The following is a 276,393-nucleotide window of genomic DNA, read 5'->3' as shown; positions in this document are numbered from 1 at the left end:
AAATAATGTTAAATTATATATGGACCTGGCGTCCTCTCGGAATCTTTTCTGGCATTTGCAGTAAACAATTAATACCAATCACTCCAGCATGCATCTGTAATGAGACATACAGTGCATTTTAAACTCGACGCCTCCATTAGACGGTGCTGCTCTGACAGACACTAATATTATTCAACAGTCCCCAGACAAACCTCTGCTGGTTTTCACCTTCAGGGAGCCCAGGGAGACGTCAGACACATTTCTTAATTCATGTTCTTTGACCTGTGAGAAGAAAGAGGCATGGAGACATGTACACAATTACTTTTACTGCTAATGTGCTCAATCAAACATCCACTAAAGACCATTTGGGATGCGTCATCCTTGGCCTTTATTGTGCCGCAAATGGAGGTCAGAGAAAAGAAATGCACTGAATATCTTGGCATGGTGCCAGAGATCAAATGGTGAATTTCGGTCCGCTGTGGAAGCGGGGAGCTTCTGTAAAAATTGATGTACTGACACTGATTTACAATAACAAATAATGTAAAATACTTAAATTATACTTTATTTTTTTTTCTACTTTTATTGTTACTAATATATATGTATATAATTTATTTATTTTATTTATTAATGTATTTATTTTTTGCTTTGCAAAAACAGCAACATATATTTGAAACGGTAGAGCCTGGGAGAGTTTGTAGAGGAAAGCTTTATAAGTATTACATTATTACAGCAATATGCTTATTCCTGGTACACAACACATTAGTAAAGCCGTAGTGAAGCTGTACTTCTGAAAGCAGGGGAACTATTATCTGGGAATGTTACTTTGTTATTGTTTAAAGGCATTTTAATCTCATTAGAGCTAACTGCTTTTCATTTACTGCAAATGCAAATTGCATCTTTCACTAAACAAAAGCAATAGCCACTTCTAAGCTGTAATGAGAGGAAGATTTAAGGATAGGCTGAGTGAATCAGTCATAATATTACTAGAATATTTTCATAAGCTTTGATTTGGTTTATTATTTATTATTTACACAAATAACATGCAACAGTTGTTAATTATCTAAGTGAAGCAGTCTAAGGGGGGGGCAGCTGTTTCCTAACGGTTAGAGAGTAGGACTTGTAACTCGAAGGTGGCAGGTTCGAGTCTCGGTGCATGGCTGAAGTGCCCTTGAGCAAGGCACTGAACCTCCAGTTGCTTACCGAGTGCTGGATATAGCTTCCCTCTGCTCCGGGTGTGTGTTCACTTCTCACTGCTGTGTGTGTGTGCACTTGAATGGGTTAAATGCAGAGCACCAATTCTGAGTATGGGCTACCACACTTGGCAAATGTCACGACTTTCACTTCACACTAAACCAGCTTTAGATTGTTAGTTGGTTTAGACTGGTCTGGTATTTTCAATGTTTTTTTTTTTTTATTTATTTATCAGTGACTTTGTTTACTTGATGTGAACTAAAATTATAGATAATTGCAGTCCGACAAAAATATCCTTTTGCATGTGCATTGCATGAATTCCAAACATAAATTAGTAAATAAATAAATAAATAATAATAAAATAAAATAAACCCCCACATGACATCCCAGTATGTAATAGCAGTGTTTTCCTTTTGACATGAAAGATGGGAAAGCTTTCTTTTCACACTGTCAGAATAAATGCTCAAAAATTGTAGGTTACCCTTAACTTGTCACCAGGCAGGGGACTTTTGAGCCTTACCTACCACAAATTGTCTATATTACCTTGAAGGTGGTTATTAGTGCTTACGGGTATATATCAGAACCTTAAGGTAGCAAGGTAAACTGAATCTGTGAAAGTACCTGAATTCAGAGCTTTACATGACAATTACTGTTTTTTTTTTTTTTTTTTTGACTGCATAAGATCCGTGCCATCCGTGCATCAATTTGTATCATGCTCAATCAAATAAATTCTTCTCAATCCAGGCTAATAAAAAAAAAAAAGAAAGAAAAAAAAAAGTGCCTGTTCTGACATTTCTTCAAAAAGTTTTCACCAAAGAGCTAAAAAGGTTGATGCTGCGTTGCTTATGAAAATAACGTACCGCCTACACTAAACCTAATCAAGCAAACATAAGATAAAAACACATTTGCTGAAGCAACCATGCCATTTTAGCTCGTTTCTACAAGTCTTTGAGCTCTTTCATCCAGTGTTGTTATTCATATATACATATAGAGCTGTTTATACGATGTAAACGTCAAAATGTATTAATCATGCAATGTGCTAAAATGTTTTGAGGTCATAACACAGTATTGCACAAGAAACTACATGAAAATACGTCTTTATAGTAAAGGCATGCCAACAGTGCATCTAAACATAGCTATTGATTTGGAAACAAATGTGCAATCTCTATGGAGATACTTCTTTCTTTTCATTTTTACCTGCTTTTATTGGCCTAAATGAGGGGGATGATGGTTATTTGTATATAGCCCATGATAAGGACTTTGTTCCTTATTTGATAAGACAACAAACAGCGTTCCAAAGGAAAGGAACTGAATCGAGCCTCGCAGCTGGGAAGCACACAATTACTCCTTCCTCTGCAATCACACGCAATTATCTTTTCAATTCTGAGTTTTGTGTTGTCAGCGTGCTCCATTTATTTATTTATTTATTTTTTTCTCCAAGGCCTTCTGAATTGTCCTCATAGTCCTTTATTTGCTGTATAGACACTGGCCAGGAAGCCATGTGTTAAAGTCATTTTAGGCAACTGCGCTTATGAATACTTGAATTGAAGGCCTTTAACTCACACCTCTATATTTAGGCTCGATCACAAGTTGTCGGGTCTATAACGCTCTTGTGAATCTGACTCACAGAAATGTTGTGAAATGATGCTATGTTGTTGGTTTAATGTAGAAATCAGTGTTTCATAGAGATCTCTGAGCAGCTGGAGGAAACACCAGGTTATGATATTTGGATGTTCCCCGTGAAATATAGAAATCCCTGACAAGTCTGCAAATGAAGACGCGTTTAACCTTTTCTTACATTCTCCTGCATATTTAGATAATGAAATTAACAATATTTGTCTTAAAAGACCTGGCACATTCGTGGCCATATTACCGTGGATTACGTTTGCAGTTTTGTATGAGTCTGCTGGCCATGTGTGAAGAAATGCCACATCAAATTACAGCGTCTACAGTTCATTTCCACGGAGAGCTCCTGTGTAAAGAAAAGCATAATGTTTGTTTATGCTTGGTTCAAATTCAAAGACTCCATCATGAGCAATTCCATTTGGAAACCGAGCCAAAATGAAAGGTGGTGTTTTCATGCTTGTCATAACTGAATTATTACAGGAAGGAAATGTTAACAGGGTGTTTTTTTTTTATTTTGTTTGTTTGTTTTCCAAATGCTGATGGCTTGTATTATCAGCAGAGCAGTTTCTATTGTGTTATAAACATCCTTTAATGTCACTTTTGGACATTCATTTGATCCTTTGCTGGATTCACATTTCAGACAATTTTTGTTAAAGGGGGTGGGGGGTTAAATGCTCGTTTTCACTCAATATCCTGCTAATCTCGAGTACCTATAGAGTAGTACTGCATCCTTCATAACTCCAAAAAGTCTTTAGTTTTATTATATTTATAAGAGAAATATAGTCTGTACCGTTTTTTCCGGGAAAAACACGAACGGCTGGAGGCGTGACGTGTGGGCGGAGCTAAAGAATCACGAGCGCCAGTAGGCTTTTGCGTTGAGAGCGTCTGGAAGCTGTGACATTACCGTGAGGAAAAAAACATCCAAAACAAACCATGGCTAACAGTCAGATTCAGCCGTTTATTTATGATCCAGAATCAGATCCAGAGGCTGAAATTTAACAAGAGCAGCATCAGCAAAGGCGGTATGCTATGTGGTATGTACTGAAACTGTATATATTTGCTTAGCGGTTTTGGAAAATGACTAAGTTCCACTTTATGTCGTCTTTTTTTTTTTCTTTTTTTTTTAAGCTGTACATGTGGAAAGTGCAGTTTGATGACATCATCGCATGTTGTTTACTTGATGTGCTTACTCGCCGATAGCTAAGTTAACAACACAGAGATATTTGAAGCAGTTTTACTCACCGCATGTGGTTCCAACACACGATCGTGACCCTTTTTCGTTGGGACTGCATCATCCTTAAGAAATAAACGATACGCAAATCCGTCGTCAAACTGGGCCTTGTTTGTAAAACAAGCATCTTCGAAATGCAGGGAACAAGCACAAACACTTGCACAACTCCTTTGATGCTCTGTAAAAATAAACTCCATCCACTGGTCCCTTAATGCTGTTTCTCTTTTGGTAATCTGTGCAGGGTTGTCTTGCCCTGGCAACCAAAAACACACTTCAGACGCTCTCGCTCTGATCAGTGAAGTCTGTTGTGCTCTCAGTGCTCTGCTATACGGGAGCGCGCTCTTCCAGCAGAAGTGCCTCAGGACCCATATAAGGAAATTCTGCTCCATCTAACGTCACACAGAGCCATACTCGAAAAAAACTTTCCAAAACTTGTGACAAACCGGAAGGAGTATTTTTGGAACAGAAATACTCCTTCAAACGTACAACTTAATTTTTGAAACTTTGTCCATGTTTAGCATGGGAATCCAACTATTTAACAGTGTAAATAACTTAGTATGCATGAAATAGCATTTCACCCCCCCTTTAATATTAAATGTATGAACGTAAAACTGATTACTCTTGTCTTGCTTGATTTTGATGCAACTTTGGTTCTTTGAGAATGAAATGCTGCCTTAATGCCATAAACTTTATCATTGTTTTGATAGTCAACAGTGTTTGGGAAAGTAAATGCATTACAATATTTTATCACTCCGCAGTATATCCACTTTTTGTGTAAAGTAATGCATCATGATACTTTTGCGTTACTGTTTGTCACCTGAGCTGGGCTTGCTTATTTTAATTTTATTAAGAAAAAACTCAAAAGTTATATTTTTTTCAACTGTAAAGGCCCTTTACACCAAAAGGGAAATGAATAAGCCTCATGCTGAAGTCATTGCCTCACTTACTCCCAATTTCTCTCAAGAAAGGACAGGAGAACTGAGAATACAAACTAACCGGTGTTACTTCTTTGAAATTTACAAGACATGTGTTAATCGTTACTTGAGAAAAAGTAACCTGATTATGTTACTCACATTACTTGTATTGTGTTACCCCCAACACTGATAGCCAACCATCCCCTCATGTCTTGTTTTCTGTTGTGCACATGCGCTGAAATGCTGTTTCCCGTGATTGGGATTTGTAAATGCACATTTGCATATATTAATTTAGCAGATGCTTATATTGAAAGCTACTAACAATGACTAACTAAGGTAAAAAGTACATCTGAAAACCATGTTCACTATGCTCCAGTATCCAAAATGTATAACCTATGGGTGCTGCAGTGTTTAATAAACACTAATAGGCAGAAAAACAGTAATTTCCAGTATTTTGCATGGGTCTAATCAGAACATCTTCTAAACCCAATTAAAGCTGTTCCAACCAATTACCATTGTTTAGCCTGTTTTTAAAGCTCTAAATTGCTGAATGAACTAATAACACAAGCAGGAAGACATTACTATTCATCAAGTAATGAGCGTGAGTCAAATTACCAGACGATGGTTGATTTAAACTTATAACACAGCATTATGTGATTTTCATCAAAATGGCTAAGGCGAAGCTACACATTGTCAAGCAGTGCCCTAAAGCGATGAAAGCTTCTTATCATTTATTGCCTGTCTTTAATACATTTGCAGTTGATGCTTATTGTTGCAGGAGAACTTTGTTGACCAGCTGCGAGCATTATTAAGCAATCTTTGTTCTGTGCCTTTGAAATGCAAAGGAGGAGACCACAAGTTAAAAATAGTCGACTTTCCATAGGTAATTTAGAATAACTGTCTGTTACATGACCCATCTATACAGAGGTGACATGGCTGATTCTTGTAAATGTCCTGGTAATTTGAGCAAAACAACAGTTCCATTCATGTATAATCACTTTAAACTGCTTTGTTTTGGATTCTATGTGAAACTACATTTGCATTTATCCAATTTTGCAGATGTTTTATCCAAAGTGACTTCATCACAAGCAGTTTATCACAAGTATTTGTGAATTCTCAATACTCTTTGAACCTCATCATCTTTAAAGTTGCAAAGGGTTTGTTTTTCAGAAGCTGCTAATATTAAATGCGTCAAATTTGCATATTACACCTAAACTTACAATACACTTAAAATAGTCAAATGATTATGAAAGCTTGAACCTGACTGAGGAGTCCAAGACTATGCTGCCTTCTTATTTCTATGTTTATGTTTAATGCTAAATTACTTTATATTTCAAAATGGAAGCATCATTGATTTGCAGTGTTTCCACCCAGTTTCACAGAAGGGATGTCTGACTTTCATCAGGAGAAGAGTCCTGTTATTTAGAAGGACATACTCTGGGGATCACAGTGTTCTAGGTGTTCCTTTGTTGTTTTGAAATAATTAGCACCGTTAGCAGTAAATCCCCAGACTAGTGGAGATGAGAGCAGCCTAAAAGCCCTGCCCTGATCTCTCTGCAAGCGGCCTCATGGGGACGTGCTTGACTTGACTTTATGAAGCAGACTGTTGATGTTTTAAATGTTATGTGTGGATTTTCTTTAGGAACTATGCATGCAAATGAGAGACTTTGCATGTCTAATGCTTCAGCAGAACAAGTTCCTCACATCTTCTCTGTGTATAAACGAAGACACAAGTTTGTGACTGATGGAAACAGTCTAACTGAATTTTCTATTTTCATTTATGCGTTTGACAGAAGGTTATTTATTTTTATTTTTTTTTCAATAGAGGAGCATAAGGAATTTGTCACATTTGCAGTATACAATGCCATATTTATATAATGCTTGTCAGGGTTCTGTCACTTCAGTCTAGTGTTATTCATGGTTTTTTGACAGAGCCCTGACACTCCAGTCATGCCATTGTTTTCATGTGAGTGTGCGGCTTCGAGACTACTCGAGGTGTGCGCTCTTGTCTGCGTGTCCTTTTTCATGTTGGAGCCTGGTGTTCGGATCCCGGCACTCATGTGTGGCTGAGTTTCGGCTTCTTGTCGGGGTCCGGACACTAAGGCTCCATGTTCTGTCTTGTTGTGGGAGCGTGCGGTCTCGAGTTCGATCATCCATGCACTTTTCTGTCCAAGTGTATTGTTTTAACACGCGGCTTTTGCGTTTGCTCACTAGCTGCGTGTTTGTGTCTTGTTCAAGCAGATGGCTTGTGATTGGTTTGCTGGCCATATGCTTCTGTTTCTTTTTGTTTTGTGTGAGCACGTCTTTTGTTTTAGTTCTTGTGTGCCATGTGCTCTTGTCAATTGTCTTGTCCCCACCCATCTTGTTACTTGATTGATTTATTTGTCCCACATGTGTTCTCTCGTTACCCTCCTCATTAGCTCTCTATTTATTCTCCTTGTGTTTCCAATCTGGGGCGAGTTCGTTGTCAAATGTTTGTCTGTGCTCCTCATGTCTTGCCTTGCCAGTCAAGTTTTTGTCTGTTTCCCCTACCGGGGTAGTTTTAGATTGTTTATTTTATTATTAATAAAGCAACCTTCCCTCTGCAGTACTGAGTCCTTCCCTTATCTACCCAAACCCTGACAGTACAAACTAGCCAATATGAGGACTCAGCGGAAGAAGAGTTTGCACTGTCCACCAGCCTCTACTCTTTCCAGCCCCCACTATCAGCACATGCTCCAGTTTAAGACCTTGAGCTCTCTCCATCAACAGGGGACTGATGTAATGGATTTTGCCCTGGAGTTCAGTGATGCTGCGGAGGGAATTGAGTTTAATGATGCAGCCCTCAAGGACCTCTTCAATTATGCCCTTGATGAGCCCATCAACTTTTGGAGAATGGGGGACTGGACCACCTATCATTTAGGGAATTTGTGGAGTTCTTGGCATGTCTTCCAGCTAAGGAGGCTGCAGTGCTGCCTCTGGTGCCCGTCAATGCTGCAGTGCCCCCAATGGTTGATGAAGTTGCTGCAGCGCCCCCAGAGGTGACTTGTGACACTGCAGAGCCCCTAGAGGCGGCCGAGGAGACTGGGGAACCTCGCTCCCATAGACAGAGGAGGAGGAATGAGTCCGCCCCTCCACCCCTAAAGGTGGCTGAAGAGGCTGGAACTCCCCTAGAGGTGCCTGATGAGGCTGCAGTGCCCCCAGTGGTGGCCCAAGAGGCTACAGCGACCCCAGAGGTGGCCAACAACATTACAGTGCCACGGTCTTGGAAATGGAGGAGGAGAAAAAAAGGCTTCCACCATCCCACATGGCCCAGAGGCCATTCAGGAGCCCACTGCTGCCCTGGAGGCCATCCCAGACACTCCCAAGCTCCTTGCCCTGACGCCGGCTCCACCCAAGCTCCTTGCTCTGCCCTTGATGAGTGCCCTGCCATTTCCACCCTGGCTACCTGCTGCGGTTCCTGTTCAACCGGAGTCTCCCAGGTCTGTCCCTCCAGCTCCACCCTGGTGGTCTGCCAGGGTTCCTGTTAGGCCGGAGCCTCGCTGGTTCATCCCTCCGGCTCCACCCTGCTGGGACTCTAGGACTGCATGAGCCTCCTTGGGTCAGCCCTCACGCCCCTCTCTAGTTCCTTTAATTACTTTTTGGGTTTCCTGTTGGCTCCCCCTTTCCCCTATTAGTCTCTGTGTTTTGATGTTCCTGTCTTGTTTTCTGTTGTTGTGTGTTGGCCTTGTGCTGTCATGTTTGTTCCGGTTTGTGCTGTCATGTTCCTGTCTTGATTTGGGGTGTTCCTCGTTAGGGACGCCAGGTTGCATGAGGGGGGCTAGTGTCAGGGTTCTGTCACTTCAGTCTAGTGTTATTCATTGTTTTGTGACAGAGCCCTGACACTCCAGTCATGTTGTTGGTGTCATGTGAGTGCACAGATTTGAGACTGCTCGAGCTCTGCGTGTCCTGTTTCATGTTGGACCATGTTGTTCGAATCCTGGCACTCTTGTCTTGCTGAGTTTTGGATTCAAGTCGGGGGCCGGACAGTGCTTTCATGTTCTATTTTGTCTTGTGTTGTGTTGTGTTGCATGCAGCTTGGTTTTCGCTGGCTGTGTGCTGTCTTGTCTCGTGTGAACATGCAGCTTATGAGTTTGCTTATTAGCTGTGTATTTGTGTCTTGTTGAAACACATGGCTTGTGATTGGTTTGCTGGCCATGCACTTGTGTTTTTGTTTTGTGTGAGCACATGTATTTTGTCTTAATTCCTATTTGCCATGTTCTCTTGTCAATTATCTTGAACCCACCCATTTTGTTACTTGATTTATTTGCCCCACATGTGTTCCTCACATACGTTACTTTCCTCATTAGCTCCCTATTTATTCTCCTTGTGTTTGCAGTCCCAAGTTAGTTTGCAGGGTGAGCTCATTGTCTAATGTTTGTCTGTGCTCCTTGTGACTTGCCAGTCAAGTCCTTGTCTGTTTCCCTGACAGGGTAGTTTTAGTTTGTTTATTTTGTTATTATTAAAGCGCCCTTCCCTCTGCAGTACTGAGTCCTTGCCTCATCCCTCTACCCGAACCCTGACATTGCTAGATTAGGAGACAAGCTAAAGCAGAGGAGAAATGCAAATAAGAGGCTTTGTTTGGCAAGTGCATTGGTTTAGGAATGTGGAGAGGTTAAGTTCAGTCAGAAAATGTGTCTTTACTTGCTTCTTGAAGGTTGTGATGGCCTAAGCCATTCAGGTGGTGTACAGCAGCTAATTCCACCAGAGAGGAGCAGAGAGAGTGAAAGTTCTGGAAAACGTGGAATAAGGCCCTTATTGTATAAGTTCTCCTTCATTATGCAGGTTTTATTATTTTATTTTTTATTTTTATGGAAGTCTGTTTCTGCCACTGAATAAAAATAAAACAAAGTAATCATGACTTTTTATCTCACAATTTTCAGAACTTTGCTATCTAAACTTGCAGTTCTGAGACATAAGACACAATTCTAATTAGTTCAGTTGTAAGATATAAACTCGCAATTGTAATAAAATATTAATAATTAAAAAAAAAAAAAATCTTAGAGCTGGATTATATAACTCACAATTACAATTTTATATCACACAATTCTTATTTTACAACTTGTAATTGTACGTTTATATCACACAATCACAATTATGATAAAAATAAATAAATAAAAAAAAGAAAAGATTTGTGAGACGTAGACACACAACTGCATGAACAAAAAGTCAGAAGTGTGAGATACAAAGTCATAATTACCTTGATTTTATTTTTTCAGTGTTAGAAATGGGCTTCCATACCTTTGGTGATTTCAATGTGCAAATACATGTTTGCTGAATTAATAAGCTGTCACTATTTTGTTTTGCATTGGAAAGGTGCTTCAAATCCTCCTAGAGATTCACTGCCTTATAACCCAACCGAGTGATGACTCTAAATGTGAGAAATTTAAAACCCCATCTCCTGAATTATTCAATTTCAGCTGAAATTGACATTCTTATGAAAGACTTGCATATATATTAAATACTGTTTCTTTGCATACATTGTGCACACTTCTGTGATGAATGAGTACATGCTGCACCGATTGTTTTGTCCTTTTAAAGTTAATGAATTAGTGACATCAGTGTAGTTCATAACAATGCCAAAAGTACACTGAAAACTATTTATTTTCAGATATTGCAAAAAAAAAAAAAAAAAAAAAAAAAAGTAATGGGCTTGGAATGACACATTATCCTTCAAATTTTACCTGTTGTCACTTTAAGTCATTGTTTTCTCTCCGCAGGAATCCTTCATATTTTAAAATGTCTTTATCTAAAAAAATTAGATAGTGTCAAATTTGAGCATGCTTTTCAGACGTTTCTGTGACATGACGTGGAGTCGAGAATTAAAGACTTCCACGGTGTTCTGTTCCTGTTGTCTCCAGCTGCGAGTGAGCTACTCTAAGATGAAAGCGACTGCTTCTGTCAGAATAATTTTGTGCTGAGCTTGACTAGGTGTAAGACATGCATGTCTTTGCTAACTTTAACAGGAGCCTGATGATATAAAATCTATAATGTAGAACATTTGTGAGGATGTGAATTAGCTGAAACCAGATTTTACAGTCTTCACGCGTGCAGATACTTTCATTGGTGTACTGTAGCATGAGTGTGTGGGATCAAAGTCTTGTTTGAGGCATTTGTTTATTCCAGCACAAAGCTGGATGGATAAATTGCAGTGAACGGCTGCGAATCAGGTTTAGTAAGCAGAACGAGCAAAAGCGCCGAACTGCAAACAATCATGAAGAGAAGGATGATTCAAGGTATCAAAGGATAATTATTGGTTACACAACAAATATTGCTTCCCACATGATTTGAACGTGTTTGCTAACCACATCTGTCAAGTTTTTGTGACTTCAGAATCAGAAAGTACCATTATTAAAAAGCTAGCCTATTTCTTAGTAAACTGTAACATTTGCTCTTGATTTAAGTATGCATCCCCTAGTAATTGTTACCCAATTGAAGTAACTGTTACCCAAATGAAAGCACTTGAAATGTTTTGCATGTATTGCATGTGCAGTAACATTATGTTGGAAAGTGGAAATACTTTATCTTTTTACACAGAGACTAATTTTAATACTTGCTCATTTCTCACCTGTTAAACTCACAATGTTACAATACGTTTCATTATACTAGGCTCTTTTGAGTAGCACATTAAGATAACCAGCTCCCGTGTCAATTGGTGTTCATTGGGATGTAATTAAACGTTTAGATGCGCCATAATATTTTTTCTCGTACTTCCCAAAACAAACAGCATCTAATCTGGCGACACAAATGTCAGGTGTTGATCTTTTTAGTGCTCAACTCCTGAATCCAGTCCAAAGATCTAACATTTACTTGACTTCCCTTTCAGAAGCCGTCCACATGTGTTCAAACTGGTGAATCAGTGTGATTTGGAGGCACCTGGGGAAATCATTGACCAACCCTGTGTTTACAGCCTCTTCCAGAGACTTCAGGTGCTGTAAACACAGCTTGTCCTGTTGAATTAGAGCCTCCTCATCCTCAGAGAGCAGCCTGAACTTCTTTTTGTCATATTTTAATGATTGCAGTGGGCTTATCATATTCATGTTTGCAATAATTACCGTACCAAGCATAAAACCCACAATAATGGCCTTCATTCACTTGAAAAGGCAGTATTGAATACAGCGTTCAGTCACTTCATTTAAAAAACCCAGCCAGACTCTCTCATTCATCCTGGTTTAAACCTTATTCAGCATCATCTTCTGCTCCCCACAGAGAGAGAGATCTGCACAAATCAGCGCTCTTCTCCTGTCAGAGACGCCTGTGAAGAGAGAGAAAGAGTACTTTCTTGACAGCTGTGCAAATCTGAAAGCTTTCTCCTATCCTGAGGGCCCATATTTTATACATCGTAAAAGCGAGTCACAGAGTTGATTTACCGATGACTGAAAATCAAATCAAGTAGCTTTGGGGCTGAATCCACATATATATGATTTATGAGTTTATTTTAATCATTTTGCTGCCTTAAAAGGAGTCATGTTCTGTAGGCTGCAGTTTGTTGAACTTAATTGTACTGAACTTGCACTTGTAGTGTACTTTAAATCATAGAATTATAGGTAGCACTTTATTTTACAGTCCTGTTCCTCATGTACATACTATGTACTTATTATAGTAATTACAATAACTATGCAATAACTAGGTACTAACCCTGAACCTACCCCTAAACCTAACCCTACCCCATGTAGTTACCTTGTATTACCAGAACTTTCTTAGATAAATACACTGTAAGTACACTATAAGTACATGTTAGTACACGTACTGTAAAATAAAGTGCAACCAAATTATAGAAATATAAAAAAACTCCACATGCAGATAATATATTAATTTTTACCAATGATACTAATAAAATGTCACTTTTTGACTGCCATGCAAAAGGCCACTTAAGTGAACTTAAAAGTGCACTTTCATGACTGTTTCTTGAGTAGACTTGATCCTTGATAAATTGAATGCACTGTAAATCATCTAAATTGCAACTTGATAATTACAAGTGTGTAAACAAAAACTTCAATACATGGCATACGAGTTTATGTAGAATTGGAATTAAAGCACATTTCAGTTTACCATGTCTGTACATTCAGCAGTAACTTTAACCATATTACAAAGACAAAATATGCACTTATAAAATTACATATAAAGATGAAGTCCTACATAAATGGGTCAAACAAGCTAATTACATTTACCATTCATTTTAACTATATTACATTTTAATTTAATTTGACATATTTTAAATGTATTCTTTTAAAGTCCAGTTTAACAGTGATAAGTACTCTTTTTAGGTATATGCTAAAGTGCACTCACAAGGGAGGCAACCCACATCAATCAGGCTAATTATACTGCACAGAAACGATACGACACAAAAACAGTCAGTTATAAGTCAGTTTATACAGATCAGAAAGTTATAAAATGTCACTCATCCCTCTCAAAATGCCCACTTCCTTCTGTTTTGAACTCATCCAATAACATTTGCAATCATGCTGGCACACGAGGTTGTCCTTGGTTTACTTCAGCGTCAAACAGTTCAGTCTGTTTTCATTCCTCATCCAATTTTAATTAGTGCCGACTTCCAAAACAATCTCTGCCTCTCTCCGGTGCTATTTGAAAGAGTGAACATGAATTATGTTTTAAGGACATACAAATATAGAGGCTTTTTACATCAGCAATACAACTAAACTAACAGATACATTATTTAAAAGGTAAATTAGCATTGTGTGTAAACACTGTGACTCTGTGATGCTGTCAAACGTTGAGCGGGATCATCCCGTGGCATGAGTCTGAACAACAGCGGACAGAGGACAGCAGGAGTGTTTGGGAAACTTGTGTGGAAAGAAACCATTGGAGAAATTGGTGAATAAATTAAGAATTTCTTCTGAGCTCGCATTGCTGAGGCCCCCTAGTGGCCCGGGCCATGAGGACCCGTATATATTTAAAGGGGTCATCATTTTTCTTTTCTCTTTGGAGTGTTACAATCTCTTGGTGCATGAAGAAGTTCTGTAAAGTTGCAAAGACTAAAGTCTTAAATCCAAAGAGATATCCTTTATCAAAGTTAAGACTTGTCCGCGCCCCATAAACACCTTGTTCTAACACGCCCCCACATGTCTACATCACTATGTGGAAATATTTGTGTAATGCCGCCCAAATGTTCACGCAAATAAAGAATGCGTGGATTCAGTAACACAGTTAGTGTTGAAGCAGTCGTGTCAGGGAGATGTGTGTGTACCGAGGAGAAAAAAAAATAAAAAAATAATTTGTTCTTCTGAAAGTAGATATTATTAGGAATCTTTAAGATTACTTACAACAGAACAGCAACGCATTTTATGGGCGACTGTTTCGTGAACCTAAGAGAGGAGGTCATTCTGACTTTGATACGACAATCTGGCGATTCTGCATCAGCTACTGGAAGAATGTTTTGTTTTTAGCTTAAGTATTTGCTGTTGACTGTTCAGATGTGGAGTTTTGCACACTGTTTGTGTGTGTGTGTGTGTGTGTGTGTGTGAGAGAGAGAGAGAGAGAGAGAGAGAGAGAGAGAGAGAGAGTCACACAGTGGAGTCAGTTGTCTTAACCGTCCATGTGTTGTGTATTGCAAACACATACGAGCTTCATCACTTCATCACTACATCACGACTCTGTTCCTCTTTCAGCTTTAACTGATGGTTAAACTGAAGACAGTGTTTACTGTATTTACATTTATTTTGAAAGATGAAGCTTGTGATTATGGAAAGGGGTGTTACATTTCTGACCAGTGCTTGCGGTGTTCGGCCAATCACAGTGCACTGGGTCAGTTGGCCAATCAGAGCAGACTATGCTCATCAGAAGGAGGGACTTTGTAGAAGTCGATGTGTTTGAGAGGAGGGGCACAGAGGACCTACAATAATGAACAGCATTTGAAAAAATTAAAGCATTGCATAAAAGCATGTCAACATATTCTGTTACACCAAATGCACAAAATAATGATCTTTAAAAAGCACAATATGACCCCTATAAATGAAATATGAAAACTGCCACACTGTCATTGACCAGGAAGATATTTCCACAAAGCAAGATGCAATTAGATTATTAATACATTTAGGGAAAATAGTGCTTACCAGCAGGGTTACAGTTTTTAATGTATATAGCAGAAATAAAATTGGTAATACTATCAGTGGCAGATCCTAATAACATAGAAATATCTCAGCACTGTTCTAGGTTTATTTTATTTTATTGGATTACGTTTTCAAAGTAACTGTGATGTTATGGGAACAATACAGCTTGTTTCTTGGTAGAGATTTTTATTTTAGTTTTAATTTTAAATCATTTAATTTAATATTTTATTTTATTTTATAATTCTAATGATATAGGAATAGCACAGCAGTCTTCTAGGTAGAAGATAAAATTAAATTAAATTAAATGTAAGCATAATGATATTAGAGAAGTGCAACACTGTTTTCTAGGTAGATCTTTTAATTTGATTTAATTGTATTTATTTTAGTGATTTTAGTTTACATTTTCAAAGTAACTAATGCTATAGCATTAGCAATAGAGAGCAGTTTTCTGCGTAAAGTAATTAATTAATATGTATTTTTTTCTCATTAAATAATAATAATAATAATAACTGTACTTTTTAACATTTTTCAAAGTGCACCTTCAATCTCTGTAATAACAAATCTTAAAAAAGCTAATAATATAGCATAAAAAAGTTCAGTCACGTTTCCCTTTAAATGGATGCAATTTGCCTTTAGTATACAGAGTCGTGATTGCTTTTGCTAGAAGACGAAGCTGCTGAGACGAAAATGTTTGTGATTCTTGCTCTGCAGTGCATCTTAATGTGATTCTCTTTAAACCTTCACACTAACAGAGGAAAGATGAATAAACACGTGACGATCTGACCTCTTTCCCATTTCAGATGTAGTTAGAAAGCTTCCCTCATCTTTATTTTCTCTCAGAGCTCATTCTTTACTGATCCAGACAGCTTGCCTCTAATATTTTCTTAGTCCTCATCTTCAAGTTCTGTTCATCATCGAGTTGCTGCAGATGTCGCTGCCTTCTGACTTCACAAGCCTCAAACCTGCATGAACCCAGATTTCAAAAGAAACCATGCTTTTAATGATGCCGTTTACATCGGATAGAAATAGACTAATTATTTCCTCCTGCATGCGTATTTGACAGTGTGAGTTACAGTGAGTCTACACAGCGCAGAATTCATGAAAACTGAACCTGCACACAAAAAAACACCAACCAATTTCAAACCAGAGGATCACTGCAAACAGCAGGAGTGTCTTTTGGGGACCCAAATAATTAGATGAATGTTATAAGAAAGTACGAAAAAGAGAGTTTTGTATAAAGAAACTGCAATAATATCAATGCACTCTTTTTTTTTTTGTCATTTGCAGTAGATCGACAGCCTGACCGTCTTTAAGTAGGTCTCTGTCCTCTGAGAATCAGTGGCAGCAGTGGATTGAGAGTTGTGTGGAGCTGTAGATCCCTGACATGAGTTTTAATTAGGATCTGTCCACTTCCAGCTCTGTTCCTGGTTAGCAGAGCATCTCTCATGAGAGTAATTAGAGCCCCAGCCACCACACACACACACACACACACACACAAACAAGTCTATCTGAACCTCAGGTCAGGAGTCACGCTCGCCCACACCGCCTTCACCCCGTTTCTGTTCATTAAAACGTTGCTTCCTGCTCAGAAAGGATTTGACCAGCGTTCAGCAGTAACTGTTTTCAGACTGTTTCTGCTCGGGTTGTAACCTGCACCTTGCATTTCTTTTCACATAGAAAGATGTCTCTTTTCCAACATTTATTCTGTTGTTTACTGACGGACCGGAAAGCTTCACTTTCCTCAGTCTCATTCTTTAGCTCTCCTTTTGTATAGGATCCAAATGGTTGCATGCGTTCATTCAGAATAAGTTTAATCCATTTATATCCAACTCAGGCTCGCTGGAAAAGGTGCTGCACTTTAGGCCAGCTGAACTTGGTTGGTTGACATCTTTGTACATTCTTGGTACATCTTACAAACTGCATTAGTTGTGACGTACTATTCTATTCTATTCTGTTCTATTATACACATTATTACATATATTACACATGCACATTAATTAGGTTTGCATTTTAGATGCTGTCCAAATGTTGTGCATTTCAGGCTCTATCCAAACAAATGCAAATACATGCGCACTGGAATCAACTTTACATATGAATGCATACAAATACAAATGAGGTCATGCTGGGATTGTTCAAATCAACAGTGCGAAATATAAAATTAGAAATGTTTAAAAACACCAAACTCTCCGTGGAATTGTCCGACATCAGACATCAGCGCTCTTTGCCAAAAACAAACGGAAGGCATTCATCCAATAAACATAAAAATGCATGCACTGGCTGCCAGACTTCACTCCAGAATACTATCAGGCTTTTCTTAGTTCTACCTCTTTTTTTGTCTGATTGCATTATGTCTCTTAATCGGTATATGCCAGTTGTTCCCTCCAGCCAAAACATTGAGGTTTGTGAACCTGCTGTCTAATGCTTACCTAGAGACACACAGTCTTCTCCATTCTGTCCTCTCCTATAGCTATATGAATGCCTTCTTGATGTTTACATGCTGTATACAGTGTGATGTAGTACACAGTCATTCAGACGCAGCACATTCATTGCCTCAGTTCACCTATAGTCATCTGTCAATATTTATGGGGATGATTTTCTTCTGGTGAGTGCAATAATATTCCTGGGTCATTTGATTTACATCTCCGTCTAAGGTCACATGAGGAGAAATCTCATAAGTCTGAATTCAGGGCTGCTGTGTTTTAAATGAACCGAATAGAAAGTAAAGTGCCACTTTAATGCAAAAAATATAAAGCTACAATCCAAACATGTTACTTTGCATGCCATCTTGAGCAATTATTTTCCTACTTAGGAATCAGAGTATTATAAACCGTGTCAGATTTAAGCGAGAGAGAGAGAATTATGCTTTTATGCATCTTTATTAAAAGAGTTGGATGCTTTCATAGTTCACCTCTGACTGTTAAACGGTCAAACGAAAGTAAAGACATCCATTGTATGACTGATTGACGTTTCATGGCCTTTTTTTTTTTTTTTTTACCTAGTTTTGAATTGTTTTTACATTGGAATTAAATTTACTGTATCAGGCCATAGACAGACATTGTCATCAAAAAGTTTGAAAATCTCTGGAAGAAATGCAATGAAGGTCACATCTGGAGTGATTTATCTGCTGAGAGTGACCATTGTGGAGTGAGTGCAGCAGGAATCAGCCATAGAGTTCACATTTTCACATTTTATGATGATTTGTATTCCAAGAAAAACAAAACAAAACACAAAGCACTTAAAAATGCAATCCTTTCTTCCTCGAGGACTGGTTCTAAGAGGCCACACGATCAGAGCCTTTGAAGCAGACAAAATCAAAAATCCACTGAATCCTTGTTTAAATAGGTCACAAAAAATAAAAATAAATAAATAAAACATTGACCATCAACCAGAATAACCTACTTATGGATTTACTTAGAGTATTCCTTTGCCATAGCATCATATATGGAAATTTAAATGATTAATGAATCAATCACTGTCCTCTGTAACCAAGTTTAATCAGCGCATCACGTCTTAGTCCGTTGCATGTTTGCTGAGCCAGGATGAGATTGTGCAGCTATGTCAAACCAAGTGTACATATTGGGGATAAGTGCTCGTTCACGGCATTCTTAAACAGACCATGGGATCGATCACAGAATCAAGGATGCAAAAATGGATAAAACCCATGCAGAATACTTCTCGCCAACTGAGCAACAGTTTCTAATGGAAATATATGAAGAGGTTAAACATATAACATGTAAAAAGGGAAATACAGCTGCTATAATAAAACAAAAACAAAGTTTTATTTCAAATTATATTTTAGATAAAATCAATTAGGACTACTCTTTATTGAAATCGTAGGCTTGGCATGTCCTGTCAAAACTATCAGTACAAGTTTTATTGTATATGGCAGAGGGAAGGCACTGGACTCCATGTCAGTTTTGTGTAAAGAAAACATTTTGAAGATTGCTGGTAATCAAACAGTTGGTGGCTCTAATTGACTTCCATAGATATATATATATATATTTTTTTCTACTATGGAAGTCAATGGGAACCACCAACTGTTTGATTACCAGCAATCTTCAAAATGTCTTCTTTTATGTTCAAAATAAGAAAGCAACTCGTACAGGGTGGACAGAACTTCAAAAGAAGAATCATATGATCCAGAACATATAAAGGTATTTTGTTGTTTACTAAAATTATTAAGTAGAAAGTAGAGCCATTTTCAAAATATATTTTATTATTCCTTTATTCGAGTTGAAAGAGAGCAACACATGGAATATTTATTTAGAGTAAGCCTGTATATATGCTACATATTGAACTCGTCATGGACCACATTTGCAACTTCATCAGCCATTTCTTATAATCTGAACAACTGCAATAATATATGCATTCATCAAACCTCTAACAGCAATATGAAGTCTTCGTAATAACACGTAAATAGGGATACTTCAATGATTCACAGTATATCTCGTATTTTAATGCATGGTAATTAAAATGATGCAACATCCGGGTCAAGCCTGGGATCCAATCAAACTGAGGATCATGGCAAAATAAAAAAAGTGGAAACCAACAACACTTCTGGGTTTCAAATTAATTTATTTAATTTATTACAAACATTAAGTTCTCAATATTAGACTGCAAAGAATCAGTACTTATCAGCATTAGACAATGGGTTTAAAAAGGAGCATTAACTGCATTATGGTATAATGCCTATATGACTAGCAAATTTAATAAGCAACTGGTCTCGTAGTAAAGCTTTGTAAATGTGTTTGTAAGTAGCACATTAACTAGATTACTGCTCTTAAAGCATCTTATAAAATCTCTAATCAGATTGTATCAAATTTCACCACTGACACGGATCTATTCCATGGTTTTGTGTTTCATTAAACACAGATAAGCACTTTAGTTCGGTTACATTAATCTTTATATTTAAGGATGTTGTGTGGCAATATTTTAATGTAAAAAAAAAAAAAAAATCTATATCTATCTGTCCATCTCTCTGTCCATCTGTCCATCTGTCTCTCTGTCTGTCATTTATGCAAATCTGTTTTTGCAAAAACTACACACTTTAACTTTGAAAATGCAACCACTTCTTAAAATGTTTTTTTTTTTTTTTTTTTTTTTTGGTTTTGGACTGTTAATTTTGGAGATCAATAAATTCAAATCTACAGATTAATTTAAAAATGATTCGAAAATTGACAAAATATCGAATCATACACACAAACCTCTGAGGGTTCAGAAAGCCAGGTTGATTACTAAACTGAAGAATTTGGCAATAAATGCTGTCAGCCGAGAAAAAACGATTGAGCGTCCCGAGGTCTCAATTTAATAAATACAGGATTTGTCATTTCTGACAATATTGTAAAACAAATGTCGTCTTGTTTTTTCGAAAGGTTTGTGCACTTTGTCCTGATCCAAACCGCATTTCTTTACAGCTTGGAAACAGGCAAGGATTAAACTAACAGCTTTTGACAGGCTCAGTCAATATGAGGCCGTGTAAAGGTGCTGCAGTCGATGGCAGATCAGCACACTTCCTCTCAGAAGACACAAGCAATCATTATGAGATTTTGCCTGCGCCAGACGCTTTCTGGTGTAAAACCCTAATATGCAATTAACGACTATTCTTTCTTCATTTTTTTCAAAGACAGCAGAATGCATTTCTTGAAATTGCGATGGAAATTCCAGGGATTATTTCCAATTGTGACAGCTGTGATCTCATCCAACTCAGCATCGATCTGTCACGCATGTTGCTTCAAGTATGCCACAACACCTATGACTTTCAGCGAGAATAAGACACGTCAAGTCCATACAGTGTCGTCATGCTCGCTCTAAACGACTGCTCTTTTGTGTTGCACGAGGATGATGCATTGCATTTAATTATTTCATTCTTTAAGTAATGACTTGTTTATTGAGACAGCCGATATTGCAGCTCTTCCCTGTGATCTCGATGTGTGGCATGCATGGCCAAAATAAACATCCTCCCACTACGACACTGCTGACAGATTGCATGGCATACACAGTCATCTGCAGTGCGCAGCAGTGAAGAGGGACAAAGACGAACACAAGCCTACGCCACACACACAAAAGATATGCCTACGCAATCTCCTCCATCTTGTGTGACAGACAGATATAATGGAGAAATGTGTTGGAGGGCTACGGCCAGGTGGATGCTTGCACTCGTGATTCCTCTGATTCGTCAGACAGCTAGCTGCCTCGATAACATGAGAAACAAGATAACATGACGAAACAACAGCGAAAGAAGGAGGGCATGCATTCTGTTAACATGCTCCTCTTATTGACCCAAGACTGAAGATCTAAGTAATACATATCTGGTGTTTTCCACTGAACAGCACTGTAAAATAAAAATACAGCACCTTAAATAAAAAAAATACTGTCTGTGAATTAATACAAATTATACAAACTACTGTCACGATCACGGACTCTTAGTTTTTCTTCCCTCATGTTTCCCTTGACCTAGTTTCTGTCAGCCTTTGATTAGTTAGATTTTATTCAGCATTGTCTTCTATTCTGGTCTGAGGAGCGAACGAGTCAATGTTTTGTTCGTTATCTGGCTCTGCTCGGTGTTCATCTTCAGTTCTCTCTTCACATCAGTTCAGTCAGTGTACTGTTTGAGTAAATGAATTACTCCGGGATATTGGTTTGTTTGAACTCCGAGGGAGTGTCAGCCACATTAGAAAAGTGAACAGCTTAAGTCATTTGTGGATTAATGCGTATTGGAGACGCGAACCGTTTAAAATGATTCAGTTCGATTTGGTGAACTGAATGATTTGTTTGTGAACCGGATATCACAAACTGCTTTGTTTCGAACTCTCTCTCTCACAACAGACACGGAAGAGAAGACAATGCTGAATAAAGTTGTAGTTTTTGCTATTTTTGGACCAAAATGTATTTTCGATGCTTCAAAATATTCTAATTGACCCTCTGATTTCACATGGACTACTCTGATGATGTGTTTCTTACCTTTCTGGACATGGACAGTATACCGTACACACAGCTTCAATGGAGGCACTGAGAGCTCTCGGACTAAATCTAAAATATCTTAAACTGTGTTCAGAAGATGAACAGAGGTCTTACATGCTTGGAACGACATGAGGGTGAGCCATTAATTACATAATTTTCATTTTTGGGTGAACTATCCCTTTAAGTTCCTCTCTGTGCACTCTTCTTCAGTTGTCCGCTATTGTTTGATGTTTTGCTGCGTTCCCTTTGTCTTCATGGATCATCATCATCTTGGATTCTATCAAACTCTTGTGTAGATGACCTTAGTCTTTGTGTGCCTTTCCTCATACACGCTGACAACTACACTTTACAAAAATATTAAACAATAAGAGACATAAAAATACAACTGCAAAAACCTGTCAATTGGTTACTTTATACAGTATGGTGAAAAGTTTATAGTTAATATAATTTAATATAATAATTTAACTTTATATTTAATATCATTTTTACAGTAATATATATTATTGAAATAATCCCCCCATTTATTATTATTATCAGATATATACATGTACATTTTGTGTTAATGTAATTTAGTTAAATTAATGCTTATTACATTATTTTAGCATCATGTCTCCTCAAAAGATTGTTTATATATACAGTAGGTTTTATAAGGTTGAGGTTAAAATTTGCCCTCTTTACCAATTATTAACATGGTTTTATATATATGTAAAACCATGTTAATAATTGGTAAAGAGGGCAAATTAATTAAACAGAAACATTTTGAATGCTACTAAGAATAAAAATAAGCTCAGGGTTAAACTGGCACAACAACAGCAACAAACTTAAAAAAAAAAAAAAAAAAAAAAAAAAAAAAACACACTCCTGGAAATGAATTGTTTTCAGCACCAGCAAGCTTTAAATATTTGTTTGTTTCATTGGGTTTTATAGGCAAAGTATTAGATTTGCAAACAGCATAATCTCCAAATTATGAATGGGTAAAAAATACTGATGACCCTGCACAATTTGAATTAGATTTCAATTAGAAGTAAATGCAGTGCTTTGAGGATGTTACTGAAAACCTTAATTAATTTAGGAGTTTGCATAGTTTGGTAAAGTCTGCGGTGGACATTATGGCGGAAAATAACAGGTCTGGATTGTGGAGAAAGTGAAACTGAGATAAAACGGTTTTCAAGTCTCTTCGTAGCTTTGTACTTTAATAAAGGATAAGAAATGTGTTGGTTGTGAACAACTCAGTTATCTTTTCAGTGAACAATACAATAAATGAATCATTTGCTCTACACTCTAAAAAGGCATTTATTTTAATATGTAACTTAACAACCATTTGTGTCAGTCTTTTTGAGTTTTCACAAAGTCTAATAAAATTATGGTCAACCAAAAACTTAATATGTAGTGGGTACAAACACAAAATTGTTAGGTTTTCTCAACTAGTTTCAGCATGAGTGGTCACTAGAACCAGTTAATCTAATCTATTTTGGTTCAAATTAACAGCACAACACATGCTAAACGTGGAAAAAAAGGACAAAAAGAAACATTAACACATAAACATTGTTACATTTATTATAAGTAAAACCCCAAACACATTATTTGTCTCTGTTTACATCTATAAGGCTCCAGTTACACTGTGCTGTTACTGAGTGTGGGCACCAAATGGCAAAAACACAAATTGGCACCTATATGGCCCCCTGAATGTCTTTTTACAGTCATAATTACAGATTTGAACATTCACTTGTCTCTCACTAGTATGATGATGTAGCCTTCAGGACGGGTCACAAAACAAATCGGGAATCAATAGAGAAATCAAAGTCCGTGCTACTAACTAGACCTGTCCTGCTGTAGGGTTATCATTGTTTAATGTTTGCCCAGAAATGTCTCGTGTGTTTCTATGGATTTTAATGCCTGTGCATGTCACACAAGATCAACACGTTCATGTACATATTTATGAAGCCACATGGACATCTTGGCATTTATTTGTGAAATGCATTCAATTCAAAATGACCTCTTTGTGTATTTGTGTGTTGTGTGTAGTAGTGAGAGATTTATGCAGTTTATAAACTGCTGATTTGAGCTTGTTACCATAAAACGACCTTTGCCAAAAAGATTAATATGTATTACACATTCTACATTATAATTCTGCAATGTAATGATCATTTCATTAGCACCTACAAGGAAAATCCAATAAAGAAGCTCATTGATATGAGCTAATGCCGATAATGGTAATTAGCAAATTAGCATTTTGGTAAATTAGCATTGCACTTGTTATTCCATCTTAGTGAAGGAAGGTGGTGATGCTTCAGCACTGAGACTCTCAGGATTGGGTTTCCTTTATTTAAAGCACTGCAGATCACAGTCTGTAGTAGATCACCAGGTTTCGGCTTAGGAAGCACAACTGAAAGTCTCTGCAAGGTCACAGAGGTGCAGTGTGGGCACAGTATACATCATGAGCCTTGGTTCAGCACTTTGTACTGCCTTGTAAGTCATTTTCAGGTGGCATTTGAAGAACATGACGGTAAAATGCTGTTAACTTCAGAACTTTTAGTTCAACACTTCTGTAATGTGATTGAACAGTAGCATTTCAATATTAATTTTGTATATTGCTGAAATTTACCACAGTATATGCATGGGTCATTCTACAATACAGGGTGCATTTCATATCCATTGATGAATATTATACATTTTCTATCAATGTTCTTCCAAAATATCATGTTTCATCCATTAAGACAAGTCAGTCTATAATCTCACACATTTGTTCACCTTGTTTTTTAGTTTGCGTGAAATTGCCTTCAAAATGCAATTCTTGCAATGTCTGCTTTTTTGGGTATTGAGTTCAAAATGATGATGATGCCGATGCATTTTATTAATATGTACTTTTCTTTAACCCAAAGCGCTCCACAAAGCATTTCAGCTCTCCCAATACTCAATAAAAACATCACTACCTTCTGATGTGGACTTTTTAAACACATTATGCTAAATGTCTTCTTAATTATTTCTATGTTTGATCCACGCTGAGTATATTCATTGCCCATCAACTATCTTGAGTACATTGTTATGGTTTACAATGGTTTTAATGTTTTAAGACATATAAACATTACAATTTGAGGTTAACTGAAATTAGGAGTCAAAATGGTAAAAAAGGCAACTATGTTGCCGGTTGCTCAGTTTGTCTTTAACATAACTGACAAACTCACCACCAGGGAAAACATCGTTTTCTCTGCAATATTGAAGTGATGTTTAATGGTTAAGCATAGCACCTAGCATATAGGTGCACTGATGAAATACATCAGCTGAATGAAACCAGTAGTTGTTTCATTGAGATAGCATAATGCTTTTTATGACGTGAAATGCACCTTCAATTATAGAATGACTTGTATATTATGAATATTGCTACTCTTGTTCTTTTTTATGTTGGTTTTCCCTTTCAGATCGACTTCTGCCATGAAACCACTTGAAGAAAATCTTGCTGAGCAAGTTAATTGAAGACAGTATGTGTACCTGAATAATTGCATTGCAGATTTAATGGCTCAGATGTATCGGAAACTCTATCACCCCCTTGAGAACTATTTTTATGTTATTGATTTATTTATAGGAACATGAGAGCACTTTTGCAATGCATCTGCCAGACATTCATGCCTACTGCCGTGTATACTTGAAATTTGTTTCTGGTTTACTAATCTAGTACTTTTGGCCCAGTTTAACACATTTACATTAACTTGGTTGACTCTTCTGACTTGGAAGTTGCACTATGAATATTGTCTTTCGTATAATAAATTGTCTGTGATGCTCCTAGGATGCTTTAAATAAAAGCATCTTCTAAATGACTAAATATAAGATGCAAATCCATACTACTTAATCCTATGGATTTTTATTTTCCCATAATAAAGACATAAAATGACAGAAACATCAACCGACTGTGCCTGTGCATGAATATCAGCCAGCATTATACCTTTAACTTTATATTTAATCTTTATAATCAGTGTTGAAATGAACCGGGATATGATTAGTACATTAACATAAACCATCCTTAGCTCGATATGCTATTATCTACATCAGTAATTACACAGCGCTTCAGTAAGCTACAGAAATCCTTGCCACAGGAGAAATTCTGACTTGTTTAGGAGTTGAGATGTATTGTGCATTGTGTTGTTTTGATCAGAATCGCTCTCCTCCCGCTCATTCATGCCCGTCCGCCAGTCTCTGTCTCAGGTCTGTGGGAGAAAGGCTGAAGTCTTCCAGCAATGGCTGCAGGGTGCAGGTAGATCAAAGCGTGTCTACGGGGAACGTACTGTGAAATTCACAGCGTGACACCAGAGCCTGGGTCTTGTCCTCCTGTTCCTTAACACTCATTTTAAATCCCTTGTCCTCCTGATCAAAGTCTGGACCTGTGGACCCAGAGAAAACCCCTACAGCCCTAGGGAAATGTTATCGCGGGCCAGATTTGAGAGGGAGGATTGTAAGAGGATTGGCAGTAAAACGGCTCACCCAGATTCATAAGGAAATAATCATGTGCAGTTAGAACATTGTTCATTTCTTCTGTCTATTGACAGAAATCAGGATGTGACCAATGTTTTAAACTGTCAGAGCTAAGACTCACTTAGTTCAGTTCCATTACTGCCAGTGAATAAAAAAGCATATGGCGGAATTAGAAATAGATTATTTTAAATGTCATAAAAAATGTCTCTTTTGTTCACTTAGGTTGCATTTATTTAAATAAAAATGCATTAAAACAGTATTGTGAAATGTTACTACAGTTTGAGATAGATGTTTTCTATGTGGATATCTGTTATTAATTTCTTCGATGTGCCATCCAGTCTTCAGTGTCTCATGATCTTCAGAAATCATTTTAATTTACTGATTGCTGCTCATGAAACATTTCTGATTATTATAAATGTTATGCAGGCCAATGTTGTTTTGTGTAAAGCAGCAAAAAACATTCATAATAAGAACCATTAATAATTGAATACAACCGCATTGCACTGTGGGATAATAGTGTGAATAGAGTTGTTCCATTAGAAACTGCATTAGAATCTTTGACCTTGTTTATTTTAATACATGTTCTCTCACCCAGAATAAAAGGGTTGTGAAACATATTTTCACTGTTATTGATGAAAATAAGCTGAGCAATATGACTGACTTTTAAGACTGATAATAATTTGCAATTGACAATATAGTGGTCAGTACTGTATGTTACAGAAGACAAATAATACAAATAATATTTTATAAGCAGTTAAATGGGCTGAGGCATTAACAGCGCTATTGTTGTGAGCGAGTTGTTATCTCTAAAGTGAGCTTTAATTATGAGTTGTCCACTGTATGCACTGCTAAATGATTTTGTTTCTTCATCAGGTTTGGAGAAATGTAGCATTGCATCAGTTGTTTCATCAATGGATGCTCTGCAGTGAATGGGTGCCGTCAGAATGAGAGTCTGATAAAAACATCACAATAATCCACAGCACTCCAGTCCATCAGTTAACATCTACAACTTTGTGTTTGCAAGAAAAATAACCATCATTAAGACATCTTTTACATCAAACCGTTGCTTCCAGCTACAATACATTTAGTATTTATGGAATCCATGATCCATAAAAACACTTCCTCCAGTGAAAAAGTCCATCTCCTGTTGTCTCTCAAATCAAAATCCGAACACATATTTGTTTAGAGCTGTTTTGGAAAATTGTGGCTTGCAAACAGTGCTTGGTCTGATCATATTTCTCTCTTGATTCATTATTGTGATGTTTTTTTTTCAGCTGTTTGGACTCTCATTCTGACGGCACCCATTCACTGCAGAGCATCCATTGATGAGACACTGATGCAATGCTACATTTCTCTAAATCTGATAAAGAAACAAACTCATCCTGATCTTTGACAGCCTGAGGGTGAGCACATTTTCAGCACATTGTCATTTTTGACTGAACTATTCCTTGTACCAGTATATGTGGTATATATTGTATTCAATTCTAAAACTATAACTGCAAAAAAAAAATTGAAATTACAGTAGTCAGGAAAATACTTTATGGTCAAAGTATTTTATTATTATTATTATAATTATTATTATTATTATTATTATTATTATTATTAAGGTTGAAGATGCTTTTTGTTGCAATAAATAGCAGCAGTTTTGACTTGTTTGCTAGCTAAATAAATCAGAAATACTTGAGTGAACTCGTCCATTGCTTTATTCTTCAAGTACATTTACATTTCTATTTCTAGTGTGTCTCTGAATGGGCTTCTATCAATTCAATCAATCAATGTCAAAGTTCACTGGCTTTGGCGCGCTCTGAAGATGACTGCCGCATCTGTTCCTCAAATACTGACTGAGCCTTTGCCAGTCTGTCACTCAATATTGGTGTGATCTCTCTGAATGAATCTGAAGGAGATCTGGTGTGATGGTGAAAACATCAAAGAAATCCTGTTATCTGTGTTTCTGATGGTCTTGGATAGATAGTCATTAAGCACTGCTGGAGATTCTACATTTTGGCAAATGTTGCCTTAGAATTATTTTTTTTTTTTTCACATATGAAACAAAGAAAATATTTAAATTTCTGCTAAGAGCTTTCCTAGAGAAGAATAAAGGAATATAATTTATTCACAAATCACTCTTTTGTAGTCATAATTGCCAGATATGTGATCCAAAATAAGTCTGTCTGTTCCTCCTTTATCAGCTTGTGTGTTTGCTTTTTTTTTTTTTTTTTTTTTTTTTGTTTTATACATGGCATGCCTGTGTTGACTTCAAATGACTAAATTAAGTTTTTAATGTAGATAAATATGTGACAGTTTGTTATAAGAAAAGACTACATATTGGCAAGCACATGAAACAAAAGGATGAAAGTAACCAAAAAAAATAAAAAATAAATAAATAAATATTGCTTTCTTGTTCAGTGGGACATCAACATTTATTCATTCATTGTATGTTCATGCATTCTGTGCATTAAGTAACTTAGTAGCATGATTTGTTTGTTTATTTTTTTCTTCTGCTGAATAAATGTGACCTTTGACCTCAGGAAGCAGGATTGTGTAGGGTCGGTTGATTACTGCTCCGAGCGGATGCTCCTGTGTGTTTGTCTGCTTACCTCCTGCCTGCCTCCATACTGTCTCTGCTTTCTCATCCTGCCGTCTGCAGTGAGACCAGGATGTAGACTTTCCTGAGAGCTGTGCAAGTGGAAGACACTGATAGAAAACTGCATTCATTAAAACACATCCAGGAAGATACAGCAGCCAGATTCCTCAGAGGCTAAACAAGGGGTTTTGGGAAGGAATAGAGAAGGGTGATAGTCCAGTGAGTCCTAACATGTATTCTGCTGTGATTTGGAGACATGATATTATTTAACTACTGTTATTTAATAGTTTTTTCAGTTAATTTAAATTATTTTCAGTAATGTAATATTAATGATAGCTGTTGTTTTGTTAGTGTTATTGTGTATAATAATAATAATAATAATAATAATAATAATACTGATTATTTATTATATTTAATAACAATAAATTGTATTATTGTTATTATCATCATTATTGATTTATTATTATTGTTGTATTTAATTATTAGCTACTAAGCTAAACTGACCAGCATCTTGTGCGTCTAGTGTTTTCTGCTAAAGTATTTTATGGTTGGCAGTGAAGTCTGTGAGACACTATAGTTCTGATGGTAAAATTGCTGTAAAATCTTTGAGTTGGTTTGATAAGCCACACTAATCCATCTCTGCCTGTTTGGACCATGCACTGTCCCGGTGTGTAAGCAGAGACCAGATTAGGATGAAAAAAAAAAAAAAACATGATAACATCCGGCACTTTCTATTTTACTGACCCCCACTTCATGTCAGATTAATTCCGAGGGCATTTCAAGCTGTCTGTGTGATAAAATTGTGTGTTGAATTTCCTAGACTGTATTTTTTTTCTGAGGCCCAGAGTGGAGCTCCTGCAGAGTCTTTATAGGGTTAAAAAGAGATGGAAGCATTTTGTGCTTGTGCTTCAGAGTTGTGCACACCATTCAGAATTTATTTTCTCAATTGAAATTCAGTTCCTGAATGAAAAGTGCATTTGAATTGAGGAATAAAACAGGATGCATATTTGAATCTGAGAGCCTTCCACCAGCAGTGCAATATTCTAGTGATAACTACGGTGGCCGAGAGAGCTCAATGCGCTGCAACTTAAGAAAACACTGGCAAATTGAAAAAACACGAGCAGATGAAGAAAACATCTTCATCAGTTTTACAACACAAGTGTTGCATATCCTCACAACACATGCAAATTATGAAACAATTTATGAAGCATTGCAAATCTATTTTCATTAACCTTGAAATATTTAGTTGAGGATATTAAAGTTACCCATCTTATATAGTAATGTTTCACAATTAATCTTGTAATATTGCCTTCTTCGTTCACAAAATTAACACTAATTTGCTGGTGTTTTTCCAATTTGCATATGTTTCACGTTGATCTCTCCCAGCCACCGTAGAGCACAGAACTCCCAAATCTTTCAGTGTTTGTATCATACTGCATGTTGTAGTTGTCACAGAAAGTGTCATGGCAGGCGCCCAGATCCACTATAATTATGTAATAATGTAGATGATGTCTATTTGAAAATATGTTTTAACTTTTTGAGAGATGTGTGCTACAGGGCATCAGCGGCCGTTCTGCGCTCATGAACCACAGAGAGATCAGCCTCACCTCGGCCAAATCTTCTGGAAATCACAGCTGACTCTGATGTCTCTACAGCGGATAAAAATGAAATATAATTAGCTTAGAGTAAATCGCAAAAGAGCAGTGTTTGGTCTTATTAATCTATTATTTGTTCCAGAGCAAATCGTTTTGGCTTAGATTCAAATCTCATCCAGTAATGTATATTTTATATAAATTTTATGTTGTATATCAGACTTCATACTTTTGAATGTCTAGGAACGTTTATGATGGCTGTTGTTGTTTATTAAATATTATTCAATAAAGAATATTTTATAGAAATAATAGTAGTATTTAATAATAGTATTTTTGTATTGAAAAACGGTGCATTAAGATTATAAATGACAAATAAGGAAAATCCCAACTTCAGTATCCCAGAAAATTAGAATATTGTGAAAAGGTTCAATATTGAAGACACCTGGTGCCACACTCTAATCAGCTAATTAACTCAAAGCACCTGCAAAGCCTTTAAATGGTCTCTCAGTCTAGTTCTGTAGGCTACACAATCATGAGGAAGACTGCTGACTTGACAGTGTCAGGGATCTGGGAAGGAGGACCCAATTGCAGTAAGATAACAAGGTTTTATTGACAAGACAGATGGATACAAGAGGTAGTGAAGTGCACAACAGATACCACAGCAAAAAAAAAAAAAAAAAAAAAAAAAAAAAAAAAACAGAACAGCTATAGGGAAGGCTTCAGGAAACACTTGGCAGAATACATGGGCAACAGAGATCAGGCTGATAGAGAAGGCCACATAAGGCACCATAGAGCAGAGCTCAGAAACTTGTTGACCACTGACTCTGGAGACAGACCAGATGCCAGGTTGGTAGAACCAGGGAAGGACACATGGGGACAGGTCAGGAACTCGAACAAAAAACTAGACAGGACAAAGCTCCACAAAAACACAAGTTAAATCAAAGACAAAAAATAAATAAACAAATGAACTAATAAAAGTAAAGTAACAAAATGAGAAATTACCTATTTAACCAACTTAAGAGAATGATCAAACAATACCAAGAATCAAGACTAGAAAACTGAATAAATATTACAAATGAAAGCAAAGGGCAAGAACAAACAAATTACTAAATCAAAGAACAAGACAAGCACATAGATTCACAATGAATAGACAAAACAAGGGCACAAGACCAACCAAACAGGGAGTGACGGACACATATTCAGCCACATCCACAGACAGAGGGGGTGAGAATGACAACGGACCAGCAAACACAAAAGGGTAAGGTGCACTATAAATAGGGAGGAAAATACATGAGGGACAGGTGAGCACAATTGGACCAACTAGGGTAACAAGAGGGTGTGGTAAAGAGGAAACAAGGAGGAGGGGCTAAAGGAGCACATGGCCGAGAAAACAACTAACGAAGCCATGTGCTGACACTAGATAGACACAAAACATAAAAAAGTGACAGTGCAAAACCCTGACAGACAGTTGTCCAAAAGACAACCTTTGACACCTTGCACAAGGAGGGCAAGACACAAAAGGTCATTGTAAAAGAGGCTGGCTGTTCACAGAGCTCTGTGTCCAAGCACATTAATAGAGAGGTGAAGGGAAGGAAATTATGTGGGAGAAAAAAGTGTACAAGCAATAGAGATAACCGCACCCTGGAGAGGATTGTGAAACAAAACCCATTCAAAAATGTGGGGGAGATTCACAAAGAGTGGACTGCAGCTGGAGTCAGTGCTTCAAGAACCACTACACACAGACATATGCAAGACATGGGTTACAGCTTCGCATTCCTTGTGTCAAGCCTCTCTTGAACAACAGACAGTGTCAGAAGTGTCTCGCTTCAAAAAAGACTGGACTGCTGCTGAGTGGTCCAAAGTTATGTTCTCTGATGAAAGTCAGTTTAGCGTTTCCTTTGGATATCAGGGTCCCAGATTCTGGAGGAAGAGAGGAGAGGCACACAATCCACGTTGCTTGAGGTCCAGTGTAAAGTTTACACAGTCAGTCATGGTTTGGGGTGCCATGTCATCTGCTGGTGTTGGCCCACTATGTTTTCTGAGGTCAAAGGTCAACACATATGTATACCAGGAAGTTTTAGAGCACTTCATGCTTTTCCTGCTGCTGACCAACTTTATGGAGATGCAGATTTCATTTTCCAACAGGACTCTGCACCTGCACACAGTGCCAAATCTACCAGTACCTGGTTTAAGGACCATGGTATCCCTGTTCTTAATTGGCCAGCAAACTCCCCTAACCTTAACCCCATAGAAAATCTATGAGGTATTGTGAAGAGGAAGATGTGATATGGCAGACCCAAGAATGCAGAAGAGCTGAAGGCCACTATCAGAGACACCTGGTCTCTCATAACACCTGAGCAGTGCCACAGACTGATCCACTCCATGCCACGCCACATTGATGCAGTCATTCAGACAAAAGAGACACAACTAAGTATTGAGTGCTGTACATGCTCATACTTTTTTAATGCTCATTCTTTTCAGTTGGACAAGACTTCTAAAAATCCTTTCTTTGTATTGGTCTTGAATAATATTCTAATTTTCTGAGATACTGAATTTGGGATTTAGGGTTAGGGGTATTGTAATGAATGAATATAATATACAGGTTTCACTTTTTGAATGTAATTAGTGAAATAAATAAACTTTTTGATGATATTTTAATTATATATACATATATATATATATATATATATATATATATATATATATATATATATATATATATATATATATATATATATGTGTGTGTGTGTGTGTATATGTATACACTGTAAACACACACACACACACACACACACATATATATATATATATATATATATATATATATATATATATATATATATGTGTGTGTGTGTGTGTGTGTGTGTGTGTGTGTGTGTGTGTGTTTGTGTGTGTTTACAGTGTTTATGTGGTAAATGCAGTTGCAATATGATCTCAGAGCAAATCTGAGGTTCTAAATTAAAACAAAAAAACAAAAGAAAAAAAAACAAAGCGATGCGAGTCCGGAGGATGAAGGTGGCCATGATTAGATAAGCTGACGTGACATTCAGCCTTCAAGTCTAGATGATGGAGATTATCATGTCCAATGAATCGCATATCAGTAAATGGTAATCTCTCTTGTCAGAAAAGGATTTATCACTGTGTCACAAATGAATTTTGATGTTCCAAGCTCTCCCTTACACATATTAGGCATGAGGATGAGCGAATATGATCCACAATAAATTACAGTCTTTTTAGCTCCTTAACTTTTTGACTTTCCTTTACATTATTTTATATCATGCATCAGCACTAGCAGCTTCATAGTAGCCAAATATACATAAATATATATTTTTCCAGGAGTTTAATGTTTAAATGTGATGAATTAAACAAGGAACTTTTCTGGGCTCCGGCAAATTGTCTATGTCATCCATAACTGGGTCAAATATAGTGTAAATCCAGTTCAAAAGGCCCACAATGTTTGTGTAAGCCCAGTCAGGTGCATCATGGGTAAATGGACGTAGCAACTGACAACATCAGCGTCTGTTTACACATGCAGGCCTGCATATAGGCTTAATGAGGTTTATGTTTTTCATCTCTATGAAAATTCTGTTATTAATTATATAATATATGATTTTGCAGATATTTTGTGCATAAAAATGAGTTTGTACAATGTAATTATTTATTACAGTTTCCTATTAATTTTAACATCTGTCATTCAGGTTATACTTCCCTGTTTTTCCATTTATATACACTGAAATAATCTGGTGTAGGAATTACTTTTGAACTATTTCCACTCAGAAATGGCTGGAACATAGCAGAAATAATTGTATATGTATATGTGTATATATATATATATATATATATATATATATATATATATATATATATATATATATATATATATATATATATATATATATAGCAATAAATAAATACAATAATAATAATAATAATAATAATAATAATAATAATAATAATAATAATAATAATAAACTTCTATTTTCTTGTCTAATATCTGAATGAAGTATGTGCTAAATGAATCCCCAATGGACAATGTCTGTAAAATAGCCTTAACCTACATCATTAAATGCTATATAAATGCTAGTTCATGGTACATTACCTAATGTGAATGAATTGAAGCTAAAGTTGAAGCTTATGTTAGCAAAAGTCCTCCGATTGCTTCTGGGCAGTATCTGAAATAGAGCTTGATAAATGAGAAACATTTTAATTTCATCTCGTCGCTAATTGTTTTATCTCAGCACAGGCATGATGTACCAGAATCGAATGATGAAAATACTTTACTCAAAACCTTACTGTGCCTTATAACATCATCCATGAGAATGGCACAGCTACAGCTCATCACGGTGCAGGGATAACGCTGGCATGCATTTGAACAGGGAAATCAGATCAAAAACATTATGTCATGTTTAAATCTCTTTGGCAGGATCATGCACCTATTTTAGCATTGGCATCTAATAGCCGCTTCATTCAGACCTCTATTTTTGTGCAAGAATTGAGTGTGAAGAGAAGCTGAGAGACATTAATTCCCCTGGCATGGAAACTCATCAGGGAGAATCATTGAATGGTTTGTCGTTTCTCAGATATATGGGTCAGAACCGCCAGGTATGTATGCCTGCAAATCCTGTGAGAACAAGACGAAATAGACTTCCATTGGATTTGAATTGTGACTCTGGGATGTTTTATTAAATATCACACTTTCAGGAAATAAAGCGAGGCTTGTTCTGTGTTTTATCTTCTCAGCAGTGGCATGATTCATAGTTTCAGAGATAAGTTTTAAAAATACACGTTCTTCTACAATAAACAACGCAGCTATTGAATATGCTACATTTGCATTTACTCATTTAGCAAATGCTTTTATCGGAAGTGACTTGCAAATAAGGAATACAACAACATAAGCGATTGACAAGATGAAAAGTGCTGCAATGCAAAGTTTCTCAGAAGAATTGCTCAGAGAAGTATAGCCTAGAACAGAGATGAATGTGAGACTCGGGGAAACAGTTTTCCCTTACGACATAAACAACTGGGAGTCAAGAGCTCACGGAAGTGATGTGTCATTTATTGAAGGCAGCAAGGGACAGTTTTGGGGGACATGGATAGAGGACATACAGCAAGTGGGAGAGAAGAAGTGCTCAAAATATTATAACTGAAAGAGCAAAAAAAACAAAAAACAAACAAACATTATGCAAAGTTAGCTCAAATCTCTAAAGTAGAACTGTTAAGAATGACTTTTTCTCCCCCTCAAGCTCATCATTGAGCTCTAAAAGTGTGACTGTTATAAAATGGCATATTGAAAACTGCCTCTGCATCACTGAGAGCGGCTGATTTCCCTGTCAGCTGTAAAAAGCCCATCTGTTTGTAACTGTTCCACAAAGCTGACTTCAATGGGTCAGCCTGGTTGAAAGAGACAGAATAATGATAAAGTGCCTGCAACCACTTGCAGTGTTAACAGAGGATTTGTTGACTAATGGTCTGGTAAAAAAGCTGACTGTAAATAATAAGCAACAAGCAACAGCCAATAACAAATAAAAGATTCATGAATCATGCATTTTACTGTATTGCTTAAAACTGGAAACTTTGTAAACATCATTGGAGAGACTCACAGTGTTTGTTTTTGTCAACACTGGCACATCTTTTATTCATTTTACATGAAGCGTAGCCGACTTAGGTTTATATTTGCTATCTTTATCTTTGTTATTTAGTTGATTTTTCACATATTGTAAATTGATTTTACAATATGGCGATACAGAGAATGACCATGAATACAGATCACTTCTCAATTCAATCATTTAATAACTCTGTGGAAAATAAATAAATAATAACAATAAATAAATATAGATAAATAAATAAAAACAAAACTTCAGATTTTTATATTTTACGACTAGTAGTATACTGCAAAATATTACTTATACTAAACAATGTTTCTTAATTCAATAATGAAGCTCTAAAATTTGCCTGACCTAAATATTTAACAAAATAATGACACTACATGAAAAATAAATATAAAAATAATATTTAGCACCTCAAAATTACAGAACTATGAATTTAATTTATAATAGTGCACCATTATATATATATATATATATATATATATATATATATATATATATATATATATATATATATATATATATATATATATATATATATATATATATATATATATATATTTTTTTTTTTTTTTTTTTTTTTTTTTGTTATATTGTGTAATGTTTATATTTTCAGTAGTAACATCATATGAAATGGACTGCATCATAAGTCTACTGACAGAAACACTTTGCAAAGAGGTTCCATTAAATAACATTGGTAAATGCATTAACTAACAAAAACTAAGAACGTTACAGTATTGTTACAATATTTGTTAATCTTTGTTAAAAATACAACTGTTCATTGTTGGTTCATGTTAGGTCAGGAACATTAAATAATATTAACCAATGCAGTTTTTCTTAAATAATAATGTTTAAGTAAATGTTGTAATTAAATTATATTAAGAAAATATTTCTTAGTATTTTCATTGTTAACTAATGTTAACACATGGAATCTTGCAAAGTGTTCCCACACAGAAAAAGTTGACTGCAAAGTTGTGGACTTCTGCAGGGAACAGTGAGAGCAGAACAGTGGCTCTCTTTCAGTGCTAGTATCAGTATCTTTATGCTGCTATGCATCAGTTGTTATGCATCCCAGTTTTTCTTCACACTTGTGTGAGACAAAAAAAACAAAAAAAAAAAAACAGCCAGGTTTCACGGTGGCACAGTCCCGAGTTGTAGCTCTCCTGTGTTTGATGAGCCAAACATGTCCTCACACACTACCGAGATGCCTGCCTCTGAGAAAAACGACACTGCAAGGTTCATTTAAGGAGATGGGCTGGCAATGACACTTTGACAGTTTGGTTGCAATGACAATGAAGGTTGAATCTTTGATTTGTGTTTTCCACCTTTCCTGACAGGTGTCTCTCCAACACTTCATTTGATAAGGAGCCGATGTGCTGCCCCTTTTACTAAAACCATTTTTTTTTTCAGTAAATGCTGAAAATATCATGCCGCTTCATTTGTTTTAGAGTGAACCATTGATTTCAATCAATTTATTTGGGACTGGGATGGGAGGTGGGCATCAAGTCCTGTTAGAGACATCAAAATGGCGATATCTGATGCCATGCCACACTTCTTACTCCAGGGGTGTGCTAAAGCCTCAAACAAAACTAACCACAAATTTGTTAACATTTCGTCATTGTAGGAACCCCAGCATTTTATCTCCGAAAACAAGCTGCATTTTCAAATCTACACATTGACGCAGCAACAATACTGTTGCCCGATGGGAAGGTATAATGTCGGAGCCTTCTTGGAGAAGCTTGGAGCAGCTATAAATAATGGGATGCAGAGTTCAGGAGAGAGAGCGAGCAGGTGCCTTTCGGCAAAACTCTGATCAAAAGGGCACCAAATAGGTGTATTAGCATTTTTCTCACACCATCTGGGAATGTGGAAAGGGAAATATGTGACAGAGTGCAGTTTCTGGAGTTCTCACATGGTCTACTAAACCTTGATTTAGGGTTTGTTGAGTCATGCAGAGCAGGAGTATGAAGTATTTGAGCACTTCTGTAGCCAGCGCGGCTGGTGCTTACCTGAGTGCCTGTGCTCAGGGTCTGTTAGTCTTTCAAACTATTTCTTGTATGCAAACTGTGCTGGTCTCCCTGTCTTTCTCACACTTAATTCAGCAAAGGGATAATATCTCTGCCTTGCACCTGCCTTGGATGAATATCACTTTGGCACTCTTTCTTTCCTGCTCTGTCTGTTGCTTCCTCTCCTTGTGCTCACTAAACCTACAATCTCCAAAAAAAAAAAAAAAAAAAAAGTCAAAACTTTTTAATGGATAGAATCAACTCAAGTTCATTGGGAAAAAGTGCTTCAGGGTGACATTTCAGCAAATTGAAATTTCATTGCATCACGTTTTGGAACACTTGAAATGTCCACAGAGTGGCACTTAAAATGCATTCGGTTTTATCCAAAACAGATGAGTGTGACTCTTACAACAGCTTCCTGCTTTGGATGTTGTTCATATTATAGCAGTTTGGAAGTAAAAAGTGTCCGTAAGAGGTGCTAAATGTTAATGGTCTATTGTATTTGAAAAGAGCTTAGCATGTATAAAAAACCTAATCGATATTGTTAACAATAGAACATTTCAGATAAAATACATTTGCAGAAGCAACCATGTCACTTCATCTTGCTTCTACAAGTCTTTAGCTCTTTTTTATACTGAAAAGTGTTTCATAAGACTCGTAACCAAGGACATTACATCACAAATGCAATGCTGTACCAGGTGCGTTACAGGGCAAGTTTACTTTGTCAGGAAAACCGTACATATGCAGCTGGTTATGTGATGCAAACATCAATATCTATTCGTTTATAAACCATGCACAATGGTAAAAGTGTTTGAGGTCATAACATGCTATTGTGTAAGGAAATGTAATACAATTTGGTGTTTTACTGCCTTTAGTGTTCAATTCAGCTAGAAACTGTTGTGAACTGTATGTATATTGTAGGAACATTTTTGGAGTTATCCAGTAGGTCTGTGTTTGGTAAAACGGCATGTTACTGGGGCAGACCCATCGAAGGTGCTCCTTTGTACCATATCTACCCTTAAAAGATGCATATTAAGGTACTAATATGCATCCTTTGGTTAAAAGGCTGCACCTTTAAGGGACTGCCACAGTAAGAAGTAAAAATTAAAATAACTAAATATATAACATTTGCAATTTCTTTGTTTGCAAACTGTGAGACTCGGAAATGCAACAATAGTAACTGTGTAAGTCAGTGATTTAGCTTTGCTGATGATGCTTGCTTTATCCTTGTAAGAATTAGCACATATTCTAACCTAGAAAACACACATGCTTGCAGCTGTCTTGAGACAGACCTGCTCTTCTTCTTAAAGAGACAAAGCTAAGCAGCTGAACCCTGCAGTCAAAACTGTACGGCTGCAGCTAATGGTGGCAGTACCAGGATGCTCATTTGTCTTCAAGAAGGCAATACAGTCCAGGAAATCCTCTAATAGTGTAAATCATCCACAGTTTCTGCCAGACACAGATGTAGTCAGTCATGCCAGAGTGCTAATTAGAGAGGTAGAACATAGGTGAGAGCCAAACGAAAGGACAATCTACCTCATCGCTCGAAAGTGTAATATCATCTCGAGTAAGCTTGAAACTGTGGAATATAACACATTTTCTGCACTGCTGATTTGGTCAATATGTTCAAAGGGATCCTCCAGAGAGACAGGGTTCACCAGGTATCTTCTCATTGGTTGGAGGTACACCAGGGAAATGGAGCACTCGCTCACATGCAAGCTGTAAGTGCAAAAAATATGAGTCCAGACAACCAGGTGTGTCCTGAGTCCTCTGATTGAATTCCTGCCTGCCTCTATGGCCTTCACCACCACAGCTCACTTTTCATCTCACCTAATCTCATTATGATTTTATGGCCTGTGCCGCCAAGGGATGTGAGGCTTTAGGAGCATATGGAGGTGCCAAATAGATTCCCTTCAAGCCCTGTGAAAGAGAAACCAAATAAGAGTGAAAATCTCCAGCTTCCCTGCCGTTCCAACCTGATAGAGTTGTTTTTGACAGAAGCCAACTGGAATGGTGAGCTGAATTGTTGCCATTTAATACTGCTAGTTTATTTAGTCTCTTTTAATGATCCTAGATGGAAGTTGTCATTGTATAATAACTTGACTTGGCTTAGGCTTAATGACAGCCAATTAGCCAGAGCCTGGAGAGACAGTTATTTTTTAAAGTCTCTGGTCTATAAACTGGTTTAAATTTACAGTAGAGCTCATTAATAACAGTTTAAAGGATGCAATGGTCCTGAAACTGGACTGGACTAATATATATATATATATATATATATATATATATATATATATATATATATATATAGGGTTTTTGAGGCTAATTCGGTGTTGACAGTGCCTCACATTAGGTGTGGACAATGTCGTCCATCTGGGCAGAGCACACTGAGGCTATTCTTAACGCAGCACACAGGGGGAGAGATAACTGGCGCGTTCGTTTCTGTTTTTAGAAGATGGGTTGCTAAATATTTACAAATTCACACTGAGACATTCTGTGTATGCAAAGGTGACCCCACTCAAGCACACACTTTTCACAGATAAACTGAAGTATTTCAGAAGTATTTAGTCAAGTAATGAGGATCTTTGGAAAGCCATTTAGTAAAGGCAGTCTAGTGATTCTGGCCTCATCACGAATAAAATAAAAATTGAATAAAAAACATTTTGTTTACTTAGGCGATAGCTGAAATCCTTGTTGCAAATCATGCAAGATAAGCTGGAATTAGCATTTTCCTCTTATACAAGGAGGAACGCTACAAATGTGAAAACGTATTGATTAGGGCTGTACGATTAATCAAATGCAGTTGTCATACGATTCTTGTTAGTAAAGCCGGTTCTGTAATCAGTAAGTAAATCTCCATCACATGCTTCGAGATGGAGCAGCATTTATTACACCGAGCTGTTGTTTACTGACAAGCTGCGCAAATCATGCGCAAATTATGATCGTGGTTTTGCGCAGCTTGCCAGTGAACAACGGCTCTGTGTAGTTAATTATGCTCCAAGTGAAAGTGTGCAAGTGTTGGAGATTTACCGCTTATTTCAGAACCGCTTTTACTGACAAATGCGCATTAAATATTGCATGTGATTTATCGTGCAGCCCTTCTTCTCAGTGAACTTTGGCTCTGTGTAGTACATGCTGCTCCATCTGAAAGAATGTGAAAATACCACATTTAATAACATGTTTTTACTCCAAACTCGCTTCATAACGTCATTTAAGTGTTTGAAATAAATCCTTCTGTGAGATGATGTGGCTTATTACACAGAATAAGGCACGCAACATATTTAATAATAGTTTAAGCAGTGATAAAGGCTATGTCGATTAGCAGTGCATTATTATATACTTTATTATAATAAAATTATAATAAGATAAAACATATATTGTCGTAATCATGTGTTTATTAGTCATGTTGAATTAGGGCTGCACAGTTAATCAAAATTAAATCGCAGAGGCAATAAATCACAATTAGGCATAAGCACAGTTTTGTGATCAGTAGTAAATCTCCACCCAAAGGCCAGATTATAATTCTTATAATTATAATTATCATCATGATAAAGTATATCTATAATTAAATGCTCATCGACATTATCACTGCTTAGAATACAATAAAATATTGTGTGCATTAATTATTCTGTTTAAGAAGCCACATCATCTCACAGAAAGATTCATTTCAAACACTTGACTGACATTATGAAGTGAGTTTGGAGTAAAAACGTTAATGTGGTATTTTCATGTGCTCTCAGATGGAGCAAAAGATACGCAAACATCTGTCATTATTGCTAATGATTTTGTTGATTTCATAATTATGAACGTGATTTGGCATAGCTTTTCAGAGATCTACAGCTCTGTGTAGTAAATGCTGCTCCACCTGAAAGCAGGTGATGGAGATTTACTACTAATCACAGAAATGGAAGCTTTAGCCTAAGTTCTGCCAGGAAGACTAAATCACTTCGTCACTAATTACCTTCATCATTATCCAATCACATCTTTGTACTCCTGTATAAAAGATTGTACTTACACATGTTTGAGTTCGCAGATGCCGACGCGACAACAACCTCCACCCTCCCCCCCACCACCAGGATGGTCCTGTCCTTACCTTCCAGGGGGGTCGGCTGCGCCCCTGCCTTCGTCTTCAGGCAGGAAATGCAGATTCGCTACCCTCGGATTACGAACCATGGACGGGGCCTTCCGCCAAAGAAATGTATAATTGTGCTTGCTGAGCTGTCAATAAATGTATGCTCCGTACATCATTTTATCTCCCGAGTCTTTCTGGTAGAACTGGCTTTCCTGACGAAATGTGCATGACAATCGTGATTAATCATGTTCAATCATGGGCAGCCTTACCTTGAATCAGTGAATGCAGTTACATCTTCTGTTAGTAGGGTATATGTAGAACGTTACCTGACCAAACCATGAAATCAGGTCTCATCGCTGTTGGAGAAAGTGTTAAAGGGATACTCCACCATGTTTTCATTTTAAACTATGTTTTTCCCTTAACTAAGATGAGTTGATACATACCTCTCTCGTCTCAGTGCGTGCACATTTATCAAAAACCCACTAATCCAACAAATGTAAATACTTCATATTACCAATAAAAAACATTTTAGTATGTTCATTTACTGTACTCAATCGGGGCTCCTTTTGCTTTAATTACTGCCTCAATTCAGCCTGGCATGGAGGTGATCAGTTCGTGGCACTGCTGAGGTGGTCTGGAAGCCCAGGTTCAGTGGCCTTCAGCTCATCAGAATTGTTTGGTCTCTTGTTTCTCATCTTCCTCTTGACAATAGCTCATAGATTCTCTCTGGGGTTCAGGTCTGGAGAGTTTGCTGGCCAGTCAAGCACACCAACACCATGGTCATTTAACCAACTTTTGGTGCTTTTGGCAGTGTGGGCAGGTGCCAAATCCTGCTGCAAAATGAAATCAGCATCTTCAAAAAGCTGGTCACCAGAAGGAAGCATGAAGTGCTCCAAGATTACTTGGTAATTGGGTGCAGTGACTTTTTGGTTTTTAAAAAACACAATGGACCAACACTAGCAGATGACATTACACCCCAAATCATCACAGACTGTGGAAACTGAATACAGGACTTCAAGCAACTTGGGCTATGAGCTTCTACACCCTTCCTCCAGATTCTAGGACCTGGGTTTCCAAATGAAATACAAAACTTGCTCTCATCTGAAAAGAGGACTTTCAACCACTGGGCAACAGTCCAGTTCTTCTTCTCATTAGCCCAGGTAAGACACCTCTGATGTTGTCTGTGGTTCAGTAGATCTCTTGACACGTCTTGATGCCTTGACCCCAGCCTCAGTCCATTCCCTGTGAAGTTTACTCAAATTCTTGAATCAATTTTGCTTGACAATCCTCATAAAGCTGTGGTTCTCTCAGTTGGTTGTGCATCTTTTTCTTCCACACTTTTTCCTTCCACTCAACTTCCTGTTAACATGCTTGGATACAGCACTCTGTGAACATCCAGCTTCTTTGGCAATGTTTGTGGCTTACCTTCTGGGGTGTCAATGATTGTCTTCTGGACAACTGTCAAATCAGCAGTCTTCCTCATGATAGTGAACCAAACTGAAAGACCATTTTGAAGGCTCAGAAAACCTTTGCAGGTGTTTTGAGTTGATTAGCTGATTGGCATGTCACCATATTTTAATTTGTTGAGATTGTGAATTGGTGTTTTTTTTTTTTTTTTTTTTTGTTAAATGTGAGCCAAAGGCATCAAAATAAAAGGAACCAAAGACTTACACTACTTCAGTCTGTGTGCATTGAATTTATTAATACACAAGTTTCACAATTTGAGTTGAATTACTGAAATAAATTAACTTTTCTATGACATCCTAATGTATTGAGATACACCTGTACTCGTATGCATTTTGATGCGTTGACTACCATACTAAAGCACACGTAAGGTACCTCATTATTAGTGTTCAATATTATAATGTGTTATCAATATTGCAACAAAAGTTCACACTATTTTATTGTACTAAATCCTATTTCAGTGGGTCAAAAAAAGACTCAGATGTTTATATTTAATATAAGAGTAAACTATAACACACTTTATAAACTGTAAATAAGTTATTAATTGTTCAAAACATTTTCATTTTATAAATGTATTTAATATTATGTTATGAGGGTGACTATGGCAGTGATTTTGGACTTGTTTTAACCTCTGACAGTGTTGCAAACTGGTGTTACATCAATGCTTTTGTAAAACTAGACTTTAAAAAGACAACCATGATTTGTATTTTTTTTCGCTGCAAGAGAAAGTATCCAAGATGATTTAAGTAGTATATTCATATGCCTTCCCCCTTGTAAAATAAATCCACAGTTTTAGGCCATCTCATGTAATCATTCCAAACATACCCTTTTCAAAAGTTGTTTTATGTGTCAAACATTTTTATGTTTGTGCAAAGTCATAGTGCTGAACAGATGCTGTCTGACATGGTTCTTCTTTACTAAGCATCAGGGTTGTAACCAGTAAACAGGACATTAACATATGCCAGTCAGCCTGCCAACAAATATCACGGCTTCTTTAGCGTTCTACTTCAGGGGAAGGCTGCAGTTATCGTTTCTGAGGTTCTTCGCATAGAGGCTCTTCTGAAGCCTCCAGACCCATCGCTGCAGCTTTCTGCAGCATTGTGAATGTGAAGGCACCTGGACAGGTATAAATATTAATCATGCCCATTGTTAGAGAAAGCTTTGTGGGCTTGACATGAGCAAAACATCCTAGCTCTCCTCCTCTCTGGCTTCTGATGACTGACAGATTTGAACTTTTTTTTTTTCTTTCTGAAAGCGTGGACCTGTCAAGCTGTGCTGCTCGATGTGTGTGTGTGTGTGAAACAGCAGTGATGGCAAAAGCAGAAGACTGCTGTAGTGACTGACAGGCTTGAGCATTAGCATTCAGATCCATACCTCTGCTTTGATATCTCTGTGCTGCAAGCCAATGGGACCCTGCAATCGCCCAGCGTTCCCTTATTCGTCCACTTCTCCCTATTTCCCACTTCCTGCATGTCAGCTCTCCATCCCTGAATCATGTAGGCAGTCATAGCACAGGTCCTCAATGTACATCAGTGCTCTTATGTTGCCATCCGTCTTCCCCCCGGCTGCCGTCTGAGCTCAGAATTCTTTATGTTTTGACTGTGAGAATACAAAGCACACACAGAGCTGTTTTCACCAGCACGTCAAGATGCCTTGTGGTAACCTGACCCATTTCGGCATTGAAAGGATATGAAAGGCTTGAGGACATGTCCAAGGTCAAAACTCAGGGAAATGCTTTTTTGCCCCGGGCGAAATGCATATGGTGTTTGGCTGGAAACTGTTAGCATAGTGTGTTTACTGTAGGTCTGTTCCACACTATATTGTATTGTCTCATGACATACTTCCTACTGTACGTATGTTGCAAACTTCTGAGGGCACATCTCACACTCTTAAAAAAAAAAGGTAAGCTGTCACTGGGACACATCAGTAAATCAGTATTTTAAAAGGTACATAATTTAGAATTTTGGCTATAATTATTAGTTTTTTTTTTTGTTTTTTTTTAACAGCCTTTAAATTGACCACTTATAATTCATTAAAATGCTGCTTACTATGTTTTAGGATAGAGCAAAATATATTAGATCCCTAGATTCAAACATTATTAGAAGAGTAGAGTGTAGAGGCCATATGGGGCTAGGACTGTTTTCGTGGGCATTGTATTTCTCAATGGACATAAACATGCATGAAAACATATGAATGCATGCTGAATCTCATGTGTGTATTTGTATAGAGGGACTGTGATATATAGAGAAAAGATACTAATAGCATGTGTGGTATTTTGCATCAGTGTGTCAGAAGGTTGTGCTATTGTCTCAGTATTACACACATCAAATCTGCATGGTACATATCTCCCTCATGAGCTTTCGGTGTAATGCAGAGCTCACTCTACTCCAGCTGGTAAATACAGAGTTTTGATTCAGGAAAATGTTCATGGTCATGGTCAAATGATAAAACTGAGCACATGAATGTATGTTTATGGTTTTGCATATAAAGTGTTTTTGTCACATTATTTTTGCTAGAGTAATATTTGTGCTCAGGGTATTTTTCATTCGCCAATAGCTGAAACATTACAGCATGTGCAAGCACACAATAGTGCAATAAGGAGCAGACATTTCTAAGCAAACAACTCTGTCATTTTATAAATCCTTGCAGGCCAGTGGGTAAACAGGAGGATGAGGGATATGACAAAATCTGTGTTGCTTTTCTTTGTGTTGTTTTGTGATTCGGTTAGGACCATACAAGAGCCAGACAGAAGGGTCCGGACGAACAATCAACATCTTGAAAAAACATTAATCATATCTGATTTACTTTTAGATGTCAAAAAATATCTCTTTTTTTCTCAAAAAAAATCATTTCAAATTATTTTACAATTATATTTAAATCAAAATATTGTTCAAATATGTTTTTATGCATTTTATGTTTTTACAGTATATTCAATACTTAAGAATGTATTGAAGCCATCATTGGTACCTTAAATGACTCCCTGACATAGTTTTGCACTCAAAGAGTGTTTCAATGAAATTAGATCTGTTATCACAGCAATTAGTTTTAGGAATATATTAAAGTTCATATATTTTTATTAATGCAGTTTAATTGTGATCCTTGTTTCCTCTGTATCACTCCAAACAAACACAACATTAACAGCTGTTGATGTTACAGGTCAACACTCATTATTTATGTGAAGACAAGTCTCAGAAGAACACAATGTCAAAGTAGTGAAGGTTTGTAATCATGTACACATCAGGTACTGATTAATAGTTTAATCACAACTTGCCAGAGAAAATTAATAAGCTTTTAATTGAATGATGTGCAAAAATAATGAATTACAATAATGTTGCTAGCGGCTATTTGGGGGAGAAAATGCCAGAATCCGTGGTAAGTCTTTTAGAGGAACAGTGATTAATGACAATGTGATCAATTACAGATGAGGAGGATAATACTTCTTATCTATGATGATAAATCTGCCCTTCTGAGGGGGAATTTAATATAGCGCTTTATAAGTGCAACTATCAGGAGGAGGCTTTATGTTTCTAATCTAAAGATTAACTTGAAAGAGCGGCTGTTACAAATTCATCCAAGTAACCTCACAGTCAAGAAAAACACGTTCATGAGGCTGTAGCTAATATCACATATCTCCAAAACACTCACAATCCTGAAAGCAAAGACTTCCTGAGTAATAAAAATGATTTGTGTGTTTACACGACAGCAATTTTACTAAAATTGGCAAAGTTTCTGTGCTACTATATCTTGTTGGAAAATAACATACAGTCAACACCAGACCAAAATTTAAATCTACCCGTTATTGTCAATGAATGCAAAAGTGATACAAATACACATTAACTGATGAAACTGTGCTATTTTAACTTTCTTCTTCACAGGTTTTCTGTTTCACAGAATTTGTACCAGAGCACTTCACGTTACATGTGCAACGCCGTATCAGGTGTGCTACAGAGCAAACCTACCAAGTTAGAAAAAACCCATATGTGTGAAGCTATATATGTGAAGATAGCATTCAAAAGTATTAGGTTTCAAATCTCACAGCAAGTTAAAATCATTTTTTCACTCTCTTAGATCCTCCTCCATCTGCCTCACTGTGCCCCTCGCCTGTTTCTATTTCTTATTTGTTGTAAAGTGACCTTGAGCTTTGTGAGAGGCACTTCAAATAGAATGTATTATTATTATTATTATTATTATTATTATTATTATTATTATTATTATTATTATTATTATAGCACTGTGAAAATTCTTAATGGTAACTCTGGCTCTGTAAATCATAATTTGTGTGAAAAGGAAATAAAAGTTGTCAGAGTTGTACTACCACTAGTGTTCAATTCAACTGGATACTGCAGATTCGTACGTAAAGGTGTGTTTATCTGAGCTTTGCAGAAATGTAGTTAGAGACACATATTTCCAATGAGCCTGGGTAGCAGATTTGTGTATGTAGCAATATTTGGCCTGCTACAGTACACTTCAATATGAACATTCTGTTTACTCAGCTTGTTTTTAGCGGTGGATTTAACCAGAACTATAGCTAATATGATGCAGACTTGCTTCTTGCAACTTTTAAATGCACTCTTATCCTAGATAATGGAAACCAAGGTATTAAAACTGCACTAAGTCCAGGAAAAAGGGGATATCCATGTAAATACTCAATCCTCTAAATTGAAATAGCTTTGTATTCACACATTAGCAAGTGTATCGCACATATGTAGCTAACTATATTTCAGTGTCTCTTTCTCTTGTGCTCTGGTTCAGTGTGCATGTAGCAAACGATTAGCCTTGGCATTTAAATGATTTAGCCTGCAGTGTAGATATTAACATATTAAAATAAGAGAATATATGTTATTTATTTATTTTTGGTCATGGACGTGGTTCTCTCTCCCAAATAATTCAGTACATTAAAGTATATTTCAGTGCACCAAAAAAATGCATATCAGTAATATTTGGCAGTACACTTTAGATATCACCATATCGCAAAGACAATAGGAGTAATTTTGAAATGACAAAGAAAGTGCGTAAAAAAAAAACTATTAACATTTTATTGAAGTTTAAACTAATACATTTGCATTCAATTTTAAATAATGAAGTATCTTAAAATATTACATTCAGTTCCCTTATTCTGTTAAAGTATATAGAGTATATTAATATATTACACACACACACACACACACACAGTAAATATTATTTTTGAAAGTATGCTAAAGTGTACTTTTTTCACAAGGGTTGACAAGGAATTACTGGTAAAATTTTTAATGAGATCAGAGGAATATATCCATGCTGCGAGCATTTTTGTTTACCTTGTGACTCGTCTTGCAAATGAGTCACATGCATCTATTTAAAATGCAAAAATATTGTGTTGTGACTAGATCCGGAAAGGGAGGAGTGGAAGGGTTTGAATAGACACAGGCTTGAGTGAGAAAATGGAGGTGGAAAAAGAAAAGAGCATTGCAATCATACACCATCAGTGCCATCTGAGCAAACAACGGCTGCAGCTGATTGATGGGTGGGTGTAGACAAAGAGGTTTCAGATAGAGACACGCAAAGAGAAATGCAGAATCTTGTCGTGTCACAATCCATCACAGCAAGACGAAAACAAACCTATGAACACCACAAGCTTCATTTGCTCATCGCGGTCTCGCTACAATTAGTGCCCTGTTGATTTTCATCATGGGCCTGTGGAGACAACAAATTAAGTTACTTTAAAGCATTCGTCATCTTTAAAGTATTTTTCCTCTACTTTAAAGTATGTGTTACCTAACAGACAATTATCATGTCATATATATATATACAAGTCATGCATTATAGAGTATGCACTAAATCTGTAAGATTTGTATGCATTTATTTGTATTTTTTTAATTGATGCAATTTTCCAGGTATCAATTTGTAATTTTCAGTGTGAACACGCTAACCACCAGTTGTAAGGTAGAGACATGATAACGGTGTTGAGGATCCAAGTGCAGGCTTTATTCAAAAGAGTGGTCAAAACAGGCCGGGTCAAACAACAGCGAACAGGTATACTCCAGGAAGAGTCAAAATAATCCAATAAACAGGCAATGGCCAGGACAGGCAGTGAACGATCAAAAACACAGTAAGCAGTCCAAGGTCAAAAACCAAGGCAAAGCCAGAACTAAAGGAACATGGAAACGCTTCAGGCTAGCAATACTGAGCACTGAATGTGTGAACAGAGAAAAAAACAAACAAACAAAAAATGACTTTACATGGGGTGATACCCAAGGAGGTGACAAAGACACAGGTGAATGCAGTAAGTAATGAGAGTCCAGGCAAAGAATTATGGGAAATGTAGTTTGTGAGAGTGGCAAGAGTCAGGGGTTAAGTCCCCTCTGGTGTAGTTCAGGTGTTGACACTGATGCTCATGGATTAAACATAACAAGTTACGCAACCAGATTACTTTAATATTAAAAGTTACCCCCCCCCCAACACACACACACACACACACACACACACACTGCTAACTGCACTGTTTATACTACAAAATGGCATAGAATAGCAAATAAGTATGCTGATTGTGATGAACAAAATACAGTTTATGCATTAAATCTTGCGGATACTCCAGCAAGTTTTAAAATACTCATGACAGCATTTTAGTGTCACTACTGTACCTGCACCTCGCAGCGATTGGCTGCACCTAGTGTTTTGACGTCTGCATAAAGTTGAAAATCTTTCTACGATCCACTGTCAATCCCACAATTCCCTTTGTGAGTCTGTAGCTAGACTCCCATAGGAATGCCTGATCAGCTCTTCTCACTTTGTGCCGGTGGACATATGCTGCTATAAGGCTGGAACAACTTTCACATATGGAGCACATCTATCATGTCTTTAAATGCTGCCTACACTCACTGAGTTTTGGAACGAAGCCTATTTGTCACAAAATGACCCATTGAGATTATTTTTTCTCCATTTGATGACTTAAAGACAAATCGCTCTTGAATTGCAATTTGCGGTTGCAAATGTGATATACAAGCAGTCTTTGTGATGACAGCATAACTGCCATTAATGCATTTACATTCACATTTATGCATTTTAAAATGCATTCATCCAAAACAGCTTACAGTAGAGTAACAGAAGTAATTCCTCACAGAGCCAACGATATTTGTAGTATACAATGACAGGTTTATTCCCTTGTGAAGTACACTTTATCATACTTTAATACTTTTTTATTTATTTTTTTAATTACATACTTTGGTAACACTTTACAATAACTGCATGCTATCAATCATTAGTTAAGCATTAGGAAACGTTAATTCATCATTTATAAATCATTAATAGACATTTATAAGCAGTTTATAAATACAGATTTAAATGCTTTACACCTGATTTAAAAGCATATTTATAATGAATTTAATTTAACGTTTTTTTTTTTATTTTTTTTTTATTCTTTATTAATGATCAATTTATCATTGCTAAATGAAGTATAGGTTTATTTACCCACTGGTTATTAAGGAGTTGTCAGTGGTTCATAAGATCACTTAGAAATTGTAAATAAATTATTAATAAACTATTTAAATGTGCATTCATCTTATTCAGACATGTAGTAATAGTTATTTAGTGTTAATAAATGGTTTATTAGCATGTATTTATACTGTAATTCAGGGTTAACTCAGGTAGTTATAAAATATATGTAGTTGTTAGTTAACTATTTGTGTGAGCTCATCTTAAGTGAGGACTATTTATGCCTTGTAAAGCTTTTACAAATTAGATTTAAAGGCTGCTAATATTTCTATATTCTGTATCATTGTGTTGTTCCTGTTTCTTTTAACTGTTTAGAAGATAACTGAGCCTTTAAATATCCTTTATAAATGCTTTACAAGGCATAACTGACCACTACTAAATGCTTTGTAACTAACTGAATTCACTACATACAATTTCTTGTGATCTTATGAATCACTAGCAACTCCTAAATAACTGGTTTGTAAATAATGCTATACTTCATTGAGAAATGATAAATTGATAATTTATAAAGTATGACAATACAATTATTAAAAACATTATAGATATGCTTTTAAATCAAGAATAAAGCATTTATATCTGTATTTAAAAACTGCTTATTAATGTCTTTAAATGCTTTATAAATTATGAATTATCTGTTTACTAATGCTTAATTCATGGTTAATAGTGTGCAGTTATTATTAAGTGTTACCCATTCTTTAAAATACTTATAAATAAAAAAAGGGTAACAGGAGTTGTGTTTTAAGACACTGCATGTGTGGCACTCACATCAGTCTTGGAGAACCTAAACACACACACACACACACACACACACACACACACACACACACACACACACACACACACACACACACACACAGCTAGTTTCAGACTACGGCACTCTGGTGGGGGGCCAGGGAAATACTACCAATACGGACACAGGTACGTCTTACCAAAAGCACAGGAAAAAATTAATTACATTGAATAAATAAAAAACGATTTACAAACAATGGACATGGTGAATCTAGTACTCAGGCTTTCTAATGGCACAAGCAGCAGTGCCTGAAGGGCACCAGAAAGATCAAGAAAGTAGATGAAGGATTATAATCTTTACCATGACACAGTACAATGCATTGCACAAACCAGAAAATGTACATAAACAATTAAGCTGTAAAATAAAATGGATAACAAATTAACAAAAATGTAAATAGACCCCAAACTACAAAAAGAAACAAACATGCCCATAAGCAAAACAGCAGTGGCGTCACTTGTAGCATCTTCAGCAAGGGATCAGCTTGGAGATTTTCCATTTCCCCTTTACGTTAACAAAGAAAAACCAACACATTTAACTAAAATCTACTAAACCCCGTATGTGAGAAAGGGAGAGACTTACTTGCATTTAAGATTGAATGAAGACCAAACACAAAAGCTATATTACTCCAAAGTGCCAAGTCTCAATGTACCATCTAGTATTCACACACCTGCTTTTGTTGCGATTGCTTACAGCAACACACACTAAATGCCACAGCAAGTAATCAAAGAATTTAGTAAGTCACCAAAGATCCCTACACACGAACTCCGCCACAAACGTGCCACAATGCCAATACCACCAGCCTCGCTCTAATCAAACTAGAAATAGCACAGACTATCCCCAAGCCATGCGCAGCAACACACAATCTATAGAATCTATAGATCATAGTGTCTCATCCTACCTTCACAAATAGGTAAATGAAAGGGAAACACCAGGGAGAGGACAACCCAGAATTATTAGGACACCATTACACCAATCAAAATAAGAGTCCTTAAATAGTATGGCCGCTTTCACCTCATTGGTCTGCCAATCACACCCCGACCGGGGCAAACCATAGATAGAATAATTAATCTGCCACACAAAATAATTGAAATTGATGATGTGCTAAAATGAATGCAATTAGATGATATTTATGTTTATATGTAATTTCATTATTACTTCTATGGTTAAAGTTACTGATGTATCCAGATCAGAGGGTCACTGCAGTCACGCGGATCCAGTACGTATCCAGACCAGATGGTGGATCAGCACCTAGAAAGGACCTCTACATCCCTGAAAGACAGCAGAGACCAGGACAACTAGAGCCCCAGATACAGATCCCCTGTAAAGACCTTGTCTCAGAGACCACCAGGACAAGACCACAGGAAACAGATGATTCTTCTGCACAATCTGACTTTGGTGCAGCCTGGAATTGAACTACTGGTTTCGTCTGGTCAGAGGAGAACTGGCCCCCAACTGAGCCTGGTTTCTCCCAAGGTTTTTTTCTCCTTTCTGTCACCGATGGAGTTTCGGTTCCTTGCCGCTGTCGCCTCTGGCTTGCTTAGTTGGAGTCACTTCATCCTCAGTGATACTATGCACAGATACTATTTAAACTGAACCTAGCTGGATGATGGCATCACTGAATTAAATAATGAACTGCCTTTTTACATTATTGACACACTATTTTACTATTTAATGCTGTTCACTTGCTTTGTTACAATCTGTATTGTTAAAAACACTATATAAATAAAGCTGACTTGACTTGAATCTACTGACAAGCATTTATGATAAACAAAAAAATATGCTAGTGCCAGTTACATTACAACTTATGACACATATTTAAATATATTTTCTAAATGCACATTTTTAATGAAGCTGCAATTTAGTACACAAAGTGTATTCATTTGAAAATGCAGTAACAGTTAACACTAAAAATAAGTTAACTATTTTAAAACATCAAAACTATTAAAATATAAATATTTTATTTTGGCATTATTGCAAAGTGCACTTTTAAAAACTTTACTTAAGTTTCTCAAAGTAATTTTAAGTGATAATTTATTACAATAATATCATATCATCTGCAAATACTTTCTTTTTTGAAAATTTGAGGTACACCACAAGTGCACATTCAATATAATTATGAACACATCTTTTTTTTCTCAAGGATTGGAATTGTTAGGAAACCTGCCTCAAACAAGCAAAGTGCCTTGATTTAAAGTTGTTTTACAGTCTTCCTTAGTGTTAGTAAAAGTTTCACAGCTGGATAGGGAATATTCAAGATGTTAAATATCACTTGCTTCTCACTTAGATTACCATGCAATAAACGTTCAGTTCAGGATATTCATTACAGTACTTTACCATAGTAATGTGTTGTAGTGATTAGTCGGCTAATAACGAGAACCACAAATAGAGTGACTTAAGAGTGTTTATTCTGTTGAAGCTCTTTAGTCAGTATTCACAATGCGAGGCTTAACAAGGATTGAACGTCATTTCATGAAATTCAAAAGCCTTCTCATCGTCTCTGAGAAACATGGACGTGCATCCTCTTGATAAAGCAACAGTGTGGGGGATTTGTCAGGTAGGCCTGATTCCTCCGTGTAATTCTGACATCTACTTTGTCCGCCGCGGTTCTTCTCCTCGTTACACTTTGACAAGATCACAAATCTGTCACCCTCCGTGGGTTCATTTGAATAATCAATGTCTGCGTGATTCAGCTGCTGACTCCAGATGTATTCTAGATCAAATTAATATGTACCGTGTCTATTTTAATGTCAAACTAGCATTTACATGCTTGCCTTATCCGTAATTTTTTGCTTACTTGACACACAAGCTAAAAGTCTCGCTTTTCTATCATCTTTCCTCTTTTTTTTTTTTTTGCTTTTGGAAACATGTTCCCATGTTCTCTAAGTATCCCCTAAACCTGACTGGATGAGATACAGTATACACGACATGGCTGCTTTTTGCTTACAACATCGCTAGAAAATGTGATTATTTCTTTCAGACTGGGCAGAAGATGGCAGAATTAAACTCTTAGGCTTCAGGCATGAATAATGTGAACTGTGGCGATTAGGATCCATACCACTGGGTTTGTGTTTGTTACAGATTTGATATGCTCATTGCTTTGACTTCTCTGTCCCTATAAATGCATTATTTCAAGCTCAAGTTTGGTTTGTTTTATTGTTTGGTCTCTGTTGAATATCGCTCCTCTGTCCTCCAAGTGTGAAATCTTGTAAAAGGAGCATGATGTAAGAACAGACAGAGAAAAAAAGGTTGATCAATGAGTACTAAAGAGCTCTTGCTCAAGGACAGCAAAGAGAGGTTGAGGCTCAGATATTTGCACACACCTCACCAAAAAGCACCGGTCGGCCTTCCCTTCAACTCTCCAATGAGAGGAGACATACACAAGGACTGTAGTATTATTTTACTCACTCGTTTTTGCTTCTTCACGGAAAATCTTTAAAGCTAGTACATCCGCAAATACTCAGTGATCAATATTTCGATGAATATTAAAGCACCTTACAAAATAGTATTAAATGGCTATACATTTTAATTTTCCTGCAAGTGTATAGATGGCCTCCGTGTGACAAATAAACCATGTGCAAATTATATAATAACTTATAAGGGTGCCACACATGCCACATATGTCGAGGTTCAAATCCTGCAAAATAAATCATCTTTTGGTTTTTATTTGTTAAGTCTGTAATAAAGTGAAAGAATAGGGGAAATATCCATTGTCCCACTGTTGCTATGGTTACCTCATTGTCTGTTAACCAGCCAGTGAATATGTGCATGGTGACTAATTTGTAAGCCTAATTTCACTTTTTATAGTAACTGAATTATTTGAAACCCTTGATGAAATGCTTTTATACCCTTATGTGAAATAAGTAGGCTACACTTCACCATACTTTTAAAAATAGTACTTATCAAGGAGATGATATTATTTAAAAATAACATACTTAAGTGTGAACTGAATTAAATGTCATATCATTATATGTATTAATGATAAGGTAAGACTTCAGTGCATCTTTATATGTCATTTCATGATTACTTCTCTTGCTTTTGATAATATAATTAATGTTACTGTTTAATGTACAAGCATTTATAGTACATTTAAATATACTTTAATGTAAGGACACATTAAATCAGTTGCAATTTTTGCAAGTACATTTAAAATGTATTTACTTTAAATATAATACTGAATAACACACTGCAGTTCAAAGTAATAGTTTACATGTATGAGGATTTGAAGTACACATGCAATGCAATTAAGAGCACTTGTTTTTTTATCAAGGTTATACTTGAAAGTATACTTGTTTTGGGTTCTGAGTGAGTGAGTGTGTGAGTTAATATGTGTGTGTGTGTGTGTGTGTGTGTGTGTGTGTGTGTGTGTGTGTGTGTGTGTGTGCATGCATAAGCAAAGTGAGCGTGTTAGTGAGTTGACTCTGAGTGAATATATAAGTTAGTGTGAGTTAGTGAGTGAGAAAGTGAGTGTGTATGACGAAGTGTGTGTGTGTGTGTGTGTGTGTCCGATTGTGTGCATACGTGAATAAGTGAGTGTATGAGGAAGTGAGAGTGCGTGATTGAGTGTGTGTGGAGTGAATGTGAGTGTGTGTATGAGGAATTGTGTGTGTGTGTGTGTGTGTGTGTGTGTGAGAGTGCATGAGGGAGTGAATGTGTGTGGGTGTGTGAAAGTGAATGTGTGAGTGAGTGTGTACAAGGAGGAGTGCATGCGTGATTGAGTGTGTGAATGATTGAATATGCACGCGTGAATGAGTGAGTGCATGTATGAGGAATTGTGTGTGTGTGTGTGAATGCATGAGGGAGGTAGTTTGTGTGTGCATGATGAGTGAGTGTTTTTGAGTGTGTAAGTGAAATTGTCTGTTTGTGTGTGTGTGTGAGGAAGTGAGTGTGTGCATGATGAGTGAGTGTTTTTCACCTAATGCAGCCAGAGGTCAAGGTTTCAGGAAAGACTTGTGTACAACAGAGCAAAATTCCATTCACTTGACACATACAGTGATTAAAGATGAGTGATCTGTCTCGAAAATGAATCAAAATGAATCGAATGAATCGAAAATGAATCTTGTAAACGTGAAGTAAAAGAGTTGTAGATTACCACATTTCTTCTTCTCCCCAGGCATGCAGGCACTTATGCCATAGTGAATGACAACATCTGAGCTCCACAGAGGTCTCTCCTGTTGTTCAGGGTTTATATCTTGCTAGTCGGCTTACTGTGATGCTAAAAAGAAGTGTGGTGCACTGCCTTCAAGTCATGTTGAAATGATCATATTTGCAAGACGAGAGCACATGAACAACTTCATAATGTTGTAGCTACCAGTAGGAAACTCATGATTTTCTTTGAGCCTTTGAGTTGTGGATTCATCAAGTGAAAGAATTCAATGCAGAAGCAAGTTCAGATGCATTCCACCTTAAGTAAACTGAGCTTAAGAAGACTTGATAAGGATAATAATAAAAAATGCATTTAATTAATAGTTTACAGTTTATTGAAAGACCTTTTTCAATTCATTATTGTTTCTGTTAAGATTAAAAAATATGGAAATTTCTTACAGAGACATGTAAGGAAATTAATAAAAAATTACTTTCTTTGAAGATTCGACTGCAGGGTGCTTATTAAATCTAACGTCTGATTCATTCCCCCAGTCCGATTTTTTTAATGATCTACATTATTAAACCTTTTAGTCTTTATAGCTTCTCCATATTCAGACAAACACATTTCCTACAAAATAGATATCAACAAACTAGCACCATAAAACCAACCCTCCACCCGCAGGCGTTTAATCTATCCTGTTAAAGACACGACCAAATTCAAGTCATTTGTTTCTATTCCTAAAGCATTTATTCATTAAAAGCACATTTGAAAGAATTGTATTTTAATAATATTATGTTATGTTTAAAATATTCTTATTTTGATGTCTTGACTAACATACTAAAGTACTCTTAACCTGTTAACTGTCACTCACATTTTTAAAAATTGTCTTTGTAGTGCACGATCCAAAAATATAAAATATAAAAAAAAATATTTTGTAACATGATATTGATGTGCCATTTACATGGAAATGCAATGTCTGATTTTAAAATGGGTTTAAAAGGATGAATTTTGAGATTTTAAGTTTTCAGTCGATATATAACTTCTGATGATTTCTAAAATGTGATAGAGAAAAAGGCAACAAAGAAGTCTTCTTTTTTAAACAAATGTCAAAACTCCAGTTATAATTTAGATTTTTGAGGGTGCAATCTTGTCATAAATTAATCGATGACTTTTCCTACATCATTTTTAGCAAAAACACTGGTAAAATATATATTTGGGATTCTTAGACCTTTCCAACAATATATAGTTTGTCAAGATTAGATTAGATTTAATTGTAATATAGTGAAGTAAATGTAGGCGTCCCACAGAGTGGACGGGTGACAGTTAACAGGTTAAGTTCCCGTAACCCTAACCCTAACCCTAACCCTAACCCTAACCCTAGCCCTAACCCTAACCCTCTAATATGAATTTTAACTATAATACGTTTTAAATAGAAATAAATAAACTAGCATCACAAAACCAACGTTCTACCCACTGGGCTTCAATCTATCAGGTTAAAGGCATGTTTTCTCCAGACCACGTTTATTTCAAGAAGTTTTGTTTGTGTTTGAGCAGCCTTTCATCCTTTCTGTCATCCTCCTCTCTATCTGCTTCAGCTGCACTCGGAAGAAGAAAGATGGAGCGATAGAGAGTGGAAACAAGACTGTTCCTTGTGGCAAGCATCTCTTAAATCCTGAGCTATCAGCATCAGAATCCAGGCAAGACAAAGCGCAGTGAGTCATGAGTGGGCCTGTCACTGAGGGCTTCGGTGGGCTGCTATAATTCATCATGGATGCCTCTGTATGTTGACAGGGCCGCAGCTGCTCTCTGCTGGGAGAAAACAGCACATGTGCCTCATTTAGACCTCAGGATCCTTTTGCACGACCTGTTGCAGTGTGTCTGTGGAGAATAAGTGTGCTCTGTGGTTCTGGCCTTTTGGAGGAAACAAGATGAGGGATATTCATTAGATTAGAGGCACGTTCGGAATATAGTAGTGCCTTTACAGGAAAGGCTTCATTACACTGGAAAAATGGTATAGGATTTACTTTGAAACAGTTTTCCTTTTGTGACCATCAGACCATGTGCAAATTATACAGTGATTAAAATTAATTTCTATCAGAAATTTTCATACCACAATGTGTGGAGGATCATCTCATGCAAAATAAGTAGTGTTTTGGAGGCTCCAGCACAATTAACCAAATGTCAGATATGAAGTCTTTTTAAAGAAAAGCTAAAAAATAAAACTGCCATTAAGCAAAAGTGAAATATTGAGGACGAAAAATTTAAATAGTATTTTCTTGTGAAACATACTCTAATAACCTTGTTTTAATTACAATTTTAAAATTATATATATATATATATATATATATATATATATATATATATGTATGTTGTAAATGATTATTGGAATAACCACTTTCTCTCTGTCTGATTTAATGTGTTACTTCGTGATTCTTTACTAAAAAATTCTGATTGAAAATTGTTTCTAAATTATTTTTATTTCAGTGCAGTGGAGAAATAAGTTAACACATATTCTTTGACAGAAACCCTTCAGGATCAGAGGGTGGCTTCTAAATAGTACACACTGGTTGTAGTGTGAGCTGCATATGTTGTAAGTGATGCTCCTGCATGCATCAGTTATTTCTTGAGACAATGTTTCCTCTTATTCCTCGTCTCAGTTTAACATCTGCAGAATGCTTAACGTCTCAGCATGTAAATGATGGATGCAGTTTTACAGTATAACAACACACTCCACACTTGCAATATGTTGTAAAGTTGAACTTGAGCTTCATGAATGCATTTCAATAAATAGTTCATCTATAAATGAAAATTATGTTTTGCAAATGTAGCCTTTTTTTCTTCAGTGGAACATAATGTTTTGTAGGTAATTTAAGAATTGGTTCTCGTATTGCTATTATATTTATAATTATTTTATTACTGTTCTTGTGGAAAAGAAGTGTGCTTAATTTTATTAGATTTTTAGCGCCCTTCTAGTCTTTCTAATATTTTTTTTTTCAATACTGTACTTGCATATTAAAAAACAAATTACAATATTATATTTTAACAAAGTATAATATTAACCAAACAAAATAAAATACCACTGAAATATACTTTTATGACTGTCTCTTAACCCACTTAAGTACATTTGAAAAAAGTTAACTTTGTTATGATATCGCATAAAAAGTTTGACCAAAACACATATAAAATTATTGTTTTACTCAAAATGTTTAAATATATATTTATTTAATGTGTTGATTATTAAGCACACGTAAAGTTTTTAATTTTAACTGTAGTGTGTTATTTGTGATCACAAGATAATATTTAAATGTTCCAAATTGCAATTTCAACTGCAAATTTGCATTTAAAAATATGTTGTATATTCAGCAGTATACTAACTAATTGTAGACTAAGACACTAAATACTAAGTACACTAGTCAACAGAACTAATTATAACAGTACATATGATGTACTGAAGTCTTTAAGTGGATCAAAAATCATTCTTAAATTTGACTAATTACATTTAATATAAATTTAAAATATTAATACATTATTTAAATGTATATGAAATGCAATGATCCGTCTGAAAACTTTGCATTCAGTTCACACATAAGTATATACTTTTAATGCACATTATTTATTCAAAAATAGGGCCGGGTCGGGGGGAAGGTTGGGGTCTGTCTCTCTTTCAACTATTTCATCTTTGCAGCCCTGTGTGTGCAATGAAGCTTTTATGTGCTGATAGAAAAAAAAAATCCAAATATCCTGCCATTGATTACGTTGTGAAAACCATAGCAACTTGCTGGCTGTGACCATAAAGTAAGCAGCCCACACACACTTTACTGTTTCATGTGTGACCTCAGTCATATCCCACCAAGACAGGCCTCATTCACAACACCTACAGCAGCTCGAAATATGCTAAATCGATTTTAATTGTAAATCGAGCACCATTACAGATGTATCCTAAGTGCTTCTGCTTCATTACATTGAAATCTAGAATAACCCTACTCAAAACATTTCCAAAAAAGATTATTGATTAAATGCAGATGGATGAATGCTGAAAAAGCCATAGAGGCGAGATGAAAAGAATAGCAGCCCATATGTGATATGAATAATACTGGGTGCATTTAAGAGTTAGTCTCAGACCTCATGGCATATAAGCACTTTGAGCAAGATAAAACACATATAAGAAACACATTTTATTAAGTACTGATATAGTCTATTGATGCTAACGATTGCAGTATGGTAGCATAAGTGTTGTTTGATTTAAATCAACATCTCAGATCTCACTGGCACAACTTTTATTCCACAGAGACTGAACTTCAAAACACACTGGAGTTTGAGTTCAGATCTCTATAAGGACAGACGAGCAGTCCTCAGGGAAACACACATTAGTCTCCTGGGAAGGGAACGTCCTCAGAAATCATCTGTTTTAGGAGTTTGTTTACCTCTGCCATGCATCCAAATCTCTTTTTAACCCTTGTGTTTGTTTTTGAGTTCTCAGAAACCCAGTAGCTTAAAAACACGTAACACTGAAGTATCAGGCTGTTCACCTTTCATGGCTAAACGTATATTATATTTGATAAAAGTCACCTTTCTAGGAAAACTAAACAAAAAAAGAAGTTCAATAGTTAAAAAAAAATCTCAATGCTTACCTAATTTTTATTAGATAAAAAAAAAAAAAAAAAATCTAATTCTCAACTTTTTACAAATAAACTCTATAGTGGTTAACCATGAGCTAGAATTTGTTTTGTTTGAATCTAACAGGCAGTCTTTGGCAGGGCTGTAGTTCTTGAGTCTGGACTCGAGACATTTTTCAATCTACTCTGACTTGTCTCGGACTCGTCAAATCTTTACTGATTTTTATAAAGTAAATGTCAAACTGTAGTAATATCTCCAGATGAACCCTTACTGGACTGAAGCAGCTGAGTTTTAATTGATTCTCCATCAATCATTTTTCAGGAAGTCTGTGCATCTCAAATCTGATCATCAGCGTTGGTTTCCAGAAGCTTTACTTTTACTTCCCAAGCCTCCATATATACAGTCAGGTCCATAAATATTGGGACATCGACACAATTCTAATCTTTTTGGCTCTATACACCACCACAATGGATTTGAAATGAAACGAACAAGATTACAACAGTTTGTATATGTGCATCCCACTTTTTAAGGGACCAAAAGTAATGGGACAGATTAACAATCATAAAGAAGTGGAATGTTATGCAATGGCCAAGTCAATCACCTGACCTAAATCCGATTGAGCATGCATTTCACTTGCTGAAGACAAAACTGAAGGGAAAATGCCCCAAGAACAAGCAGGAACTGAAGACAGTTGCAGTAGAGGCCTGGCAGAGCATCACCGGGGATGAAACCCAGCGTACGCTGATGTCTAATTGATCTCCAGACTTCAGGCTGTAATTGACTGCAAAGGATTTGCAACCAAGTATTAAAAAATGAAAGTTTGATTTATGATTGTTAATCTGTCCCATTACTTTTGGTCCCTTAAAAAGTGGGATGTACATATACAAACTGTTGTAATTCCTACACCGTTCACCTGGTTTGGATGTAAATACCCTCAAATTAAAGCTGAAAGTCTGCAGTTAAAGCACATCTTGTTCGTTTCATTTCAAATCCATTGTGGTGGTGTATAGAGCCAAAAAGATTAGAATTGTGTCGATGTCCCAATATTTATGGACCTGACTGTATATACAGACGTATATCAGCATCTGTGCCACATAGCAAAAATCAGACTACATGAGCCATAAAATCTTGACATATGAGATATTATACTTCTGAGCAAATACACTCACTAAATGGTGGTGGAATGTATGTACATGATTTGAGCAAAACCTGAAGCATTCAATACATGGAACGAACTGGTGAACAAACTGCCAATAGTCTCTCTCTCTCTCTTTCTGTCTCTATCTCTCTCTCTTGCTCTCTCTTTATTCTTCAGTGTGAAGCTGCCAACATATCATTCTGAACTATTCCAGCCTAATTCAAGCCCTGATTAGATGCATTGTTGATTATTAAGCACACGTAAAGTTTTTAATTTTAACTGTAGTGTGTTATTTGTGATCACAAGATAATATTTAAATGTTCCAAATTGCAATTTCAACTGCAAATTTGCATTTAAAAATATGTTGTATATTCAGCAGTATACTAACTAATTGTAGACTAAGACACTAAATACTAAGTACACTAGTCAACAGAACTAATTATAACAGTACATATGATGTACTGAAGTCTTTAAGTGGATCAAAAATCATTCTTAAATTTGACTAATTACATTTAATATAAATTTAAAATATTAATACATTATTTAAATGTATATGAAATGCAATGATCCGTCTGAAAACTTTGCATTCAGTTCACACATAAGTATATACTTTTAATGCACATTATTTATTCAAAAATAGGGCCGGGTCGGGGGGAAGGTTGGGGTCTGTCTCTCTTTCAACTATTTCATCTTTGCAGCCCTGTGTGTGCAATGAAGCTTTTATGTGCTGATAGAAAAAAAAAATCCAAATATCCTGCCATTGATTACGTTGTGAAAACCATAGCAACTTGCTGGCTGTGACCATAAAGTAAGCAGCCCACACACACTTTACTGTTTCATGTGTGACCTCAGTCATATCCCACCAAGACAGGCCTCATTCACAACACCTACAGCAGCTCGAAATATGCTAAATCGATTTTAATTGTAAATCGAGCACCATTACAGATGTATCCTAAGTGCTTCTGCTTCATTACATTGAAATCTAGAATAACCCTACTCAAAACATTTCCAAAAAAGATTATTGATTAAATGCAGATGGATGAATGCTGAAAAAGCCATAGAGGCGAGATGAAAAGAATAGCAGCCCATATGTGATATGAATAATACTGGGTGCATTTAAGAGTTAGTCTCAGACCTCATGGCATATAAGCACTTTGAGCAAGATAAAACACATATAAGAAACACATTTTATTAAGTACTGATATAGTCTATTGATGCTAACGATTGCAGTATGGTAGCATAAGTGTTGTTTGATTTAAATCAACATCTCAGATCTCACTGGCACAACTTTTATTCCACAGAGACTGAACTTCAAAACACACTGGAGTTTGAGTTCAGATCTCTATAAGGACAGACGAGCAGTCCTCAGGGAAACACACATTAGTCTCCTGGGAAGGGAACGTCCTCAGAAATCATCTGTTTTAGGAGTTTGTTTACCTCTGCCATGCATCCAAATCTCTTTTTAACCCTTGTGTTTGTTTTTGAGTTCTCAGAAACCCAGTAGCTTAAAAACACGTAACACTGAAGTATCAGGCTGTTCACCTTTCATGGCTAAACGTATATTATATTTGATAAAAGTCACCTTTCTAGGAAAACTAAACAAAAAAAGAAGTTCAATAGTTAAAAAAAAATCTCAATGCTTACCTAATTTTTATTAGATAAAAAAAAAAAAAAAAAATCTAATTCTCAACTTTTTACAAATAAACTCTATAGTGGTTAACCATGAGCTAGAATTTGTTTTGTTTGAATCTAACAGGCAGTCTTTGGCAGGGCTGTAGTTCTTGAGTCTGGACTCGAGACATTTTTCAATCTACTCTGACTTGTCTCGGACTCGTCAAATCTTTACTGATTTTTATAAAGTAAATGTCAAACTGTAGTAATATCTCCAGATGAACCCTTACTGGACTGAAGCAGCTGAGTTTTAATTGATTCTCCATCAATCATTTTTCAGGAAGTCTGTGCATCTCAAATCTGATCATCAGCGTTGGTTTCCAGAAGCTTTACTTTTACTTCCCAAGCCTCCATATATACAGTCAGGTCCATAAATATTGGGACATCGACACAATTCTAATCTTTTTGGCTCTATACACCACCACAATGGATTTGAAATGAAACGAACAAGATTACAACAGTTTGTATATGTGCATCCCACTTTTTAAGGGACCAAAAGTAATGGGACAGATTAACAATCATAAAGAAGTGGAATGTTATGCAATGGCCAAGTCAATCACCTGACCTAAATCCGATTGAGCATGCATTTCACTTGCTGAAGACAAAACTGAAGGGAAAATGCCCCAAGAACAAGCAGGAACTGAAGACAGTTGCAGTAGAGGCCTGGCAGAGCATCACCGGGGATGAAACCCAGCGTACGCTGATGTCTAATTGATCTCCAGACTTCAGGCTGTAATTGACTGCAAAGGATTTGCAACCAAGTATTAAAAAATGAAAGTTTGATTTATGATTGTTAATCTGTCCCATTACTTTTGGTCCCTTAAAAAGTGGGATGTACATATACAAACTGTTGTAATTCCTACACCGTTCACCTGGTTTGGATGTAAATACCCTCAAATTAAAGCTGAAAGTCTGCAGTTAAAGCACATCTTGTTCGTTTCATTTCAAATCCATTGTGGTGGTGTATAGAGCCAAAAAGATTAGAATTGTGTCGATGTCCCAATATTTATGGACCTGACTGTATATACAGACGTATATCAGCATCTGTGCCACATAGCAAAAATCAGACTACATGAGCCATAAAATCTTGACATATGAGATATTATACTTCTGAGCAAATACACTCACTAAATGGTGGTGGAATGTATGTACATGATTTGAGCAAAACCTGAAGCATTCAATACATGGAACGAACTGGTGAACAAACTGCCAATAGTCTCTCTCTCTCTCTTTCTGTCTCTATCTCTCTCTCTTGCTCTCTCTTTATTCTTCAGTGTGAAGCTGCCAACATATCATTCTGAACTATTCCAGCCTAATTCAAGCCCTGATTAGATGCATTGTTAAGGAAGAAAAAGTCTCTCAAATACATAAAGTACATTGACCTTTAAACTCAACAGACTTTTAAACTGCGGATGATGAATTCACTGTATGTTTACACAGTTCTATTAGCTTTTGCAAACAAATTGGTACCTAAACAGACATTAGTCACTCCATTAGTCAGTTACGTTCAGGGAGGATCTGGCCGTTTAAGCAACACTTATTTCCAGCCTTTTAGTCTAATCTGCTGAACAGCATGCCAAGTCAACCACAAGATATTTAACCAATCAGCACTGGGATCTTTCTTAAGTTGCATTGCTATTTGCATACTATCATTGTAGGTACAACATCTGATGAAGAACTTACTTCACAATTTTGCCACTGCATGACATATCCACCATGTCGGCATTGTTATGTGACCTACAATATCTTTTGTGTTGCTTCCCAACCATTTAGGAATCATCTTCTGGTGCGTTATGGGATGAAGTGTGCTGATCACATGCATTGTGTGATTATGTTTAACTATAAGTTTGGTAATGAAACATGTATATAAAAGAACTATTAGCAGTACTTGATGGAAGTGTCATTCTGGGTATCTGTTATTGTTGATGTGGGTATCATATCATATCATGCAGACAGTTTAATTACTTTTGCAGGAACACAGACCTGATTAAAAATGACTGAGTATGGCTATCTTGGGTACAGGAAGGTGATGTAAGTTATATTAATGTATCCATCTTAAAGCATAAATTGAATTACGCACATGTAAGCTAATTCTCCCTCCCTTCCTCCATTCTCTCTCTCTCTCTCTCTCTTTCTCTCTCTCTCTCTCGTGTCATCATTGAAAGTAATGCCTATTGTCTCCACTGCCTCCTTGAGCACGGTTTGTCGTTTCTGTATGATAAGAGTGAACAGTCTCGGCTGTTTTGTTTGAAGTGCTTTCATTATCTGACTCGGTAAATGACCACAGTATGGTCTGTCCAGGGCTGATAGTGTCCCGTCCTAAATTTTCTTCCTCTCTGCAGCCGTCAAACCCACAACAAATCTCACATCTGAGAGAATCCAGCTGCTGCAAAACAAAGACATCATGCCCGCCGTACAAATACGAAGTACATGAAGTACATGACTTGAAATCTGCCATCTTTGGCATCTCATTGGCATTCTGTTCCAGCTACTAGAACAGGAAAAATGTGTGTCTTTAAGGACATGATAATTAAATAACTATGACTGAACTGCTTTGGAATGGCTGTCAATGAAGAAAGATGTTTTCTACCACACAGATTGTTTTTACCACTCAGTAGTTGCTACCATCTGGCTATATATATACATAAATATTTCAGAACTACCTGTGTGTTTTCACTAAATAAAATGACGTTCATATGAATAGTAATGCAAAAATGATTCCTTGGGTATTATGCATATTTGGATCATACCAACCAACCGAAAATTAGCTCCTTGTTGTGGTTAACTGCTTGGCTAATCACTTTTCTAATGTGCTAATCGCTAATTGTGTTTACATGGCTGGCACACAAATATGGACACGAATATGGATTAAGGGCACATTCAAATTCTCCTGCAAAGTTCATAATTCGGAAAAAGTTCGGAAGCCGTAATTACTACACCAGGTGTGTTCACATCACTTTGGCAGGCAGTAGATGGCAATGTAACTTTTTCTATAAAAATACAGCATTTTTTTCACTTTTTTTTTACTCTGCTTATACAACAAAAATATAAATAAAGAATGTGCATGAGGTGTGTTTTTGAATATAACTGGAACAGTAAATGGAACTGTTTTAGGTAATATTGTAACTGTACAATTTTATTGCATTTTGTACTTAGGGTGCTTTCACATCTCTAGTTCGGTTCATTTGGTCCGAACCAAGGGCAAACAATTATACATTATAGTTTTGTCCCTGGCCATAATCTAGTACATTGTTTGTATACACCACAATATCCAAACAATACATTTCTAAAATGAAGCGCGGATGCGGCTTGAAAACAACATCCTAATGCACTGCAAAAGGTGAGCGGGCATCGCTCGTAACTTCAAGCGGAGACGTGTATTAATTCTTCTTAACTCTGACACTCTCTCAAATAACCAAGATGGCGGCGTCCACACGCAGCGGCTTCTCTCTGTCCCGACAGAACGGTGTTTTCGTGATTTTTTTCACATTAACTTTCCAACACGAGGTAATAACATTTTGGACTTTGTTTACACCACACAGAGAGGAGCTTAGTGTTTTTGTACGTTGTCATCGCATCTGCCTGTCTGTAAGCGCGCATACAGTCGTGAGTTTCTGCTCGATAACGACAGAACCACATTTTTACAGTTAAACTCTGCGCACGCGGAACAGCTGTGGGATCTCTGTCTGCTACGGAGGCCTCACCATCAACGACCCCGACTACTGCATCTCGCCCACAGTGGTGGTGCCACAAGTGGTGTGAGAGGAAGCAGAAGAGGGGTAAGCGCAGAGGTATCCGGGTTAGGCTAACGGCTAACCCACACAAGCCATCTATCCCCACCTTCGTACTGGCTAATGTACACTCGTTGGACAATAAACTGGACAACATCATCAGCAACTGGAACGACGCACTAAATGAACTGTACCAGCACATCAGTAAGCAGCAGACAGCACACCATCATAGCTGGGGATTTCAACCATGCTGACCTAAAGAGTGTGTTTCCAAAAATACACCAACACATTAACTTTCCAACACGAGGTAATAACATTTTGGACTTTGTTTACACCACACAGAGAGGAGCTTACAAAGCCCCCCCCCCCACCTCAGAGCCTCAGACCACATCACTGTCATGCTAATGCCTGCAAATAGACCGCTTATTAAAGTCGCCAAACTTTAAATTCAAATTTTCATTTAGATTCAAGTGTGGCCAGAAGGATCATCAGAGGTGCTTCAACACAACTGACTGGGACATGTTTATGCAGGCTGCAATAACACCACTGACCTCCAGGAGTACTCAGAGACTGTCACTGCCTACGTCAATAAGTGTATTGATGATGTAACGGTCACAAAAACCATCACTGTCCGGGCCAACCAGAAGCCATTGATGACAGGGGAGGTCTACAGACTCCTGAACACGGAAAACTGCCTTCAGAGCTGGAGATGAGGTGGGCCTGAGAACACCTGCCCCCCACCCTCCCTGGACCCCTTCCAGTTTGCATATCGCTCCAACTGGTCGACTGATGACTCCATCTCCACTACCCTCTACTCAGCACTCACACATCTGGACAAAAATTACTTATATGTCAGCATGCTGTTCATAGACTTCAGTTCACCATTCAACACAATCATCCCTCAACAGCTCATTTACAAACTGATCCAGCTGAGGCTCAACACTTCGCTGTGCAACTGCCTGTTGGACTTTCTGACTGGAAGACCTCAGGCAGTACGGGTCGGCAACAACACATCCAGCACCATCACACTGAACACTGGGGCCCCCCAAGGATGTGTGCTGAGCCCCCTCCTCTTCACTCTGCTGACCCATGAGTGCACACCGTCACACAGCTCCAACCTCTTTATTAAGTTTGCAGAAGACACAACTGTGGTGGGTCTCATTAGCAACAAAGTTGACTGCAGGACTGCAGGAGTGAGGTGAGCCGCCCGGCCAAGTGGTGCAGTGACAACAAACTCTCTCTGAACGTGGAGAAGACAAAGGAGATTGTTGTAGACTTCAGGAGAGCACACACTCAGCACATTCCTCTGACCATCAACGGTGCAACCGTGGAGAGAGTGAGCAGCACTAAGTTCCTGGGTGTGCACATCACAGAGGACCTCTCCTGGACTGAAAACACCGCAGCACAGTCCAAGATATCACAAAAGTGTCTCTACTTCCTCCACAAACTGAGGAGAGCCAGAGCCCCACCCCCCATCATGTACACTTTCTACAGAGGCAACATCGAGAGCATCCTGTCGAGCTGCATCACTGTGTGGTATGGCGCCTGCAACGCGTTCTGCCGAAAGACTCTGCAACGGATAGTGAGAGCAGCTGAGAAGATCATTGGTGTCTCTCTCCCCTCCCTCCAGGACATTTACGGAACCTGTTTCACCCGCAAAGCCCTCTGCATCACAGGTGATCCCACTCACCCACTCACCCAGATCCCACATCCCCATGCTTTATTTAACTTTATTTTTAATTTTATTATATGTCTTTTTTTTACATTCCCTTATTGTATGGTTGTATCTACATTGTATATTTGATCTAAATTTTTAGGCTTTATTGTTAATGTTATCTGTATCCACCGGGGTCTGAGAGAAACGCAATTTTGATTCTCTGTATGTATGTACTGTACATTTGGAAATTGACAATAAAGCAGAGTTGACTTGACTTGACTTGCTCATGGTCATCTGACCAAAATTCTATGAAGCTCCGCACCTCCTCACTACTTCAAGTTTGTCCACGAGCTGCAATGCTAAAGTGCAAACTGTCAACAAACACTTCCTCATCCCATAATGCACAGCGCAGCTGACTTCGGCAGCTGGTTTAGTCCAAAAATGATCAGTACTTTTTGCAGTTGGGTCTGTTCGAGGTCAGATCACGTTCTCACGACAAACAAACCGCTCCAGAGTTCGTTTGAAAGCATACAGAGACCACATCTTCAAGAAGGTCTCGGTACGCTTGTTTGGTCCGCTTTCGCAGTCGTGGCCTAATGGTTAGAGGGTAGGACTCCCAATCGAAGGGTTGTGGGTTCTAGTCTCGGGCCGGACGGAATTTTGGGTGGGGGGAGTGCATGTACAGTTCTCTCTCCACCTTCAATACCACGACTTAGGTGCCCTTGAGCAAGGCATCGAACCCCCAACTGCTCCTCGGGCGCCGCAGCATAAATGGCTGCCCACTGCTCCGGGTGTGTACTCACAGTGTGTGTGTGTGTTCACTGCTCTGTGTGCGTGCATTTCGGATGGGTTAAATGCAGAGCACAAATTCTGAGTATGGGTCACCATACTTGGCTGAATGTCACTTCACTTCTTCACTTCTTCACTTCTTTTGGTGTGCAACTTAGAGCGATTGCTGCTTTCACACCTGCCCAAACGAACCGCACCAAAATGTCTTGCATTACAACAAATCTACCATCATTACAGCATCTAATGCATCTGCTATGTTTTCTAAATAACACATTGCCAACACACATTCTTATTCCTAATTACGATGACATTCATGTGCATTCAACTCATAAATACAATCTTTCTAACATGGCTTGAATGCAAAGACAAGACAAGTCTGTTGACCATCTTATTAATGTCTCCAGGTGGATATTTTCTATTTAGTCAATACAGTGCTGCAGGGATGATGTATTTTTGTAGGCTAATTTATAGGTTAGCATCGCTCTGGTACTTTCAACAAAAATCTAGGAATTTCCATTGGCTTTTGGATTATTGCAGAAAATGAGCCCTGTGACCAGGAAATGTTAATGACTTTTACATATTTAGCCAATTAAGATCACTTGAAAACAAATGAATACAATTATACATTTTAAAGCCTAAATGCAATCAGCAGAAGTAAAAAGTGGGTTTTAGGGCTCTGTAGTAAAGCATCTTCATGGGGAAAGTCCAAAATCTCTAAACATCTTTGTCTACATCACGCTTCAGTTATAATTTATATTTTTATATAAAACAATCTTATGATAATGGTATCATAAATGTTGCTTCATTAGCTTTAAAAAAATAAGCTGTGCATGCTTATTCTAGAGTCTAAACCAAAAATGCCTGATCACATCTCATATTGGGCAACCAGGTTGTAAGCCGTATTTCATTTTAAATTAACTTTTTAAATACTAAAATAGGCCTTTCATATATATATATATATATATATATATATATATATATATATATATATATATATATATATATATATATATATATATATATATATATATAATAAATTAAAAAAAACTAAGGTCCATCTACATTTAAAGAGCCAGTAAGATGAAAATTCTAAGCTTCTTATCACTGTTTATAAGTCCTGTACATTAGGTTTAAATCCATCCAAGGTTAAAAAACATTGTCATTTTGTCAAAATATCATTTTAAAATTACCTCAATTCTCAGAGATCCCCAAACGGTTTGCGCGAAGCTGTTCAAAAGATTCAGTTTCCTTAAACCCCACCTTTCGGTAGCATACTGTGTTCTGATTGGCCAACTAACATAGTCAGGTTTGATTGGTTGTTCCGCACACACCTCCACGGTAAACTATGCGTTAGCATCTGTTTGGGGTGAATTAGGTCTTATTCCTCTCACCGCGAAGCAAACAGTAAAATAATTAAAAAAAACATGAACAGTCTCGCTGCTTTTTCTTCTGTGTGTGCGTATTCAAGCCGCACGCTTCAGTTTGAATCTGAATAGCGCGTTCAGCGCGGGGGCGTGGTCACATTAGATATAATGAAGGGAGACGTGAAACGAGCATGAACGGACATCGCGTTGTTTTCATATGGATTACTTTATCACAGAATATCTGTTTTCGGCAGCACTTGTTTAGTTTTAAAGTAGACATGTCAAGCTTTCTATAGATATCTCTCTCATGTTTCTTCCTTGAGTATTCACGGAGTTACACTTCATTTTAATGACGTGTTTGTAAATGAAGATCAGCGCAGACAGGCTGCAGACAGCACACATACTGATAAGACGCTCGGGAGAAAACAGACACATAACTTCATAATCATACTTCGCGTTGTGATTCGGAGATGCTCGTTGTTCTAAATAAAGTTGGTAATGAACCATCTTTTATGGCCAAACGCTTTGAAAATCCCGCTGTACTCACCGAGATTAGAAAAGCAGTCATCAGTGAAATGTTGTGAACACAACAAAAGGGATTTGTTGTACTGCTCTGGTATTGTGGTGAAAATGAATTTTAGCCATTGGTTCTTCTGATCTTCATTCTTTGGCAGTGAAAATAAAACAAACTTGCCTTTACAATTAAAAACACACTGTCTGCTCGACATGATGCTCTCACACCAACCAGAGCGTCTGTGTGGGGGGGTGGGGCAGGTCAGAGTTAGTTTCTCCCAACACGGTAGGCGGAGATTATTATGCAAAGTGCTCCTAGTGACGTACATAGAGATGGGCAAAAGCTTTGAAATCTATAACGACTTGTTTCAGCGATTCAGAGTCGACTCCTTACTTTAGAAGCCAATAACTTTATAAATCGTGTACTTTTTGGTTTAATTATTTGCACATTGTTTACACTAATGGACAGCTACATCATACACATATATACATAATACAGGTAATTTTTGATTTCCCATCTGTGTGGCTCTTTAAAGACCAGCATTATATTAATTTTGAGAGACAACTACACTGCATATGAGCTGATTGACTGGTAAATTGAAACCGTGTCACTTCTACCCATCAGTGATTTATTAAATCAGTCTGTTCCTTCCCTTGCTTCTTTGTTGATGATGTGTTTTCTGATAGCTTGTTCTGTTCTCAGCATTCAACTCAATATGGGAAAGAATTGATTGGCACAATGTACACAACCAAACTGGAGAGAGAATCAAATTAGTTTACTTTGTCTCCTGTTTTGCATGAGAGTGTTTCCATTCATTTTCTTTCTGTGAAAAAAAAAAAGATTAAACTTTTACACATTAAACAAGATAGCTTCCCAAGACTGAAGCGGTGGACTTAACTGAGCGATTAAACCTTAAATTCTTCCAATTGCAGATGTAATGGCATCTGGAGGGATATCAAGCCTCTCTTATGTTTAATTATAACACCTCATATTTCTTCAGAATGTCTTTTAATCACTGATGTGGGTGCCTCAAGTTTGCCTCTTGGACTCATTATTCTCCAAATAAAGGCCTGTCTTGCATCATCACAATTAATTTAGCTCTTGTTCCAGGTTTTGTGTATCACCTTTCTGGTAAGTTATATGTAATTTAGTCTCTCTTTCACTCTTAATCAGTGCATATGACAGACCTCCGACCGAAGAGAGTGAGATTTCAGCAAAAAGAGATGATTTGAGTCAATTAGTAAGTATATTATAGAAACATTGGATTCCTAACCTCCATAAAATGCCTGCAAAGGCGGTATATGTCTGCAAAGATGTCTTCTTATCATAAGAAAAAGAAAACAAAAGATGACAGAGAGATGGAGGAATGAGAAAGAACAGATGAAAGGAGAGATGAAGATATGACCTCTGTGCTCTGGAATCACTGCACAGCTGTAAATGTCAAAAAAACTTTAAATACCAGGAAGAGCATGACAGCAGTGTAATTCTTGCTTCACAGTGTCAGTCAGTCTGGGCCTCTATAAATATCATGGCATTTTTATACACTCCGTTGCTGACCGGGATCTCAGATAATAAGAAACGAGGCACCGGGTCCATGAGACACTGCACAGATGTGAGAAGCAATGCAAAGTAAATCAAAAGCTACATGTTTATCTAAATGGTATCCTTCACAAGTTTGAGTTGAGATTGAGATGGGTGCATTATTCAGCTGTTGGCTCGATCTGATCAAAGTTCTGATGTCTGTGGAGTGAAACAGACAATACAAATCAATTCTTCTGTAGGGTTGGGCCAGTAGACACTATTAAGTCAACCTATTATATATATATAAACACTATTAAGTCAACCTATTAATTACACTATTTAATGAACATCACATGATTTATTTGATTGTACACAATTGTACATCTCTAAACATATACATTATGTGTGCTAGACCAACACTTTATGAATATAGTGATTATAGATTATGGTTTACTTTATTTTGAAGGTCCCTAAACATATGGACACATACATGTCTAATAACTCTCATTAGAGTATTAGTAGAGTATTAGTAAACTGGTAGGGTTAGGGTTAGAATAAGCTGACATGTTCTTGCTAAGTTACTGATGGTCAGTGGAATGTCTGTTGTGAGACCATAAAGAGTAAAGAGTTAGCAAATATTAAGCAGACAGACTACTAATACTCTAATGAGAGTTAGTATACATGTAGGTGTAGTGTTACTTATTCTCAACAGAATAAAAATTATGTATGTATATATTTAAATAATTGCATGTTTTTAATCGTATTACGATACCGGCTTTTTTCTTAGCAATTCTGAATGTATATCTCACAATTCAGACTTTGTCAATCAGAACAGTCAGAACTGCAAAAATGAACTTAGAATTTTGACTTATTAAGTCTTGCATCAATTCTGTAATGTGGCAAGTTTATCTCACAATTTTCACTTTTTGAAATTGCTCATTTTATCTTAAAATTCTTATTTATTGTATTTTTCTTATCTTACTTGATTTTTAAAATATGAAAAGCACAATTTATACACATTTAAAATCTATATATATATATATATAAAAGGTGACATGAACCAATATACTGAGCCAGTGCTGGTAAATTACATGGTTAACAGTTGTGTTATTATTATTAGTATAGTAATAGTAGTAATAGTACCACAATAACAACTTAATTGAATAGTTTAATGCATTCATATAAATTGCTGCCTAATCAGTTCTGATTTCAATAGCTCCATTTTTGGCACAACATTTAGCTCTCTCAGATCTCTGCTCTGAAATTGTCCGCTTGGCAGGATCAACGTCATGTACAAAAGCATCAGAAACACTCTGCTCATTTTTAATCAGCTGCTGTTGGCTCGGAAATGACCTCTCCTATGGATTCAAATTGGAGTGCTGTTGAAAAACTGCACAAACTTCTGCAGACCGCTTGACTTTCCTCTGAGTTCAAGGATACACTTGAGGACAGGTTTTAATCATTGAAAAGCGAGGGAAAGGTGAAGAGGAAGTAACAGACGGAGAGAGGACGACCGTGTGAGACAGAACGCACGTATCCAGAATGTGTGTTTGTGAGACCGAGAGCAAATGTGTCTTTGTTAGCGGGGGAATGTGTGGCCAAGAGAGAGAGAGAGACTGAGAGAGAGATGCTCCTCTCAGTTTGGACTTCTTCACACAATCAACTCGAAGTGAAAGGAGAAGCTCTCATGTGGAGCGGAGCCACACAGGTATTCTGCTTGGCATGTGAATTCAGTCATTAGCATATACAGGCTGGCGCCCAAATTACTGATGTTCTGCTCAGTGAAGGCGATGAGGTGAAGCGGAATGCCTGAGAAAAAGAAAAAAAAAACAGCAATGCTTGTTAGAAGGGGAGAATAAAATTGTAACTTGAAAAACCAGACAGCTGGGAAACCTCAGGACAAGGCGAAAGGCCGAACATCTGTTTTAGGGCGAGAATATATGCAAGTACAAGTACAGTAATTATTTACTGTGCAGTAATTAATGAAATGCAGTGCTAATTCTACGTCCTCAGACAAGTCCATGAAAGGGGTCAGCAATGTGAAGTGACTGTGCTCCGGCTAGTGAAGCCTTCATGTCTGCTACTGTATAATTTAGCAAGCATCTCAGCTTATGAATTGACACTGTACTAATGGCTCTCACAGCGCATCATGTCCAATTTACAATAAACAATTAATATAAATGTACCTTTATTAGTTTGAGGTCATGAACACTACGCTGCACGGTATGTTGCTTGCTACTGCTAGCTAGTTCATTATACTAATTATACAGTTCTGTTGCATGGCAAAAAACAAAGACAATTACATTTACCATGCATTTACCATTAGTGAAAGGAAATAGATTCAGTTCACTAAGTTTGAAATGTTTATTTTTATTGATCTTTATTATTTTGAAAAGGATGCATTGTAATAATTTTGCGTGGAACCAACAATGAAATTCAGCAATATATATAATAGATTTTTTTTTTTTTTTTTTCAACTCAGCCTCATTGACATTCCTGCAAAATAACATGTTGTTGTTTATTGTACTACAATCAAATTATATTTTATCTGAAACAGATGCACAGGATTCTAGCGGTATTTTATTATGTAGTTGTACCTTTTGCTAGTGTTAACAAAATCAAACATGAGATCAAAACCATTTTGGCTCATTTCTACAAGTCATTGATCTCTTTTATCATGACTTGAGTTTCACTTATACCCGAGCGCTTCTTATCACAAGTTCAGTGCTGTACCGGATGTGCTACCCAGCAAGTTTACTTCGCCTGAAAAGCAATACATATGGAGCTGGTTTTGTGATTCAAACTTTTAAATATAGTATTCCTTTATAAATCATGAACTATGGTAAAGGTGTTTTGAAGTCATAATACAGTATTGTGAAAGAAATCACAAGAAAATAAGTAGTAATCTGCCACTGCAGTCATAATTTTGTGTGAAAAGGTAGTTGGTGTTCATTTCAACTGGAAACTGGAGTGAATGTTTTTCATTGAGCCTAGGATGTCTTTTTATGTAACATCTCACTGGTAAATTCAATCTGTAGTGCCACATCTCAACACAATATCTGATTAAATCCTGACACTCAGCCAGCAATAAGATGTCTAAATGAGCATATTTTAAACCTGCTTAATATCAATCAGAGTTTGTTAGAATTAATGTCGAAATGACATGTTCAATTGAGCTTTTCAAACTATCCTAATATGCTTTCCAGGTGGTTTATTTTTTGAGTTATCAGGTGCTGTCCACATCACCAAGGACTGTCTATTGACTCAACACTTCAGCGTTCTGACAGGCATGAAGGCCGCAGCTAAGTGAAAGATGACGCTAACAGATTACCAGAGCTTCCAAAACAAGCTATCAGAGACAGCCAGGAGGCCGCACACCCAAATCTATCCAACCATTTTGATCCAAAATTTCAGTCCAGCTTAAAATCCCATCAATGTCTGTGACTACACAGGTTGCAGAAGTTAAATGGATTTGTTAAAGGGCAAGAAAGAGAGAAACACATAAGAGAAGCAATTCTGAAAGATGTCTCCACATATAGATCCTTTCTCAACTCGCAAGGTGCAATCAATTAAGTTAACGTAAAAGCCTGAGATGGTACAGTATGTGTCTTGTTTGGAGTCCGGATATTGAAGGAGGTGAGGCTGTATGGCTTTTAAGATATGCCATCCTTGATCAGAGGGTGAAGCAGTGATGCAGGACAGATTCATTTGTTAAGACGAAAAGATTTCTGTTGAATTTCAGTTCCTTATTTTTCCGTTTAAGGACTGGGAGTGTACATTATTCGTTTTGTAGAAAAAGGATTAAAAGACTCTTTTCAATAATAGATAATGAAACATGCCATTATGACTTATGCCAAGAAGCTAATCCATATCTATCAAAAAAAAAAAAAAAATAATAATAATAATCAAAAAGTCTTTTCACACTACACTTAACTCAGGTTAAAGGCCTTTTTTGAACACCTGGAGCAAAGTAAAGATCAACCACTGAATTGTAACACACCAATACCTACAAAAAAGACTCTTGGAGCAAAATTCTAAACCCAACAGGAAGTCGGTTATTTTTAATATTATGAGCAAATTTTGTGTCATTTTTGCCATTTTCATGCGCTGTATTTTAACGAAGATTTATTCAGATCAACACCAAATTTGGTATGCCTGATCTAAAGGCCTTTGCGATGTTAAATTGCGAAGATCTTGAGTTTTCGTCAAAGGGCGTGTCCGTGGCGGCCTGGCGAATTTCGATGATTCGCCATGAAAAATGAAGTTGCTATAACTCAGACATACAATGTCCAATCCGCCCCAAACTTCATATGTTTGATGAGACTCCGAACCTGAACAGATTGACACGACCATATTCAGTTAAAGTCATAGTGCCACCTATTGGCAACAGGAAGTGACAGATTTCACACTGCAATAAACTACTCCTAGAAATTGTATGACATCTTTGTTTTTGTTTTTTTCTGGTCAGTCTAATCTAAACGCCTGTGCGATGTTAATGTGATACCAGAATCTTACAGCAAGATGTTTAGCCAACCAATCAAAAACTCTCCCAGCTATAGCCTCATTGAATATTCATACATTTCATAAATTAACAAACACTTTCAAGCTATTCCATGCTAAGATTAGTTTCAGAATATGAGCAAATAAGTTAAAAATGTCAAGCAGTGATGGTATGAGGAGACCCTATTATTATTTCATTATGTTTCAGAAGACTTAAGACCATCACAGCAGATCTGCATGGCTCCAGATGGACAGGCACTCCAACAGGTTGCGTGATTGCTGCAAATTCATGAATATGCAAATAAGAATGTTAATCCAGTGATTAGAATGTGAAATCTTGAATCTTAAGAATGAACAGTGTGAGATGTTAGATAATTTATCAGGATTACACTCAACCAGGGTTAAGAACGGTTAAAGTTTAAGTGGCCAGCCACATCTTTCATGACTACTTTGTTGTATGCATAATAATATAAATAAATAAATAATGAAGCTGAGAATTGCATATTCATCGTAGACTTTGTCCAAAGTCGGTTCAGAATTATATATATATATAATGCTTTTTGTAATGTTTGATGCTTTGCACAACAATGACATTAAATTATCTTTTCAGAGTAATTTCTCTAAATTTGATGTGCGATTAATTCGAGATTCAATCACCACACAATGTAATTCGATTAAAAATGTTAATTGCTTACCAGCCCTAATTACTATATAAACATTTCTACCGATATTTGTACGCAATATATAATGCTATTTGAATGTTTATTATTAACATTAAAATGTCTTTATTGTCCTGATTAGAATGTTATTTATAAAGGATTGTATCATTCTTTTATATCATAACTCTTCAAATGTTCATCAAGTACAAATAACATTCTTTGAATGTTCAGAGAATTTGATCTCAGAATATTTTCTCTCAACATTATGAGAATTTATATGAAATAATTAAGTTATAATAAAGTTATTCAAATATTACTTTAAGAGTGTTTTGTCCTAATATTCATACAGTATATCTTTTAAAATATGTTCCCAGTTAGCTGGGCAATAATCAAATGACTGCAAGCTGACATGTATATGCAAAGTTACTCTATATATAGTCAGTAAAATGTCTAAAGTGGACCATCAAAATAAAGTTTTACCCCATTTTATTTCCTATATACTGCAGAACCGTTTTCCACTATAAGGAACCTTTTGTACAATTGAAAGATTTCATGGATGTTAAAGGTTCTTAATGGAGCCATCAATGTTCAATAGTGTATAAAAAGCCTGTTACTAAACTAAACTGCCTTTGTGACCTATATCGAGAGAGCCACTAGTGCTTATGATCATTCAGTCAGAGGACAAAGCACTTGAATTCAAGGGAAAAATATCCCCCTCTCCTATAATTAGCATCTCTCTGTTCCTGCCCACCTCTCTACTCCAACTGTTCTGCAGTGCTGTACGAGACTCTGAAATCTGGTGCAATCAAATGCATTTTCACATTAATCCATCTCCTGACGGCCCTAAGTCGCCGTATTCACTTCTTTCAGAGGCAGTTTTATTTTTTTTTTATTTAATATTTTTTCAGGGTTCAGAAGCTATTGTTCCATAGCAAGCTTAGAAAGTAGGCCAGCGCTCACAAACCAGAGGTTCCCATGGGGAGAATGAAACTTTGTAGAAATAAAAGACAGACATTTTCCAACCAAACAATCTCAATAATGCAAATGAAATACATCCACACGCCGCACTGTGGGAACGGCATCTGTCACGTCCGTACGCCAGACGCTGGCCTCTGCGCACCTTTGATAAGCCTTAAAGTAAATGAGAGATTAATTTTAAATGATCGCTATGAATAAAAATAGTACAAGAGGCTTAGGCGTGCTCCTGATATGCCCAGTAGAAACGTTACGTTTGATGTGCCTATCGACTGCTGCAGTGTCTGCTTATTCAGTTTTAGTTCTACAAAGCTTTCACTAAGTGCCCCTTTCAGTCTGAAAAATCAGGTCACATTTACATAGAGCACTGTGTGGATGGCAAAAACAGTAAACAGTTACAGCAGACAGAGCTCACTCCATAGGAAACCGTTGATTACTGGCAGCAGAGAGGGTTACTGCGACACGGTTGGGGGTCTCCATTAATTTATAACATTCCCAAAGGCAACCAATTCAATAAAACAACATTATTGGCAATTTAACAAATATATCAACTCGTACCTAATAAAGCCCCAAGTACTCATTGACTTATTCCACACAACAAAATGAAGCTCATGCACTTTTAAAAATAAAGATGTTTTACTGCCATTGATGGTTCCATTAAGAAAATGTAACATACATGGAACCTTTCCATTCATGAAAGTGTCTTAAAGTTTTCATCAATGTTTTAACAGTGTCTTTTCACAGCTATGTCAAAGAAGAATCATTTTTGGATCCTGAATGAACCTGAATGATTTTTGTTTAGTGTGAAGAACATTTTAATAATCTAAAAGAACCTTCTTCCACGAGAAAGAACCGTTTGTGCGATGGGAAGGTTCAAAGAGAGGTTATTCATGAAACTAATAAAGGACCTTTATTTTTAAGAGTGTGGATACTTTTCATTGCACAAAACGTTTTTTGTTGGTATTTATGGTTACATGAAGAGCCTTTATTATCCATAGAGTCTTTCCATTACACAAAAGGTTCTTTATGGAAAAAATGTCACATTACATTCTTAAAATAAAAATAAAGGTTAACAAATAGGCTTGCACGGCAATGGCATAGAAGTGCATTGATGTTAAAAGTTCTTCATGGAACCACCAGTGTCAATTTTTTTTTTTTTTTTTTTTGAAAGCTGATGGGTAACATAAGTAGAAAATTACAATATTTATACAGGGACACACATTTCCACAGGCACATTCTGAATACAATAAAAGACAGAATACAAAATGATTGTCTATACATTGTGAGACTTTACTGTAATATCTGTCTAGAACTCTTACCAGGAAGACAACCCCTCTTCTCTAACACTCTAACATTATTATTATTATTATTATTATTATTATTATTATTATTATTATTATTATTAAGCATGGATACATAAGATGTGATTACTACGATTGCATTGGCCCACTCTTTCAATGCTAGGGGTTTTACTGTCTTCCAGTGTCTCAAAATAATCCTACTCGCCATTGTAATAAATCCCATAATAACAGAAAATACATGTTTTGAAACATTAAGTATTTGAGATTCGTCGTAAACACAATTTAGGGATTAAATATGTTTCGGACCAAAACCAGCAACCTATGATATCCATAATTTTCCAGTTTTCAGTATTCCTTAACGAGACCACATTCCCAAATACAATGTAAAAAAGGTACCTGTTTCCGACTGCCATTTCTAAGATAAATTGTCTTTCATCAGTTTAATTCTGCAAAGCCTTACCTGAGTGAGCTAATATCTATGAATAATCTTATATTGATTGAAATTCCTTCATCCTTCTTTAATATATTTACCACACCCCGCCAGGATGCTGTAGTCAGTTTATTCGTCAATATCCCTCTGCCATATGTCCCAAGTAAAACCCTTTATTTGATTATGGAGAATGGAACCTACATGACTAAATAATGAGAGTATGTTTTCTTGCAACTTGAGCCTAAGTACCATGAAAAGCCATTGAAAACATGAGGTGCATTTGTATATGTGCATGTAATGCACTGGAAATGATTGTGGCTGTGTGCAAATCAGTAACCTAATTTAGAGGGTTCCTACTGGAAAGATTAATTATTTGTAATGGATTTTTCATCCTGCCCATTTAAACTCTCATTTTAGAATATATATATAATTTGCACTCCAAAGTGCCATTGCAAGTCACTTACGGGGACTAAATGACAGTGTGACATTTTGTACATCTCACTTTTGCGGTGAAGGACTGCAATTATAAGTGGCAGTGTAATGGATTTAAGCTGGATTCAGAGCTGTGTACCCTGGGATATTGAAATTCACTCTGAGACTGAAGAATGAAAGAGACAAAGACAATATGTAGGAGTTATGAATTAGATTAAAATGTAACTTTGGGTGGAAAAGTAAAGAGAGAGGTTCTAATTCTGTCTTTCATGTGCTTATATAAAACTTGAAGATCATGAAGAATGTGCTTTGCTGCATATACTTGACACAAATATTTGTTTTTTGGAGGCAAAGGAGCTTGTATCAAGCAAATCTGTAATAACTGGAGAAAGCTGTAAGTTAGCATTATCATTCATCTCAATAAAAATCATCATGATGACGCTGGTTAGCTGACGGCAACAACACGCAAAGTAAAAAAAAACACAAAAAAAAAACAAAAAAAAAACAAAAAAACAAATAGAAGCCCATTTCACACTTTTAAGTGCCCAGAAAAATAAACTAAATCACTGGAAAAACATTTACTATAATATATTAAACTATTTTAATTTGCATTTTGATTGAAATAATTAATAAATATGTATTATGTATTTTTAAATTTAATTTCCTTGATATTAATACAAAAATGTATACTATAAATCCATACTTATTTATTCAAGAAATGAACTACAAATTATTTTGTGTTAACTAACACTAAAACTATTTTTTTTAAATGTTATGTATATAAAATAACAAAACTTTGGCTTTTTTATTTCAAATAGATGCAATACTAAATTACCAAACCTCAAATTATAAAACACTGAAAGCTTAACAAAGATTAAGTGAAAAATGAAAATATTACAATTAAATCTAATTCAAAACATAAACAGAAACTATAATTATGTATAACTGATACTAAAAAAGAAATTCTAAAACTTGAAATAAGATAACCATTAACTGCAACAGAAACAACAACAACAAAATATAATTGTATTTCATCTAATTACAACTTTTGTCATTTAAGTTTAGTTTAATTTAATTTATACAGACAAAAAATATAATAATAATAATAATAATAATAATAATAATAATAATAATAATTCAGACATAAAATATAAAAATGATTTAAAAAAAACTACAACTAAATTAAATAGAACTAAGTTTAACTAAAATAATGTGTAAAAATGCAGTTTAATTGAAAATATTAACAGCATCTGTTTCTAAAATAACACTGTATTTATCGCCGTTGTCCGATGCCAATCACAGAAGGTAATAATTCTAACCCTTGGTTTCTGTGTTTTGGCTTTGTTTATTCCTGTAGTATTGCATCTTGGGTGGTCTAAGTGCTCAGCCAAGACATATAGTCACTTAGACTTGGCATTGACTGGGCCACACACTCCTTCATTACTCTTTGTTTTGTGGCAGAAGACCAAACAGAGCTCACACAAGTTCTCCAGCTGCTCTCCAGGGCTTTGAATCATGCAGTTGGAGCTGAAGCTGATAGTCCCTCCAGGGATTATGGAGATGAATGCAGGGACTGAAAATAAGTCTGGTCTCAGATCAGTGTTTGAGGACAAGCTCTTGCACCACAGCCATCGCTAGACACACAGAAACACTCACTAGAGAGAAACACAGACACATTGTAAAAAACAGTGTTGGGTTCTTTACTCAGAAAAATTAGATTTATTACTCCTTACTTGTTACTAATATGTTATTACTTATTAGACGACTCTGGGGAATACTTGATTCTGATTGGACAGTTGTGACATTACTAGGCATGCTATCCTTTGATAACAACCCAACCAGTGAAAACTAATAACACGGACTCTTCTGGGTAACTGAATTCGGTGCTCTACTCTTGCCAGGAACATTATTATTATTATTATTATTTTATTTTTATTTTTCTTGATTGAAGCATTGCGATTGTTTAGCTAATAAATTATTAAAACAGTTCAAAGTACAATTATTTAATTCTGTAATTATGCTACATTTCTACAAAGCTGATGAAGAAACAAACTCATCCTAGATGGCCTGAGCATGAAGACAATTTCAGCAGATTCTGATTTTTGGGTGAATGATTACTTTCAGAAGACCATTTTAGATTCATCTAAGCATCTATATCTCTATAGACTTATTTTCTGTTTCGATTTAAATTGTTGTAGCAGATTATTAAATGGACATAAAGCAAATAATTGAGCTGAAAGTCTCAAAAGTCATTAATGGAAATAGTTCATGGTCATTATATGGTTGGAGATTTCATTGTTAACTGCAGGGCCATTGTTAAACCCTAGTGGCCCCTTGAATGCAAAGTTGTATATCACCAAACAAACATAATTAGTCTGGATTGTGTCATGCTGTTTAAATTAACATATTTACTTTCCTGTTTATAGAGTAGGAGTTGATGAAGTTGATTCCCTGTGCATTTCATCTAATTACAGTACATAATCTAAACAATTCTCTCTGTAAATAAATAAATAATCTAAATCGAATATTGATTTATATTTACATCCATAAATGTTGATGTTGACTGACTCCTGGTTAAAGCTCTGTCTTTACTTCTGCTTTCATTTATTTTCCCAGCACCAGTGAATCTGTGAACAGCACACTCCTTATAATGATCTACATTGCATGCAATCACACATTTGTCTTGGCACATACGCTATCTACACAGCAGCTCCACATTCATGTATGTCTATGATGTTCAGCATTAGCATCTTCTTTTTATGAATAGAAATATTTTTGTCTTGGGAAGACATGTTTTGGCTTTTGTTCAACACTTTTGGACCCAGCAGCTCACATAATGATGCACTGTTGGTAGTAAACAATTTAACTAGCTATGTGTTTGCTCGCCTAACATTAGATTTATGAAGTCCGTTCTATGAATACATTTATGATCAGTAACAGGCAGTTAACAAAGTACAACGAATGTTCCTTGATTACCATTGTCCACCTATTTATTTAATATTTACGGTAGTACACGATATTAAAGTACATTACAATATCTCACATTATTCCTGCTACAGAGATTGCAGGTGATAGCAGGCCAGCTAGCTTCATTTCTCATTCAGATACTGACCTACGTTTGAACACTACAGTTAACAGTGTGTATACTGTTTTGTCTGTAATGCATCTCTCACTCTCTCTCTCTCTCTCTCTCTCTCTCTCTCTCTCTCTCTCACACACACACACACACCGTTCTAAGTTCGGGTCACATAATATATTAATTCTCATGATATATTGTAAGTTCTAATGTAAAAATGTTGAATAATTTCCACAGATGTATCGATGACCGCCAGTGATGCAGTGGACAACTGTGAGGGTGATCAGATCCACATGCCCCTGATCTTGCTGAAAGTCACCAGAAGTTACCTGCTGTGATAGTTATTTTTTATGAACCTTTACAAAGTCACCAAAAGTTACCTGCTGTAATAGTTATTATGAACCTTTACAGTGTCACCTGACTTTACATGCTGTAAATAGTTTTTATTTATTTATTTATTTATTTATTTATTTATTTATCTTAATTTGAACCCTCGCTGTGTAACAGTACACAACCCACTGTCTCACTATGTAAATACTGGTAAGCCTCGGTACATTTTTAAAAAAATCATTTTTCCTTGCTGCTCCATCAACTCCTCCTGACAGGGCAGTTAAATATATAGGTTTATACATTACCCACGTTAACAGCGACGATGGATGGGACAATTTGAGACCATTTGATCGTCGTAAGACGTTTTCATCGTGCTCCCAATTTATAACATAACGTTCTTGGTCATTTCGCCACAGTTATAGCTAGCTATAAACAATCGTACAACTACTAAACTAGTAAACGGACGTGCCGTATCGGTTTAGCGGAAGTCGGATGACAAAATGCGGAAATGCGAAGTATTAAAAGTGGGCGGGGCGGAATAAGGTGAATAACGTGAGCCTAAAACGTTAGCAGTTAATGTTCTGCATTTCTGTTTTGAGCTGCGCACGCCGATAATGACCAGTAGATTGACGCATTCGACAGCAAGTTTTTAATCAATGGGATTTAACTCATAATTTCATGTAAAATATGCTTTGTTATTCATACAACATAACGGTAATATTAAGACTTAAAGGCTATTTGCAAAAAGGGCCCGAATGCACATGAACATATCTGCGTTGTGTGGGATACGTTCTTCACGAAACAATGTGCAGAAACATGGCAGCTAAACTCAAAAATTCACAGCGTTTTAGTATAATGGTCTTCTCATTATTATAGTATCTATATAACAGTCCCAGTCAAAATTATTAATATTCTGCATTGTAGTTTGACCTGCTCATGCTGTGCGCTGAAGAGATATCACTGTAGCACTACAATGATGCGCTTGACTCAAAACCAAATGCATCTTATATCAGGTAAATAATATATCCACGATATATATACACAGACTGAAATGTTTTGAAATCACCTGTTCGAAAACATCCAGTCTCTGTCTGTGTCAGTTTGAGTCTTGGTAAAGTTGTACATCCCTGCCGCCAAGATGCTCCTCTGTCAGTCACGGATTATGGAAATGAAACATAAATCTATAGGGGTGGTTGGATTTATTCACGCACTTTAATATATTAATTTGAAGCTACTTTCTTTTCAGATTTTTTTTTTTTTTCAGCAGCTCAGGAATGTTTCATCAAACAAATTCATAAGAGAGAAAAAAAAAAGTAATAAATCTGGTGAAATAAGTGTAGTGGGCACTTATTCAATGTAAGCAACAATGTACATCTGGTTCAACGCTATCTCACGACCAATTCATACGTATTTTACGAGGTGGCTTATTCGTGCGAATTTGTATGACCTCACTCGTACAATTTTTTACGATTTGTATAAACCCCAGTGACGGTTAGGTTTAGGGGCGGGGTTAGGTGTAGGTCATTCGTACATTGTGCAACTCGTAAAATACGTACGATTTGGCAAAAATCGTATGAATTTGTACGAGGGTGGTCGTACGAATTCATACGAATAAGCCACCTTGTAAAATATGTATGAAATTGCCGTGAGATCAGGTTGTCTGGTTAAACAAGGTGGAGGGAAGTCAGTGAGGGAAGGGAGTATAAAAGTGAAGTGGAAAGCATGCAAAGTTTCATGACTAAAATAATCAGCATTTTGAACAAATTGACTGAATAGACGATTCATTGACTCATATAGACAGACACTTGTCACCATCTACTGTATGTAACGTGCAGAAAGAGTCACTGTTTGTAATAAAAACAAAAACTACTCAAGTCCACATACTTAGCTATTGATAATGTATGTTATGTGAGAGACAATATATCTCCTATTCTAAGAAAACAATTTTACATGATTATTTGCAGTGTATTTGTAAACGTTCTCACAACTTATTTATGTATTAATTAATTTATTTATTTTTTAATTTATAGAAATGTCTATGGGATGTTCTTATAACTTTGGTGATATTTGAATTACATTCTCATAACGTTGAGATTGCTAAGAAAACATTCCGAGATAAACATTCTCAAAACGCCCTTATGATTTTATTTGTGCTTGATGAACATTAACAAAACTTTTCGTAACATTTAAATAACATTCTAATCACAACAAGAAACCTGGACATTTTAAATTTCTTAAAATATAAATAATTTAAAAATCAAATCACATTATATTTTGGGTGAAGTGTTAGAAATGTTTTTGTAAATTTTAGAATCACAACAACAAAAATGGACATTCCAATATTTTTAGAAATATCACTATGTTTTCAAAAAGTACTGATGGATTGTAGTAGTGTTGTTAGGTAAATAATGCAAGCTAGTTTATGTTCAAAAATAAGTGATGGATTAATTCAATTAAATATATTAAGTGATGCAACTATAATGTTTATTGAGACCAGGTAATAATAAAAAAGGGATCCAGTGCTATTTATTTATACACTATATTTAAAGAAAACGACATCAAGTACTCAGCCTAAAGTTAAATGCAGTGCTGGCAGGATCATGCTTTCTAGAAGGGATTTGGAGCTGGGTATGGGATGAAGTACAGAAACATATTGGAGGAAAGTACATTATAACCAAAAGTGATAATGTCCTGGAGTGGCTCGTTCACAACTTGATGGAGCTTGAACTATTTTTATGAAAAAGAATGGGCAAAAAGTCTTGAGTGAACATGAGGAATATGGATATACACTCCAAACTCTAATTGCTGCCAAAGGTGCTTCTATCCAGAATTAACTCTGAGAGGACTTATGCATTCAATTATTTTCTGCCATCTATAATGTATGATAAAATGTAATAAAGCCCAAAGAGAATATTTTTATAGGCATATTCATGTATTGTAATAACTCACTTTGGCTTTATCAAATTTTATGGTGTTACAGCACCATGCCCATGGTGTGCTATAACTGAGAGTTAAAGGTTTTAATTCCCTTTAGACTTTATCACATATTTTATTGTTACACCATGAAACTGTTGCATTTTTAATGTAAATATCGTCTTTGAATAATTTAATTGACGTCTTGACTTGTTCCTGTTTGAAGAAACACTGAGAAAGGGTGAAAGTGGAGAAGGGCGTGCAATGAACAAATGTCTTCCACCTTGGCTGGAGATGTAAGAATGGTGTGCAGCTTCATGGTTCACTATGATGCCTTCCTGTGTTCTCTTCACCTCATTAACAATGCTCCAACACAGTCACAATTATTATAATTCATTAGCAGGTTAGGAGAGCAGCTGTTGCAGACACACGTTGCCTTTGCGTTTCATTTCATAGAAGTGTTAAATTGGCACTTTGGAAATATTGGAACAGTAAAATCTGGTAGTCATTCAGGTGCCATTGGCAAAATATGACATGCCATCATCTCCAAAAAGTAGTACTCTAAACAGGTATTTGCTGAAAAAAAAAAAAATAATAATAAGTTAAGGATATAAATAAAATGTAAATAAAACACACATTTGGGAGTTGGGTATTTTGGCTGTTCTCTAGTAAACTGGACTTTTGGGATTTAACTGAGCCACAAAGTGAGATGAAGAGAGTTTCTGAGAAAGACACTTAGTTCCCAACACTGGCGCTCTAGATTACTAATTGTGAACTAGAGACATGTAGTGTTTACCAAAATGAACTTCAAACCTACTGCATGACATTTTATAATCGACTTTCCAAGGCCTCCAATCATCAGTGATCAAAACAGCCAATCTACTCCATGCTTAGCCTTTCCTGTCCCATTGAGGACGCAGCTCTCCTTTGACTATTCCCAAATTTGAGAAGCTCTGCTCGCTGGAGGCATTAGATATCATCATGCACAGATAGATGCACAACCCAATTTCAACGTTTGACGGCTAATATTGATTAATAATAAGAATATTAATAATCTGTTAAATGGTTAAAAAGTCATTTATTTATTTATTTTCATTAAATTATCAAAATATTTAAAAAGGTTTGCTGAATGGCTAAAATATGCTACACACACACACACACACACACACACACCCCCACACACACACACACACATATATATATATATATATATATATATATATATATATATATATATATATATATATATATATATATATATATATAATAGTTAATTCAGAAATGGACCTAATGCAGACACAACATGTTTACAAACATTAGGCTATAATAAACAATGCTGCAGCATCAATAGCACCCACCTTAATCTGGCCCTGAATAAGGAGATATGATGCTGTCTCTCACATCACATACATTATCAATAGTTAAGTATGTGGGCTTGAAGAGGATATTTCTCTCTCTCTCCTTTGGACTCAGTATTGACTTGGACTCAAAACATTTGGACTCGGTCTTAACTAGTCCTGGTCTTGGACTTGACAAAGCTGGACTTGACGACAGCTCTAGTCCTTGGCCTCATTAAACTATTTATTGTTCCAGAGCAAATAAGGGGGGTTAATAAATGCCTCCTGACATTTAAAGAAAAATATCCATAAATTCATATCCAAAAATGAATATATTTGCTAAAATTTGCGCACTAGACACTTTCACACTGCTGTGTGTACATAATCCCACAAAATACTAATATGTAATATGTGTGTTTACATGCTCATGCACTACAAATCATCTTGCACTGTTCCCCAGCCAGCTGCTGGAAGTACTATGTGAAGCATTCATATAGTCTATTTTTTTTTCAGTCTATGTATAGGTAAACATTTATATATAGTATATTCATATTCAAAATCTGTCACTAGGTCAGTTGTGTATAGTTACAGTGTTTCTGTGTAGCATTCGTGCAGTTTGTATTTTTATTTTCAGTTTATGGTGAACATTTCTATATAGTATATATAACGTCCAAATCTGTCAGTCGGTTAGTTGTGTATTGTTACAAATAGGTGTAGTGCTAAACGAAAGACTAAAGTGCTCGAGGAGGATATGGAACAAATGAGGAGTTTACTAAAGGAAGAAGGAGAATACAGACAATGTATTGTATTGTAAACGTAATATGATCTCAAGTTAACATTCACATTCACATACAGATACAGATACAGATACAGATACAGATACAGATACAGATACAGATACAGATACAGATGCACATTCAGTATACATTTAATCACGGACCAGGAGGAACTGAACAGACCGGGTATTTAAACGCACAAAAGGTAATGAGGGAACTGGAGACAGGTGGGGAATAATCAATTAACAAAACAAGAAAAGGAAGGTGACCAAATAAGGAAACAAAAGTTCATTAACGTAACATGTGTAGGTTCATACTGTTTTACTTCAGTGTTGTATGTCTGTATTTATGTAGCACTTTAGTTAAAGCTCAACTTGAACTTGAACTTGAACTTAAGGATATTAATTTTGAAGAAAATGTATACATATGGAGTAGGCCTACCCTTTTTTTGCCTTTGTGACAGATGGGTGCAATTTATTGAATATCACCCCTTTCACTGCCATTATAAAGCTTGGAAGAGCCAGGACAGTTTTTAATATATAAGATTGTATTCAACTGAAAGATGAAAGTCAAAAAGGAAAGGTTTAGGGTGAGTAAATCATAGGGTTAATTTCATTTTTGGGTGAACCATCCCTATAACAGATGAAAGGACAGTATGACCAAGATATGACTTTCCTCAGATGACATTCAAATTAATGTTTTATTGTGAATATGAGATTGAGCTGAAGAATGAATACTGTATCAGCAGATAATCACACTCGCTCAGTCCATCTCTCTCATAATACTAGACATAATATCGACATAATCCATGGCAGAAGGAAGTAGTTCTGCAGAAAAGAGACACTGTTGTTCTTCTTATTTACACATCCATGCCACCTCGTATATCACTCGTAAATTTTTTTTATTTTAATTTTTTTTTTTTTGTTACAGGGGATCTATTTGAAACCAGCACAAATAGGCTACAATTACAACTATATAAATATATATATGTGTGGATTAAAAAAAAGTGTTTTTGAAGAAAAAAATTGGATGTATTGCATTGAACTGTCTGAAAATGATGTTCTTGTGCTCCTGTTTTTGTGAACTGATCTCCATTTCGATCCTCTCCAAACATCACACTTGACAGCAGAGCACTCTGAGGGAATTACAGCCCACACAGACCAGCTATTGTTGAGTTTGTGGATTTATTGCCTATTGTAGGAAGAGCTTTTGTCTATGTCCGCAAAAACATTGTGAGCTTAGTATTTGTGGCTTTCTGACTCTGTGTTCTGGAATAAACCCGCTTAGAGCTTCTCTGGTTCTCTGTGAGAGCATATGTGAGTGTGTGAGGACGGCGGTGTAGTGGGTCTCCTCGGCTCTATTGTTTGATACGGGTCAGTACAGAGCTGCTTCTTTGCCTGCAGACATCACAGCACCACTTCTGGAGTATTTATAGCACTAGAGCATTCTGGGATATGAATCATGGATTGAAACTATGGGTCCATGAGTATCTCTTTATTTGTGTGTTAAAATGTAATGTACATAAGTTTATTTGAAGAAACAGTATCCTTAGGTTTTTTCTCGAGTGAAACTTTTTTTTTTTCTTTGAAAGTAAAGCTTGGTTGTTATGTTGAAAGAGACATTAACTATGACAGGATAATGAGTGCAGACATTTTATAATGCCTCAAAATAATCTGTTGAAAGATGGATTCTGAAAAAGAAGCATGCACAACCTTTTACCGAATGACATGCAAATATCTGTGTTTTTAATTTAAACAGCACTACTAAAGGACCTGCAAACTACAGTATGCACTTTTCTGGACTGTGTATTTATGTATACACAATATTATGGTACAAACATATATATATATATATATATATATATATATATATATATATATATATATATATATATATATATATATATATATATATATATATATTGTGAGAAGACTAGGGTTGGAAACCCATCAAGAACTGATTTTTTAACCAGAGCTGAATACTGTTTGATTCAGTTGATGGTTCTCTTACGTGATGGAATACCATACTAAAATGCACATTTTCCTACACTACAAATTGACCCATGCTGCAACAGTGCTACTGAATCGGCAGCATGCAAAAGACAGCTGAATCTCAAGTGAATGACTCCATCGATCGATTATTTTACTGTAAAGTTTACAGTAAAAGAATCGCTCGAGGGAGTCATTCATACAGTGTAAACACATACAGTGCAACAATCGTCATCCAGTTATAGAACGAATGAGTCATTATTGTGAATCAAACACATATATAGCTTAATATATATAGAATATAGAATATATAGAAAACTTTTTTTTTTCTTGTAAAACATACTTCAGCAATCTTTGTTGTTCTTTACAACCCAAAAAAACTAACTTTTTTTATTTATATACAGTGTATGAGACTTTGAGACTTACATTCGATCACTTGTAGTTACTTTGTCTACATGATGTGTAGTTAAAGATACACATTATGAATGTCATCAGTAAAATTTTATGAACATTAACAAATTTTATTGTATATATTGTATTTCAAATATATTGTATATACAATGTCCATTACTGGACTGCATTTATGCCACATGTAAAACACACTACAAAGTGTGTGTAGCATGTAAATACATATTTGCAAAAATTAAGTAAGTATTTATAAATTAAATTATATCATAATTCTGCAATATTTTTTTTTCATCCATGTGTGTGTATATATATATATATATATATATATATATATATATATATATATATATATATATATATATATATATATATATATATATATATATATATATATATACGTGTGTGTGTGTGTGTGTTTAAGAAACAGGCTGGTTTTGACATCACAAATGAATATTAATTAGTTCATGTTTATTATTGCTATAGGTGGACAAGATTAAAACTAAGTACCTTTTACCATTAAGAACAAAACTGCCCATGGCAAGCAGTGCTGAGGACGTGATGATGTCTCCACTGTAAATGACGTCTGTGTTGTTAACCAGACACTAGAGTTCCCCATCCATCCTTCTTGAGCATCAGTTTTAGTGCACTTCCCAAGACACGCTCGATGAGACTCATTAATCTGAAAGAGTTCGTCCCACCTAGGCATCTGTACACGCGTGGATGTCCTTGTGTGTCCTCTCTAATGAGACGCATCCTTTCCACCAATGCATGAAAAATATAACTTTACACATTTACAACACATTAAAAGCTTTGATGACAGACAGCCATTACATGAAATCAGAACACAACAGCACACAAACAAAAACACAAATATCTAGACAAGCAATTACTGTATGCACATAGTATTGTCAAATGTGACCCTGGACGATAAAACCAATCAATATATATATATATTTATCTTTAATGCCAAAAATCATTAGGATGTTAAATAAAGATCATGTTCCATGAAAATATTTTGTAAAATTCCTACCGTGAATATATCAAAACTACATTTTTGACTTGTAAAATGCATGGCTAAGAACTTAATTTGGACAACTTTAAAGATTTTTCTCAGTATTTAGATTTTTCACAGATTCCAGATTTTCATTTTCATTCATTCAGCTTTCAGATTATGTATAAATAATTTTGTGGTCCAGGGTCATAAATTATTATTATTTTTTTTTTTTCAATCATCAAAAAAAAAAAAAAAAAAAATAATAATAATAATAATAATGATAATTTACAAATAATAATAATAAATAATGATAATAATTATATATATATATATATATATATATATATATATATATATATATATATATATATATATATATATATATATATATATATATATATATATATATATATATTTCAGAGTGTACATAGGACAAACAACTATTATACAATGTAAAAATGATATGATCAATGATATGATCAATGATATGATGGAAATGTATGCATCAACATAATGTAAACTTGACGTACACACTGATGTCAAGACTGAACAGCTCTTTATGTATTCTGTATTCTGTCAGTCACCTGCTGAAGGCATTGTTTTAGCCACCAGATCTCCCAGCTGGCACAAATGCACTTAAGATTGGTCTAAATATGTTAGGCTAAGCCATATAAATAAGAGACAATGTAAAATCCTATGTTGCGTGTGTTTTCCACCCTCTGGATTTAAAATGTGCTGTCATTACATATCCAGGGCGTTGAGATAATCTTACACGCACCCTCTGTCTGAAACACACGTCTAATCTCAGCATGATGTACATGGAAAACATTCATTCCATTCAATTTTGTGAATTTTAATCTCAGTGGATCAGTAGATCACACAGCCTCAGCAATTTATTCTGAGAAAACTGGAGATGATATTATTAAACTCTTTACCCCTGTAAGCACACAAATGAGCTACATTTTAAAGCAATAGTTTACCAAAAAACTTAAATATGCTTAAAATGTACTCACTCCCATGCCATCAGAAATGTAGATGAGGGACTTTTTCACTGGAGGGATCATTATTATGGATTATGGATATGCATTTTGGCAAGAAGCAACTGTCTGAATTTAAAAACGTAATGGAAGCCATTACAAACACTTGATTGTGGATAATGTGAGTTATGAGTAAAGTTCCCTGAAATTTGTATGATGCTAATTTACATTTGAAAATGCTGTTCTTGTCCTCTTTGACCAAATCAAAGTAATATAACAGCTAAATGTATGTTTTTTCATCTTCCAGACGTGCTGTAGCGGTGACATCACCTATTATGCAGATGGCTCTAGGGATGATTGGATTGTTGGTTCAGATAGATGATGAGGTAACAAAACTAACATTGTAAAGAAGTGGGTATTAAGGAGATATTTTTATTATTATTTATTAATAAACTAGTGTCTTCTTCGTCAGTTTCAGATGCAAAGATGAAGTTGACTATGCTGACTCTCCATCTTCACAGTACAGTGACGCTCTTTTAGAGATTAATGCACCTTCCACACGGATTACATAATTCTACAATGTTTGTTGTCGATTTGTTCAAATTTGTATTAACATTTGAAGTTTTATATATGTGACCCTGGAGCACAAAACCAGTCTTAAGTCTGTGAGGTATATATCTAGCAAAAAAAAAAATTTCTTTTATGCCAAAAATCATTAGGATATTGACTAAAGATCATGTTCCATGAAGATATCTTGTAAATTTCATACCGTAAATATATAAAAACTTTTTTTTTTTCTTTCTAATTAGTAATATGCATTGCTAAGAACTTCATTTGGACAACTTTAGAGTATTTAGATTTTTTTTTGCACCTTCAGATTTCAGATTTTCAAATAGTTGTATCTCGGTCAAATATTGTCTTCCTAACAAACCATACATTAATGGAATTTTTTTTTTTTTTTTTAATTAAGCTTTTCAGATGATGTATAAATCAAAAAAAAAAAAAAAAAGTCCAAACATTTGTCTCCCATTTGACTTGAAAATAAAATAAATATAACCAGTTATTAAAAACAAAACTGAACTATTTTATTGTCTAGTTTAGGCTATTGTCCAGTCGGCCTCAGGCAGATAATTCTGTTAAGGTGTTGGACAAGGGCCGGGTTAAGGGCTAGATCTGAGGCCTGTGTAGGGTTTACTGTAACACTCTACTATAGTAACCCCTTACTGCCCAAAACTGGTTCTAAGTCTTTTGAAACGCAGATCTTTATATTGTATGTAGTTGTGCAGTTGTTCCCGTGATGAGGCTGCCGTCTGTGCTTCTGAGAAAACAACAGAATGAATAAATTACATTTACTTGTCTTGACTGTTACTGTATACTATTATTGCACTGATTTATTTTGCAGCAGCAGCTGTACAAAGAACAGAAATTGGAAGGCAACATGCCTATAGCATGACCCTACTACTTTATTTATAGCTTATTTATACATCAGATAGACAATAAAAAAGGCAATATAACTATAATGCCCTAACAGTTTAATTTTGTATATTTATATATATTTGATTATATATACATATTATTATTTTTTCTCTCCTTTGGTCTCCTGATGCCAGAGGGGGCTCTTTGTTGGTGAGAGGCTGGCTGCACATGGGACACATTTTTCTGATGCAACGAGGAGTAGTGGTGTGAAATGGAAAAGTATGGGAGGCACACTACATCATTGAGCGCCTAGGGCACTTCACCAAGCTGTCAAAATCTGTCATGATTTGTGGAAAGTCAGTGAATTTGGATGGATGGATGGATGTGTTAAACTTCATAACTTGAATGATGTTTTTGTGGAAACTGCACTGTTAGTGAACCAAAAAAAAAGTATTAAAAAGTCAACAATGGCATTATGATATTGTGTTTACAGTAAAAAAAAAAAAAAAGGTTTTGTTAAGTGTTCAAAAAAGCACAGCACAATTGTGTTCCACATTGATAATAATCAGAAACGTTTCTTGAGCATTAAATCATCATATTGCATATATACTATACAGTACTGTATGTTACACAGTAAATTCAAAGGTAATTTGTAATTCTATAAACCGCAATATTATACAGGAAAATAAGATTTAAATGTATAAAAGCATTTTTGACAATGGTTAGCCAATTCTTAGATTTGTAGTGTACAATGTTTACATTTTTATATTTTATTTTTTTACAATGTCAAATCTGTTGCTATTCAAATTGCAAATTACTACAGTGTTCATAGAGCTTGATAATCACATTAGACAAGTGTTTTTCTTTTTCTTGTTTGATGGAAGGCTGTTGTGTAACACAAAACCAAAGAGTTTGTCTGTGTGACTGGATTTGTGTAGCACAAGCTGGCATGTATTCAAGTGCTAATGCACTGAGTCTTTGAAACCCTTTTCATTTAGCCAGTTCCCTCATTTATTTGATGGCACACAAAAAGTGCCCTCACTGCTTAACGTTAAATTTAACAAATTCAAATTAGTTCCGCTGCTATTGGTCCCTGGCGGTGATGCTAATTTCATCATCTGTTGCTCCCGACGGGTCTCTGACCTCTTCAGCATTCTAAAGAACAAGAAAAAGTGAATATCAGCAAAAATTCTTAACATCTATCCCACTCCTATAAAGGCTTGCAGCATCTGCACTTATCTGTGTTTCCGAACACTTACCTGAGTGACGAAGCATGTTGTTGTCACATCAGACAGCTGCCTTCCATACATTTGGATACAATCAGGTGCAATTGGGGCCGAAGCAATGTCATGCAACTCCACAAACGCATTATAAATGCCACAGACATAGCGTTCCTGCTGAGTAATGACACAGAAAGCCTGGATGAGGCGGCACTGTGAGGCTTGATGGAATCAAAGACAGCGATTAGCACTGTTGACAAGCATCGGATGTGAAGTACACTATTCAGAAATGCAGAAATGCCATATGCATATACAGTATGATATTCTCCCACACACTCAGATGACACTTCACAGCAGGATTTTAGAAATGTCCTTTTCTTTAGCTGTCATTTTTAGGTTTTGTATCCATGGTAACAAAATGTGATTAAATGTTAATGTGTTCTTTTTTTTTCTTTTTTTTTCGTTTGTTTGTTTGTTTGTCCGATATGGTTCTAAATGATTCACCAAAGCCTACCATGCAGTTTAAATGTGGTCATTTATTGGTAGGACAAAATAATATTGCATGTATTAACACTTGTAATTTGTGTTTATATTCAATGAAAGAAATATAATTTTCTAACAATGCATACGAAAAGTGCACTGTGTCAAGTCCCATTTATTTTTATAGTGCTTTATACAGATAGTTTCAAAGCAAACATTAAAAAATAAGAGTGTTATTGTTGTAAAATCCAGTTATCAGTAATTAAACTTCATGTAATTCAACCAGCTGTAAACAACTCTATAGAAGATAGTTATTATTCAGATGAATTTCAATGTCGATTCATTTCGGTTCTAACATTCTTAGTGTTGGCAAATTCATCATATAATTCATATTTAATATCAACATTAAAGCAGCTCTACAGAAGACAAGGGTGTTATTATTCATTAATATTGTGTCAATGTGCAAAGTTAGTGTCATCATCCAGCACTATTCAGATTACAATACTGCTAAACATTTGTTGTCTTTTAAACCCCAGAGTGTGAAATGAGGACGAATGGTTCTTCACAATGATGCAATAACATATGAGGCAGTACCTGTAGAGGAGTAAAGGATAAATAGAGGAATGCAAGAGGAGAGGGGAAAATGATGAATAGGGAACAAAAGATGCATGAGACACTACAAAGACATGAATCTCAGTTTAGTTTGGTAATACTTTAGATTAGCTATTCACTAACTAGTTGCTTATTAGCACGCAAATTACTAAATAATTGGCTGTTTATGAGTACATAGTATATGAGTGTGTGTTTTGCATATATAGACACACACACATGCATATATTTAATAACAGTAAGTTATGCTTATATTTTAAATATTTGTATATATAATATAAATATGTAAAAAAAATAGATTATTTGTGTGTGTGCACTCTAAAAAACGCTGGGTTGTTTTTTCAACCCAACTGCTGGGTTGAGGCCGTTGGATAGGACTTTGGGATGTTTTAACCCAAGTTTGGGTTGAAAATAACTATCTATTTTAACCCAGCGGGGGTGGGTTGAGGACGCGGACGTGAAGGAGAGCACGCACGTCACGTCAAAATCGTACGTCTCCAGTGCGAGCAGCCGCCATTTTCTCAGCGTGATAGAAGCGAGAAGCGAGTGAAAGACTATGGTAAGTAACGTTAAATATTCAAAATGTAAAGTTATCTTTTATTGTTTACCCGGTTGTATGAAAGGCGGAATGTTTAATGAAAGGCGGAAACAAAGGAGCTTAACGTTATATATATATAAAAAAACGGTCGCGGTTTTCGCCTCGGACACGGAGGTCTTAACTGCCTCATGTAACGTTACTGAACGGAGGATGTACTTTTAATATAACGTCTGTGAATGTATTTTGTCATATTTACATAAGATTTTACATTATCTGTTCTCTTTGAGGCGTTAACAGACGGTAATGGTCACGGTTACGCTCATGTGAATTTGTCTTTTTTTTTCGCGGTTAAACTGAATGTATGTTTGTCTCCTAAAGGAAACGGCATTGTGTAGTAAAGACTAGCATAATTATTTTGAGGCTGTTGAAGTGGTAACTGTTAAAAGTATGTTTTACATGTAATATTTCAGACGTGTCAAGCTCGTGTCTTCATTGTCCTCGCGCTGAGAGTTAAAGACACAGAAGCTGTTTGTGTGAGGAGTCACAGACCTGTGTGAGGATGAGGAGGAGGTGTTCTTCTGAAGAGAGGGACAGACGGTTTAAGGAGAGTAAACTTCAGAATAACATCAAGTTATCTTTATTTTTACTAAGACTAAAATAATGTGTGTTTTTTTTAGATGTTGAAATCCAGAGACAAGATAACTTCATTCTTTTGAGACTGATGTGAGTTAAATTATTATTACTTTTTTTTTTTTTTTAGAAAATTAATGTTTCTGTTGTGTCCTGCCTGTTAACTTCACATTTTGATGCAAAAACAGTGTGATTTTATATATGTATGTATGTATATGTTAATATTTTATTGAAAGCATTGATGTCCCTCTTTGCAGAACTCAAACTAACTGGAGTTAAGGACACACAAGTCTGCCTGTGTGAGGAGGTGGTTTTCTCAGCTTCTTCTGAAGAGAGGGAAAGATCGTTTAAGGCAAGTAAACTTCATAATTTCATGTTATCAGTTGTTGTTGTGTTTTACTAAGAGTAAAATAATGTTTGTTTTTTGTTTTTGTAGATGTTAAAAGCAAGAGACATGGGAGAGCATCATTCCTTTGAGATTTTACGTAAGTTATTTTTAGAAAATAAATTTTTCTGTTGTCTCCTGCCAGTTTACTTCACATTTTGATGCAACAACAGTGTGATTACGTGCTCATTTCATTAAGACCATTGATGTCTGTTTTTTATTGCAGAACTCAAACCAACTTTGGAGTTGTCTGATTTGGAGAGTCATTATTCTTGGTCTGCGCTCTTAAAGGTAAAGTTCACACAAAAATCATTTACTTGCCCTCAAGTCATTCCAAACCTATAAGACTTTTGTCTGTCTTTACAACATAAATTTATATATTTTTAGTTTTCTCATAATATTTGTTAATCCATTTATAGTTTAGATAATCAGTATTTTCAAGCTTCATAAATATAGAGTTATTGTAGAAGTAAATTCTGATATTTATATATGAATACATCTTCAATTATATGATAGCAAACATGTATGTTCAAAATAAAATACTGGTCTCCCAGACCAGCAATGGAGGACCCAAAAAGAGAATATTAAATATATTCATACGTTTTCCAAAAAATTAGCAGATTTTGTATGAGTCTGGAAAAACATGAGGAGAGTAAATTATGACCATTTTAATTATTTGGTGAACTAACGGTTTGAAGAGCAGCCCTCCATGTACATGAATATTGTGAGGTATGTGAATGTCATGTCTGTTTTAATGTTTCAGTAAAGAAGCTTTCTGAAAGCAATATTTATTCAAACAATATCGCATGTCCTCACACTAGTGCTGCCATTATAGCATTCTGGAGCGCTGTGGTGGACTGAGACATTAAACAACCACACAAAATGTTGAAACTTTAAAACGATTATTTACCTATCCTTACGGATGTGAATGCACCTCTACCTGAAAATGGATAGTTTAATTAAATGTTTAATTTTTTTCAAATGTGTTTCTCTTAGGCCACTGATGAAGAGCAGGCGGTGACTGGGATGAATGCTGGTCAGAGAGGAGAATCTTCTTTCCCCTAAACTGATGCAGCGGTGGTTTTAAAGGAGGACGCTGCCCTGGATGATGTAGAAGATGTCACATGCTGTGCTGATGGGGTTTCTTCATGATAACATCAGTTATGCTAAAGAGATCATGAAAATTGACTGTGATGCATGATCTGTATTCATGGACTATGAAACAAACTGTAAGTGTATAATTTGTTAAAAAAAAAAAAAAGTTAAATGCTTTTTCTGTGTTGTTTAGTAGAAGAGTTTACACTGTCATTCATACACCTGCTCACATTCTTTCACACACACACACACACACACACACACACGTCTGTTAAATGTTATAATATCAAAGTTAATGTTGTGATTTATTTGTGTACTGTCATGCCAGAATAGTTGGAAAAAAACCTAACTAATTGTAAATTTATTGTATGTGTTTTCGTATATTTTTATACAATATATACAATTGAACAAAGTCCAATTTGATCTTAAGTTATATTCATCAAATGTTCAATTCTTTATGAACTCTGTAGCTGTTAATGCCATCCTTTTCTGCATTTCTTCTGACATGTTACTTTTTGACTTTTCTCTTGTTTTTAATAAATATTTTCCTTTTGGTAATTATTATTTGTGTGTAAAAGAGATATTTAAAATGAACAACATTTGTAGGTTTAATGCCTAGCTCAATTTGGGTTCATTTTAACGTAGAAATGCATTGTTTCCCCACATGGCTGCACTCTGCGAGTTTATTTTCTGCCAGCAGGAGGCGCTAAGAGCGGGAGAGGTAGGTTTCTCCGGTAACGGCTGCAGAGCGGTGCTGAGCTCACAAACGCTGCCTTATCAAGCACATGCGAAATGATATCGAACATTTTCTAAATACAGTAGTTTTCCTTCTGAATTACAGTGATAAAAAAACACCCGCTCTGTTTTTTTAAACCCTGCAATATAGTCATTTTAAACCATAAAAAAGGCAACCCAGCAGGCTGGGTTAAATATGATAACCCAACTGGTTGGGTTAAAACAACCCAGCGCTGGGTTCGTCCCTTTTTGACCCAGCGCTGGGTTGTCAAAATAACCCAAATTGGGTTGTTTTCAACCCAGCAGTTTTTAGAGTGTGTATTTATATTTACATAATAAATGTACACAGTACACAAAAACTTTTATTTTGGATGTGATTAATCATTTGACAGGACTACTAAAAACATAACTATTACAACAAGTGTAACAATCGGACTCAGTACAGACGGTTAGTAGAATGCAGTGATTTATTGAAATAGGTAATTCAAGTGACTGTGGGAGAGATGCAGGTGAGTGGTTGCTTTGGTGAGAGTCTATGGTGATAGATGCAAGAGGATGACACCGTTATTCTTCTTACAGAGCGGGGGATGACCAGTGTTGTTGAATAGTTGCACACACCACAGTATTTACATTGGAGAAGGAGACTTGAAGGATGAGTTCGCTGGAGGAACCCTGGAGTTGCTAGGAGTATAGGAGATTTTAGCTGGAGAAGAGGTAAGCAAAGAGGTAAGTTAATGGGGTCAGTGCAGGTAACTATAGCAAAGGAAAGTTCTGCTGTGTAGCCACAGTATCGGACAACTGGCTGACTGAGGTGTGTGCCTTTATATGGTGGTGAGTTGATAACAGAATTGTGAACAGGTTCAGGTGATCAGTCCTCAGGAGAGGGAGTGTGCTGTGATTGGCTGGGTGATGAGCCTCACCAACTTGTGACAGTACCTCTTCCTCCAGGGCCCGCTCCTGAGGGCCAAACACCCCGATGACATGGTGGTCTCCCTCTGCCCCGAAGATCTGGGCGATCCAGGTGTGATGTATGGAGTTCCTCTAGGAGTGTGGGATCAAGAATGTCATCTCTAAGGACCCAGGAGCGTTCTTCAGAGCCACATCCTTCCCAGTCGATGAGGTATTCCAGTCTGCATCCACACCGCCAGGAATCGCCTTGACCTTGTAGATGGATACTTCTTCCAGAAGCAACGGGAGAGGGGGTTCCTCTGTCCGGTCAGGCTCTGTGGAGACAGGAGGGTGAAAAGGTTTTAAAAGTGAGACATGGAACGTGGGGTGGATTTTATATCGAGGAGGGAGTTGCAGTCTGTAGGTGACGGGATTGATCTGTTCCTGGATGGTGAAGGAGCCGACAAATCTGGGACTGAGTTTCCTGCAGGGCAGGCGCAGCCTGATATCTCAGGTGGATACCCAGAGCTTCTGTCCCAGTTGGTATGTGGGAGTAGGTGCTTGGCAATGGTCAGCTGCCATCTTCTTTCTGCCTCGACCCAGACTCTCTCACTCTCCTGGAACCAGTAGTCGACCGCAGGAATGTCGGAGTGGTCTCCTGTCCAGGGGAAGAGAAAGGGCTGGTATCCGAGTACACACTGGAATGGTGTAGGCCCGTGGATGGTTAGTGGAGAGAGCATACTCGGCCCAGCCTAGGAACTGGTTCCAGTAGTCCTAGTGGCCATGGCAGAAAGTCCTGATGCAGCACCCCAATTCCTATATCTTCCGCTCAGTTTGACCATTGGATTGCGGGTGGAGGGGCTTACGGTCACACCTAGGAGCAAGAAAAAGGACTTCCATACTCTGGATATGAACTGAGGTCCACGGTCTGACACAATGTCCTCTTGTACATTCGGCGCAAACCCGGATTAATCTCCTGACATTGCCTGCCACGTTGGGCCACCAGAAGTGGTCTTTCAGCCATGAAAGAGTTGCGTCAGCCCCAGGGTGGCCAGTGCCTAGGGAGGTATGGGTGGTATGAATGAGCAGGGTGTGTTGTGTCCATTGGACATACCGAAGTCCGGGGGGACAGCCCGGCAGAGCAGCAGGAAGAACTTCAGTGGGGGAGGGGAGGTCCACTAGATTGGACTGGAAATGAGTTGAGTAGGAATTATGGTTTCTGGCTCATCCACACTTTCCTTCGAAGTATGGATTCGGGATAATCCATCAGCCTTGATGTTTCAAGGACCAGGTCTATAGGAGATGGTGAAATGGAACCATGTGTAGAATAAAGCCCATCTAGCTTGGCGGGGGTTTAGGCATTTTGCTTCTCTTTTGTGATCTGTTAAAACTGTGAATGGATGATCCGCTCCCTCGGGCCAGTGTCGCCATTCCTCCAATGCCAATTTAATCCAATTTAATTTTGGATACAGAGGAGGTTATATGAACCACGAAGATCTAGTTTGGAGAATATGGTGGCTGCCCAAAGTTGTTTCAAGGGCTGCCGGGATGAAGGGAAGAGGATGACGGAACTTGACTGTGATTTGGTTTAAAGCTCGATAATCAATACTGGGCCACAAGCCTCGGTCCTGCTTTGCCATGAAGAAGAAGTAGGGGATGTGGATGGGATGATGTAACCCTGTTTGAGAGCTTCTTCTAAATACTCCTCCATGGCCTTCTGTTCCAATAAGGAGAGCGGATATATCTTATCATGCGGCACTGGCTGACCCGGAATCAGATCAATCACACAATCCCAGGGGCTGTGAGGAGGCTGTTGTGAGGCTTCGTGTGGGCAGAAAATGTCATTATAATCATGATAGCAGGAGGAGATGTCCATGGAACGTTTCTCTAAGGGACTTTTGATGGAAGTGGTTTAAAGGGGTAGGACCCACGGAGGTCTTTCCAGTGGAGACTGATTATTGGGGAAGCAAGATGGAAAACACTGGTGACCCCACCGGAGGACTTCGCCTGAAGACCAGGAGAGGATGGGATTATGCTGCACCAGCCAGGGGCGACCCAGAATGACATCCGCCGTAGAGCCCTCCGGAAACAGGAAGTTGAATGCTTCAGTATACAATAGGCTTAGAGTCAGTTGTACCACTTGGGAAGTAGTGGTGAGTGGGTTCGTGTTAATGGGAGATGTAAGATAATGACACCGGTATTCTTCTTTTTATTATTATTTTATTTTATTTTTTCACCATAGACAGAATTTTCTTGTTATCTAATAATTTATGGAGGGATAAATCCCAAATCCCCTCACCATCTTTGATGTGTCAACAAAATCAAACAAGAAGTTTGTGTCCCGCTTAATCCGATGTTATGAAATGTATACGAATTAGTGCACATTTAATTAGATATTTTAATTAGCATATTTAAACATAACATTTCAGAAAACCATAATCCAAAACAATTGTCTTGCTTTACTGTGATTAATCAGCTGGGGAAGTACGGTGATCTATATTAATTAAAATTTTTACCCTGTTCACCTGTTGTTTAGCTTTAAAAACCAAACTCTTTATGTTTACGAGAGTACAACGAGAGTACAAATTCTGTCATAGTGATGAAATGTTGTTGAGTCTGGATGGGGAAGGCGGGTATCCATTTCCCAGCATGCAACTGGAGAGAAATGTTCATTTACAGTTAAGTGATATTTAATGTGTTTTTTGAGCAAACTGAATGAGGAGTAATGTGTGTTCATGTTTAATGTCGTATTATGTTGGAATTTTGAGAAATTCCTTATTTTCTTATTTGAAAAACAGTGCTGAGGAATGGCAATTTTAATAGATTGCCAATGCCACCCTCAGCAATATTCTGTAGTATGCTTGCAAAGTATTTGTTCTCCTGGATTTTAAATATGTTGAGGCAAACTACACACACAGCATCATCCTGAATATAAAGGATAGTCCAGTATTGGTGAAAGACAGAAGAAGGTGTTTGTTTTTGAGTCTTCTCAGGTGTGATGGTTCTGAGTAATTACTGCCATGTTGTTGCTAATGTTGTTGTGGCAGTGATAAGGCCGTGATGGATGTGACCATCTCAGACGTACTGTACATGCTTTAGAGAATGCTGACAGCAGATAGCACAGTCACAGATGAGATCCACGTTCACCGAGATCTCCAGGAAATGTTGATGTTGTCTGCAAATTTTATTCTTTGAGAAGAAGGTGTTTCTGTCAGTTCACCAGTGGAGGAGGGGTTTGTTGCTTTTTAAAGCATTGCAAAAAAGGCATTTATTATAAAAACTTACATGTTGTATATACATGGCAACAAAACACATGTTATGACTTTTTTAATTAACAAAAGAGCAACCAAAAATTTTCTATCAACAATCAAAATGATTATTGAACTATCAGAAATACATACTCATTAATAAGTATTATTAGCGGTCTTAGCATTTTACCGTTCTGAATGAAGACTTAAACTTTGCATAACTACTCATGTTTATTAGCATCTCATGATACATATATATATATATATATATATATATATATATATATATATATATATATATATATATATATATATATATATATATATATCAGACGATGTTAGCTAACAGGCTTACTGTTTGTTATATAATGATGGAGTAACACCTGCTTGCTAAAGCAATGTTTAAGGTTAGCTTACCCGAATCTGACAACCTTTTCATCCCCGGCGTGACTTCTTTAACGGGACATCGTAGTCGAGCCATTTCTCGGGGTAAAGGGATTCGTCAGTCGCCTTCCCGTCCATGAAATGGTACGAACACACATAAGAGCGCTTGGGTGGGCGCTTCAAATTTAGCGCCGTCATCCATTTCCTCAGGTGCTTCTCTTCTTTAGGTGGTGGGTGTAAATTGTAAAGTGCACCACAACACTCCGACCACGTCACAATGTGTTCGCTACATTGTTGGTGCAATTGTTTTTTTTTTAATACAATTGTTATGCAGCCCCTAACTGAGCATATATCATACTTCTGTTCGTTCTGCGTTCTGTTATCTAGCCAGCCACTAGCTTAGGTACGTTACATCCGATCCCTCAGCCGGAAGTAAGATGACAAAACGAGCGCAATGGCGGCATCGTTGTTGCCATGGAAAATAAGGTGAATAATAAGAGCACTAATGTAAAAAAATAATAATAATAATAATAAAGTTTTATTTTTAATTGTTCTGTTTTTGCCAACATTAAGTGTTAGCTATCTGTTAATCAAAACATAAAACATTATTTACCCCGTTTAAATCTGCAAGGTGTTCATTACACATTTTCCCCATCTGTTAACATCAGTAATTATGTCAGTCGAATGTCTGACTTGACTCTTGTTAATGTATTTTGATACATTATTCATATGAATCAACTAGCAGTCGAATATCAGCAAGATTCGAAAATTCCAATTCGACTATGAAAATCCTTTGTGTGTGTGGGTGTGAGTTTGTGCATCAAATTACATAATACAATAAACTATCACTGTGTAACTGTAGCTTAAGGTAGAATCTGTTCCAAGTATTATTAAACTAAATCTCAAAATAATCAATAAATATATATTACACAGTAGAGTTGTGTGAGGTATATGGAGCTGTCAGAATTGTACATACTGTATACTGCAAGTAGACCTACACCCTCTGGCAAAATTGACGGGTTGAGGTTTGTCTATGTGAACTTCAATTAAAATGGTGGTGAGGAAAAGTGCTTTGGGAAGTTCACAAGAGTGTCTTAATGAGTAAGTACTTGGATCATTAGATCATTAATTTGATTTGTTTTGAATCAATTTGATTCATTAACACTGAATAATTTACCATGTGTATTTGTAGATGATCATGGATTGAGAAAGCCTACTTTATTGCATCAGTTGTTTACAGTGATATCCCCACCTTTTTCATGATGGCCATATAATGTAGGTATTATTAAATTCAGTGTCTTGATTTTTATTGTTTCCTATAACTGTGCCTTGTTGCTGTCCTATAACTGTGCCTTATTGTTTGAAGAATCTCATATCCGTTTACAGTGGTCTTTGATCTTCACACAATATTGGTTCCTTGGAAATTCAATTAGGCTTCTGTCTAGACACATCTTTATTTTTCTGAAATCATGTGAAACATCTCCGCTGTGCACAGCAGTCGTGTGACTTGCAGGACAGTTGGAAACCGTAAAGCAAACTAGCCAGTGAATACAGATTTCAGTTTTTGGAGATAAAAGAACCATTTCTCCCAATAATGAAAATTCAGTCATTATTTACTCACCCTAATTGTGAACAAAAATTACAAAAACTTTTTTTCTTGTGATTAAATTGGTCCATCTGACTTCTAAAGCCATATAATAATTGTAAACCAGTATTTATGTCATTATTCACTGATTTGTGACATTCAATTAGTCAGATTTGTGAATGGAATTTAACCAGAAATAATTATTTGTTTATTTTTAGATATATTAACAATATGTTTCCATTTATTAACATTAGTTAACTACATATGAACTAATGATGAAAAATAATTCTAAAGCATTTATCATCTTTAGTGGATGTATATTTCATATTTTACTAATACATTTAAAAAAAATAATAATCTGTTAATATTATTTATTGGATCTGAGCTAAAATGAACTACATTAACATTTATTGATTTGGCAGACGTTTTTTTATCCAAAGTGATTCATGGTTGAGGAATACAACAAACAATTCATCATAAGATGGCAATAAACATGAGAAATGCCAGTAATACAAGGTTTCAGCCATCGTTCAGAATAGTTAGGACTGGTAGGGATAAAGAATAATAATAGAATAGAAAACATATATATATATATATATATATATATATATATATATATATATATATATATATGTGTGTGTGTGTGTGTGTGTGTGTGTGTGTGTGTGTGTGTGTGTGTGTGTGTGTGTGTGAGTTGTTTCTTGAAGGTCGTGAGAGATTCAGATGTCTGGATGGATTTTGTTGGGTCATTCCACCAACAGTGTACTGCGAAAGAAAGCATCCTTGAGAGTTTTGAGCCTCTTTGTAATGGGACCACGAGGCCGACCGCAAGCTTCTGGAGGGGATGTAGACTCATAAGAGAGAGCAGAGGTAAGAGGGAGTGGAGCCCATGGCTATTCTATAATTTGATGCGAGCCACAACTGAAAGCCAGTGCAGACAGTCGAGAATTGGTGTGACATGGGCTTTCTTGGAATTGTTGAAAACATGACATGCTGCTGCATTCTGAATCATTTGCAGAGGTCTAAATGCACATGTTAGAAGTCTAGCCAAAAGAGCAATGAAATAGTCCCGCCTAGAGATGACAAGGGCCTGAACAAGAAGCCTTGTTGGGGCGGCAGTGGCTCAGTGGTTCACGTAGGTTGTCTACAAACAGGAAGGTTGGTGGTTCCATCCCTGGCTCCACCTGACCAAGTTTCGAGGTGTACTTGAGCAAGACACCAAGACACCCAGCTGCTCCCGACGAGCTGGATGGCGCCTTGAATGGCAGACACCGCAGTCGGTGTGTGAATGGTTGAATGTGAGGCAAATTGTAAAGCGCTTTGGATGGCCATGTGGTCTGTTGAAAGCACTATATAAATGCAGTCCATTTACAATTTGTTGCATGCTCTGTTAGGAAGGGGCTGATCTTCCTGATGTTGTGTAGTGCAAACCTGTATGATTTTACTGTTTTTGCAATGTGATATTTAAAGGTCAGCTGATCATCAAAGAACACCTCACATTCCTGTCCAAACTCGATGGATGGTAAACTGGTGCTGTACTGATGGGGAGGCTGGGAAGATGAGAAGCTCTGTCTTTGCCATGTTCAGCTGCAGGTGATGTTCTTTGATTCAGACCGAGATGTCTTTCAGGCAGTCTGAGATCCAAGCAGGTTCCATCGAATCATCTGGTTGACATAAAAGGTAGAGTTGTGTGTTATCAGCATAGCAATAATAAGAGAAGCGATGTGTCTAAAAGATGGGTGCTAGTGATGTAGTGTATACATAGAATAGAAGGGGTCGAAGAACTGATCCCTGTGGAACACCAGTGACCAGCTAATGTGATTTGGTTCTTCTCCCCTGAAAGATCTACCTGTGCGGTAAGTTTACCATTGGAATGCAGTTCTGGTTTTGACAAGGCGATGAGAGAGTGGAAAGAGATTGTGTGTACTGTACTAAAACAAGTGAAAATATGCTGAAATGAAAAAAAAAAAAAGAAGAAAAAAAATTAATTAATTATTCAATTAATGAAAGACTGGTCAAAGCATTTTGTGCAACAGGTCACGTTGATTATCGAATTAGTTAGTTAACAGCTGGTGTTTTTTTTTTTTTTTTTTTTTTTTTTTTTTTATGCATAAAAATATTGGTAGCACTTTATTTTACAGTCCTGTTCCGTGTCTATGTACTTATTAAGTACTTACTTTTAACAATTTATTTTGTGGGAAATACTCCTTAAATATGCTTTTTTATCCTTTTTTTAAGTTACATATTTATTTAAACACATGCAATGGCATAGTTTTATGGCGTTTCATTGCTGGTTTGTGCAGGACTCCATTCTATTCAAAAGTATGGAGTAGCTCTAAAGTTGTGGTATAAGTAATGTTCCTTATAGAAAGCTACATAGTTGATGTTCTCTTTTCAATTCATTATTAATCTTGATGCCCAGAGGCTCCAGATGACTTCAGTTGATCGATTGAGGGAAGTCTGAAGCAGGAGCCAGTACATACCACACATTTCACAGAGAAAGGCACGGCTTGCTTTCAGTAATGCTTCACTGTGCATTTCTGAAGTGCAAGTGTTTTCCAGATACATAATAAGTATAAGGATGTTGGCCACCCACACAAGTACGACTGTTTGCACAGAAAACATTGAGTTTTTATGTAAACCACCCATATATGAGAGGATGAAATGACAGGAAGTATCAGTGTAAAGGCTTAAATGGTCATTCAATATAGCACTCAATAAAAAAAATAAAAAAAAATAAAAACATATCAATATGGTCTGTATTAAATAGCAGGCTGAATTGTGGAAACTGTGCCATTCATAGAGAATACTGCAATGCTTACGCATCTTAAAAAGACATTCAAAGAGCTACAATCAATCAAAATGAAGTGCTAGAGAGGTTTATATAGAGAAGGAACTACTACTGCCGCTACTGCTGCTGTTTGATTTCCAGGTTTGTTCAAAAGCCCTTTGTTCTGATAGGAAGTGTTTTAAACATTAAAGACTGAGGAAATTCATGTCAGAATGAAATTAACTGAACAAACAAGCAAACAAAACAGCATCTATGTAAATGCAAAAGCAAATGAATGAGAAGGGAATGACAGTTCTGATTACTGTTCAAGTCAAACCTCATTTCCATTTCTCAGTGTTGACTCTTTCTGCTTTCCAGCCGGCATTTGATTTGGTTTTAGTCATGCAATGCTATTTAACAGTTTTGGGGAGTGACTATAGTGACGTTACTGTGAACCAAATTTTTCAGTGTTGCATAAAAAATAAAAAATAAAGACTACATTGCAGTAATATATGTCACATGCTACATTGAAGTCAATATTTAAACAATCTCTCCTAAACTGTCCTCTTTCTCTAACATGTAGGATTTATTAACAACTCACTGATTCAGTTGAACGTTTAAAGCAGATTCCCCAACAACGGAGAGCGAAAGTGTTTAAACTAACAGAAATGCTCAGGCTAAATGCAACTGCTGCCCGGTGCAGTATATCTGCTGTCTGCTCAGCGTTTCCTGCTGTTTTTGTTTGTGTGAAGGCTATTCATGTTTAGTGGATGACAGTCAGCAGCTGTACGTCTGAAGTCAGAAACATGAAGCGAGAGGAACAGGTGACTGGCAGTTCGTCTGCTTCTTTGAGCTGTATGTTTTATGTTATTATACTCACTGTTGTGGGATGTTACTTTTAAAAGTAATGCATTGCAATGTAACTCCTTAAAAAGTAACTAACTTCATTAATAAGTTACCTTTTTAGGGAAAGTATTGCATTGCATTACTTTTGCATTATGTTTTCTTCATCTGGGATTACTTAATTGAAAAAGCAAGTCTTTGTTGTAAATTAAAAAGAAATGCATTACTTTGAAAGTTACTTAAAAAAAAAAAAAAGAAGTAATCTGATTATGTAACTCATCACCAAATACACTGATTATGTTAAACTATTACATCCTACACGGAAACTCCACACTGATTATATTTTACATTCTAAAGAAAATGGAAGAAATTACAGAAAACATTATCTTTTTTTTATGTATTTATTTTATTTGTGAAGTCCTCCTTCTAAACCTCATATAATCAAGGCCAAGCTGCTGATTAGCAAAGACTACATTCCACATCCAATCACTGGTTTCCTTTTTTTTCAAGTATTCATGTCAGTGCTGCACTACTGAATAATTTACGTCTGATAAATTATGGCTAAAATACAGACTTGTGAAACTGTCTTGGGGGAAGTTATGTGTCTTGGGATTTCCCCAGAAACTTTGTTTTTTGCCTCAGTGCCTGCGGTGAGCTTCTGCAGCTCATCCCAACACATTTAATGGGAAGAGACTGTCTCTGAAGACTTCACCAAACAGAAGTCTGAAGGCTTGTGAGTAGCGTTTAGGGAGGCCTTGGTGTAGCTGAAACACATCATCGGGGGCAAACTGAGCAGACTCGCAGGACAGCTGCACTGGGAAACAGGCCTCGTGGAGGGGAAATGATTTGTTTGGGTGTCAGTTCTGTTGAGTGGACAGTTTTGTTCACTTGTTTTCAGGTAGCTTTATGGGTGAACTTATGTTGAATCAAAACAACTGACTTTGTTTTTTGTTTTTGCCTGGCAAACATTATCTAGAAAACATTTCCATTAACTCACATGCAGAAGGTAGAAGATTTCAAAGCAATTTCCAAACAGAAAAATTGTGGCTGCCAATTTTATTTTTGGTGAAATGATTATGCTTTGCCACAAATGAGGCATCATTTCAAAGCACCTTTGCTCCTTGCCTCCTCGGGAAATAAATTTGTATGTGTTTTTTTTTTTTTTTCTTTCCTAACAGCCTTCAGATAAATATTACAACAGGAACGATTCTGCTGCGTCATTGATTGGTTTTCAGAACTAATCACCTGACGTTTCTACATGCAAACCATTGCAAGAATCTAAACTGGAAAAAAATGTGTTTTTATATATTCATTAAAGTAATATCACAGGTTCATTAAGCTGATTGCTCTGATTACCCAAATAATTATAATAATTAAAATTTAATTAGCTTTACTTAACTGTCCTTTACTTCCATAAATGACTTAATGAATAGAATAAATGCATTAAAAAAAAAATAATTATCAGGGTTTCAATGGAAGTGAAGCTGTAAAAATTAAAGCACAAGAAGTAAAAAAATGTGTCTTAAAAAATAAGGTTAGTAATCATTTTAATTTTATGTTAAATTATATTATATACTTTATTTTATATACATTATTTTATTTTATTTTACATTAATTTGCTTCTATAAAATTTTAGCATGTAGCATTTCTGCTTTTAAAGCCTGTTTACTCTCATTCCCGTTTTTTTTTCTAAAAAGAGGGATGCATCAGAATTATTATTTTTATTAGTATCAATCAATCTATGAATAAATTAATCAAGTAAACAATAATGGATGTCTTAAAATGACATTAGTGTAGGCGAAAAAAAGGCCTACTAGCATTTTATATGTCAAGTTAAATGAAATGTTATGACCCTAAAAATGAGAATAACTTTTAGCTTAAATAACAGATGTTTTAGCAGAATGATTTGATAAAATATAACTATTATAACATTTTAGCTTTTAAATCCTGTGCCTCCCTCAAATTTGTTATTTATTTAAAAGAAAACAAGTGATGCATCAGAATTTTTATTTTTGTTATTATTGTGATTCTGGTAATTGATCTTAACTCATATTCAACCTGGAATTTTATTTTAAGATTTATTCTGTCTTTGGTGTTCTTCAAGGCTTCAAAGATGTTATATTGTCCTCTCTAAAACAATAGTAATTTAAAGAAATCTGAAAATAATTCTCAGCTCCAGCTGTCACAAGATTCTGTAGAAATATCTCCAGATCTCATCGAGTCAAATCAACTGAGGCAGCGAGAAGCCTAATTTCGAGATGGGAAGATGGGACTACCTTTGATGGCGTCGTCCCACTGGACACTATTTGCCACACAGCGCCTCACAGATGCTTCAGAGACATCTGCCGCGCTCTGCAGTCAAGCATTTATTGAGAGAACAGCAATTAGACCTGGTGCATCAGATCTGCTGTTATAAAATTGGCATGGAGGCTTTTTTAATTCTGTTCCTAGTTTAAAACCCACACTGAGTTTAATTACTCAATGAAAACTCCTTGAAGTGGGGCCAAAGGAGAAGCCATCAGTTGTGGACCGTGACCCTGCTTTCATCACTTTATGTTAAGAGAACGTCAGTGTTATGAGAAATCTGACTGGAGTGCGGTGGTTGTTTCGCCTCTCTGTGACGAATGAGGGTTTAAGGCAGAAACAACATCCCTCTTTAATTAAGTCATCTGTGTGGAACAACAGGGAGGTCGAAAAACACAAAGCCTGCTTAATGACGCTATCTTAAAATGCAAACTTTAGCCTGGAGCGACCATTATTCCAGAGCAAACACATTCGTTAAATCAACAATTAGTGTGTTTATGCATTCATAAATAGGTGGCAGTGCTTGCAACTTTATGCAAATGTATTTCACAAACATGACAGATTTATGCAAATTATCCGTAACAGAAGTCTATGGCGGTCAATGCTTGTGGTGGTTTATGTTATTTTTCTGTGAAATAGTGTATACATTAAGAACCAAGGTGTTAAACAAAAATCTATCTATCTATCTATCTATCTATCTATCTATCTATCTATCTATCTATCTATCTATCTATCTATCTATCTATCTATCTATCTATCTATCTATCTATCTATCTATCCAGCTGGCCAGCCATCTATATATTATTCTGTCTATTATTCTATCCATCCATCCATCCATCTATCTATATTTCATTCTGTCTATCATTCTATCCATCCATCCATCCATCCATTTCTATATTATTCTGTCTATTGTTCTATCCATCCATCCATTAATCTATATATCATTCCATCCATCTATATATCATTCTGTTTATTGTTCTTTCCATCCATCCATCTGTATATCATTCTGTCTATTGTTCTATCCATCCATCCATTCACCTATATACCATTCCATCCATCTATATATCATTCTGTTTATTGTTCTTTCCATCCATCCATCTGTATATCATTCTGTCTATTGTTCTATCCATCCATCCATCCATTCATCTATATATCATTCCGTCCATCTATATATCATTCTGTCTATTGTTCTATCCATCCATGCATCCATTCATCTATATATCATTCCATCCATCCATATATAATTATGTCTATCATTCTATCCATCCATCCATCCATCTATATATCATTCTGTCTATTGTTCTATCCATCCATCCACCCATCCATCCATCCATCCATCCATCTATATATCATTCTGTCTATTGTTCTATCCATCCATCCATCTATATATCATTACGTCCATCTATATATCATTCTGTCTATTGTTCTATCCATCCATCCATCCATCCATCCATCCACCCATTCATCTATATATCATTCCGTCCATCTATATATTATTCTGTCTATCGATATATCCATCCATCCATCTGTCCATCCATCCATTCGTCCATCCATCCATCATCCATCCATCCATCCATCTATATATCATTCCGTCACTCTATCTATTGACCATTCTATCTTTTGTTCTATCATGTGGGAGTCTGTATATAAAAGAAAAACGAATGATAGATCGAGTGACTGTGAGAAATGGCCAGCGGAAGGTTTAGTATGATGTGAAGTATGAAAAGTTTGACCTTTTAACAAGTTAATAACATGACAGAGGACCAGCAGATTACTGGAGGGCAGAGCGAGGGAGCCAAAGAGCGATTATCCTTCATTTTCAGCTCTGGTTCTTCATCCATCTGTAATCCCCCTGTGTGATCTCTCTCTCCCCGCTCCACCGGCTCCAGGGTCCCTCACGAGTCTTTCCAATCCCACTGAAACCTGGGAGGTCAGAGGCTGTCCGATCCTCGGCATGAGTGGCCATCATTACAGATCTCACTCATCATGAGTTACAGCCTCGACTCACACTTGAGCTGAGCTTCATACTCTACTGTGTGTATGCATCTACAATCTGAGGCCACAAAGTTAGCTACATATTTTTTAATATTGTATACAACTCAGCAAATTCAGATCCATATTGAGATTTCTTTAACCAAGTTACAGTGAAGTTCAAAATGCATCATCAGAGATTGTGTTTAACAAGCCAGCAATGCATGTGGTCATGTAAGCAATAAACCTCAATAAAAAAGATCATAAACAGCTTAAGCATAAACTGAACTACACAGTTTGATTTTAGGACATTTTACCTCAATAACACACTCCGACTTTTTCTTTACCCCCCCAAAATGCTGAATATGTATTCTTATATCGTGCAGCTGAAGTAGAAGTGAATACAGTAGAGACTGCATGCAAGGGGACAGTAAGTTTGTACAAGTTGTCCACTGACATACTGTAATATTCTGCCATTGTTAATGCTTCATCATCAAAACTCACTTAATAAACGAAATTTGCAGAGTCAGATACATGAAAATTTACGTTTTGATGTCGTTATCAGGGGAATAACCAGTTTTTTTTTTTAGTTTTTTTTTGTGTTATTATACAAAAGTATATATATAAGATTCTCAAGCAAGCTTTACACCAGCTATCATTTAATTAAAATCAATGGCAACTGAATAAACTATGAACTAATTTATATTTTATTTCATTTCAGTTTAATATTTAATCAAAAAGTGTATTTGTTTATTATGTTTTACAGTCATAGATTTAGTGGTAAATTTTAAATGACTACAGAGTTTTTATTTATTTATTTATTATTGTTATTTTATTTATTTATTTATTTATTTATTTATTTTGGTTGAACTCTTGCTTTAAATAAAAAACAAACCACCTGTCAACCTTATTCCAACATATACAAAACCCATTTTCTAAAGCATTAGCTGTTACTTTCTTGACTATCTTGATGGGTCGGACAACCCTCCATCCTCAATTCAAAACTTATTTGGCCTTAGAACAACTTCCTCTCAAAAATGAAAGCAATCTTCACACTGGTCAGGCTTTTAGCTTTCTGAAAGAGAACTGTGAGCTTGTTACTCTGAGCTGCTGAAAGCACATGCTCTGCTCTGCAATTTCCACCAAGCAAATACAGTATAGCATCTCTGCTTCACTTAGAGGAAGAAAAAAAATATATATATAAATATATATATATATATATATATATATATATATATATATATATATCAAAAGGTCATTTTTTGACACTGATGTGAAACGATGTTTACATAAGTTGACCTGGCATTGACGATAGATTGAGCAGGAGGGCATAGGCAAATAGATTCTCAGAGAAGGACTGTCAGAGGCCTTTTTCTAAGAGACTAAATCAAGCAAACTACAGAACTTACAGAATCTGGGCAGGAAGAGCACACCTTGGGAACACAGCATTTGTCAACAGATATATTATTAACCATGTTGATCTAAAGCATCATCAAAATGACATTACACCGAGTAGAGCAACTGGACTTCTCGTTCCCATCTCTGAGCACACGAGAGAGATAGAGAGAGAGATAGCAATTGAGAGAGAGAGAGAGAGAGAGAGAGAGAGAGATGGTCGATGACTTGGCAGGCAAAGGAAGCAATTTCACCGAGCTGTTTTCCTACACCTAAGAAGAAGAATGAACAGATCCAAAAAATATAGTAGTGTAAACTAGCATTCAGAACGTTTGGACATTTTTAGAGGAAGTCTCATTACTCACCAAGGCTGCATTTATTTCACTAAAAATATAATAAAAACAATAATATTGTGGAATATTAATACAGTTTATAATAGTTGTTTTCTATGTGAATATATGTTCAAATAAATAAGAATATTGGAAAGCTGTATTTCCAGCATCATTCTTGCAGTCTTCAGTGTCACATGATCTTCAGAAATCATTATGATTTGATGATTTACTGTTCAAGAAACATTTCTGATTATAATCAATGTTGAAAACATTATGTATTTATTTATTTATTGTTGTTGTTGTTGTTGTTTTCATGATTCTGGATTGGTGTAGAAACAATTTTCTCTCAGCAATTGTGATCAAATTTCTAAGGAATATAAGGTAACAAGCAATAAATTAAACATGAGAGTTTGAAATAGAAAAACTTAAATTATATATATAGTAAAATATACAATATCTGTTTTATTGACTTAAGTTTTACAGTTTAGAAAGTTCAAAAGAGCACCATTTATATGAAATAAAAATCTAATTTAAAGTCAACACTAACATAAATAAATTCCAAATAAATTTCACTTACTCTAAATGTATGAGAGTGCATTTCAATAACCATATTTAATTTAATAACTATTTTTGCCTTCTATACAAGTACTTAAAAATGATCAAAAAAAGTATCTAGCCAATTCAGCAGAGCAGAAGCAGCGATAGTCCATGTTTGCATCTCATTGCTGTGGCTGAATGTGTTGTTGTGCCTCGGGCAACGCTGTGCAGCAGAAACCCTGACAGAGGGGAAGAAAAACATGACAGAGGGTCTCTCCAGGTGGAGATAAACTTTTAGGAAAAAACTGTACTTGAGGGCCGAATGCACATCAGCTGCTGCCGTGGCATTGCCTAGTCTCTGACCATCTCATTTAGACAGAGCATGAGTCTGGCGACCCCATTAACTCCAGTCTTTTCCTCCCATCTGTCAAAGCACACAAAGTCACTTGGCACAAATATTACAAACCTCAGCGACAGGCGCGTTCAGCCAGTCCGAGTTCATCTTTCTACTAACTTCCATTTAACCTGCAGAAAGCCTTGTCTCTGTAAAGCAGGCCTCGAGAGTCGCTTACTTCTGCATTTCTTGCAGCATTTGTCTCTTAATGCTTTGTAACCTTCTAAAACTCCAAGATGTTTTTGATGGAGATTTAATCCTCTCAAGTGATTCATGAAGAGATTAATTGCTCTGCAAAGAAAAAAAAAAAAAAAAAAAAACCTTAAAGCAGAATTGTAAAGTACAGGAAGGAAGTCAGCAGATGGCTTCAGACAACCTGATATGCATCCTTTTTGTGAGGAGTTGACTAGCTCAGTCTATGTCAGCAGTTCAGGATTGGGATTCTCTGTCTTCCTCTCTCTCTCTTTGGCATATTGTATTTCAGGAACCTGGACTATCCATGTGAAGCCATAACCAGATCTTCTGTAATCTCTGATAACCCTCTGCTCCCTGGCAGCAACAGGAAAAATTGAGCAGATTAGCTGATAGACAGAGCAATTAACCGTCATCATCCTGAGCTGTAATATTTATCTCTTCTGCACTTCGCCTGTTCTCTGAAATTCCATTTCATGTAACATTAAGTTGAGCTGCATGCTTTCATCTCTGAGGAAATCGAGGCACGAGCATAATATTCATATCTAAGTCAGTATTGCTATCCGCACCTCTTGGGCATCAGTCAAGGATTTCATTATTATTTTATTTGTTTGTTTGTTTTGTGCCAAGACTTCCCATTTCGGTTCAGGTATTTAAGGAAAACAAGTTCTTAAAATCTTAAAATCTTAAGATCTTTTTTTTTTTTTTTTTTACGGTCAATAATTAAAATAACTATGTTGAATTTAGCAATTAGTTAAATTTGGGTCTGTGTAAAAATGTACAATTAAACTTTCAAACCATTCAATTTAAATGAATAAATACGTAGGTACATATTCTCTTTTTTTTCTTTTCATCAACAGATTACTGCTAGTTTCTTTCCTTCTAATCAGTGTTACTTTCTCAAAATGATGACTTCTGAAATTACTATTTCGTGTGTGTCTGTATGTTGTCAAATTTATTTGGTACTGTAACAGCAGCACAGGCATTAGTTAAATTGAAAATAATTGTGAAATTATTACTATTATTATTCTTTTTATTCTGTAACATATTTTTATTTAATTTTGAGTTATTTATTCATTTATATATTTATTTAATATATTGTTGTTCTGTTTTATTTTACTTCATATAACCTGTTGTACCTCAAACCAGACAAATGTGGGCTTATCTATCTATATATCTGTCAGTCCACCCAAATCCACTATAATTATTAAAAAAAAGCACCGTTTTTTTTTTTTTTTTTGGTAACATAATGTAGTTTTAGTAGTTTTTGATAATCTACTTGTTTAGACTTCAAATATTGTTAATAAAGGCTCTTATGTCTCTATTGTAATTAATGTTGGGGACACTTTATTTTAGGATCTCTTAAATAGTTGCTTATCAGCATTAGTAGTAGTTAAGCACATATTAATACCTTATTCTACATGACCTAATTCTGCATCCCTAATCCACCCCAACAACTTAACAACTACCTTAGTAACAATTAATAAGGCAAATTAATAAGGCAAATTAGGAATTTATTGACGGAAAAGTTGTAGTTAATAGTGAATAAGTGTCTCCTATTCTAAAGTGTTACCAATTCATTTTGGGAAAATTTAATGGGCAGTCATTGGTCTTATTATTAATCTACCATTTGTTCCAGAGGAAATAGTTTTGCCTGAGGGCAAAATCTCATCATGTTATATTTTATATAACTTCAGTACTGTATAACTGAGTGCTGCCTTTTTACTTTTGACAAAATTTCCTAGCAATCTTTATGATGGCTGTTGTTTTTGTTTAAAAAATAGTCAGTGTTGGGCAGTAGCGTCACTTCAAGCAGCGAAGCTACTAGTTTAACTACATTTCTCAGTAGCTTGGTCGTAGCTTCGCTACTTTCTGAATCAAATATATTTTTTCAGTAGCGAAGCTCTTTTTTTTTACCAAGTAGTGCGGTAGCTTCCACACAAGCTACATTTTCGCAAGTATTTCTGAAGCTCAAACTCAAATCGGGAAATACAACTGCTAAGATCGCTGATCCTGGATCAGTAGTGACGAGACGGCGCTACTTCATCTTGTTCGTGTTTATTGTCACAGTTTTACGCTGCCTGAAGGAATACGGAGTCGAGGATAAACGGAATAAGGTTTTTAATATATCCAACACAGGGGATATCCAACATGGAGCACAGAGGTAGACACACGTAAGTAGCAAGTGAAGACCCGACAAAACAGAACTGAAAGGACAAGGCTTAAGTACAAAGGATAATGGGGAAACACAGGTGGATGGAATAACTAAATTAACAGGGACATGGAACACATGAGGAATAGAATTGACACACCTGGGAACTAATCACGGAAGACAGAAACTGGGTCACTGGGGCAAAAACACTAAATGAGTCCAGGTGTGTGACAGTACTCCCCCCTCCCGGTAGGTGCGTCCTCGCACCGTAGAAACAACAGAGGGAGGCGTGGGTGGGAACTTGGGAGGAGGTTCCGGTGGAGGACGGACTCCCAGGAGGGGGCCAGCAGACAGGGACCACAGAAGGAGGAGCCAGGGAGGAGACGGAGGAAGGAGCCAGGGAGGAGACAGGAGCAGGAGGAGCCAGATGGTCCACCAGAGACCAGCCAGGACGGAGATCCAAGGTGGAGTCGACGGCGGGAGGAGCCATGGTGAAGGAGGGGTCGACGACACCAGGGGGCCGACAGGCGGAGACTGCACCGGTGGGTGAGGAGCCCAAGATGGAGCAGCACAGCCGCAGAGCCAGGGGGACGTCGAGGTTCCGGAGGGCCTAGGTGGAGCAGAAGGCTCAGGCGACCAAGGCGGAGGCGGGGTCCTGGCAGACCGATGTGGAGCCGGAGCGACCGAGGATGGAGGTGGAACCGGAGGGAAGGAGGAGCCTGACAGAGCCGGAGGGATGGAGTGACGAGGTGGAACCAGAGGAGTGGAGTCCCGAGGCGGCGGATGGTCGACGACTGACCAAGGTGGAGCCGGAGGGACGAGGGAGCCCGGTGGAGCAGGTGGGATGACAGGCCACGGTGGAGACGAGGGAGCTAAGAGCCAAGGCGGAGCCGCTGGGTCGAAGGACCGAGGAGGAGTCCAGGGCTCGGAGGCTGGAGGCGGAGACAGGGCCTTAACACGCCAAGGCGGAGCTGGAGACTGGCAGTCCAGCGGCGAACCACCGCGCCCCGATGGCGCGGACTGAGGGTGAGCTGCGGGACTGGCTGGCACCAGCAGGGATGACGAGGAACTGGCTGGTCTAGGAGGAGGAGAGAGGAGAAGGATGGGAGGAAGGACAGGAGGATCAGGACTGGACGGAACCAGCGAAAGAGGAGTAGAGGGACCAGCAGGTTTGGGAGGAGGCGGGAGAGGGAGGCTGGGAGGGAATACAGGAAACACAGAAGATTCAGAGCTGGGCGGAACCAGCGGAGACACAGAAAATTCAGAGCTGGGCGGAACCAGCGGAGACACAGAAGATTTAGAGCTGGGCGGAACCAGCGGAGACACAGAAGATTCAGAGCTGGGCGGAACCAGCGGAGACACAGGAAACTCAGGGCTGGACGGAACCAGCGGAGAAACAGAAAACTCAGGGCTGGGCGGAACCAGCGGAGAAACAGGAAACTCAGGGCTGGGCGGAACCAGCGGAGACACAGGAAACTCAGGGCTGGGCGGAACCAGCGGAGAAACAGAAAACTCAGGGCTGGGCGGAACCAGCGGAGAGACAGAAGATTCAGAGCTGGGCAGAACCAGCGGAGATACAGGAAATTCAGGGCTGGGCGGAACCAGCGGAGAAACAGAAAACTCAGGGCTGGGCGGAACCAGCCGAAATGGAGCAGAGGAAATGACTGGAGGAGGTAGGAGTGGGAGACTGAGAGGGTATACAGGGGAATCAGGGCTGGACGGAACCAGCAGGGAAACAGGAAAATTAGGGATTACCTCCATAGACCAGTCCATCAGATCCAGAACTTGCTCCATATGATCTTCAGAGACTGCATACAGCTCACCCTCAGTCGCAGGAGTGTGGGCAGGGCTTTCCTCCACGCCCTCGATCTCCACGAGGACTCCCACGATGCACGGTGTTGCCGGCTCACACACCTGGTCAGTCGCGCTCTCGAGATCCGGCTCCCTGTCAGTGGATGGCTCGGGCTCTGCGGCTGCGGTGGGCTCTGGCTCCGTGCGGCGTGATGGTGGCTGGCTGGTCTCTGGGTCGGGAGTGGGACTGGCGAGATCCTCTATGGGGCAGATGGTGAAAGATGAGCCATTTCTCGCCAGAGTCCACTCCACGAATGCGGCGAAATCCTCTCGAGGACCATCTTCGGGCGACAACGCTCTGCACTTGGAGTTCAGGCTGGTGTTGTAGAAGGTGCAGAGCGCGTCGTCCGGGTAGCTGGTGGCATTAGCTAATAGGAGAAACTGTCTGGTATGGTCCTCGAGAGAACGTCCTTCCTGCTTCAGCAGGAGGATGAGGAATTCGGGACGATAGAGGGGATCCATAGAACACTACGAAACAAAAAGACTTTGAAAACACAAAAACAAAACGGAGGGAAAAAACACGCAGTTTTCTATTTTCTTTTTCTGGTCGGGTCTTCTGTCACAGTTTTACGCTGCCTGAAGGAATACGGAGTCGAGGATAAACGGAATAAGGTTTTTAATATATCCAACACAGGGGATATCCAACATGGAGCACAGAGGTAGACACACGTAAGTAGCAAGTGAAGACCCGACAAAACAGAACTGAAAGGACAAGGCTTAAGTACAAAGGATAATGGGGAAACACAGGTGGATGGAATAACTAAATTAACAGGGACATGGAACACATGAGGAATAGAATTGACACACCTGGGAACTAATCACGGAAGACAGAAACTGGGTCACTGGGGCAAAAACACTAAATGAGTCCAGGTGTGTGACATTTATGGTGGATAGCAACCAACCATCTTTTTAATGCATTACCGCCACCTTCTGCTCCGGATGGTACCACTCCTTGGCCAGTCACGCAAAAAAATTATTTGATGAAATGATGGCATAGGATGAGGTCGGAGAACAGTTAATCCCGAGGAGTGAGTGGCCGTGGCCGTACCTCGACAAGTACATGACACTGACCGAGATAACAGAGAGAAAATATGTTTTCAGATGCTGCTTTTAAAAATTATCAGGGTCCCCCTTACGAAAGGAAAATATATTTGCCAATATATTTCTTAAAATATATTGTGATATATTGTAATATATTATTTTCCCTTTTTATTTTTAATATTTTATATATTTGAATACATTTAATTATATATTGATGACACATATATTATATAATATATTGCAAAACATACAAATGATTGCCGCTTTCAATATATTGCAATATATTGGAAAAAATAAATATATATAAGAATATATGCCTAATATATTACATGATATTTTCCAATATACTGCAATATATTTTTGTTTCATAAGGGCCAGCCTGGCCATTTTTGTTTTTTTGTACTGTTTGGAGGTCTTGCATTTTGTTCTGCAAAGTCCTACAGTATATTAAGCATGCCCATGCAACAGGTGCATACACTTACCTGTGCACACATTGTTAATTACATGTATTTTGATTGTTTTTGTTGCCAAATTGATAAGGAACACAAAAAAACTATTAAACTAAACAATTACACCTGCCTATCTGTTTGACTGACAGTTTTAAGCACTGAGATAGCATTGACTTGTAATAAAACGTGTTCAACATAAACATGTAATTTAGATGTAGCAAGCTACTGTTGATGTAGCTTAGCTTGCTACATTTCCCAGGGGGGGTAGCTTCAGTGTAGTGAAGCTTCATTTACTGTAGAGTAACTGGTAGCTTAGCTCACTACATTTTCCAAGTAGCTTGCCCAACACTGCAAATAGTATTATTCAAAAATTAATATTTATTAAATAATATTAGTATTAAGTATTTGGAAACAGTGTGTGATAATAATGGTGTCTTCAAGATGACAACAAGAGACTTGTTGATTTTTCTGAGAGAGTCTGCTGTAATTACTTTTATATTGAAAGAGACTGAAACAGGGTTGTAAACAAGGAAGTTCTTTCACTTTCAGCAACAGCTTGTAAGATGCAGCTAACAAATGCACTTATTAGTGCTGTCATCAGAAATCACTCTTAACAGATAACATATAATATGACAAAGATATTGCTTTTCTCAGCGGACATTCAAATGAATGTTTTACTGTGAATATGAGATTGAGCCGAAGAATGAATGCTGTATCAGATGCAGATAATCACACTCGCTCAGTCCATTTCTGTCTCATAATACTCGCCGTAATCCATGGCTGAAGGAAGTAGTCCTGCAGAAAAGAGGGTTTGTAAAGACACTCTGTTGTTCTTCTTATTTACACATCTGTGCCACCTCGTATTGTGTAAATGCAATATCCCACTCCTATATCATTTTTATTGTATTTATTTTTTTACAGGGGATCTATTTTAAACCAGCACAAATAGGCTACAACTACAACAGTATATTGTGTGTGTATATATATATATATATATATATATATATATATATATATATATATATATATATATATATATATATATATGTATGTATGTATGTATATATACAAAAATAGCAGTTAAACAAATCACAGCAAAGGGTCTACAGATAATTTCTTCATATTTTATTCATGAGCACCAGACTTTCAGCATCCCTTCATTAAAGGCCAGGAATGATCATTGACAGCCTGTTTTTCAGATGAAACATCCATTCCGTTCACGTCCTGTATTTGATGCAATTTACACATACCATCATGTGGGGACTTTCTATTGACTTCTGCTGTTTCATACAAATCAAATGATAGTTGCTAAATCCAACCCTCACAGCAACCCGAAGCTTTTGTTGAAACATTATTCAGTATGTTTATTAAGCTGCTCAGTGAAGGCGATTTCAGGTTTTACTATCCTCGTGGGGACATTTGACTCTCTCTCTCTCTCTCTCTCTCTCTCTCTCTCTCTCTCTCTCTCTCTCTCTGAACTCATCTCATGTCTGATTCAACACTAAAGAAGCATCTCAAGAAAATTTGAATTAGTGCAACATGCCAAGATAGCGACTCTCCCGTGTGCAGGTCGGTGGGCAGCGCGAGGCGTGTCTGCGGCGTGGGCTGTGGGAGCGCGTTTCTCCTCACCACTCCCATTTACCGGCGGCTGAACTGCAGAAACACTGCGTCCTCTCCGACAGCGCTTCAGTTACAAGGCACGTCTTCTCTCATCGGAGTGTCTTTTGCCCGAAGGACGGGAATAATTCATCGGTGGGCGGTTACGCATGACTTGGGATAATGTTTGGATATACTGGAACACAGGCGAGGACTTCCAGTGATCGCTTGGATTAGGTGACTTTGATCAATTTGTGCAGAACAACTATGCTTGCGCGTATACGGAGGACTGATTGTCGTTTCAGTACTTCAGTGTGATGTGGATACTTGTCAAGGACATCGCGCGTAATAAATGAGCCGTTCAGGAGAACGACGGCGATGCATCAGAGATCGACAGCAGCCCGGGAAAACACTCTCGTAGCGCTATTGTGATCGCGCCCAGTGGACGCGCGTCTGCTTAGGCGATGGTCTTCGGCTGTCAACTCGTCCGAGAGTTCGTGCGCGCGCTCGGAGGGCTATAGGATCCGTCGGACTCGTGTGAAGAGCAAAGTTAAGCTGAGGCTGAGGTCGAAAAACAAGGTAGGTTTTCCAATCCTTCCATATAAAGGGCGCTGTATGTGGGCGCGCGGGCTAAATGGGGCATTGTCACGCGCAAGACTTTGGTTCAGTGTATCCATGACCTTTTTCAGCGGATAATGGATGAGAGATGTGCTTGATATGTCTTTTATGGGGCCATGCGAGAAAAATGAGAGGCTGTTAGATTGATCACATCGATCTGGTGCTTGTAAGGAAAATAATGTTTCGGTATAAAAGCTCTCTTCACTGTTTAAAATATAAATATTTATTTTATTTTATTTTATTTTTTATAATGAGATTTTCGTTCAGACGATTAGTTTATGAAGTGTTTTCGCTTTAGTTTCCAAATGAATTCTCGTACTATAATGGGAAATAGAAGAGTTTGAAGGGAACGAGCCGTTTTCAGCACCACGGACAGCACCCGTATCTGTTAGATAGGCGAGTAAAGTCTTGGGAAGGATGTGAAATCAATATGCATTTTTTTTTTTTTTTTTTTTTTTTTTTGATTGAGATATTTTAAGAGTATGCGTGGTGGTGTGAGCAGATTGTGTCAGTCTGAAGTTAAATTAAGGTATGCATGCTAATCAGGCATTTGTCAACGTTCGTTGTGCATGTAGAGGTGCTGTGAAAGGTTTAATTAATCGATCTGTCACACTGTACTTTTCTTATCCTGTCTCTCACACCTAGACTAACGCACAAAGAGCGAGCGAGCGAGTGAGAAAAAGAGAGAACGACAGAAAAATGTTCCTGAAGGTCAAATTTGACAGAAATCTAACAATCTCAGGAACTGTGACCCTGAAGTAGCACTGCTTTGCTCTGTTGCCATGTGACAGACAGCGGTGCTGCTGTGCATCCCAATACTGATATTCCTCGCAGCCAAAAATAGACTGGCTGGCAAGTGGAGAATCACCAGTGGTGTCTGCCCTTATTTGATATGAATCACAATGAGATTTCCAAAAATGAACCGATTAGACTTCATTATTGGCAGACTTGTCTTTCTGTGTCCAGTAATTGGTGTGCTACACCTAGTGGATGTCTGATATCCTGTGGAAATGTTTGTAATTACTGCCCTTTTAGTGTCTTGCTTTGTGTCTGTGTGAAGGCGTGAGACTTGGATAACTTTCTCTTTAATCTCTGTCAGAGAACAAACAAAAAGAACAACTAAAGCCAAACACATAGTTATATGTGTAAGCAAATATTCAAGTTCACTAGCTTAATAATAATAATCGTAATAGATAAAATAATAATAACAATAATAACAATACTACTACTACTACTACTACTACTACTACTACTAACAATAATAATAATAATTAAAATATCACATAAGATTTTGAATAATTTAAAGTAAAAGGTGAAATGATATTAGTGTTGGAGTCCTGAACATTATACATACATATATATATATATATATATATTGAATTAAATTTCAAAATTGCTTTATTTGCATGAGTGTAAATGATACTATATTGCCAAAGCTTATTATACATATACAAAAATATTGTAAAAATAATAATGATAATATAACAATAACGATAATAATTGTATATATATATATATATATATATATATATATATATATATATATATATATATATATATATATATATATATATATATATATATATATATATACACATATATATATATATATATATATATATATATATATATATATATATATATATATATATATATATATATATATATATATGTCCAGGACTTTTTGTTGTTGTTGTTGTTGTTGTTACTGTTGTTTGTTTGGTTTGGCAGTCAAGCTTCACAAGGAATCCATCCATACTATTTTATCAAGTGAATGAACATGAACAGGTCATTGAACTTTCGTTTATTCACCACCAGAGGTCATAATCCACAACACAGATTATCACACTACACAGTACACCCTGTACTACATTTCCCATGCTCCATTGCACCAATCACATTCACCTGATAACAATCACACCATGCACCTGAGACCAATCACACACATATACCACATATACACACTGCCGAGTATTGTTCTGCACATATCATTCTCCTAGCGATAGCTGCGATACCAAGCCATTCCGTGTTTATTTTCATAACCTTGTTTTAGTTTATAGTTTTCTTAGTCTTGCTTGAGTTTATAGTTTTCTCAGACTTGTTTCAAGTTCTAGTTCTCATAGTCTTATCTTAGTTTCTAGTTTTCATAGTATAGTCTTTTCCTTGCTCTGCCCTCTTTCTCATGATTTGACCCATTTGCTCTGGGTACTGGATTACCCCTCTTGTCCACACCTCTGGATATTGTTCGCTAATCAAAGAATCATGCTTGCCCTAAGAACATTCTTGTGTCTTGCCCTCTATATACCTGTTTGCCAGTGTTTGACCCATGCCTGTTATGACCACGTCTCTGTTTAATAAATACTCGCACATGGATCAGCATGTCTTACGACTCGTCATCCCCGTTACAAAAATAAATAAACAAATAATTTATGAATAACATAACATTTTATACACACAGTCATTGTAACTGCATTCTGTTACATAACAAAAGTAATTTTAAGGATTAAAGGTCAGGTACAAATAGCTTCTAATGTAGAAATATTCATTTTTTAGAAGTAAATAATAGTGCTTTTAATTTAAATTCATAAAAGGGCTTAATTAAACCATCCACCCACATTTTTTATCTTAGACACATTAGCTTTGTTTGACATCAGAGAAGAAGCTCATCAAATTCTATATTATGCAGACATCCCTTGACACTTTGTTGGACAAAACTTTGCTGGCATCTGCTTGATCATGACTAAGAATTTTTGGTTAAAATATATTTAATCCCATCAAGATCATTTTGTACCAACATGTCAGCACATATTACCATTGATGGCTTGGTTAAGTTTGATCCCCCCCCCCCCACAAAAAAAAAAAAAAGGTTATCATTGAATGTGTGCTTTCTGCACATTTTCAGTGCCGTGGAAAGAGTCTCTCAGCTCTCTGGAAATTAGAGGGTGGGAGTCTATTACTCTGAATCTGGCAACCTTGAGGCAAAGCAAGCCCTCTCTTATGCCTCTGTTCTGCCTGGTGCTGTCCTGCAATCCTGTTTATGCAACCACCCGTACTCTTGGCCTGATTGGTGAATGTGCTGCTGGGTAACTACAGGATCTGGAAGGATGTAGATTTGTTCTTTGGATGTGGGTCAATGACAGTGTGTTGTTGATAGTACACAATTATGCAACTTAGTTGTTAAAAATAATCACAACAAATCGCTCTCCTTGGCACCCATATTTTGTCTAAACATCCCTTAAACATTACCTTAGTCTTATGTCATTGCATGATGTCATTGATGTCTGTTTGTCTTTATTGTTCAATCTCACCTCTCTCATAGTCAGTTACAATCGCTTTTGATTCTTTCATCTCTACCTTTTCCTGAAGTGCAATTATGCTATTAATAGTGTTCAGAGCACACTTTCCATTATTTGATTCTTTGATCATAGTTATCTGCTAATCTTGCATCATTTGGATGTTATTTATATCCCCTCCCACCAAAAAGCAGATGGATGTCAATTGGAATGGTGCTGATTGCTGCTGTTGATTCATTTGACAGTTATTTGAAATTTACTTTATTATTATTATTATTATTATTATTATTATTAAAAGTGATATATTTTTCGTTATAAAAATGCCTCTAGCTACATTTCTGCATAACTCAAAACACACTGACAGTCAATACCGATACTTTTGAATGTTATCGTCACATACAACTTTATATGGATGGGTTTTCTAACACAGTAGGTTTGCTCGCTTGCGCACCCGATACGGTGCTGCACTTGTGAGGTGAAGAGTACGAATCCTGTGAAACTACAGTTTGGCAAAACAGCTCAAACCTGCGTATAAGGATTATAAAAACGCATCAGCGAATGCATTTTTATATCACTTTTCCATTTATGAATACTACTGGGTAATAAAAATGTATTATTACTTGCCTGCACCAACATAATAAAAATGTGTCACAGTTATGTATAGAGCACGCGTTTTAGTGAAACTCACTGGACATTTCACTTTCAAAATGCCACACTGTATTTTTATTTTATTTATTTATTTATTTTTAATTAGACTGGGTTGAATCCGTCACAGACCCAAGTTTAGGGATGTGGAGATCTGTCAGAAAAGTTGAGTTCTGTCTTCAGTTGCTTCTTGAAAGTTGTGCTGGTCTCAACAGTTAAGAAGCCAGATGAACAGAGAGGGTGACGGTTCTGGAAAACAACTTTGTGCCTTGTTGTGAACAACAATGTGCTGCTCGTACAGTGACCAAGCTATTTTATTATTTAAATTTGTATTTACGTTTTATAATAATAATAATAATAATAATAATAATAATAATAATAATAATAATAATAATAATAATAATAGCACGCTACTTAAATTGTTATTAATAGTTAGTTTGCATTTGTCAGTTTGCATTTGCAAGGCCTGGCAGTTTAGTTTTTTTTATTTATTTATTTTTTTTTGTCCTGTCTTTAAATAGGCTTTTTGAGCAAGATGTGCATTTGCAGCCACATTTCTACGAGGCCGTAAATGCATGCATTGAAATATGCATGCAAGCGTTCAAAAGTCAAATACTACCATTGCTGCACAAAGAATGGTACTGTTATATTTTTTTACTTTAGCACTGAAGTAATAATAGTGGTGCTTTTGGCATCCCTGCTATGATATAAATGGTTTCTGGGCATACAGTGAAACGTGCTACTTACAGTCCATCCATCCATTTATTCTCTCCTCTCCTGCTTTAATGTCTTGTTCTTATTCCACAATGTGCCTCTCATCTTGCATTTACTCCGCCTGGGGAGACTCCCCTCCTGTCCTTCTGCTGATCATTTTTTCATGCATCTGCAGTGTAAACAGTGCTCTCTTACTCAGCACTCTGCGAGAGGCTCTGGGAATGGTGAGCACTAATAGCGAATGCCTGTGGGTGGAACACATACTGTGTGTAATGCCAGTGCATCGCAAGTCATGGCAGAAGGAAGGAAGGGTGGTTGTCTTCGAATGTCTGCTCAGCTAAACACCAACCAATTATCTCAATCACTGTTGTGTGAACAGTTCACAGGGTTGGGTGTTGACAAGGAGGCAAAAAATAGAGCACTTCTAACTTCTAACAGTGGAGCATGTGTAAAAGGGGTGGACAATATGTTCTGCATTTAAACATATATGTTTCTTTGTTTTATTTACAAATTCAAAATACTTTAATTTTTAGATGGCAAAATGGTGAAAGTCTTCCAAATTTACATTTCAATGAACAATGCCTTTTTTTTTTACCTAAGAAAAACATAATTTTTACCCATATGTTACAGTACAATATTCATTATTCTACAATTAAATATATATATTTTTTTTCCACTATATGGCAAAGCATCTGATTCCTATACTGTTTTTGTTATACTTAATTTATTTATTTATTTAATGGTTACATTTTATTTTATTTTCTGAAAAAAAAATTACAAAGACATATTTACAGTACAGGTTTGAGAAAGTGTGAATTTCTTTGATTTACAGTATTTTTCTTCTCACAGCAGTTTGCTGCGAGTTTATCGTTGTCCACTTCTGAAATCTGAAAACATAAAGCAAAGCCATGCAAGATTTGCCCACGCTCTAACAAGATATCCTGATTTAGCTCGTTTATTAAAATATAATGACGTGTTTGAAGTTAATGTTCTGAAATCTTCATAAAGAGCAGAAGCAATCATCAAAACATGAATATCTTTATGAGCGTTACTGCATGACTGGACATGATTGGTTCTTGCACAGAAATATTTATTTACCGCCACAGTTTGCTCAGTAGGTATTTAATAATGTAGAGAATTTGTCATATAACGTCTGTTTTATTCATACATCAGATGGAGTTATTACAGAAAACAATGCATTTGTGGGATGAGAGTAGTAAACAAGAAAATGAAAGGTCAATCTTGCTATGCAATTCAAAACAAAAGTGACACAGGCCTAATGGAATATATCTGTTCTCACTGTCGAACATCTCATTTTACTCGCTGCATCAGTGCATCAGCTGTATCTGGTTATGCTCAGTGCGTATACACAGGATTCCTTCACCTACTGTTGACATGAATCATTGTTGAAAATAATGGTGATGTACTTGGCCTGATTGTTGATGACAGAGGGATGTTTATTAATGCATTGTGCTACGGTAAGCGCAGTTGTGTGATAGACAGCTCTATTTGCAGAGACAGTGTGAATCCATCCTCTCATTGTCCATCAAGACAGCGTTTGCTATAAGCTGCTTCAGAAGTGAAGGCAAATGAGCGTTACAGTATAGGATTAAAGATGATTAGGATCAGAATGAGGAGACACGTTGCTCAAGTTTAGGAATAGGAATGTTGTCCCATACTTGTCTAATACAGGCTTCTAATTGCTAAACTAATTGTCTTCCTCTTTATGATGGACCAAATGTTTTCTCTGGGTGAAAGATCTGGACTGCAGGCTTCGTCATTTCAGTACCCGGATCCTCCTATACAGCCATGATGTTGTAATTGATGCAGTATGTGGTCTGGCATTGTCATGATGGAAAATGCAAGGTCTTCCCTGAAAGAAGAGACAACGTCTGGATGGGAGCATATGTTGTTCTAGAACTTGGATATACCTTTCAGCATTGATGGTGCCTTTCCAGATGTGTAAGCTGCTCATTCCACACACACTCATGTAACCCCATACCAAATTCACCATTCACCGTCTAAGAGCCCGAAGATCACTGGCATCCAGTGATACACAGTATGGTTTGACCACTACACACAGAGATTGTTCCAGATTCTCTGAATCTTTGGATGATATTATACACTGTAGATGATTTTAATTTCAAACTCTTTGCATTTTTTCTCTGAGAAACTCCTTTCTGATATTGCTACACTATTTTCCGCCGCAGCATCTTGCTCAGGGACACACTGGTGTCTCACGGTGGATTTGAACCTGGGTCTCCCACACCAGAGGCTTGTGTCTTATCCACTGCACAAACACCACCCCAGAGTTTAAAGTGGCTTGCACCAGGATTCAACCGTGAATGCCCCTATGGGCTTAAAGTGGGCTCTGTAAGGATCTTTAAACTGATACCAATATTTACCCACATTGAATTTTAAAGCCAATATCGGTCAATAATATCCAGCATCCCTAGTTGTCTAAATATGTGTTTTCTGCCCCAAGGGACAGGTGTCTGGGACTGGACTATTATTAGAAGTGTTACGGTAGACCTGCAACCTTTCTGAGAGTCCACTAATCAGCATAATTCAACACAACATAAACTTTGACCTATTTTGATGTTGTTGTTTTTTTTTACATTTTTTGGGAAGTTACATTTTTCATTTTCTGCACGACTAACAAAAATGACTGATGGATTGCTTTGACAAAAGATCTACATGTATGTGATGTTTGTTCTTTGGTGACTAGTGTGACTTGATATGTATTGAGTTACAATTACTCCATCACAACATGCTTGATTAGCCTACATGTAGAGTTACTACAAGTTACTAAAACTTGTACAGTAAGTAATTGCATAACTCAATAGGCCTACATAGATACTTTGCGCCTCTGCCATGCAGGACCCATGTGTTCCCAGTTCAAACCCATGCCCACTTGGACCATAAATATGCCATTCAAGACCCATATATGTGTTCCCAGATCAAACCCATGCCCAATTGGCCCATGCCTGTCCCTTATGGGGCTCATGTAATCAGCTCATATGGGCTTCCTATGTAGGACTCATACTACAAAACCTACATGGGACCCACTGATTTCACCCAGTCAAAGCCCATGCCCACACAGTAACCATGGAACCCGCAGTTAACCCATTTGGGCCCCATATGTCATTGCTGGCTGGGTAGTTATTAGTGTGAATTGGACCCTATATTAAAGTGTTACTGTATTTTCTTGTGAAATGCACTCCAATAATAATTTTTATTAACATTTTTTTTTTTTTACAGTGCAAATATACAGATGATAAAATAAAAGGAGCAAGTAAACCTACTTGAATTTACCAGTAGCATTAATTTACTATTTTATTTCATCCTTCCATTATGTTTGCAACATCTCCATCACTTCAGGGTTTCTGAAGATCTTAAAATGCCTTTAAAAAAAGTCTTAAATCAGAGCAGAGTCTTAAATTCATAAAGGCATGTCATTAAATGTATTTTTGCATCAACAGCCTTAAATCGAGATGTATTGATTTGAAATGCAAAATTAGAAGGTAGCTGGAGGCTTGATTTCTGGAAAACTAAACACAATTAAGTCAGTTTATGCTAAAAACAAAGACAAATGTCTTTCCATAAGGTATGAAAAGGTGGTTCCCTTCATTACAATTAATTTCTCTAAATTAATAGGTACAAACAAGGCTTCTCATCTTGTCATTTTGCTTCTCAGTGTATCTTGATTTAAGAATCTTTAGACATGAGAAAACAAAAACATTCTGATTAAACATCACTTATTTGCAGTGTAATCAGTAGGCACTGTAAAAGTTATTTTCACACACACACAAAACCACACACACACACACACACACACACACATATGCATTTAGATAACATATGCATTGTGTTCCATTTAATTAAATCCTTCAACTTTCTTCACTTGGTCTTAAAACGGTCTTTAAAAAGCCTTAAATGGACCTTCAGAAAACCTGCAGAAAGTGGTCTTAGTCAAAGATGTGCAGCTCATGTGTAATGTTTGTGATGGACTCAGATTCCACCGAGCATGATGTGCCACAATAGCCTCTTCCCGCAGGAAGGTTTGCCGAAAATAGCCGGTCAATCTTCTTCTCGGCATTTGATTACCTCACTTCCTGTGTCAGTGCGGGAAGACGTCCAGTGGCTAACGAATGGTAACTGCTTCCTCTCTTTAGCCTTCTTTACCTGTGACCCAAACAAACTTTCTCCTTCATACAACACATCATCTGCATTTGCTCTTGTCTGTCAGATGTGACTCATATTTACAAATTCATAATCATTCAGCAGAGAGAAATGAGCAGAAAGCATGGGCTTTAAATGAACAGCTGCGGTCATTGTGATGATATTTAGATTATCTACACAGTAACATAGTCTTTTTGTGCTTATATAAGCCAAAAAAAAAAGGTTTAGTTGGGTTGTTGTTGTTTAAAAGGAGCCCAAGAAAATACAGATATCTGATTTATACACAAACTGTAACAGAGCAAACCATTAAACAGAAGTTAGTAATTAGTGTTAAATGGATAGTTTACCTAAAAAACGAAAATGCAATTTTCTTTGATGTTCAGCAGAAGAAAAAGTCAGATTTGGAACAAGTTGAGTGTGACAAAAGTTTTCATTTTTGGTTAAGCTATCCCTTTAAGAATGAGGAAAAGTGCAAGCAGCTTTTTGTGTAGAACTTGAAGTTGGTCTGTGAAATAAAAGAGATCCTGCAAGTATGCCAAGTATTGAAAACAGATTTCCATGAGAGTGAGACGCAGTTACGCTGGATGATTTCTCTGGCTGCTTTACAACCACTGGATTGTTAAAGCTATCAGGCAACACAGATGGTTATTAGGTGACAAGGTAATTTGTATGTGGACATGTGCGGTTAAGTATTAATGTTTGAAGACTAATTAAAAATGCATTGACGAGGGCTTTCATTTACAGATTTCTTACTTGTGTGTGTGTGTGTGTGTGTGTGTGTGTGTTAGATAGACTGATATTGTTTCGGCTCATTACAAGTAGCTAATAATGTGCTTACTGTACATAAAATGCAACTGTCATCATCTTTTGCTGCAGAATCTGCAAAATCTTTGCAAGAATGTAATATAAAGATTGTAAAAAAGAAAAATTTATTTAGCATGTGAAAGTGAATAGCACATAGCAGGGCATTAAGATATAAAATCATACACCCATTTAATTTTCAGATTTAGGTTTTTTTTTTTTTTTTTTTTTTTTTTTTTTTTTTTTGCAGTGAATCATATTTGAAGTATTTAGATTTATCCACCTGTGAGAAAATTTTTAAATCTCTATTTTCGAAAAAAAAAAAAAAAAAAACAACAACACTGTCTCGGTCTGGAAGGAAGGTCAAATCATAGAGAAATGTGTTTTCAGCTGCATCTGGATTGGTGTAGCCTTACTATGTTATTACCTATACTGAGAGAAATATGATTTCTAGTTTGTGCAAATGAAAAACATATTCATATAGTTATTATAGAGATTGCATCGGCTCCTGGTTATTAAAGGAGAGTAAATGCAATTGCTTATGCTGGTGCTCATTCATGACTGCCTTCCTATTTTGAGCATGTACTCAATAGCTATTGCATTAACAAAATTGTTTTGTTTTTTTTACCGCATTTGGGAAGTTTAAATGTTGTATTGTGCTTCAATTTTATTATCATTGTTATTATTTATGATTCAGACTTTGTACTTCTTCTTTTGACATCAGACCATCCACATTCAGAGAAGCAGGAACTCTTTTATCGCTAATACAATGTCCCGACATGACTCGAGGCTTTACAAAAGAAAGATTTCCCACAACATTTCATAAATCATACAAGTCAGCGAGTGCTGAAATCTCTTGTAAGCGGATTGGTCTTGGCAAATGTTTAGTGTCTGCCATGGACTTCTCTGTTACAGACCTAATGAACTCTGGCAACGGAGTAAATCAGTAAAAATCCTGACAGACGCTGCTGTAGGGAATACAACTAATTCGGTTTAGACATTAGCATCAAGGTCGGCCGAACCAAGTCCCTTTCAGTTTAGTTATTTTATCAACCAAAACACACAGATGCAGAATAGAGGATTTTATTTAATCTATTTATTTTAAATGCATTTTTTTTTCTCACCAGTTGTCTCTTTCGCTCTCTCTCTCTGACAGAATATTAACTTAGTGACATCAATTAAATGGTTGACCATGACATTATGGCATGCCAAAATATTGAGAAAGAGCATTTCCTGGCAGACAGGTCTGGCATGGATGACCTTACTTGTGCTGAGCCCCCACTTTAAAAAAATTCAAAGCCCTAAAGGTTCCCTCAAATCTAGAAAAAGACACTCATATACTGTTTAGCCGGTGACAGGAGAGACTAATGGAGCTCTCTTTTTCTCTTTTGTGATGACTCTAACTCCAGGCAGAGAACTTCAGGTGCCTCACTGCAAAAACCACTGCTGTCTGGCCGACTCTCCTTCTTAAAGGAACAGTTCACCCATAAATGAACATTTCTGAAAATCTTATGATGTACTCAGCTCAAGTGAGTTGTCTTTCCAAAGCCATATGCCATCATTTTTACTGCTCCAAGGACAAAAAGCACTGTATAAGCTCTGTAAAAGTAGTCCATACTTCTAGTGCACTATATTACAGGACATTGTGATAAAGACAGTGAAAGGGAAGTCATAGGACTTTGAATATCCCTTGTGTAAAACAAGTGTGCTTAATTGTATTGAATGTGGAGTTATTTGTGTATTTCAAACTTAAAAAGTATTTCATACCCCCATAGCCATGTGGACTTCTTTTATAATGGATTGGTGCAAATTCAAATTTCAGGCTACCATCCACTCCCATTATAAAGCATGAATTAGCCTGGACATTATTTAATATAACTCTGACTGTATTCGTTTGAAGGAAGAAAGTTATATATACCTAGGATGGGTTGAGGGTGAGTAAATCATTTACATTTTTGGGTGTACTATCCCTTTAAGTGGGTCAAAACTATTCAAATAATTGAATTGAATTTAAATTAAAACTATGACATTTCATTTGATTGTAAATAATATGCATTTTTGTGTCTGAAAACATTAAAGGTCCCGTTCTTCGTGATCCCATGTTTTAAACTTTAGTTAGTGTGTAATGTTGTTTTTAGAATATAAATAATATCTGTAATATTATAAAGCACAAATTTCACTGCCAAGCAAGATACTTTATTTAACAGAATATGCCTACAAGGGGGCGTGGTCTTGTTGCACTCGCACAGAGAAGAAGAAGAGTTATGTTTGTGTTTGTGTCATTGAAACGCTGTTATTTTCATCTCGGAGTCCAATCATCTTTGTTTGGGCTTCCCAGGGACGCAGTACTTGGAGATTAATGATTACAATTTATGTTTAACTCTGTTCCCAAAAATTATAATCCACATGTAAAACTATGTGCAGCACATTTTGCTGAGAACAGCTTCCTCAATCTCAATCAGTTTAATGCCGGATTCACACAAAGATTATTCTTGAAAGATGGAGCAGTTCCCTCTTTGTCTGGATAAGGCGTTGTTTATGGACCACAACCGGTAAAGTGTATTTTATTATTTAAGTTGGTCCGTTTAACAGTTTCTGTAACTTATTACACAAAGGGCAACGCTGTTTAGCTTTGTTAACTAGATGTTAGGGCTGTGCAAAAAAAAACAAATGTGATTTACATGTGCATCTCGTCAGTAAAAACACTCCTGTGGTTATAAATACATCTCCAGCATGTGCGTTCTAGCCCAATCACGTTTCCAGGAGGGCAGCGTGCGCTCAGCTACTGTCCAATCACAACACATGAACCGCTGGCCCAATCACAACTCGGTACGTATTTCTGAAGGAGGGACTTTATAGAACAAGGAAGACATCAGCACGTTTTTATGACGGTGAAAACAGCGGTATACAGATAGGTGAATTGTGTGGAAAATACTGTGTTTTTTTACACGCGAAACATGAACACGTTATATTGCACACTGTAAACACAATCAAAGCTTCAAAAAAAGTGCGAAAAACAGGACCTTTAAATCCAGTTCTCATTTAAATGTATTACTTCAAAGTATATAGTTTCTGTAATAAGTAGGGGAGACCGGGGATGGTTGTAACACTTTTTTCTTCAACGCCTAAAATTACCATTTTCTTTTGGCTACAAGTCTAAAACTTCTAGGCAAAGTACCCACATGTTTATACTACAAATGGAAACAATTTAAATGTATTCAACTATATCACAGACTTTGTGAGATGATGACAAATACAAGGTGGTCCTTTGTTACAACCTACCCCACTACTGGGGTAGGTTGTAACACATACTGGGGTAAGTTGTAACAGGTAGACAAAATATACAAAAACTAAGGGTACTCCAAGTGATTTGACACAAAAACAGTTTTATTTTAAATGAATGACTGCAACAATAAATATGTGTGAATATGGGGAGTGTATGAGCATATTGTGTGTTTTTGTGCATGTGTGCCTTTGTGTGTGTGCATGTCTGTACGTGCACATTCATGTGTGTGTGTGTGTTCTTGTTTTTGTGTCATATCAGGACACAACTCTGTATAATGACATGGGTATGACACAGGTATTACAAGGAGAGGGTGACTTATGAGGACATAACCCATGTCCCCATTTTTCAAAACACTTATAAATCACACAGAAAGAGTTTTTTTGAGAAAGTAAAAATGCACAAAGTTTCCTGTGAGGCTTAGGGTTAGGTGTAGGGTTGGTGAAGGGCCATAGAATATACAGTTTGCACAGTATAAAAACCAATACACCTATGGGATGTCCCCACTTTTCACAAAATGTGTGTGTGTGTGTGTTTGTGTGTGTGTGTGAGCAAATTAACAGACCTATGTTTATCCCCACTCCAGAGAATGAACAAATGAAATGCATTCTTTACCAGTCACAAGTTCTAGTAATTCTGTAGAATTGTTAAATTCACAAAAATGTTCTTGGTTGTATGTAAGGGGATGGTTGTAACACTTTCAAAACACGTGTTACAACCTACCCCTTCACTGTCCCCCAATGTTTAGCAAGCTGTATTAGCATGGTGCTTTGAAATTGGCAGAAGGTTGATACACCATTCTTTACTAGAGAAACTACAGTTTGACCTGATATAACTCATACAACATTATCTACAACGGTAGAAGTACTAAACAAAATATTATCTTGTAATTTTTTTTTACTTTCTGACCTCAGAATTAGATTTTCTGCTGTAGCTTAAGGAGAGATAGCAACACAGACTGGAAAACCTCCATGTGGGATTGTAAAGGAAGCCTGATGAAACTGAAATTGTCACATGACTCCTATCTTGCCCCTGATTCATGGAATTGGTAGTGTTACAACTCTCCCCGTGTTACAACCATCCCCGGTCTCCCCTACCCTATCTGCTAAAGCGTACTTATTTTTTCACAAGGAATAGCACATAAGTCCTGTGAACTTTGGTCAAAATGATCAAAAACGCTCCTTTGTGTAACAGAATTGGAACGACATGAGGGTATTTTCATTTTTCCAGGTGAACTGTCCCTTTAATCGTACAATCTTTACTCTTTGCTCTCTCTCTCTCTCTCTTTCTCTTTGCAGAAGTCTGGAAAGAGCAGATTAGAACAGTAACTTTCACTTCTTTGAACTTCACTGTCTTCGTCTTTATTAAAGCACATGCAGTTCATTTACTCTGTATCCCTAACCCATAAAATTACTTTTAATCAAGCCAAGTCATTATAGAGTTATTAAACTTTGAATGCACCCAGTAGTAAATTATTACAGCTTTCATTATCTTCTATATCAATTTGGGCATTCTGCAAATATCTGTGAATAAGTTTAATACCCCTCAAAATGACCGTCCTGAGTGATATTCTGAAGTAATTAACTGTGACTTTTAACCGCCTCTTTAGTCTGATCAAGTGTCTTCGTCCTGCTCTCAGTCGTGTGACGCTCACACTGTGTGACTGCAGGGTTAGACATGCAGGGAGGAAGATGTGTGTATAAACACAGGAGGCGATGAAACATACATGACAGAAGGAGAGAACGAAGGAGGGATCAACATGCCCTTACATGACTTACATTACATTTACATTTAGTCATTTAGCAGATGCTTTTATCCAAAGTGACGTATAAATGAGGACATTGGAAGTAATCAAAAACAACAAAAGAGCAATGATATATAAGTGCTAGAACAAGTCTCGGTTAGCTTAACACAGTACACGTAGCATGGGATTTTAATTCTACAGATAGAATAGAAAAAGAATAGATCAAGCTAGTGACTTTTTTTGCTTTTGTTAATTGTAGAATAAATGATTAGATTTTGAAAGAAGGTAAGAAAGCTAGTTTTTATTATTATTATTATCGTAAGACATAAATGTATAACTACTACTATAATTATTATTATACAATTGCACTGTAAAACTACACTAAAATACTCTTTCCTAATAAGTATATTAATTATTTTACATTACATTAATACAATTACAACGCTGTTTTTACAAAGCTTTTATTTTTGTGGAAGGTTTTGGTGAAAACAGGTTTACAAATGCTTTTCATTACAGATCCAGTGAACTACTGTAGTCATCTATCCACATAAAATTACATATATTATGCAAATTATGAAAATAAAGCATCATTTTTAATATTGTTTATTTATTAACATATTAGTACACGATTATGGCGATATAAGGCACTGGAGATTCAATTTCCAACAGATGATATATATCATTACTGTAAGATAAATTAACTCATACCTTGAGTATATAACCCATTCCTGTGTGTGTGTGTGTGTGTGTGTGTGTGCCCGCACGCTGTGTGTTTCATCCTCTGTAATTTGGCACTTGATACATTCCCTATAAAAGGGCTCCTCATGAATTTTTCATTCAGGATGCAGTGTGGCATGCTGGGTGATGATGCTAGGCAGAGTGCTAGCGTGGCACAGCGAAACCGCCTTTAAGCGCTAATTGCTACAATTGATCAAAGCATTGATCCATTATTGCTTATATTTTTGGAGTTCTCGAGGCTCAAGGCTCTTAATGTGGCCTTTCACCAGCGCTTCTTCAGATCATAACATTAGCAAACTGAGCTCCCATGCAAGGCCCTCAATTCATATTTCATCTAATTGGTGCTTGACACAAAGGTACACACACATGTGCGCTCACAGTTGTGTGCTACTCATCCAAAAATAGCTCGATATAGCATCAGCACTCTCTCCGGCCTGGTGAAATGTTTGGTGTGCATGCAGGGCTGGTGTGTGAAGAGACACACACAGGCGGAGGTCTGATCGATCAGCTTCGCTGCAGCACACACCGGTCTGTGGAAGTGAGATTGGAGCTTTGCTCCAGTGATTAGATCGCTGTCGGACCGCCTCGTGTTCACTCACAGAGAAGTCACATGTGTGCCTCTGGGCCTCTGATCTACACCCGTGGGTAATACATAATACTGATGTTAACATTAACAATTTTAGAACAAAGTATAACAATAATTCTAATTTACCAAGTTTGACACGATCTGATATCACTTTTTCAGTTGGTCAGAACAAAACTGTCAGACATGTTACTTAGAACTGTGCTGATGCACAAACCACGTTAATAAGACAAAGCCGCAAATAAATCTGATATCTATTGAAGTTTATTAGGTCTTTTGTAAATCACACAGGTTTTTATCCTGCGTTTAATAATGTATAAAATGTCAGTGCAGTGTTGGAAAGAAAAATATTAAATTCTCACATGAAATTCAGCTTGACCTCCTTTAGTTGTAGATGATATTTCCCATTGGTTAAGCACTATCTAAAATAAGTATTTGTTGTTTAAGAATAAAATCTGTGTTTTGTCTCCTGCTCATGGAAAGTGTTTTAGCTCACAGCAAAGCCACTGCAGTTCCTCCCAATTAAAAGAGCTTGAGCAGGCTCTCATGGGATCCTGCTGTTCCTGGACAGAAAGATCAACATTTTAAGTGATAATCTCTAAGTGTTTATCTGCATTTAGTGTTTCCTGCGGCCAGCGGTGCTCTGTTTTCAGAAACAAGCGCATGAAGATCTTGTTTCAGGCACAGATTTACTGATGAAATATTCATTGGAGTTTGGCAAATATGGTTTCAAGGCGAAATTGCATTTATAAAATCAACTTTATTTTATTGTAAATAAATATCCCCCTCCCTTATTTATATTAAACTTCAAGAATTGCTTCCAGCATCACATATAAATAAAAACAGAAATAAAACTTAATGGTCATTGTTTTTTTATGGGCTATAGCAATGCGGAGCTTTCAAAGGAAACAATAAGCCATTAACAAAAGAGTTAACAGCTTGCCATTCGATCCACATCTAGAGAAAGAGGCTGTTTTCAAACGCCTTGGCAATTCGGCGTTCGATCTACACCTTTGCAGACACCTAAACCCCCATCACACGTCTCTTTGGCCGAGACTCAACTGAGCATTTGTCACACTTTGAAAATCAATTTCACCACACGCTGCAATGAAAAACAAATCAAGCCTGCATTGCCACAGTTGTGTTTAGCCCAGACTCCCCTGTGTACAGTACATGAGCTGAGCTTTCATAAAGCTGAAGATATCTGAAATCATTCTGACAGACGTGATATAATGCTTTCAGCAGGTCAATATTTAATAGGCCTGACTGAAATGTTTTCATAATTGTGTTACTGCAACGTCTTTGTTAGAATAATACTGCAATTTCTATTTTCAGTTTGCAAATGTTCAATTTGTCTTCATTTCTAAACTACTGATGCAAGAGCACCATATTAATATCATAAAAAAGAAGAGAAAAGTCTCCAAAGTGCAAAGAGAATATTACTGAATTTATATACCGTTTTCTGTGTCACGTATGATTCTGTCTTAATGTTTGCAAACTCACAGTGTGCTGCGAATTAATCAGTTTTGCACTAAAAAACAGAAAACAGACATTTTCCTTATGCTGAGCAGATGCTAAAAAGTTAAATGACACAGCGGATGAGAACAGTTCCTATTCTCTATGCCTCTCGTAACTTATTGCTTATTTATCAACACATTTTCAACAAATAGTTTTGTTGTCAAATTGTCGTTTGATCTCATATGACCTAAAGCGAAGGGATGCAATAACATAGTTTGACCTGTGTGGTGCTGTAGCGCAAGTCTGTAAATCAGCCCTCCTGCTTGCAATCCAATAGAAGAAGACAGAAGGCGCTTATGAGAATATCGGTGCATCCGAAATCAAGTAGGTACTGCATTTGAAATTGAACTTCACCACAAATAGTTGATCCAAAAATAAACATATTACCAATTACCTTTATTTTGTTACAAAAGATGTTAGGCAGAATGTTGAATCATTAATTAACTTTTTATAAGTTAGAGTTAATTATGCTTATAAATGAATATGTTTCTCATTTTGTGTCAAATATATTTATTTTCATAAAAAATAAATAAATAAATAAATAAAAAAAAAAAAAAAATAATAATAATAATAAATAAATAAATAACTGTTTGTTATACTGTAAAATTATTTCACATTTTCAAAAGCTGGAGTGAAAACCATGCTTTATTTATTAGAATTTGTATAACTTTATATTTAACTAATTGCAAAAGCTGAATAATCGTTCAAAGCCTACTGTTCAGTCTGTGTAATAATCGACGATTACTCAATGAACTGTGATAATAATGTTTAGATTAATTGCACACAACTCACTGCTGATTGTCCAATGAGCCACTGACCGTCAGAACTCCAGATCTGGACCGTTCTGGTCTGTGAATCAGTATTTATGAGCTGGATCAGTCAATTCACTGAAAACAAGTGACTCAAAGAAGCATTTGTTCACAAACCCTGACTTCTAGTCTCAAGGAGAACGAGAGCGGATGCTGAGATGTTTTTCTTTTTTTATCAATAATCATTTAAAATTCAGTCTCTTGCACAAAGACTTGACGGATATATAAAAGTTCCATGCTGGGCTTTTATGATACTTTTATGGAGTTTTGCATCTTTTCTTGGAGCCTAAACGCTTTAGTATCCATTCATTGAGATTGTATGGAACGAGATGGCTAGTAAAAATTCATCAGAGCCTTTCCTCTGGTTTACAATGAGAAAAAAAAATCCATTTGGATTAAAAAGCAGAGTATAATTTGATGTGATGTCCAAAAAAGTTTGACACATTTCATTGCAAATTGTAATTTTGGCTCCAATTATAAAATAAAGCAAGTTTTCAGTTTTGCTGGTCTGAATTTTCACGGTGAGATTGTATGTGTTTATTACAGAAATAACAGAGAACACCGAGCTTTTGTTTTACATGTTATTATTTTTAGCATTATTGGACATTTAATCAGTTTCTGGAATACGTAACACAAGCGTCCTCTGTCTTTGAAAGACGTCTCATGTCTGCTTTGTGTCTTTTCCTGAGAGCTTGTGTTTTGTTTCTGTCAGATCTTAAATGAGCCATTCACTGTGATTATTGAGTGACTGCATGATATTGCAGCCTGACAGACAGTTTTTTTTTTGTTGTTTTTTTACTTTTGTTGTTTTGAGTCGTCTCAGATGTGTCGGATGTGTCTGTCTGCTTGCACACGCTCACACACTCACACTGGAAGAAGATGTCAGCTTTGAAATGTAGGACATGTTCATGCTGAAATTCCCACATGCATATCTTCCCAAAGTGAAAAAAAAAATAACTATAATGCAGGGTTATTAAAGTAAAATGTTTTTTTTATATTAGATAGTTTCCAAGGTGACATTTCAATTTTCTAATTTAGTTTAACATGTACTTAAAATAAATAAATAAAAAACACAAATTAATAAAACTGAAATTAAAGTGAAAACATATAATAATATAAAAAAATATATAATGCAATGCAAAATATTCACAAAAGCTACAAAAAAAAAAAAAAAAAAAAAATGCTGGGTTGTTTCTACCCAACTTTGGATCCAGCGTGGACTAACCCAGCTTCTGGGTTAAAAATTGAATGAAAAAATTTAACCCAATTTTTGGGTTAATCCATATCGGCCCCAAAGTTGGATTTAAACATGAGTGTATACACTGTTTAAAAAAAATGGGGGAGAAAAAAGAAGAAGTTGCAAATTTTATTTTACTTCCAAATTTCATGTTTAATTCAATTTGTGAATTAACATCTCTTTGTAATTATTTGTGAAATTTGTGAGTCAATTTCTGATTCCCCACTCCCAAGTGTTATAGTACAGAAATTATACTAAATTAACACTTACATAACACATATGCAAACAGCAAAAGCTCTAGAGTTCATATGCCAAATATCTGCTGGGCTAAAATATCATTATGCCTCATTTATCACATTTTCTCCAGGTACAGTGAACATTTTTTTTTACCCATAACTTTTGGGTAATTATCAAGCGCTGGAGTGTGCCTGATTAAGATTATAATTAATATTTGGGAATAAGCGCTGGACTGGATTCAGGAGAGATTTGGACGGACAGCTCTGGCTGAAGTAATGTGAAATAATCTTGTTACACTTCCTCATCTTCCTTTCAGAAATATCGCACACTCATGTTTCTCCCGCTCATCTCCGAGCCTGAGCTTTGAGTAAATCGCTCGTATTAGACATCCAGCTTCAGCCAATCGAAACGCCTCCTTTATACCAATCAGATAGAGCTCTTTCTCTACAAATACCATGGAGGGTCATTACTTCAGATGGATTTGGCACGTGACAGCTAGAGAAATCTGTAGAGAAAGCTTGTCTGGAGAGAAATTCAGCTGTGCATTGGTGCAAGGCCTGTCAGATGGAGCTCGGTTGGCTTGGCGAGAGCCGATCACGGACCCTCGGGTGCGATTCTCCACTAATGCATTTTCTGTGTCGCTTCTGTTCTGTTGGAGGCAGAGATTGCATTGAATGGGGGGAAAGGGCACGTGCTATTTTGAGCGGTATGCGTTTCCTAACACACACATGCCTTGGGCGAACACACTCCGAGCGTGATTTCTGAAGGCTTAGTTTGCAGATTTAACTTTACGTATATCAAGAGGTGCTCATAGCAGGGTCTCTCAAGGATATCGTCAGTTAAATTGAGTTGCGATTCCTGTCACGAACGCTTCTGTTCCCAGTCTTTGAACTTACTGGTAGTGAGAGGAAGATGTAACTCATGGATCAATACTCAAGGTAACAGTAAAATCACGTCTCTGGCACTCGACCGATTCATGCATTTTATTATCGGCATGACCTTGGAATACAAACATTTGAGACTTCCTGAAACTGTGGTTTTTCAGGTCAAAACATCATGAAAATTTGTTTAGTAGAGTGTGAGGTCAGTTTGTTTCAGCCGGAAACTGATTGTTGGAGATGTGGCCTAACAGTCGCGGTGAGTTTGAATCCAGCTTGCAACATTTTATGATGCCATTTCTACCTCTATCCTCAATGATGCATTTTATTCCTTCCATCTCTCTACAAGTACAATTGATTGATTGATTGATTGATCTCCTATGACACTTTTTCATTTTTTTTTCGGGAATAAACGATTATATAATAATAATAATAATAATAATAATAATAATAATAATAATAATAATAATAATTATTATTATTATTAATACTAATAATACGAAAAAACTAACATAATTTAAGACATGAAGAAATCCAAAATTAAGTTTAGATTTGTTAATTTATTGGCATTTTTTAATAACCAAAAATACTAAATAATAAATATATTATTATTATTATTATTATTATTATTATTATTATTATTATTTTACATTATCTGCTTATTAATAATAATAATAATAATAATAATAATAACCTTAAAAAAGTGCATTATTATTATTATTATTATTATTATTATTATTATTATTATTATCATTATTGTATTATTTATTTATTTTTATTTTCACCTTTGTATTAATTTATTTATTTTGGCATTGCTTTATTATTATTAATAAAAAAAAAATAGTCTGCATATCTTTTTTATTTTTATTTCATCATCACACCATTGCTCATCTCCCCGGGCGCTGGATATATAGCTGCCCACTGCTCTGTGTGTGTGTGTGTGTGTATGTGTGTGTGCACTTGGATGGGTTAAATGCGAGCACCAGTTCTGAGTATGGGTCACCATTCTTGGTTAATGTCATGACTTACACTTTCATCTAGTTAGACCCGCAGGCCTTTATCAGTGCAAAACTGAAAGTCAGCTTTGGGCCTTTCTGTAATTGACATCATTAAAACTCTTTTCAACCCATCACTAGAAACCGCACAATCAGAGAGACAAAGGTAAACGTAATTTGATTTCAACGGAGTATATGCCTCCACATTATGTTACGTTTTAGCATTAAATGTTTTCCACTGACAGCTCAATGAATCATATTGATTGAAGATATAGTTTCTCTCATCCAAAGGTGTTCATGTGTCCTCCCGTCTGTCCTCAAGGTACAAATGTAAAGAGCATGCTTTTAACTAGGGCATCCTTTCTACCTGCTTTACCCCCGTCGTCCCCAGATGACAGCCGGAAATAGTAATGAGGAGGACGCGAGCGAGGCCTGCGACCCATCAGAGGACTCACTGTAGTTCTGGCTCATATAATGAATAATGCACACTCTCAGGCTGAGATTTTGTGTGTCTGAATTAGCTTTCTCTTGAAACACAACTGTGTGCAGATTGGTTTTCCCTTATACAATCTACAAAACTATCTACAAAAGTAGATACAGTATATCGGGGTCCAGAGGGACCGAGGACCGCTGTTGTGCCCACATGTTTTTTATTGACTTCACTTTGAAGGAATCAATAATTTATTTCGGCAATTTGCATTTAAATTCGTGATCTCGATACATGTGAGACAAAAGAAGCATGGCAAGCAAAATCTTTTCGAAGGAAGGTTGCTTCTTTAACTTTTGGTATGGGAAATACAAGCTCTTTGGTAAAAAAAGAGAATATGAAGATCAATGAGAATGGAAACATCAAACATCGGTGCACTGGACGGAAGAGCAAGTTCGAGCATGGATGAAAACAGCAGGGAGTGTGGAGGAGACTCATCACCCAAACAATATAATACCAGCAGCATATACCTCATCAGAAGACATTTCTTTAATATTATACAGCTGTTAGGTCAGGGTGGTTCAAGAGTCTTCAGCGCATCAGCACAAAGATCCTTTGATCCACAATGAACTCCACACTGTTACTGATAGCACTGCAAGGTAAGGGTTAAATGGTTAACGGTCCCCTGAAGTGCCTTGAACACGCAGCATTATTCTGTATGGTGATGTAATTTCAACTGAAACATGAAAAAAGGGTGGGGCCTATTGAGTAGCCCCGCCCCCTTTTAAAATAGCCAATAGCATTCTGTTTATATATATATATATATATATATATATATATATATATATATATATATATATATATATATATATATATCCGTTGAGCTCGGTAAAGCCACATTTGACAGCCACAGTCTAATAGATTGCCCTAGATTCAATATGAAACTCTTAGAAGAAACAAAATAGTGATCATAAACATGCTGAGGTTGTGTAGTTGTAAAAGTTTTTAATATATTCCGATCATATTGCACAAATGATCCTCTCCGTGCCATCACATCCCGGGACCGGAAATACATATATATTATTTCAGATAATGAGAAAAGAACCGGAAAATAAATAAATGAATTAATTAATATGAATAATGCATGGCTTCCGTAGCCTGAAGTTTTAATTCGAAATCGTATTTCTTCTGTATCCTCAGGTCAGAATTTCTGTTCCTCTTAAACTGATCAACATTTTCAGGGTTGTGTTAAAAGGAGATGGGAAATAATGAGAAGCATTGAGACTAAACACAGCATGACAGACAATAGTTTTCAGTGTAATAGCTGCAGTTTCCTTTGCAAAATATGCTTGATATGAAATGATAGCTGTAACAATGCATATCTGAGTATTTGTCTGCTCCTGAGGGCATTTATAAATCCTGGAGCTCTGTAAAACTGCATCAAAATAACGCAGTAGTAGTGTTGAGCAATGATATCCACAGCGACTGCCAGTTTGCTGTGACAAAATCCACTGTTCAAAAGCTCCTAAATACCTGCAAAGTTTCTGACTGCGAAGAAGAGACAGTTAAAAGACAAAGAGAGAAGAGAAGAACTATCTTTGGTCAAAAGCTACGACAGGCAGATTTGCGAATCTCTTCAGTCCTCTTGCATAGAAGTTTGGATGAGGAAGATTCAATTAAAATACACATTACAATAAGAACAGTAGTCATAGCCTTGGACTACTTCAAGATATTGAAGAGAAACTGCATCTGAAACACGATAGCTGTGTTCCAAACCCTGGTGAGCGATTTTTTTATTTAATTAAAATAAATCAATTGATAATTGTGCTATTTAATTATTATTATTATTTTTTTTTTTTTTTGCTTTCAACATATCGGATTTACTTTTTCCACTGAACTCATCGTAATCACAACTTTAAATGTAATACTGAATGACACTAAAAGTTAAATTATACTGAAATACCAGGGAAAAAAAACTACTTTCTAAAGCATGACAAAAGTGATAAAAACAAACAAATAAATAAAAACATATAGTGGTATATGTGTACTTTAAAGTTGCATCATTATAAAGTGTCTCTCTTGAAGTATGCTGAAGTTGCCTTTATTTCATTAATATATTATCTGCAAGAAGTCTTTCTTAAAATAAATAAACAAATACCTTTAGGATTTGAAGTCCAGCACAATTAAGTACACTTGTTTGTCTCAAGGGTAACTATTTCTGTGGAGGTCCCATCTGAAGAGGTCAACTGCGGCTAAACAAGCTCAAGCAGTTGCGTCTCTCTTCATGTTAATCAGCTCTCCGTTTCCATTCCCAGGAAGCAGCTGGGCTTTGGTGAAGGGTCTAGCGCTCTCTTCTACTTCCTGTCATCTTTCTTGAGATGAGATGTGCTTTATTTAGGATGTCTCTCACAACAGTGCAGCCGTGAGGAAGCACGTATGAGACCGGAAGAAAACAGTCATTTTATTTTATTTTATTTATTACATTTTTTTTTTTTTTTTTTTACTATCTAAGGTCAAAATTATTTGGATGGGGGTTCACTCACAATATTTTTTTTTCTCTGTAGAATAATGTAATTTCACATAATTAAAGCCTTAATGGCTTTAGTGAGGGAGAGAACTGCAATCCCATGATGGATTTCTTATTATTGATTGAATTAAATAAAAAAATAAAAAAGAATCTATAAAAAAATATTAAACTCTAATATTAAATATTAAAAATTTTCAGAAGCAACATACAGTATTTTAAGTTCACTGCAAAATATGCATATAGCATTTAGGGAGACATACTCTATTCACAGTGTTCATGGGAGTGGGAGGAGCTAAATATCTTCCCAAGTTTTTGATTGGTGGAAGTTTCTTTAGAGCATCGAGCATCACAATATAGTTTTTTTTTTTTTTTTTTTTTTTTTTTTTTAATGATATACAGTTATTTTAAAAATAAGTTGAATTAATATGAACATACAGGTTCAACAAAACTGCATATAATCGATTAACAACCTCACAGGTCAAAACACGTCTTTCTTTATAGGTTTATCAGTTTCCCTATGGAGAAATAAATGGAGTTTATAGTTTATTTTCATATCCTGACTGTTGCGCTCTATAGAGGCCATTTATTAAGACTTAATAACAAAGGCTAAAAATAGCCACTTATCAAACACACAGTCATCTAAGCAGCTATAGAAGCCAAGCGAGAGACACAGTCTAGCTGAGAGTCTAATGAACCTTCAGGAGAAGCATCAGCGAACCCTCACCTGTACCTCGCTCTCACTCAGTCTGTGCTGGGAAACATCTTCAATCGAGAAGCACAGGAAACAAAGAAAGCACTCAGGAAATGAGAGCTTCACACATACAGATTTCATCTGATAAACCTCTGAGAGCAGAACTCAATCTACGCTCTTCTGCTCTCCAAGGTGAACCGCACACCGGTGATTACCGCCAAGCTAATTAATAATTACCATTCATACTCCTTTGCAGAGCAATGACCTTGAAACTGTCTGGTAATTGAATTCGGAAATACCCCAAAGTTGATCTCACTCCATTAAAGTGGGGTTTGAAAAATAATTGTAATTTATAATTGATAGGCCTAAACCATTATTATTATTATTATTATTATTTGTATTTGTTTTGATTGTATAGCATCATTAGATTTCAAACCGTCCGGGTTCTAGTATGCAATTTAATTTTAAGCAATTTAAGCGTGTGTTCGCTCATGCACGTCTGTGCTCAGGTACGAGCGTCTGACATTGGACTGAGGAGAAACCCTAATATATTGTTGCTGTATAATTACCAGTCACAGCAGAAGAGCCGAATCCCATTTCTAATTTCCATCACTGTCACCCATTCCATTTGTGTGATAATACATCCTTCATAATTTATGAAGGGCCCATTTCTCCAGCCGTGTTGCTGATAGTGGCTCTGATATAGCCTGACAATTGCCTTCTCCGCTCACTGACTTCTCTTCTCCTCCCTGACCGATCCATGGGTCTTGCACAGCCCAGCGGCTCTGTTATTGCCCGTGCCCATCATCTCAAATATCCTCCCTTGGACCGGTTGAGCGGGGCTCGCTTTGAGAGAAATTGTGCACCATTAGAGGAAGCCTCAGATGTGGTGGGATTAAACAAGCACGGCACACATTGAAGCCACAAATTGGTGTAATTCAAACAGGGAAATGTGCGGCTTTTCTTCGGCGGTGACAGGGCAATGCGTCGCTTGTTTGACACACGCGGGGAAATCACATTTGATGACTGCCAGGGCCCTGCGACAGGAGATGTGTTTGTCTGTAAGAGAGGGGATGCACAGAGGTGGATCTGCTGGAAGACGAGGAATAATAGCTGGGGTTTTCTTTCAGCTCACTGCACTAAACCCATAAGAACAACAATTCAATATTCAAGATTCAAGATTTTTATTTGTCATATACACAATTATATAGAGGCTATATATCCAGCAGTGAAATGTGAGTCAGGTCTGCTCCAAGGACAGTGCAATTATTAAATAAAAAACACAGATGTAAATATACATAAATGTAGCTATGAAAGAATTAAATAAAAGTAAACAGTAAAAATATAAGAATAAAATATAAAAAAGATGTATATTGTAGAATTAAATATAGAATGCAAAATAATGTGCATGAAAGTACACTGTAGTCTTAAATATTAAGATACCTACAGTATGTCATTATGAATGATTAATATATTACTGATAAAATGGATATTAAGTGGAGACATGAAGATGTTAAGATGCTGTTTTGAGTTTAGGAGCCTGATGGCCTGGGGGAAGAAACTCCTCCTGAGTCTCTCAGTTTTTGCCATCAGGCTACGGAAACGCTTACCAGATGGCAGCAAAGTGAAAAGATGGTTACTGGGGTGGATGGAGTCCTTGATGATTTTAATAGCTCTGCTTCAGCTATGCACACAACTCTCTGCAGGGCTTTGCAGTCTTGACTGGAGCTGTTCCCATACCACACTGAGATACACTGAGTCAATACAATTTCTATGGCCCCAGAATAGAAAGTTACCTCATCCAAGTATGCGGTCTCATTATTGTTGTGAATGATGCCCAGAACCACAGTATCATCAGCAAATTTGATTATAGATTTGGAGCTGCGCGAAGATTAGAGCAGGGGACTCAGGACACAGCCCTGTGGGACTCCTATGTTCAGGGTGATGGAGCTGGAGGTGTACTGGCCTAGTTTCACCACTTGAGGTCTGCCGGTGAGGAAATCAAGAATCCAGTTGCAGAGTGAAGAATTCAGGCTGAGGTCTATGAGTTTAGAAGCAAGCTTTATGGGGACTTTAGTATTGAAAGCTGAGCTATAGTCAATGAACAGCAGCCTTACGTAGTTCCCGTTATTGCTGTCAATGTGCGTGAGAAAAGACATATTGACACTATATAATGAGTGTTTAAATTACTATAATTGTGCATATATATATATATATATATATATATATATATATATATATATATATATATATACATATATATATATATATATATATATACATATTACGAGTAGATATTTTTTTCTATAAATTAAGGTGATTAAGACTCATTAACTTTAAAATGCTGTGTGTATATATATACTAATAGCATAACATGCCATTTTTGTAAAATATAGGCAAAATATAGATTGATGTTTGTATGGTGATATATATTTTTCACATTTTCGCAAAACTATATTTTTGTCAAGTATTTTAAAATGTTTTTATTTATTTTTTTATTTTTTTATTCATTCATTGTAAGTCATTGTACATGCATACATTTTTAAGTAAATTATTAGACCCAGACCAAAGAACATTGACCCCTTCGTCTTGTTTCTGTATTTATTCCCACTAGGTACATTTTACAAGAAACATTTGTAACAAATTAGATACTAAAATGAAAAATAGCTGAGATCTCCATCGGGTCTCGTGAGAACTGAAAGAGTCCTGGGTCATAAAGAGTCAAAGATAAGCCTGACACGGATAACAATGACTGTACGACTGCGATGAAGAGTGACAGTCTGCTAATGCTGTGCTAATTGAAAGACAGAGGGCACAGTTAACCTGTGAGGAGATGGGAGAGACTCTCAGCCATCAGGTAATTCATCTCCTGCCTAATATCTGTGTGTGAACGGTGCAATATTTAGGGCCTTTCAGAGTGAGAATGATTACTTGTTGATAAGTTAATGGCTCTGGATACTGCACTGTTTAATTACATAATGAATCAGTTTTACAGGAGCGCTGCTTTTGCATTGCTGAGCATCATTCATCGAGGAATATTACGGGGTTAGCACAAGTTCAGTCCACAACATTTGTAGCATAATGCTAATTACCACACACACACATAATAGTAATTTCAGCTTGTCCCTCTTAATATTTATTGGATTTATTTATTTTTATTTATTTATTTTTAAGCAAACATCCTCTGAGTTCGAGCAGGGATGGTTGTGTGGAGTGTTATATTTGGCAGTATTTTGTGTTAGTATTTCTATCAAAAGAGGACAGGGGCAGAAGCTAGAAGCCAGATCTGGATAGTCAGTCTTCTGACCTGCTGTAGGTGTAGCAAAAGCACACAATATGCTCTCTTTCCTCAAATTTGTGTTTTTCCCACTCAAATGTCCCTTCTGAAAATCAGTTTGAAAGCATGCATTGTTTTTCTTATTTTTGGCTGTCTTTGTTGGCTGGCCATGAATGCCCGAGGCCTTACTGAGATAGCTGGAGCTCCTCACCCCAGAGAATGACTCAAATCAGATCTTGATGCTTGTGGAGCTTGTCAGAGACTCGGGCCGGACTCGCTGTAGCTCGGAGGTGTTCATTCCAGCATCCTAAATTGGGCAGACAACCACTGCTGCGTTCCTAGTGAATGTTAGATTTATTGGAGAGTGTGGCTCTTGTTTTGTGTAGGTGTGGTGCTCCGAGAATCACATTTATCCAGATCACGTTTATATTTTATATAAAGCATCATAATGTTCATCAAATAGCCATGTTTTGTCTTTGAGGTCTGTCTCTCAGTAATGAGTTCTGTTATTAATCCACAGAAGAAAATGTAATTTTCACTGAATTTGATGAATAGTGGAAAGAATAGTTCACCTTGAAATTAAAATTTGCTGGAATGCACTCACCTTCAGGCCGTCCAAGATCAGGATGAGTTTGTTTCTTCATCAGATTTGTAGAAATGTAGCATTGCATCAGTGTCTCATCAATGGATGCTCTGCAGTGAATGGGTGCCGTCAGAATGAGAGTCTGATAAAAACATCACAATAATCCACAGCACTCCAGTCCATCAGTGAACATCTGGAGAAGACAAAAGCTGAAACAAATCCAGCCTTAAGATGATTTTAACTGGAATGCTGTGGATTACTTGTGAATTATTGGGATGTTTTTATCAGACTCTCATTCGGTCGGCACCCATTCACTGCAGAGCATCCATTGATGATGAGACACTGATGCAATGCTACATTTCTACCAATCTGATGAAGAAACAAACTCATCCTGATCTGGGATGGTGTGAGGGATCCTCTACTAAACAATGACAAATCAGGAAGATCTGGGCGTTATGTAGTTTATAACAGTGGTGACGGTCTACATTTCCGATTTTCTCATTACTTTCCATTTATGTACTTCGAACAGTTGAATTTAACCAACGCTTCAATCAATCCGAATTTTCCATTTATGGATGCTGAAGCACTGATCAAGATGGATTCAACGCCAGTTTACCTCTGGTGCCTGGGGAGCCTTGTGTTATTCTGTATTTGTGCTTCTGTATAAGTTTTCATTCCTTTCATTGCTGGAGATGAATTGTCACAGTCTTTCTGCTGCATTGACCAATATTTTCAAACTAGGCCACCAATCCACTTGTTTTGCACCGAATGAGCTTAACTTAATATTATTTAAGGAGTATTTGAATCACTTAATGCGTTCGCTCTCCATGTGCTTCCAGCAGAGAGGCTGGGGGTGTTTCTCTTGTAAGAGTCTTTGCCGCAGGAAGCTCTCTGCCAGCTTAATTATGTGTCGCCCAATTGGATTTGTCGCTTTCCAGCATCCTGCCGAGGCTTTATCCCTGTTACCTTAACCGCTCTGCTCGTGCTACACAGATACAGACAATGTGACTGAAAGCTAGAGAGGCCTTCAGACTGAATGATATGAACCTGTGCTTTCATGTCTGACCTTTACAGACATTCACCTGAAGTGTGTGATGTCACAGCACTACACAAACATTAGTCACCGCTGCGTTTGCATAACTCGTTTTTGAAAGGTCAGCCGATGCTGCGTGTGCAGTATTGATGACAATTGCTTTGTGTTTTTCTAGGGCCTAAACTAAAAATAAAAGTGTTGTATCTGGGAAGAAAAATGAAGACAATGATACTCTTTGTGTTTGAAACCAACCCAGTCAGACACGGTCATTCCTTCCCAAACAATCTGTACTCGGATACATAAACATGATACACGCTATAAAAGCAGAAACATGAATATGTATCTAGAAAAAAATAAAATAAATCCTGCTAGGAATTAGTGAGGAAACGTTTTGTTAAAAAAAATTAACTGCTTTTATAAGCTGCCACATCTGTGTCCTTCCTCACCTTCAGAGATTCATGAAAAATGTAGAAATCAAGCGATAGAAAAGATGCTGAAGGTCCTCTTTTCAGATCTCACTTGATTTGAGTTCAGTGTGACGTGGGCTTTTGTCAGATCATACTTTTACAGGATTTTTGCTAATTGTGCTTATATTTTCTGTCATAAGCAGTGGCATTTAGTATTTTAATATAAAAAACATGCTAATCATTCTAGAATCATGTTAACAACATGCTAGTTACTTGTTAGTCATACTAACAAAATGCTAATAATGTTAGAAACATGTTAGTGTCATGCTAGTAACTTGATTAACATGCTATTAACATGCTAGTAACTTGTTGATTACACTAGAATCATCCTGACACCATGCTAGTAACTTGCTTATCATGCAAGAAACAAGCTAGCAACATGCTAGTAACTTGCTAGTAACATGTTAATCATGCATGCGACATGCTAGTAGCTTGCTAATAATGCTAGAAACATGCTAATCATGGTAGCAACATGATATTAATATGCTAATTGTGTAAGAAACATGCAAGTGACTTTGCTAAGCATGCTAACAACATGCTAGTGACATGCTATTAATGCTGGAAACATGCGAATGTTAGCCACATTCTATTAACATGCTAGTAACTTGTTTATTACACTAGGATTATGCTGACACCATGCTAGTAAGAATCTAATCATGCTAGTAGCTTGCTAATAATATTAGAAACATGCTAGCAACATGGTAGTAACATGCTTATCATGTTAGCAAAATGATATTAACATGTTAATCATACTAGAAAAATTCTTGTCACATGCTAATAATCTTGGAAACATGTTAACCATGTTAACAACATGCTAGTAAAATGTTAATCATGCTAAAATATGTTAGCAACATGCTAGTAAAATGCGAATCATGCTAAAATATGTTAGCAACATGTTAGTCATGCTAGAAAGAGCCTAGCAACCACCCTAGGTACCCTAGCAATGCATTTTATACCTATATGTGTTTCTGATAGACCTTATTGCCTTGAATATACTCAAACTTCAATCTATAATTATTTGAACTTTTAAACTACTTCAAACTGAAAACTTTCAGATTGCAAGCTTTTAAAACTACTTCAAACTTTCCGGCTAGGCTTTTTTTATTTTTATTTATTTGTATTTTTTTTTTTTTTTTTTGGCTTTTGGCTTATTGTTATGCTATCATATGCTCTTTTAAATTTAGTTTTTTAAATATTTTTTATTGTTTTTAGCTCTTTTTATCATTTAAATGTTAAGATTGGACTAAGATTTTGTTGTATGCATTTGTCATTTTTTATCTAATTTCTTTATTTTTAAAATGTGTATATGTAGCGTTTATAAAGTTTTAGCATATGGATCTGTTTTTTTGTTATTTTAATACTACAATTGGTTACTTCTGTTGACTTCATTTGTAAGTCGCTTTGGAAAAAATAAATATTTGATAAATTACAAAATAAATATAATTTTTTATAGACTTTTTTATGTCTATACATTTTAGTAATTAGTTTTAGTACATCATGGTAAAATAAATTAAATTGAGAAAAGCTGCTTAAATAAGAAGATAAAAATGTTTAATATTTTATTTCAGTAAACGTTAATTTACATTTACATTTTAAATGTATGTATGTATCTGTTTGTTTTTTATTGTATTTTATTTTAATATTTTCAGTTTTTAACTTATTTTACATTTGATTAATTTAGTTGTGCATATTTTATTTTTAATTTATATGCTATATATATTTGTATATTAAGATAAGCTAAATGAAAATGAGAAATGTTGCTAGTAATCTGCTGTTATTTTGTCGGCATCATAATAATTTAATATGGAGGTGAACACTGTTTGAAACTCACTTAAAGTTCTGAGCCCGGTTTCCCGATAACGCTCACTCTTAGCGCGCTAAGAAGACCTCGAAAGATATATCTTACCAAAGTTGTTTATGTTCCTAAGTGTGTTCCCCGAAGTGTCCCTTAGGAAGCTCTTAGCACGCTGCCTCTTACGTCCGACGTAGCAAGAGCGCTGTCCAAAGTGAAGGTGGTGAATTAGTTGGCATCGATTGCTCAGGAATCGATTTTCCACTCACGCGATGGTGCAATACAGCGTTAAGAAAGTCAACACGTTCTATGCAAATGAAACATTCCTCAAATTATTATAGTAACATTTATTTTAACATATTTTAAGTTATCAGTAGAATATAGACTATAAATTTAATTATCAAATGGTCAGTAATATGTTCACACGATATGTTGTGACGGTTAGACGAACCGGGGATCCCTCGCTAATCATCCACCCTCCTATCCCTCGCTTCTTGACATGGGTTTAACGACTTATAAAAATTATATAATACACATTTATATTAATGGTAAGGTACTTTACAATCTGAATTGATTGGCAAGCAGCTGCAGTTACTTCTGTTTAATGCTGTATTGATTGCAATTGGTTTATGTTTTAAATAAAAAGCAACCTATCTACAATGAACAGAGAGAGAAAGAGTTAGATACAGAATATGATGGGGAAGCAACGTAAAAAAGGGCTGGACCTTGCCACAGAGATCACACCCCTATGGTCCACTATAACCGCTTCCGGCTCCGTCTTTGATTCAATACAAGGACACGTTGGATCGCTGCCATGGTCGCTTACTGGACACCACAATGCTTACCCATTTATAGATCTTAGCCATTTAGAGACAAATTGATTGCCAATTCGCTTTAATTACATTACGGAAAAGCCTAGGCTAATTACCACCATATTAGTTGTGATACCACATACAGTCAACTTCATAAATAGGCCTGTATCCATTGTGAACATAATTTATTATGAGACTTAAAAAATAACATAAAATCATTGTTGAGCCACAACATTGTCAGCATACCATAGATTGAGTTGTACTTCGCTGCGCCGAATTTCTTAAGACTGCTGTACAGTGGCGTCTTGAGCTCAAACAACGCTAAGAGAGAGCTTACGAATGGTCCAGACCAACCTTACGAAAGTGTGATTTACAGAAGATATACTTAGCGTACGAATGTGTCGGGAATCGTGGTTAAGAACTACTTAGCGATAAGAACGTTTTAGGGAACCGGGCCCTGATTCTTTTCTAATAAGTTGAATGCAAATATTTATTATAAATATCTGACCTGTCATAACTCATTATTTTTGTATCTGACATTGTTCACACTGAATAAAGACAGATTTTGTAAGAGCATGGAAATAGCATGCTATAACAGGGCCCGGTTCCCCAAAACGTTCTTATCGCTAATATAAGTAGTTCTTAACCTATTAACCAGGCCCAGTTTTGTTGGAAATAGTCCTCTACTGGTCTACATACACTTCATAAAACTGTAGCTTGTTTTATCCCCAAAATATCTCAAGAATCAGTAAAATAACAAAATAATTGGTTGTAATCTTCCCCCTTGTGCCTTGCTCTTGTTACAAATCAATGCTTTTACATGCTGATCTCTTGCAGACTGAAATAAAGAAATCAAGCCTCTCGATTTTCTTCCAGGAATCGCTGAAGACGAAACATAATTAACTTGGTACATTTTGTGAACAATAAACATCAAGATTGAATAACCTGCATCTAATTCTCATCACAGCATGTATTCCTGTGTTTTATTTCAAATAAGTTGAATTCAGTAGAAGAACGAACACAACAGTTTTTTATTTGTTTGTTTTATACCATAGAAAATACATTACTTTGTTTAAAATAATTGTATTATTTTATTAAACATATAAAAAATAATCATTACAAATATATACAAATTCTATCAAATACAAGAAATAACCCTATTTAATATATTATACAAATATGTTCACTGTAAAACATTTTCAAAGTTGTAAATAAAACTATATATATATATATATATATATATATATATATATATATATATATATATATATATATTTATAAGATTATAATCTTTAAACTTCTAAAAAACATGTTTAATTCATCGTTAACTACGGTTTCTTTTTTTTCCCCATCTTTTTCATCTTTTTTGTCATCTTTATGAAATTTACTAGCAATTTTTGAGTGCAGATTTCTAAGACAAAAATAGACTAGACTACTAAAACTATAATTAAAACATATAATAAAAAAAGATGCATTTGAAATGTTTATAAAAACTGCAATAGTATTTCTATCAAACTAAACCAACACTGGTGTGTAGAGAAATCTTGAAATCTTCCTTCAGTGTCTTGATAAAAATGGTCCATTGAATATTCGTATTGTTTTAGAGGAGAATAAAGGATGGAAGAACCGAGAACAGGATATTTGGTTTCATAAGAGAAACTTATATTACTGTTGGATATAATTTCACATGTCAGTTTTTCCCCATTCTGCCCTAGTAATGTATGAAATCGGAGCAAAGCTCATGTGATTGCGGTCTGAAGTAGAGTAGTGACTTTGTCCTTGACTCTATGTGCATTGATTGTGTTTTCGGCACAAGATCATTCAAACGTAGCTGTTTGAGAGCTAATGTGATGTTTGAGGATCCGTGAACTCACAGTCCAGTCAGAGTCAGAAAGCATCATTTCTTTTGGTCGGGACAATCGCTGTGCTGATTCCCAAACATGCTCACAATAGCTCAGTGTGATGGGGCATTTAATAAGAGCGTTGTATTACATTCACTAGTGGCTGTTTTTATGTGAAATAATGATTATGCAGCCGGTGAAGCAGGGCTGGTAAAAGATAAAAGCTGTACAGAAATAGATAGACTGTTTGACAGCCTGACCGTCGGCTGACAAACGACAAACCTGGAAATCTGCTGCAGGATTCAGAAATGAGCGAAAAAAGGGGATTGTTAAAAGCAGACGAGCTCATTACTCTTTCTCACAATCTCACAAGCCTCTTTGACCTCCGTGTTTTTACTTTTCTCAGTAAAAGTTCTCAGAAAGTGACAGATGAAGGTGTATTAATCTATGTGTAGATATGTCTGTCACAACTGTATTCTCAGGATCAGAGTAGAATTTGAAACAAAGCTAAATGAGAGCCGACTGACCTTAACATCCTGATAATCGGGGTTGGGTTTCATTGCAGTTCATCAGACGACAGATCTCAAGAAGAAGTGAATTTTTGCATTGAACTAATCGATTTTCATTTATTTTAACACAGGAATCTGCAAAATAGTATGTATTTTATATAGCTGTTTTATTTAATTTTGCATACTGTGATAGATATATAGTAGGGATGCACGATATTGGATTTTGGCCGATAATCGATATGTCGATATTTTCAAAATAATTTTGGCCGATGCCGATACCGATATCGATATATATACAAATTTTTCGCCTGATATATTTAAACTTTAATTTTACTGAAGAGAAATCCATGTATCTCTTCTGTACTGATTCTACCATAAATGTATTATTTTACAAATGTAGACAGACATTCACATCTGAAAAACAGGTCAATTATTTCACTTGGAGAATATCGGTTTGGCTCATCGGCAGAAATATTCATATCGGCCGATACCGATGATGGTCATTTTAAGCTTTTATCGGCCGATACCGATGTTGTGCCGATATTATCGTGCATCCCTAATATATAGTATATACTATATAGTATAGTATACTATATATTATATAGATATGTAGTTATTTTTGATGTACTGTGAAAGCTAGAACAAAAACTGAATAAAATACTAAATAAAAATATCAAACTATAATTAAATTGAAAATTATGAATATAAAATATAAAAAAAAAAACAGTTTAAAGTAATAATAAAATCTATAATAGTACATCAGTGATGCTAAAATAACACAAATTAATTAATTAATTGATCAAATAAACAAATATACTGTATGATTTAGAAACAACCTTAAAATATATATATATATATATATATATTTATTTATTTATTATTTTATTTTATCATATAGGGTATATATGAGGAAAATCTCATACACAAGTTTGTTTCTGCATAAAACAATCCCCAAAATTTGGTGTAACTATATCATAAGATTGCAAATAAATACATAAATAATAAACAAACTACAAACATTCAGTTATATGGAAATAAAACCCAATAAATTGACTTCCAAAGCCACTTTTTATAAAACCTGTTGAATGATTTTATCTGACACAAGAATGTAATGTATTTGATTTCTCTTTTGTTATTTGTTCTCATTATCTTTCTTATTCATCTTCAGATACGCATGCACTTGATTTGATAAACTGGCACGTAATGTGTTTAATTTGATCAAATATATCAAACAGCTCAATTTTTACTGCACTTAAAGTGAACCTTAAAGTCAGCCGCAATGTCTTCAGAAGGAGCATGAAAACTCTACCAGAGAAAAGAGTTATTTCGCTCGTCAGTAGCTAACGACAGTCATAAGTGTCTGATTGTCACCCACAGGGAATAAAAAGAAAAATACAAGAAGTGGAACAGAATAAAATTAAGATTCATGTCGGCAAGAACCAGCTTGAATCACCAAGACGGTTTAACAGCTGTTGAACAAGAATGCTTGGGACTGCATGCATGCTGGTTCACACTTCAGATCCTGTAGCTGGATTATATGTCTCAACCCTTAACAAGATAGGAATTCACGCTGTGAGCTTTAGATTGGCTTTGGTGATGCATAAATTGAGTTTCGTTTTAATATCAAACATGTTCATGTGTGCCTCTCTGGACCATTGCCAGATTTAAAGGGGTCATATGATGTGATGCATGAAGACGATCTGTAAAGTTGTGAAGACTAAAGTCTCAAATCCAAAGAGAACTTCTTTATTAAAGTTAAGATTCTGCCACGCCCCCCTAAAACACCTCATTCAAACACGCCCCCCACTGTCTATGTCAGTTGGCCAATCAGAGCAGACTGCTATTTTTTTTTAAATATATGTTTTTTGAACATTAAAGCATGTCAACATATTCTGTTACGCCAAATACACAAAATAATGATCTTTTAAAAAAAGCATCATATGACCCCTTTAACTATAACAAATGCAATAGTTGAAACTATTCCCTACATCCACCTCTATATGAATTTTTCATAATCTAAAGGCTTTGGCTGAGACGCCTCATAAGTAAGACACATTTGTCTCAAGTGGTGTTCAGTACAATAATGTAAAACTATTTCTGTTTACTGACAGTGAGATGAATGGGATACAGGTCTCAGCGCAGTGTTTCAGCCATTTTGAAAATGCAGCAACATTGGAAAATAATTTGTTGTTTAAAAGAGATTTTTCCTTTACTATATTTAGGACTGTCACAGTGATGCCTGGTATTAGGATGTCATAAAAATAATTGGATTACAGTTTGTTTATCGTGTACATGCCACAGTGATGGCAACATCTAATGAAAGCTAAACCTAGTATTAAACTCCAACCTAAATACATTAATTTAACACAAGCTAAATCATGTAAAACTTGCTGTTTAATGTAACAACTAACACTGTTTACATTGCAAGTACAGATTGATTTTCATACACATGCATCTTAAAAGGAAATCATTTATTTACACTGAAATATATATGTATAATTTGCTGTTGCTATTATTACACTGAACAAAATTTTAAACAACATTTTTTTTAAATTATTTTGCCCCCATTTTTCATGAGCTGAACCCAACAATCTAAGACTTTTTCTATGTACACAAAATATTAATATATGTTCCTCTCGAATATTGTTCACAAATCTGTCTAAATCTGTGTTCGTGAGCACTTCTACTTTGCTGAGATAATCCATCCACCTCACAGGTGTGGCATATCAAGATGCTGATTGGACAGCAGGATTATTGCACAGGTGTGCCTGAGGCTGGCTACAATAAAAGGCCACTCTCAAATGTGAAGTTTTACTGTATTGGGGGGTCATGGGGGTCATGGGGGTCTGAAAACCAGTCAGTAAGTGGTGGGACCACCATTTCCCTCACGCAGTGCAACACATCTCCTTCTCATAGAGTTGATCAGGTTGTTGATCGTGGTCTGTGGGGTGACACCCACACAACGGCATACACACTGTCTGCCATCTGCCCTGTACAGTGAAAACTGGGATTCATCTGTGAAGAGAACACCTCTCCAAAGTGTCAGACGCCATCGAATGTGAGCATCTGCTCACTCAAATCAGTTACGACGATGAACTGCAGTCAGGTCGAGACCCAGATGAGGACGACGAGAAGCAGATGAGCTTCCCTGAGATGGTTCTTCACAGTTTGTGCAGAAGTACTTTGGTTGTACAGACCGATTGTTGCAGCAGCTGTCTGTGTGGCTGATCTCAGATGATCTTGGAGGTGAAGAAGAAGAGGAAGGTCCTGGGCTGGTGTGGTTACATGGGGTCTGCGGTTGTGAGGCCGGTTGGATGTACTGCCAAATTCTCTGTAATGCCTTTGGAGACGTCTGGGCAACAGCTCTGGTGGTCATTCCTGCAGTCAGTATGGCAATTACATGCTCCCTCAAAACTTGCAACATCTGTGGCAGTGTGCTGTGCGATAAAACTGCAGATTTCAAAGTGTCTTTTTATTGTGTCCAGCCTGAGACACACCTGTGCAATAATCCTGCTGTCTAATCATTATCATGATATGCCAAAACTGTGAGGTGGATGGATTATCTCGACAAAGGAGAAGTGCTTACTAACACAGATTTAGACAGATTTGTGAACAATATTTGAAAGAAATAGGTTTTTTGTGTACATAGAAAAAGTCTTGGATCTTTGAGTTCCGCTCATGAAAACCAATGTGTTGCATTTATAATTTTGTGCAGTGTAATTACGTTATATTATATTATACTTTATGTCTTTACACTTATATAATAAAAAAGTCTAATATAATTGGACTGTGCTGACTGTATTTGTCTATTATTAGGCTTTTATTTTTACTATTATAATAGACCTTTAAGTTTCCATACACACAGTTTAATCCATCTGACCATTAAATTATAATAATGTAACATTCATTTTCATTGTCACAGTGAAAATAGGAATAACTGTGAAACGGGAATATATTTCTGTCCTCATTTCTTTTCACTTTCAGGTGGCATTTGAAGATGGTCCAGTTAAACCCTCAAGTCTTTATTTTGCATAATGGGAGACCTTTAAGTTCCTGCGTGTCATTGAGAGTTTTGTTTAATATGCTCCTCTTTCCAAATCCCAAAGAAGTGTTTTCATCTCCTCCTCTTTGTCATTCTATTTTAATTAGATTTTTTTATGGATACTTTTAGCATCAAAAAATACACGAAAATAAAGCACTTTATGAGCTAGATTTCAGTGCAAAGCACATTTAGAGCAACTTTTCAGATCATCTTGAGCATTTAACAATCTCCAGACTGTTTTCAGTTTAAAGTCTGTAAATGTTGGATGCTAATATGTGATTTGAATTCAAAGCACCATGCATATCTCAAATAATCAATTTAGGTCTAATAGCAGACCAGGAGCAGAGGCAAAAAGAGTCAGGTGTCAAAGTAGGTTGAGGTGGGCAAGTTGTTTCCTCTTCTAACAAAGGACAAAAAATGAGTTTTGTAGTTCTTCGAGGGGAGAACGGCTTCAAAGGGCGCAGCAGTGTTGGGTTCGACGGGAGGCTGTTCTCGGGAGAAACCTAAAAGGATTATTTCACGGGAGGCTTTTCTGCCATGCTTTGGGTTCGGGTGGCTGCATTTCTCTTCAACCATCAAACCCCTGATTCAGCTCAACTTTATAATCATCACCAGCAGTTTCTACAGCTTCAATTGGTCTTAACTTCAGTCTAAACTTCAAAATCAGCAGTTTGTGGAGTAATTCCTCCAGATAAAACTACTTCAGATGCTTTCATCATGGCAGCACTTTGCTCAAATTTTGTTGTCGTACAAGTGTTGCGAACAGAATTGCTGTCATACTGTGATTGTTACTGCATCAAACAAACCTTCGGGCAAACATACTCTCCACCTTGAAAAGAATGAATCACAGCACTTTCTAGCCCGGGGCTTGGCGTTTTCAGAGCGACAAGATGTCAAATGATCAGGAGGAGGGATGCACGCTCTCTGGAGTCTGGCGTTGTGGTTTTGTCCTCTCGTGTTGATCGTCCCTGAAGGATCCTGCATTCATTTTGATGATTGTTTTATTCAGCATATGGCTTGTTCTCTATCTGACCCCCTTTTCTCCGTCCCTTGGCTTGTCAAAGAGCCGTTTCTGAATCCCTGCTCTCCTCGTAAGTATAAGGAACGCTATAGTTTGCCGGAGAACAGCGAGCTGCTTCGGTCCCAGTGCTGTCGCGGTAGACACCGTGGACTACCATCAAAGACTTGTGATGAATAATCAGACAAAGCTACAGTGAAGAAGTGCATACAAGTTTTCCAAAGTCAGTTTTTTGTTTTGTAGAATAAAGGTGAGACAAGGACATGCTACTTTTATCTATGAGTTAATATGATATATGAATTCCAGACTAATATGGCATCTACAGGATTACACATGACTGCTGCTAATTCACGTTCTCTCCATATCAGTCAGGAATAAGACAACATATTAATACTTCCAAATTTGAACTTTTATACTTTAGTTTAATTCAGTGTAACTATAGCAAAATATTTCAAACAAACAAACAATAAACACATGCGTGCATTAAGTAAGTGTTTGTATTGCTAACTTTCTAACAATGCATACTTTTACCAAAGATGATTTAAATCCTTTTTAAAAGACAATGAGAAAAAAATAATTTCCACTTATTATTAAAGGCTCATATAAAAGAATAGGTTTGTACCTAAATAAAATAATTGCACATTGTAATATAAATAAATAAATAAAATGTAATCGTTTTTTAATGCATTATATCTTTCTGATCATAATGTATATTTGTACCAAAGTCAAATGAAATCATTGAATCCTTTTTTTAAAAGGATGAAAAATAATTTCTACTTAGGTTTGTTCCTGGATAAAATAATTAAATTTTGAGATGGATCTATTTAGTGTAACTATTTTAAGAGATCACACTTTGTTAATTAATTAATTAATAATAATAATAATAATAATAATAATAATAATAATAATTATTATTATTATTATTATTATTATTATTATTATTATTATTATTATTCATAATAAAAAATAAAAAAAATCACTTAATTTTGGTTTGTAATGAATTATAGCTTTCTGGCCAGAACTAATTAAAAACGATCTCCTTTGGAATAAAATAATCATACTGACTGTTCAGTTACTGCTGTTGTTTATTTAAAATAATTACCTTTTTTTCTTATTTTCCTTTCATATAAAGGATTTAACTGAACTTTGGTAAAATAAAAAAATAAATAAAAAAATAAATAAAGGAAAAATAAAGTTGAATTGAACAATGTAAAAATAAAAATAAAAACTCTCCCACTATAAATCATGCCTAAAGTTTTTACCTTTGGGGGTGACTTGTGTATTTTTTGTTCAAATACTGTCTTTTATACCAGTTAAATATGCAGTGACAACTATCCAAAAAGAAATGGCTTTCCGGAAACATTTCTGTTTTTGTTGACGCTCATGGAGCAGAAATTACACACCTCACCTTTATGACTCACGGGAGATTTTAGAAATGAACCTGAAGATTTATAGTCTGTTTTTGATCATTAACATTGGAGCCGCAGTGTAATAAAAGCGATACAACATGTTGACACATTTGTTGAGGTGTGGGAGTGACCCAGGAGCAGGAACGAAATAATACAGTTGTTTTTATTTTTCAAGGAAAATTTTTTGTTTATCAGATGCTGAGCTGACCAAAATAAAGGCAGCCAGGAAGTATTTATTCAGCCGCTCCACTGGGTGCATCTCTGGGACAGCTCCTTATTGCTCTTCATCAGACGAGAAACAAGCAGAAAAACCCTCAGAGTTGACAAGGTCACAAACACAGACAGAGAACACTGCTGTACTTCTGTGATATCATCTTTAACTCCCGTTCGGCTCTTTTAAAGTGAATTCAGTCCCGTCACAGTCACTTATAATCACACAGATTACATCAGGAGCATCACATGTGTGTCTCCTCTCATTTTACTCCTCTTCCTCACCTTCTGCTTCTTTTCAATCCTGCAAAGATTCATGGGAAATAGAGTTTATTTATTTTTATCTCATTTGAGATATTCACATTCAGTATTCTTCTTTCAAATTATGAATATATAACAAATTATATATAAATTACACACTGTAAATGTTTATATATTGATATATTACCATTTAAAAGTCTTTTTTTTTTCAAAGAAATTGACACATTAAATTTATCAAAAGTGACAGTAAAGACATTTATAATGTTACAGAATATTTATATTTCAAACAAATGCTGTTCTGTTGAACTTTCTGTTCATCTGTGAATCTTGAAAAATAAAATGCATCACAGTTTCCACAGAAATATTGAGCAGCACAACTGTGTTCAATATTGATAATAATCAGAAATATTTCTTGAGCAGTAAATCATCATATTATTCTGATTTCTGAAGATCATGTGACACTGAAGACTAGAGGAATGATGCTGAAAATACATCTGCAAATCACATAAATAAATTACTCTTTAATATATATTCACTTAGAAAATATTAATTTAAATTGTAATAATATTTATCAATTTTTACAGATTTTACTATATTTTTAATCAAATAAATGCAGCTTCGGTGAGCAGAAGAGAGTCTTGTATAAGTAGTAAGATCCAAATCTTTGGTTACTTAAATTATTTATATTGTTTTAGTTGTGTTTCATACATTGAAGTTGGAAAAATGTTTTCTTTGCTAAATAATTTATTTTAATAGTGTTGGCCAACCCCAGATTAAACCTAGATTAAACAAAGATGCATATCCCGGTGTGAAATATTAGCATATAAAGTGATTCCAGGCTCATGTTTTGCAAGTCTACTGGATCTAGTTTTAGCATTAACTGTTTGTGTGCTGGAATTTAGTGTGTTTGCTTGTTGTTGTATTTCCAATTTAAACTAAACCAGATGTGAGAACGTAACAGATACATAGACAAAGCAGCATATGCAAAAAAATCACTTGTATTCATTATGTGAATGACAAAAAAAAAAAAAAAAAAAGAAACTGCAAGTGAAAAGCACCCAATAGGAACTGCATCAAAGCCACTAAGCGAGTCAAACGTGTGGGCGAAATCGTTCTTTCTTCTGGTGATAAGCACATGCTGTGTGTGTGCTCAGAAACATTCAGCACAGCAAATTCACAAATCATGGCGCAGAACTGAAATATTCATAAACATCGCCTTTACAAATGGATTTCTAAAACCATCCGAATGTGCCAGATTGTAGTTGTGTGAAAGCGCAGCTCTATTATAAGTTGTGTTTGAAACAAGGATCACAAATATGCAAATATGAAAGCAGAAATGTGTGAGAGCCTGTGGACTGACGGCTTCAGTACCGCGGTAATGACCGCTGTTGTCATTTCAGCTGTGGGCCAAACATGAAAAAATGGTCTTGTCAGGTTCTGGTTCAGCCTTGAGGTCTAATGTTCTGGTTCAAATGCGAGTAAATCAGCAGTTATGAGCTTAATCAGCAAATGCTACTGTAGGAAAGAAGGAGGGCTGTGAAATAGTTCAGTATCAGTTATCTGCTATTCTCTGCACTCTGAGAACTATGGAGTAAACAGAGCTCTTTTTAACTTTTCTTCTCGCAATAATGAGAAAAGTTGTTATTGTGAGATGAGGTAATTGTGGGGTAATTTTGACTTTTTCTCTCACAATTCTGACTTTTTATGTTTTCACAATTATATTTCATAATTCTGACTTTTCTACTCAGAATTGCGAGTTTACAGGTTCTCTGTGGGTCTTAAAAGGTCTTTATTCACCTTCCACAAATTAATGGCAAAGGTTTCAGTTTGGAGCAGAAAGTCTTAAATATATAAAGTCATGCATTAAATGTTGCAAACACTGCTTTAAATAAATAAAATAAATACATATGTGTCTCTTTGTCCAATACCATATCTAAACATTTTTAAAATCAAGATTAGCTATATAAAGATCTGTAATTTTCTGAGACATTTAACAAAAATAAGTGAATGTATGCTTAAAACAAGAACAAACTTGATGTGGGAAAATCAAATTTGTTTTCTATATGATTTTTGATTGTGATTTTTTCAACCCGATCTCACGGCAATTCGTAAATTTTTCACAAGGTGGCTTATTCGTACGAATTCGTACGACCACACTCTTACAAATTCATACGATTGTTGCCAATTCGTACGTATTTTACGAGTTGCACAATTCGTATGAATTTGTACGAATGACCTACACCTAACCCCGCCCCTAAACCTAACCGTCACTGTGGTTTAGACAAATCGTATAAAATCGTATGAGTGAGGTCTTACAAATTTGTACGAATAAGCCACCTCGTAAAATACGTACGAATTGGCCGTGAGATAGCGTTGGATTTTTTCCCTCCTGACACTATTGGCAGATATTTGTTCTTGTTTTGATCATCTTGTTTGACTCCTTTGTGTTCAATTTAATCCTTAAATTTTATTTACTTGTTCTTAAAAATGTCTTAAAATGTCTTAAATCTTCTTTCACAAAACAAGAAACCACGAGTTTATGTCTTGCAATATGAGCGTATTTCTCACAATTCTACAAATTCAGTTTCATTTCATTTTTATTTTCCACATGTTGGAAAGAATCATCCATAGAGAACAGTCACTGACATTGCTTTGGAGTGGTTTAGTAGCAGTAAACAGAAGAAAACTTATATTATATTATAAACTATATATCAATCATAAAAACACTTTTGATAAATAGAGCGAGAGCTGCTGCAGAAAAAAAAAGTCTAAAATGTAAGTTGCTCAAATCCTGGCAGCATTTTGTGCTAAACGCATCATAACTAACTGCTTTGAAGAAGGTCATGAGTGTATACAGTAGTTTCATGCCGAGCGTTTTTATTTGATTCTTTTGCTAAGTGCGGGTGAGGTTTATTTTATGTATTTATTTATTTATTTTTAATGACATTTTACTACTATAGCCGTACTGTGTAGATTTCCCTGAGATTTCTATTTTGCAAAATATCCTTGCACACAGCGAGTGATTAAACATGGCTGCTGTTGTTCAACTTCAAGCATGTCGTAGAGAGTGTGTGTGTGTAGTAGTATATATATACTACTATATTAGGGCTGGGCTAGTAATTTTTTTTTATTTTTTATTGCGCGATAACAGTTTTTTTTTTGTTATTATTATTATTTATTTTATAAGTCCATTGCTCACTTGCTTAAATTATTTTTAATAAGCATCAGCATTCACAAACCACTGTCCACTGTTATATATATATATATATATATATATATATATACACACACACACACACACACACACACACACATATATAATTGTCTTACCTCTGTTAGTCTGCAGTCTTTTTCTCATTATTCACACAACAGGGCAGGTCAAAAAATCGGTTCAGATCAACACGGGTCACATGAAGGTTTAGTGCTCATTTAATTCATCCTAATGCAATTATGTCCAGGCTTTTTGATTACATGCTGTGGGGAGGCAATTAGATCCAGAGCACAAATCATTTGTTTAACCTTTGAAGGCTGTCTGTTTGACTCACTCTCTTCTTTTAGTCCAGTCTGTGTGTGAGGGCCACTGCCTGCAACCAAGATGAACTCCGGACGGCCTCACACTCAATTACACTGAATTACAACACATTAGCATCAGTCAAAGATACACATGAAGTCTGTGTGTGCACGAGAGGAGGCGTTCACGCATGCACACGTCCATATCACTCATGCATACTGATGTGAGATGCATGCTTTACCTGTTTATGCGTGTGCATTAATGTGTTTTCTCTAGCGACAGACGCTGCATTTATGTGCTTTTTCACGCATGAGAGATTTCGTGTGGGCGAATCAAGGGAAGGGCTGAGCATAGCATGGCTAACACGTCTATTTATAGACCATATTCAGTATCATGCAATTTTACAAATTAAATATAAACCTTTTATCTGATAAGTCTGCTTAAGTCGGGCTTATAGATTGTGTGCTGTCAAAGTTAACAAGCAGTCTAAGTATATCGACACGTTAAAGAGGTTATGCATGTTAACATGCTTGCTTTATTGAGTCGACAGTTTTCCAGCAATAAAGACTCAATGTATAGGTTGTATTTTGTCATTTTTACTCATCCTGCTCTGGAGTTAATTACTCAGATAACGATAAAATCATTGGTGCAGAACTGCACGACACACACCCAACGCTGTCAGTTCAGAGCCTCATTATTTTAAGCAGCAGGACATATTTAATAATTAGTCACACAACCCTTAACCAGCAAAGTTGAATGACCTGGGCAATAAAGGGAAATGCTGTGTTATGATGACATTTTTGACCCCGCTTGCTACTTAGAAAGTTCATTATAAATGAATATGTAGTCTTAATTGAACGTCCACAGCGCTGATGAAAGAAAACAAACGTTAGAGCAGGATTAAACAAAAATTGTCAGTCAGTCCATTAATGTACCTTATGTTAGTCCACATGCTGTTACAGTACTTTATACATTACAGGAATTCATACAATTATTTGTATACTACAAGTGTTATTTTGGTGTATATATATATATATATATACTTCAGTTTATTTTTTTATTTATTAGTGTTTTTAATAATGTATGTATTTAATATTTTTAAATATTAGTGTTTAGGTTCAATTTGTTTTTATTTTTTCATATTATTTTTTTTATTTCAAGTTATAAATTTTAGTGCTTCAACTTAGACTAAACAAAAGTGAGAAATGTTTATTTGGCAAATAATAATTTCATCATATTTATATTTTAAGTGCTATTGATTTCATATCTAAAAGTCTGCATCTGTGGTGGCTTGTGCTAGAGCACTTGTGCTTAGTGAACACTTAAATGTAAAATATACTTTAAAACAATGAGACGGTTTGAATAAAATGTTTAAAATCACATGATACTTGACACAGTTGCTAATGGAAGGCAGAGTAATATCTGTTAGAGAAGTGTCTAGATCTGTGATGGAGATTCAGACTCACGAAGGAATATTTCATCCACAGCTGCTCAGCTCAGGCTGGATGCTTTCAGATAAACAAATAATGAGCATCTCTCCATCATTAGTCAGAAAGTTATTTAATTAAGTGATGAAAAAGCAGCAGCTTTGAATTATTGAGCTCCATCTAAACCCAGACGCAGTCTGTGAGCTGGACTAGTTTTTGAAGCAGTAAGCAGGAGGTTTACACAGATTCCTCTCCCATTGGTTCCCAGCTTCTCCTCAGTCTCGGTGGTGATGGTGACGTCCTGCTGGTTCTGTTGTGGTGAACAGAGAAATCATGTTTGTTGATGCTGTTTGATTAGTGAAGGATCTGAACGCCTTGGAACTGTAGGTTTTACTAGAAAATCATTTTGGGGACCAAACAAACAAACAAATTAATATATATATATATATATATATATATATATATATATATATATATATATATATATATATATATATATATATATATGTGTGTGTGTGTGTGTGTGTGTGTGTGTGTGTTTGTATTTGATGTTTTACCAAGTATCATTATGTATTAGTATTTGATTATGCTCTATACCATTTTTCAAAGTAAAAAAAAAAAAAAAAAAAAAAATGGACTTAAACCCTAAAACACAATGCATAATTCAAATTAACAGTAAAATACATGTGATATAATAAAATAAAATAAAATAGTAATCACAGAAAATAACTTTGTAACAGATTATAACAATAAGGCCAAATGTGTGTGTGTTTTTGTAAAATAAAGGATTAGTTATAATAGTTTTAAAATATTATATCAGTCTTTCTACAGTACCTAAGACTTTCAAGTTTAATTCAGTATTTTATGAGTAATTTCTGTGTAATTAACTGTGAAATTTACTAGCGATTTCTGAGTAAATTTTGTTTGAACACCATTTTTTTTTTTCAGCGCACACATTATTCATCCCAGTTCATTTGATTCTCAAGTTTTGACCCCAAAAGTTGCTCCCCTAATACAACTGAATCAGCTCATCAGAGTCCCGAGGAACATCTGTTTAATAAAATCAAGTCTGAATGATTACGCTCGGATCCGATATTAGCAGTGTGCGAGTCTGGCAGGAGAAGGATTTGGCAACCTTCGCGTAAAAGACATTATTCTAAGAGAGCTGTACAATGAAACAATAAAACCATGTATTCAAAACTAAAATTGATTGAAAAATGCATACTACATGTGCAACTGTCCACACGCAGATGGACAGGCATGTGCTCCGTTTCATCTCATTTCCAGTCATATCCTGTTTTAAGAGGAAGCATCTGTCCCTCGGTGTGTGTCTGACACCTGCTCGTTCTGTGCCAATGGAGCACCTGCACACGCTCAGTCAGCATCTGGCTCAGGTGTGCTCCACCGATGGGAACTGACACCTGTCACCCTCTGATTGCTATTGCACCAGCGCCGTCAAACTATTAGACGTGATGCAGATATGAGCTCCTCGTACATCCGCGGCTTTTTACCGTGCAGTTTTAATTGTGCTGGGAACGATGCATGAACTTTTGTTTGCAGCTCTGCATGTGATCTAACCGATGCTGGTTGAGTTCTGAAACTGCCTGCATTTTAGCAAGTGTAAATAAATAAGCATACTTGTTTGAAAGTGTTTTTTTTTTTTTTTTTTTTTTTCAGAAAGTACTTTTGCACAGCAATATCAAAGAAGCAGTCAAGCAATTGGGTAACCATCTGGGAATTCAGCTTGCAATATAAAGAAAGCTCCTCATTGAGCTGAAATGCGTGCAGATCCGGTTCTGTTTTATATATAGAACACACACTACATTAAAACAGAAATAATTACTGTCATCTAACAATGTCTTAAAGCACAGCGCTTTGCTGAAATGATGAGCTAATTTATATCTGTTAAGCATGTAACCCACTGAAGCGCATACAGTCCATGTATATGTCGCATAGTCATAATTACCTTAGTATATTTTTATATTGCCTCAGTGTATATATAGAGTTACAGCCAACAGCCGCCATGATGCTTTCAATCAGCGCTGTGCATGTAAGATTTGATTGCTAACATCAATTGTCAGCAGCTCAGGAGTTTAAAAACGCACAACACATCAAACCATGCCTTTTGATTTGAATGAAGACATCGATAAAGAGCTTTGGTAACTCCCCTCTTCCAGTTATAGCTGCAGTTTGCCTCTCCACAGTGTCCGTTCCACCGGATGCTAGCCCATGTTCGCTGAGCGATTGTGCTTCCTGACGTGAATTCTGATGCCCTTGCCAACACATTCGGAATAATTGCTCATGAATCAACTCCCATCTGTCCAATTTGGTCTCTGTGGCTCGGGCCGTCCGTCTGTCGATGAGACGTCGAGGGATTCAGCAAGGCAGGTGAACAAATGAGAGCACTGTTCACTCCAAAAGCAGTGTCATTATATTTTCTCTCCTATCGCTTCAGAGTTAATTTGCATGACCCAGAATATTCCGAGGAGATGATGAACATTATCCTGTCCGAACAATGACACAGCTAGCACGCGGCAGGAGTTGTCGCGCATGAGGCCTTCATCAGACTCATATTATGTGATTAGAGGCTTGGATAAGTCTTACCTGGAAACTACTGTATAATCCAGCACCATTAGAAACTCATTAGCCGAGCTCTGTCTTTCATTGTAAAACCCTGGAAGGCTTCTCTCTGGGAAAGGGAGGAGATACTTGCTAAATGTCAGCGGTGATTGATGAGCAACAAGGTGATATTAAATGACGGAGCATCTATCATGTGCTCCTGAAGCATTAGACGCAACTTTTTTACTTTGTTTTGACTCGCTTGGGATATGAACGTGCGGAGGACTTGCAGTCCGACAGATTTTGGACCAGAGGGGAGTCTGTCTTAAGTAGAGACGCCTAGCAATGTGCTAGTCATTAGCATACCATTACATCTGGTTATCTCCTTTGGGAAGGCTGAACCTTTTTGCATTATGGGTGTGGAATTCACAATTAGCTGTATCAAGATATTACGAGCGAATATGATGAAGTCTTTAAAAGCCAGTGAGCGTGGGTAAAATATGAGTGTTTTGAACAAAGTGGTTTTGATTGCTTTGCATGCGGTGTGTTTTATTTATGTCTTTTCTTCCTAATTCTTTGCTCTTGTGTTTCCTTCAGCACATCCACTGAGGGTCTAATTTCCATACTTTGGTGCTGCAGTCATTTACTTGAGAGTGAATTAGAGATGTGTTTCTCCTAGCACCGCTGATTGTGCTGCAGGCTTGGCACATTGGGGATTCTGGTTACATACAGCTCATTTCTAGAATATTGTACAGCAGTCAGTGTAACCAGGTTAAATTAAAGTTTATTGATGTACAGTAAATAGGGCTGGGCGAATTGTTAAATTGCAGTTTGGATGTTGAGCGGCGTTCCAAATGTGCCCATCAAAAATAATTTAACTGATTTGATTTCAGCTTCATTTTCATAAGTTACACAAAATTCAACAAGTCAATGTCAAGGTCAAAGCTTATTTATATAGCTCAAAACAACACGAATGTTGACCGAAGTGCTTCACAAGCACAGGAAAATACACACATAGTAAAACAGAACATGACAAGTAATCAATCCAGTAACTTTTAAAAGAATAATAAAAACAAAAAAACTAAAAATCACGGAAAACTAAAAAAACGAAGCCTGCAAACCCTAGCATTAAAGAGATGGATAGAAAATAACACTAAATTATGAGTAAGCCTGAGAAAAAAAGGGTAGGTTTTAAACGATGCTTTAAGTTCAAGTAGGTGAAAATGTTGCACATTGTTGGGACTTTTCACTGTCTGTGTATTAGTGGGTTTTTCGTGACTCTTTCTACATTTTACATGAATACGTCAGTAGGTAGCAACAAGTTTCTGTCTTTTTAACTCATTTGTTGATTCATTCAAATGTTGTATTTTTTTTTTTTTTTTTTTTTAGAAACACACTGATTGACTGATTTAATGAATGAGTCATTGCATTATTCACTTAACCAGTTTGTTAAAAAATCAAGGAACTAAATAAGTACTGCATGTTGCCTGGAGATGCAAAGTTTGATTTCGCTTTGATTGGAACTATTTTTGTTAATGGAGCATTATTGGCAGGGATTAAAGTGTTAATTACTCAATATTAATTATACGTTATGTGTTCATGTTGTTAGTGTGAACTAGAACATAAATGCTGTTTGCCATAAAATGACATTCGTTATTTCATAATATATTCATGATGATTTTGATATCAGTATTAAAAGTCTTATTTGTGGCTATTGCTTTTTATTTTGTATTTCAGTTTAGATTAGCCTCGCGAGGTATGGAGTTATGGTATCAGACATATGTAAAAATTAGAATGGACGGCTGATGAGGTTGATTTTGAATGACACTCAAGCACAGATAAGCAGAAGTATGTTAGGTAAACATTGACTTGCAATAACCTCATAATCTTTGTAAAAATATTTTACTAGAGTGTTAGGAATGAGCTGTCAACGAAACCACACAGAGCTCTTGTTGTTCATGAATATACAGTACGTTAACACGGGCTGCGATATCTCTCTCTGCGTGTGTGTGGCATCCTAATCTCCGCCAGCCCCTCTCTGTGTAATAAGTATCTTTAGCTCTGTGATTGCCTTCGGTGAGAGATTCAGATCAGGTGTGTCTAATGACGAACAGGTAATGCACCATTGTGTTTTAAGAGGATGACATGACTCTCCTATCTGCAGCTCTGAAAATGAGCATTGGGAAATGAATTCAGCAGAATGACTTCGGTAAAACCTCATGAGTCACTGCAGAGTAGCCAGACAAAAGAAGCAAATAATTCCTGCAGTCTTGAGCTTACATGTCAGTTCATTCAGCGGTTATTGTGATATTTATTGTATACCTCTTCAAATAACAAACAGACAATATCATTGTAAAACACAGCCACAATAAATCCAAGCAGCATTCATTGGAAAGTAAAAAAAAAATCAGTTTTACATTTATATTGTATTTTATTTTTGGATTTATTTTAATTAACATAAACGTTTTTAATAGTATCAGTTTTAGATAATGTTGATAGTGCTACAGTCTGATACTGTTGTTGAAAGCATCATACAGCATGAGCCATTTCATATTTCATACAATATTATGAAACATATTGAATTTTCAAAGAAGCCATTGATTTCAGTCCCTAGTTCGCAACCCATTTTACTTTCTGGAATTCAAAATCCAGTCAAACAGGACACTCCGTGAGGAAAGAACATGAAGGATGTTTATTTTATTATATATAGATGTCACGTTACACTGCCTAGAAGGTTTTCTGTTTCAGAATAGGAGGTTTGTCAAACCTGAGAAAGCAGGGTAAGTCAAGCCCGTTTTTGAAAGAGAGGTATCTTATACTCAGAGTCAGTTTCTATGGTAATTTACTCTATGAACCTGACCTGGTCAGGAGCAGGTTTTCTTCGATAAACCCAGAGTTTCTTTCGGTTTCCTCCCCCTTTTTAAACACTTCATTAATGCACGCTGAAAAAATGCTCTTCTTACTAAGTGTTTTTTTTCTTCTTTCTTTTTTCCCCCCAAGTACAAATCTTAAAAAGAAATTATAAAATAAAGATTGATTTTCTATATTATATAAGAAAATTATCTAAATTACTTAGTCTTGTTTCCTGGGGGATCTAAATTAAGTGTCCATTACTAAGTGCGAATCTACTGTAGCTCCGCCCTCCATCGACACATCAGGTTAAATACGACACATGCGAATAACAGTTTCAATGGTGCAGTCAGTAATGTTTTGGGCACGGAAAACTAGCTTATAACACGATTGATTGGGTTAGAGTCCGATTTTTGCCGAGCTCGTTCTTCTCACTTTTTCCATCACGTCACATTAGAATTTATTTTCAATAAAAATGAACAAAATGTTCTAAAAGTAGAAGTAAAGTGCCTAACGAGTGTTTAATAATGATGCAACTATTTATAATTGTAATAAATATAATAATTTACAATCTGTTATTATTTCATCCTGTTAATGAATAACAATACTGAGGTGCAAATGTATCTGCAAGTATAAAGTATAACTAGCATCTAATTATTATTTACACAGCCTGTTGCAAAGAACTTCTACTTTTACATGGTAAATAGAATATATCACGATTTTCACTGTACATTTTTTCTGTAAATCACATCTAGAGCTACTTGCACTTAGCCTACTGTAAATAGGATCTATCGCTAAGAAAGTATGTCAATTCTACTTAGTGTAAATAGCCACTGACGTATTTTTCTTACTGAATTGGCAGATAATTTGTAAAATTAGAAAAATGCACTTAAAATATTATTATTAATATTATTATTTTAGATATATTTTTTGCCCATGAGAAACTATAAAATGATTAGCTATTAATTAATTAATCTAATGTTCTGCCAGTTTTCAGCTGTGATATTATAATACTGAGAAGAATTACATTTGTATTGAGTTCTGAAGTATGCAGACGGCATTTTGGCGGGAACTGTTGCCATGGTGAATCGTAATATCAGTGCTCCATTAATAATGGCTTTTTATAGTTGTGGTGCACACGAAAGAAAAGCGGTTTCAGATAACATTTTGTACTAATTCACACAGACTCACAGATGAGTCGTTCCAAATAAGTCCGCCATAGTGTCTTAAGAAAGTAAATAGCTTCTACTGTATGCAACTGAAATATCGAAGCTGACCCGTAATATATAATTGGCTCATTTTTCATGTTACAAACTACATTTGCTAGGTGAGCTTCAGTCAGTGCACTGCTTCCAATTAAGTGTAATTTTGAATTTGTAATGCTCATTTGTGTATCTGTAGGATCTGAGCTTTGCATTGGAGGAGGTCTGTGTTGGCTCCGTCATTAATCACGCTAGGATGCTACTACACTGAGCAGAGTCGGCGTCGTGATGTTGTGTTGTTTCATTTGTGCAGTGTAGCATGTTCCCCAGAGATCTCTGGCTCGACCGCCTCCCACACTGCTGTTTATAGAGTCACTCCAATTTACAGCTCGTCCGCCGGCCGGCCGCAGAGCCATCCAGAGTGCATGCTCACTTGCTTTCTAATGCACATGTGCCCTCTTCGTAATGCATGAGCGTGTGAATTTGAGTTATTGTGATGGGGTAATGCTCTTCTGTTTGACATTATTTTTCCTCTCCACATCCCTTCAAATGCTGTTCTTTATGAATATTTAATCAGAAATGAATATGGAGCTCATATTGAATCAATGCAATTAATCGATAAGTGCCTGGTGCTAGTGTTCATTTTTGATAGAGAGATGCTTCAGTGTTGCAGAAGTTTAGACAGGTTCACCCTGACGGATTTTAATCTGACAATGAAAATGGAGCCAAAACACTTTCTCTCTTCTGCTCACAATGTCTATTATTTATAGTCACACGAACACACTCTGTCACATACCAACACATATATGTGTCATACCATCATGATTGAGCATGTGACACAGAAATCTCTGGATTATGCATTAAAAACCTCAGTGTGCTGCAATATGAAATGCTGCACTGTTGGCGATATCGATATATACGATCAAGATCATAATATAATATTTGGCTTGTTATATGAACAACATCAGCTGTTACATCACAACTGGCTTTTTCCTGTCTTGCATAATGCGCACCTCATTTTTTAAGTCAAGTTAAAAGTGATTCAACTAGGTAAAATGCAACTGCATTATGTTCTATTCTGTTGCAACTGCAACTAATATGTTATATTAGGCATAGCCTGTCCTATAGCATGGTGTATTTTTATTTGTTTTGTTAATAACAATTATAATGTTTTATATACTGTAGCTATAGGCTAAAGTGAGTTTGATGTTGTATTTTATTGTTGCATTCAAGCAACTGACATTGAACACAGCGCTTTTAAGCTATTTAAAAATGAAGGAAAGCTAGAAAAAGAGGGAGAATTCAAAGGAGCTAAAAACGAACAATTGCGTTATGCCGAATTGCCGCTATTTGAAAGTGAAAGTAAAATGCGCACTAAAAGTGAAGGAAAGTGAGGAAAAGAGGCAACATCACTTTCCGTTGTCCCACGTCGATTAAAGGGGGGGTGAAATGCTCGTTTTCACTCAATATCCTGTTAATCTTGAGTACCTATAGAGTAGTACTGCATCCTTCATAACTCCAAAAAGTCTTTATTTTTATTATATTTATAAGAGAAAGATAGTCTGTACCGATTTTTCCCGGAAAAACACGAGCGCCTAGAGGCGTGACGTGTGGGCGGAGCTAAAGAATCACGAGCGCCAGTAGGCTTTTGAGTTGAGAGCGTTTGGAAGCTGTGACACAGATCCAGAGGCTGAAATTTAACAAGAGCAGCATCAGCAAAGGCATCTCTATGTGGTATGTACTGAAACTGTATTTTGCTTAGCGGGTTTGGAAAATGACTAAGTTCCACTTTATGTCGTCTTTTTTTTTTTTTTTTTTTTTAAGCTGTACATGTGGAAAGTGCAGTTTGATGACAACATTGCATGTTGTTTACTTGATGTGCTTACGCACTGATAGCTAAGTTAACAACACAGAGATATTTGAAGCAGTTTTACTCACCGCATGTGGTTCCAACACACGATTGTGACCCTTTTCCGTTGGGACTGCATTATACTTAAGAAATAAAGATGTGCAATCCGAAATGCAGGGAACAAACAAAAACACTTGCACAACTCCATTGATGCTCTGTAAAAATAAACTCCATCCACTGGTCCCTTAATGCTGTTTCCCTTTTGGTAATCTGTGCAGGGTTGTCTTGCCCTGGCAACCAAAAACACACTTCTTTTGTGACTTTTCGCGACGCTCTCGCTCTGATCAGGCTGTGCTCAGCCTCTCTCTGCTCTGCTATACTGCTATATCTTCCGGCAGAAGAGCGCGCACTTAGGACCCATATAAGGAAATTCCGCTCCATCTAACGTCACACAGAGCCATACTCGAAAAAAACTTTCCGAAACTTGTGACAAACCGGAAGAGGTTTTTTTGGAACAAAAATACTCCTTCAAACGTACAACTAAATTTTTGAAACTTTGTCCATGTTTAGCATGGGAATCCAACTCTTTAACAGTGTAAAAAACTCAGTATGCATGAAATAGCATTTCACCCCCCCTTTAACCAGTGGATGTCCTCACCGTCACAACCCTAATTGCTAGCTTTTCCGAAATCTCCTACCCTACCTTTAATACATTTAAATAAACACAATTTCATCTCTATTCAGGATGATTTCATAAGCTAGATCTCCTGTCAGCTAATTTGCTGTGGAATCTATCAGTATCTGTACCACTGTGATAAAAATAGCAAGAAGGACAAAAGTGTGATTAAAAAGCTTTCAGCTTCCTTCATCTTTAATTATACGCCTCTTAATGGATTCCAATCCCTAAATATCACTTTTGAAAGTAGATAATACAACAGTAGACATGGATCGCAGTACAGTATTGTGACAGTGATGTGCTTACAGAGGTCAGAGTGCGTGAAAACAGACGTTTCCTATGCTTAACAGATTGTATTTGCAATCGCTAATGAGTTTTAAAGATGCATAAGGCTTTTTAAAAGATGTCACCTTTAATAAGGTCTGGCAGCCACCGTGTGTATGTTAAGGGGTCTGTGTAGCCTGGGCTGCGGAGGGAGGAATTGATAAATAAATAAAGAAAAGAATACATTAATAATGAAAGAATAACAGGAGAGCCTCTAGCATCAAACAGCCACATGCACCTTTGAAAACCACACCCATCTCAGAACCAGCGCTGATTATCAGACATTAACAGCCGTCTATTCGCTCGTTTGTGTGCCTGATTCTGAGAACTCACGTCTGTCTATTGCCTTGTGAAGAACGCAGCTCATAGAGAGCAGCGAAAGCCCGAGGCGATGCAATCAGCTTCTCTTGGGTGTTTTTTGAGCCCATTATAAGGAAGGGAGCCTTGAAAGATGGTCATCTTGTTCAGTTATCAGGCTGAAAAAGATCTAAGGGAAGATTTCTATCATCTTTCACTGTCTTTGACAGAGTTGTTGAGGGCCCTTGCTAGCTAATTGGTTGCTCTTGAAATTCAAGATAAATTATTTGATATCATTCAATTCGTTTAAATGTCATAGGACAAAAGCAGTCAATAGAGAGCACAATACAGCTCTGATTGTGATGTTTTCTGGAGGCAGACATTTTGCTCTGCAACCTGCCATTTTCTTCACGATTTATCTTTCCGTTCGATTTGTTCATCAACACATTATATTCACATTACTGCATCAACACAAGCCATTAATGTGAGTGATTCTCGTTCACAGTGGAGTACAGTCACTTGCTGTGTATTGCAACATAAACAGTTGCACACAATCACAACATCAAAATAGAAAAGCACTCTTAAACTGCCTGAATATCATTGCATTGGGTGCAGAGTATCGGAAGTGTCATTTGCATCTAATGATGGTTTTCTCTGAACTACCTTCGCTTTATGAAGTGTGTTTTTTTTATTTTATTTTTTTTTGTGACTTTTAATCAGTCGATGTTTTGATGGTTTTTAGTGAATCTCATTTCTCCTCAAGTTCACACAGAGCTGCAGATCATCAACATTCAGCTAACGTTTGACGAGCAGTGCTACATTAACTTTTGATTTTCATTCCATAAAACTGTGAGCACTTATGTTCCATGGGTTGATTTTTATTAAAACAAGCAGATTTATTTATTTATTTATTTTTTTTTTCATGATATATAAAGGTAACATTAAAATGGTCTTGTTTGATTTTTACAATGTTCATTTTAATTTGCTACTTTTCAGTTGCCCATTTTGGTTTCATTGTTTTACCCTTGTCCCAGACTGGGAATTTGTGTTATGAATATAAAGGCCCATAATATAAAGGTGTCTTAAATGTCTAATTAATTGTAAAAAAAAAAAAAAAAAAAAAAAAAACAATTTATATATATATATATATATATATATATATATATATATATATATATATATATATATATATATATATACAATAAAATAAATAAATAAATAAATAAGTAAATAAATAAATATTATTATTATAAACCACATAGTAAACATGATTTTCCATTATTGAAGTACCAAAACAGAAACAAAAAAAGTATTTCGCCTTTAAAATGTCATTTTTAATTCAATGTGTTATTTGCGGCTTCTTGGCAGTTTTTATTATTTATTTGTTTATTTATTTTTCAGAAATTGTTTCAGACATTGTGTTACCTGTGAAGTGTTGTCTCTGCTTGATTTATGTTAAACTTTCTGTGATGTTACTTTAAATATGGTAACACTTAATGCCTTTATGTAAAATGCATTATAAAGGTACGTACAATGTCCATTGAAATGCATTATATCTTAAAAAAAAATAACCAAAGTTTTATATATATATATATATATATATATATATATATATATATATATATATATATATATATATTTTTTTTTTTTTTTTAAACGTGTTATATTTTTGAAAGGCATGAAAATGAATATACATGCATTTACTTGCTATAACTGCATTTACAATTATTCATGAGTTCATACAATGCAATTATGAGTTGCATCACAAGGTATAATTGCATTGCATAATAGCATATATTATGTCTAAAGGCTTTAAATAAAGTGTCACTGCACATGTTTCTTGTCTATTTCTTTCTTTTCTTGATATCTGTTGGTATGTGTGAGAGCTGTGAGAGTCTAAACTGACAGGAGGAGCAGATGAGTTTCCTGCCGTATGTTTTTAAAACACCTGCTACTGAATACATCTGAGAATCCTGCAGTGCCATTTGGAGGAAACCAGAAAGAAGCTTGGCGAGAGCGAAATAGCAGGTGACAGAAAAGTGTCTGGCGTGTTGTAGCAAGCAGAGGTGGAGCCCGTGCAATATGTGCATTTTTCCGCATCACTCCCAATGCTAGATGACATTTAAGCCGCACTGGAAAAGCAAAAGTTATAAGAAACAGCAAAACAGAAATTGTGTGCCTTCAAGGGAAACCAAGGCTTGTACTCGCTCCATCTCTTTCTCTGCTGTCTTCCTCCGATCCGGATGTTGACTGTCCCAGTGAAATGGGGAAAAACGATGTTTGCCTGTGTCTGCTCAACAAACAGTGCCAGCTGAAATCACTACCAGCCAGACACTCCCAGTGAAGCCATGTGCATCCCATGGATCTCTTCCACTAAAACACTCACCTCGACAGGCCTCGGCCGGTGAAAGTACTTTCCAGAGAAACTTTACTGTGCTGCATACGTTCTCGCTCCATCTAAGGAGAACATTTACGTTAAACTTGGCCGCTTTGAGGCTAATTCTATCTCGTTTCAACTGGAGGAATATTTTTGTGTTAGACTAGGTGGATATGGAAGCCCGATTCTGAGAAAAAATAAAACAAGGTAATAGTCACAATTCTGGCTTTTTTTTTTTTTTTTTTTTTTTTTTCTAAAAATTACAAGATATTAGCTCGCACTTCTGAGAAATAAAGTTGCAATTCTGAAAAAAAGTCTACATTTTGAGATAAATTGTAAAAGAGTTGTAAATAATTATTCTTTTTTTTATCTGAATTTGACTGTATTACTCACAATTGCGAGTTTATATCTTTCGCACAATTTTGAGAAAAATGTCAGAATTGCACGATAGAAACATGATTCTTAAAATAAATTTTATGTCCTACAATTGTGAGAGATGAATCATAATTTTGAGAAAAGAAGTCGGAATAGTGAGATTGAATCTTGTAAGAAAAAAAAAAAAAAATAACAATTACAAGTTCCCACAATTCTGACTTTATTTCATGCAGTTGTGAGTTTTATTGCAGTTGTGAGTTTGTCACTCGCAACTGGGAGTTTAAATCTCATAAATCTCAGAAAATAAGTCAGAATTGCGATATGAAGTCATTTTACTTTATTTATTTATTTTTATTCTGTAGCAGAAACAGGCTTCCACAGATGAGTGTCTATGAGAAGTCAGCCTGCGTTAATCAGCTGAGCTCTTCCAGTGGGATGATGCAGAACCGGAGCCAGCGTTGTGTCATCAGAGCGGCTGTAATCTGATGAGTTACCCGGCATCGGTCTGAGCTGCAGACACAGAGCAAGATTGAACACAGGAGGCTTTGTGGATGGGAGTTTGATAGCATCATGTCACGAGCTTAAGTGTCGTCTGAAATGTGTATTGCATTAGAGACGGTCTGATCTTAGTTTATAACAGATCCTAGTCAATATCATTTGGAGTTCATTTCTTAACAGAGCGCTTGTTTAATGATAAACTCATTTGCTTGAATACAAGAAGTAAAATATACTGAGGGAGAAATTTATTTTGGGCTCTGCCTGTTTGACACAACTATAACCGTCTCTGCTCTTGCAATATGGATTGAGAAGCAGTGTTGGGTAAATTACTCAAAAAAAATAAATAAAAATAAATAAAAAAACCACTACAAATAACTAATTCCTTTTTTTTTTTTAATTGAAATTTGTTAAATTACTGAATACTGCATTTAAAAAGTAATCAGATTACTAATTACTTTACTTTCAAGTTATCAAACCTAGAAAATACACTACAAAGGGAAAATTATAGTTCATTAATTTAACAATGACTGAAAAAAAAAAAAACACTAGTAGCCTATTATTTGTATAGCCTACACTCCCAATATCTATAAAACTTTTTGAAAAATAAATAAAACAAATAGGGTGCGCTTTCTGCATTCAGTCACTGCGAATATCTTCCTAAAATGAGTTATTATGATTAAAAATGTCCTGAGAAACCAGGCTTGAGATGCACAAACATTTAATGTCCACATCACCTCTTTATACAAAAGAAGATTGAAGTTGATCTCGGCTACTTTTCGTTTTTGGAAGAAGACGCAGTGTGAGGAATAAACAGCAGTTGATCTCATTCTAATGTGTCATTTAGTTTTACTTTATTAATGTTACTGTGACATTCACTTGTTAAAATTTTCCCAAACTTTAATGCCAGACTAAAATATGTTGAGTGCAACATTTTGAAATATGATACATACGAATTGAAATACGACCTTTCATTGCATCTAAATGTTGTAGGACTCGTCTGCATTCTAGCTCACATTCTCCGGTGATTTATTACAGGACATACTGATGCACAAAACATGATTTTTACATATCATTTTTAACACTGCATTTGTAACTTAAGTAACATAATTGTATTGGTAATCAAATTACATACATTTAAAATGTAATGCATTACTGTGTTACCAAGAAAAGTTATTACATTTCAGTAACATTAGTGTGTAATGGTGATTTCAGATTAAACTTTGAAATGTTTCTATAACTAAAATTGGAAAGTTAATTAAGAATACAATCAATGCGGATAGCATGGCTACAATTTTAAACAACTGTGTGATTTTTATTTTCTTTTTTTTTTTTCTTTTTAATTCATTGGTTTATAATTTAAAGTATGATAAACATGTTGTAGGAAATTGCACTTATGTGAGTTGGATTGGGAAGTAAAGAAAAATACTTTGAAGAACCTAAAACATATAATACACTTTCTAAATGAATGAACGAACAAACAGACGAATGGAAAAATATATATATATATTATCCATTAATTTTAGGAACATTGTTGTCAACACAGAGCAGTGAAGTTCAAATTCAAAATACTGATAATACATCTTAAAAACAAACAATCTTACACACTCACAGAAACTGGCTTACTTCTGAGGTGAAAAATGAGGTGAATATTAAAAATGTATTCTAATTAATACAGTACATTGAACCCTAATTGTAAAGACTTTTTACAATTTTTAACAGTGTTCTTTTGATGTAACATTTTGTTAATTCCTCATTTTTGTCTAAATAGTGAACCAAAAATCATGTTCCATGCGTTTTCTTTTGTGGAAAACTGGTAAGCTTTTTTTTTTTTTTTTTTTTTTTTTTTTTTTCAGAGCACTTATTCTGGAAATAATACCCTTTTAAAATAATATACTTAAGCGTAAACTGAATGTAGTATTGTGTTGACAAGCATGTATGATCATCTAAAATATAATTTAATGTAATGTATATTGAAAGTTATCATGCATTTAAATATATTTGTAATGATGAAGTTGCAATTTAGTACATTTTAACTGATTAACACTACAGTTAAAACTACTTAAGCGTTTTACCTGCACTTAAGTCAACACATCAAAATAAGTGTACTTCTTTACAGCACAACAGAGAGGACTATTAAAACCTAATGTTTTTAAATGTACCATAAAGGAAAACGTTTCATTTGGCATGATCACAAAGTGCACTTTTTAAAAGTCTACTTAAGTGGCCTTTTATTTCATTATTAAATTGTCTGTAAGTACAGTTTTTGTAAGTGCATGTGCACATTCAAGCACTTTGCTTCCACAAAGGTTCATTACATGTAAATAAGGTCAATGCATGTCCACTGATAGCTGACTTTACTGTATTTAAAGATTGAGTCGGTGGGTCGGATCTTTGCATATCTGCACACCTGAGATATAAGATCTTTGATGAATATTTCACAGCTGCTTGATAGTGCCTCTGTTGCTGTATTAACACAGACAGTGGGCCAGCAGTGATAGGGTTATATCGGTCTCCCAGCAGCATCTCTCTCTCTCTCTCTCTCTCTCTCTCTCTCTCTGCCTGCTCTCTCAGAGTAATTGGTCCATAACCCCTCTTTTCACACATTTCCCCAGCATAGCGGATAGCAGACAACAGACATCACTCCTCTGACACACGTGTATACCCACACTCAAAAACAGACACTTCCCCTCGCTAAAAATAGCAGCCGCAGCTCAAAGCCTCATTCCAGCGAGGATTTTCAGCGTTAGCCTGCAACGCACTGGATGTGATGGAGTGTGAGCCAAAGCGCTCTGTCTCTCATTCTCCCTGTCCTGTTTACTCTCTCTCTCTCTCATGCCATATTCCTCTCCTGCCATCATTTCCATCATTCACACTGGTATTTCTCCTCCTCTGCCACTCTCCTTCCCAATTTAGCCAACATCCCGTCTCCTGTGCATCGCCTCTCTCTCTTTCTCTCTCTGTATTAAAGTCTCCTCCTGAGTGAGGTCGTGCGGGAGAGAGTCAAGCGGTATTTGTGCCCTGGGTGGTCGGATGGTGTAAAGTCTCCTTAATTGCTTTCAGTCAAAGCAGTTATGAGAATTGATTAAACCTTCGACTCCAGATTCAAATTCGCACTGCCCTCTGAAACAATAACATTTGTAGTTTAATTGTGTGAATGTGTCATGTCCGATACATGTAAAAAATGCATGCTAGAAGGGTCAGTGGCCTGCCAGTAATGAGGGTTTTATGTGCAGCATTAAGGACAACTTCAACCCCAGTGCAGAATTAACAAGCTCTGATACAATCGCGTTGGTTTCTTGCTGGAATAAGGTGATCAAGCAAGTTCAAGATGTTTTGGAGCAGCTGGGCCTTTACAAGATTAGCCACAGTCATCTACTCATCAAATTAGATCGATCAAGATGGTTTATAATCAGGGGTGCACATAATTTTGATATCTTTTCAGCTTGGTTCTCACATGAGAACCTGGAGATTTGGTTTGGTCCTCACACTGCATATAGCGTGACCCATTAAATGCCACTATAAAAATGAATTAATAATAGTTATAATATTATTAAACTTTATTTATTTAGTTTTTTTAATTAAATAATAGTAAATAAACTAAATAATAGTGTGTGATAATATTATTAAAAATAAAAAGCAGTCCTAGCATTAAATACAAATGCATTTATTTTATAGTAAATAAACTTAAAAATAAAATGCTAATATTTACTACTACTTTGTTTGTTTGCCTCTTTAAAGGGGGGGTGAAATGCTATTTCATGCATACTGAGTTTTTTTTTACACTGTTAAAGAGTTGGATTCCCATGCTAAACATGGACAAAGTTTCAAAAATTAAGTTGTACGTTTGAAGGAGTATTTCTGTTCCAAAAACACTTCTGCCGGAAGAGCGCGCGCTCCCGTATAGCAGAGCACTGAGAGCACAACAGACTTCACTGATCAGAGCGAGAGCGTCCCGAAATGTCACAAAAGGAGTGTGTTTTTGGTTGCCAGGGCAAGACAACCCTGCACAGATTACCAAAAAAAAAAAAAAAAAACAGCATTAAGGGACCAGTGGATGGAGTTTATTTTTACAGAGCATCAACGGAGTTGTGCAAGTGTTTTTGTTCGTTCCCTGCATTTCGAAGATGCTTGTTTTACAAACAAGGCCCAGTTTGACGCCGGATTTGCACATCGTTTATTTCTTAAGGATGATGCAGTCCCAACGAAAAAGGGTCACGATCGTGTGTTGGAACCGCAGGCGGTGAGTAAAACTGCTTCAAATATCTCTGTATTGCCCAAGGAGGGCTTCAGTCCCCAAGTCAAACCCAGGTAGTGCTACTGTTGGCCAGGATGAGTTGGAAATCTAATTAAGAGACTTTTTCTTAACATCTTAGTCACCATATTAAGCTAAAATATTTTATGAAAAGTCTTATCAATTGGAAATACTAAAAAAAAAAAAAAAAATGTGTGTGTGTGCATTTGTTTGTTTGTTTGTTTGCGTTTTATGAATAGAATGGCAGTTTTACTGAAAAGGACAAGTTCTTTGACAAGTCCACAACTTCCTGATTTCAACACATGAAAGAAAACGTCCCTAGGTTACGTATGTAACCCTAGTTCCTCGAGGGAACGAGACGCTGCGTCGATCGCATTTGGGGAACGCCTTTGGCAAGAACAACTCTGAATATCGTGTGCAATCAGTTCAATGGAAGAGCGTGACGTCACGGACGGGGTGACGTAGCGACCAGGAAGCTATAAAGGCACGTGCCACGCAGCTGGCTTCAGCTTCGAGTAGGGAAGCAAGCGCAGGCAGGGGTGCCGGGAGTATGGCTCGGCGACGCAGCGTCTCGTTCCCTCGAGGAACTAGGGTTACATACGTAACCTAGGGACGTTCCTCTTCGGGAACTCGAGCTGCGTCGATCGCATTTGGGGAACGATGTGCCAACGCTGCCAGACTACCAAACCCCTGCCTAGTGTGTATCCGTAGAGCACAGCTTAGGACGAGAGGACAGAAGAGCCAGGAGCGGCTCGCATATCGAGATTGTAAAATCTGGCAAATGTAGAGGGCGTGGACCACCCCGCAGCGTTGCAGATGTCCAAGAGGGACACACCTGCCAGGAAGGCCTTAGAGGCAGCCATACTCCGCGTAGAGTGAGCCTTGGCTCCCAAAGGAAGGGGAAGACCAGAGGACTCATATGACTCGTTGATAGCCTCGACTATCCAACGGCTAAGGGTCTGCTTAGAGGCAGGAGAACCCCTGTTAGTAGGACCGTAGCATACAAGCAATTGGTCGGATTTTCTCCACAGGGCAGCTCTGTGGACGTATGCGTCCAGTGCTCGCACTGGACACATACAATTTAGCTTCACCTGGTCTGGCTCCCGAAAGGGAGGAGGACAGAAGGCCTGCAGTACGACAGGTTGTGGTGTGACAGAGGGAACTTTAGGAATATAACCCTCTCGAGGGTAAAGAAATGCTTTGGCCATACCAGGGGCAAAGTCTAGATAATTAGGGGCCACCGAGAGGGCCTGGAGATCTCCAACTCTCTTTAGAGAAGTAATAGCCAATAATAGGGCAGTCTTAAGTGTCAGATGTCTGTCTGATATTTCTTGAATTGGCTCGAATGGAGCTTTGCAGAGAGCCTCTAACACCACAACCAGATCCCATGGGGGAATACGGGACCGTACTGGAGGTCTCAGCCTCAGTGCACCTCGGAGGAAACGTGTAACTAGGGGGTGTCTACCCAGTGACTGGTCACTGAAAGGGACGTGGTAAGCAGCTATGGCCGCCACGTACACCTTTAAGGTGGAGTGGGTCAACCCCGCAGAGAGCCTAGCTTGTAAAAACTCCAGAACTGTACCAACTGGGCAGTTAACAGGGTCAAGGTGGCGATCTCTGCACCATGAAGTGAAGAGTTTCCACTTCAGGGCGTACAGTTTCCTCGTAGAGGGAGCTCTGGATTGGAGTAGGGTCTCAACAACCTCGGTTGAGAGACCAGCTGCTAACAGATGTGCCCCCTCAGGGGCCACACCCACAGCTTCCACAACTCCGGGCGAGGGTGAATTATTTTGCCCTGCGCCTGAGAGAGTAGATCTGTCCTGATCGGAATCTGCCATGGAGAGCCGTCGAGGAGAGAGATCAGATCTGCGAACCATACTCGGCCCGGCCAGAACGGGGCTACTAACAACAGACGGACCCCGTCCCGGCGTACTCTCGCCAGAACTCCCGGGAGCAGAGCGATGGGGGGAAAGGCATACAGACGAAGCCTCGGCCAAGTCTGTGCCATGGCATCTAGTCCCAGTGGAGCTGGGTGAACTAGAGAGAACCAGAGGGGACATTGCGATGTCTCTCGAGTCGCGAAGAGGTCCACCTGAGCTTTGCCAAATATCTGCCATATCTGCTTCACCACCTCGGGATGGAGCATCCATTCCCCGGGCCTTGGCCCCTGTCTCGACAGCATGTCTGCTCCCACATTCAATCGCCCAGGAATATACACTGCTCTTAACGAGAGGAGTTTGCCCTGGGACCACAGGAGGATCTGGTACACCAGCTTGTACAAGGGGCGTGAACGCAGACCCCCCTGGTGATTGATATAAGAGACTACCGCTGTGTTGTCGGTGCGCACTAACACATGACAGCCTCTCAGGTCTGGGAGGAAATATTTTAAAGCTCGATACACTGCTAGCATTTCTAGACAATTGATGTGCCATGTCAGATGGCGACCGCTCCACAGACCGCGGGCAGGGTGGCCACTCATGACCGCACCCCAACCGGTGAGGGACGCATCTGTCGCTAGCGTTACACGGCGACCAAGAGCTCCCAGCACCGGGCCCTGATTCAAGAACCAAGGTTTCTTCCATATGTCTAAGGCACGAAGGCATCGCCGCGTGACCTGAATAGTTCGGAAAGGATTTCCCCTCGGGGAAAACCCCTTGGTCTTGAGCCACCACTGAAGGGGCCTCATGTGCAGGAGACCAAAAGGTATCACGTTGGACGCAGCTGCCATGAGCCCTAACAGTCTCTGAAACTGCTTCACAGTGAGTGACTGGCCTTCTCTGACTCTCTTGACTGATGTGAGGATCGACTCGATCCGAGCAGGAGACATACGTGCCTGCATCGTGGTCGAATCCCATACTACGCCTAGATAGGTGGTTCTCTGAACTGGAGAAAGTACACTCTTCTTGGCATTCAGTCTCAAACCCAGCTCCCCCATGTGTGCGAGAACGACATCTCGATGTCGAACCGCCATCTGCTCTGAATGAGCTAAGATCAACCAATCGTCGATATAATTTAGAATGCGGATGCCCTGCATACGGAGGGGTACCAGAGCCGCATCTACACACTTCGTGAATGTGCGGGGTGAGAGTGCAAGGCCGAATGGAAGTACTCGATATTGATAAGCTTTGCCCCCGAAAGCGAACCTCAGAAACTTCCTGTGTTGTGGAAGGATGGATATGTGGAAGTATGCGTCTTTGAGATCTATCGTGACAAACCAGTCCTCGGATCTGATTTGAGCTACAACCTGTTTGACAGTAAGCATTTTGAACTTCAGTGACATAACTGAGAGGTTTAACTGACGTAGGTCTAAGATCGGACGCAACCCCCCATCCTTCTTTGGAACTATGAAATACCGGCTGTAGAACCCGGATTCCCTGTCTAGAGGAGGGACCACCTCGATGGCCTCCTTCCTTAATAGGGTATTCACTTCTTGTTCCATAACCAGAGCCTGCTGGGGGCCGACGACTGTCGGTGTAACCCCATTGAATTTCGGCGGTGGACGGCCGAATTGAATAGCGTAGCCTCTTTCTACTGTGTGCAGGACCCATTGAGAAACATTTGGCAGAAGTTTCCACGCTGCTCGAAAATGTACTAAGGGAATCAGTCTCTCGAGACTGATCTCTGGTGTAAGAGGCCCCCGAAGGGGAGGCGAGCTTCCCAGCTCCGCTACGCTCACGGGCGGAAATAACTGGGAGGGACGCTCGCGGGAGACCGCTGCGCCCTGAAACACTGGCAGGGTTGGCAGACCGGCCTCCGGAGGGTACCGGGGAGAGGCGGGCACCGTATACTGAGGTGGGAACCGCTCTGACCCCGTAGGGGCTACCCTCGAGGTCACTGGTAGCATGGCGTCAGGACCTCTTTGTCGAGGACTTCCTAGCTTCGATAATAGTACGAAGGTCAGATTTTAATCTAGGAGCCCCCGACTCAGAGCGTCGCTTAGACCCTCGGTCCCGGCGTGGGGGAGCACGAGTGGCGACGCTCTGCTTTTGAGCCTCGCGGTATGAGGAGCCTGCTAGTGGCGTGGGTATCTCCCGTCCAGATAACCCACAAGAGCGACGAGGGAGGAAACTCTGGAACGCCGCCGCCTGTTTACGGGCCTCCTGGAACCTGTCGACGACAGTATTGACTGTGTCGCCGAACAGGCCCGAGGCTTGGAGCGGGGCGTCCAGGAGGCAGAACCTGTCACGGTCTTTAATTTGGGACAGGTTCAGCCATAAATGCCTCTCCGCGGCCACCAAGGCTGCCATAGACCGCCCAATTGCGCGAGCGGTCTCTTTGGTGGCGCGGAGGGAGAGATCAGCGGTCCGTCTAAGCTCTGCAATATCGTCGGACTTGATCCCCTCTCCCTCGTCTACATCTCTCAACAGGTCGGCCTGATATGCTTGAAGGACGGCCATGGTGTGAAGGCACGCCCCTGCCTGACCTGCTGCCACATAGCCCTTGCCCACTAACCCTGATGTCGTTCTTAATGCTTTAGTAGGCAAGGCCGGAGCCTTCAGAGACGACGCCGAACCGGGTGACAGATAGCCCGCAAGCGTCTGTTCAACCCGTGGCATCGCTCTGTAACCACGCTCATCGAGCCCTGTCACATTCCCATAATACTGCGAATCAGGGCCGAAAAGACGGGTGGAATATGGGTGTTTCCACGACCTCGCTATCTCATCATGGAGGTCGGGAAAAAAGGGAAGGCTCCGGGCTGGAGGTGGTTGTCTGGGCCTGAGATACCGCTCATCTAATTTACTTCTCTGCGGTTCATGTGATTTTTGTGGGGGCCAGTCTATTTTTAACTTCTCGACTGCGCGAGTAACCACCTCCAGCAGCTCCTCATACTGGGGCGAAAGGGGTGGCGAATCCCTGCCAACTGTCTCCACATCCACCTCATCAGACGAAGAGAGGTGGAGTGTCGACCCCTCGCCCTGGGCGGAAGAAACCGACGAGCGTGCTTCCGATCCCAGGGTTTGGGCGCCAGATCTAGCAGATGAGGAAGGAGATAAGGACGTGCCCGTCTCCATTCCCTCTGCCAGATCTACCTGCGAACCCCACGAGTGCAGCAGCCGCTCTGCCTCAGCAGAAGCGGGGCCAGAGCCGCGGGGAACGCTGGCGAAGGCTCCCTCCTCGAAGAGAGCCCTCCGGGATCGAAGCGCCCGTATTGGCAATCGTTCACAATGCGGGCAGTCGGCTCCCTCGAGAGCCGACTCAGCGTGCTCCGATCCCAGGCAAACCACGCATAAATCATGTGTGTCCCCAGCCGTGATGTAGCGCTGGCATGGAGGAACACACAGTTTATAGCGCGATTTGGTTTCGCCCTTCAAATGTCTCGTCTTAGCTTTAGACTTAGGCATCGTAGTCTAATGATACTGGACAGACAACAGTAAATAAGACTTACAAGACAGACTTAAGAACATGCACACACAGAGCGCTTGCTGAAAGACGCGAAGCTGAAGCCAGCTGCGTGGCACGTGCCTTTATAGCTTCCTGGTCGCTACGTCACCCCGTCCGTGACGTCACGCTCTTCCATTGAACTGATTGCACACGATATTCAGAGTTGTTCTTGCCAAAGGCGTTCCCCAAATGCGATCGACGCAGCTCGAGTTCCCGAAGAGGAACTTCCCTCACTTGGTCTTTAATCAGCTTGGACAAGCTAATAGTCACGAGCCTCAACCAGCTAGAATGACTTGTAGCTTTCCAGGGGAGTGAAAACTCAATGGTGTTTGGCTGACAATGAAAGACTGATTGAACTCCTATTCAAAACTGCGCTCTCTTTCTCTGTTTTTGAGGTCAGTCATAACAACAGTGGCCAGGAATGGCTATGGCCACATGATTACAGACATTAAGCCGCTGGAACAATAGCCGGGACCAAGTAAAAGTGGTAGAGGATGGAAAGATGTGCTTGTTTCGGTTAAACCTCTCATGTGTAATTAGACAGTAGAATAATTATGTTTTTGGTGGTGTTTTGGGCCGCTTTCATTCCAGCAAAACTCTCGCATGCATTGATATCTAAAATCAACAATTTCAGAGAGATGATGTGAACTCTTCATATCGCTCTCCAAAGGATTCCTTCATATTTTGCTGTAGTTTCTGCCTACAGTGCCAAAACCAATTCTTCTGCCCCATGAATATTTTTCCTCTCCCATTTGCCATTTATCTATCCATCAATCTGCTTAACTCTCTCCACCGGAGTCTCTGGACTCAGTGTGTGATCGGCGAGGGCTGCTTTTATAGAGTTCAGGTCACACTGTGAAATGCTGTGTCCGCGGCGCCTCTGCGTTTGATGCCCGTCCTTTGTCCTCGGGCCTCGCCCATCATCTTTATGACACTGGTAAAATGTGCTGTGAACATGAAGGCTCTAAAATAGTGGAAATGAAATAATTTTGAATGAAGAACCAGTTTGTTCGCTTTCTTCTTCTCCTTGTTGCTCAGTATTTTTCTCTTAAAATGTACTGTATATGAAACATGCCTTTCAGTAACTCTGAAAATATGGAGACCTACAGTATTTGTCCTTTGACTATAATGAAAAAGATTTACAAAAGACAGTATGCTGTAACCTAATATTTTTCGGTAATGTGAAAAGATTGTATCCTATTGTTTTGCACTTGTCTTTGTGAATTATTCACATTTGCAAAGTGCTTGAAAAATCTTGTGACCTTCATCTGATATACCTCCTCTATGACATTTACAGTTATTTATTTTTACTCATGTTTTTACAGGTTCAGCATTAATGCAATGTCTAATGAATAGCAAAACAACAATTCATAATCTGAGTAATTTAAAATGATGTTTGTCTCTTTGTTTTATGTCATAGAAAAAGTTGTGGAAAGGTACTTCTAAAGTCAAGTTGTCCTTTATAATTAGTAATAATGTCAAGAATTTAGCAAACACTATGTTGCTTTTATGAAAGAACATTGAACTCTACTGAACTAAATTAAATACTTTACTTTAAAGAATCACTTAGAAATGAAAGGGTATACTGTCTGATTCAGTCCAATGACTCCAGCACAGTCATATCAGAATGAATAATTACTTTATTATTTGGTGAATTGGTCTTGAATTAAGGGTGGACCTATAACCTTCAGTTTAAATCGTTTCTTAAGAGTCAGATCATACAAATCAGCAGTTCAAACAAGACTTACATTTCTTACAATGCTTTAATTTTCATGAGATCGAGTTGCATGACCCACCATCAGATATTCTGGTGCAAATTGCCCTCATGTTCTTTCAAATCTATATGAATGTATTTCTTACTTAAAGGTGCAATAAAGCAAGTCATCTTCACCACATCTAGATGCCTAAATGCACTGAGTTTGATTTGATCAACAGAAAAAAAAAAACATTGTGAAATATTATTGCTATAAAAAATAAAAAAAAAAACATTTTCTATTTTTATATTTTTTAAATATACTTTATTCCTGTGATGCAAGGCTGAAATTTATAAGCCATTACTCCATTATTCAAAGTCACATGATGTTTCAGAAATCATTCTAATATTCTGATTTATTATCAAAACTGAAAACAGTTGTGCATGCTTAATTTTAGATTTTTAATTGTATTTTATTTATTTATTGGAAACTCTCACTTTTTTCAGGATTCTTTGATAATTCAAATGTAAAAAAAATATTTCTAAGTCTGATACAACGTTTGATCTGTTGTATTTGATAACTGGTCTCTCTCAATAGTGTTTAATTTGTTATAACTCTGAATACATCTGATGTCTCTGTTGGCAGTCGTCTGATATTTAGTCGCTGGAATCAAGCAGAAAACGCAAACACGACACTGGATTCCTGATATGAATGGTACATAAGTCAGCCATCAAAATACTAACCAAACCCAGCCTCAACACAGAGACACTTTCCATTTTGTTCCTCGATTGTCTTCTCACCTCTCTCTTTCTCTTTAATCTGTTGTCTGGGTCTTTCTATAATTCAATGCAATAGGTGATTGTCTTCAGCATTTTTTTTTTTGTTATGCTGGTTGAAAGTCTCTTCACATTCTGATAGCAATAAATAAAGTAGTCTAAACATATTTTTCTGTATTCTTTGTAAAGACCTTAGACCTAGAATTTTAAATATCTTTCCTACCTGCCTGTCAATGTATGTATCTGCACACCTCTGCGCACCCTGTTCCTGCAGACAGGATACGTCATCAGCGCGTTCACACATTCATATGACCAACTCGTTAGAAGTAGAATCGATATGATCCCTACACCATGTTCATTACTCCCTACTCCCAACTTGACTTGGAATTGGGAACCGCTCATGTAGCCTATTGTAGTAATGTTGTCTCTGGTTTTCTGGTCTGTGAGCATAAATGCATTCAGGGGGCGTGGCTTTGGATGGCGATTGCAGGGAAGTTAGGACATTCGCTTTCAGTGCTATCAGGCTAACGTTAGCATCGTCCAAGATCGTCCTATTGCACCTTTAAAATGCAAAAAATAAATAAATACATATTAATAATCATATTGTTCCTAATAAATAATAAGGTTATGGCATTATATTTGCCGATAAATATGGCATCAAACTAATTTAAAGATAGTAAAAACACACATAGCAATTGCTGAAATTAAACTTCAAGGCTTTAAAATCTACTGTCTTCCTCCATTTTTCTCTCTTTGTCAATCCTTGAATCCCAGTCCACCACTGCCACCTCGTCACTGGCCTCATTCAGCATGACTTTCCTCCCCCTGTCCTTTCCATTCAACCAGAAGATATTTTTTAATCAATCCTCACTTGTACATTTTCCCATAGTTCACAGCAGGGATCAGGGGACAGGGACAAAACCATACATTGGACCTTCACGAGCACTTAAAGTGAAAGTGTCATGCTGGAGAAGACAGGGGCAGCTCTCTGCACTGGGATTCATTTCTGATGGAGTGTCCCACTTGAGATTTACGTCTAGCATTCAAGAGTCTGCCTCTCTCTTTATTTATAAGCATTCATTATTACTAATGCCATGCATGCATGTTCTGCAATTGGATTTGCACTGATGGTCTCCCACAGGAGATTGATTTTGGGAATATACTGGATTTTCATTACATCAGAGCATTTGAAATCACACTTCGGATTGAAATCTGATCAGGCTTTGTAAAATGGGAAGTGGCCTAATTTTGCAATGCATGGTTTGTGATTTTCTGAACTTCTACAGTAGTATCAGGGATCTTTTTCTATCTAATGCAGTACGACTGACAGATCATTGTACTTTTCCATGGAGAGCATGAACAGGAGATGACAAAAAATAATAATTCTATCAATTCTTTACATGCCACAAATTGCTTTGATGATGTTCCACTTTAGTGCATTCATAGATCAAAGTTTTTCCAGGGTACTGCTCTTTCATTTATGGTACTGATAATATAAAGAAAGCTCCAGGGAATGTGCAAGTGAAGGTGTGTAGTTCTCGAGGCCTCAGCTCTTCTTTTGAAGATTATAAACTTTTGGCTAACGCTCTTCAAGCGGGCAGGATCACTCCAGGAGTTCAACACGCTGGTTTATCTCCTGCTCTCTGTCATGAAATCTCTCATAAACACCCACTGCTATGACCGCCCAGTTGGATGGATCTCAAACTACTGTTGGTTTTATTGAAATGCTCACAGAGTCCATTCCACCACCTTGTTTTTAACATTTTATCTTTTGTTTGGGGTAGGGCTTTTTTTATGACTATTAAGACAGATCTGTCCTAGAGCTTTTATTGGTTTGCCTAGATTAGTACATTTAAGACTATAGCCATTTACAACTCAAATGAGTTCTGGATCTCCTTACTAACTTATCAGATTCCCTTTTTTATATATATAAATTCTGGGTTTTAGATTGTTCTCCTTTTATTGCAGTTGATATACTGTGTGTGTGTGTGTGTGTGTGTATAAGATTCAACAAGGTGTTGGAAACATTCCTCAGAGATTGTGGTCCTTATTGATACGATAGCATCAAGCTTTTGCTGCAGATTTGTCGGCTGCACATCCATGATGCAAATTTCCCATTCCAGCACATCCCAAAGCTGATCTGCTGGATTGAGATCTGGTGACTGAGGAGCTCTTTGAAGAAAGTGAACTCATTGTCATGTTCAAGAAACCAGTCTGAGATTATTTGAGCTTTGTGCATTATCCTGCTGGAAGTAGCCATCAGAGGATGGGTACACTGTTGCCATAAAGGGATGGACATGATCAGCAACAATACTCAGGTAGACTGTGGTGTTTAAACGATGCTCAGCTGGTACTAAGGGGCCTAAAGTGTGCCAAGAAAACATCCCCCACACCATTACACCACCAGCAGCCTAAACCGTAGAGACAAGGCAGGGTGGATCATTGCTTTCATGTTCTTTACGCCAAATTTTGACCCTAACATCTGAATGTTGCAGCAGAATTCGAGACTCATCAGACCAGGCAGCATATATCCATTCTTCTATTGTCCAATTTTGTTGAACCTGTGCGAATTGTAGGCTCTGTTTCCAGTTCTTAGCTGACAGGAGCATCAACTGGTGTGGTGTTCTGCTGCTGTAGCTCATCAGTCTCAGGGTTCGACGTGTTGTGTGTTCAGAAATGGTATTCTGTATACCTTGGTTGTAACATGAGTGGTTATATGAGTCACTGTTGCCTTTCTATCATCTCTAACCAGTCTGCCCATTCTCCTCTGACCTCTGACATTAACAAGACATTTTCGTCCACACAACTGCCGCTCACGGGATATTTTCTCTTTTTCGGACCATTCTCTGTAAACCCTAGAGATGGTTGTATGTGAAAATCCCAGTAAATCAGCAGTTTTTGAAATACTCAGACCAGCTCGTCCACGTTCAAAGTTACTTAAATCCCCTTTCTTCCCCATTCTGATGCTCGGTATGAACTTCAGCAAGTCATCTTCACCACATCTAGATGCCTAAATGCATTGAGTTTGATTTGATTAACAGTACAGAGAAAAAAATATAATAATAATAATAATAATAATAATGTTATATATATATATATATATATATATATATATATATATATATATATATATATATATATATATATATATATATATATATATATATATATAATTTTGAAATATTACTGCAATTTAAAATAACAGTTTTCTATTTTTATAAATTCTAAAACATAATTTATTCCTGTGATGCAAAGCTGAAATTTTATCAGCCATTACGCCATTCTTCAAAGTCACATGATGCTTCAGAAATCATTCCAATATTCTGATTTATTATCAACACTGAAAACAGTTGTGCATGCTTAATTTTAATTTAAAATTGTATTTTATTTATTTATTGGAAACTCTGGAAATTTTCAGGATTCTTTGATAATTCAAATGTAAAAAAAGATTTTTCTGTACAAAGTATGATACAAAGTTTGATCTGTTGTATTTGCAGTGTTTGGAATAACGGCCTTTAAAAGAACGCGTTAGGTAACACAGATATTTTTACAGTAACGCGGTAATCTAACTAAATACTTTTCCCGTCGTAACAATGCCATTAACATTACTGAACGTTAAATACGGTGCGTTACGTTGATTTAATAAACTATGCAATCCGAACGCACCCCTGGTTCACAGTGAGTGAGCAGGTGGGTTAATAACGAGATAAGCGATTATGATTGGCTAAGGCAGAGTCATGTGTTTCATGGTAGCCAATCAGAGCCAGTGTTTTTACACAACTCTTACTGTCTGTTGACGTGCAATAAATATTGAAACTCATGTACGAATACCTGTCTGTTCTACTCATTTCAACTGACTTGTGAAAATTGCAAAAAAAAATACAAATTATTTGATATATAGCAACTTTTTTTTTTTTTTTTTTTTTACAGTGACGCAAATAGTTACTTTCCCTGGTAATGAGTTACTTTTATTATAGAGTAATTCAGTTACTAACTCAGTTACTTTTTGGAACAAGTAGTGAGTAACTATAACTAATTACTTTTTTAAAGTAACGTTCCGGTCCGTGTATCTTTTGGTCATTCGATTTTCTATTTAAAAATGAATAAAGATAAATGAGAAACGGTTTGATTTTCATTTTTTCGTTTTGTTTAAGAAACGGAAAACGAAAATTTAGCTGGATTTTTCGTATTTTTGTTTGTGGGTAAAAAATGAGATTATGCTTTAATATTTGTTTGAATGTGTGGGCGGCGCTGAAACGCCCCTTTCATTCCTTCCATACCGCACCGACAAGCGGCAACCGCGAGCTCAGTTCATTTTCACCAGGAGAGAAGCGGCAGACAGCAGAGTTTATTAATCCTGTGAATTCTTTGCTAGTGGTGCTTGCAAGATAAAATAATAATAATAATAATAATAATAATAATAATAATAATAATTATAATAATAATAATAATAATTAATTAATTAATTAATTAATTAAATTAATAATAAAATAAAAATTAATATTATATTTTTCCAGCTGCTGCATGTTATTGACAAAGCAGACTTGACAACTTTATTCATAAAACGCCATTTTAATTTTACTTTAGCCTGTGATCTACAACGACATGGAATAAAATATAGGCCTACTACTAATGTTTTGCCTACTTATTTTAGGCCATTCATAAAAAATAAAAAAAAGGAAAAACCCAACCCCACATTTATAATAAAATTTATATTAAAATAAGTTAAGTCTTCCCCATAATTAGCCTACTTTAAATGTTTTAATTATAGGCTATAGGCTACTTAGAATTATGAACTGAATGTCGTCTGATGCAAGAGCCTGTTTCATTTCTGGCGTTTCATTGAGTTTTGTAAGGTTTTCATGTTATTTAGGGTGTCTTACGACCCAAACTGACGAAGCTGAAGCTCTTTCCTCTTGTTATCGGGATGGAAGCTGTGGATCGGGATCCGCCGATCGGAGAAGTGCAGCAGAATACACTCTACAAGATAAAGCTTCAGTTGCTGTTGTTTGTATAGAAAATGTTAGGCTACTTGTGAGGTTTTTCTTAAATAGGCATAGAAGAAAATTAGTAGGCTAAAAATCTGCATATTTCATGTTATTGTAGCTCATACAGTAAAATTAAAATGTCATTGAATAAATTAATTTCTGTTTGGTCAAATATATATTTGGTATAGGCTATGTTTGATATATGTTTGATATATATATAATAATAATATATAAATAAAAATATAATATATAAAGCTTGCAAGCACCACTAGCAAAGAATTCACAGGATTAATAAACTCTGCCGTCTGCCGCTTCTCTCCTGGTGAAAATGAATTGAGCTCGCGGTTGCCGCTTGTCGGTGCAGTACAGAAGGGATGAAAGGGGCGTTTCAGCGCCGCCCACACATTCAATTATTAACAACAAATATTAAAGCATAATCTCATTTTTTACGCACAAACAAAAATACGAAAAATCCAGCTAAATGTTCGTTTTCCGTATCTTAAACAAAACGAAAAAACGAAAATCTAAACGTTTCTCATTTATCTTTATTCATTTTTAAATAGAAAATCGAATGACCAAAAGATACACGGACTCGTTCCCAACAGTGTGTATTTGATAACTGGTCTCTCTCGATAGTGTTTAATTTGTTATTACTCTGAATACATCTGATGTCTCTGTTGGCAGTCGTCTGATATTTAGTCGCTGGAATCAAGCAGTAAACGCAAACACGACACTGGATTCCTGATATGAATGGTACATAAGTCAGCCATCAAAATACTAACCAAACCCAGCCTAAAAACAGAGATGCTTTCCATTTTGTTCCTCGATTGTCTTCTCCCTCTCTCTTTCTCTTTATTCTATCGACTAGGTCTTTCTATAATTTAACGCAATATGAAAGGCCTGCTGAAGGCTTGTATCAAGGAGATGCATGCGCACAGAAAGAGCGAGAGAAAAGCGTGGAAGAGCTGTGACTCTAATGGAAACCTTTTCTTAGAGTTGAGTGTGTTTCATCTTGATACCAACTAAAGTCTGAAACACTCTGCATATACTGCATTGTAATCGATACAAGCTTTAGTTGACAAAGAAAACAGACTGCAGATTTCTTTCTCGTTGAAACAAACCACAGGAGTAACATTAATACTTGAGTTAATACTGTTTACCTCTCATGCGCAGAAGTTTGAGATTCCTGGTGTGTTGCACAATAGATCAGAAGCAGACAGCTGTGCACAAACATTAGGCAGCTTGATGTTTGCTTTTGTGCCAAATGAAATATTTAAACATGTTTTTAATTCTAAGAGAAAAATGGTCTGTTTAGGGGATATTTTGTACTTATTTCATTCTTGACATGTTTATGTGCAGCCAGCATTTATTAGTTGAAGGTTGAGATTGTTGCTTGCTTGAGTCACATTCACCCTTACCGTGAGCGTGTTAACTGTTCAAACCACTATTGTATATCAATTTCATCAAGAGTTAACACAAATTAAACAGATTTGATGCAGTGCACAGATGCAAATGACCCTGTGTTTATTTGTGCATTCAATTACAGACATAGAATGATCAGTTTAATTTTCTGATATTAACAGCAATTGTGCTAGCAATGCCAAGGTCATGTGTTTGATTACATAAACTGAATGCAATGCATTTAGTTGCTTTGGATTAAAAGCAGTAGACTACTGTGGGGTTTCCGTCAGGGCCTTCAGTAAGCAACTGTAAACTACATAACCTTACACATCAATCTTACACACATCTCTGTCAATAATGTGCATATTATGCTGCACACAGGCTCTCAACGACAATGGCATCTGATCAGCAATTTCAACAGTAGGCTAGATGAGGGTGGGTTAAATTCAGAGTAAATTTCCCTACATGGATCAGTAAAAGTAATCCACCAATACACAATTAACTAAGAACATTTACTTCACTCTAAAATGATGACGCGCCCACAGCAGCAGAACTGTACAAATGCTGGACATGCACACACCACACCACAGTATTATCAGACAACACTTACACCTCCATTACAATGTGCACGAATCAATACTCATCAAATAATAAAGCACTCACCTGTCACTTGTAAATAAAGTCTGTGTGTCTGTCATTCAATGTCCATTTACTCGTATAAAAAAAAACAAAAAAAAAACATGGCCAAATAACTTTTTGTGCTTGGTGCTAGCTGTTAGCCACTCATAGATGCAGTCTTTGAAATGGCGCACAAAACCATTCTTAGCGAATTAAGTTTGAGTAGTTTATCCTTTCTCAGTTATTCCTCTTTTGTCTGCAAAAGAGTGCCTTGACAAAAGGTGTAGGTGTAGGTGCCGGCGACTGCAGCCAAAGTCTCTTTAAGACTTTACTTACTTCTATAGTCTTTGCTGCGGCTTGGAAATTCCCAACTAAACGACGGGAGGAGTGTTGCCAAATTGGGCTTTTTTAACACTGTTGCCGTGAGTTGTTTTTCATGTGTGCTGGTTGAAGCGACATACATGATATTTATCCCCTGAAATGTGAATTTTACCAGAGGAACCCTGCCAAAAACTTGTATTTTACTCCTGGAATGCGATTTTTAATGGGGGGGCACCTTGAAAAGTGATTGGGTGAGTTTTGTTGAGAAAACCTGGCAACCCTGACTGGGGGAAGCACTGGGCACGTCGCTGGAACCCGGAGGGTGTGCTGTCATGGAACGTCAAAATCTGATTGGCTGATGATTCTGACATTAATGCTTGATACAAATCAGACGCGACGTCTTTCTGACGGCTATCTGTATTGCTGGCTGCAGACTTTTATGTAGGGTATTCCAGTTTAACCTCAACGAAACTAATCATAGGCCATGTTGTGGACTTTACACAAATGAAAATGATTCCTAAATAATGATAATAATAAATGAAATGCTGACCAAATAAAATGGTTTGGTGAAATGACCCTTTCAACTTTTACTTACCCAAATATGTGATTATGTGGTTAGTTGCATTTTGTTATAAGTATTAATACAACACCCCCCCCCCCCCCCATCCATTCATTTTTGAGTTGCACCAGTTGAGAGCCGCTTGATCTAGAGTGTCTTTTTATTTCCAAAGAGCTCTGATAAAGAGCAAATCAGTGAGTTTGTTATGGAGCTCTCCTTGTGTTTGCTGACTTAATTAGTCATTTAAAGAGTGATCTCTGAGGCGAGGTTGTTGTGTAAAAAGGTTTGGAGTGTTTGCATGTTTATTATAATGCACTGTAATATAATCATTGCTTTGCCTACAGTTATGTGGGCTTATGATTGTGGTCAGATGTAATGTTGGGGATGCAGCCGCTCTCTATGTCCTTCCCTCTCAGATTTCTCTCGCTCATCTATCACTCTCTCCTCCTCCCATCTCGCTTCATGTGTCTGTCTCGGGGTTGCTGCTGTGGACCGGACAGCTGCTTCAGTGTCTCAGGTCACAAAGCCTTCGACCCCCTGCCCGGCTCTGGCCTTATTTCCATGTGAACCGTATCTCAGCCAAAGTGAGGACTGCTGCCACGCCAATACAACATTAGCTTCGTTTAGGATTTGCCATTACAAGTGATAGAAAAGCAGGGCGAAATGGCTGACATCATAGATAAGAGGTCTTTCCAGCCCATTTACATGCCCATTATTATAATAACCTCATTAGCTGCAGATTCGTTGAGAGGATTCAGATGACATGATGTGATATACTCTGAACTGGACCACTGAACATAGTGCATATATATAGTATAATATATAATATAATAGTGTCAGATTTCAGACTCTATGCATACAGTCTACTCACAATAACCCCTGTATGGGCATGTGGTAGTACGTGAAAATAGGCTAAATCTGTGTAGACTGGTATAAGCCAGAAAATAAAGATGTTTTTACTTGCTTTTTTGTCTCAAAAAATTATATATTTATTTACATCCATCGCAATCTTCATTTGAATAATTTCAGTATAACCTCATTAAATCCTAATCCAATTTTAAGTAATATTTTATAATGTACCATTTTTTAAAAGGCTTTTTTTTTTTTCTAAATAGAAAGATGATGTCATTCGTGATGTCACACTCGCTCCGGTTGCCAGATTGGACCAATTTGGACGAGCGTTTCACTTTCATCGAAAATGAAAATATTTTATATGAAACGATTACTTGATGTCATGCCTGGGAAGCTAAGCAATGTCATGAACAAATGTGTATGTTTAACGGCTCAGGAGCTGCGTCTGATGAAAGTTTGGCATTTTCTTACATGTTGCACATTTGCAATCTGCAGATCTTATGATGGGAAAGAATCCAGGGATGTATGAAGGAAATATGAACAAAAAAAGGTTATTTGTTCAAAAATAAGACCAGTAAGGCAACCAGCTGTATAACAGATCCATTCTGTGTTTTAAATACTCACTTTTGAATAAAATCTTGTTTAATTAACCCAATATTACAGTCTAAGCTTATAGTGTGTTCTTCAAATTCTGGTCATTACTTTTATGTCATACTCTGATGGCAATTCAATAACTCTGCAACATTAGACATCTGAACATAAGCCTACAAGGTTTTTATTCAAAGGTCACAAAGTCAGACGCTGGTAGAAATGGCAAATTAAGTGATTTTGGAAGGTTTCTGGTCTCCTCAGCTCCAGTCCCTGAAGTGCTCAAAGCTTTTGAATATCAAGGCTTACACAACTGCAGTCAAGCAGTGCAGATTTGTCAGTGTGACCCAACAGTTTCCACTGGCTTTAATGAAAGCATATTTCCTTGGGAAAAAAGAATAATAACCTCAATAGGGAATATTCAGATGCACAACATTTTGCTTCACTGCTTGTCACAGATTTCTCTGATGTAACATCTCTGATGCTCTGCCTTTGGACAGACTGTACCTGTCTATCAGTGAACTGCATCTTTACTAATGTGTGAAGACTAACGGTTGTTCTTATCTGTGTCATGAATGTATTTGTTATAGAAGCGATGCATGTTGATCTGGCTGTGTAGGGAACAGAACATCATTAACCCTTGAATGTGGAGGAACATAAATATCTCATAAAATATAAAATATATTTGTTTTTAATTTAATTCAGTGTAAGATTTCAATAAGGACTGCACAGTTATCAAATTAGCATTATGATTATTGCTACCCTAATCATGAAAAGTGACATCATTTTTTTTATATTTGCAACTTGTTTTTTTTGTTGTTTTTTTCAAACCAGATTCATTGGAAATGCATGTTTCCTGAGAATTTCAAAGTGAAAAAAGCACTAAAAGCATGCTCATTTTTATCTTAAACAGACAAATGTGAATCAGACAATGTTTTATTACGTTGGTTGTTGTACGTATTGGGGCAGTTTGGAAATTAAATGTCCGGTGAATGCGCCTAAATGGTTAATGGTGTTTGAAAATAATAAAGCATCTATACTAAACCTAACCGATAGGGTTAACAAAAGATAAAAACACATAAAATGTAGTTTAATTTGCTTAAAGACTTTGAGTTCTTTTATCCTGACTTGTGTTTCACAGGACTCACTGCACAATGCAAGAGTAATGCTGTACCGGGTGCGCTAATGAGCAAGTTTACTCTGTCAGAAGAGCTGTGCATTTAGAGCTGGTTATGTGATGCAAACATCAAAATGTATTACTTTACAAATTATGCACTGCACGGTAAAATAGTTTTGAGCCTATTTCATAGTATTGTGGGAGGAACCACACAAACATAACCCTTTATGAACCAATCATCTGCCCTGTAATCAAAGTTTGTGTAAAAAGGTGTTTATTTAAGCTGCAGTTAGTTGCATATACAGTTTTGCAGAAATGTACAGTAGTTAAAGGCAAATTTTGGCACATTTCTGATGTTGAGCTTTGTAACTAATCACAGGCACATCAATCATGCACATGGATGCAATGGCTAATCTGAGGTGTTTCAAACAATTTACCACGATTAATAACATCTGGTCCTTAGTGAGCGGGTTATAAGCAATCTGATCGACACATCTGTGTTTCATGTTTCATTTCGGTCAGCAATGGCACGTGAAATTGAGCCCTGACAAAACATTACCTGACATTTAAATGCTCTAGAACCCAAGGGAAATGAACCTTTGGTAAATTGGAATTATTTTGGATCTGTTTCTTGTCGTGCCAGTAGCTTGCAGTGCAATCGGTTTAACTGCCAATATAGCGAGGTGTAAATGAGATATTTATCTGCAGAAGGGACAGCTATGTTGATTTAAAGGGAGCTTTTGGGAGTCCTGAACTCAGAGAACTCATCCTGAAATGCAGGGCTCAAACTTACAGTGACAGCTTCAGTGGTTTTAATGGCTAGGAGTGCATTAAAGTAGTATTGTCACCTTGATCACTTTCTGGGCATAACTGGAATTGTGTTTTTTATGCTGCTCAGAGGGTCAACGTCTTGATTTACTCATGTTTTAATGAGAGCTATCAAACAGTTAAAAAAATTGTTTAATTGGAAATGATATGGCAATTAATAATCAAATGAATTACAAATGAATCACATATATCATTGTTTATAGCTGAACCTACCTAATTAAAGCTAATTCATGAACATTAGTCTGCATTATTAAAGCAGATGAAAGAATCAATGAATAGATTATAAAAAAAAAAAAACACTCACCAAAGCTGCATTTATTTGATCAAAAATGCAGTGCAACATTAAAATTATTTAGCCATTTTCTATTTGAATATATATATATATATATATATATATATATATATATATATATTTCAGCATCATTACCCCAGTCTTCGGTGTCACATGATCCTTCAGAAGCCACTCTATTTATTTTGCAACATTATAAATGTTTTTTTGTTGGGAAATAAATGCATCCTTTCTGAGTAAAAGATTTAAATTCTTTTGAAAAATAAATGAATGTATAAATTACATATTAAAACCCAAACTGTAGATGAATGTCTTTGAATTTTCTAGATATTGTGTCAAGTTTAAAACAATTTTATTTTGAGAGACAAGCCAGCGTTCTGTTTCATTAATCCCATGAATTTTCAGAAGTAAGTGAGACATGATTATTTGAATTAATTTTTGAATGCTTTATTTTTAATACATAATTGTAACACTAAATTAACATGTTACATTTACAGCCTTAATGTATATGTAAATTATATTATGTGAGCATAGGAGTGATTACAGTATCAAGGGAATTAACTGACAATTATGATTTTTATTCAAACACCCAATTTTACCAGTTCGCCCAGTACTTATCCATTTACTGTAGAAAACTGTGGACGTTTCCTCTGTTTGTGTTATTCCATTGTAATGAATGGTAATTTAGTCTCTCCTGAACGTGGTAACTCCACCATTAGCACCAATGTATGCCAACTACACAGCGAGAACATACAGCGGCCAACACAAAAATTACCACTCTGTAATTCGGAACCACTTCAACTCTAAAACCAAGGAAAGCCTGTCATTTATCGCACACATTTGTCTCTCCAGCTCTCAAGAGCTGATGAATGAAGAACAATCACCATTTCTCAACACTGGGCTCCACTCAGCAATAAGACAGAGTGTCTCTGCACTCTGTCAGTGTTTTTTTCTTGAATATAATCAATTACCCTTAGTTGTGTAAATATAGGATAACTTGAAGTGCTTTGACAGTCGTTTTGTCTTCATCTATTTTGGTTCTCTCTCTCTCTCTTTTTCCCACAGACAGATTGGTGTATCGTAGCCAATGACTCAATGACTGCTGTGGAGCTGCTGTATCTGGCTCAGTAGTGAGGAGTCGTCACACCCTGAAGAAAGCAGAAAATGGACATGCTGAAGGACTTGAGGATGCTGGGTCGGTCTCTAAGATGGTCAGTGAAGTCTTGTCGTTCTATAGTGACGCCACGCTGACATTCAGTCTTATTTACAGGTCTGAAACCAGACAGGCCTCTTGATGTTTGCGCTTTACCTGTGAGGGAAAGCAATGGCAAATTTAGCTGCAGGCAGCAAGCCCCAGTGGCACATGAGAGTTGTACATTGGAGAAGATCTGTCTGGTCATATGACTCCCTTTGGATGCATAATATAAATTAGATCAAGAACTATAAGCAGATTTGCTAGTATGTATAGCATTTGACATCACTCATGGGACAATCAGGACATTGTGGCAAAGATGTGTGTTAATATGTGCAGATGATGTTGCTAGATAATGACTGACATAAAGATGCATGATAATGTGTCTTTCTCAGGAAATTTGTTCATATTTTTACTTTTTTATTTATTTATTTATTTATTGTTTTAGCACCAAAAAATAAAAAATAAAAAAGGAAAATCCTTTCACTTTTCTACTTTTGCACAGCAGTGTACCTTGACAATTGAACACTGAACAGTACACCTACATGAGCTTTTTGAGCATCTCAATTCAAAACCATCAGCTTCAACAGCTTCCACTCTTCTGGGAAGAGTTTCTACTAGATCACAGCTGTGGAGGTTTACTCCATTCAGATATAAGGCATCGTGAGGTCAGGCATGATGTTGGCCAGTGGGCTCTGACTTCTCAGTAGGGTTTCAATCTGGGTTTTATGCAGGCCAGTCAAGCTCTTCTAACCTAGACTCAGCAAAACATTTATTTATGGTCTTAATTTGCCTACTGAGATTACATTGCTGTTCCCTTCATTTTAAACAGCTGTTTGTAATGGATAACAGAATATGTCATATTTGTTAATTAGAAGGTGTCCACATTCTTAAATGTTATTCAATACAGCTAAAAATCATCTAGAAAAAAATAATTCAAGTAATGAAATGAAACGGTATGAAAATATCATATCACGATTATAGTTATGAGTTATGAGTATTATAGAGGTATTATTACAATTTGCTGGAAATGTTCAAAAGGTATTAATACACACACAATTGAATTAGCAGCTCAATTCACTTTTTGTTCAATATTTGTTCTATATATAATGATAAACCTCACGTTTCAGACTTTAAATATATATTTTTTTATTTATTAATATTTTTTTATTTTTTTTAGAAAAGGAGTCAAAATGATAAATTTAAGGCGTAATCATTATTATCCGAAGTTTTGAGGTTTCATGACTGCACATTAGATCATCCATCAACAACTGGTCCTATTTTGCATTGGTCTGAACAAAAACAGTAGACATGCTGAATTATAATGTAAATCCACTGTCTGCCAGCAGATGGCACTTATGGAACAGCAGAAATCAAGCTGTTTCCATGGAATCAATGTGAACAAAGCAGCTCTGCTTATAAATACTACTTTATTAGGCATTACATAGAAGGAAGGTGAGACGCAAATGCAATTACTGTGTTTTTTTTATTTTCTTTTTTTTTAAATCATATACAATTTTAATGATAATGAAAATATGAAACTGTGATATTAACCATCTGGACTTTTTATCATAGTTTACCGTCAAACTGGTGATGGTTTCATCCCCATGAGAAACCTAGAATCTCTCAGACATCCATAAACGATCACTCTCAATGGGAAGATGGGAAGTCTCACATGTGCTGTCACTGACTGAAATTTTCTGGTCTCTTTTTTGCTCAGTCTGGTTCTTGTATCTGAGCTGAGTTTAGTCTCCGTGGTAGGGGACATTTTTAAAAGTGCTAAATGGCCGGACCGCAGGGAAGCTTGTGACCCTTTGACTCTCCGGCGAATCTGCGGTGGCTCAGATCAATTTGACAGTAACAGAGAGAAAACAGTGCCGTCTGAATTTGGATTCCCCAGAGATCCTCCTTCATGAAGGGACAAGGATCTTGAATCCTGGAAGTGAGATTATTCATGCAAAGTGTAAATGGATCCAGACTTTTATGTAGATGTTGGGTCTTGGATCAGATCAGCTCGGAAAATGGCACCATGGGAAACAGATGTTCGGTGGGCGGAATTTGGCCTAATTTTCAATATTTGTAAAGCGAATCAGGAAAAACTGAATGTGTATTTGCTGATGTGGAATAAACATTTTCACAGCCTCGTAATGAAAACAATGGGTTATGACTGGTTCCCCATCTCATTATCAATGGAAAATAATTATGTTGCCAGTAGACAAATGTGTGTGTGTGTGTGCTCTTGTTTTTGTGACATATCAGGACACAAATCTGTACCAGGTATTACAAGGAGAGGGTGACTTATGAGGACATAACCCATGTCCCAATTTTTCAAAACACTTATAAATCATACAGAATTAGTTTTTTGAGAAAGTAAAAATGCACAAAGTTTCCTGTGAGGGTTAGGGTTAGGTGTAGGGTTGGTGTAGGGCGATAGAATATACAGTTTGTACAGAATAAAAACCATTACACCTATGGGATGAACACACTTTACACAAAAACAAACATGTGTGTGTGTGTGCGTGTGCTTTAGAAATCATTTGAATATGATGATCTAGAAACACTTCTTAATACTCTCAATGCTGAAAACAGTTGTTCTGCCCAATATTTTTGTGAAAACTGATATTTTATTTTCCAGAATTATTTGATGAACTGAAAGTTCAGAAGAATAGCATTTATTTGAAACAGAAATCACTTTTGATCAATTTAATTAATCCGTAAGTAGCTAAAGATACTGATATAATGTGGTTGTGTTTTTGGGCTGCAAGGGGCAGTTCTGTACCAGACTCGTGGTGGCAGGAGGATGCTAACTCTTCGGTCAGTCGGGCAGATGGCATTTGGCAGCTCTGTCTGTGGCTGGATGCCCTCATTGATGAGCAGCAGGTGCTTCAGGGCATCCAGAGGTGCCAGATATGTTCAGGAAAGAGAGGATGGGGACAGGCACCATCGAGGCGCAGCGGTCATTAGGAATTGGACAAACAAAGATAAATGCATTCAGATTGGATCTGAATGGAATCCCATCGTGCTCTCATTGTGATTGCCCATGCACAAGCGTGCAGAAAGATACCTCTTCTTGAGGTATCTTTCTGTATTCATTGCCTATTTTACCACCGCCAGTGGCAACAGACTCCATTTACATTGGCTTACTGCGACCTTCCACCCCAGCTCCCACTCTATTGCTCTCTCTCTCACCCTGTTTTGAAATTCATTTATGCATTTGTGAGAAATGGGGATCGAGCTGGCAGGGCAGCCTCAGTTACTGAGGAAGAAGGATAATTTGATGAATTAGCCGTTAGTGTCTGGGAAAGCAAGATAGCCTCTGTGTGTCTTCAGGGCTTCTAGACAGAGAGCACAGTCATTCTTTTCATGCATGCAACACCATGAAGACTGTACCTAATGGCTGTTGTTTGGTTCGTTGTGTGTTACAATTATGGCTTTGGTGATTAAAAACCGAGCACGTGCTCACAGAGTTTCTCTAGTCTTGCCTCAGTGGGAAACGGACCTCATAATGCCTTCAGAAAATGTCTTGTTTTGTTTTTTCCTCCGGTCTACATATTGCATGATAAAAATGATGCATGTTTGGAATAGGGATTTCACATGGTTGGGCTTATGATGAATGCTTTATCACTGACAACAGTGACCACTTGGGTTTTGAAGAAACAAAACAAAGCAAATATAACATTCAAGTTTGTTTTGCAACTATAGTCTTTAATGTGTTTGTCTCACAGCGCTTTTGTGTTCAGCACCACATGTATTGAACATTCAAAATCAAGAGAATTGCAACAACAGTCAAATCTTTGAAATCGTTTTTATCCACTTTTGAGGTTTTTACTCTGTTTTGAAGATGTGAAGCATGTGTTGTGGAATTGTGTGTGAAAGTAATAAAGAAATGGTAAAGTACTACTACTTATTCTGATACATTCTACATTTGGAATTCAAGTATGTTAAGTTATAGTTTGAGGATTTATTTAGTCAATATAACAAAATAACAATATTAATTTGACTGAATTCATTGACTGAATATCTTTTTTTTTTGTGTGTGTGTTAGTCTCAATCCTTTCCATACAATATATATATATATATTATAATAAAAAAAAGTGATGTGTTACCTATAAGGCAGTATCTAATTTTCACAAACATTTTCTAGGTAGATTAAAATGTCATATTTCAGTTGATAACATATAAAGATTTACAAATGTTAATAATATGTTGTACATATGTTAATAATAATCTGTTTGTCAACAGTATATATTTAATTTATATAGGTAACTTGATTTAAAGCAACATATATACCAAAAAAAAAAAAAAACAGTAGGTTTATGTAGGGTTTTTTATTAATAATTTTATTTTACGTATACATGTCTGTATTTTATATTTTCTTATAGAGTATCAACATGCATTGGTGGGTTTTTGGATGGATATACATGCACAGGACACATACATCTGAAATTATTTTATGCATACATAAACATATTTGTACAGACTGGTAAATACAAATCTATATGAATTTGACATCAATATGACAAAATATTTCATATATGTAAATGTCATATATATATATATATATATATATATATATATATATATATATATATATATATATTGCATTTGCACAGGTTTGCCTGCACTGGTTTCAACAGTGAGGGAACTGCAGTCAACGCTTTGATCTGTCACAAACATGGCTGCAGATTCATTATAGACAATTGTCGGTTCAGTTCCTCTTTCAGTTCAGTTCCTCTTTATTGTTCTCTCACCTTTATGTGTGTAATGAGACTGGACACGTGGGTGTGCATATTAAGCCTCCCCAATATCAGAGGATGCGACTCTGCTGGATAATAGTCACATGCATGTGTCCTCCTGGGTGCCATCAAAGATCATTGCAGCCAGGGGAATAATGGAGGCTTGCTCTATTCCAGCTGTTCGGGAGTTTTCAAGAGTCTACAAAATCTCAACATGCAGCGTTAATAGTGTTGGGCTTTACGTTATGTGATGTTTCCCCAGAGTTTGGCTTGAAAATGTCCACAGGCATGATGGCGTCCACAGGACTTGTTCAAATACTTTCTTCTCTCACAATTTAACATGTAGAGGGTACCATAGGTAAGACTTCTTTAGTTTATTCCCCTAAAAAGTGTACACATTAGGGCTCTGTGTTATTTGCATTTCAACCTGGAAACATTGGCTCAACCAATGGCGTGAGTATGGGACGAGGCAATTTGTTTGGATGACCACATGTTTGGGAAACCTGTTTGAAAACAGTCATTTAAGTTTTTTGCATTTCTTTTAGTTGATGCTTCCCTTTTAAAGAGGTTTTACTAATGATGTGTGTTTATGAGGACCAAGCACTTGTTTACCAGTGTTTACCAATTTAAAGACGATTAACGATCTTCAGCAGCTGCGGATGAAACAGTAAAATATTGATATTTAGAGGTTTTCTCATACTGATTGATTTGGCCATTTGCTGTGAACACATTTTGTTTGTAGTTTGCTCTCTCTCTCTCTCTCTCTCTCTCTCTCTCTCTCTCTCTCTATCTCTCTCCTGATCCTTTTTTTTTTCAAATACATCATCCAGTTTGTTTGGTTCTGGGATCTCTGGGTTGTTTATTTCTACCATTCATGTTCTCTTCTCCTTGTTATTCTCTTGTTTTCACCCATATTTTCTTCTGTTACAAAATTAGCGAAAACAAAAAAAAATTTGATGTCTTTTTATCCATTATGTTTTTCTCCTCTTTTTATTTTTACATTTTATCAATAAAGTATGTAAAGAAATGATTTCAAAAAATTATAAATTACATAAAATTATAAAAATCTGAATTTTACATTGTACATTCAAAGGGCTTGATGGTTGTTTATTTGTTTGCTTGTTCTTGCTTTTTTATTTTTATTATTTTTTATTATTATTTTTATGCATTTATTTATTTCAGAATCACAGATGAACTGGACAACCATTGATCATCATTTATTTGTTTGTTCCATCGCATTGTTCGTTCATCCATGCATTTATGCAGGCAATATTTTCTTTTCTTTTTTTTTCTTTTCTTTTTTTAAGATAACGATTAAATTTAAAAAACAGAGAATGCATTTTCAATTGTAAGGAGAAAAGGAATGAGTTTTGAGCAATTTGTTTTGGAAGTTTCTTTCAAAATCAAGTTTAGCTGCAGATTTATATGCTCCAGTAACACTGTGTTTGTGTGTCTGGTGGGGTTCAACCCCTTAATGAAGAACTTGTGTTACACATATTGCATTTGAATAAGAATATCATGCACATATGTTTAGAAAAAAAAAAAAAAAAGTTGCCGCTTATGCTGTAAGACTAGAGAGAGAGAAGGAGAGAGAAATGGATTGAGAGTGGAAACAGAAGCTCCCAGACGCCTCAGCCATCTGCTCCTCGATGGTCCTGCTGGTGGATCCTCCTCAGCCTGCATTCACACTCGCTGCTTCTGATTGGCCAGAGCTGCAGGATGACACTGTGATGTCACAGAGTCATGTGATGAGAGTAGATGAGCCTCGCCATGACAACAACCCTAAAAATCACAACTGACAGGATTGAGTAGGAGGACGCCTCGCTGTTCAGCGCTCCGGTCTGACAGTACTGTCTGACAGATAGCTCGCTTTAAACACTGCTTTGATTGTGATCTGAGTTTCTGTACCTTCTGACACACATACCACATAAAATATATAAAAGAATATAAAAAAAAGAAAAAGCTAATTTGATAATCAGTTATGCAAACTTACAGTCACTATCTATCTATCTATCTATCTATCTATCTATCTATCTATCTATCTATCTATCTATCTATCGATCGATCTATCTATCTATCCATCTCTCTGTCCATACAAAGTGGAAATAAAATAAATAGATTAATAAAATTAAAAGCTAAATGGAACAAAAATTTAAACAAAAAATACATGTATCCAAAATGGTAATCTGATATTTTTGTGTTATATTTTATATATACAAAATAAAATAAAAAATTGACAAATTTTCAATACAATTATACTTAAATAATAATTTATATTATTCTAAAACAGTAAAATAACTTACATTTTATTTTTAAGATGTAGTAAATCTGGTTAAATAATAAACATATTATGCAAAATATTAATAATAGTAATAATAATTCTGCTGTTGATGATGATAATGTCATGCATTTGATGAGCTCTTGTCATTGTTCAATCTTTACCTTCCCTCTAATAGCCTCAGTCCACTTCTAACTGCATGTGTTTTCATTTTTGGCCATTGTTGTGTTAGCTGAGAGAGCGAAGAAAAAGACAGCTTCTCAAAGAATGTGTGTGTGTGTGTGTGTGTTTAGAGCAACCTCGCTGTAATCATTCAGGTGTGGTGAGAGCCGAATGTGCACAGCTGCAGTTCTACAAGCCGCCTGTCAAGCCAACAGAGTTTCAGATCCTCCTTCTAATCAGAGCACTAGCGCTGACTGTGTGCTATTCCACTCTTTTCCCTCGTTGACATTATCCCCGACACACAAACACATGCATGTAGCGCTATTATGAATCCAATGAGCTGCTGAGTCAGAAAAAAACGGTTAAAGACGATGAAAAAAATCTGCATTTAGGTGTTAAGTACGTTTGGCACGATGCATGCTCTGTTTTAAATGCTGTAGTAGCTCAGAGGTGTCAGAAGTTTATTGGCTCTCTGGAGCGTGTGAGGGTAGCCAGGGAACATCGTTTACCCAACTGCATTATCAAACAACAATGAACCTAATGGAGAAAAGCTCTGGTCTCCATCCACTTCCTCTCAGACTCGCTCTTTCTTTATCTCTCCTGCCAGTGCGTCTCATGTATTTCTGAGGGCATCCTTTCCTTTCCTTTCCTCCCTGCCAGGGCTAGGTGGTGTGTGCATGTGTATCTGTATTAGTTAGAGAGAGCGTGTGTGTAACTCTTGGAGCTGGAGGCCACATCTGTTTAAACGCTGAAGAGAGCTAGTGAGAATCTCTCCCTCAATCCCCTCTGGCTGGACGGGGAAGAGGATGTACAGACAGATGCTCTCATCCACAATGCCCCGCAGTGCCAAAGCCTGAGGTTCTCCGGCTGCTTCGTACAGCTCATATTTCTTATGGTAAAAGTTCTGATGTTCAGACTCTCAGTAAACGTTTGCAGCTAACAATGCAGATCAGCAGTTCAATGCACACCACAATCCTGCAGTTTATTAATTTGTGATAATTATATTTTTAGATGTTATTTGTCCAGCCAGAGGAGAACTGTCCCCCAGAAGCATTTAGTTGATCGTGATAAGCGCTCGTCATCACAGTTGTGAACACGCATTCTTAACATCACAGTTGTGAACACGCATGTCTACTGGATACCCGGTATAATTCAACCAATCCAACAATGACTTTGAAACTCCTGAAGTGTTTCCACTTTTGTGTGCAATATGCATCAGACGTTTAGCCAATGGTCCGTGGATGTGACATCTGAGACTGAGACTATTGGCTGATAGATGTTTAGATATTAGATAATAAAAGTTAAATTAGTGTTTTTTTTTTTTTGTTTGTTTTTTTTACTTATTACTTCAGAATTTTGACTTAAATTGAGGTTGGTAATTTTGTATTATTTTAAAGAGGCATATATCGGTTCCATATCGGTTATTGCCTGATATAAATTTTAGGTAGTTAGATGTTTTTATATTAGATTTTTTTTTATTAGCTAATTGAAAAAATGTATTACTTTTAGCTTATAAAACAACCCATTTTAGTATTTAGTTTTTGTGATAATTATAGTGTAGAACTTTAAATTCAGCAATTTATCGATTATTGACCATAATATGTTAAAATTATCAGATTTTCGTATCGACTGGATATTTAATATGAGTTCATCTCACATTATATTTAATTAAATGTAAGGTCTAATCACATTAAATATTTTGAAAGGGGGTTTTATACTGACAAAATATCTGCAGGTTGTTTACTTTTAGTTTCAAGTTTCCAGTATTGTGTCAGGAGGAGCGAGTGTGACAACATAACTCTGTTTCTGGCCGTCCATTCTTTTCTATAAACTCAAAGCAAGTTATTCATTCATAACATTCACTCTGCCTTAAGACATCCAAAAAACCCAAACAGCTCTCACAGCCAGCCACAAGGTAACCAGTGCCTATCGATATTCTCATTAGCTGCTTAACTCTCCTGCTATCATTCAGAGAACACACCAAGAGCACCAGACACCATCTTCATTCTCACCTTCCCTGTTTCCTGAGCAGATGTGAATTTACACCTTGCTCTCACTTGGATCCCTGGGCTCCTTCCTCTCCTCCGGGGCTCTGATAACGTCACACACCAGCAGATGTATGTGGGTCATGACTCTGCTGTCTCTGACATGGTTAACGCTGGACTCGAACTCCTGACAGACTGAGGCCCCAACTGGGCTGAATTTAAGACAGATCCCTGAGTATTCATTTGACGCTAAGGGTTTAGCCCTGATGTCCCACTGAGGGATGACTCCTCATCTTCTGCTAAGTGTCGAGAACTGCTCTCCTGCTGCGGGTTCAAAGCCCATCTGCTGCGACATATCTATATTCCAGCAATAATACTATTCTGCATTGTGTTTTCAAATGCAAACTCTGTACCTGCGAGTGTTTCATTCTTAACACCTTTTTAGGATTGATATATATTATCAGTTTATTAAAACTTATTAAAATATACATTTGTTTTGCTTAGCAGCGTCAGGCCTTTAGACTACCCACTAAAAAAAATCAATATGGGTGAATCAGTGAAGAGAATGAAAAAGTTGTAAACAGTGTCTTAAACACACTGATAAAGAATCATGTTCTCACTAAGATTTAATATATTACCGACCTTTTTAGGAAGTGTAGCATGAAAGAAGGACATGAGGGAAAATATTGATCCTTTGCAGTTCCACCATTTTTCAAGCAGTGAAACAGTGACTGAAAGTACAGAGAGAGAGAGAGAGAGAGAGGGATTGGAGGAGATGGTTTATCAGATGGGATGATGCCAGCAGTATGGCAGCAGAGAACATCTGATCTTAATCAAATCTCATCTAAATGGGCTGCTGTTTGTCAGTCTCTCTCCTCTTTCTATTTATTTCTCACTTACAGTCTTGCAATTGCAAGACGAAGTTTCCCGTTCAGTCGCATCCGTGTTATGTGTAGACATGGGCTATTTTCGAGTGGAGGTGATGATGTTGAGGTGTCAGCGTGGTTTGATAACACTTACGTGCACTGAACTGCATTGCCTCTTCACTTCAGTTCTCCAGGCTTAGAGGTTTCTCCAGGTTTATTGAGTAGCTGAAGAATTTTCTGATGGTTTCTCATCTTTTCTGTATTACTGGATTTTTTTGGTAAATAAATAAAATCATATTTCATGAACATACTAACTTTGAAAGCCCTAAAATGCAAAAATAACTTTTTTGAAGTGCTCCTATTATGCCATTCCAAATATAGCCTTACAAAAGGAAAATATATTTACCAATATATTTCTTAAAATATATTGTGATATATTTTTATATATTATTTTCCCTTTTTATTTTCTAATATTTTATATATTTGAATACATTTAATAATATATTGATGATACATATATTACATAATATATTGCAAAATATACAAATGATTGCCGCTTTCAATATATTGCAATACATTGGGAAAAAATTAAATATATATAAGAATAAATGCCTAATATATTACATAATATTTTCCAATATACTGCAATATATTTTTGTTTCATAAGGGTAGCCTTTCATGCAATGTGTAATGTAGCTATATGTGAATGTAAACAATCTGCAAAGCTGTTAAGTCAAAAGGGTACTATAAATAAAGTCATTGTCTCCCAAAAGAAGGAACCGACTCTGAACAGCTTAAACGAGTCGTCAGTAATTCAAATACCACTTCTGTGACAGCTCCACGTCACGGGGTAACACATTTGCCAGTTTATTTGACCAACTGGCTCCACTGAATCACAGCCTCCAAGTATGATAAATAATAGATGTTTACATTTTCTATAGAGCATTCAAAATATGTCAGTTGGTGTACCATTTCTGACAAGACTGGGTCATCTGACCAATCAGAGCTGAGTAGCCTTAAGGAAAGGAGGGATTTAAAGAGAATCTTAGAACTGCTTTGAATGAATTATTTGAGAACCATTGGAAAATAAGGTGATATTAAATGCATATTTTGAGAAAACAAAAGCTATTGTTTGTTCCTTTTTTTTTTTTTTTTTTTGCATGCAGGCAAACCTATTGTAGGAGATTCCTAAAACAACATCAGGAACCTTAAAAATGGCATAATAGTAGCACTTTAATGCTCCCCTTGTGGATCTCTTTTAGAAATGATGTTTCCATTCCCCCATACTGCACTATTTGGTCATTTCCAGCCCATTTTGAATGAAGCTCTCATCTGAAACGGCTCTCATCCAGGATGTATAAAGAATCTGCTAGTGTCGTTGTTTGTAAACTGCAGTTTTATCTACAATAAATTCCTTGTTCAGTTAGCTAAAACAAAACATCTCCATCACATTTCTAGATATTTTAATGCAGATTGAGATCAGATTTAATTGCACAGTGAATCCGGGTTTTAAGGCACATCTATATCCACTGTATTTACTGATGTACTTAGCTGTCTCTCTGCCGCTGTGTTCCTCCAACTTTAAGAGGAAATGCATCCACGTGATGTATAACCTGCCAAGGACGAGCACATCCCTGCCAATTTATCTTTAACCAAACACCTCGGCTGACGCGGGGAGTTTGACACCGCTACCGGCTCTATTGACCACGGATCGTGTCGACTGAAAAAAGAGAAAATGAAAACAAGATTGATGCTCAAAATGGCTTTTTGAAGAGACTGGTGACAATTGCGTGTTTTCCCTTTTGTTCTGCCGCTGTCTGCTTCGAAGGGAGTAAACATCATCAGCACTGCCCCAGATGGAATGGGGGAAAAGAGCTATTGAATTAAAGAGTGTGGCGGGATGTGTTTTAAAGAGCTGGGGAATGATCCTGCTTAGTCTCCATTAGATGACTGTCATCAGACAGAGAGAAAGGGGCTGAAAGAAAGAGCAGAAGAGAGTGAAAGCGGTCATTACCTATTAGGAGGTAATGGTGACTTCCCTCCCCACTCGGAGTCATTTCTCTGTACATGTGATGGAATTGATCATGTTCCTCGCTTGGAGGAGAGATATTGCAATGTTTTTATCCAACAACTTTTTTACTTCCTTACGGTCCGTCAGAGCGGAGTGATGAATTCTGTCCAATAAAGTGTTTTGGGCTGTTTTTTTAGACTTGGCTTGACAGCAGCAGGTCATCAAAGTAAAGGCAGGTTTGTTTTTATAGGCACACTAGTCCTTGGCAGACTATATAGGGCTCATTTATGGGAAACGAGTCCCTGCGGTTTTGTTGAATTGGCCAGATATAAAGCTTTCATTGCAATTTGAAGCTGTAATTTGAGGCAATGAATGCTCAAATCAGATTGAATTCAGCCTGAATAACTATATTATATTATATTATAATTACATTATTGTGTTTAATGAGAAAAGACAATGCAAAAAGAAAAAAAGCTTTAGAAAGAAATATGTTTGATTTAACATAGAATTTGTCAATGTATCAATGGGTGATCCATTCAGTCATTTATTCATGTATGTTTTCCCTAATATCTTGAATTTCGGGGGCATTTGCATTTATGCATTTAGCAGACGCTTTTATCCAAAGCGACTTACAGTGCAATCAATTTTTACATATCATGTGTTCCCAGGGAATCATTAGCAACTGCATTAAATGCATTATTAGTGGCATTATTTATTTTACATAATTTTAACATGTTTCTTCCATAATTAAACTTAACAAATGAGTGCATTAAATTAGCAGCATATATATATATATATATATATATATATATATATATATATATATATATATTAATTAATTTCATTTCATTATTTAGCCTCTTGGTATAGTTCAAAATTCCATCGTTTTAACTGAACGATAAACACCATGTATGATACAACACACCATAGCTGACGAAATATGTCTCTAAATTGATTATTTGCAAAATGGAAAATCTACATTGCCAAATGAATGTGGAAATCTCCTTCTAATTAACAGATTGGTCTAATTCAGCAATACTCATTACTAGCAGGTGCATAAAATCAAATATAATGGCATAAAATTGACATGTTTTTGTAGAATGACAAACATAATTTTGGGGAACCTGTTCTGTTTCAGTCTGATAATGTCCCTTGTACACAAAGCGGAGTCCATGAAGAAATGGTTTGCTGAGTCCAGCATGGACAAAGCCCACTGAACACCTTGGAGATGAATTGGACCGCTGACTGTGAGTCATTGTGCCTAAATGAGAATAAATCTGTGCCACAACTTCAACAGTGTTCCAACACCGAGTGGAAAGCCTTTCCAGAAGAGCAGAAGCTGTTATAGCTGAAAGGCACGATCAAATCCCTGTTGAGGCCTATGGTTTTAAAATTATAATTTTTTAAGAAGCACATACACGTTTCCACATACGTTTGGTCATGTAATGTGTTCTTAGCTTTTGGAACTTGCAAATTATTCTCGATTCAAAGCATATGCGCCATTGAATATGATAGAAAAAAAGCATTAGTTAATATAATTAATGAGCATGTCAGACCTGATTACTCAAAGATGATTGAAGACGTTTGTGAGGATTAAATTGAACAATTGCAACAATTCATCACGCCATGTTGAATAATAGTTAACATAACAAGTGAGCATGAAATGGGAAATTCATTGGAAGGGGGCTAAAGACCCCTCCCTCCTATGATCCGAGGCGCATCAAACAGTCTGCATACCTTGATCTATTAATTAGTTAAAATCATATCTATCTTATTGGAAGAGGGTTTGAAATTAAGATGCAGCAACCTGGGAGAGAGACAGTGAGAGAAAGAGAATGGGAATAAAACAAGAGAGAAAGAGAGAAACATAGATGGAGTGACATTTGTCAGCTCTTAAACTGAAGTGAGAGAGGTTTCAGCCGGGCGGATGGCTGAAGATCCCCAGTCCTTCTGCGTGCCACTCCCTGAAGAACTGTAGTCGGGACGTGATCCAGTCCTGGCCATCTGTTCCCGCTGTAATGTGCCAAAAAGCCAACACAACCTAACCCACTTCATCTTTCTGGATGGGAAATATACGAGTGTGTGAGAATGAGTATATTTGCATAGCTGCTTCTATATTTGCTTGCATGTGTGTATGTTGTGTAAGGAGACCTGCCCATCTTTCTGACTGCTGGCATCTTATTGGACTGTTTTGGGATAAAATATGCAATTTTGCATGTGTGTGCACATGTGTGAGGGTGTCAAGGCAATGAGTGGATGTCTGCTAACCAAAACAGGCTGTCTTTCCATGTCGCCAGGCACATCCAAAACTACACCACCAATGAGAAGCAAATGAGGAAAGGAAAGGAAAGGAAAGGAAAGGAAAGGAAAGGAAAGGAAAGGAAAGGAAAGGAAAGGAAAGGAAAGGAAAGGAATGGAAAGGAAAATTACAGGACAAAAGAAAGGAAAGCAATGGAATGGGGAAAGGAAAGGAAAGCAAAGTAATGAGACATGGCATAAAAAGGAGAGGAACTGAAGATGAGGTAGGAAGAAAATTAAATCAAAAGAAAGGAAATGGGCCGGACGGAGCAGGACAGGAACATGTATAAAATTAAAGGCAATGAAGGGGACTGCAGAAAACAGGAAGGAGACAAAATAGGAGACAGGTGCTGGAAAGGAAAGGAAAGGAAAGGAAGGGAGAGGAAAGGAAAGGAAAGGAAAGGAAAGGAAAGGAAAGGAAAGGAAAGGAAAGGAAAGGAAAGGAAAGGAAAGGAAAATTACAGGACAAAGGAAAGGAAAGCAAAGTAATGAGACATGGCATAAAAAGGAGAGGAACTGAAGATGAGGCAGGAAGAAAATTAAATCAAAAGAAAGGAAATGGGCCGGACGGAGCAGGACAGGAACATGTATAAAATGAAAGGCAATGAAGGGGACTGCAGAAAACAGGAAGGAGACAAAATAGAAGACAGGTGCTGGAAAGGAAAGGAAAGGAAAGGAAAGGAAAGGAAAGGAAAGGAAAGGAAAGGAAAGGAAAGGAAAGGGACATGAACGAGACAGGAAATGAGGACCGCACAGGACATGAAAGAGAAAAGGAAAGAAAATCAAATGAAAGGAAATGTCCAAGACGGGGAATGAAAAATACATGAAAATAAAAGAAAATTGGCAGGAACTACGGACTGGGCTGAACAGGAAAAAGGCAAAGTAAAGCATCTGGAACAGGACAGGAAATTGGGAGTGTACAGGACAGCAAAGAAAATGAAAGGAAATGAGCAGGACAGAAAATGAACGGAATTGCACAGAATGGAAGAAGACAAAAAGGAAAGGAAAGGGACAGGAACTTGGGATTGGATTGGACAGGAAAAAGAAAAGGAAAGAAAATCAAATGAAAGGAAATGTCTAGGAAATGAAATGAAAACAGGAAGACATGAAAATATAGGAAAAGGACAGGAACTATGGACTCTACTGGACAGGAAAGAGACAAAGTAAAGGATCGTGAACAGGAGAGGAAATTGGGAGTGTGCATGACAGGAAAGAGAATAGGAAAGGAAATAAAATGAAATGAAATGGGCATGACAGGGAAAAGAAAGCAAAGGGACAGGAACTGTGGACTGGACAGGACAGCAAGAAGATTGGAAAGGACAGGAAATGGGCACAAGGTAAAAGAATATAATAGAAAAGGAACTTGACAAAATATTAAAGGAAAAGGACAGGAAATGTACAGAGCAAGGAACAGACAAGACTGGAAAGGCAAGTATGAGAAAAGGACAAAGAGAAAAAAAACAGTTTGAGGACGGCATGTGGGATATGTTGTGTATATAGTGCGGCCACTATAAAATGAGACATGAACAGAGAAGAGCAAAGACTGATAGCCAGCACAAAAACATGAAAACAGACTCTGAGAAGGGAGTGGATAAGTGACCGGTGGGTTCTGAGGACAAAGGAAGAGATTAGAGCAAGAAGTGGAGTGTAGAGAAGGAATGACGGAGGGGGGAAGCAATCACACTTCCCCGGAGTGAGAGGGACCATGATTCAGCAGGTCTGCAGATGGCAGCTCTCGACAGTCAGAAGTCCTCCACGCGTATCTCTCTCAATCTCAGATTGATTTCTAGTCTTTGATGCTCACAGGCCCGTGGCCTAGTCAGATCCTAATTAAGATTCACCAGCAGGGAACGGGAGAAAACGAGAAGAATTACAGATGGGGCGGAGTAGAGAACTATTGTGGGAGGTAATCACGCCAGATCTCTACAGCGAGGGCACTCGTCCTATAAGATTGAACAAAGATGACAAGAAGCACTGATCAATACACAGGCTAACGGACAGCAAATGTGTAGTTTGTGATCCGGTTGAAGCCGTCATTTCAGGAGAACTGTCTGTGATTTCCGAACGAGGACAGTGATTTTCATCTCTGCATCCAGAGGGAAGTGGCACTGCAGATTTCTCTCAAAACCATCAGACGCAGATGAAAGAGTGAGGAGAACAGAGTCGGGCTCCGAGATCGGCAAGCAGAAGGATGAGGGGAAATGAATCGTGGCATGGAAATCGCTCCTGCATTAAACCACAAGATTAATGTGTAAAAGTCTGCCGGCAGCTCAGAGACGCTTACCTAACCCTCTAATGGCAAAGAGCTCTGTGTTTGCACATGTGTGCATGTGAGGGTGTATATATATATATATATATATATATATATATATATATATATATATATATACCTTTGCACGTGTCAGTGTGAGTTTTAATTAGCTCTCGGTAATAATTCATTTCACAGGTTCAGCACACAACTTCTCGCTCGCCCCACTGGGATATTCCCTCCTCCTCTTAGAACCTCCCAAAGACACAGCCCGAATTTTAAACACTTTCATCTTTTTTGTCAGTGCAGTCAACTCTCAGCTTCTAACGGATGAAATCCCGACACTCAAAAGCATCTCCTCGGGGCATCTTCTCACTTCTGCAGCATGATGTGGCACAAAACAAATCAAGCTGTGTGGCAAATCAAATAGCAATCAGCCGCAGTACGACTTCCGCTGAGTTTCACAAAGTCCTGGCTGTTTTAAAGGACGCCCCGCCAGGTTTAAACAAGTCACTTAATGATGACATCATTGCATTGTTATTAATCATCTTTTTGTGATTAACTTTTTGTTTTTCAGACTTTCAAGTCAAAGAATATAGCTCGTCCTAACAATACATTATCCACATGAATGTGTGTAGAAAGTATATGATTGTTTGTTTCAAAACAGGGTTGACATTAACTAAAACTAAAACCATAAAAACCATTACTTGAACTAAACTTTAACTGAAATAAAGTAAAATCTAAAAAAGTTTTAATTTGAAGTACTAAATAATTTAAATAAATTAATGAAGAAAACAAAAACAGAATATCCACTAAAAAAGTGAAGGAAAAATACTAAAACCTAAACTAAAATTAAAATTATAATAGTAATATCAATGATAACAAAATAACACTGATTGGAAATAATTGTAAATGTTTTTGATAATAAATGACTAAAACTGTAATTCACAACATTGCATTACTATGTTATTACATGTCTTTATAATTGTCTTAATAATGTTATACATTTGTTATAATTTTCAGGTATTATATCAAATATCATTTGACATGATAAAACTGTTGAATTATTAATATTAATTGTAGAGAAAAAGAAGGAAGCAAAATAATAATAATAATAATGTTTCAATTTGGTTTAATTTTGCACTCTAAAATCAGATGTTTTACTCAGTAACTGGATTAATATAATTAAAGATGAGATATGGTATTTAAAAAAATCGATTGCTAAAGGACTAAATAACTAAATACATGAATGTTTGGAACAGGGTGTGTGAGTATCGTGAGTAGTTTTGGATTTCACTGGTTTAGTGGTAGAAACCCTGGCTCACAGAGAGAAAAAAAAATGTACCCGACGAGCATTGAGAACGAAACTGGCCATCTGGAGAAAACCATTTAATCTGAAAATAGTTTTAGTGGTGTACAGTACGATCTGTGAATTTGTAATTTGATCATTTTGATGGTTTCTAGAGGCTGCAGCAAAAGGATAATTCAGAAGAAAGTAAGTCTTAGATGCCGCTCACAATGTTGCTGTCCGCTGTTGTGGAACTGACATGAGCGGAGCTGAATGTAAAAGTTGAAATCCTTTTAACTTGACACTGCCTTACAAAATACTAGTAATGTAAGCACAACGGTTATACACATCCATCTGGCATCTTACGTTTACATAAAAAACAAAATCAATGGAAAAGTAGCACATTGGAATAGAAAAATGCGATCTGACACAACTCATCCAGAAATTTAATATATGAGACATACTGCATTACATATCAAGACGGTTGCTATACACGTACACACATACACACACATGTTTGTTTTAGAGTAAAGTGTGTTCATCCCATAGGTGTAATGGTTTTTATTCTGTACAAACTGTATATTCTATGGCCCTTCACTAACCCTACACCTAACCCTAACCCTCACAGGAAACTTTCTGCATTTTTACTTTCTCAAAAAAACTCATTCTGTATGATTTAGAAGTGTTTTGAAAAATGGGGACATGGGTTATGTCCTCATAAGTCACCCTCTCCTTGTAACACCTGTGTCATACCCATGTCATTATACAGAGTTGTGTCCTGATATGACACAGAAACAAGAGCACACACAGTTTAAGAACAGTTTCAGTTTTAAGAACAGTTTCTAACAACATTCCAATATTTTTTTTTTCACATAATTTGGAGAAACTGTATTTTTCTTCATGCAAGGAATCAGTGATATCTGCATAAACTGTGGAATGGTGATGAGACTCTTCTGCTGTATAATAACGGCTGATGGTGTTTTTTTCCCAAGCATATCAGTAAGCATAACTCTATTAGATGTCCTATCATCTATCTGATTTAATGTTTTCCTCACTATTATTTAGTCTTTGTTTTCTACATTGTTTTGTTTGGTTGTATCACAGTGTCTACTTTTCAATACTGTCAATGCATCGTGACGTCCTCATGCATTATCTCAAACATTCATTTAAAGCCCTGCACAGATGTTACAAACGCTCCCACACAACACACGTCAACGAGCACAGGGGAAAAAAATGAACTGGCCACAGCGACAGAGAGTAATCGACCAGAAGCAAGAATGCCAATAATTCCCCAGCAAAGGGAAATTAGACAAGTTTTCCACTTTTATTCGATAAATATTGAATTGAGGCAGAAACGAGGTCCTTGTGAAGTTGTCACTAACAGGCTGAAACAAAAAAAATCATGCTTATTGCCTGTAGTGAGGAGACACACAGAAGGCCATGCATTTTTCTGTAGACTTCTCTGAGATAGTTTATTGCAATTTTCATGATTATACTTGAGAAATTACACATCCTCCAGCCATATTGATTGATTTTTTTTTTTTTTTTTTTTTTTTTAACTGAATTGCGTTTTTGAGGATTTCATCCCACTTCCTTTAGCATTTAATGAAAAATAAATGCCAATTACATGCAGGTTATCATGGTGATCACACCCGAAGCTGGATAGTGTGGTACAAAGATGTTGTTATTCATTGTGACTCTTTTCTAAAGTGAAGTGTGTCATTCATGAAGCACAAGCATCACCAAACAGATCTGCTAATACAACAACACAGGTTTCCTGACCACTCCCCTTGTCTGCCATTGGTCGATCAAATAGATAGCCCCGCCCCTAACACATGCCATTGGTTGAGTGAAATCTGAACTGGTTTCCCAGTGCAACTGAGCAGGATAAACTAAAAGTACCACATTTAGTTGTTCTTGATGTACTAAAATAACTAAAACTGAAATAAAATATAATAATAATAATAATAATAATACAAAGTATATACATATGTAAAAAAAAAAAATAGGAAAATGTTAATAAAATAATACTGGGATTGCAGACAACATTTATCATTCAAAAAGTAAAAGTAAGTAAGTAAAAAACATCTTTAAACACCTTTAAATATGAAATGGTTTTTGCAGCACTGTGCAAACTGCATTTAACTGTATCTTGCAATTGCACAATAACGGCAGTGCCTATTAACACTTTAATTATAACCTTATAGAACAATAGCATGTTAAGTGATTAAATGGCTCAGCAGCTGTCGTTTGAGATGGTCTTCATTAACTTTTACTCTGCTCCAGCGCGTGTCTCATGCATAAAGCCGGAGGAAATCTCGGACCGGTCAGTTCTGGCTGCACAAAAGCAGAATCTCAGAATTTCAACACAAAATCCATTTCAAACCAGTCCTGTCATGAGCCGCCTCCCTCCACGGATCCTTCCAAAAGGAGTCATTAAGATTAATGAAGCTCTGCGATTAATTTAAATAATGGCTGTACGGGAAGAGAATAAGCCTGAGGACAATACCTTAGCGAAGCTGTGATCCCGATGACAAGACAAGAGCTGCTCTTATCGCAGCGTGATGCTCGGCTGAGCTCTTCCATTCTCTCCAGCCCACTCTCCCATCTCTCACCTCCATTTTCTGTGCAGCTCGTCGCTCTCTCATTTTCTCGTCCCCTTTTAGTGCAGCCTTTTCCACCCCGTGCCCTATTGACTCGTGCTGTGTAACATGGGAGTAAAGGAAATCAAGCCAGACGTTCTGTATCGATTCTGGTTAAGTGAGCATAGGAACATTATTGCTATTCTGTTATGCATATTCAGCAGTTTTAAGCAATTACATCTGCAGGAACTAACCTGTTAAAACGAACAAAGCACTTGAGGAAGGTTCAGCAAACTGAGTAAAATAAGAACTGAGGTCGTGGGGACACAGTGTTTTGTTGTTGTTGTTTTAAATAGGCTATGCATTTGTAGGTTATGTTCAGTGTTTGGGATGTGTGATATATCGGTTGTGTTGGATGTTTTGTGTTTTGTATTATCAGTATAAGATATTAAAGCAATAAGCCCCAAGAAGCCATGGTTTATAGTGATTTTATAACAGCTAAGGTTGTCGTTAAGCATGATGCGAAACGTAGTTACGGTTATTATATATGTAGTAAGGGTTCACAGAATAAATCAGAGCACATAAAATGTAATGATATATTAATAATAACAGTATTTTTTCACCAAATAATGTAGTTCCTCAGAAACAGTTGTTGTTCCAACAAGTGGTTGCCGAGCAACACACAAACGTAAACAAAGGTGTGTGTTTGTAGAGTAATTTACAACAGCTTCGAAGGCGGCTCAACCAATCAGAATCAAGGACCGGAACTGTGCACTGTATAATAGAGATTCATGCATGCTCATTAACTCTTTACTTTTGCTTCTTTTGAAAACACCAAAAATAAAAAAACATACGTAATATTTAGCAAATCTCAAAATTGATTTTTTTTTTTTTTTTTTCATACCTGTCGCATTTAAAATGATTGATTTAAATTTATTTTGTTTTATTTGGTATGTTTTTTAGGAAAAACTTAATTTATTAGTTGTCAGCCATAACATTAAAAGAATAGCAGGCAGAATATCTTAATCGGTCAATCCTTACTTACTTTTTTTTTACTATTTGTGCTTAAAATAGTATGTGGAATATTAGCACAATATAACCCTGATGGAAATATGATCTCCTTTGTTCCCCCTTGAGGAATTGTGGTTATAGTTTTTGTAAAAAAAAAAAAAAAAGGATTGAATGAATAAATACATAAATTAATAATGCATTGCATTTATTATAAAATACATCAATACATCATGAATACACAATAATCTAATATTATTAAAATATAAAAAAGTAAATGAATAAATCTACTGTCTGAAACAGATACCCAGAGTCACATGAAATTACATTTGGTCTCTGCTAAAAGTACAAAAGCCTGTAGTCTCTGTTTTCAGCCCACTCTTTTATTATTATTATTTTTTTTATTTTTGTGTCTGTATGATGAAATGTAGTTCAAGCAGCCGTCCCTGTGACTGAGATATCAATATGCCATTCAGTTCTCTCTTATTTATGTGTTCAAAAATAAAGCAGTCTCTCTGGTGAAAGGAAGAAAAGGCCTGGGAGATGTAAATAATGTATCTGTGACGAGGGTTCATTTCTCAGCAGAACATCCCTGTGGAACGACTCTCGGAGCTCATTCACTTCAGCTCTGATGCATTCACTTTATCGCTGGTGAGCAAGAGACTGTTCTTCTGAGAGCAGACAATCACAGAAGTTAATCTAGCAGTGAAATGTGAAATTTGCAGAGTTCCGGTCTTTTTTAACAGCACTCGTAAAGAAGTTACAGTAAAGTGCGGATTACATCCTTCTGAGAAATCTGATGGGTTTGGTAGAGTGTTGATACGAAGGGCAAAACCTCTCTGGTTAAAAGCCCTTCTGTGACCTCACAAGACGTCTGCTTCTGAGGATAACACGCTCGACGTGTCCTCCTCGTGCAACAACAAAACAACAACACATTGCTACCTGTGTGCTCAGTGTCAGCGCTGACAGCCTCCTGCAGCAGAGCCAGCCTGTTTCTCCAAGGTCAGTCATCTCCGTCCCTGCTGCTGCTCAACCAATGCAATATGGTCCCTGCTTCTCAGAGGTGTGATCTATTAAAACAGTGCACCCGAGGCTAGACGTCCTGCTGCTGGAGGTCTGCGAGGGCCGGGGCGGCGGCTGATTGGCTGACGACTGCATTATTTTGTTCTGAAGGCGAGGACAAGCACCTGATGTAACAGCTTGTGCTTTAACTCAGTGAAGCTTTGTGAGCAAATATTAGATGAAATCATGTTTCTCTCAGTTGAGAAGCGCTAACACAGGTTTATGGACTCTGTTTGAATCTGTTGGTGGAAATACGTACCTTAGATCCTTTAGAAATCTTTCTAATATGATGATTTGCTGCTTAGTAAATATTTCTATTTCTATTAATGTTGGAAACTTTTTTTTTCTTCTCAGAAACAGTGATACACTTAATTTTTTTGGATTATTTCATGAATAGAAAGTTCAAAAGAACAGCAATTGTTTGAAATGGCAATCCTACTATTACATTATGTCTTGCACGAGGTCTTTACGTTCAGCTTTGACCAAAATAATGCATCCTTGATAATATATATATATATATATATATATATATAAAATTTAAAAAAAAATCATGAATTCCCCAGATTTTTAAATGGTAGTGTATTTATTTATTAATTTGATATTACAACTCATGCATATAACTAAATTACCCATGATGCTGTTTAGTAAATTCCACAAATCAGAGTTGCAATGAACTTATTTCTATAGATACAAAACTTTAAATGCCTTGTGGGGTTTCTGTTACCTCATTAACCTTTTGATGTACAGCATGGGTCTAAAATTACTCGATTGAGTTATTATTTTCTATATTTTTCAGTATGTGTATATATATATATATATATATATATATATATATATATATATATATATATATATATATATATATATACACACACACACACACACACACACACACACACGCACACACACACACACACACACACACACACATACATTTTTTTTATTTTTTTTTCATTCTTACTTTTTAAATAATAATAGTTTTGGTCACCATTCTGTATGCACAATATGGGTCTTAAAATAACCAGTTTTTGTATTTTTGCATAAATTTTGCTCACAAGAGTCAAAAATAACCCATATAGAAACCTTTGATATTTGCTCATTTTTGCTTGTAGGAACATATTTACTGCAAAAAATAAAATAAATAAATAAATAAATAAAATAACAACACTATTCACCTGCCCCACATATTGCAACTCAACACGGCTGGTTTTGTGTATTGATGCATGCTATTTATTTATTTATTTAACAACTGAAAATATTTGTGTATTGTGAAATTAAACTGGACATAATATTTGAATGTTAGGCTAACGTTACACTGACCTTGAAAAAAAGTTGCATCAAAGGGTTAAAGATGTTAAGTTAACACTCTTGTACCAGCTTTTCATTCACTGTTTATTTTTTTTATTTTTTTGTAGCTAGTTGTTTTGGTTCAAGGCTTACTCTTTAACAAATACGTTTCTTCCTTATGCACTAATGCACTCTGTATTGTTTATTGTTATGTGTGTTTTTTATTTTATCATGAGCTTGCAGAGGATGACAGAATGAGGGAGAAAGTGAATGAGAGGTGGAGTTCTCCTTGACCTGGTGTTGTGTGGCCTCTCTCGTGCAGAACGAGTGATTTATCTCCGTCTCTATCTCTCTATCTCTCTAACACGTCTTCTTCGAGCTGTATCCACATCCCTACTACTTGCTTTACACGTGCAGTATATCATTACTGCCATGCTATTCTGAGCCATATAATTAGCAAGTCAAATATTCAGAAGTACGTTATAACACCGCGGCATGTGCTTTATCCACTGATGATAGAAATATCATAAGGTAATTCAAGAAGAAAAGTGATCATTATAATGCCTCTAATTGTGTTTGTTAATATACAAGTATTAATAAGTGCACTGTGATGTTATTTATCACAGTAAGAATGATTAGTTTCAGGTAAAATAAAAATGTGCTTCATGTGGTAACGTTGAGTTAACAACTGTACAATTAAATCCCAGCTTATAGTTAATATATATATATATGATGACTGTCAAAATGAATGGCTTAATCGTGCAATTGTGTTTGTTTTATTATTAAAATTAGCATCTTTTTTTTTTTTTTCTGGCATCATTTGGTTCGCTTGAATAAAGTTTAAGCTCACTTAAATTAAAAACCTATTAAATATTTACAATAATGGCTGTCAATTATACTGTTATGATGTTAATGAGACATCAGTAGCATGAGCCTTCATTAATAACAGGCTATTTAGTAAAAAAAATAATAAATAAATAAAAATAAAACAAAATAATAATACATTTAAAAAATCAATTAAACACAAAGTATAACATCTTTCTGCTCTTCTACAGTAATTATCTATTATAATATGCTGATTTGGTGCTTAATCGATTATTTTATTTAATAATTGCTCACATAAATATCATAAAAAATAGCATGTATAATTATGTGAAATTGCAGTCTTTTGTAATATTATATTTGATATTTCTATCATATTTGAAAATTTATTTATTTATTTACCCCCTCCCCCATTATTTATCAATTTATCAACAACAACAACAAAGCCATAACATAAAAATGATAATTGATCATAACAATGAAAATAAAAGCATAATAATACAAGTTGTAGTATATGTATAAATTATTAATTATGAATCCTTAGTAAAAGAACAGCAGGACATGCAAAAATTGCTTAAATGCACTACAAAATAAGTGAACAAAATTAAGTAGATTTGCAACTAAAATAAAATATAAATTAAATGACTTTAAGTGAATTAATGTGGTTAGCATGTGATATTTTATGTATCTCTCGTTATGTTATCAGTGTCATATTGAGCTTTATTGCCTAAATCAGTGAATGCTTGTACTATAACAGATCCTCATAGCTATTAAAATTAATTCCTTTTAAAATGTTATTGGATCCTTAATAGGAATGTTCTAGTACAGTGTAATTACGGAATATTTTCTTGAATACATATCATACATAAAAAAAAAAAAAAAATTAAAAAACACCTAAATTCTCCTGCCTTTGTAAATGTTTTGCTTGTGACAGCGAGAGCAGGAACGATCGGTGAATCTGTGTCGATAACAGAGCGGCTCTGGCCAGTTCTCAAACACAATACCTGGGTTTTCACAAGCTTAACCACCTGAGGTTCATGTCTACTCCTAGTGCTCTCTGTCTGGTTTCTCAAGTGTGTGTGTGTGTGTGTGTGTGTGTGTGAGGTGAGGGAGCGTGTCTTTGAGACGAGGTGAGCATGTGGGTGGATGTGTGAGGATTTGTCTGTCACTCAGTGCCATTCTTGTTCAGGAAAACCACTGACTGTTGCATGACTTGAGCGGCTAGTGTATCACCAGTATTAGTCTAGCTACTAAAAGTACTTTTAATAACTTAGTAATAACAGTACCAACACTCAAAATAAATGTCATCATTAACTGACCTTCTTGTTGTTTCAAACCCCATTACTGACTTTCATATGTTCTTTCAATAATGTATGAACAAATACCTATGCTTACAATTCACTGCTGTTTTCACTGCTTATTAAATTAATGCTAACGACAGTGAAACCCCAACAATGCTTATTTATTTTCACCCAAATTATGATAACAGGGTCAAATTATTAACTAATAAAGACTTTACACAGTTCCTCTGCAAGAAATTCACGTTTATCTGTTTTGGATAAAACTGAACATGCTTTTAGTTCATCTCACCAGACTTTTTAATTTAAAAGTGTCACAAATTTAAAAGTGTTTTTCCTCTATGAAATAATGATAATAATAATAAATGCAGGTCTACTTAATAAGAAGAATTGCATATTTAAATTTTAAGTGTTTTGTTCTTTATTATCATATCAGAGCCGGGTTTCCCGATAACGATTGATCTTAGATCTTAAGAGTGTTTTCTGTGAGTGATTTTATGATCGTCCGTTACTGTTTCACGTGTGTTTCCCAACAATGCACGTAAAGCAATCGCATGTAGCTGTGCATTAAGTGCTACTCAGGAGTCGCTGTCCGTTTGTCAAGTGCTGAAATGTCACCTTACAGAATGACTCTTAATTATAGTAAACGATCGTTTATTGATGTTAACCTAATGCTCCGTTCCAGACAGACATCTTGGATATAATAACTATAATACAATACAATACAATATTATATTATATCATAGTGTACAATATTATTCTTTACATAATAATTTATAATATACTTTTATATATTTATATATTATGTTAGTTTAAAAAAAAATGTTACCCTGAATGCACTGTAAGTCGCTTTGGATAAAAACATCTGCTAAATACATAAATTTATTAAAAAAGTATTTATTTATACACAGTATAGAGAGAGGGAGAGAGAGAGAGAGAGAGAGGAGAGAGAGAGAGAGAGAGTGAGAGAGAGAGAGATGTTATTTCCGGGTCCATTGTCATATTATCCCCCCAGTCTTCGAAACATTTCCTACATTACTTATTTTATTATTTTTAAAATATTAATATTATTTTTTCACTCATGTGTATTTCAAATTTTTCCTGCCCTTTTTAATTAGTTCATTTATAAGAAAGAAAACGAGTCATAAAGTGTACAACGAAGCACAATCAAACCCTTATATTATAATCACATTTCGCTTGAATCAAGTTAAAGGTGTAGTCTGGCTTAACTTAGGGCTTAACGATTACTCTGGAGCACTCGTAGATCTACGATGATTTTCAAGTGCTACTTAAGTTACGATGCTTTTGCGAAACAGACCGTAATATTAAGATCAGTCGTGTGATCATTTTTTACAAACTTCTTAGGCTTCCAAAGCTTTTGGGAAACTCAGCCCTGGACAGTTGCATTAATGTGACATTTAGTTTTTAGTTTTAATTTTATGCCCCTTAAAAATCATCAACATGTAAAAGAGCAGCTTGGACATTTCGTAAAGCATCTTCTCTTGTGTTCCACTGAAGAAAGAGGGTTATTCGAAAGACACAAGGGTGAGTAAAACAGGCCAGAGATTTCGTTTTCGGAAAATAATCCTTTGACATTCCTTTAGGCCACTAGCTGTCATTTTTTACCCTTTATATCTTGTCCAAATCTTGCTGGAACAGACACCAATCATTATGCCTGGAAACCCTTCCTCTAGCCATGGGCTAAGAAAGAGAGCGTCAAAAAAAAGAGAAGAAAAGCATTTGTTTGATGTTTGCCAAGAAGAGGGGAGCCAGTGCCCAACATGGCCGCTAACACGCTTCTGCCTCGGCTGAACGCTGGAATAACCGGAGGCCAACTTTACCCCAACATTAGGATTCCAGTCCATACTGAGCTCCGACTCCGGCTCCAGCAGCCAAGAGAACCAAGAGATGCTCGTTTTTACTAATTTTCTTTCTCTGCTCAAGAACCGCATGCATCCATGCTAGTTAGCACTTCTGAAACTGAATAACGAAGACCTCCTGAGCGATGATAATTCAATATGAATCTTTCTCTTCCTCCTCGCTTCATGAGGAAAGATTGGGCCTTTGGCTGAGGAAAAGAGAAAGAGATGCCTATATAACCAGTTATTCAGATCGGCAAGGCCAGACTGAGACACTGCACAACAGCATTCATTTCCTCAGTGCAACTGTAGACACACAAGGGCTCAAGGAGGGGTATATGAAGTTAGCATGTATAGGGTGCTAGGGTGCACAAAGTGTGTAGGTGTCCTTATTTTCTCTCTGTATATCTTTCTTTCAAAGGCACACCTGAGTGCGGTTGGGTGTAGGTAAAATCACCAATCAAAGTAAGTGTTTACTTACTGCGAGTTCGGTTGAGGTGAGAGTTTTCGTCTGGAGGCAAAACTGTTCCATTCTGCAGCTTTTTTTTTTATTTTATTTTTTTTTTTTTTTATAGCAGATATGAGAGCATCTGCAACTGTTGTGTGCTTTATGCCTTGATGATTTGCACCGTGTCCTCCTTGCCTCCGTCCTCTGGTGAAATAGCACACGTCCTACAGAACGGTCCAAAACCTCAGGCGAAGCACTAAACAACAGCAACAACAGCACTGACGCTAAAGTCACGAACACATCAGTCCTCCACTGCTGAGCTTATCTGACGACATATAATGTTGACTGTAGTTTCACAAGTGTATGGAGATATTATGTTTACTTATTTAACCTTTGTTTTCTGGTTAGACTATGATATGTGTTTACAGAAACTGTTTTATGTAGGTCAATGACAATTTATTCAAAGATGCTATTAATGCATGCAGTGGATTGAAAACGCATCCGCTATGATGAGCATGTTTAAGTTGTTTAATAAAGATGAATTTTGTTTCTTGTGCTGTGACCAACACAAACCTACCGGTACATTTCATGATATGTCATGCATAAGAAAAATATTTTTTTTTGAATAAATAATTAATGAAATAAAAAAGTTAATAAAATAATAATAATAATAATAATAATAATAATAATAATAATAATAATAATAATAATAATAATAATAATAAAATAAACTTTTACCATGAAAAAAATATATTGAAAATGTTTACTTTGTAATAATTTGTGAAATTGTGTAGGGGAAAAAAAGGAAATAAAGAAAAGAAAAGAAAAGAAAATGAAAAAGCAAGTAACACATTGAATAATATTTGCATTTTTGAAGGACAAAGACTGAAGTAGTATTTTCTTGTAAAACCTACTCTAGCAATATTTTTAAATAACAATGTCTATAGAATGCAATCACATGTATTTTGGGTATAATTATATATATATATATATATATATATATATATATATATATATATATATATATATAGAAATAATAATAATAAATAATAATAATAATAATAGATTACTTGAAACAAAATATTGTGAAACCACAAGACTTTGTCAATTCAGGTTTATTATAGATAGATAGATAGATAGATAGATAGATAGATAGATAGATAGATAGATCTGTAACAGCTGGAGAAAGCATCCATTAGCATCTCCACTGGTCTTTGTGGCAGTTGCTCGGCTGGAGAGAGGTTGCGCTTAGAGGGGCTGATGATGAAGGTGATGATAAAGTAATTAGCAGTGCTAATACGGAGGACTGCAGACAGCGAAGGACGGGGAGAGGATGTTTGTTGTTTGTATAATCGGAGTGACATACAGGCCGTGACAGCCACGGTAGCAGTGACTGCGAGGGACGGCAGCGCTGATGGACCTGTCAGGCGTGTGTCCGCTGTGTGTCGCTACCTCTCCTGTGTCCATCACACTGCCTGTTTGTTTGGCTGGAGAAAGAGGAACTGTTTTGTGGGAGATAAGGTGCACTAGAAACTGAGTGAATGACTGTGAATGTCAATGTCGTCTGTATAACTGCATGGGATGGGTGAAGGGTTTTTAAAAAAAATGTTTTTATTATTTTTGATAATTTGACCTGAACTGGCATTTACATGCTTTGGGTAATTAATATTCATTTCATACAAAATGTGCAGTAGTTATATGAATTTCAGTGAATTCAGTTTATATTTATTTGAAGTTTGGTGCATCTTCTTTGCTTCCTGAATGTAAAGTCATCTAAAAGACATTCTCTGTTTGGTTGCACTGCTGTATAAAGGGTTGTGTTGAGTTACAGCTGTATTTGAGGTGTGTGATGGTGTGTGTCTTTTGGACAGAGAGGGTGACTTTATAGGCTATTAGATATCTCATAAACATTATGGATCTCTATTGCAAGTGAATATCCAGCAAAGGCATAAACACACTGTAAAATGTGAAATCTTTCTTGTAAATTCTGCTGCAGGATGAATAAATCATTTAATATTTTATAGCATATAATCACAAACCTCCACACCATAAACTAGGCTCACTATCACTAAAAAGACTAATTTAAACAGTATATTCCAGAGTTATTATAGTTAGCCAGAAGTAGAAACCATAAAATCACTTTTTGTGTGTGTGTGTGAGATACTTAAATGAAAGTAAACATTAATTATTATTTTTTGAGAAACAATATTTCTCATTAGTTCAGCTTGATAACTTAAACTAAAACATAAATTTAAAAATACTGAGTAGACATAAATATAACTAATAAAAATGACAAAAACGCACTGTGAAAGTACAAAAATTTTCAAATTAAACTTAAAACAAAAAAAAACATATTTAAAAAAATATCTAAATATTTATAAAACATTACAGTATTTCAATGGTAGTAAAATAACACTGGTATTATACTATCATATCTAATATGTTTATATTATGATATGCTAATACATATATATATTGTACATTACAGCACACTGGTAATAACGTCTCGGTTACGTATGGTAACCCTCGTTCCCTGAAGGAGGGAACGGAGACCCCACATCGGTGACCAACTCAAAATGGGATATCGCTTCGATACTTCGATAAACCAATCTACTATGAGTGTAAACTAAATGAGCTAATGCACATTGGCATGCAATTATTGCATCCAGCTGCCACTGATCACAGCATAAGAATACAAAGGCAGCAGGTGCAATGCATTACAGGTTTTCCCTGAGGAGCCGAGCCGGAGACCCAGCAGCTCAGCAGTGGTACAGCAACCATGGCGACAGGACATGGTATCTGCGTTCCCATCTAGGTATATATGGAGAAATTTTTGGTGATTAAAACCCTCTTTAGAAGGCAGAAGTCTGCCGGGGGAAACACGGGCTCTAAGGCTATACCGTGGACTATACACATTAATCCGCTTAGGTCTCAATATGGAACCCAGCCTTCCATGGTTCTCACGGATTCATCATGAAGGCCTGGCGTCAGACGTTCTGCCACGTCCAGCTGCCTAGGGTGACGAAGGATCTCAACAGGGTCTACAGTACAGACACTCTGGAGCAGTTTAAGCAAGACGACACTAACTGGGGCCTCTCAGTGCCACTACCCGTTTGAGGTGAGAACACAGGAGGATACCGGCTCAACACGAAGGCTATAGAATGTAGCGAACGTGTTAGGGGTCGCCCAGCCCACAACTTTACAAATGTCTGTCAGCAAGGTGCCACGAGCCGGCGCCCAGGAGGATGTAACACTTCTAGTTGAGTGAGCTCACAACCTGAATGGGCAGGGCACACCCTGTGCCTGATAAGCCAGGGTTATGGCATCCACAATCCAGTGGGCCATCCTCTGCTTGGAGACAGCACTCCCCTTCTGCCGAGAGAAATAGATGCCTATATAACCAGCTATTCAGATCGGCAAGGCCAGACTGAGACACTGCACAACAGCATTCATTTCCTCAGTGCAACTGTAGACACACAAGGTCTCAAGGAGGGGTATATGAAGTTAGCATGTATAGGGTGCTAGGGTGCACAAAGTGTGTAGGTGTCCTTATTTTCTATCTGTGTATCTTTATTTCAAAGGCACACCTGAGTGCGGTTGGGTGTAGGTAAAATCACCAATCAAAGTAAGTGTTTACTTACTGCGAGTTCGGTTGAGGTGAGAGTTTTCGTCTGGAGGCAAAACTGTTCCATTCTGCAGCTTTTCTTATTTTTTATTTTTTTTATGATAAGCCAGGGTTATGGCATCCACAATCCAGTGGGCCATGCTCTGCTTGGAGACAGCACTCCCCTTCTGCCGGCCTCCGTAACCGACAAAGAGCTGGTCTGAGGTTCTGAAGCTTTGTGTCCAGTCTACGTAGCATCTCAATGCTCGGACGAGACAGAGAAAAGCCAGGGCTGGGTCTGCCTCCTCCAGGGCCAGGGCTTGCAGGTTCACCACTTGGTCTTTGAAGGGTGTAGTGGGAAGCTTCATCACGAAGCCAGGCCGGGGCCTCAGGATTACCTGGGATTCAGCCGGCCTAAACTCTAGGAATGAATCATTGACCGAAAATGCATGCAGGTCCCCTACCCGCTTGATGGAGGACAGTGCGAGCAGGAGCAGAGTTTTCAATGAAAGAAACTTTAAATCAACTGAATGCAAAGGCTCGAATTGGCCCTGCTGAAGTGATTAAAGTCCCAAGAGGGTATAGAGGGGGGCTGGGAAGGATTTAACCTCCTGGCCACTCTAAGGAACCTGACAATGAGGTCATGCTTACCTAAAAACTTCCCATTCATGGGGTCATGGTACTCAGCATATTGCGGAAACCCAGGCTTTGAGGATGGAGAGAGGCAGCCTTCGCTCTAACCCTTGCTGCAGAAAGGAAAACACGACTGCAATCGGGCATCTACGAGGATCCTCTCGGCAAGAAAAACACCACTCAATGAACAGGTTCCACTTCAAGGCATAAGTGTGTCTCGTAGACGTTGCTCTTGCTGAAGTGATGGTGTCCACTACCTCCTGGGGAAGGTCACCTAGAACCTCCGCGTCCCATCCAGGGACCAGACATGGAGTTTCCAAAGATCTGGATGAGGGTGCCAAATGGTGCCCATCTCTGAGTCAGTAGATCCTTCCTCAGAGGAATTGGACAAGGAGGGGCTGTCGCGTGGAGTACTAGTTCGGGGAACCAGGTCTGAGTGGGCCAATACGGGGCCACTCGCAAGACTTGCTCCCCATCCTCCCAGAGGCTGTGCAAGAAGGCTCACAGGGGAAACACATACTTGAGTTTCCTTGGTCAGGGATTAGAAACAACTGGGAGTGAGAGGTCCCTGGAGAAGCAAACAGGTCAACCTGATTAACTCCGAACCATCTCCAAATCAGCTGGACCGTCAGTTGATGGAGTCGCCATTATCATGGGACCATTGCTCGAGACAGCTCATTGGCTGTACAGTTGAGCAGGCCTGGAACGTGAACGGCACAAGTGACCTCAGAACCCTCCGACTCCAAAGGAGGAGGTAGCGGGTGAGTTGTGACATGCGACAGGAGCGCAGACCACCTTGTCGCTTGACCACCTTGTAGGCAACAGTCGCTGTGTTGTTAGTGCTGGAGCGGTCTCATATGTAACAGGCCAAGCGGTGTAAGTGCCGCTGCAGCCCCCATATGCTCCAGGAGCCTCTGAAAAAGTTTCAGTGGGACTGCTCTTTAGTGCTGAGGCGTACAAGGGAATTGGCCGCTTGCAACACGACAGGGGCTAGTGCAGCCTGAAGTGCACAACCCACTCGACAAAGGAACGACCGCCACTGAAGCACTGTCTCGCCAACACACGAAGCTTCCGAGAGCATGCTGAACTCGTAGTTCACAGCAGACAAGGTTGAGCAGAGCGATACTAACGCTCGGCTCTGAAACAAAAAGCTGGTATGCACTGCACCTGCTGCCTTCTTATACTCACGCTGTGATCAGCGGCAGATGGATGCAATAATTGAATGCCAATGTGCATTGGCTCGTTAAGTTTACACTCGAAATAATTTGGTCTATCGAAGCGATATCCCATTTTGCATCGTTCACCGACGTGGCGTCGAAAGTGACCGACTGAAAGGGAACTCCAAATCCAGCACCAACGTGTGTTCAATTTATAAAATATCTTGCACATCCATGAATCCTTGACACTGTTCTGTAGTTTATGGCTGTTTACTAACAGTAGGAGGTGTTTTATCGATTAACAGTTAATTTTGATGAAAGCGCTGTCAAAACACAAACATCTGCTGTAACGCCCTCATCTGTGAAACACTCACCTCTGAGCTTTAATGTGTGTTAATGTGCGCAGGTCTGGACCTAGCCCATGTTTAATGCGCAGCAAAGGCTAATTGCCTGGTGAGCATTTACTCAACCCATTCTCCTTTAAAACCTCAACAGCCTGCAATTACTCAACACTCAAATGGTCAAAGTACAGTGCATCCCGACCAGATCCAAAGCTCCCATCAGTGTACATAAAAATCAGGAATGGTTGGGCATTATAGGCTGCTAGAGAACAATGTTGGCAAAGTGGATCAGGAGTGAATAGTCAGTCATACAATAATTGCATCTATTGTGTAGTGTGTTGCTGTCTTATTGAGATTGGTGCATGTTAGCACAGTCTGACTATCATTTTTTGATAGCCAAGTGAAAGGAGCCAGTCCTCGGCGGGACACAGAGTCAGCGAGGGTGAAGAAGTGAAGAGGTCTCTCTTTGTTTAAATATCACAGCCTACTTCTGCTGTTTGCTTGGTGTAAATGAGCAAAGAAAGGCAGAGAAGGAGTGAGAGATTGTGAGAGGGACCGAGGGAGGATCGGCAGCACACAGAAACAATTATCATGCATCTTTTTGGGGCAGGTTAGAGACCTCTGTGTAATCTGCATAACATTAGAGGATACACACACACACACACACACATACACACATAAATATTTCATTGCTTTCATAGCTCACTTCTCTTCCTTGTTGCATCGTATCCTCAGGGGAAATAAAAAGAGATGTGCAGTTCACCGATGATGTGGCGAGCACAGCTCAGATCAGTTGGTTTTAGAGGATTTTGATGAGAAATATTTGACTTCATATTGAAATATCCTGACTTTTGGTGTGTTGGCAAATCCGTGCACAGTTTGTGGCATTGCTAAAATCTCTTGTGAATTACTAAAGATACAGCAAGGAGTGAAGCATCTGGTAAAGAAAATTACTAAAATGAAAACAGGAATGTTGAAAATCAAATGGCTTTGTGCGCTATTAGCTGCACCTGATCGAGTTTACAACTTTTCAGGAGGGGTGATGCTATTTCCAACTCAATTAACCCGGTTTTTTTTTTTGTCTGACATGTTGGTGTTATCTTTCACTTGCATGTTATGAGTTGTTTATTTATGAATAAATAAAGCTGAATAAAACAAAAACTGTTTCCGTCTTAATTTCAGGTTGCAAAGCACCAAAGTGTGATTATTTAAAGGGATTTCAAAGGGATTATTTTCTGTACCCACTGTACCGTAGTAACTCTGGCACTGGCATTACTTATTTCAGAGTCTTACTACTGAGAACTAGCAGCATTTCAATCCATCAGTCAATTTTTGTCCTGAATTCTTTGAATAAGGACACACAGAGAGAGGAGCTGTGTATATTCTGTTGCAGCTATCTCTCAATGATAATGAATCCCTGATGGAACGAAAAAATATGCTGAACCATTGTCATAGGAAACCAAAAGAGGACACATTTTGAGATTTCTTGCACAGCTACAGTTGAATGACTTCTCATTGCTGTAGCATTCAATAGATTTAACTACAGTAGTAGCAATGTGTGCGCGTCTCAAGAGTGCAATGCTGACCAATTCTGGCATACACATCCGGTGGTGCATTAAATTGGACCTTATAACCTGTATACCACCCACCTCGATCACTGACCATTTGATGACCACCATAAACATTGCATGGTATCTTGCATCTCTGCATTTGTATAATACATTTTTTACTAAACTAATCACTTTATTTATAACTCACCTTGACTATATTGTCATTTGGTCTTGATAGTCACTGGATTATATAATCATAAAATCTCTTGGTAACACTCTACATGCATTATAAGGCTATTCATAAATTAGGTTGCAATATATATACACTGTATATATATTATCATAAATATTTGTAGCCAATATTAAAATGCATGGTATTATCGGAAGGTTTGCTTGTCATGTTTTAATGCATTACTCTTTCTAAATCTGTACCGAAATATTATAATGTATTTTAACTGTGGTTTCAATTATACATGAGATCATACAATGCATTAGAAGGTGCATTACAAGGCATAAATAATGCATATATAATGCATTATATATAAAGGCTTTAAGTAAAAGTATTGCCTTTATCTTTTTTTAGTAAGTATTTTATACTGTTTTTATATTTTTATAACTAAAAATGGAATATATCTTATTTTACTTTGTATTTTTATATCAGTGTGGTACGAAAAAAATCCTTTTTCAAATCTATGTGATAAAAGAGTTAGGTCAGATGTAATCCAAAAGTAGTCTAATTACCTAAAATGTGAAATCTAAAAGATTGCGTTACCAACTACATTTTTCATCATGTAATTTGTAATCACTAATGCACTACAATTTGTAAGTAATCTATCCAGCACTGTTTATCAGTATCAGTCTCTGCAATTAATGAATAATTCTGACTTTTTACTTGTTCTGCGCTTTCTAAAGCCTTACTAAAGCATTCATACGGATGATAAAACATTAAATGTGTTTGCTCTTCATTTGCCAGAGAAGAGCTCCAGCGCAGTAGGGGTTAATTTCACAAACTGTGTCAAATACCCACACAGCAGCCTGTGTCCTCTCTGAAATATTAATGAATCCTGCCGATATGCAGAGAGAGAGAAAGAGAAAGCAGGGTAAAATGTTGACCATGTTGGCATTTCATCGTGGTGTTTCCACTGTATTTTAACCATGTCTCTGTGCTGAAACCCATTCATGCATTACAACAAATTCAATTCATATCCATTTATCCCATGCAGAATAAATCCATTTATTCTCACATTGTCGTAATGACAAAACACGGCACTGTATCACGTTGTCAGTGTGTTTCTGGAATTAAACGTGGGCATGGGCCATCCTAAGGAGGCGTCTGCGTGTAATCGTTCTCCGATTTAGCTGTAATCCTGCTTGTGCTCTGTTTGACTGGGAGAAACTATCCTGGTGCAGTATTTGGCAGTCTGTCAAGCCTTCCATTTATCAAGGCTGTTTCACTTGTCTATATCGGAGCAAATGCATGTGCGAGTGGCTCTAAAAATCCAGTGCAAACTAAAGTGAGAGACTGCTTTAGTGCTCTTCTTAGTTAGTTGTCTGGATAATGGCTCTCTCTTGAGGGTTTCTGTGACTCTGTTTTCTGTGTGTAATGGAGAGAGGGGGCTTAAGCTCGCCTCAATGCATCTCACTGCCGCTACACTATCTCGCACTCAAGCACTTCTGTGTTTTACTTCTGCCAATCGGCCCGTTTGTGCCCAAAATGAAGCTCAATGTTTCCCCCTATTGGTTGAAAGAGGTAAAATACTCCTAGTGATAGCTAAAGATCCCTCGCAGATAACCATTGGGCCTGAACCTCTTGATATTCAAGATGGCGTTGAGAGCGGTGAAAAAAATAATTGCATTTACGTGCTTTTACATAAAAGTTATTAAAATGGAATGGTATGCACAAGCAATAAACAAAGAGCCACAAATCAGATAGTATCATTCATGCGAAAGCAATGACATAGAAAAATAATTTAAATTCCCGCTGCCTTTTTTATCCCCTCACCATACCACATATGAATTTCCGAGGGGGGGCGGGTGTCAAATATCCTGACTTTCACACAGCGGAGGGCTATTGAAACCAGCAGGCTCCGAAGGAGATGTCCTCCAACTCTTTCTCTCCTTCTTGCGCTCTTGCTCATTGGTTTTGCTGTGAAACTAAAGCCGCCCCTCCTCTCTTTCTCTCTCTTTTGCTCCCGTTGCAGATCCTGCATATGTTATGGAAGGCAGAGGCGGCAGTGTTATATAACACAAGAAAAGATGCCTGCTTTAACACATCCACACTGCACGATAATATCTAGTAATCTTGCGTGCAGTGCCGGTTTGGTGAATTAAAATAAGCAGTTTCTCAGCAGTGATGCACTAGAAACATCACTTTGTACCCACATGTTTTATAAATGCTTACCCTCGGGATATTTCAAACCCATATGACTTCACAAAAGGTGACGAATAGCACGAGGTCTGAGATGCCGTTTTCCATACAATGGGAATGCATGGGGAACCAGGGGCTGCCAAGCTCAATAAATGTCTATAAACGTTGTTCATAGATTTTGTGTGCTGTAATCAAAGTCTTCAGAAGCCATAGCTTTGTGTGAGGAATTTAATATAAATTGGATATTAGTCTTCAACGGGAATCTTGCTTGACAGCCATGGTCACGCTTCACTACTATTGTGTGTAAAACAGCAGCTCAGACATTTTATTTTATTGTAAATAGTCTGTTCAGTAGAAGAAAGAGAGTCAAAGATGTGGACATGGAAGCCCATTCCTCTTCATAAATACACACACACACACACACACACGTATATATATATATATATATATATATATATATGTATATAAAATAGTCGCATGTTTAGGCATGCAAGATATTATTTATACTATATATTTGTACATTATCAAGATATTATTAGAAACTAGCTGATCATAAAAATATGGATGTCCTTCAAGTCTGTTCAAGTGTAAGCAATGAAAAGCAATGGGTTAGTCCCTCAAAAACACACTACAAATTTGTATTTATACATTGCATTTATATTTAAAACATGTTAAACACCGAACATGTACATGTTTTTAAGATTTTTCTAATATTTTTAATGAAAATCGAGTTGTATCACTTCAATTCATCAGTTTTAGGATAATTAAATTTCATATTCCATATTTAATTTCTGGTTTCAAAAAGGGAAAAGAGAAGGAAGCAAATACACACGTATACACATGTATAAACACATTGTTCTGTATGTTTTTTTTTTTTTTTTGCTCAAATGTGCATCCATACATCATTAAAGAAATTACATTTTTGTTGCACTGTCCCTTTAAAAAACAAAATACAACTAGAAAAATGGATTCATGCATAATATTCCAATTTGCAACTGTAGATGTGGGAAACACAGACATCATGTTGTTAGAAAATGTTAATGTACTAATTTGATTAGGAAAATATGCATAGGGTGAATGCAAGTCCATTTGGGTATTTGCTAATTTTTTGATACATGCTAGTAGGTATAACCTCACCATCGGCTGCGGTGTCTGCTCAGCTTTCCCTCTCAGTTATTTGAGCCTTAATGTGTCTGACAATCTTTGCATGTTTAATAAAACCACTCTCTTGAGCGCAGCATGCGAGAGCATCCTACACTTGTGTGTGTGTTTGGGAAGGTTACAGTGTGTCAAGAGAGACTCGCAGACAGAGGGAAGAGACTCAGCATGAGAGCTAAACTGTTTTCCTCTGTGCTCTGATTCCTGTAGGAGCGCACCCATGGAGCAACTGCTGCTGTGCTTGGCTCTGTTCTCCATGCCGTCCTACGCCATGCTGTGCCCCAAACGCTGCACCTGCCAGAACCTGCTTCCCTCGTACACCGTGCTGTGTGCCAAAACCGGCTTGCTCTTCGTGCCACCTAATATCGACCGGCAGACCGCCGAGCTGCGACTGATGGACAACTTCATCACCACCCTGCGCCACCAAGACTTCACTAACATGAGCAGCCTCATACACCTCACGCTCTCTCGCAACACCATCAGCCAGATCCAACCGTACGCCTTCGCTGACCTGCAGGATCTGCACGCGCTGCATCTGGACGCCAACCGGCTCACATTTCTGGACGACACCCATCTCCAGGGGCTGGTCAATCTGCGCCACCTTATCCTCGCTAACAACCAGCTTCACAGCATCTCTGAAGGAGCCTTCCAAGACTTCCTAGAAACTCTCGAGGACCTCGACCTTTCTTATAACAATTTGATAGACTTGCCGTGGGACACAATAGCCATGCTAGCCAGCGTCAACACCCTTAGTTTGGACCACAATCTCATCGAGTTTGTTCCTGAAGGGATATTTTCAAATCTTCATAAACTCGCCCGACTTGATATGACGTCCAACAAGCTGAAGAAGATCCCCCCAGATCCTCTGTTCCTACGAATCCCAGTCTACGCCAAAATGAAAGGCTCGCCGCTGACCGCGTTGGTCCTCAGTTTCGGTGGGAACCCACTGCATTGTAATTGCGAGCTGGTTTGGTTGCGCCGCCTGACGCGGGAGGACGATTTGGAGACGTGCGCGTCCCCGCGAGACTTGGCCGGCAAGTACTTCTGGACGATTCGTGAGGAAGAGTTCGTCTGCGAGCCGCCTATGATCACCCGGCACACTTCCAAGATGTTCGTAATGGAGGGTCAAGAGGTTAGTTTGCGATGCCGCTCCGTGGGAGACCCCGAGCCGACTGTCCACTGGGTCAGTCCGGATGGGAAGCTGATCGGCAACACCTCGCGCACTGTATGCTACGAGAACGGCTCTTTGGATATTTTGACAGCCACGGTGAAGGACTCTGGCGTGTTCACTTGCATAGCTTCGAATGCGGCCGGCGAAGCCACTGCTCCTGTGGAATTAGTCGTAAACCCTTCGCCGCATTACGACCCCAAACTGGAGCCGGAGCCGGGGCCCTCGGACATGCCAACTTCTATAAAGTCCAACAGCAGTGGTAGCGGCGGCCAGCCTCGAGCGGATCAGCGGGTCAGTGTCTCCGAAATAACCTCGAGCTCAGCGATGATCCGCTGGCCTCACCAAAGCCAAATCCCCGGAGTTCGCATGTACCAGATCCAGTACAACAGCTCCACCGACGACATCCTCATATACAGGTGAGTTTCATCACAGACTCTTCAGATAAATCCAAGTTGAACTATATATCACAATACATACTGTTTCAAAACAGCTTTACAGAAAATGCATGTTTCAGGGTTATAGGATGTGTATTCTGTTATCGGTCAGTGATGAGTGTCCATATGACGGTAATATACAGCCACATATGGTTAGTAAACATCATGTAATCATGATAATATTTGACAGTTTTGTATGTCAATCCAAAGTTGGCATCATCACAATTCTTCACAATTTTCGGCGTCCTCTAAAATGTCTGAAATGTAATTATTGAAACTCTTTCTGTCTGTCTGTCATCTATGGTTTTGACTGGTGTTATTTTAGAACATCTGAAGTATTATTGATAGCTTTTATTAATAGTTTTAATTACCTTTTTTTTTCTGTTTTCCATTTTAAATTGTTAAATAATTGTGCAATTTTGGGTTTATCCTTTTTATTACTTTTTTATGTATTAAGTTAATAATAATAATAATAATAATAATAATAATATTTTATTTTAATATTTATATTAACTCATAATATTTAACATTTAATTTTACTTCAGTTCATGTTTTTTATTATTATTTTAGATCATTATTTGTATAGTTTTGTTAATGATTTTAGTTTTAGTTAACTATAAGAACCCTGGTTTCCACTGAAATGATTAGATTGCAGACAGTAATCACGTGTTTTATTGAAAATAGAAATATATTAGGAAACGCATCAGTGATAAACTGCTTTTATTTTAATAAATAAAGATTTCTAAACTGGAGGTTGACAGACGACCCATTGGTATTTTTAATGAGCGGCTCCAGAAACTTTATTATCCCCTTCCATAGAAAAAAATAAATAAAAGGATTTTACCAATATTAATGTGATTAATTTTTTTATATATTCTTTTTCATTTTGTTTTTCAGAGCCAGCTAATGGTTTTCTGCTCTCTGATCTAGAAATTTAAATCAACTAAATAATAATAATAATAATAATAATAGTAATAATAATAATAATAATAATAATAATAATAATAATAATAATAGTTATATAATTAAAAGTTATTCACCCTTTTTACTGTTTCTGAAATCCAGCTCCCACAGCTGATTCTTTTGTAGTAAATGTCTGGCTTCATTTTTCCGAAGTATGTTGAAAAAAAGAATAATGAAAACATTGTAATGTGACATGAAGATTACAGCAGTTTAATTCTCAACTAGTAGTGGCTTATAGAGATATGTAGTAGCAAAATACAGACTCCTTGAGTGTCCAGATTGCTATGAAGTTTGCAAATGAAAATCATGCATGCAAGATGATTCTAAAATTTTTGAAAGCTTTAAAAATCTCTGCAACGTCTTCTTTCCAAATGCGTTATTTGAGAGAGCACTGCGGATGGTCAATCACCCCAAATGGGTTTTTTTGAATCTGGGTAATTCTGCATTAGATAAACAAATTGATTCTGTCTTTGTTCAAAGGCAAAGGCTGGCATTTGAGACTGGGGTGTTAATGGCTTATGGCGGAATCCTATTCAGATAGGGAGTGAAGCATTGCAATTGCTCTGATGAATACAAATGGACATCAATGAGTCCCAGCCAACAAAAGACTCAAGAATATCATGACTGCATTATATGAAATGCATTTTTTTTCTGTGTTAAAGAAAGGATGCTTCCCAAAGGATCCAGCTGTTTTAAGATATCTGCTCAACATGTCAGAAAAGCTCTTGAAGGATTTTCATTAGCACACGGACAGATTGGTTTTCAGCCTGATGCAATTCAAACTGAATTTTGCAAAGCAGGAACCACGAGCCGACACATTGACACCCTTCAATAAATCACAGAGCTCGAGGTGCAATGAGGAAGACAGTAATAACAGAATAACAATCGAAGCTGCGTGTCGAGTGCTTGCCCTCGTTTCACATGCTCATGAACAGATTACAATCAAGGTGTATTTGCACTGATGTTGAATTCAAAACACAATCTAATGATTTGTAAAATATTGAGAGGACGAGTAAATATTTGTGCGGATGCCTTACATATTTTTGGGTTCGTATGGATGTCAACGCCCCTGATGCAGAAACGTCTACATTAATGTTCCTTTTTAGCATTCAGACGTGACCCCACCGCCCATGATTTCTCATTGAAGGGATCTTTAAGGATGTAATTAACTGTGCAATAATCCCTGTGGATAGATTAAGAGCGAAGAAAAGATACATACAGAAAGCAATTTGCTATTAATTATGGAAAAGGCAAGGGGAGTTCTCTGGTTTATAGAGCTGCAGAGTAATCTAAAAGTCTTTCAGAATCAATTAAGAATGCATGCGTCTGACTCCCGTGGAAGTACAGGTGACTTGGAGATGGTGGCTGAGAAACTGAGACCGGGGTGAGAATATAAAGTGTAAATGGAAAGACAGGTTAAATTTGAAGTGATGTCTGGGTGAAAGAGCGCTGGAGGCACAGTGTGCGTGGTGACAAATGAAGACCTGAATGAAGTGCAAGGTGTGGTGTCAGATCGAGTACATTTATATCAGCATGTGTTCTCTTGGCAGATGCTCATTTAAAGGGACAGTCCACGCAAAAATTCTAATTTGCTTTTAATCTACTCACTCTCATTCCATCCGAGATGTAGGTGACTTTTTTTTTTCTTCAGTAAAGAGTAAAGAAAATTATTATCTGAAACCGTGGTCATTGGTGATTCATAAAATGCAAGTCAATTCCAGCACTTCCAGAGTCAAAAAAATGCATATAAAGGCAAGAAAAAATGTATAACCGTAGCTCCTGAAGATATATTGAGCTCTTATATTCTTTGCAGGAAACGGAACATTATTTACAATATCATTGCTTGTGTTACTCAATTGTTTTTATTCTAAAAATGCTGCCCATATTATATGTTTGCATGTTTTAATTAGCTGAACTTAACTCTTTCCCCACCAGCATTTCTGTAACATTTATATGCTGTCGCATTATTTTTAATATGCATCTGTTTACATAAGAGATCACTAGTTTTGTGTGTGTGTGTGTGTGTGTTTGTTCGGGAGGTTTTGTACTCGTTCAGAAGATGTGTAATAGCGCCCCCTAGTGTATAACAATGAAAACACTAAAAGCTGTGAAAATGCGTCTTTGGCGGTGAAGCGCTGTCTTCTAAATGATGAGATAACTTGTCAATGGTGGGGAAAGAGTTAAAGGGATACTTCACCCAAAAATAAAATCTGTCAATATAGTCATCCTCAAATTGCTCAAAACTTGCATTAGTTTGTTTCTTCTGCTAAAAACAATAGGAGATATTTTGAAGAATAACTCTTTGTTAACTCTTTGTTTCCAAATATTCTTCAAAAAAATATAGTATGTTGTGTTCAACAGAAGAAACAAATACTCTATTGTCTCTGAAATATGGTTAAACTTATATCAAAATTAAATGTAATATCAAACAAAACTACAAGGAAGAAAAATGAATTAGTCTTAATTTATTCACAAGAAAATATATCTGCAATGAAAATTACAGGAATCGTTCAGCTAGAAATAAATAAATAAATTCTGTTGTTCCAAACCTGTATGAATTTCTCTCTTCTGCTGAAGACTAAAATCAGATGTTTTGAAGAACAAACAGCTTCTCATTCTCATTGACTTTTATAGCATTTCCCTCGTATAATGGAAGTCAATGGGGACCAACAACTACTTGATTTCCCATATTCTCCAAATCCTCTTCTATTATCCTCATTAGTAGAAATAAACTCATACAGGTTTAGAACACCAGGAAGGTGAGTAAATTATTACAGAATATACATTTTTAAGAGAAAGCGTATTCATATCAACACAGACTTCAGAATTTATCCTTTTGTTTTTACAGAAGAAATATTAAATAATTGTTGGCGACCTGTTTCTTTAAGAGAGCTGTAGGTGACGAAGGTCTCTGTCTGAGAATGTCATTATCTTACCTCATCTTTTTCACATTATCATCTCCCTCGTTATTTGCATGTTTTCATCTTTAATTAAGCTGCTTTTAAGTGGGTAATTAAGCAGTGCTTGCTCCTTCAGAAGACAGTGAGATGACAGGGTTCCTGTGCCAAGTGACACATCTTCAGAAAAGCTTGAAGCCCCTTCTCTCTTTACAGTGACAGCTCAGAGACACGGTGCGGCCGGCCTGACCCTCTGCAGCTTAAAAAGACCAATGTATATCCAGTATATATACAGTATATCCATTGAATGCTCTGTGAGAGAATCCAGAGGAGCAGACTGAAGGGAGATTCCTGGATCTGTTCATTAGCACATGCCACTGCACCAAACCTAACGCTTACTAAACTCACTGACAGCACTGCTAACAGTGTTTAACACTGACCACACATAAAACAATGTGTGGAAGAAGATGCAAATAGAGTTCAACAAATAATAGAGTAGCTGATCAGTGGTCTCCGAAATTTTTCAAACAGCCACATTTATAGAAATAAGCAATTTTATTTAAAATGTATTTTTTTGTTGTTATTAGATTGTTTTATTTATTATTTTTAATGAACTTTAATGAACTAAAATACAATACAATAAATAAATAAAATAATGAAATAAATAAAATATATATGGCTATTTATTTGTTAATAATGTAACAAAAAGATATTTTGAAAAAATAAATATTTTACAAGTATTTTTTTTAGAATATTTAAATAAAATGTTGTAATAATATTAAGATTGGAATGTTACATTTGACATGCTTTAGTTGTTTGTTTGTTTGTATTCAAAATATTATATTTTATTAAACAATGTAAAAAAATCATGTGTATTTTAAATATGTAAATAAAAAATATTTTATTATTTTTGAATTTTACATTGATTTAAATGTTCTTAGTAAGCTGTTATTCAAATTGAATTTAAGATTTGAAATGCTGATTATTTATTTATTTTTAAGAAATAACTGAATACATGTTAATCAATTATTATTATTATAATTATTATTATTTTACACTACTTAAAAAAGCCATTATAATAATATTCAGTATTGATTTATTTATGGATGTTTTTATTACGTTAATTTAAAAAGTCCTTATATGCTGATATACTGAGATTAAATTGAAGATTTGACATGCTCTGGTTATTGATTATAGCACTTAAACGTGGTCATAAATAATATCTACTAGCACTGGCATGTATTATGATCTCTGATAAATGTGCTGCCCCATCAAAAAGAAAACACTTGAGCAATTCGCTGTCGACATGTATAAAGTAATTTCTTATGTTGCTGTTTGTCAATCGCAATCAAAAAGTACAGCTTGTTCCCTACAGTGTCTAAGCAGTTACCAATATGCACACTTACACACTCACACTCACACACCATTACACTCACAGTCAGCCTGCGCTCGCAGGAGGAGCTCGGCCAATTACCCACAGGGTCAAATGCACAAATATGGGGTCATACAAACACACAACACGCAAACAGGCCTCGTCACCCCGGCCAAGCTGCGCAGCATGACTCAGGTCTTCATCTCTTCACCTCAGAGCCTCACTCAATGCTCCTGCTCACGGCTATACCACCGCCTCAGAGATCTGACACAAATAATATTCAGAGACACGCTACTTGAAGCCTTCACACATTATGCATTACAAGAATATTCATAAAGGAGCGTTGCAATGCATTGTATCTTATAAATCATCAAGCTCTTCATCATATGTTTTATTACATTTAACTTTCTAAAAATGTAAAAATTAAGTATTAACACTTTGGTTACAATAACTCATGATATCCTGTCAGGCATTATAATACATAATTAAAGGGGTAATTATTGATTTAAATTAATGAAAAATATTATTTGTGCAGGTGCCACACAACTAGAGACAACATAAAAATAAAAATAAAAAGGCTGGGGATGCAAAAAATGCATAAGTAGGATATCTGTAGACTTCAGAGAAGCCCTGAAGATGTTTGTAAAAAGTCTGCTGGATTATGCAAAATGCATCAGTTTTTTTTTTTTTTGTTGTTTTTTTTTTTTTTTTTTTTTTTTATTAATTTACTTATTTGTTATTTTATTTTTTTGGTGTAAAATAATACATATTGTTCATTTACACTCTTAGGGGGAAAAAAGTCCAAAAGCTGTCACCAAAAGGTCAACATTTTAGTACTTAAAAGAAGCGATTTAGTAGGAATGGTCACATTGTTAGCTTTTGTACCTTTTTCCCAGAGAGTGCACTTATACTACAGACTTTGCAACAAAACAAAGAGAGCATTTAGTTCAAAAACTGTGAACTTTTATCCATTAAGTGTACTTTTATAATGCGATATATATACAAGGTTCAAGTAAAATATGTTCCAAACATTTTAATCTTCAAACGAGTTATGCCATTTCTTCAAATCCGTGGTTTGGGAATAGTATAGTTTGTGTTTAGAAAAAAGTTAATAAATAAATACATTTCTTTAAAATAGGCACATCTCTAAAATATTTAAAATACCTGCATTATTTAAAAAGATTTTAAAAAAAGATCTAGCGTTAGTCTGGTCACTTGGGTTGTGTTTTCCTTCAGTTGCTCAGTGACCCGTGTATGATCACTTTCCCATAGGATCTGCAGGTATGCTTTTGACATAAAGTGTCATTTTTTATTTATATGCAGTAGAATACAGTAGGCCATATATTTATAATACAAAAACAAAAAGCTGTGAATGTTTAATGAGTTTCATACTGACAAATAAAATAGTTCTCTAGTACGGAGTTTGTAAATCTTTTGAATGTATGCATGCAGGTCATGTAACATCAGAAAAGGTAATAATCATACAGTTTAACGTTTTATTTACTCACTACAACCTATTTTAATATTTATATTGCACTTGCTGCTTGGTGAGGGTTAACTTTGGACCTTTCAACCTTCTGCAAACTTGACCCCTGATGAAGACAGATGAAGTCTCCCAAAACTGTTGCACTTTCTTACTGTGTCCTGTGGGGAGAAAGGTCAGGGGTAAATCCAGAGGAGAGCGGGGCACACGATCTCTCTGCTGCAGATGGCACAGAGCACATGTTGTGCTTAAATCTACTCTGACACGTGTCTCCCTTTGGACAGCACGGGCAATATTGTAAGCACTGTCTTCGTGACAGCCATCTGCCTTGAATTGAATTTTGTGGAGTTGAAACTAAAGCTTGCAGAACAAACTCTCAGATTAACATTGACACTTAAACCAACTCTGTCCTGGAGCACAGCAACAGATGTGTGTGAGCACATCAACAGATGTGTGTGCAGAGTAACCACACGCACATTTTTTTTTTTTTAATTTTCCCAAATCAGAAGAGACTTATAGCTCAGCCAGAGCCAACCTGAGGATGGGTATCTCCCAGGCCAAACTCACACATAAACAGAAGACCCCCGGCGTATATGGCAAGGCATACAATCTATCACAGATTACAAACCACATAACACTGCGCCCCCCTCCAGCTGTGCCTCCCTCCCAGACAAGCTCAATATCTTTTAATGCATGTTTTGATCAAAATAATAAGGAGATCTCACTCAAAGCTGAGCATCAACCCAGTGAACTGCCTCTCACACTCTCCACATCAGATGTTTACCATTCTCTGCATAAGGTGAATGCATGGAAAGCAGCTCTCCCTGACGGAATACCTGGTCGTGTGCTTAAAGCCTGTGCGGAGCAGCTGGCTGAGGTCTTCACGGACATTTTCAACTGTCCCCACTATCTTCAAGACCTCCACCATCATGCCTGTACCGAAGCACTCCACTGCCTCGGTCCCTAACGACTTCCGTCCTGTTGCACTCACCCTCATCATTGCCAAGTGCTTTGAGAAACTGGTTGCATCCCACTTAAAATCCTGTCTCCCTGCTTCACTAGACCCATTTCAATTTACCTATCACCACGATAGGTCAACAGAGGATGCCATCTCAACGGCACTTCACTCTGCCCTCACCCACCTGGACAGTCAGAACACACACGTGAGATTGCTATTCATAGATTTCAGTTCTGCATTTAATACACTAATCCCCTCCGAACTCAGCCATATTGGAATCAGCACACCCATCTCCAACTGGATTCTAGATTTTCTGACTAACAGACCTCAGTCTGTTAAGTTAGATAACCTCTCCTCCTCCATCATCACCCTGAACACTGGAGTGCCACAAGGCTGCGTACTGAGCCCTCTCCTGTACACCCTTTTCACCCATGACTGCGTTCCTGTTTATGGCTCCAACAGCATAATCAAAGTTGCAGATGACACCACGGTGGTAGGTCTGATCAAGGATGACGATGAGTCAGCCTACAGGGATGAGGTGCAGCATCTGGCTGTGTGGTGTGCCACCAACAACCTGTAACTAAACATCCAGAAGACTCAAGAGATCATTGTGGACTTTAGGCGGACTTGGAGTCATGCACATACACTCATCTACATCAATGGATCTGTAGTGGAGCGTGTGTTTCAAGTTCCTTGGCATCCACATCTCTGATGACCTCACCTGGTCCCATAACACCTCCACCCTGGTCAAAAAGGCACTGCAGCGCCTTTACTTCTTACGGAGCCTTAAGAAAGTTCACCTGAGTCCCAGGATCCTTGTGGAAATCTTCCGCTGTACCATTGAGAGCATACACACATACCGCATCGCAGTGTGTTACAGCAATTGCCCTGCATCTGACCGCAAAACACTCCAGCGTGTGGTGACTACTGCTTAACCATGGACTCTTCACCCTCCTTCCATCCGGCAGGCGTTACAGGAGCCTACGCTCTCGCACTAGGCTCAGGAAGAGCTTCTTCCTCGAGGCTGTGACACTTCTGAACGCCACACCACCAATCTAACTAGCACCTGCTCTCTTACTGCACTGGTCACAGTACTTTACATACATGTGTTTGCACTATTCATATTTTGCACAGGCTGCACATTGTTAAAGCTATTACACTATAAACTGTCTAATGTTGTTACTGTACCAAGCACAATAAACTATTTCTATAAAAATATCATTGCACTACTGTAATTTTGCAATGAATACATTGTTTAACAATACTTTTGCACACTCATCCATACTGTTTTTATTACCACTGTTCTCACGTTCCTGCTGTTCAAAATATATATATAATCCTACATTGCTCTGTTCATAATGTACATACAATCCCTACATTTGCATTCCTATTTATATTCTGTATATATTCTGCTCAATATTTTATATAACAACTCCACTTTACGTTCTGTAAATCATAAGCTTTACTTACTCTGCACTTTTATGTATATGTAAAAATTGATAGCCTGAATGCACTGTAAGTCGCTTTGGATAAAAGCGTCTGCTAAATGTGTCTGCTAAATGCATAAATTTAATTTAATTTAATTTAATTTTAATTTATATAAAACACTATATTCTTGCACTTCTGGTTAGATGCTACAGTATTTCATTAGCCCTGTACTTGTTCTCTGCATAATTACAATAAAGTTGAATCTAATCTAATGTGTTTACTTCACTTTAGTTTATAGACAAAATAAAGTGTATACAAGATGTAATTGATATTGTATGCTCTCCAAGGTTGCATTAATTTAATAAAAAAATACAGTAAATATAGTAATATTAGGAAATATTATTATATTTAAAAATAACCTATGTGAATATATTCACGTAGTTTCTTGAGTAGCAAATCAGCATATTATGAATGATAGAATGATAGAATGAGATAATTATTTCTGAAGATCAAGTGACACTGAAGACTGAAGTAAAGATGCTGATAATACAGCTGTGCATCACAGAAATAAATAGCATTTTAACAATATATAAATTGAAATAATTCTTCACTTAAATAAATGCATCCTTTAAAAAAAATGATCAAGGCCTAATCTTCTCTTTCTCTTTCTCTCTCAGAATGATTCCCGCCTCCCATAAGTTGTTCATACTGAGTGATCTGGCTTCATCACGGGATTATGATCTCTGTGTCCTGGCCGTCTACGATGACGGCATCACGGCTCTGACCGCGACGCGGCTGGTGGGCTGCGTCTCCTTCTCCACGGAGCGAGAGTTTCGTCACTGCCGCTCCATCCACGACCAGTTCCTCGGCGGCACCATGATCATCATCATCGGCGGGATCATCGTGGCGTCGGTCCTCGTCTTCATCTTCATCCTGCTGATGAAGTACAAGCTACACAGCCAGCACTACAAGCAGAAGGCCGCCCACGTCAGTAACGTTTGTTCTCAGACCAACGGTGGCCAGCAGGGGGCAGCATCGGGTCCTCCGCCGCGATCGTCCTCGGGGTCCTCCAGCAAGCCCTCGGTCCCGCTCGGGTCCGACAGACAAGAAGGGTCCCACGGCATGGAGGGGGGTTATGGAGCGCTTAAAGGGACCACGGTGGTGGACTTGAACCCGGAATACGGGAAATCAGTCAAAGACGACGACTCCATTTCACAATAACACAGGGTTCGATCCCATCCTCTTCACATCTCAACCCATTCTGTTTATTTTCTGTTGCCTTACGGAGGATTTTCTCCTGTACAAGGTGAGGATGCTCTTCTCTCCTCTCCTCTATGTGTTAAGGTTTGTTGCTAGGCAGCGGGTTGCCAGCGTGATGGAATCTCTACAGTGGTGCTGATGCAGGGATGTTCCAGCTCTGTTAATTAGACCTGCTTTAATGGATAAATCAGTGGCTCTGCTGTCTGTCTGCTTCGGGGTAACAGGGCTAAAAAGATTTCCCGAATGGTACGGTGCATTTGAGATCACTATTTAAATTGATAGCCTGACAGTTGTTTCGTTCAATAGGATGCATATGAATCACAAAGGCGTAAAATTGAAACTGTACGCCTAGTTTGGATGTTTGCAATGAGAATGAGAGGAATCCTATGGTTTGCACATTTTAGTACATTAGACTCATGTGTATGTTATGAATATCCCTGCTGAGTATTGAATAGCACATATTACTGTTTTCCTTCGCGAGGTGCAGGTCATGCGTCTAAATATCGGTATTTTGCAGGGTTCTGTTTAAATTACCTCTTTACCACGGTCTTTTGAGTCCAGGAGAAATTTAAAGGAACAGTTCACCCAAAAATAAAAATGCTGTCTTTTACTCGCCGTCATTCCAAGCCTGAATGAGTTTATCTCTTCTGATGGACACAAAAGACGATATTCTGAAGAATGAATGAAACTGAGCAGCCATTGACTTCCATAGTATGAAAAAACAATGATGCTTTGGAATTCAATGGCTACCGCCATTTTTTATGCGTGTGTTCAAAAGAAGAAAGAGGTTTAGAACAAGTGTAAGGTGTGGAAATTTGCAGCATCTGTGCTTCTCTCAGTTCACAACTTTAAAGGCATGATGCCTCAGATTTTGGGCTTTTGTCTGAGATCTCCAAGAAAATCAGTCCAAAAGCCATTCATTATTTCAAGTTATGGCTGATGATTGATAAATGCTGGATAATAAATTAAATTCTACAAAAAGATAAAAAATAAAACATTGACATGCATTTGGTAGATGCTTTTATCCAAAGCAACTTTCCAAACCATTGCATTCAAGTTTTACTTCTGATCAGTTCATGCATTCCCTGCAACAATGCAATCCTCTAATGTGTGAGCTACAGAAATGGGTTTTCATTTGAAGTCTTGCTAAAGATTACATTTAACAGTGCATGAACAATTAAATCCCCAGTATTGACTGATAACTATAGATTGGCACCTCTAGATGCTGATCAGCCAGAAGAAGGCTTTTGTCAGTCTACCAGTGTTGGATGAGAAGCATGGTGAGAACATCAGCTCACCAGCATCCAAAACACAACATTTCCCAGCTCCTTTCAGCTACATTTTCAGTCACTCTTCCTGCTATCTTCCTTCTTGCTAAACCCAACCAGCATCACTGGAGGCATCGGTTTGTATTTCAGTCGAAGCCTGAGTGCCCTCGGAGGCACAGTGTAGGTTGACCACGTCCCTCGGCTCTCAGATGCGAGAGAGGAGGTCATTTAACAGAACCAGGGAAGAGTCATCTCAGTGAACTGGTGACGGTTGTCTTCTGTTGAGGAGGCTCAGAGGAGCCCTGAACGGGTCGGGATGAAACAGAAACAGAAATCTGACTCTGAACGACTGAGAGTCAAGGGCAGAGGTGTCTGTCAGGGTCACTGTCAGGAGGAACTTCAAAAGGCTTCTCGGATCCCTGTTCTGCCTGTACAATTAGGTGAACAAAGAGTTCCCGTCTGATCAGACTGAAAGACTTTGGAGTTAACTCACCTGTTATGGCCTGCTTCTTTTATTCCAGAGCTCGATTTGATGTTGAAATGCCCCAAAGCTCCTGTCAGCACCTCGGGATCATTCAGTGTGCCGGTGTTTGAGCTTTCGCTTTATTCGTCTCTGCCCAGAGCATTATTTTATTTTTATTTTTCTATTTTTGCTAATACTATACTACATTTTTAAATTATACTTCAGTTACAATTTTTACACCTAAAGGTATTAAGTACATTTTAAAGCAGTTAGACAGACCTTATATATTGAGTAAATGTAAATCAATGTAAGTATATTTGAACGACATTTGGTTCAACTATCAGTGATTTTTTTTTTTTTTTTTTATTAAAGCATTCGCTTAATTATTTTTGAAATAATTAATACTTTTGTAACTAATCAGTATAATTTCTCCATTCTCAAACATTAAAAAATAAAAAAATCTGATTTGTAAATCCATTTGTACATTTTACACAAAATTAGTAGCATAGTTAATTATTATTGTGAGACTTACAAAGCCTCCTAATAATTTTAGTACCAACTATTCAGAACTACTAGCTAAAACACAAATATCAGAAATAAACCAGATTATAAATTATAAATCGTTGATTAAATTATTGATATATGTTTTTAAACAATATAATTCAAAACTTTCAGTTTTATGTCAATCATTGTTTATGAATACAACAGTAATAATAATAATAATAATAATAATAATAATAATAATAATAATAATAATAATAATAATAATAATAATAATAAATTATATTCTCGGGGACTTATAAAAGCAATTATTTTATTTTATTTTTTATGGTAATGTCTGTCTATGTATTAATCATGTCCTATTAAGAGAAAAAAAAAAAAAAAATAACTTTATTTAAAAATAACATTTAATTTATTGATTTATTTTGTAATTTTAAAAACAATGTGGTACTTGCTTCTGTGGTTCTGATTTGTTTTGCTGATGTTGGAGGCTCCTGGTTGGAGAACATCATTAATGAATCATAACCCACCTGTTACCTGCTTCGGTTAATTTTCACCCTTCACCCGAAACAGCTGAAATTAAAAACTTTAGTTCTGATTCCTGATCTAATGTTTTAATGCACGGTGATGGATTCAAACACAGAACCTGTTTGGAAAATGAGTGCAAAAACAGAGCTCTATCTTCTACTAGTTTCAGACGGATTTACATTTCCTTCAGCTCGGGGTGAAATGGGACAGATTAGGACGCGGGGATAGAGTCACAAGGCCTGGCACAGAGCTACAGAGATAGAGAAAGGTGTTATGATGGGAGAAAAGAGGGCAGATGCGAGTATTGTGATGGGGTTTAGAGATTGAGATTAAAGGGTAAAGGCCTAGCGTCTCACATATTGAGACAAATGGGCTAATCTGAGGGGTGGGATGTTGTGAAATACCAGCAGAACCCTGGTAGAAGGTAATTACTGTTTGTTGTGCGCCGTAGAAATGGGCCGCGACCGCTCCTCGACAGCCGTTTGGAGCCAGAATCCCTCCAGACTGCAGCAGGACACGCTGCTCTATAAAAAGCCGTCTGAATAAGACCTAGCATTAGCGTCTCTCTGCAGATAACTAGCCAGAGCCGCAACATACCAGGCCTTGTTCCTGCTGCTGCTGTTAGTTCTGCATTAAATCTGGGAGGAAAGTTTCAGCAAACTGATGTGGTTGGAGTTAATGAAGTTGTTAAATGTCCAATTAGTATGCGCTATGTATAGTCACCCGCTCTGTCTGTTTATGCACACTCAGCTGATGCTGTGAGGAAACTGTTTGTGTGTCCTCGACTGCTGTTTCCTCTGGATGTGAGGATTTGTGCTGAAGTGGCAGTGTAGATCTGTATGCATGCAACTGCGTCTAATTTAACATCACTTTTGCTTATTCATGGTTCTCTGATGATGGGAAATGGTCACATAGCATGCAGGTAAAAAAGTCAAACCTTGCCAAAAATACATCAGACTTTAACAGTGTGTAAAAAACACACTCAGTGATTCTCCAAGGCCTTGTGTACGATCACAAACAGTCAGGAGAGACAGATCACAGTTCATGCATCTCAAGTGCATCTTCTATGACCAACTGTGATCAGATCCCATGACCTTGGTTTGCATCCTAATTTTTAGCTTCATGAATGCACAAATAAAGGACAAAGCACACACACACACAAACACACACACTCACGCACACACACAAACACACACACACACACACACACATATATATATATATATTTGTTGTTTTTTTGTTGCTGTTTTTAAAGGCACGTTGTTGATCCCAAAAATATGTGTATTTTATTTTTTAATGTTTTTTTTAATATAATTTTGAATCATTAATATTTATTTTAATTGTTATTTATAAATAAAAAAATATTATTTAAAATTAATTAATTGCTTAAAAATATACAAATCTGTAATATTTATTATAATTTTGTTTTATATGAAAGATATATTTTATTATATAATTCTGATTTTTATTTTATTTATTTTTTTATTACATTTAATTCCATTTAAGTTCAGTGCAGAGGATGATTGGCGGGTCAGGGGCAGATCAGCGAGACAGATGTGTGTATAAACATCTAAAGGTCACTTTATCAGAGGTGGAATATCTTCTGCAATAGTTCACTGTCGTTTCTCTTGAATTTGTTCCTTTGCATGTATCCATTCGTTTGATGATTAAATGTGTTTCTGAATTATTGCGCTGCTGAATCTGATCTCATGCTTCTGTTGTTTTTCAAAGCAAACTCACTCTCTGGAAGCCAAACGCAGAACGGCAGATTAAATGGGATTGGATCCAATCTATTAGCAGGACAAGCTGCGGTCCGAAGGCAAACACAAGACTCTCTGTGTTCAATTCTTTATGCAAAACTCTCCTCAGACTGTGGACATCACGTGCCTCTTCAGTGCATATGAGCAATGTTTTCTATTTTAAACCAGAGGTCATTTCACCAAGAGACGAGGAGCATCAAATCATAGAGAAGGAAACACTTTCTGGATGTTTTTTAGTGGGAAATATTATGCTTAAATATCTGTGTTAAGTGAAGCAGTGCCAAAGGATTGGATCATATGGATTTAACGCTCTCCTGAAGGCTCGTGCGGATACAGACTTATCAAAGTTCAATCAGATATTGACGAGTCCGTATCGAGTTAGGATTTGTGGGTCTTCTGGAGCACTTCATTATGGATTCCTCTGTATGGTCTCAGCTCTCTCTCTCTTTATTGGGAAACTGAACACGTGGATTGATTTTCAGCTGATTAACAAACATGCCGAGTGTGTTCTTGGGATCTGGAGATTAGGTCAAGCAGGAGAGACATTGATTATTACAGCACACTAAAACTTTCCCCATCTCCCGCGTGAACGAGGACGAGGGGAAGACGCTCTTGAGGACTCGGTGTCTGACAGCAGACTGTGTGAAAGCAGCGCGGGCCGTGATAAACACTCTTCGACCGCCGGCCCGCTCAAACAAACACTGCTCTTTTGTTGACTGTGGATGTATTTGTATGTGAAGTCCACCTTCAGCCATCTCTGATTTGATTCATTTGATTTCAAGGAGAAAATAATAATAATTAAAAAAATGGGATGGAGTTTTATGCTTTCATAGGTACTCTATGTGGATTTATAAAGAAATAAAGTATTTTTCTTCAAGGCGTGTGGAGATGACTTTATTTCATTGTTATTTTATTAACGCTAACTTCCATTTCACCTCACGCTGTTATGATTATTTTCATATATTGAAGGGGTTTTGTTTGTTTTTAAGCAGGTCTTAGGGCTGAGTGTACTGAGAGTTAACTCAAGCATACTCTGAATCATATGCTAGTGATTTTTAGTCTCGTGCATTACTCAACATCTCAATATTCCAGAGAGAGTGTTTATCTTGTGTCAGATGTTTACAAATGCATTGATTATTTGTGGCGCGAGACGTGTGCACTGATCAGATGAAGCTGTAATGACTCAGATGACCGCATGATGTCACTGCTCACACACTGATGACGTGAAGGTGCTCAAATATCCAAGCACTGTTATGATCAGCACTAACATTAAAAATAATAAATTAAAATACTGTGATTCTTCATATTTGCTGGGTAAAATTGCTTCCAAAATATCTATACATTCCATAATATATTTCTAATAAAATATTTATTTGTTCCATAATATATAAGTTTTTTTTATATGTGTGTGTGTGTGTGTGTGTGTGAGAGAGAGAGTGTACGTTTGCATGTGTGTGATTCCTGGCTAAAGTATTTTCAAAAATTATATTTTTTCCAATAAATATAAATATATATATATATATATATATATATATATATATATATATATATATATATATATATATATATATATATATATATATATATATATAACATGGGTACATTATTAGTGGTCACTCATACAGTATCTCATACTGGCACACCAAACGCTAGCATGCCCAAATATGTGAATGTATTATGGAATTAATAAATAAATAAATAAAAATTCCCCAAAAGTGCAACCTGTAACTGGTCATACTTATTTTAACAAGCCCCAAATTGATTTCTAATAACCATCCAAGAGCTAAATTCTCATTATTTCTGCACAGGTCTCCCACACTAACAGTGTACTCTGATCAGAGTCTGCACAAGCCTGAATGAAGGAAAGAGGATGAACCTGTCTGAACGTTACCAACATATAAACACTTCTTCAGGTCACACGTGATGAGGACAGTGTGATGTCTCACACACACACACACACGAGTGTCACGTCTCATGAAGACTCTGATAATGCCTGTGATTAGTGAAGCTTTGTCGAGCAGCTGGAGAAGTGTTTGTGTTTGCTGTTCATTAAACTCCAGATTGTCTTTGTGAGGAGCTGTCGAGACGAGCCTGAAGATATTCAGTGAAACACGCTTCATGTTGGGTCTTCTCACATTAATATGATGACTGATGGCTTCACTTTAAGATGCTAAGGGGCTGGCTTTTGAGTTTTTGTTTTATTTGGATTTTAATATAGAAACGTGTCCAATAGCAATGAACAGATTCACAACTTCCGAGCTAACAAATTTAGCTGATAAAACCATCATGGGAACTTTGTTTTAAAATGTTTCATAAACGTTGAAATGTTTAGTTTTCTTCTTGTGATTATAACGTTATTTTAAGGTTTTTTTACAACGTTCTACTAACTTTATATCCTCTTCAAATATAACGTTATTTTAATGTTTATTTTAATATTCTTAGAACATTAATAGTCCAGTTTTCTTGTTGTGATTAGAACATTATTTAAATATGACTTAAAAATGTTTCTTAAATGTTCTACTAACTTTATTGACCTCCGAAATGTACGTTTGTATGTAGATTTTTTTTTAATATATATATATTCTAACAACGATAAAACATCTTGGTTTCTTGCCACAATTAGAATGTTACTTGAAGGATCCAAAAAAAAAAAAGTTTCTTAGAACATTCATCGAGTACAAAATAATAACAACATAAGGACGTTCAAAGAATACTGATCTCAGATCATTTTATCTCAATGTTATGAGAACATATATCAAATATTATTTATGTTATAAGAACGTCCAATAAACATTACTTTAGGTATTTTTGTCCTAACGTTTATATCACTTTTAAAAGCACGCTTCTAACAATGCACACATAAAAATTGGTAGAACCCTAAAATACATTAAAAACAGGACTTATTATGGAAATTATATTCTTACGAAAAGAAAAATATACTGAGTGTAATGCGTTCGGAAACTTTATTGCTTGTTAATTGCAATACAATAATAATGTGTCATTGTTTAAATGTATGTTAGAAAAGTCTACTTAAGTGTGTTGAGAAAGTCACTTAAGCATCTCTCTTTAAGTCACCTAAGTGGCCTTTTATTTCATTAATATTATATTATCTGCTCATATACTTCTGATATACTAAAAGTGCACTACAATGTAATTAAGTGCACTTCTTTCTCATAAGGGCTTTTAACTATTTTTCAACAGAACTTTTTTTAAAATAATGGGTGAATGGGTAAAAAAAAAATTACATCTTTGTCCACCATCTTTTATATTTCATTGTTCAAATCAGTACAGTTTTACAGCATAGCTTTGTGGAACATCCTTCATGTCAAAAGAGCACTTATATTCTATAGGAGCACATAGATATTATATTCCTTTATATATAGGAGTAGAATAGGAATCCAAACCTATTCATAGATAGATAGATAGATAGATAGATAGATAGATAGATAGATAGATAGATAGATAGATAGATAAATGCCAATGTAAGAGATGCATTAGATATTCATTTGATTGTTAGATAGTTTAATTTGCCTTTAGCTTGAATTGATTTTGCCGTCTGTCGTTCCCAAAGTCTAAGCAAAATCACAGATTACAGATAACGTACGGCCAAAACAACATTTAGCAACTACAACAGAAAAGCTATGATTAAATATTAATTGCACAATGACATTAAAGCAGAAATCACTCCAAAGCATGCTAAAGAAAAACCTTTTCTTCAGTAATAAAAGGAAGGGCAGCATCCCATCATTTATTTTAAAGTACGTTTGCATCTCATCGTCACCCGCTGCTGTATTTCTCTTCTGTTGCTGTGAAAGTCAGAGCTCTTTTAGAGGAGCCGATCTGAAGCTCTTTTACAATCAGTAAATGCCAAAGCCATTAAAGCCTGGAGCAATCCCACCTTGCTGTTTTATTAAATCATTTCTGCTGGCGTATTTTAGGCCATTCAATCGCTCTGTTCTGGAAACTAAAGTTCTGCACTCAGAAATGGCAATAGTCTCTTATGTTACTGTGTGGCAGTAGGGTAAATTTGCAAATACAATTTAGTGTTCCCAGGTCCTGACAATGAGTCTCTTTTTGACTTTTACAATTGAGTCATTGAATCATTCACACAACACAATTACTCAAAACAATAACAAGAACTACAAGATTGAAAAAAACAAAACATAATTTTTATTGCATTTTGTCAATTACTGTACTTGGCAAGTATTAAAAAGACAGTACACTGTAAAAAAAAAATAATGTGATCAGTCAGTCACAGCAATGCATGTTTTATAGTAACTTTAACCCGTCAAAGTAATTTAACCAATTTCAACATTTATTTATTTTTTAAGATAAATAAGATTCAACACACTTTTCATCTCAAGATTCAACTCAATCTCAATATTTTAATCTATTTTATATTGAGATGACTTGTACTGCCAATTTGATTACACTTAAACGTTTAAGGCAGCAACTAAACTTAAGTTGGAGTAAGTGGACATGTTTTACACTGTAGCCTAAAGAATGAATAATCACTTTCAGTGACTTCCTTTTTCCTTATTTTAACCAACATTAATGCATTCATCTGTTCTTGCTGAAAGCATCTGACTCACCAATCAAATCTACTCTCTTAGCAGAAAAGGCCTGGTTTTTCAGTTCGTTTGTGATGCAGCATGTCCCTGTTCATTTCGTATGCTCGTGAATAAGTCGTCTAGCGCTGTATTTGAAACACTGTTGTGTTCTTCAGTGTGTACGAGTAACTTCTTTGATCTGGGCTCTGTCTAAATCCCCTCCGTCGCTCTGAGGGCTTAAGAGTCTCTCATGCTGTGCTGGTGACAAACAGATCTTCAGTAATGAGAGAACGGACTCACATTTCATTACAATCAGCAACATGCCCATACAGTCCTTGGGGATGCGTGAGATGTGTGTTTTACAGTTACAAGTAAAAAATGAAATCAAATTGTGAGGTTAATAAATTCACAATGAGATTTAAAATGGAAACTATGAGCTAAAGTCACAAAACTAAACTTATTTCTATTGAAATTTGTATTCTGCATATTTAAAAACATCTGTAATTAAATAATTGTAATGAAGCTGCAATGTAGGGTTAGGGTTAGCATTGCTATCGCCATGCTTTTCTGATTGAGATGCTGTGCAAAGCTTAATGCCACAATTGTTGTTGAATATGAACAGAAAAAAATCTCCTTTCAAGGGATTTTCTGAATAAACTGTTTACAAATTTTCAATTAAAGCATGTATAATCTGCTGGTGGGATTATCGAAAACGAAATATTGCCAAATCCCAGTCAGAATATTGATATCCATGTAAATCTGTGGTCGGAGCCAGGCTATATAGTAACACAATGATTCCTGTCATCATTCAGCTCTCAAATCAATAGAAGTGTTCTCTATTCCTGCGGTTCACTTTCCCCCCGCGGAGCACCAGCTCTGACACCAGCAGTATTTTTAGGGGGCATGTGCTGCCAGAGACTCCTCAGGCTAATGACCACTAACAAGTGCAGATCCTGAGGCCCTTTAATGAGTCGAAGGGAAATGGCAGGCGCTGTCTGTCCTTCAGTTCGTCAAACGAAGGCATTGAGCCGCCTCTACTGGCCCAGTGTCTCTTGGCTGTCTATCCTGATCAAACGGCCTGCGTCAAATCAAAGAAAGTGTTTGTGTGTGTGCGAATGTCCATCTGGATGAACTCACGGGTGCGTGTGATCTGTCAAACCTCACAAATTGTCTAAAAACTTACCTTCAATCTGAAGTATAATCTAGAAAATGACATGTTATACAATGACATGTTAAAAGGAAATAATTTCCTTTTTTTTAATTTAGGATTGAGTAACAGAAAAAAAGAAAGAAAAGAAAAACAGTGATTATGTAAATTAACTCTCACTGCGGGAAGCGTAAGAGAGTTTTTGTTTCGGTTCCCGTAAGCACTGAGAAGTGAGCGAGTTAAACGCTTTCTTTTGTGCCGAAGTGCTTGTGAGTGACACGGAGCGGCGGTAATGAAGGACTCTGCTCATGAAACAAGCGTGGCTTTTTTACTGTGGCTCTCCAGCTTTGTACGAGGAAAGCTGTTTGAGTCACAGCCACATGCTTTGTGTCCTGAAATAGTGTTTTAATGAATTGTGTAACCATCTAGGAACATGCTGGGATCCACGCCAGCCAAAACCTGCCGCTCCGCTCCACATTCGAAGAGACCATACCAGGCCTGAGCTCAGGGATGAAGGATGGAGACGCGATCACATTCTGAAAGTATCAAACCAAAATGCATCGGTTATATCCATTGATTTGACAGACATTTAGCCAGAAGTGTGCTGAATTGTGTTGAATGTGCACTTGTAGTGTACTTCAAATCTTATATGTGTGTGTGTGTGTGTTGTGTGTGTTCTTGCTACATGTTACATTGTAATTAATTATGCATGAGTAACACTTAACCCCAAACATATAGTAAGTACATGTAGTTAATTAATATAATTCAGTGTTTAAATGTATAATTACACTGTAACAAGTACACCTTGCAAATTGCTTATAATATAATATTCTTAAAATAAGGCTACTTAAGTGACTTAAAGAGAGACACTTTCATTTCTATGTTTCTTAACACACTTAAGTAGACTTTTAAAAAGTGCACTTTGTAATAATAATAATTTATTGAGTCAAATTATTAAATATTATTGTGCATTTTTAATCATGTTTTAATATAGTTTGCCATGCTTTAAAAAAAGTTCACTTATTTTGATGTGTTGACTAACATACTAAAGCACATGTGAAGTGCTTGATTATAATTTTCGTGCATTATCAGATTTTACATTGAAAGTTGTTAAATTTGAACTAAAATAACTAAATTGCAACTTCATTACTAAAGTGTATTTTCAAATATATTTAAATACATGACATTCATGTTTCAACAGAAATATACTTTATGACAAATTCTTGTCAGTATATTCAATAACTTTAGTCATATTTAAGCCAATATAAGTAATTATGAAATTACATATAAAGATGTACTAAAGTCCTACTTAATACAGATTCATAGCATAGATTTTAATAGCATGCAATTAAGTGTTTAAAAACATTATATTCACTCATTTTAACAGTAAATTATGCATGATTACCAAACCCTAATCCAGCCACTACACTACATGCATGTTGTTCATGAGTATTACTCAGTGCTTAATGAGCAACTACACTGTCAAAAGTGTATAAGTACATTGCTAAAGTCTACTTCTTTTTCATAAGGGGTGACATGAGAAGTGTCACAAAATAGTTCCAGCATTCTCAAAAAAAAGGAGCACAAGCTAGGACAGAAAGCACATTATCATCACTATGTGAAGCAGGATTAAGCAGAAGCAGAACATTATAAAAACATGTAGCGTCTGTGTATGTAATGAAGCTCATGGAAACGAGGAACACTAGCAGACATAGTGCCGTCTGTACACCTGAGAGTGTGAGAATACGATATTAAATATTTGGTCTGCAATATAGTGATGGCAGTATTAGCAAGACTGGCTCTCATTACAAACATATTTTATGAAAGAATAGTTTGCCGAATGAATGAATTACGTAACTAAAATATACGCTAAAATATACAGCAGATCTGTAGAACTGTAATACAAAGTGATGCAAGTAAAGATTGTATTACTTTTCACATAAATTATGAACAGACTAGAGACTAATAAAGACATATTTTTGTGGTTCCTTGCACGATACTATTTCATGGCCTCAAAACATAGTGCATGATTTGTAAACTAAAGTTTTCACTTTAGCATCACATAAGCAGTGCCATTTGTACTTTTTTTCTGATGTAGTAAAATTGCTCATTAGCACACCTGGTACAGCACTGCACAAACTGCCACGAAGCCGAACAAACTGCAAAATTAACCATTGCATTCACATTGGAACTGAATCTACTTTTAGCACCACTCATAAATGTGTCATTAAAATCCTAATTTTCACAAAATCATAGTTTTTCCAATGAGCCTGGTTTGGATAATAATGTGCCATCTTATTATGACTTTTACTGTCAACCATAAACAGCCTATACAATTTGAGCTGCATTACTTGCCAGAATATTCTCAGTAACTATAAGTGTGATTTTATACTGAACAAGGCTAAAGGATAAAATCACTATAACACACAACCTTAAGTGGCTTATTGCTGTAATAATTGTCTGGGAGAGCTATTTTGAGCAATGCACACTAAGCTACATAAGTGAACATTTTATTTAGAGTTTGGAGTCCAAACAACAAATCATGTCTCGAGCCATTAGATGCTTATTTTATAAGTGTACAAAACCTGAGACTATTACTATATAAACTCCTCACACTGGCTTTGGACATACCCGGGCCAAGAACAGAAGGGGGTTATGAATGTGTGTGTGTGTGTGTGTGAGAGAGAGAGAGAGAGCAGCGTGAGAATGCTGTGACCCTGCTTTGTGCTGCAGATGAGATGAGGAGGGGGACGAGAGCCTGGTCTTCTACACTGTGACAAACGCCACACGGCATTGTGCTGCTCCCTCGGGACGAGCGGCGGGGAGGAGACAGTGCGGAGGATCCCAGGACAAAACAGACAAAGTTAAAGTTAAAGTGATAGAGATATATTGACAAAAGACTGAAAGGATGAAGAGCAAAAGAGAGAGTG

General features: G+C 36.8%; 1 protein-coding gene and 1 long non-coding RNA gene across 2 annotated transcripts; both read left to right on the top strand.

The window, feature by feature from the left end:
* Nucleotides 1–99,359: 99,359 nt before the first annotated feature.
* Nucleotides 99,360–100,460, top strand: LOC127933814 (uncharacterized). Its single transcript, XR_008147569.1, has 3 exons — nucleotides 99,360–99,499; nucleotides 99,949–100,201; nucleotides 100,366–100,460. It is a non-coding gene; the product is annotated as an uncharacterized LOC127933814 (long non-coding RNA).
* A 25,627-nt stretch (nucleotides 100,461–126,087) lies between these two features.
* On the top strand, nucleotides 126,088–268,643 carry LOC127933794 (leucine-rich repeat and fibronectin type III domain-containing protein 1-like protein). The gene is made up of 5 exons (XM_052530775.1): nucleotides 126,088–126,834; nucleotides 212,105–212,250; nucleotides 251,491–252,867; nucleotides 262,664–263,292; nucleotides 267,738–268,643. The coding sequence occupies exons 2-4, from the start codon at nucleotides 212,204–212,206 to the stop codon at nucleotides 263,205–263,207; spliced, it is 1,968 nt and encodes a 655-aa protein (XP_052386735.1). The 5' UTR covers nucleotides 126,088–126,834; nucleotides 212,105–212,203; the 3' UTR covers nucleotides 263,208–263,292; nucleotides 267,738–268,643.
* The last annotated feature ends 7,750 nt before the right edge of the window (nucleotides 268,644–276,393 follow it).

The sequence above is a fragment of the Carassius gibelio genome, chromosome A18 (assembly GCF_023724105.1).
Source record: "Carassius gibelio isolate Cgi1373 ecotype wild population from Czech Republic chromosome A18, carGib1.2-hapl.c, whole genome shotgun sequence".
NCBI classification, from domain to species: domain Eukaryota; kingdom Metazoa; phylum Chordata; class Actinopteri; order Cypriniformes; family Cyprinidae; genus Carassius; species Carassius gibelio.
The sequence above is the reverse complement of the archived record's forward strand: the minus strand, read 5'-3'. Positions and strand labels throughout refer to the sequence as shown.

Excerpts from the sequence above, each read along its gene's own strand:
- LOC127933794 (XM_052530775.1), top strand. The coding sequence starts at position 212,204 with ATGGACATGCTGAAGGACTTGAGGATGCTGGGTCGGTCTCTAAGATG. Across the intron at positions 212,251-251,490 it reads CTGGGTCGGTCTCTAAGATG|GAGCGCACCCATGGAGCAAC; the intron begins GTCAGTGAAGTC and ends TGATTCCTGTAG. Across the intron at positions 252,868-262,663 it reads GACGACATCCTCATATACAG|AATGATTCCCGCCTCCCATA; the intron begins GTGAGTTTCATC and ends TTTCTCTCTCAG.